Source organism: Crotalus tigris, unplaced genomic scaffold (genome assembly GCF_016545835.1).
Source record: "Crotalus tigris isolate CLP2741 ecotype Arizona unplaced genomic scaffold, ASM1654583v1 scf7180000018455.1436977, whole genome shotgun sequence".
NCBI classification, from domain to species: domain Eukaryota; kingdom Metazoa; phylum Chordata; class Lepidosauria; order Squamata; family Viperidae; genus Crotalus; species Crotalus tigris.
In genome coordinates this window covers 2,569-290,926 of record NW_024097011.1, presented here as the reverse complement: position 1 = coordinate 290,926, position 288,358 = coordinate 2,569, and the positions used below count along the sequence as shown (strand labels likewise).

At 36.7% G+C, this 288,358-nt stretch overlaps 3 protein-coding genes across 21 annotated transcripts in view; 1 reads left to right on the top strand and 2 right to left on the bottom strand.

The window, feature by feature from the left end:
* VCAN (versican) overlaps nucleotides 1–67,654 on the bottom strand; it is a 104,937-nt gene extending 37,283 nt beyond the window's left edge. Inside the window, exons 1-8 of one of the 7 annotated variants that reach the window (XM_039352617.1) lie at nucleotides 67,025–67,654; nucleotides 56,073–56,139; nucleotides 43,652–44,029; nucleotides 33,987–34,161; nucleotides 33,738–33,865; nucleotides 21,712–22,005; nucleotides 13,301–15,481; nucleotides 663–5,771 (exon numbers count right to left, since the gene is read on the bottom strand). In XM_039352617.1, the coding sequence (XP_039208551.1) occupies nucleotides 663–5,771; nucleotides 13,301–15,481; nucleotides 21,712–22,005; nucleotides 33,738–33,865; nucleotides 33,987–34,161; nucleotides 43,652–44,029; nucleotides 56,073–56,133 (8,326 nt within the window). In that variant the 5' untranslated portion in view covers nucleotides 56,134–56,139; nucleotides 67,025–67,654. The other 6 variants (XM_039352616.1, XM_039352618.1, XM_039352615.1 and 3 more) reach the window with 6 other exon arrangements.
* Nucleotides 67,655–110,392: 42,738 nt separating this feature from the next.
* Nucleotides 110,393–213,880, bottom strand: XRCC4 (X-ray repair cross complementing 4). 13 transcript variants are annotated; one of them, XM_039352603.1, is made up of 10 exons: nucleotides 213,591–213,746; nucleotides 204,940–205,193; nucleotides 200,346–200,497; nucleotides 198,954–199,144; nucleotides 171,944–172,110; nucleotides 170,189–170,341; nucleotides 166,019–166,122; nucleotides 144,252–144,396; nucleotides 137,006–137,066; nucleotides 110,393–114,024 (listed from the first exon to the last, which is right to left on the bottom strand). In XM_039352603.1, the coding sequence occupies exons 3-10, from the start codon at nucleotides 200,482–200,484 to the stop codon at nucleotides 113,947–113,949; spliced, it is 1,038 nt and encodes a 345-aa protein (XP_039208537.1). In that variant the 5' UTR covers nucleotides 200,485–200,497; nucleotides 204,940–205,193; nucleotides 213,591–213,746; the 3' UTR covers nucleotides 110,393–113,946. The 13 variants fall into 13 exon arrangements, 12 of the variants coding, with proteins under 12 accessions (XP_039208537.1, XP_039208535.1, XP_039208545.1 ...); XM_039352601.1 differs by lacking the exons at nucleotides 204,940–205,193; nucleotides 213,591–213,746 and adding an exon at nucleotides 213,753–213,880; XM_039352611.1 differs by lacking the exon at nucleotides 204,940–205,193 and having other exon boundaries at nucleotides 166,014–166,122.
* Nucleotides 213,852–227,676, top strand: TMEM167A (transmembrane protein 167A). Its single transcript, XM_039352614.1, has 4 exons — nucleotides 213,852–213,936; nucleotides 217,106–217,215; nucleotides 220,564–220,598; nucleotides 224,336–227,676. Exons 1-4 carry the CDS (start codon nucleotides 213,934–213,936, stop codon nucleotides 224,404–224,406), a joined length of 219 nt encoding a protein of 72 aa, XP_039208548.1. The 5' UTR covers nucleotides 213,852–213,933; the 3' UTR covers nucleotides 224,407–227,676.
* Nucleotides 227,677–288,358: the final 60,682 nt, after the last annotated feature.

The following is a 288,358-nucleotide window of genomic DNA, read 5'->3' as shown; positions in this document are numbered from 1 at the left end:
CTCTATATGAATACTTTATCCTTAATAATATTGATTTCACATGTGCAAACTCACTCTGAATCATACTGAATGTGGGCACAATGGAAAATAATAAAATTATTGAAAATTCCAGGGAAGGGAAAGCAGACAAGGGAGAACTGGTATTCACATCTGCTGTCCAGTATGAATAACTTTCATCTCAACATCTGGATACAAAAGTGAATTCCACTTTTTCCCACCAAAATGACTATTTCTCTTTCGTATTTAGCCACATATAGATTGCTGCATCTCTTAATATCACTACAATTCAGTGAATTTCAAAAATCTGCTAACATTATTGTATTAGTAATCATTTTTTCTATTCCAAAATATTGACAAATATTTCACATTTAAATCATGCAATATCTTTTTTTTTGTCTTCATGCAACCAGTTCTGCATTTTTCTGGGTATACATTTGAATGCACAAATGTACCAGGTGAACTAGACAACTAGTTCTAACTATCACAATAGACACTGCTGTCACCATTCCAATGATCATCCAGTTCATATACTACAGTTGTTCATATAATGTATGACGTACATTATCTTCACAGTTTATCTTCAGGCAAGCACTTTCTGATAAATGATAAAAATAAATAATTGTGGCAGAGGAAAGGATGCACTTAAACAGCTTCTCCCTTACCTGGGATCTGAATTGCTGAGCCTTCAACTGAACCTTCACCTGGACCAATCTGGAAATCTGATCCATTGGTAACATCCAGAAGTAAAAATGGTGGAGTTACATGTTCATTTGCATTTATATCCTCTGTATTTATTGTCGGTTTGTTATAAGCAGGATCTGAATATTCATTTACAATGTTAGAAGAAATAGTTGTTGATTCTGGTTGGGCTGTTTGAAGTTTCACAATTTTATCTACAGATGGTGGCGGTGAGATTGGCCAAACACTGGCTTCCCCATCAGGACCAAAAACTCCACCTGCTTTATTCTCATGTGGAATTGAAGAAGGTCTGCTATGTATCCATAACAAACTCCCATCAGCACTATTTCCATCTAATTGATTTAGCTCCTTTACTTTCTCAGGAGTTTCTTCTTCTAAAAGGTCTTCAGTGTCAGAATGAAAAAAGCTTGATGGTATCACTCCTTTTGAAAGATATTCTTCCAAAACAGTTGTTTCTTTTGTGGCATCTTTTGGCATTTCTTTTGTTTCCTGTAGATACCCACCAAATGTAGGTATACTTTCAAGGAATCTGTTCTCCAGTTCCACATTAGGAAATGCTGTATTATTGGACAAATCTTTCAGAGCAGGTTTGTAAGTTACAGCTGTGTCAGCACTAACTTCTCTAAATGTTTCTGGTGCTGGCAAACCATGTTTGTTAGAATCAGTTGATGAAGAATTTTGCATGATTTCTTCTGGATGTTCAGAAACATCACTGAGTAAATGCACAGTCACAGACAGTTTGGGTGTTTGCGTTGTGAGAAGCAAGTTCTTCATATCTGTTTCTACTGATTTTGTGAGTTCAGTTTTTATTCCTTCATATAGCTTGTAGCTTGTTTCTTCAGATCTGGTTACATTTTGTGAAACAAGCTGATTTGCAACAGTACTTTCTTCAGGCTGATGTGTTGTCAAAGTTTGTCCTGTTTTTAGAGGCATGTATGCTAGCGTTGAAGGAAGAACCACAGGTTCCTGTTTATCCATCTGTACTTGTCCTTCTCCTGACATTATTTCACTTTCATTAGCTACCACTTGATTGTCTGACAGTGTTGGGTGTTTAGATTTGGATTGTATCATTTTTTCAGATTCTGTATGTTCGGTTGCATATCCTAAGTCAGTGGTATTTTCTTTAGAACTAACTGGAGATGATATGGTAGAACTGACAAGAAGAGGTAATATTGGAAGCAGAATGGATATTTTAGGTGGGTCCTGAGAAATTGCAGTTTCTGTTGTGAAAAATGAAACATCTCCTGAACCCACCTCTGATGTTGGGGTATGATCAGATAATATAGGTTCGCTGTGTATGAATTTATTAACTACAGAAATTCCTTGGTTACCTGTAATTTTATCATCAATTAACATTTCAGGTGTTGTATTTTCAATTTTCATTGCTGATGTATAAATATTATACGTTGAGTGTCTTCCAGGCCTTTCGGTTGTATGATCTATAATGTCTTCAATATTTGCATTTGATTTCAAATCATCAACGTCAATAATTGTTGTTTCATCAGGTATTACTCCATGCCCTGTTCCAATAATATCAATGAAGCTAGAAATATCCTCAGAATAATTTCTTTTGAAACCAGCTACAGGGATTAAATCTTCATAGTCTTTTATGTTGTTTGTGGAACTCTCATATGAAAAGCTCTCTGAAATGTCACTATCAGATGTTGCTGTATTTTCAAGCTTCTCTGTGTGGGTGTGTGATCCTTTTTGGGATCCATCCATTGTAGCACTTGTGTTCTCAATCTCTGAATAATGAGGAGGATGAGTTAGAAGTGGTAGTTCCCAGTTTGGCAACTGAGTAAATGATTCAGATTTTTTCTCTATTACATCTTGCCACCCAGATCCTTCTCCAGAACCATCATGGTTTCCATCACTCAACACTTTGGGCAATGAAGAGGTTTCTGGTGTTTCTATTGTTCCAGTAGTAGGGGATTCGATAAGTAATTCTGAAGCAGGAGTTTTATTTTCATGCTTCACAAACATCCAGGCTTGCCCTTGAGAAGTTCCATCTGTTGCAGCTGGTACTTTTTCTTCTTCCTGGTAAGACTTTTCTTTATTCTGATCTTCAGAAATGAACCAATTTATGGTAGATGTCTCAGTATGTACATTAGATAACACTGGAAAGATTTCATCACTGGCTGAAGACAAATTGTCTTCTAGCATTGGTGGATATTTAAATTCATATTTGGAATCATCCGTGTGCCTCTCAAATTCTTCCTGTTTTTCCTCTGAAAAATGTTCTTCTGAACTTTTAGGATGAAGAGTGTCAAGTTTTAATGCATTAGAACTTTCTTTTAATGTAGCAGAATTCCCAGATGCAGTAGTATGAACCATAAAGAACTCATTTTCTGAGCCTTGTTTTGACAAAAATGGAACATTCACTTCTGTGGTTATTGGTCTATACATTGTAGATGGGGAGGAAAGCATGTGACTGTCTTTGGAAGGAGTAGTCTTTTCTTCCAACCATGCTTTCTCTGCATTTATTAATAAAGTGCTTGCAGTTTTATCATATGAAGGGGAATATTTCTGTAAAGATTCAGTAACAGAATTAATATCAAACTGTAGTTCTTTTGCATGTGGATTAAATGTAGAAGTACCAGAAATTTCTGGCTGTTGTGTTACTGAGTCTGTTTCTATAATTTTTCTTTTTTCTTCATAATACATTTCTGCCTCCAAATGGGGGGGTTTATCAGAAGCTTTTGTTTCCAATACATTTGGCATTTCCTGTTCCATTTTTGATTTATTAACAAACTCTCCTGTAGTACTTTGGTTCACTAATGTTACTATGGTGGTACTACTTATATTTAATGCTGTGACCAGTGGATGCTGAAGTATGCTATGTTCTTCACTTTCATTTATTTGATTTTTAGATCCTTGTACCAAAAATTCAGATGAAACTGGGTTTTTTGCAGAAGAGTATGTTATAGGGTCTAAGTCTCCAGAACCTGGTTCAATCAATGGTAATTTACTATTAATTTCTTTTTCTGTAAGAGTATAATTTTCCAGCATCATACTACTTGTGTCATTAATTGATTCCTCTCCAGAGCTTATATCCACAAGATCAATTTTTTGGGCAAAGGTAGTTGGAGAAATGTTTTTTCTATCTTCCAGCTGAAGAGATTCCATTCCTTCATTTACTATGAATTCAGAACTTCCTTTCTGCAGAGTTATATTATTTGCCACTACTATGGAATACTGTGCAGTACTGCTGGAATGTTTTACAGTCTTATCAGTTTCTCTTGATTCTGGTACTAACTTCATTTCTACACTGATGTCAGGAGAAATGTTTGTCATACTAGATGTTTCAAACAAATTTGTTTGCTCTTGTATTGCTATATTTGTTATCACTTCTTCACTTGTCTCCCCAACAAACTGGTCACTAAATGGCAATAGCACACCTGCTTCTGGTTTATCTGATGCTCTTTGGCTGTAAGTTTCATTTTTTGATTCTTGACTTTCTATTTTAGTGTCTGTAGCCTCCCCATAAAATTTAGTATCCAACACATCCATTGTGTGATTAGTATGAATTGCATGATTCAATGGTGGGTCACTTGAAGGCCTACCTATTTCTTTTCCTTTACTGCTTCCATATTCAGACCTCACTGAAGTCTGTGTAGTGGCTTGACTCATACTACCAATTCCTCCAAAACCTGCATTTACAAATTGGGAGTCAATACTTACCACTTGGCTGGTAGGACCCCCCAAAAGTATTTCTCTATTAGGTTTCCTCCAAAATTCTCCATCACCAGATTCTTCATTAATGGATGATCTATTTTCTGTAATTTCTTTGGTTCTGAGAGGAATGATTGTTTGGGTAAGAGCTATGGATCCTTCACTCATAACTCTGATGTTATCATTGAAATATTCATTGTTATTAAACAAATTTTCTGTGTTGACAGCAGTTGAATTCTCCATATTTAAAGACATAGAGTTTGTACTGTCTTCCTTATCCTCCTCCATATTAATTTGATTTTCAGTAGTGCTCAAAATTATTTCAGTAACAGAGTCAGTAGTAAAAGATTCTGCAACAGTATGTTCAGCAATAAACATGGTCTCTTTATTCAAAGAAGCAGGAGATTGTGAAGCAGAAGGCATAGGTTTAGGTGGTGTAATTTTTCCATCAATTGAGAAAATTTCCTCATTAGAATGTTTTTCTTGTTCTCCTGGTTTTGTTAATGCACTAGTTGATTTATAATCATCTTCCTGAACAGACCCTTCTGGCATATTCAATAAATTAGTACTGGAAGTTGTTGTCAATGAATTTATATAAGAATTAAGTATATTATGTCTAATTGTTGTATTATAATTTCCTTGCAGAACAGAAGTGTCATGTTGAGCTACTATGTCATCTCCTGTGTCTAAGGACACAGTGGTAGAATGAGGTAACCAACCTTGAGTAGAAGCTGTTACAATTAACTGTTCAGAGTCTTCATTTAGCTCTATGCTCATTGTGTGGGGAGAAGCAGAACTTATTGATTCAGGCTGGACAGTTAAATCTTCTAAGTGTTCTGCTTCAGACTGTATCAATTTCTCATTACTGTCTGATAAAGACTGGCCATGGAGATATATTATCTCATGAACTTTATGTGTAGTTTCTGAATCTCCACTAAAGACTTCTTCCATCACATCATATTCTGCTCTCATCTTTTGTGTAACAGCAGTATCTCCAGTTGATTCATTTGGCTGCATTGTGGCCGAGAACTCATTATCAGACACCATGTTAGTTTCATTGATATTTACATTTTTGGAATGTGCTAGAATTTGATCACTTCTTGCTTCTTCAGCTTTTATATCTTTAGGTGCAGTGGTCACTTGCTGCTTTCCATTAATAAACTGCAGTGGTGGAGAAGTTGTGATAGCAGTAGTATTCTCACAGTCAACTTCTTCACTATCATCTTCCTCCAGATGATATATTTCAGGATAGAAATGGTCAATAATTAGGATATCTTCAGAAACATCCTCAGGACTTGCTGTACAGGGTTCATCAGTGACTGATTCACCATCTAGTGGGGGTTCATCTAGTTCATGATGGATGTAGTAACCAAACATATCCAAAAGTCCAGGCAATGAATCTGTAAAACAAAGAACCTTTAATAATAATTTTAGCATTTCAAGTTGTCACAGGTAGTAATTAATATAATATATACAGGAATACTATAAAATACTATAAAAGGAAAAATGTATCAAATATCCCATGTTTATCCAATAAAATGTTCTTGCCATTAGGAAGGGTCCATTACTATCTCTTAAGTTTTCACAGACATTTCTGCTCTGAAAGACACACAATGCTATTGTATTCCTAATAATTGAACACCACACCACAATTATTTTAAATTTGGTTCTCTGTCAGTTATGCAGACCTGGTCTAAAGATTAATAGAGGGTAATAAAAACTTTTGTTTTAGACATATGTAGAAGATCAAAACATTTCAGTTGGTATCAAAGAGCTATCTACATCAAGCTGGCATTCATTTTTCTTAGTCTTTATAACACTGATATAGACAATTTGCACAAATAAACTTTTGTGGGATGACATTCCCTCTATTTCAGACAAACTTGCAACCATGTTTTCTTTTGTAATATTCAAACACTTCCTCTTCACAACTCCCTTATAAAGAAATGTTGATATAAACATTCATGATTATAGTATCACCCTGGGCACTTTTCACTCTGGAGCTTTCACATTAAAAAAACATAAATCTTTAGAATCCTAGTTTACATTACTACTGAATATCTGCTTCAGAATATACTAGGGATTCTCAAATTTTGAAATATTATGATCTCTAAATGGATAAATATACTATCTATGACCTTATTGATAAAAGATGGTTTCTTACAGTCCTGTTAATCAAAGAATTTTGTTGGTGAGGGAAGGGACAAAACCAGCAATGAGAGTTATATCCAATCACTGCATGTAGATAGAGTACAGTGTACCTTTCTTATTTTGACAGTGGCTATAAAATAAGGAAGTCAGGGTTCTAGTGAGCTCAGCATCTTTTATATGGCATTAAGTCTTGACCTAAAATGTTCAGCAGAATTTCCCAAATAGTATATTACAGCTGGTGAGTGAGATAAATATAAGGATGCATTAACCATGGAAGCAATAGTACTATATAACAACAATACTTTAAGGATCAGTGAACTTAGTAGCAAATCTGAATCTTTCCAAACATGTTTTACTAAAGTTTATGAAATCCTTTACATTCAGCAATTTTAGTAAAGGTTTTTAAATATTTCACCCCCTTACTGTAATTAATCATATATCAAAGACATTCATGGTTTAAGTAAAATGACAGTGTCAAATATCTAAGTATTTATTATGATCAGAAACACTAGTGGAAACAGTGTTCTTTCAGTCTAAAGTAAAGTATATTTACTTTAGATTGAAAGCAGAAGGCCATTTAAAATTCTCAGTGCTGGAAAAAAAAGGTTAATGTTGCTGGTCAGGTTAATAAAGAATCCTGAGCAGCTGCTTATCAGTTAAAGTTATAGAAAGAAATCAAAAACACATCCTTTCTTTAAAGAAGCTGATGTTAATGTATCACTGAAGTCAAGAATCTGGGAAATATTGGTGAAATTAAGTGTCTTTTTCTCAAAAGCTGCAAACCTGGGCCTAATTGTTGGAAAGTAATTCACTGAATTCAGTGGAACTTCCATATGAGAACAAATACATTGAATAAAGTGTTAGCTAATCTGGCAGTTTAAAATATTAAAATATTGATTGATATTACAATAATATAATAGTGGTCCAAGAGAATAGCACTGATGTGGATCAAAATAAAGAGTGTGTGAGAGTGTGTGCATGTTCTGAGGTGCTTCAGAGCATACTGTAGCTCACCTCTGTAATTCTTTAAACTATTAACTATCCACAGTTTAATATATTATATGATTACAAGTGTGTGAAGTTTGTGTCCAAACCTTGTAATATTTTAGGCAGAAATAGTAAAAATAATCACGACTTTGAAATCACAAGTTTTATCCTTTAGAAAAAATGAAAGTAGTTTTGGTCTTCTATATTTAACTTTAAGGGGTACACTATTTCAGTGACTGTGTATTGGTTTATGTAAGGAAGTTTTGAAAATTTTGATATGATGCAAAATTTAAAGTACAAAAACTAACCAGAATCCTAAATAATGGAAATATATTGCTTATTTCAAACTATTGGCACAGTCAATAACTTTAAAGAAAAACTAAGGTTGGAAATCATAATTCAGTAGCAAGTAAAATCATGTAATACATGCAATAGATAAATAATAAATATGCATATTGCTGTATTGCACATTTATGGATCTTATTTATTTCAGTTGAGTAAAAAATATTTATTTACTAAGCATTACCTGTTGCTTAGTCAGGCAAGCCAAAAAGTTATTGTTTCCGGTTAGGCTTAGATATTTGTCTCAATGTCATAAAGTTATTATCAAAGAAAAAAATGAGAAACTAATCTTTTCTGAAAGGGAATTTAAGAACATTACTATATTATAATGATTCTTATCCCAGAAATGTTGGGTGGCAACATTTCATGTAATAAGTCATTGTTGTAATTATCACCATATTTTATCAAAGCCAAAGTTTAAAATAGCTTATCAATGTTAAACATCACATTGTAAAATTGTAAAATTGACACTTCTAGATATTCTACTAAATTAAAAAGAAAAAAACCAAATACAGGGGTTGTGCCATATATAGTTCCTGTATTCATCTATGATTTTGATTGCTAACTGTAAAACCAAAGGTTTTGTAAGGTTAATTATTTAATAAATGACTCTAAATTTTAAAAATAGTTCATTAAAATATGTTTGAAAAGCATTGTTTAATATTATTTAAGTATTTTTACTGTATGAAACTATTTATACACAGAACATTTGCTCTGACTTTGGCTTAATGAGCAATGACCCATATCTGCACTGCCTCAGGATATTTCTTCAGAAATAATGATTAGCTTGCATTGTCTATGTCAGACTTCTTTTGGCTCACAAGGCAAAATGCTGCCATTCATTCCCATGACACAAGAGTTCAGATAGCAAAACTATGAACTCATCACAAAAGTATTCCAGGAATTGCTATTATTAAATGTTATCACTATGTATAATCATGTTCATATTTCTTGCACCTCCTTCACTTATAGATAATTTATTTTGATAGCGATGGAATATAGAGTTTCATCTATTCTTTGGTTTGGTAACATCTAGTATCAGGTAGTTTGACTTTGACTATTGCAGGGGTAGGCAACTTTGGCTCTTTTATGACTCGTGGACTTCAACTCCCAGAATTCCTGAGCCAGCCATGCTGAGGGGAAAAGGAGAGGTTTCCAAGATGAGCCATGCTGACTCAGGAATTCTGGCAGTTGAAGTCCACGAGTCAAAAAAGAGCCAAGGTTGCCTACCTCTGGACTATTGTGACCAAAATTTTACAATGTGCAAGAACAACAAAACATCTGTGTTTTAATAATGTCTGAAAGGATAAATGACTTGTTCCAATTACATTTTTTTCTAACTGGAAATTTTTATTAAGAGTTTCATCTACGTGAAAGGCATGATTTTAAAAGTTAATATGTGTTATGAACTATTTGGTTTTTTAAAAAAAATAGAAGTAATATACCACTAATTACATATTTATGTTTTTTGTAAGCTACTCATAATCATATAGGTGGTAGTATATAAAGTTGTAAAATAATAATAAGGAGTTATTGGTTTCATGATATCTTAAAAGCCATAAGTGAACTACTGGTATTTCTATGTAATAGCCATTGGGGGGGGGGGGCAACAGTAAAAAATGCAACACAAACACAAACACACACACAGAATAACATGTTACATAACAATGCAGTTTCGTAATTACTATTGGTAATGTGAAATATAAATAAAATCATTTCTAATATGCTTCTCATAAGCAACTTACAATAGTAGGCAATAGATTATTTAATCCACTATTTAACCTTAAAAACCTATTGCTTGCTGTTACATGAAAAATGGGAATAATAAATTCTCCAACAACAGACATATCTTTCAAACATTTCAAATAATCTCTCTCTTTTCTCTCTCTCACACACACATAATAACTATGTCAGATTCATATCATCACAATGTATCTGTTATTAAAATATTGACATCCGCTGCAAACTGTTATATTATGAAATAACATAACATATATTATATACTTTAATATCCAAGGCTTTACTGATAGGTAATGTCTGTCAAAAAAATGTCCCATTTTGGAATAGTATGTTGCTCTATGTCTGTTATAACCACTAGGAAAAAAAAATCTAATCAGATTTTTTAATATATTTTTTTCAATTTCCCAAATGCATTTCTAACATGTTCCAGCTTCTAACTAGAACTGGGTTACCCAAAATTAAAGCAAATATGTGGTCATTTTGACACCTTGACTAACATGTTAATATAATCTGACAAAAGACCATCACAAGCAAATTACCTTGTGACAAGTATATTATCTCTATGATCAGAAAAGCCTATGAAGGTTATTAAACAGACCTTTTAACACATAGAATTCAAAAATGATTTAAGTTATTCAGATGTTTTTGATTGGCACTATAATGTACTCTGTGTCTATATAATCTCTTTCTTTTCTCAAGAATTATAATAAACATTAACTTTTATTGTTTTAGAATTTTGTTCATGATACCTAACAGTATTTGAAAAGTGTTTTTCATTAAATATGAATGAACCAGAATACTCAATTTAATGTTAGATGAGATTCAATCTCTACAATAGTAATGAATTATCTAGGGATAATTCTCAAAGGTAAAGGAGGGCTCTTTCTTATTAAAAAGAATTAAGAGTATCTCTACTGACAAACTAATGAAATGTAGTTCTATATTTTTTAAGAACTGGATAATTCTGCATGTAGGATTCACTACTTTTGTCTCAGTGAATAACTAAACAATTAATACTCTGATAAGAGAAAAAGCTTTCCTTTATCAGAGTTTCTATAAAAAATTAAAGGCATTATCAGACTGATTTATAGGTTCTGTTAAATATATATAAATCAAGCCTTTCTATTACTTTTGTAAAGACTTTCAAATTAGCTATCTTCTATGTGCTTTCAGGAACAGTCCAGAACTATACTGTGGCATCTTTGGAACATCAACCACCACCACCACCAATCAATTTAGTCCCAATACTAATGACCTCCCAGTAATGCTTTTTTTTTTCTTCATCGGGCCTGGGAATGCTCTGGCAATAGGAAACTCATGTGTAAGATACTGATATATATTCTTTTGTGATCTTGCTTCATTGCTTTTAAATAGTTTTTGAAGAATGCTTTAATTGTTGGCATCTAGAGCAGGGGTGTCAAACTGCCAGCCCGTGGCAGGTTGCATCACACGGAAACCGCACCCACCCCAGCTCCGGCAATGCAAAAAATGTTGCGATGTCGTGACACGTCACGTGATGTGGCGAGTTTGACACCTATGGTCTAGAGTCACATTTGTAAGACAGCCATATAAATTTTATAATAAATAAATATATAAACAAACAAACAAATAAATAACTGCTGGGAATTTTGAACTTGCATAAATAATTTTCAAGCTTTCTAGCCACGTATTATTTTCTTTATATTAAAGGCTGAACCTTCATAAACAAGTTCTAGCACAGTTCCTCAAACAACTCTAATATATGATACCCAATAGGTTTAACAATAAGTCATGGATTCAAATGTACTACCTTAAAATATATATATGCCCCTAATCTTGCCACATTGCCCTCTCCTCAAGACTCTTTCTACTTAAGTTATCCTTGATTTAGAAAACTATTGTCCACAACTTCTAGCTTCTGAAGTCTTCAAGTGATATTTGAAAAACTTGTGGCTGGATTTTCAAAAACACAACAATGTGGAAATCTGTGACATACAACAGTAAGTTGTTCCCTACCTGGCACTTGAATCAAAGGGCTTAATTTATTCAAATCAACAAAATGCCCAGTTTTAACTCACAGTTTGACTGCAATAAAGGATGCTTACTCTGTTTGTTTTAAAGGATCTGGTTGTGATTAACATGCAAAAGGCAATTACTTTGTATCTACAATTTATATTACAACACATTAAGATAGCATTTCACATGTAGGCAATATCCAAAGAACAATAATACCAAAAAATAATAATAATAGGAATTTGCTTTCATAAAGTAGTCTATTTAAATAAGTTTAATTTCAGATTGTTTGAAAACATATATTTTTAAACAAAATTAGACACATCTGATGTAAAATCTGGTTATAACTTCTTTTTCAATCGTTTATGTAAAGATGCTGGCTTGTAAATTATTTCTAATACAACAGAAGTCATAGTCTCAGTACCTTCTGATTCAGTGACAGTCTCACTTTAATCCATAAACTCGTCATCTAATAAAATACTTCTTAAGTAGAAAATTTTCTGCGGGGGGGGGGTGTTTTCTCGTGCACACCCCAGACCTTCAATCATTAATCTGAATTGCTATTTCTTTTAAATCCAGTATTGTAAAGATACTATGTCATTTACCATCTTCCAGGATATTTTAAATTCCTAATGTAGTTTATAACTACTGAAAACAACAGTATCATGCTAACTAGTGTACAAACCATTATAATTATGGTATCTGCAAATTGGATACATTTTATATCATTGAGAAGAAATAAGACATTCTTTATTTAACAATGGAAAGGCACTTAGGGATTTCAGGGTCAAGAATCTAATCCAAACAGTTGAGACTTTCATATAAAAACTTTCATGTTGTACATCACCCAGAGTCACTTTCTTGTGAGATGAGCTGCTATGCAAACGTAATAAATAAATAAATAGCACTTAAAGTAATTCTTGGTTAAGCAATCTATTCATGCTCATTATGAAGAACAATAGACATAGGTAACAACAGATATTCTATTTATGGAATAATCAGAAGGAATATTCTCTGAAATTTACAAGGGTAATGTGCTGCTTGGGGGGAGAGGGTGAAAAGGGGATAATATAATTCTACAAAAGAATGCCATTAAGATTTTTTTTCTAGTAATAATATATTCACCTTTCAGAAGAAATCATCACATTAATTCAGAATCTGATGATATCTCTGTTCTGAATACCCAGATTAAAGCTGCACAAACAGTGCCTTCAGCTAAAACTGAATAAATAAAAGGTTTGATTATAACCTTACAATTTACATGATATTATTTACTTTCCCCAAATTGCATAATATATTTGGATGTAAACAAACAAAATGAGCGCATATTTTGTTTAGCTGATAGCACTGCAAATGCCATTGTTAATAGCTACATACTATGGAATGTTAACATATGGCAATGCTACACTCAATGCATGGTGTGGAAGCCATGAAAGTATAATGTCTTGTTCCACGGGTAATGAATGTCAATCAAATGATATGGTAATATTAAGCAGTAAGCTCAAATAATATTGTATCAATGTTTAACAATGGTAATAATTTCCATATGCACTTAACCAGCAACTATTACTAATATCCTATTACGAAGTATTTCAATATTCAGATATAAAAGATGCATACAATAATTGAGGACTAGTTTATACATATAATTTGTCATCTGTCTCTGAGTCAAATATCCATATTAGATTGACACCCATTCTCAGTATTAAAATCTTACCTGTATCATTTTGTGGAATAGCAACAAATACATCTATGTCAGACTGGTTTTCCAACCCTGTATCAATCTCTGAAGTAGCTGGGGGCTCTTCTTGAGACTCTAAAACCTCTGTGGGTGGTCCTGTGGGCTGGGAAACTGCAGTGATAGTTGATGAAGTAAAATATTCAGTATCTATTTCTGGCTCTACTGTTTTGCCTATAAAATCATCATCAGTAGTAGTTTTAATGGGAGAAATAGATTCATCAATTATCAGCACATCTTTACTTGTATCCTCATCAGGCTCCCTATCAATCAGAGGTGGCTGTGTTTTGATAATTAAAGGTTTGGATGCTGAAGTTGGTGGGATTTTATCTATTGCAGCAATACTGACAGTGGTGGCAATGCCAGTTACCACCATTGGTTTGCTTGTTGCACTAACTGAAAATGAAATGGGTTCCATTCCTATGTTCTCTTCTTTTGTTCCTGATCCTTCTGGGCTATGAGTTGAAGTATCTACTTCCCTCATATCAAACTTTTTAGTGACAGGAGCAGTTTCTTCTCTAGAGATGGGGACTACCAATTTGTCCAAGGAAGACCTATGTTCACTTTTGGTAGTGGGTTCTATGGGAGGAATACTTGTTGCTATCTGCTTGGGATCAATGATTCCAGGAGAAAATTCAGACCGTGTGATTGTTTTGTAATCTCTTATTTTTATACCAGGACTTATTTCTGTAGTGGTATAATTTATTTCATATGCAGATCCTTCAGCAGCTACGTCATGTTCAGGTAATGAATATAATTCTGGAACAACAGTGGGGGAAGCCGGGTCAGTGACCAATGTTTGCATAATTAGATCTCTGGTAACAGATTCCTGTTGAATCACTTGTATGACTTTTGTGAGTGCTGCATGAGTAGTAACTATACCTGAATCTTTAGAAATCTCATCTTCTTTGGTGTCTGGAATCAAAGAACTGCTATAGTCTTTCTCTGAAATTAAAACAGGAGTTGCAGTCTTTGTGGCATCTGTAAATATAAAAGGTTGATTTATTTCAATACCTTCTGTGACCATTGCTGGGTAATCTTCTCTTGAAGTATCTAAGTTTGGTTGCTGTTCAGTTGTATTCTCCTCATTAGTCCAAATATACTTTGCATCTGTTTCCGTTGTTTCTTGTTGCAAATCTGGTGTTGGTGTTTTTAGGTGATGACTTGACACTTCAGCTCCATAGCTGGTAAAGAACCCTTCTACTTCATTTACATCTGTGGCAACAGGCATGTGCCTTGTGGCAGACTCGGACCCAAACATGCTTCCTTCACGTTTTGATACTTCTGATCCTGAAAATATATCTGAAGCTGTGGGTATTGGAATAAATGTCACAGTATCTTTCATCTTCTCTGAAACTGCAGGTGCCACTGTGTGCTCTTCTTCCTTCTCTATCGAATCTGTTGAGTGTACCACTCTAATTCTGTCAGATGTTGTAACCACTGGTATTTCAAAGCCTGTTGAATAAGCTGGGGTAGATACTATTTTGCTTTCAAGCGAAGTTGCTACTGAATCTGGGGTATCTGTGGCATTCTCATCTAAGATAGCTGTAGAAGATACAGTTTTATCTAGCTTAGAAATGGTACTAGATGTTATTAGCTTCTGATCAGGCAAAACAACCTCTTTCTCTTCTACAGATTCATAAATACTAGTGAGCAATTCTTTTGGAATGACAACAGTTGTGAGTTTATTATCACTTTTTGCTTCCACTGGTATTTTGGTGGGTTGAGTACCAATATGTGTTTCTTCCTTTGTTTCTAAAGGTACACTCAAGTTATGCCTTGCTACAGCATCCACAGAAGTTCTTATTGGAGTTACTTCTATTTGTTCAACCGGACTTTCAGAACTTGCTTCATGGAGATCAGAAATATCTTGGGTAGGTATACTCTCCACTAAGTCACTTAATACAGTCTCTGATTGAGTCATTTTTGACAAATCAGAAATGTCTGTAACAGTATGAGGTAGAAGGGTAGATAAATTAATGATTTGAGGTGCCTTCTTTTCTTCTTTTACTTTAACCATTTCTGATGTGAGTGAAGATAAATAAGGTTGAAGTGTAGTTTTTGGAGGAATTACATTTAGTTCAGTTAATGATTTGGCAGATCCACTTTCCAAAGGAATATTCAGTTCAACAGTTGAAGAATCAGATACATTCTCTTTACCTAGCAAAACATAATAATAAACACATTAGAAATGTTTACACTACAGTTTTGTATTTTATCATTACAATAGCTTGAATCCAGAATGAATTTTAGAGATACTGAACACACATTCTTTATCTCAGCCCATGACCCTAAAACATTATTTGTTGAGCACGCTCTGAAGAGAGTAATTATAATTAAATGAATTAATTTATCACATGTAAATCAATACATCAATCTGTATCCTATTTAGTTTGACTTATGGAATAGGTTCTCTTAGGATCACAAAATAAGACTTAATAATACTTTGTATAATCATCATCATAAATTCTTGTGGAAATTCAATGAAGCAATTTTTTTCATACTGCAATAAATAGTATTTAAATAATTGATATTAAGATTATTTTTTTACTGGGGAAATATGGACCATCGGTTGCAGCAGAATTTATGAAACTTAAATTCAGTCATTTTCAGCCATGAAGCTCTTTGAGATGTTGATTTAGTCTATACAACTGTTCTGAGAACAAACTTAAATTCATAATCATTGTCCTTTATTCTTTGGATGCAAATATTATGCAAGACTGATAAAGTGGCTGCTCTTAAGTTCTCTGAACTGGTGATTATTGTTACTCATCTGAAGTCAGGAATTCTGCATTATTGAACAATTTGTGTTTTATACACAGAACACTGTTGCTTCTAGCTACCATATTAGGAACTTGGAGAATGGTTTAGAAGCTGGATGCTTTGCTGATTAAACAGTTCTGCTTCAAGGTTTTGGAAATTAATGTAATAAACCATTCTGCAATTGATAGAAGCAATCTACCCAAGTTTAGTATATGACAGTTCACTTTATTTCAAAGGAACAGTTCTCTTAACAGTATATTTCATTGACTTTGTAGAAGGTTCAGTTTTAGTACAAGAATAGGACCTTGTAACTAGCAGTAATTCTAATGAACAGTGCACCTTGCACTGTCCTAATGATTTACAGAATAATTTCATGCAACAGCTATAGAAAAACCATATAAATGGGAGTCCCCAACTTGTGGGCTGTGGCCCACTACTGGGCTGTGGCCTAATCACCACCGGGCCATGTGAGTGCCCTGGTTGGTGCGTGCGTGTCCATGCGCACACTACCCCACTCACATGAGCTTTGTGGTGGGCGCTTGCAGTTCCACTCACTCAAGCGTCACCATGAACGTTGCAGGCACTCACAGAGACATGTGCACATGTGCCTGCCCCTCCCACAAAATTATCCCCCCTTTCACTCCTCCTCCAGCTCTGGGCCGCCAACCCGAAAAAGTTGGGAAACTGATATAAACTATAGCGTGTTTTATATAGGCAGTGCCCTCAAACCCAAGGAAGAATTAGAAGCAAAGGTTGCAAAGAAATAGGGCCAAATAATTTTCTTCCCTAATTTGCAATTGTCTAAAGAAGGATCTTTACACAATTTAGCAGAGAAAAGACAACAGATATATGTTGTAATCCAAGTCCCACTCCTTTGTACGTGCATGACATATTAATGAAACTTGGATTGCAATACTGCATCCACCACCTTGTTTTTTTTTTAAACACCCTCCACATGGATGCCGCAGGCAATAAGAATATGTAAAATGGATAACGCCCTATTCCAATATTTCTCGATCTTGGTGGCTAGGGAATTCTGGGATTTAAAGCCCACACATATCTTAAAGTTGGTAAGGTTGAGAAACACTGCCCAATTCTGTCAATAGCTTCTGCTTTTTTATTTTTTCCTGTTAAATTTCTCAGTACAGTACACTTAATTTTCCACAGGGATTTCATATTTGGAGCTTGCCTTACTATTCTTGTATATACTTAATATTCATGAACAGGTTAACAAAATCCAGAATGTCACATTACATGTCCATTAGGAGAAAAACTTTATTCCAGTTTAGCCAGATGCTTGGGTGGATTTCAACTGATTTTTGCCAATTTGCAAAAATCAGGTTTATTTGACTATCATTGCCGAATGATCATTATGAGCATCATTCAGCCGAATTTTATTTGTAAGATTTTTTTTTAAAAGGATTTAAGTTAAAGCTGTTTCTTCTCAAAGAGACACTCAGTATAATTAAACTGCCTTTTGTCTAAAAAAAATGATTTTTACACCGCTTTTAACCAATTGCTGTTGTACAGATGTTTTGCATTACTGAATTCCTTAATTCATGTGTTCTGAGGGATATCTTTTTGTGTTTCTTCTGAGTCAATACATAAGACACTTGTTCCTAATAAAAAAATCCAGATTGTTTACAGCAAGAAATCAGATTATCTTACTAAACATTTGTTACATCAAAGACCGTCCTAATTTATGTACTTTTTTAACAACCTGAAAAAAGCTGTTTTGAGATTCTTTGGAACTGGAAAATGTGGTCCTGCATTTCCTTTAGGAACTTAATGTAGTACACAAAATGTGATATCCTCTCATTTTTCCCACAAAAACTTGGTAATGTGGAGAAAGGACAATTGGCCCAAAGCCACCCAGTAAGCTTCTATGGCTGAAGGTGGCCCTGAATTTGATTCCTGCTGATATAATCTGATATCCTAAACACTCAGTCACAAATGCTCCCTTTTGTATTATGTATTTTATGGAGATGGAGACCACAACTCTTGAATATTGCCTAAACTGATTTAAAAAAAAAAAAAACTTAGTCCAAAGAAAGCAAAATAAAGCATTGGCTTATTTCTAAACTTAACTTTAGGAGCATCCTTACAAAAAAAAAATGGATTGGTATAGTAAGTGCCGGAAAAAGTGTTCCCTTCTCCCCAAACTAAACTGGGATAAGTAGGAAAATTCCATGTGATATAAACAGAACAGGAATGTAGTAACCTTATCAGTTTGCCCTCTTATAAACATATTTTGGGACTAGACATGCCCATGATGGCAACCATTTTCTGTACCAGCCAGTTCTACACCAAAATAATTATTTTGTGGGAACATCCACAACATGTTCTTAAATTCTAAATGTGTTCCAGTCCCAAATGATTGCCTATTCTAATACCAATTAATCTGTTCTAACACATATGATTTTTTTCCAATTATCCTGTAAGGCATTGTGAAATTAACCTGAAACCTTTCTCATATGAAACATGTATTTTGCCATCAGATCATGGCTTTCCTTGAATATTCTGAGAAGCTAGAACTGTTTGTTATAATATGAAAAAGATTCAACTAATATGTGCCTATTGTATAGTCTGTTTAAAAAAGTTTTTGTTTTATTATGATTTTCCTCTAACCCAGACAGCAAAACCTAATAACTGATGATCAAGGGTTTTTTTTTAAGTAAATAATCCACATTTTAAAACTTTGTTTTAGTAGAGTTCAGTGAAAATTTGCAAACTCAATTAAAAGAGTATGGTTAATTTCACTGAATTATTCTTAAAAAAGAAAAAAATAATACCTTGCCCAAAAATAATGTGATATCTGAGGACAGCTCTGAAAATGAGTAGTACCTATATATTTCATTGTACCCTATACTATTCAGAAAGTCTTCCTCTGGGACAGTGCTGTTGGCTGGCCATAAAAAAACAAAAATTTCCTCTAAGCTTTAATAAACTAGTGAGTGGGATTTATGAACTGAGTCCAAAACCAAAGGTAAACATGAAACAAATTATTAGTATTTTAGAAACTATGTCAGTGGTTCTCAACCTTTTTTTCACCACAGACCCTCTATTAAGGACAATGGCCACAGACCCTCAATACTTAATTTAAGATTGAAATCATAAAACTTCAAGCCTTTGTGGACCACCTGTGACATCATGGTTCCCTAGGGATCAATGGACCACAGGTTGAGAACCACTGAACTATGTTATGTCAGTAAAAATAAATTCATTATTAAAATGATTACCATCGTTATTGTGGTTTCTGTTTTAAAAAGTGCTTGGGGCATTAAATAGCCAGAAAACCAAGTAATACCAACAGGTATATTTGGACTTAACTTGGCATAGTTAATTAATATTTAGTTTACTAAATATTAATTGAGTAATTTGGCCTGTCCCAGATTTGGGATATTCTTTTTGTCTATATGCTCTGTACCACCTAGTCTTGTGTAATTGGAACAGTATGCAAACATTATAAAATAAACTGCTTTCTATCAAAAATGTTAAAGCAGAATTAGGGCCCTGAAAATGAATCCAGAATCTTTACTGGGGAATGCCTGCAAGAACAACAAAGGAGACAAATGATACCACATATGATATGATATGATTATGTAAATTATGTAATTATGCAAATTTTGATTTGATGAAATTACATCATTTGCAAAATTATGACATAGGCAACATCATTGTTTCTATCGGGGAATAAATAAAAGCATAATCTAGGAAAAAAAATAGCTGTCTATGAAAAAATCATTAACCATGTGAACCCCAGCCATCAATCAGGGAGACCATCTCAATTTTAGGATCTTTTATATGTTCTGGAAAATTAATGATAATTATTTTTATTTTCCAAAGCTTTATTTTTCTATAAATAGAATTTATAGACTTCATAAAGTTTCCAGACTTAACAGAAAGGTTGATATTGTGTGTGTATATCTTTATTAAAAAGATGCCTTTCTGCTAAAGATTTGTTGTGTTGAGTCAGAGAGAGATCACCATCATCTAGATAATTTCTTAGAGGTCTAATTCATTTCTGTTGCATCAGCACTCTTCATCATTTCCTGACTTTGCTTATATGAGTCTGTTGATTCCTGGTATACTGAGCTAAAATTTGAGGTTTTTACATTATACTACATATGTAACTCAAGGATTGGTAAGTAAGAACTTCTATTTCAAGATAACTGGTAAAGGGGACCAGTAAAATGTTGATTTTTACTGCACAAACATGCATCCTACATACTCCAAGCATTGCTGCTAGCAAGCTTACTTAGCTACATTTTCCTGCCGCTGAATGTACATCTCCGATCTCACCCCCATCCCACAATTAACCATTTCTAAATTACTATAATTATAAAATGTGCTTTGTTTTGTATCCTAAATATATTCTTTACAACAGAGGAATCCAAATTTATTCTTTATAATAATGAGTTTCTTTTTTAAAATACTTGATGGGAACTAAGGTAACAGCAGCAGCAATCCAAGAAAAGCTCTCTTGACTCATTTTCAAAGTTCCACTTCCAAAGTAAAATACCATGCTGTCTTTGGACATTAGACCTTTGATCAAGTTGCTTCTTAACAATGTTTTATTCAGGTTCATACACTCAAAGTTCTGACCCCACACCTCAAAAAGTCAAAGGATAGAAGGGTTGAAGTCGAATCAAGAACACATTTATACTATTCATGTTTTAAAGAGATGAGACGTTGATGGTAGGTGGCATTCCTGATGGTTTTAGCTACTTGCCATATGGCAGATAAGAAAAGGAACAACAAAATAGGAAAACAAGACAGCAGATGAAAAGGTGGGTTTGTATTCAAAAATCACTATTAGTATGGCTAGGTCTATTTCTATGTGGACAAGAGAAAGTGATTAAGTTTGGATTGCAAAACTGAATTCTTTGATTAAGATTAAAATAGAATCTTGCTGATTAGGATGGAATGATGTGATTTTGTAATTTGACTATTGATAAGAGATGAGGTATGGGAAGAAGAGCTTTTTTAATTGAAGTACTAGGGAAGGTATTAAGTTAACTCAATTTTTTACACTTGTCTGGAGGGAGAAGGAGTTATATTTTATTTATCTTCTTTTCTCCGTTTCTTTTCACTTTTTTTACTTTTTATATCTTTGCATATTTCCTTGTATTAGTTTTTTTCAATTTTTGTATTTGTAAACTCTAATAAAATTATTGGGGGGGAAAGGAACAATTTGTATCTTTCTAAAACAAGCTCCCACTCATGGCCAAGTTCTGCTAAGCTTCAGTAAGAATTGTGTGGTTGAAATCCAACACATTTGGAGCACATTAGATTGGACAAGGTTACAAAGTCATTGGAAACAGTTAAGGTTTCCCTTGTATATGCAAAGAAACAAGGTTCAGCATAGCTACTATTCTGTAATCTAATCATAGAAAATTGTACTCAATTTGTGGGAAAATGATGTAAAAATTTTTCCTAGAAATCAGGGAAGTAGAGATGAGATTCCCCAAATATAGACAAAAAGTACATCAGTTCTTTTCATTAGCATGCAACAATTCACAAGCTACTTTTATTACAAGAAAGAAAACTCAGTAAATTAAAATAAATATGACAATTAAAATGTGTTGTAGAAATGCATTCTTAAAATAAATATCAAATATCCTTACGTTTAAAACAATATGCATCAAATTTGCTATCTGGGTAAGGAAAGCCAGTTTGATTCTCAAAGCGATATAGCGTTCGTACTCCAAGTAAACCTCCACCACATTGGATTCTTGCCACAGAAGCTGGATAGCGCACACTGCCATCTGCCAGCCAGCCATAATCACATTGGTCAAAACCATTTCTCCAGGCAGCATGTAGATCACCAGTTGAAGCAAGAACTGCCTCATGTTCCTCACACAGAGTTTGGGCTTCTTTGAAGGTTACCTTGTTAGGAGAAGTAACATGGAAGACATCACCTATAAAAATAAAAACAAATTAAGTTTTTCAAAGAGGAATGCATTTCACAAATGATTTAAATGGAAAACTTATTTTTAACATTATTGCTGTAATAAAATGAAGCTATTTTTATACTACTGCTGTGATTTGTCGGTTTTGATAAACTTTACCTTGAGGACAATGTGGCATAGTGGTATATAAACAGAAATCAAGTTTGAAGGAACAAATGTGGTGTTAGAATGAGCTTCTGATTTGCTTCTGTACATAACAATTCTTGTTGAAATTGCAGCATTATACAATGTAGATTTGGAAAGGGCTATTTAAGCCACTGGTTTAGGTCCAATGATTGCAGAAATCAATATGAAAACTTTCCTAACTGAGAAATTTTTAATTGATCCTTATGTCTGAAAAACCATTTCCTTTACTATTTATTTATATACAATATCTGTATGGCCGCTCATCTTTCACAGTTCTGGGCAACTCATAACAAAAATAAAACCAAGAAATAATAAAGCCATAAAACACAAAGAATCTAAAAGCCTCAGCCATCCTCCTTGGATGCCTCCAGAAAACCATACATCCTATCCCAGGATGAAGTTTCCATCTCACTGTCTCCCAGCACCTGGGAGGAAAACTAGCTGAAGGCTGAAAGAATGAGAGTCTGCCAGATTCTATGGGGAAGGGTGTTCCACAGGAACCTAGGTTCTTATGTTGTAATTGTACATAAAATATGTTGGGAGATGAAGCGAAAAAATGCTGTCCAGGGATAGGTCAGATATGAGACAGTACAGACTGTAACTGACTACTGGGCAGGGCAAGAGCTCAGAAGAGACCTCTAGTTTTTTGGATTGTAAAGGAGATGGGGCAGAATTGTACTTTCAGCTATGCAAGATTCTGCTGATGTAACTTTACAATTAAGTAGAATTAGCTTATTTGGCCATGTTTCTGTCTGGTCTAGTTGGTGAGGTTGACACTAGGTCCCACTAGATGTCAATATTGAAGGGAAGGAGCATGTCATTCTATATGACCTGGTGGGGTGGGCAGATATCCTTAGGGAGAAGTACTCCTGCAATAATCTTATGTCATACCATGTAGGGCTTTAAAGGTGATAACCAACACCTTAAAGTTCATCTGGAAAGAACTAGGAACCAGTGTTGGTTGCATAAAAAGCAGTGTAATGCGAACAAACACTTTGTGCGCTGCTGCATTTCTGAGTAGAAACTTCTGGGTGGTGTTCAAGAGCAGCCCCAAATAGAGCACATTATAATATAATGAAGAAGTAACCAAAGCATCAGTAAGCATGAGCAAGACTTTATCCACAGGATAAAAGGGCACAATTGCCCCATGGGATCTGGGGAAAGCCCCCTCTGGTCATGGCTGCCACCCTGCTCTTTGAGCAGGAGTTAAGAGTCCCAAGTTATGCACCCTGTCTGGGAAAATGGGACCACTGATGATCAAGGTTAACACGTTATGAGACCTGGGACAGGCACAAAAAACTAAAGCCACTCTATGTTGCTAGGGTGGAGTTGGAGCTGGTTCTTCCCCACCCAGACCCTCATAGTTTCCAGGCATTGGATCAGCAGCACCTCAACAAGTATCACTCATTCGCCTTTCCTATGGTCAAATCTCAGATACTATATGCTTCTTGGTTTAGCAGTCTTTCCCTTTTGCAAACCATATTCTAATTCAGGAGACAGCATAAATCAGCAAAGGCTGATTTATATGGTCATATCTTTGTCATATTTAAAGAACAGGAACAGGAACAATTCCTAATAGTTCAGGATTATTAGGGAATGAGTGTGCAAATTTAATGCTTAATAGAACCACATACAATTTCTTCTATATAAACTAATTTCTATCATTTCTTGCTACAGGGAAAAAAGAAAACAATCTAATTGAGATTAATATTGAGATAATAGCCTCACTTCTCAGCACTGAGGTATTCAGTCTTCCCTAAATGCATCATTTCAAGGGAGCACAATATTCCTCAGGGTCCTTGCAATTTACAGTTTCTTCTTCTGAAAATTCTATTCATCATGATGAGTATTTCCCAATAATTGGAGATGAGTAAATGACTGGAGATATCCACATCTTGTTAGAATGGCTGAATTCAGGGAGGGGGGGTCATTTCAAAAACCAGTATATAGATTAGAGTTTATGTACTGTGAAGACAGAGTGCTAGCTTTCCTGCCAGAATACCTGAGTATATACTCAACATCTCTGATAACAAAATACTATTTATGACTTAAATCACAGTAGCACTTTTCAATAAAACAATAAATATGCCATTAACTTCAACACTATATTTAGACTGCTATTCTGTCAAGTATTTTGTGCTCATAAATATTCTCCTGGGTATTCAATTTGACCCACTAGTTCTCTGTTTGTTTTATATTTAAAAAAATAAATAATGTGAAGCTAGCATTCTCCAAAGCAAAATGATCCTATCAAGCTTTCTATTTCCAGAAACGATAGTGATGAAACAGGCTTTCCAAAATTCTAAATACAACCTGATTCGGAAAAGTTGGGAATTTTTACTTCTATTCCATTTAATTCATCAAATTATAACAAATGTTAGCAAAATCAACAAAGACATTCAGCACTGTAATCTATAATGAGGTGGGGATTTATTTCCATTGCAGAAATGTAGACGCTGAATAATGTACTGTGTCTGCAAGAGCCAAGGAAAGTTTCCCAAACAAAACAGCTTAGATGTATTTTTCCCACATGTTCCAGGAAAACAGAGAGAAAATCCATCTGGCAAACTTGTGAATGACACAGCCACAAACATTAGAAGCAATGAGAAGTAGCTAGAAAAAAGGGAGTGGGATTTGAGAGTTAAGAGTGATCTCCAGTGTTTTGATAGCTGGGATCCATGCTGAGAGTAACTCAGCAAAATTTTCAAGGCAAACAACAGAGCCAGGAGCAAGATAGTTTAGCTTTCCCTAGCCTTGCAACAACAACTCTGACATAGAAACCAAGACACTCTTTGGAATATATACAGCAATGTGATTTCTATTGGCTTGGCTCCTAATCAAGGTTAATTGCCTGTTCCCTAAAGTCAAATCATTGTTAAGAATTTCAAAATTTTCTTGCTGTGCATATTTGGATTGTTCAACTTAAAAGACATCTGATTTTTTTTTTATCAGCAGCAGCTGCACCATCATCAAAACCATTGCCATTATTATTTCTTCTGTCCCCCCCCCAAAAAAAGGCAGAACACTGGCAAACAGTTTGCTTGAAGAACAAAAAAGCAAAAAACTCTGTTCCCTCTCATGTTAAAAAACCTGAACTCTAAATAGATGATTAATTATGCTTTCTGTGATATACAATTTAATTATTTTGTTATATGTAGAAAAAATGTTTATTTTATTAATAATAAAATGATTTGAAAATCTTTACTCAAACTAAACATAGTCCCAAAGGTGATATTAAAAATTAAACTATATAAATCATAACAAAAAATTAGCATAGTAAATGAAAAGAAGAGATTTAAAAACTAAATAACCTGTGACCTGTTGTGTCATCATTTCAATTATGCAATCATTTCATAGATATTTTTTACCTAAACAGATCAACAGAATGACCATAGGCAGGCAAAAAGCAATGAGAGTGGGAATGATTTTCAGCTTCTTGATGACATCCCCACTGATTGTTTGTGGGGAGCATTCAGGGAAAAAGTCAATGGGGAAGCCAGCAGGGAAGGTTGCAAGTTGCTTGAGTAGGATTTCCCTGAGTTCTTTTGTGCTTGCATTGCACCAGCCACTCATACACCTCCATGAACCCTCCCTGACCCATGCAACATCCTCACACCCCTTTCCCAATTTGCACTGCACCTTCAAGCACCTTCCATGACCACATGACTTGAGTACCCCTTCACACCCTTGTGCATCCTCCCTGATCCCCGCCATGCTTCTCATCCCATCAACCTTCACTGCACTTCTTGCACACCTCCTTATTCCCTTCTCCATCCCAGGAACAGCCACTTATCTGCCCACCGGCTTGGACTTAGAATTTCCTGCTGGTTTCCCCACTGACTTTGCTTGGGGGAAACCAGCAGGTAATGTCAGTGATCAGAACAGAGTTTAGATTTCCTGCTGGTTTCCCCATCAACATGCGGGAAGCTGCCAGGTAGCACTGGAAATTAAAATCAATTGACCACTGCAGTATAGCAGCAATGAAGTGGTTTCAACTTTTCCAAATTTCAATCAGAAAGGAGCAATAGGTCCTGGATTTGGGATGCATTCTGTAAGTTAGCCCATTTGAAGTACCTTTATTTAAAAACTGTTGCCCTATGATGTACTGTTTTGCATAACTGAATGTTACAAAAGACAAGATATTTTAAAAATATATAGATAATTTAAGATTACTCATGTTTTAAGCCATATCTAAAACTAAACAAGGAAAGAGACAATCTTTGAGAAAGCAATAGTATGAATAAAGTGCTCTGTCACATGTCCCTTCCATGATAACCTCTTTTCTGGGTGGGACAAATTATAAAAATTCAAAGAACACCTTAAGCTTATATGGGAGTAGGCAGAGTTTCAATAGCTATACTCTTATCTCAAACAACTTCATGTGCCTTTTGTCACAGTGAATGGACATGATTAAAATTGAACCACATGGAGGCATTAGTCAAAGGCATTCTGCTGCAGAGGCAGAGGCAGATCAGAAATATTTTACAACACTTCAAACTTACTAGTACCCAATGCTCCCCAATTTATTGGGATCTAAAGCAGAAAATCCCAATAGCAACTGTCTGCTCCAAGGAAAAACACAGTAGCTGAAATGTAGTAAGTGAAAATCTGCTGACATTTATAGAGCCTAAATTTGTTCCTGGGGCATTGATTTCACTTTACTCAATGGATATGAATTTTTTTTTCATTCCTGACTGATCATTTCTGCCAATATCAAGCATTCTACCTCATTTTAATACTCATGTAATCATCCTCAACATGAATATTGTTGTAATGTAATTAATTGCAATGTAACATTCGTTATCAATAGAGGGATTTCTTCAGTCTTTCTTGATAACTAGTGGTTTTGGTTATGGAGCAGTCTTATGGGTCACTTATGTTATATTTATATGTAGAAAGATGGCATTTACCCCTAATGTTTAGAAGAGTGTTTGATATAAATTTTTACAAAGGGAAAGGTAACAAGAATTTATTCAAAAATTACCAGAGGATTAGTTTCTTAGGTGTTAGCAGAATTCTGACTGAAACAGTATTGAAAGGTAAGGGGCATTGACTTACCTGAACGCCTTTTCTCAGCACGGAGATGGATAATCCACGCAGTGGGTTGAGACTGTATTCCTGGCCAATCAGATCAGTCAGCCAAAGTTGCCACGCCCCATCTTGGACCATGATCCTTTAGTCTTGACTCGAGCGCAGCCATTGACTGACAGTAAGACGTTTTGGCTCCACTAAATATACCCTATTATTCTAGTCTATAAGGGTGGGTGTGGATTATCCATCTCCGTGCTGAGAAAAGGCGTTCAGGTAAGTCAACGCCCCTTCTCCAGCACTGGAGATGGATAATCCACGCAGTGGGACATACCAAAGCCTATTGTCCCTTGGGTTGGGGAATAGACTGGTCCCGTGTGCAACTTTGGTCTAGCACCTGCTGGAGAACCCTCCTACCGAAGGAGGCCTCTGCAGAGGAGTACCTGTCGATTTTGTAATGACGAATGAATGGAGAGGGCGAGGCCCAAGTGGCTGCCCTGCATACCTCTTCAATAGAAGCCTGCATGGCCCATGCTGCTGAGGTGGCAGCACTCCTTGTGGAATGGGCTGTGATATGCTTGGGGACTTGCAAGGACTCCGCCTGGTATGCCCCCGTGATGCATGCCCTAATCCACCTACCGATGGTAGAGGACGAGACCTTCCGGCCCCTAGTAGCAGGGTGGAAGGATATGAAAAGCGCTTCCGAGCGTCGGAATTCCGCTGTGCGTGAAATGTAATGTCTTAGTGCCCTGCGTACGTCCAAGGTGTGCCATTGTTGTTCCAGGGGATGAGCTGGGTTTGGACAGAAGTCTGGTAGGACTATTTCCTGTGATCTGTGAAAAAGGGAGTTGACCTTTGGAATGAATGAAGGGTCTATTCTTAGGACTACCTTGTCCCTGTGAAAATGGCACAGGTCCTTCCTCATTGAGAGAGAAGCTAACTCGGATATCCGCCGAGCTGACGTGATGGCTACCAAGAATGCTACCTTATGGGTCAGATAGCGAATGTCACATGTTTTGAGTGGTTCGAAGGGCGCTCTGGTAAGAGCTTGTAGTACTCGTGGTAGTTCCCACGATGGATACCTGTGCACGGTTGGCGGTCTGATGTTTGCAGCCCCCTTGAGGAAGGATCGTATTAAGGGATGCTTGCCCAAGGATTCACCGGGGCTGGCAGAAAGTATAGTTGAGAGGGCGGCGATTTGCCTGCGCAGTGTGTTTGGCGAGAGGTCCCTCTCTAGGCCATCTAGTAAAAATTCTAGGATCTTGGGAATTGTGATCCCTTCGAGTAACAATTCCTGTTTAGAGCACCATGATTGGAAGCTTCTCCACGTGGCCTCGTAGATACGGTTCGTGGAGGGGCGCCTTGATGCCTGTATGACCCTAATTACACCCTGTGAGCAAGCCCCCTTGGCTAAAATTGACCGTTCAAGAGCCAGACGGCTAGTTGTAGCCATTGTGGCTCTGGGTGGGAGATCTCCCCCTGCTTGAGGGAGATCCTCTCCGGAGGAATCCGCCATGGATTCGTGCGGGAGAGACTCCTCAAGTCTGCGAACCAAGGTCTCCTTGGCCAATAAGGGGCCACAAGGATTACCTCGGCCCTTTCCCGCAGAATCTTGCGTACTACCGCCGGAAGGAGAGGTAAGGGTGGAAACGCGTACAGGAGCCCCCTTGGCCATGGGCTCCGTAACGCGTCCGTCTGCTCTGCTCCCTTGGATGGGAATCGGGAGAAGAAGCGAGTTAGGTGGGCATTGGAAGGAGAGGCAAAAAGGTCCACCTGGGGAAGCCCGAAGCGGTGACAGACCTCCCTGAAGATCCTCGGGTGTAGTTGCCACTCCGAGTGATCTATTGTTGATCTGCTCAACAGATCTGCTTGGATGTTTGCCTCCCCCGATATGTGGTCAGCCTTTATGGAGGCCAGATTTTGTTCCTCCCAGGCCCCCAGTAGGAGGGCCTCGGCCGAGAGCGAGCGAGAGTGTGTGCCCCCCTGACGGTTTATGTGGGCCTTGGCTGTCACGTTGTCCGTCAGGACCAGTACGTGCCTGCCTTTTATGCTGCTGTGAAAATGCCTTAACGCTAGGTGAATAGCCCGCAGCTCGAGCCAGTTTATGTTGTGTCGGAGATCCACCGCTGACCAGCGGCCCTGTGTCCACTTGGTCCCCAAGTGGCCTCCCCAGCCGAATAAGCTCGCATCTGTTGTGACTACTACTCTGTCTGGTTCCCTGAAGGGGGACCCCCTGAGGAGAGCTGGAGATAGCCACCACCTGAGGGAGTGTCGTACTCTCAGAGGTATGCCTACCCTCTTCCGGGATGCACTGATTTGTTGTCTCTGAAACGGGAGCATGAACCATTGCAGTTCTCTTGAGTGCAGCCTTGCCCAAGGAACTATTGCTATGGTCGATATCATCTTCCCTAGCAGCTGGGAGAGGCAGACCAGCGTCACTGACTGACCGCGGCTTACCTGTTTTACGGCTTTCTTTATGCTGCTGAGGCGTTCCTGTGATAGGTACACCTTGCATTCCTTTGTGTCTATGACCGCTCCCAGGTGGAGTATTCTCGTAGTTGGGGTTAGATGGCTCTTTGGAAAGTTCACCGAGAAGCCGTGGTCCTGCAGCATTTTTATCACTAACTTTAGGTCCGCCCGAGACTGCTGGGCGGACGATGACTGGATTAGAATATCGTCCAGGTAGCACTGGACTCTGACTGGTACGTTTCTTAGTTGTGCTGCCAGAACCGCCAGAATCTTGGTGAACACCCTGGGCGCTGATGACAGGCCGAATGGAAGTGCCCTGTATTGAAAATGGTGCCCCCTGTAGGCAAACCGTAGAAAGCGGCGGTGAGCCAGAGAGATAGGGATGTGCAAGTATGCCTCCGTGAGGTCGATCGATGCCAGAAAATCCCCTTTCCTTACGCTTCCAAGGATGGAGCGTAGTGTCTGCATTTTGAATTTGCGGTATTTTATGTAGAAATTTAGCCTTTTCAAATCCAAAACGGCTCTCCAACCCCCCGAGGGTTTTGGGACCACGAAGAGGATAGAATAAAACCCCTGGTCTCTCTGGTTCATAGGCACCGGCTCTACGGCCCGTATGTTTAGAAGGTGCTGAACGGCCTCGTTCATGAGCCTTCTCTTTGTTGGGTTTGTGGGACAGGGGCACGGGCGGAAGCGGTTCGGGGGCTTTGAGAGAAATTCTAGAGATAGACCATGACGTATGGTGTTCCTGACCCATACGTCCGTGGTGGTCTCTTCCCACTGGGGAGCAAACCCTGCTAGTCTGCCCCCTATGGGAAGGTCTGGGCGGGAGTCATCTGGTACGGCGGAAGGGGCGGTTGTTCCCCCGAAAGGGCCGTCTTCCCTGTGTTTGCCTATGTCTTGTGTTCTGTCTGTCCCCCTGTCTTTCCCTATCCTGTCTAGCTTGGAAGGGTTGGGAATTTTGAAAGTAGTTGACCCTGGCTTCCGTACGAAAGGATTGTTTCCAAGCCGGGTCTCTTGTCCTGCCTTTTAAGCATGTGTTTAAGGACCTTGCGCTTGTCCTTGTTCTCTGTCAGGTATGGCGTTAGTGCCTCACCAAACAGCTTTGCCCCTTGGTACGGAGCCGAAGCCAATTTCCACTTGGATTTGGTATCCGCCTGCCAGTTCTTTAGCCAGAGGATGCGCCTGCTCGTGTTGTTTGCCGCCATTGCCTTGGCTGAAAACTTGGTCGCTAAAAGTGTTGCGTCCGACGCATATTCCGTGGCCGCTACCATTTTGCTGAGTTCCTGATGAGTGCGTATATCTTCCATGGGAACCCGGCCCTGTAGCTCACGGAGCCAACAAAGTGTGGCTCTGGTGAAAAAGGACGCGGAGGTAGACGCCCTGGTAGCCCAAGCTATTGCCTGGTGCGTTCTCCTGTAGTTGGACTCACTCTTTCGGTCCTCGGCTTTAAGAGCCTCAGCAAAATCTCCTGATATGGCCGTGTCCGATATCAGGGGACCTATGGGTTCGTCCACCACCGGCACCTCCAATGTTCCCTCTAGCTCCCTTGCTACGTTAAATAGCTTCCTCTCCGCATTGCTAGGAAGCGGTAGGGAGGTTGGCGCTGCCCACTGTTTCCTTATTGTGTTTAGGAACATGGTCGGGCATGGTATGCGGTGTTGAGTGGTTACCTTTTCGGCGAACGTCGGCTCAGCCTCCGTGTCAACTGTGACAGGCTCCGCTGGTGTCCCATGCCCCAGATGGGCTGTGGCCTCAGCCTTGCGCAGAATAGTAACAAAAAGAGAAGGGTTAAACAGGCCGCTGAAGGACGGCCCTTGAGGTGAGGTGTCCTCCTCCTCCTCAGACATTTGAATCCCTTGTGACGTACCTGGCTGGTCCAGGTAAGCTTCCTCAGAGACCGACGAGTCTGAGACGGAGGAGAGGTCCTGATGGTCCTCCGTTTCCTCCCGATGCCTCGTTCTAAGTCCTAGAGACTTGGCTTTTGAAGTTTGAGCCCTGGCCTCAAATGCACGGTCCACTGCCTGTGCTATTAGGGTAGCTAGCAGATCCCCCGTCAATGCAGGAGGAGTGACCATTGCCTGCGACCCTGCAGGTGCTGTGGTTAGCATGGTCCTCGGGGTTTCCTGTAACCTCCGTGGGGAGGGGGATCGGGAGAGCGATGAGAATTCGCCTATCCCACCCTCTGTTTGGGACTGTGATGAGCTCCCTAATGACCAAATGGCCCGTGGGGATGAAGGGAGACCCAGCGGTAGATCAGGACCTATTCCCCCATTCTGCCTATTTTCAATTCTGGCCCTTTTCTGGGCTCTGTCGAACTCTTTTTCTAGGGCTTGGTGTCTTCTGATTGCCTGTTTGTCAGCCTTCTTTGATGACTTCCTTGCAGCCTTTCTAGGGGCTGCAGAGGATTCCGAATCCTCTGAAGCAGGTGCTCCAGAGGATGAAGGCGGGGCTCCAGTGGAGGGAATGATTGCTTCCTCCATTCTCCACTAACGCTGGGCCGCGATAGGGGGGACCCAGGTAGTAGGAGAGCTCCAACTTTGAGTAAGGACAGGCGCACTACTGGGGGCGTCTGGAACTCAGGAGCAGACTCTGCCAAATTGTCAGAGTTAGTCACTGTGCACGGATAAGAACAGGCACGCTAATGGGAATGCCTGGAACCCGGCTTGACTATGGTGGGTAAGGACAGGCACGCGACTGGGGATGCCTGGAACCCACCACTAAATCCAGAGGCGTACGGGCCACTAATGGGGGACCCGAAGTCTGGAAGGAGCCAAAGGCAACTAAACACAGTTAGTTATGAAAGGTTCTTATTTACTTTAGGTAGAAGACACCAAGTCCTGGAACCAGTAGCTATGTGTCTGATTTGAATGTCTCTGAATGAATAATAGATGCTTTAGTACCCCAGTACTGCTTGCCTATTAATTCACTCCAGCGGCTGAACCTAGCTTTCTTAAGGAACTTTAACTCCCCTGTTTGGACAAAAAATATGGCCGCCGCTGCCAGGAAACTACTGCGCATGTGTTAACAAGGCTGCCTATGCCACGTGCGGTTGTAACAAAGAGCTGCGCGTGCTTCCAGCTGTGCAGACAATGGCGCCTCGTTTAAAAAATCCTGAGCAGCCTGGAGTGAAAAGACTGCTCCTTCGCACGCCAGCTGTTTCCCTTAATCAATCTCCCTCCCAGCATGCGTCCCCTTTGTCCTCCGCTTCCCTCGCTAACTGCTTGCCTTTCTGTCTTTTTTTTTGTTGTTGTTTTAAACGCGAGGGGTTGCCCGAGCCTCCCCGTTTGTTTAAGGCGGCTGCCGGCTGCTGGAAGGTGGCTGGGGTTGGTTAGGGAGGGGAGTTAGGGATTTCCCCCTTTTAAGTGGGGGTGGTTTCCCCTGTAGGAATCTGACTTCCTGAGTTTTACAATTTAGCAAGGAAATTTTTGAGTGGTCAATTAAATTGAATTAAATTATCTCTAATTAACTTTTAAACTAAGCAATTTCAGCTACTAGAAAAAATCCCCCCTAATGGAAAGGAACTATACCTGCCCAGGAGCCAAAAGTTGTAGATGTCTCTGCATGGCCAGATCAGTCAAGACTAAAGGATCATGGTCCAAGACGGGGCGTGGCAACTTTGGCTGACTGATCTGATTGGCCAGGAATACAGTCTCAACCCACTGCGTGGATTATCCATCTCCAGTGCTGGAGAACCATTAATAATATCTGTATTATTATTATTGATGTTGTTGTTGTTGTTAATGCAACTTTGGGTCAGGCAGGAGGCACCCATCCACAGGCTAGGATTCCTGCCATGCAATTTCCAACATTGGTCACTTATCAATACAACTCACACTGTCTAGTAGGCTGAAATCCTTATTTAAGTATCCTTAAGGGGAAGCGTAGCCCCATTCAGCACAAGTTCCTAGTCTCAGGAATCATCAACAGACAATACTATCAAGGTTCACTTTCAATTTAATTGTCCTTTAATGTATTCAGACAGTAATTCAGCACTTCCACAACTTGTTAGCCACAATGCATAGTGCTAAAAAGAAAGAAGAAATAAATGTGTTGCTTACCATTTATGCTTCCAACGTAGCAGTAGACATCATAAGTTTCATTAGGAAGGCGATATCCATAGGATCTGACTCCTTCTTTTCCCATCATGTCCCCAAAGCAGCCAACTCTAGGTTGCCTAATAGGATATCTGCAGTACATTAAGTGAAATAAAGTAAAATAAATTAATGACAGAGAACATGTTATACTTGCTACCATAAATGTAACCAAGCTATTAGATACACCATCAAAAAGCCACTTGATCATCTCACCTAACAGTTTGATCAGACAACCAGCCAGCATCACATTGCTCAAATCCATCTTCATATGCAGCTTTCAGTTGTTCAGGATTTGCAATCGTAGCACCATTCTCCAAACAGGTGTCCTGAGCCTGTTTGAAATTCATAGTGTACCTACTGGAAGCCGCACGATAGTGAAACACAACACCTGCAAAAGATAATAAACTTATATCGCATCAACTTTTATTTAAAACTAAATTATCGTAGGCAGTGAGATCAGAAAGAACATTTAGAAAGGTTTTCAGATTGTATTCTATGCCCCTATTATCAGTACAAAGATTTTTTATAACTATCTTTTGCTCAGTTTGCAAATCTGCAAGCTACAGAAACCATCATTATTCATTTTTGTTTGCATCATACTTCTGTATTTTTCCAATAGCTTCTGGCCAATATGGAAATAAAACTGAAGACTTCATGCAAAATAAATTGTCAATTCTTTGCCTTCTATTCTATACTGCCAAGATAAAAAGACTTCTAAAGGAATATGAGAGTCAGATAGAATTATTACAGTTATATAAAAGTCTGACACCTATTTGGGTCCTTGTCTAAGGAACAAAGCAGTGAAGGGTAGAGCAAATATCTTCCAGACATATTTCTATTCTTCTGCCTAAAAAAAAAAATTGAAAAGGAACAAAACAGTGGCTAAATCGCTTATAGAGACTGTGGCTTTAATCAGAATTTTAAAATATGACCAAGTATCCCATTCTTTTCTTTTGCATTTTTCATCATTATTTTGTGTGTATCTTTAACACAGGAAGCATCAAGAGTTCTAAATTAATGGAAAGTTTAGCTCATGACATTTCACTGTAATGAAAGAGGATACTAAAAATGTTCACATAGGTATATAATTAATCTACATTGCTATTAGTCGGCTAAGATTTCTTAATAGAATTTGGAGAGAGTCTAGATTCTGCCATGTCCTTAATGTGAGAAAAATATAAATATATTAGAAATATATGTACTGCTGTGGAATTTCCCATATATTGTATCATGTAAACAGTTTTATTGTTTACTTTGCTGTTAGCACAATAACTCCTACACTTACAATGACAGAATGTTGCTATTTTGTACTGAAATAAGGTATGTATACCCGCAACTATGCCATAACTCTTTCAAGTGATTTCTTTGCAAGATACAAACTTTGTGTCACTAAAGTTTGAAGGTTTAAGACTCAGTGGGTCCCAGATTCACTCCACTACCTCCAGCAATAAAAGAGCTTGATCCATTCTCACCAAGCCTAGTGTCAGCTACTTGGACACAATAGACCATAACATTTCCTGTCTCAGTTAATGAACTGGAAAATAGTTTCAAATGGACTTTAGTCGTAAATAGATGAAGCTACTGATCTGCCCAGCATTTTTGTTAAAATGTAATAGCCTGATTTAGTTTCATGGCTTACTTCTTCTCACAAATTCACAGGTTGTTGCAATCTAATTTCAGAGATCTTCACAGCTATATGGACATATTAATTAGAACAATGTTTTTTTTTTCCCTTCCTCAACCATCACAACACAAGGTCATTTAAAGGACCTATCTTTTTAAAATCAAAAACAAAGTTTTGATTTTAATATGAAATATGAAAACATAGAATTAAATATAAAAAATGGGAACATGTTTTATATTTTGACAAATTATATCTTGATAAATCATAAAGACATTTATTTAAGTATAGATTTCACTCATTTAGAGATCTGGTGAGTTTACTTTTAAATAAATATTCAGCAACTTGATATTGTGATAACAGAAAGTGATAAAAAAAGGCTTAAAGTTTGATTAAAGCAACTGTTTTTATTCTGCTATCCAAGAATCCCTGGTGCCCATGAAGGTACTTCAAGTAAGTGCTGTCACTAAATTTTTTAAAAAAGTTGTTTGAAACCTTATGAGGCTACCAAAACTTACTTTTTTTAGTCTTCTTGCTCAAATTCTTAAAAGGCTTCAGAAAAAAATGTCTTCATATTTTTAGATTTTGCAGTGTTGCCAAATATTAAACTGCTACAGTCATCATTAATATAGTATTAAGATACAGGAATAGGCTGAATCACTTTTATATGTGATTAGCAAACTTTGAATTGCTATATTATCATTGCAAATTTTGAGGACTGCTACATTACCAGCATCTACTTATGAAGCAGTCCTCAAAATTTGCAATGATAATGTAGCAATTCAAAGTTTGCTAATCACAAATAAAAGTGATTCAGCCAATTCCTGTGTCTTAATACTACTAGATTTAGAACAGTCAAGTACATTAAACTTGTTTATATCAGAAGCATTGTAGGATAAATCCCATATGGATATATGGTAGGAAGAATTGTTGAAACATTTCCAGTAGCTAACTATTGTTTGCTATGGCCTAAAATTCCCTATTAACTCAGATTTAAAGACTTTATGATACCCACCACCATGGGACAAGTACATTTAACATAAATAAAAGAACATGTGTCTGTTTCCAGCTTTTGGAATTTCTGGACAAGCCATGCCAGCTTTCTCTTAGTTTCTCTTCATTATAAAAGAAAAAGATCTGGCAATCTTTTGATTGGTAAGACAAATTAGTACCTGAGTTTGGTTTTAATGGAGATGGTCTTTTTTAATTATGCATTTTTAGATTACAAACTTGTTACTCTTAGGATAACAGACATAATTTTCTGGTATGCAGTAATCAAATAATGTATTCCTCACTCAGCATAAACTCCCCTTCATCCTTTATTTTTTGCATTTTTTGATGAAAAAGTGCTGAAGTCATAAAATCTTAAAAATGAATTCAATGGAAATTTGACAATGGAATTCCAAACACTTTTAGGCAGTAGCTCTAAAAGGGGTGTTGCCTTACCTGAACGCCTTTTCTCAGTATGATGATGGAGAATCCACCAATGGGTTTTGCTTGTCTTCTGCCCGTATAGACTAAGTCAGCCAATTTTGCCACACCCTCTCCCTAGGACCATTCCCCCCTCAACTGAGGCACAGCTGTTGGCTATGATTCAAGTGTGTTGGCCCAATCCTTCCCCAGCACAGTACCTGACTGGCCCTAAGGGTGAGAGTGGATTCTCCATCGTGATGCTGACAAAAGGTGTTCAGGTAAGACAACACCCCTTCTCCAGCATGACGAGTGGAGAATCAACCAATGGGACATACCAAAGCCTCACTGTCCCCGTGGGTGAGAAGCTGTCTGGGCCTGTGTCCCACTCTGATACTACGCACTGGAGGACCCTCCTGCCAAATGAGGCCTCTGCCAATGCGAACCTATCTAACTTGTAGTGTCTTATAAAAGGGGAAGACAATGCCCACGTCGCCACCCTACATATTTCCTCAATCACTGCCTAAGTTGCCCACGCTGCTGATGTTGCAGCGCTGCGAGTGGAATGGGCAGTGATTTATTTAGGAACTGAGAGTGATTGCCTTTGGTATGCTTCTGCTATGCAATTCCTGATCCATCTGCCAATTGTGGACGCTGTGACCCTTCGATCCCTTGAGTGTGAATGGAAGGATACGAACAGGGCCCCAGATTTGCAGAAGGGTGCAGTTTGCTTTATGTATTGCCTTAAGGCCCTGAGAACGTCTAAGGTGTGCCATTTCATGGGAGGGCTGAGGGCAAAAATCTGGTAGCACCACCTCCTGTGTCCTGTGCAATAGGGAATTGATCTTGGGAATGAAGGAGGGGTCCAGGCATAGGACCACCCTATCTGTGTGGAAAATGCAGAGATCTTCCCTAACTGATAGAGCTGCCAACTCTGAAATGCGTCTAGCCGAGGTAACGGCCACCAGAAATGTGACCTTAAGTGTGAGGTACTGTAAGGTGCAGGTCCGGATAGGTTCGAATGGAGATGAGGGGATGGCCTGTAGGACCTTGGACAGATCCTAGGAGGGATATCTGTGGACCACAGGTGGTCTGTTGTTTGTTGCGCCCTTCATGAAGGATCGCACCACTGGATGTTTGGCCAGTGGTTCAGAGTTGCCATATGTGAGTATGGTGGACAGGGCAGCCATCTCTCTGAGAATTGTGTTGGGTGCTAAACCCCTCTTAAGTTCCTCCCACAGGTAGTCTAAGACCCTTGGAATAGCAATCTTAAAAGGGTCTAGATGCTGCCTTGTGTACCAGCTGCAGTAATTTCTCCATGTGGAGTCATAAATTCTGTTAATTGTGTTCGTGTTAATGACGTCTGGAGAATAAGCCTCCCCTTCTAGGAGGCTCTATTCAAGTGCCAAGCAGCTAGTTGGAGCCACTGTAGTTCTGGGTGTTGTAAAGCCCCCTGACTGAGGGAGATTCAGTCATGGGGAATCCTCCACAGAGTGGATATAGAAAAGACTGACGAGGTCGGCAAACAGCCCCCTAGGCCAATGTCCCCGAGTGCGTCCACTCTCTCCACCCCTGAATGAAGTGGGAGAAGAACCTCAGGAGCTGGACATTTTTGGGACTGGCGAATAGGTCCAGCACTGGATGCCAAACCTCTCTGATGCTTCCCTGAAGAGAGCCAGGTGCAGGCTCCACTCTGAGTGATCTACTGTTGCCCTGCTCAGGGAGTCCGCCTGCTGATTTGCTTCTCCTGATATGTGTTCGGCCCTGAGGGAGACTAGGTTGTTCTCGGCCCAACTTCCCAGCATTTGGGCCTCGGTCATGAGGGATCTGGATTGTGTGCCACCCTGTCGGTTGACATGGGCCTTTACCGCCACATTGTCCATGAGAACTAGGATGTGCTGATCTGCCACTGAGTTGCGGAAGTGGCGAAGGACCAGGTGTATGGCAGTTGGCAGAGTAGTTTGCAGCGGGTAATGATGAATCTGCCATGAATTCCGCTGCCACTTTGTCTTGATGTCGGTTCCACTGTCTGAGCCACAGTAATCTGCGTGCTGCGGTATTGGACGCTATTGCCCTGGCAGAGTAGTTTGCGCCGTGTAATGATGGGTTCTCTCCTCATCTGGGGAAATCCTGGCCTGGAGTTGGCGCAGCCAGAGCAATGAAGTCCTAGCAAAAACAGGAGTTAGAAATGGCTGCCTTGATTGCCCATGCTGAGGCCTGGTGTGTTCTGCGGAAGGTGAGTTCTGCCTTCCTGTCCTCTGCCACATCCCCGGATACCGTGGATGGTGAAAAAAGAGCTGCTAGAGGCTCATCTACTGCCTGGACTTCTATTACCTCTGATAAGGCCAGATCCATGTTGAACAGCTTCTTGTCTGTCCGCCTCCCCATTGAAGGGAAAGACCCCGCTGCCCCCAAATTATTCTGAATTGTATCAAAGAAGAGGGGGGGGCAAGGGATATATTGCTGTGTATAGGTGGGCTGCGAAAACACCCTGCTGTTTATGTCCTGACATGTTGAGGGTCCCTCCTGGGGGAGCCTTGGCCTCTTAACCTTTGCGGTGCTGCTGGCCTTGTGGAACAGAGATTTGAATAGAGTCAAGTTGAAGAGGCCTACGGATGGTGGAAGATCTGATATATCTATCATCATCCTCTAACAGCCCCTGATCCGTTTGCTCATAGTCTCCCGTGGGGGACTTCCTGCTTCCAGAGGAATGAGATGGAGAAATTGATCCCTGATATGCTGAGGCTTCCTCTTGGGGAAGGTAGGATTGACCTCTTGAAGCCACAGACCTGGCTCTGGACCTATGATGCCTTGTAGAGGCCATGGCCTGAGCGACAGCCTGAGATATCAGGGATTGTAAGTGTTCTTATGATGGGGCTTCCTGATTGTCTGAGGGGCGAAGCCCTGCTGTTGCTGAATGTGTGGCTCTCAGGTCCCTCGCTTAGGGGGGATCCCTCTGCCTGGTCTGCGCCTGAACTAGGTTGCAGCAGGCCAAATATTTCCTCCTCTGTGTAAGCAGGTAGGACTAGATCATCTCCTGCTATGTTTTGCCTCTTTTCGGCTCTAGAGAATAGTTTTTCCAGAGCCTGGTACCGGCGTTTGGCCTCCTTATCAGCTTCCTTGGAGGATCTTTTGCCAGATATTGCCTTGGCCCTGATCCTGCCTTCTGCTTCCTGGTTGGAGGATTTTGGCCTCTTACATCCCGGAGGACTAATGGAGGAGTCCTGTGCTGCCTGAGCAGCGTTGGTGTCTGCTATTGGCACAAGAGATATCTCAGCACTGAGACTGAGAGGATTCTCGTTGTTAGAGGCTTGGTAATGGGCCGGCCTAGGCCACAGAGCAATCTGGTAATGACTGGAAATAATCCCAGTGGCAATGCCAATTAATGGTACAGGCACCCGCTGTGCTCCCCTATTCCAGCCTCTGTTTTGTTGCTGGCAGCGGTGATATCACTTTTGAAGATACCTCCCGCACACACATGTTAGGCAGACAATTCAGAATGTCGTGGCTCTTTTTCTTCTCCTCCTCTTTCTCCTTTTTTTTTTTTTAAAATAAAAACCATGGTAGGTTGACTATGGGCAGGGCTATGACTGATTAGATAGTAGCGAGGAATGGCCTTAATCTGAAGAGGCGGCACTGTGGGTGAAGAGGGGTGACATGCGCTTCACTGCCTTCCCCCCCCACCATTCAAGTACTCCAGCTCTATTCTTTCCTGTTAACCTTGGGGAAAGAGGAAATTTAGGATTCCTCGCCTAGTGCTGGTTTGAGCCAGCAACGGCTTACCAGCGTCTCGCTTTGGGAGGTTTGAGCAGGAGCAGCTGAATGCTGAAGACTTGAGCGGTTTGAAAGGCACGGCTTGAAGGCACGGCTTGAAATGGCGGTCGCAAATTTGCTCTGTTAATTGCGGCCGCTCTGCCTCTACGGCTGGGGTGCTGAGCACTCGTATTAGGTGGTCCAGCTGTTGCCGTGGGCTGGGACTGTCTGCCTTCCGCTCAGGGATAAGATTCGTGCCCCCTGCTCCGGAGACCACGCGGAGCTAAAATGGCGACCAGCCTCTTTGTCTGCCCTCCGAAGATCAGCTGGGGCTTCGGGGAAGCCTCGCAGAGTCGCTCCGCTTGGCTGGAAGAATTGCGAGCAACTGCTGTTCATTTTACTTCCCCTGCCTTAGAAAGGGTAGAAATGGAAATTTTAAGAGTTTTAAATACGACCTGATCTTAGATCCAAGGTCTGTGTCCTGTCGGGTGAAAGACTAAGTCGAGACTGGGGGAATGGCCCCAGGGAGAGGGGCATGGCAAAATTGGCTGACTTAGTCTATACGGGCAGAAGACAAGCAAAACCCATTGGTGGATTCTCTACTCGTCATGCTGGAGAAGTTGGCAGATCTATAAAATCAAGCAATTCTAATCTCTAAATTCATACCATGAAAACATTTAAAGAACTTCCTTGTATTAATCCTTTCATAAGAGCTCCCTTCCCCAAAGTTCAAAGTCTCCACAAAAGTTGGCTTCACATAAAATGCAAATATATCAAAATGGCACCATGAGTGCAGTAATATAGCTTTTTCAGCAGCTGTATTCCATTATTGGCTCGTATTCATTTGATGTCTAAATGTCTTAGATCCTTTACACATCTTCCAAGCAGGATCTACAATATATACGCATCTTTAATTTATTAATGAAAAGATAAAAAGGAGCAAGAGATAGGTTGGGTGTTTCACAGAAGATAAAATGGAAATGCAAAGAAATTTATGTCCTTGGAAAGCAATAGAGATGCTCTGTTCATTGTACAAATATTCAAGGTGTGAATCTTTTGCATTTATAGAATAATGTGATTCCAAAAGAAACATGATATGAACGCAGAAAAATCTAAGATGGTTCAGAGTGCAAAGGAAGTTAAAGAGAGATAGAAAATGGAGACAGAAAAACATGGAATAATAAAAATAGATGATTATAACATGCAGGAAATGGTCAGTACAGAGAAGCATATCATGGAGATTCAAGTTTAGCAGACTTGGAATAAGAAGGAAAAAAGTAGTCTATTGAGAAAGGAAAGAGGAACTAAATATGGAAGACATAAAGAAAAAAAGAGATGATTAATTAGCAACAATATTTTGAATACAGATTTCATATCAAGTGTTTAGCACTATGCACCTCTAAATTTAAATTGTTCTCTCAGCATAAAAGTAAAGAAGCACACATTTCAAACTTTTAGAAATAGTTTAAAAATGTCACAGAATGTCTATGCACTAAATCACATTTTAAAAATTCCTTTGGGCTAATGATCCCTATTTTTAGCAGCATATAAAGAAAATAAAGAAACAAACTGCAACAAAGGACTTTTCCCAAATTGAAAAAATGGAAGATGTTCACTTTTTATCTTCTGTCTCCCTTTTCCAGTATCCATTTTCTCTTTTTGCTACTTAATCCTTCCCACGTGCTGCTAATTCAAATACAAGGAGCCAGATTTCCATGAAAACAGCCCATCTCCTTACATTTGTCAGGGAGACACAGAAAGGTTGATATATTGCTGACATTCTGACTTAATGAGGTTGTAAAAAAAGAAAAGAAAAGCTATACATAAAGATGTCACCTGCCACCCCCTGGCAGTCTAGACCTGCACCAATCTTTTGAAGTTGTCCTGAAAGTCTTGAGTTTCCAAAGGACAGTTATTTTAATGTTTGAAGGCCAGATTAACTGTTGCAACTCATGGGAGGGCATGGTTGATTTAACAAAAGCAACTGAACTTGACTTGGAAGCTGCTCTGTTAATTGGTGGTGATGGGAAAGAAACTAGGTTTGAGATTCAATGCATCTAAACAGGAAACATAATAAGGGACATACGTAATTTCAGAGAGGGAAAGCAGGATTTAGTGAATTCCTGTATTTCATTTCCCTAGTTTGGTAATATCTATGTGAAACTGCATTAATGTGTCTCAACTAGGAATACTGGTATTGCTGTAGAGATGCTACATTCAACACAATTATTAAAGAACTGCTTTCCACAAGTCCATCATCAACCTATAAATGTGAAAACTGAAGAAGCTTCTTGGATGAGAAGTGAAATGTCTTCAATGGGGAAAAAAAAGGAAGTGCAGATGCCTTTTGAAAAGCACCTTTGGGACAACAATAACTTGAATGACTAAGAAGCTCCATAGATACCAATAATTTCTGGTTTCTCCATGTGGTCCATACTTAGATTCAGAAACTGAATTATGCAAGCATGACTGACTGTAAAATCTGTTATACCTCGCAACCTGCTCAACTCTACCTGTCTGGTACGGCTATCCTATACTATATAGTAAACAAAAATGCTTCATAAGCAAGTATTCTTTGTCTAAGGAGATCTGCCAGGTTTTTTGAATTCAAAGGTGAAAAAAATTATCAAAGTGAATACAAAGAGATAGAAAATAAAAGCAAGGCTACAGAATCTGAAGAGGCTGTATTGTATATACAATCAGTTGGGGGTATTATAGTCATTCATAATCTAATTAGAAACTTCAGCTACATTCTCATTTGCTTGCCAGGCTACAAAAATATTTTGTGAAGCCTTCTTCAGTCTGTTACTTTCTACTTGCATTAGACTGCTTTACATCTTGCAGGATGTCAGGTTGGGAAAGGTTGAACTACTGACTATGCCAGTTGGACTTAATGGAAGTCCTCAAAGACAGCAGAGGGAAAGGTCTGATAAAGCATATTCTTAAAACCACGAGAAAGAAAAATGGCATAAAATATTGCTGCTAAATTACTATTTTTCTGTGGTGAATATTAAAATTTCAATTCATTTTTATTTAATAACTATAATTTAAATTTCACAAAGAAATGCAAGAGTATGGTAAATGGAATTCTCACCATCAACTGCCAGTGAAACAATGTCTTGGGTATCTTCAATTCCATACATTACATCACAGCGATAAATCCCAGCATCACTTGCACGTAACTTCACCATAGTTAATGATGCATCACCAATGTCTTCTGGATGGCTTGGAACTGACACTCTTCCCTTGTAGCCTTGTCCAATCTTGATATTCCCATTCTGGGCCACCAATACTGTAGTTTCTTTGAGATCTTTTCCACCTTTGTCCTGTTCAATCTTTGACCACTTAATCCGGAGAAACTCACTTATGTTGTGATAGCTTGGAGGCAAAGTCGGCAGAGTTGAAAAAAAGCATGGGAGGGTAGCTCTTCCAGAGAGTAAGCCTTTCACTGGTGGACTTTTCTCCACTTTAACTAAAAGAAAAAACAGTGTATAAGTGAGCTAGCGAAAGTTGATTGACATTCAATCCATAAAGCACAGATAGTAAGATTAGCCCTTCTCTTTGCAACTCAAAGCTTAAACAGCAGTGAAAGTGAGAAAGAAATTATAGACATGAAATACTGATTTTATCATTGTAAACTAAAAATCATAAATAAATGTAAGATTATGAAGGTTTCAGAAAAATACACATTTGATTCTAAGCACAGGTTCAAATCACATATCAAAACTTTTCTAGGATGGGATGAAGTCAACATTCAACAAAGAATATTCAAACTGATAATGGACTTCTGGAGATGGCAAACAGAATACATGCAGGTAGTCCTTGACTTGTGATTGTTTAACAATAGTTCAAAGTCAGGGTTCGAAAAAAGTGATTTACAACCTGTACTCACACCTACAATCTGTCATCACCTAATCACAGTTCAGGCAATTAGCATCTGGCTTGCATTTAGGACTGGTTGCAGATGCGTGCAATCACATGGTCATTATTTGCTATTCTCTTTTGCTGATTTCCAACTGGGAAAGTTAGATGTGCTTAACAGCAATCATAGTCATAAAATTGACTGTAACTTGACTTATGTCAGAAATTCTGGCGCGAGCTGTATTGAGGACTCCCTTGTACAACCTTACCATTTTTTCTTTAAAAATTGTACCATGAGAATGACCAACATTTATTTTAATATACAGACATTTAAAAAAGAAAAGATTACATGGCTAAAGATCTTCCCTTAAACTTTTTTCATAGCTATAGTAACTGCCACTCAAAACACATCCACTCTTTAGCAAGGGAAAAGATTTGTATTGGAATGCTGATAGAATGCTTGAACTAAAAATGGACAAGCTTATCCAAATGGTGTATCATGAAGAGAACTGCCCACATAGCTTTACTGTAAGCAATCATTGAAGTAGATCAGGATTGGGCAATCTCCAGGCTGTATTATTCCCCTTATCTACCCCTGCCAGGCATTTTGTTGTTGTTTCTGGGATTTTTGAAGATTCTAATGACAAAATGGTAGTTTCCAATTGTATAAATTTCTCCCCTATTTTAAAAATCAAGCAAGCTTTAAAATAACCTCTTACAAGTTTCATAGATCTGTTTTGAGTTTAACTTGCTGATTCCCTGACCCAAAGTTTAAGCCATGCTCTAGTGTCATCATCACATCACTGCAATGGCAAAGCAAGGCAGTTCCAAGTTCATTTTGCATGGTGAATCTAACCACATAAATTTTTAAGTTAAGAAAGGTATCATTATATTGACAATGGAAACTTCCAGTTTCTTTATATAGGGTGCTTCTATTCAAAAAATTTTTAAAAATGTATTAATTGGTGTTGATATTGCTGTTCCTTGGCCGCATTCATTTAAATAGATTAAATTACTCCAACACATAGTGGAAGAACATAATATATTTATATTATCTTCTGCTCAATCATATTTGATTCTCTTTAAGCCTCCTTAAGAAGGGCTAGTGCTAATGATATGCATAGAGATTCCACATGAGAAATAATCCCGTTCATGTTGCCAGCATGTTTCTAATGGAAGGTTTAGGTGCATGTTTGGAACTAATCTGTGCAGAACTCTTGTGTATACATTAATCATGGCAAGATCTAACTTTCCTTCCTGATTTCAACATAAGAGAAGATCATTGAAATTCAATGATCCCAATAAAAATTTATCATTTGGCTTTTTCTTCACTCTGAACAGCTGGCTTGGTAAAAATCCATTACATGCTTTGTGTCCTGCTGATATTGCATAAATCCAATATTAAATGTAAGACATGAAGGACATTTGCCAAAAGCAAGTGAAAAAAATTAGCCGGTAAGATCTATGGACCAAGAGTTGGTTTATGTTACAGCAAAATAAATGATGGAGTAATTCTATGCAAGAGTTAATGCATATTTACCATGTATCCTAAGAAAAAAGGAACATTTTCTTTCTTTTCAGAAAAATATTTCAGACAGCCAGTTGTTCCCTTTTAATTATTTCCTTTCCAACCTCAGGGCTTAACGTATCACTCAAATAAAATATTCCTCAGTAGTTGGAAGGAGGGAGGGGAAAAATAAGATCTATGGGTGGTTCCTATACGATTAAAGAACTTTTACCATCTTTTACATCTCTGCAGCTGCAAACACTTTACTGTAGACTGTTTCCATCCAATATTAGTATATGGCTAAAGTTAGCTCTGGCTACTGTTCATATAACCTGCTTGCTGTGCATATGGAACAGGAACTATATATTTGCTAGATCTACGAATCCTTAATCCCTCATGAATTTATTCAATGGTTTGATAGATTAATTGATTTAATTAATTAAGAGTAATTGAGAAGCACACATATCTATAAATAAATAATTCCTGACTACAGCATAAAAATGAACACTGCTTATTTGCAAACATTATTTTTATTTTTTTAAACTCTATATGCTTAGAATGCAGAATACATGAGAAAGATAACTTTTATTAGATTAATACATTAATTAATTAAAAGAATTGCAAAGTTATGCACATGGCATCCATTGTTGGAGGGTATCAAAAAAAGTCAAAATGATGGCTATGATCATGCAGTAATCAGTCATCGTTTTTACTTTTTTGACATCTTCTCCCCTTGTAGACATGCCGGATTATGCTGTCCCAAAATATTTGTTTAAGTTAGTGTTTCTCAACCTTGACAATTTTAAGGCATGTGGACAATGCTGGCTGTGGAATTCTGGGAGTTGAAGTCCACATGCCTTAAAATTGTCAAGGTTGAGAAACACTGGTTTAAGTGAAGGGTAACATATTGTCTTCTTCAAGAACAGGCAAAACATTGCAAACTGAGTCATATTTTACTACTGGCAACAGAATAGTAATCTGCACTGCATTTGAAGGTTGCAGGGTCATATATGAGTCACAACCTTTAATGATAATTGACATGATTAAACATAAAGTGACATAATATCATAATACAATTGCCTGTTACATAACATGGAGTTTTGTCCCTTCAATTCCTCTTAGCAACTGCCTCCTTCTGCCAGATATGATCTGCAAAAACATCACCATCACTCAGCAGCCAATGTTTTGTTGTTAGGGTTGTCCAGTTCTGTAGTTCAGATCTATTGCCCTTAATATGGCCAGCCTGTAGTGTTAGTAATAAGCACTTTTCTAACATTGTAAGATGTTGGTCTGAGAAAAATGGAAGACCATTTCTGTAGAGGATAGGCAGAATAAGGATGGATGGATGGATGAATGGATGGATGGAAGGAAGGAAGGAAGGAAGGAAGGAAGGAAGGAAGGAAGGAAGGAAGGAAGGAAGGAAATAAGCAGATTCTATTTCTTCCCAGCTTAAGTGACGTAAATACCCCTATGTCTGACCTGTTCTATTTAAAAATACTGTCACTAAATGTAACTCTATAGCTTCCCTTTGGAATGAAAAGCAACAATAGGAGCATAATGTACAAACTACATGATAAAAACATATGTGGGAATCCAGACAAGCTTCTCCTCATGATCACGGGCAAGTGATATCAGATTTTTAATTAAAGTCATTAATCTCAAAATGAATCTGTATTAACTGTAAATGATATCTCTCCAAATGAAAGTGTGTTGAGGCAGCAAGGCAACATCAGAATAGTCCCTTTTTACCCAGAAAATGGTTGTATATCCGCATCACACCAAAACACATGCCAAAGGAGATTCCCTGGCAGGTCCTGGAGGAGAAAAGAATAAGCCAAAGCTTGCAAAATTACATCATGGGGACTCTAGAACATATAAATTGTCCTCAGGTTATGACTACTGGAATTATGACCACTGGAACTGGAATTTCAGTCACTACATGATGGTGTTATTAAACAAGTCACCATCATATGACTGCAGCAAGTTGTATATTACCACAGTCTTAAAGAATCACATGGTTGTTAAGTGAATCATACAGTTTTTAAATGAATCCAATTGACTTAGTTTGTTGGGAACTAGCTGGGAAGGTCACAAATCACAATTATGTGATCGCAAGATGCTGCAACCATGTGAGCGGGTTGCCAAGTGCCGAAACTGTGATCACTTATTGTGGAGGATAATGCAGCAGTCAAAACTTTTGAGAATGGGTCAAAAGTCACTTTTTCTAAGACTGCTGTAAAATTGAACTGTCATTAAACAACTGGTTGTAAGTCAAGGACTACAAGAGTAGGAAATAAGAATATATGGAACACAGTTAATTGAACTGCTTCTGTTCAACAGGAGCTGCTGACAGGCTAAGTGAACTGCTTTCTGAAAGCCAGAAAGCTACTATTTCAGTTATTTGAAATGATGCTAAAATAATATCCAATCATGCTAAAATAATATCAATTCATGTTAAAATAATATCCAAGGCAACTGGAAATACTGATAACAATAGATCAGAAGATGAAGAAGTAAAATCACCCTGACTGGTCTGAAAGGTAACCTTGGAAAGCCAGACCACTGCAAAAAGCTCATTTAGCAGCAGGTCTGCAAGAAAATTACTTCATCGGAGTGTGAATTAATAATTGAGGCTACTGAAAATGACTGCATAAGAGACAAGAGTTAGGAGCCTCAGCAGATTTTCCCTTGGATTATAAAGAGCATTTTTATAATATGCAAGTTTACTTATACCACTGATATATAATCAATAGTTATGGGCTCTGACTTTTTAACTTACATGAAAATACCAAATGGGGAAAAAAACACAAGGGAGGAGGACAGCCCAACAATAATCGGTGATGATAATGAAGAAGAAATATTAATTGACTGTTGATCAATATGATTCAGAACTAAAGAACTATCTGTCATCAGCATAATTTGGGTTGCTTGATCTGATTAACATCAAGGCTAAAAAACCTTTCTTATTCAGCTACCCTGAGCCACTTGATCTGAATTTTAAATAATCTTGCATTTCTAGTTTCAAATAATCTATTTATGAGATTATGAAGATCTACATTTTGAGACTACTGATACTGAGGAAAGATGGTGTTTTTAAAAAAGGAAGCAGGGTTTTACAAAATAAGCAATGAAGGACCAAATTAAAAGAAAGGTTTTTCTCTGTACTAGTACTAGATACTAGGATCAACCGCAGATCGAAATTTTGTTCATATAAAAATAGCAACTTCTTCCCATGTAGATAAACTATAGAAACCATTGCCATGAAAAAAATAACAACCAGCTCAAATGGGCATTAATCAAGTTCATGCTTTCAGGCTATGGTAGCTATTAACTAATGTCAAGTCTAGAGCCAGTAATATTTGTAAACTACTAGTTATTGGGAATAAAAGGAGAAAAATGGTATGCTCTTACAACCTTTTATAAGCCAATATAGGAACAAGATGCTGAACCAAATAGATTGTTAATCTAATACAGCCCTGTCAGCAGCAAGAAAAAAAATAACATAAAAATGGGGACAAATCCCATAAATGGAACAATTACATAATGATGTCTAATGCTGCTATCTAAGTCACATAATCTGCATGCTAATATCATAATGCAGGGACACCATTTGCCTCGCTTGCCTTCTTATGGCTGACTTTTTGAACAGCATCCTATGTTTTAGTGCCCCATAGATTTTACATACATATAGACCAGGGGTTCTCAACCTTGGCAACTTTAAGACTTGTGGACTTCAATTCCCAGAATTCCTCAGCCACCTTATGGGAATCACTGTTGTAATTAATCTTTCATCTTGAACGATGGTCACTAAAAATTAGCTGCAAATAGTGTCTGACAGCTATCCACACAACTACTCCAATTTTAAAGATATCATTGTATCAGACTTATTTCCTGTATTATTCTTCCATTTATATCAGCGGTTCTCAACCTGTGGGTCGCGACCCCATTTCACGGGGGTCGCCAAACAACGCGATCCGCCATTTTTTTCCCTCAGCCAGCGCAGGGGGCGCCGCCCGCATGCGCACCGCGCAGGGTCGGCACCGCACATGCGTGCCACGCAGGGGCTGTGCATGGGGGCGCTGCCGCGCATGTGTGCTGCGCAGGGGCGGCGCATGGGGGCGCCGCCACGCATGCGCGCCACGCAGGGGCGGTGCCGCGCATGCGTGCCGCCACACATGCACGCCGCCTCCTTATGACCGGGGTATAAAAAGATTGAGAACCACTGATTTATATGTTGTGTGTCAGTGCTGCAGTACATGCTGATGGGATAAACTAAAGTGCCAAGCTCTTTCAACTATGAATTCCCTCTGATTATAGCATGGGACCTAGGATCCTGTTCTTTAGTTAGCATGCACAGATAGAATACACCTTAGAACAGGAGTGTCAAACTCGCAATGTGCCATCAATGGGGTAGGCGCAGTATTGTCATGACGCATCCGGCCCGCAGGCCAGCAGTTTGACACCCCTGCCTTAGAACAAGAGTTTCTTGAACATCTAGTCCAGGGGTATCAAATTTGCCACGTCAAGTGACATGTTGTGATGTATCGTGACTTTTTTCTCCTTGCTGGAGCTGGAGTGGGCACAGCTTCCGCGTGATGCATCCGGCCCATGGGCTGGCAATTTGACACCTCTGATCTAGTCCTTTTCCAAAAAGGCTATGTATTCACTTTCTAGGCAACTGAAACACCCGTGTAGTTTAACTTAAAGAAAAATAGTTCTATATCCAGGCAATCCAGAAAAAAAGCTCTACGTACTTTACATCCCATGTCCTAAAAATCAGGAACAGAATTTTTATCACCATATTCCTTCTGATGTTAATCCGAATTCCAGCTCCCCTTTATAGGAGGTCTCATATCTCTAGCCTTTATTATGCAAAACTAATACTTTTAAACATTGTATCCTTATTTCTAAAAATGTGATGTTTCCTTTTAAGGTATATACCAACACCCTTACTAAGGATTGAAAGGAAAAAAAGCTTTCTCCTAGAAAGTTTTATCTTGCACTAAGTCATGACCTTAGTGTAGAAACAACCTATTGAATTCAGATGGAACAGGTTTCAAGTATTACCAGCAGTGTGTTTATCATTACTTTGGCTACTCAGCCCACTATGCCAATGTCAGATCAAATTGTATTAATATAGCATGTGGAACATAAGTCTATCTGTACTCAAAATTCAAATGCTGTAACTCGAATTAGGCAACTATGGTCCCTTTATGACCAGCAGACTTCAACTCCCAGAATTCCTGAGCCAACCTGTCAATTCCCAGAAATTCTGGAAGTTGAAGTTCACAGGTATAAAGAGGCCATAATCACCCACCCCTGCTATAGCCAGACGTTTGGTTTTAAGGTAGATGTGATTCATTTGATTTTTGTTCCTCTGCGTCTTTCTAAAGTTTACTGACCACATTTTCCATGGTGATTATCAGCTGTAAAACCTTAAGGGCTATATCCTGTAATTGTCATATTTTTTCTCTCTATGTAAACTTATAGAGCACTAAACCATAAGAATTCAGAATCAGCCATAGGAAGGCAAGGGGAGCAATGGTGTCCCTGGCTTTGGAATTCCATCCCAAAAAGATTAGGTTCCATCTCTATTCCCCTTTAACCTGTAGGCAAAATTATTTTTTAGTCTAATCGTGATTAAAGCAAGCTTCAGCTGATTAAGCTAGGGACATATTGAGTGTTTTTGTTTTATGCTTGTGATTTTAACATGTTAGAAGCTTTTATTAATGTTTAAATTATATTATTGTGTAGACTTTGTGATCATCTTTAACATCAATATTTATTAGAAAAACTAAATACAGATAGTCCTCAATTTACAAGCTTTCGTTTAGCAACTGTTCAAGGTTACAAGAACATTGAAAAAATTAACTTATGACCTTTTTTTACAGTTATGATTATTACAGCATCCTTATGGTCATGTGATCAAAATTCATAACTCAAGGACTACCTGTATAAATCATAGAAAAGAATGAAATGATGACAATTGAGAGGCACTTTGTACTGTACTTCCTACAAGATAGGATAAGCACCCAGACCATCACCACCATTATATATTTTTGGGAAAGATATGCTGACACTAGTCATATGATTTACAATTACAAAATCTCAGCTTGAACATGTAATACTGTAATCCAACAGGTCCACTTCTAAGGAAAGATAGGTCTTTCCTTGAGCGTTTCTTTTCTCTTCTTAAAGTCAGTTTGCACATAAGTAAGAATCTTCTCTAACTAAAACAACTGCAATTCCCAAACCAGCAATGTATTAAATGTCTAGTAGATATGCATTAAAATAAAGGTCATTGGCCTTAAAACAAAACTGAATGTTACTAAGCAAAGTTAGTTACCTCAAATTATTAAGAATCTTAATTCTCTACCAGCCTCTCAAAGACAAAACAGGTTTTTCTCAAAGAGAGGCTTCATAATGGAAGGAATAATTTCCATGGAAGGATATTCTAACCAATCCATCAAAGTCTTACATATCCTGGTCAGGTAACTTCCAGGTGATTCTTATGTTAATATTGCTTGTTTAGTTTAAAACTATGTCATTAAAAAAAATCATCATAGAATGTGGATTCAGTCTGTCTATGTCTGGGCATGTCCCTTAAATAAAGGAATGATCTACCAAATGGAAGAGGAGACCAGATCTGTCATTGATTGTCCAAAATGTTTTAAAAGAAATCAGTCACCAGGTCTCGCACTGCCTCTTTGAAGTGCTGAATTGTTAGCAAAATTCTAAATTGTTCTGTAGCTAAATCTCAATCCAATCTCAAAAAATTTGCTATAAAAAACCAAAACTTAGACAAGTAGAAAAATATAAAAATCATAAGGCATAGATGAAGTCTCCTTCAAAATCAGCTGACCTTTTGGTGTCTACATAAATAGTTCTTTCTTGGCAAATACTGAAATGATATGACGACTTCTTCCAAGGTTTTTTTTTAAAAAAACTGATTTATTTTACCAACCTAGGCTGCAGCTCTGGAATTTCATTGTGGTCACCCATCTGAGTCTTCCTCTGCTTAATTTTTTGAGATCAGCAATGCTACCAGCTTAAGTCATATAAAAAAATATACAGCCTTTCAGCCCTTCTTATTTTGACATTCTGCCCAGTAAGCGATGGCAAATTATAATGAATAGCTTTTTTAAAAAAAAACTTGCATTTCGCCACTAAAAAGGGCTTGTTACATGAATCTGTGAGTTATTAATATCATTAATGCCAGCAATAATATCAATTGTAAATACATTGTTCAGAAAAGACAAAAGGTATTTATTCACTTCAGCCCATTTATTGTTTATGAAATGTCATTATTCTTAAAAGTATCTACATATATTATACTTCAATGGCCTGATAACACATATTCCTAAAATAGTTGAGTTTTTAAAATGTCATCTCATATATATTCAAGTCCCTTCAACTTTTTTTGAATCATATTCTACCATACACAGTTCTAAGAAATGCTCCCTACAAACCACCGACTAGCCACACCTCAAGTGGTACTATACTATCAAAAATAGCCTATATGGAACTCCCTTTATATTAAGATGTAAAAATATTCTATTTGAGATCAATCTGTTTCTGTACAAATTGATAAAGTAGATATTCCATGTACTTGCAAAAACTTGCTCAGAGCTTGTCAGAGAAGGCAATAAATTTAATCTTAACAAAATCTCTTTTGTTCTACAGATGGCTTACAGTCTGAGTTACTGTATAAGAAAGGGAGGGAGCATAAATCAGGCATAGCGATGGATGAGTTATTCTTTAAATTCTCACTGTAAATCATGGAAAGCTAGCCAAATGTACATTCCATCTGCAGCGATAGCATTTAGAATAGCATATATATCTAAATGTAGAGGCATGAAATTACCCTTGCACACATATGTATAACTTCGAAAGCATTTCATTGCATTCTTTGGTTATTCATTAAAACTCATCAATCTTCTACAAACACACTTCAAAGAGCAACACACTCTACAATTAAGACTTCTAGGATTCATCTAAAACTACTTTCCTTAAGCTCTGTACATGGATATGTACAGAAACGGAAAGCAAATTTCACCTGGTAGTTCTATCAACTTGTCAGTCAAACTAATTATGATGGAAAGTCCATATGCACATAGCTCTATTTACATAAAAGCTGATGTATGCAGATTGTAAACATGATTTTCATATTGTTGAATATCTCAATGTATAATTAGGAAACAATCAAACCCAATACTATCAAATTATTAGACTATATATAGACATTATTCACCAGAGCTTTGCTAATTCATAGGGTTGCTTAAATCATAGAAATGCTGTCATTTATTTATTTATGAGACTTATATACCGCTTTAAGTGCAAGCACTCTCTCAGTGGTGTACACCAGTAAGCAATGTATATATATATTTACATTGCCCCCAACAATCTGGGTCCTCATTTTACCTACCCCAGAAGGATGGAAGGCTGAGTCAACCTTGAGCCGGTGAGATTTGAACCGCTGACCTTCTGAACACAGTCAGCTAAAGTGGCCTGCAGTACTGCACTCTAACTGCTGCGCCACCTCGGCTCTTAATTTAAATGTCAAAGTGAGTATACCTCCCAAAAATTCATTTCAGCCAATCCAAGGGCCTCTTCAGGCTGCCTGTGTATGCATGCTCATTCATAGTAGATGCTTCTGCAGTGAGTTGCCACAGCACTTTAACAAGCAGCACTTATGGTATTGAAATAAAATGATGTGTATTATCGACACACTTCCCTTTGATTTATTGACTTACACAATAGTTCTTATCTTTCTATATTTAACAATGTTCAGTTCACATAAGGAGATTCATTCTGCTGATAAAACTTGAGAGTCAATTAAAAACTCATGAACCTTAACAGCAAAACTCAGATGCAATAAGGAATAAAAAAAAGTTTAGCAACAGCAAGGTTTTTAATCTCAGAGAAGTCTCCATCCATAGGGAAGCTCAAAAAGTCAAGATGGTGAGTATAATTGTTATGATTGAAGCACATTTGCACATACATTTATCTACTTTACATGGATATGCAAAAGAAAAGGGCTTTGATAACCAGGTTGTGATTATCATCATAACATCTTTGCTTCACCACATAGGTCCTGCTATCTATAGAATTTTTCAACTCTATCCTGGATGCAAGTTTCTTTAAGTTGATATTAAATCACAACAAATTGTTCTCTGTTGAGAACAATTGAGAATTGTTCAAACTGGCACTAATCACTGTTAACATTATGCTTTTATACAAAATTAGATTAAAACAAATTGCATGTTTTTCACCAATTTGGGCAAATGGGCACATTTAGAGTGGGTCACATACAACCAGTGTTTGTTGTGGTTTCAAAATACCTTTTCCCCTGGAGGCAAAAAAGCACTGGACTTTGAGGTCTATTTGAGGTGCTTTTGGAAATAAAAAGATTTTTTCCTTGAAGTTAGTGCCTTGATGCACATGAGGTTCCCAGTTATTTTCTACAAATTAAAAGAATCTTAAGAAAATTAGGGAAGGAAGCTGGGAGGTATCAACAAATAACTCCATTAGGCATATTATCACTCTGGGATACTTTGTGGTTTCACTTAACCATGGAAGAGACAAAGTATGCAAAGTATCTGGAATTTGAATTATAATTAGACCTCCTCACAAGTAAAATCATTACCATAAATTTTCTATCAAGCAACAGTGATAGCTCCATACTATAATACATCCAGTAGTCATACTAGTAATATAAAATGGTAATAATAGTCATAACAAGAATTGTAAAACAATCACACATTCACAATACTAAAGTTGTAACAACAGGCCTTCTACATGAAAAACATTTTGCAAAATAAGAATAAATTGTGGTTATAATTAAAAAAGAAAGTTTTATTTTTATTAAAGGATAAACCTTTAATTAAAGGATAAACCTTTAGTGGTCAAGGCACTAAAGTGCCAAGACACTTCCAATTTTACGCGGGAGAAAACCCGAACAACCAAAGACCTACATACAAACACCCGCGAAAACCTCAGAAAACATATATACATACATATATATACATACATACACACACACACACACACACACACACACACACACACACACACACACACACACATATATATATATATATATATATATATATATATATATATATATAACAAATATGTAACTTCTTACCTTTGCGGAGAGCACATGTTATGGATAAGGTCCAATACATCCACAAAAAATGTTTTAACATTTTGACCTAAAAATAGAACAGAAAAAATAATCGCAAGGTATATTTTCATAACCTTTGAAAGCAATCAAAGTAAGTATCTTAACAATGGTTAAAGCACCATCTATAAACTAGAAGAATGAGAGTTCTAATCATGCTTTAGGCATGAAAGCCAGCTAGGTGATTTTAGGTCAGTCATTTTCTGTCCTCCCAACACAATTCACAGATTTGTTAAAAAAACAAAAAAACAAATCTAAAAAAAATGTAAAGATTAAAATAGGACTATTGTTTTAGACCAACTATCACTGTCTAAAGGATAATAAAGTTTGACTTTTTTACAAAATGAATTTCTTGACTGTGTCCCTTAATTATGACCCATATTATTTAGTATCTCAACCTTTTAGAAGCTGGCAACATTTAAGGCCTGGATTGGTCTCTAGACAGGCATATGGAGGTCTGCATGACACCATCCATTAGAAGAGTTCAAGAGATGGGACTATCCTACCCAGTGCTTTTTTTTTTGTAAAAAAAAAAAAAAGGTGCCAAAACTCACACACATCATACAACCCGCCTTGCCTACCCTACAAGGTTCCATTCCAAAAAGATGCCGGAACTCCATTCTGGGCGTTCTAGGGAAAAAAAGCCCTGATCCTACCTCAGGAATATCTTTCTCTGCAATCCCTTTGTCTATCTCTCTTGTGCTCTGTGCTAAGAAAAGCAGATCCTTCTAAGGAAGAAGAAAGCAATGAGTATGAGTTGGAAAGAATTCGATAAACTAATTGCCAAGCATGTTATATTTCTTAGTCTTAAACATTGGATTTTCTCTGTGTGCAAAAAAAGATTGAGAAAGAAGAGTTGTTGAGGCCTAGGAAGAGGGAAAAAAGTTGACAGGCCAAAATGAAATCTGTGTCTCAACTGGTGAGCAGGAGATTCCTCAAAGTCGCTCAGTATAGCAGGGATTTTATTCACCAGATTATATGTATGCACTCACAGATGTGTGCGCGTACACAACATATATTAGACAACCCGAGGCATGTGTTTGTTTCAAAACCACGTTAACTTGCTTTTATTCATTATGACAGAAGTGTCGTAGAAGTTTGCTAGAAATGTTTTGAGCATAAAGGAACTACATATAAGCATGTCTCAAAATTTACTCTATAATAAACAATCTGGACTTCATTCCCCTCTGGGAAAATGATTCATGAAGAAACGTAACAACCCAAATTAGGCCTTTTTGAGGTGACTGGAACTTATATCTGTGCCACACAACCTCCATTTAAAGAAGCCAAAAAATCTATTCAAGTCAATGGGATTGTATAATTGACTTCAACACATGACATGGCAACCATATTTACTTTTTTCCATCATTTGTAAAAAAGAAAGAATAAATTATAGAAATACTGAACAAGCTGCCAAACCATATTTGGATAAAATTGTACTGACATATTTCTGAATTTATGAAGTGCTGTAACTTCTTGAAGATTAAGTTATTTCTGTATTATGTTCAAAATACAAAGCAAACTTCTCTTGATGATAGGACAATTTTTGCATGAATATCTACCATACCAAAATATTTCTGGATCTGAAATTTGTACCTAAAAGTAGGAAAGTAAATGGAATGGACCAGCCCTGGTTTGCCAATTTATAAGCATATAAAAACCTAACACATTCTTTAGGCAGAGATAAGATCAGCTATGAAAGCTAGAACTCTGCTCCAAGCTAATTTAGTCCAATTACTACATTCTTGCCAAAAACATGTCAGGTTTTCACCACTTCAGAATTGCCCAGTATTTTCTTATTCCACATCATTGCTCTTGGCAAGAACAGGAGAAGACACAGATAAAGATTTAAATGTTCATAACAGTATAGGGAAAAATAGCCCAAAACTGAAGTGTCTGTAATTAATTTCACATTAAGTATTCATCCTTAGAATTCTACTGCTTTAAAGTTAATATGAAAATCAATAGGGGAAATTATTATATATGCTATATTTTATGACGGAGTGATGTATTTACAGTTTAAATGGCACTGAATCAAACTAGATTTAAAGTGGCTTTCAATATACTGCAAATGCTAGAATAACCAATACTCCTTTTAATCCAAAATAGGAAAGTGCCTTCTAAGATCATTCTTATATTTACCTTGAAGCAATACATATTTTGCAAATCAGAAGGCCTCTACTTAGATACAGCCTTCTTCCTTTTCTCCATCATATTGTTTGCTGGATCCAAACACAAAGGCCACCTATCTCATTTCCTACAATATTCCTTATTTCAGGGAGCATTAAGGCAATATAATTGTACACTAATTTCAATATAGTTAAAAATAATTTTCACTCCCTGTAATAAGTATAAAACACAACCGATGTTTCCACACTTGCTTTAAGGTGTTTTGTTTCTTCTAGCTTAAACAATGAAATATGAAATCTGGATGCTAAGTGCCACAAAAGAACATATAGTATTCTAATTAACTAAATAGCAACACATTAAGTCTCTAAGGCTGTGTTTTCTGAGCAAGCTGTGACCAAATACTTTCCAGATGTATCATATTCTTTTATTACTAACAAGTCAACAAAATAAAATATGCACAAGAACATTAAAGAATCAACAGAACCTCAAAATTAGTAAGTGTAGAAATGAAAAAGGGGGAAATAAAAAAAGCCAGGAAATTATTTTATAAACAAAGAATAACCAAAATCTGCATTATTGTTTTTAAAAATTAAATGTTATCAAGAAGCACATATCAATGTTTAACTGATGCAAATCAAAAGTAGATTTCTACTTCCAGCATTACAGTATAATTCTTTTATCCAACCTTCTGCCTGAAGAATCCACGATTCTTCATAGCTGGATATATAAAAATACTGGTAATATACCCAACAAGAACAAACACATTTTCAACATACAATGGTTGAGACAGAATTGTTAACAACCTACTGACATCAGCCCCAAAAGCATTAATAGATCAAAACCAAATCAATAGTTAGTCCTTTAATTATATATCCAGCAGCATGAAGATTGCAAACTAACTAACCTTGCTAAAGTTCCCTGTGTAGCATTCAAATACAGAAAGCAACATTTTTGTTGCTTATTAAACTTATTTAATGTCACAATTTTATATTATTTACTGCAATCCTTTTGTTCACCAGGACAAGAAATTCACATTTCTACTTCCAAAGGTTATATAATCAATACCATTAGCTAACATCAGTTATATCTGGATGTGGCTTTAGCTGTATCTGCTTCAAGCTGGATTTCCAGATAAAGTTCTAGACTAAGGTTGCCTTTGCTCAGTCTCTTCAGTCTTTGTTCTCTCTAGATCTATTGTTCTTCAAACTGTTGAATTATAAATCCCAGGGCCTTCAGCTGTTGGTTGTATTAACTGAGAAGTAATCCAGTGCAGCTGGAAGACCTTAGGGTAATAAGAGTTTCTTAGATGATGACCGCCATTAGGCAAAAACATACTTTTTTTCCTTGGATTTTATGCTGCAATATATTTACTGTTCTTCTTACATGCATACATGAATGCAGCTGTTTCTGATTTACAACTTGGAGAAAACAGAATAAGGTTTGACAAAGCCACCAGTGCGTGAATGAGCAAGCACTCTCTATTGTAGTATACTGAGAATCAAACAGGTTCAAGAAAGCATACAAGCCTATGCTGTGAGTATCTCAGGAGAAAGTTTTCTCTGAGCCTTACTCCTCCCATTTTTTTCAAGGACTTCTTAAGAAACATACACTTAATGGCTGCTTGCTTCTTGAACAAGTTTATCAGTCAATAGCTGGCTGGCCTCCTTGTTTTTAACTATCATGGCTGTCAAAAGTACTAAAGGTCTCCTTTCAACTGGAAAAGCCTTGTTAGATACTTGCCATAATATTAAAAAAATGTATTTGTTAATGCCTAAATGGTGTTTTATCCAAATTGAAGAGAAAAAAACAAGAAATAGAAAAGGTAATTGGCAGTTGCTTTCATTACTGCTATCAAAAGAAAACAATCATATAGCTTACTGCATTAAGAAAAGGGGAAGATTGTAACATCCTTTGCCATCTTGGGCCCTCAGATATTTTGATTCCTTGTTCCATACATATTTAACACTGTCAGGATTGATTTTGCAATACTAATAGCTGTTGTTTCTTCTGGAGATTTAGCTCCCATAAATTTGGCATGGTGTTCCATTAAACTTGGTCCCAAGCAAATACATTTAAAACTGCAATCCAAGTTGCAGAAATTGTTTCTTTGGTTTCATACTTCCAGAGAAGTTGAAGAAAAAAAATTAGACCCTGTACCTCATGGGAACAGACTCAAGGGAAGTACTTCCCAACTGTATCAACTAATAAGCTCCTTGGAGTACTACACCATATAATATACTCATACACTCCATTATTCATCATCACTCATCATCTTCATTCCTTTTAGATTATTGATAGACTGTTAATTCCCTAACACTGATTAGGTTCATTATAAATTGCACTGCTTAAATATTCTGTCTTCCATTTAATTAACTTTGCCATTTTTACCATATTACTGCCAGTTGATTAATTGTTCTGCTGCTCAGTTGGTTAATTTGGGCTATATTCAATCAATCACTGTCTCTTGATTAACTCACTGTCACTTGTAGTGATCCAAGTACTACATGGCAGAGTGTCCAAATGATTATACTGACACTCCCCCCAAAGCAACATTTTGTGTCCCAGACACAAAAGCCTATGAGTTCTATATACATTCAGTTATAAAGCAGATTACATTTTTAACTCAATAAGTCAAATGCAGCCCACCGACCAGGTATTGCTGTCCATTACAATAGTTCTACTTATTTAGATCTGCAGAAATGAGGTGTGTTCTTAATAAGCTGCCATTAGTGGTCCATGGTAGATCATATATTGGCATAAGCAGGGCTCATACATTACACTAAAATCAAACCAAAGTATGATTCAAAGTATAAAATCACTCTTAGAATGCACTTTAGATATAATTATATCTAATTAATTAGATAATGTTTGTGGAAAAGAAACTTGGCTTAGAGTAAGAAAAAAATGTTAAAGTTTATATTTTCAGAATATAATACATTAGCGAAGAGAATTTAAGTGGGTCTCAATCTCAATAATTGCAATTTAGAAAGAATTGTTGTAATTTAAGTAGAAAAATGCCACATAGTTCATGATATTGGGAAAAACATTGATCACATGAACCCTGTGGTTGTTTTGACTGCTAGCTAAGAGATAACAGGTAATGCGTCATTTCAAGGTTTTAGTCTCTTGATGCTTGAGTTTTACAGAGGCTTGGACAGTATCATGAATATAAGACTTTTTGTAAAATAAGGCACCTATAAGACCTATTAAGAAGAAAGGTCTTTTCTTAACAGTAATGCCTATTAGTCCTGGGTATGAATCTCACTACATCTATGATCATTTTCTTGTTTTGTTTAACATTACTAAGTCCTGGATTATACTGGAACTATAGTATCATACTAAAGCCATAATAATGGTAGTACTTGACTTACAACAGTTTGTTTAGTGAACACTTGAAGTTACAACAGAACTGAAAAATGTGACTTACGACTGTTTTTCAAAGTTACGTCCATTGTAGCATCCCCATGATCACATTACCAAAATTCAGATACCTATAGCAATAGTCCAGACCCTAATTCTGTCCCCATATTCACTCAGGTAACAAATATTGTACCAATAAAGGAGAATATTTGTAGCTCAGGATTGAAATGAGGGGTCATTGGTGCTCTCTGGATTAAAATAAAGACTAAACTCAATTGGATCTCGTCTCTTACCTCTGGGCTCAGGCCTGACATCAACATTCATGAATAAGGTGTTCTTGAACTAAACATAAACAGTCTGGTTATATTTTTTTTTTCTGTATTTCAAATGGACTTCAGTCATGTAACTGTCTTATCTATTACATAACACCTTTTATAGATGTTACAAACAGTAACATGAAAGTTATACCACAGTGTACTAATCTTTAAGATTCTATAAAACTGTTTTGGCAATGAGCAAAGTGACATCTCTGTGTTTTTTGTTGGTCTCAGTTATGAAAGTGTATCAATGTTTATATTCTATGCTCTCATAGAGCAAAGAAATATTTTCTCTATAGGACAAGGACATGTGATCCAACAAATTACTTACTGTTATCACTTTTTTTTCTGCTACAGCAGCTTCTCTAATCTATTAGTATTGGTTGGTGATGAAGAAAATTCTAATTTAACCTACTTGAAAGGCCTGGGGTTGGAGAAATATAATGTTACAAGATATAATCAGGGTTATTAATTTGAATAACCTCTTTTAAAAGAGGGAACCTAGTTGGAACTGTCAGTCTCAGAGGCATATACTTTTGAAAGCCAGTGTTGAAAGCATACTTATGACCTCCCAGATCCAATCCCAACTTGATCCTGAGTTCAGTGAGTGACTTTGAGACAATCAATTTCTCAATCCACTTTAAATAACTTCATCGTGGGAAAGCTATCTTCCCGTTCCCCTCCCCCCCATCTCTGTAACTGGTTTGCCATGCCAGACAGATGCTTACTCTGTGCTGACTCAGCAGCATTTGGTTTGCCTTGGTATTCAGTTAATTATGAAAGTTGATGGTCTGAGGAGGTTGAGATCTTATGAAACCACTGATGTCCCATGGTTTCTTTGAGATAGGCCAGTTCATTCCTGAAAGCCCAGAATACACCTTTTCTTCTTAGAAACCTCTTGCCAGAGTTCCCCGCTAGTAGTCTTCATGTGGCATGATAGCAGTGTTCCAATATCTCAGGGGTTGCCATGAAGAAGAGAGAGTCAACCTATTCTCCAAAGCACCTTAAGGCAAGACAAGAAGCAATGGATGGAAACTAATCAAAGAGAGAAGCAACCTAGTACTAAGGAGAAATTTCCTGACAATTAGAATTAATCAGTGGAACAACTTGTTTCAAGAAGTTCTTGTGGGTGCTCCAACACTGGAAGTTTTTAAGAAGAGGCTGGAATGGTCTGAAATGGTATAGGTCTCCTGCTTAAGCACAGGTTTGGACTAGAAGACCTCCAAGATCCCTTCCAACTCTGTCATTCTGTTACTCATCCCTTTCCTTCTGCAGGGGTAGATTCCATCACAGCAGAGGACATGCCACTAGTTTTCCTAATTTTACTTAGCACTACTTTGGTTGTCAAGAGTTTGAACAATAAACTTACTTTCCTTTTATTTAAAAAGATACTGGCTAATAAAGCAGACACTAGAACAGCCCTCTCTATACCGTTCCACCGCCTTCCTTTCCCCATGGCTACTGCTAGCACCATCTTAATGTATTCCTTAGCTTGTAGGGATGCCAACCCCCTGAATCTCCCCCGCCCGCCCCCCTTTCAAATCTCTCTACCACCACCTCTTTCTCGTGCGCGCTCACACTTGGGTCTCCGTCAAACAAAAGGCGCCAGGCCAGTGGCTCAGGACTTCCCAACTCCACACACCAGGACGCGGAGGAAGGACAAAGGAGCCAGACTCCCTCCCAGATGAAATGATCCGTCCACGTGGCTGCCGGAGGACCAGACCTCCCAAGCTCCCTTTCTCAGCCCCGGGGATGCGCCTCTTGGGAGTGCCCTGCGCCCGGCTTTGCTGCGAGCGCCCTGGGCAGAGGGGTTTTCCGTAGGACTTAGCGCTGGCGGGGATATGAGTTCCGAAGTCGCCGCCGCCGCCCCCTTCTAAACTCGCACTGGGGAGACTTTTGGGCATCAACTTTGGCAAATTTATACTCTTGCTGCTGTCGCCGATCGCCGAGGGCGGGAACCTCATTTCACTAGCCAAACGGTATTTTCGCACAGAGCAAGACGTGGAGTGGGCACGTTCCTCCCTCCCATCTCCCCCACCCCCCCGCTTCCTCACCCCCTCCCCCAGATGGGCGAAAATGGGAACAGGCTTTTCTTTCTCCAGGAAAGAGGAAACGTGGCTCTTGGAACATAATCTTCCCCATCACTCACTGCAGAGGCAGCTGAAGGAGCCATTCAGCCTAACCCTTTATGTGAGGAGAGCCATGCCTTGGTGAGGTTCCCACTTCTTTTATGAAAAGATCGAGGAGTTCGTTGAGGACACAGGCCAGTAACGCGATAGGTCAGGGAACTTAAATTCCAGCAAGTTGATTATTTAAATGGCAAGAAAATCAGGGCAGATAAACGAGTCGGCGGGGGACGTTCTCCGTCTCCTTTAGATTATAATCACGGAGCTGCTACAGACCTGCTAGGTTTTCTGTGAGGATAGTGTGGACGGGCAAAGCGCCCAAAGTTTGCTAGAAAGAGAAGCCCGTCTTTAGGAATGGGTTGTTTCCGAAACTGACTAGAAGGGAAAGGAAGAAAAGGGCAAATTCCTATTCCCGTTTGCACAGAATCGTTTCCTACATGTATGTACTCTTTTCCCGCCAACACTGGCTCTCTAGCCCAGGGAGAGAACAGAGCACTTAAAAAAAAGTTTCGTCTCCTGTCGACCCAAGTAAATCCCAAATTGACAACAGATTAAACCAGAACTGAAACACATTTTCATGTTGCTTTCACATAATCAAGGTCTGAACTTAGTACATAAATCCTGGGAATCGAGGTTTGTTCTTTGCGTCAAAATATACCTGCTCATAAAGCAAACGAATGATGCTGATTTGTTGAATTAATCATAACTGGAGGTATAAGCATCGAGACAGGCTAAGGTTAAACTAACCAAGCGTAATCTGTTGTGCGAATGCAACTGCTAAATTATTAGTTTACTACTGCCTGGTTTATTCCGCAAAACTTTTAAAGTAAAAAAATAAAAGTAGCCGAGAAAAAGAAAGGAACAAACGTCTCGGAGGAAGAAGAAATATCTGCAGGGGGATCATTGGCCATTCGTTGCTAATAGCCTTTCATTCAGTAACCTAGAATAGCACTGACAAAAACTCTTTCTTGTGAGAAATTTCCCAAGACGCTACTGTGTCTGTGTGGCTGAATCTCCTTCACGCCTTCGACGTTCAGAGTTTCTCCAGCAGAGGGAGCAGCGGAACTGCGCGAAGACGCGCCATCCCTTAACTTGGGAGACTCTGGAGTTAAGACGCGCGAACGCCTCTCCTTCCCGGCTCCCCAAGTTAAAGCGCCGGCGACGTGAGCGCCAATGCTCCTTGACCGGGAAAGCTGCACGCGTTGCCGGCCTCCAAGCGCCAGTTCATTCATTGCTCAACAGAAAGAGGATCCGCGGCGAAGTCTTTCGCAGATCTCTTTCGGGGTGGCAGAATTGCTCCTGCCTGTTTTCAAGGAAAGAAGGTGTGTCGCGGCCGCTGGGCGGGGCAGGATAGCGGCTTATTCTCCAGCTTGCTTTAAAACAGGGAGGAAGCAAAAAAACAAAACCAGGGTTTCTCAGAGTTTGGGAAAGGGGGAGAGTCTGCCTAGAAGCAGCTGGGATGGAAGAAGACGATTAGTTGACGATGACATAGACTTTTCCTGTGAAAAACCCTGACACTCCCCCCTGCACCGCCCCCGTAGCATTTGGAGCCCGCCAAAGAGATCGAGCCAGAACCCCTTGGCTGCCGCCACGCACAGGAAGACTGAGATAAACGCTCCGAAAGAAAAGGCGAGAAGGGAGATTTTTCTTCACTTCCCGCCCCCCCCCCCCGACTCAGCAGCAACAAGCCGAGACAAAACTGCTTCATATCCCACCACATTTAGATTCACAAGAAACACAGTGCCCTTTCCCCCGTTCCCACCCCACCCGCCAACACCACACCCACCCCGATTTTTCCATGTTGCATTCATTGCTAGCTAGCCAAGTCTTACTCATTTTGGGATGAAGCGACTGCTCTCTCCCAGGATGTTGCCGTTTGCAATCTGGATCAGTAGGTCAGTTAAACAACACTAGCTTTTGATAGACCCTTCTCGGAACTTATTTCAAACTTTGCCTTGGAGCCTGAAATCACGTAAAATTGGCGAAGGGGGGTCAAATAGGTTACCCAAGCCTCGCAGAAAAGCCTTGCAGGGAACTCACCCTGGTGCTAAAGTTTGTCACAACAGGGGATTTACTTCCCCTCTTCATTTTCCTTACTGCTTGGGTAGTTTTCCCGGCATGTAAAAAAAAAAAAAAAAAAACACTCTTAAAACAAAAGCCCAAAAGTGGCCGATGGAAGCGCTCCCCGCAACACCAGCCAGGCTGCGCCGGGAGGCAACGAAAGCAAGGGAAGGATTGGGAAAATTAAGCATCCGCGACGCCTTTTCTTCTCTGACCTTTGTGATCTTGCCCATCATCTCCGGCCCCCTGGCCACTATGGTCAGAGGAGACCCGGCCCCCACTCTCCGCCCCAGATCTTTCTGCCAGGAAATCTCCGCGGCCAAGCCCGGAAAGGAGAAAAGTGTTGTCCAGGAATCACCCAAACCAACTCCAAAGCTTCCACCGCCCGGCTCAGCCCCCGCAGCCGAACCTGCTCGCCAAGTCCGTCGCTTCCCAGCACCTCCTTCAGAGCCGCTTTGTGTCTTCCAGACCCTAAAAGACGTTTCCTCCCAGCCATTAACCGTTTCCGAGCCGCCCAATTCCCCTACCTTGCCTCCCATTCAAGAACTCTTGTCTGGCCATACACACACACACACACACACACACACACACACACACACACACACACACACTCTTCCACCATTCTTTCCACTTTTCTTTGTTCTCTTCCCCCCCCCCCCCAATCAATATTGTGCATTACACTCTGCGCCTCCTCGAAAAGCTTTGGCCTTCCCCAAAGGTGAATGAAAGAAAGAATGAAAGAGCCGGAAGCTTTAAAATCAATATCAGTTTTTTTTCTTCTTCTTCTTTTCCCCAACCCTTAGCTTTTACCAACTCTTTTGTCTTTCAGGTAAACCCACCCCCTCCCCAACGGCAGGTTTAGGTGTTTCTTCTTGCCCCCCCCCCGACCACCAGAAAATGGAGCGGGGGGTGGTATAATTACCTTTCTGAGCAGTTTATTGCAGAAGCTGCCAAAAAGAAGAGGGGGAAAAGAGGAGAGGGGAGGGAGAGGGGAAAAAAAGAGAGCCCCAATCAGGGATGGCTGATAATCCAGAGGCTCCCTCGGGCGCGAAGTCCCCTGTCTAGTAGCCACTTGAGCAGCGGGTCCTTCTGGGTCTTCGCCCGGCGCCCCCTCTCCTCTCCTACGGCTGCGAGCACCTGATCTCACCAGGGCGCGAGAAGCGCTGCAGCTCCCGGCAGAACGAAGCACCCAGCGCGCTTTGCCTGCAAGTTCAAATGCGGACTTCACCACCCATCATGATTATATCGGGTCCCGTCAGCGTTTCGAGAGGAGGGGCCCTGCCTTGCCTCTCCGAGAGGAGGGCTCTTCTGGCTGCACACCCGCCGAGGTTCGCCAAGACCGATCCCAGAGCCAACGAGGGGCAGCCGCAGGAGAGCGGCGGCGGCTTCCTCCTCTCCCACCCCTCCTCGCTCTCCTTAGCCCCAAATCTCCCGAGAGGCTCTGCAGACCCCCGTCGCCGCCGCGGCACCACACGAGGTGGGGGGGGGAGAGAAAGGCGGCTATCCACGGTCCCTTCCCCTTCCCTCCCCAGGGACGGCAAGAGGCTTCAGATGGCGAAATTGGGACGGGAGGAAATCGGGGTAAAACGCAGTGGATGGTGGCTTCCTCTTTGTGACTGCCGGCAAAAAACATACACACACATACACACATACAAATGTGCGAGGTGAGAGGGACTGCGGGTGTGTCGACCATGCCCAGCTCCTATTTTAGCCGCGCCACCAACTCTCCGAGATGTTTGAAAGCCAACGCTCAGCTACAGCCGGGCTAATGGAGTCCGGCGGGCCGGTAGCCGCGGGTAAATGATGGTCGCCTACCCTTATTATTTTTGAAACAATAACAACAAAAAGAATGTGGTACCCGCAGGCAGGGTGAAAGTGGAAGCAGCCAAAACAAAAGAGCATTTTAGCCAAAGGCTTCCTCAAGTCATTGTTAGAAAATTTTGCCTCTCTTCCTCTCAGTATTGTAACTTGATTCCCAATATTTCTCTGTCCCGTGTTGGAGCCTGGTTGGTTACAAGGTTGGCTTTGCTTTCTCTGCAACGCTGTCCTTCCTTTCCTTTCGGTTGTATGTTCCCTGGGAGCAAGCCACATTGGCTCTATAGAGAAGAAGAAGGGAGGGCATGGCCCTGAGCATAACAGTTGAGGGTGGCTTTCTTTTGTTCCAAAACTGAGTTAAAAGCAGCCTTGGGGCCAGCAAAGGAGGTCTCCCTGTCTTGGGGATAGCTGCAAGACCATCCACATGGTTAGGCAGGGTGAGGCAGGAAGGATGCAAAGGAGTAAGGGACAGAAGTGAGGCATAGAAGACAAGAGCTAGACTGCTTCTCTGTGGTCTGGAAAAAGCTGCAACCTTTAATTGCCACCACAGATGAGTTGGAGTGCAAGCCAGGAAGGGGGACAAAATTGACTTCTGCATTAGAATAGGATACATCAGCACCACCCCGTGAGACAATACAATATCTTGAAAGTGACAACCTAAATTAGTTCTGTTGGAAAAGGGGATTTACAGACTAAAATACTTCCCTGTCTCTTCCCCTCTGCATATGTTTTATATTCTTTCTACTGAAGACCATATGATTCTCCTCTGACCCTTATTTCAACTTCGTTTAATCATTTGGAGACAATTAAATTTCATGGAGATTTGAATTCAAGACAGCTCTAGCCCCAGCTGACCTGTATAAAGTCAAACAAAGCACAATATTCAATTGTCCTGTTTAATTTTGACCCAGATTATAGTTCACTTACCATATATTTCAACTGTCTCCTTTTGAGCCTAAAAGTCCCACTTGAACATTTTTATATGAACACAGTGGTTCCCTACTGTCTACCTTGCAAGTAGATGGGATGGTTATTCCATTATCATCAAAATAGAGAATGATTGGCCCTCTAAAAGTGGCCATCATAGACTACCACAGATTAAAAGATATATATCATCTATTCATCATCTCTGTCTGCCTGCTTGCCTCACATAGTAATCCTGTTGACAGTTACACACAATTCCATTTTTTTCCTTTATCCATGCTGTACCAATTCTGCACAATTCTTTCATTAACTACATCACACAGATAATGATTTGAATTATGAGAATAAGGTTACAAATTTAGTTACCAGTCTGATGATTGAATTGACAAGGGCTCCAATTGTGGTAGAAGCTCATATTATATATACTGCTCAAAAAAATAAAGGGAACACATCCTATAGGATTTCTTATAGGATGTGTTCCCTTTATTTTTTGAGCAGTATGTGTATATATATATATATATATATATATATATATATATATATATATATATATATATATATATAGTCTTAGCTTATTCACTGTCCCATTTAGCAACCGTTCACAGTTATAGTAGTGATGAAAAAGTAACTTTGTTACCAAGCCTCACATTTGTGACTTTTGCAGATCTGTAAAGTAAAGGAAAGCCAAAGTAAGATTATAAGCACAGATGTGGTTTCACTTAGTAATTGCTTCCCTGATCATCCAAGATGTCAGTCTCAACTGTGGTCGCTAAACAAGGTTTACCCTACACATAATCAATACAACAATGCAATAAAAACAATCAGTATAACACAAAAAGCGAATATTCAATGAACAATATAAATAATTGCAAGTACAAATCATTATCCAAATAATAAAAATAAAAATTTCAAAGCCAAACCATGCATATTGTGAGAAAATGTGCAATTATTAATATGCTCAATCTAGTATTTATAGTGCTTCTAGGATTTATTTATCTATTTTGCCTACTGAATCTCAAGAAACAGTTAATAAGAAGAAAAATCCATTTTCTGGCATATATTGAATATATCTACTGCTCAGCCCAAGGTATTATCTAAGTTGAGTAGTTAGAAGCTCTATGTACTCTTTATTGGCCCAAGGATAGAAGCTATGTATAAAAATACTATATGAGTGATCTAGTGTTTTCATAGTAACCTAAAATCTATTACTATTACTATTACTACTACTACTACTACTACTACTGTTGTTTTTGTTGCTGATTTACTCTTCAATTTGATTCACAGTCTGGGACTGGTAAAAACTTAACAGTTCAAGTGCTAACCAAGGACCTAATAGTTGTTAATGAAATATCTGAATATATAGGCAGTTCTGATTATGGTAGTTTTTTTGAAAAGTCAGATTATTTTTATTATTGTTGTTATTATTTGCTTTCAAGTGAGAGCTGACTCCTGGCAACTGCTTGGACTAATCCCTGTAGTTTTCTTGGCAAGATTTTAAAAGTGGTTTGCCATTGCCTGTTTCCTAGGGCTGAATAAGAATGACTGACCCAAGGTCACCCAGCTGGCTTTGTGCCTAAGGCAGGACTAGAAATCACAGTCTCCCAGTTTATATCCTGATCCCTTAACCACTATACTAAACTGGCTCTTGTGGTAGGAATTCTAAAAGTGCCCATTTTACAAATTAAACATTTAGAAATTTTTCTAATATCATTCAGTAAATTTGTCCCTTCAAAGAAGAGATTTTTGAGGCTAAAATCTGAAGGCTACTTTTACAACCACAGGCTTGTTAGCGAAATTTAAAATGTCTTTCCTTGCACAATTTATATAAAGGGAAGGTGAACATTTTCCAGTCTATGAGCACTGTCTGGTAAATCCACCATTCTTGGCTGCAGTCTTCTGTTACAAGTCTACCACATATTGAAAGCGTATTCTTCCTAGTTGACGTCCACATATCTGGCAAAGCCAGTGCAATTACATCAAACACATGTTTGATGTATTTTTTGTGCTTTGCAATATTTTTTGTTTGTCCTTTTTCAGACTTTAATTGCCAAAATATACACTTGGTTTTTTGAAAGTACATTTTTTCTATTCTGCTTTAATAAAAGCTATATGTAATAGTACAGAAATACTTAATAAAGCTGTGTGTGAGAGTTCAACCATGCTAAGTTATTCATCTTTGTCATGTACATACCAGGCATCATAGCTGAAACTTTCCTATGAGCAATATTAAAAGTTTCTCTATGAGACTGGAAAAGAATTAAAATTTCAATATATTTGGCTTATTGTCACTTTTTTTTTACTGTGGGCACAACGGCACACATCAAAAATGAAATTTAGTTGCCCACTCTCAAAGTGAAACACATACATGACACACAACTAAACATACTATATACAAAATATGTATAACACACACCCATAATATAGAGAGTTGTAATGTAATACTTAATATACATGTAATGTAATGTCACAAAATCATTTAAAAGTAGTGATTTGTTATGCCAGCCGTTTTAAATTTGTGAGAATATTAAATATTCATTTACTTAAAGACAAATTCTAAAAATGCAACCAAGTAGATAAGTGTATAAAATTGTAAACTATTTAGGCTATTATTCACCTATTCTATCAAAATCAGTATCTCAAAATTCATCACATACCAATGGAGGATAATGGAAGAATGAGAATTATCAGAAATATTTTTTATTTATTGCTTCTCAAACCTGGTGACTTCCAGATGTGTAAGACTATTACCCAAATCAGCATGTGGATGATGGGGATTGTAATAAAAAATAAAGACAGTAACTTGGAAAGGTGCATATATATATGCATGTGCAATCTGTACCTCTAAATATAAAACTGCTTATTGAGGCCATAAATGAATGCCTATTCATTTATAATAATATGCTTGTATTATAAATATGAAGATGGAGTGTCCTAATCAGCTCCATTTCAATATGTACTGTCCATTTGCTCTCAGTAGTACAAAGTCAGCAGATCATCAGAATAAAAAGTCAATTTTCTGCTTCTTAGAAGTATTTATAAGAAAAGACTTACCGTAATACAAGCAGGTACTAAAAAGTGGACTTTAGCCCTTCCAAGGAATACATTTACATCTATATGTGCTATTGGTAGGCACAATAAAAATTTATGAAATAATACTAGCCATCACAAATCCTTGTAAGGTTTAGATTCTTTTTATAAAGTAACATTTACCAGTAATTGTTCTCAAATGGAATCTACTCTAATATTGTGCGCACAGATAGGCTTGAGAGCTAATCATTTTCTGAAATGTTCGTTTTAACCTGCTTAATGCACAAAACTTATGATTAACTGATGGGTGAATAAATGATCTCCTGAGTTTCCATAGAGTGCTTACCTGTTAGTAAACAGGATAAGGGACAGAAGTTAGGAAAGAAACCTCTCTAATCCTTCTGCTTACATAGGAGTCTACAAAAGAATACATTTGTAATTGTTAACTTCATTCCCTTCTCTGCCAGACTCATCTATAGCTTTTCTAGCCAGGGGTGTTATCTCCTGAGGTTTAGGAATTTTCAGCTCTTAAACAGTAAAATAGAGGAAGTGCGGTTATTAACTGAAATGCAAGCTTTCCCCAGCAAATTTCTGTCACCTTTATGAACTTCTTTGGAATCAGGTCATTGAACAGGGACTCAGCTCTCTCTCTCTCAAAATATCCTAATCTTATACCTTATACTCCCACAGTGGTGTTTATTATCAGAGCTGGCCATTGCCTTTCTTTGCCAATATACCACCCTACTCTTGTCTATCTCCAAGCACACCATGCTCTTTAATTTTTCCACTGATTCATTTGTCCTTGTGTTTGGATTAGATTTTGTTTGTTTTTGTTTAATTGTAGTTGGAAGGTTCCTCACTTGTTTCTTGGCTAGGGTGACTTTGTTTACAGCAAAGGTTGAAGACTTCTGCTTTAAATCATTCTACTCTGTCCTTTTAGCTTTTGAGATAAATTCTAATTCTTCTTGAAAAGAGAACAACCTTATGGGAATGTTGCCCTGTGCTTGCTATCTTTGTTACTCCAACAGAATTAGAATGGCAAATCTTTCAGGATGGGCTAATAAAGGGGAGATAGCTCATGGAAAGAATTCTGCTTTATGTGACTGAAGGGAGACTAATAAAGAATGACCATCCCCATAATCTCAATAGGTTAATATTAGAAGACATTATAGGAAGAGAATCATATTAATCTATGATGGTTGATCTGTATGGTGTGAATGACTAGATGTACTATACAGATTAGTATACATTGGGATTGCTCAAGATGGAATGTCATATTCTTCAAGGAAGTTAACAGACACTAAGCAGAAGAGATGGAATACAGTATATGTCTTTCCACTATCCTCTGGACATCTCTGCGGGTAGGCCAGTGAAAAATGACAAGCAATTGGTTGAAGTGGCTACAGTATGAAAATGATTAAGCTTCTTGAGGGCATCTGGCCAAAGATTGCCTCTTTTAAATATCTGAAGCAGTCTATACTATTCTTGAATTTTGGTATTCCAGGAAGAGTCCCAATAATAAAAAAAATATTTTGAAATTGAACCATCAAAGAAGTATGAACCAAAGGACACATTTACATGAAAACATCTTGAATAGAAAGTATTGTATCTACTTTCAGAAGCCATAGTTTTCAAGCCATAATGGCAAGTTTCTGTATAATGACCTAAGCCAAAATCAAACACTTTAACTTAGTATGTTGTGTGAACATGGAATCTACCCACTGTTTCTTTCACCTACAATACATCTCCCTTGGAAAGACAGCAGAAAAGCTATATGTATCATTTGGTACTATGTTGTGGTTGCCTAGATTTTTACAAATCCAGAAATAGCAATCTTACTCTATCTAGTATTTTATCTCAATTTGTCTAAATATTGTCATGATTTCAAAGACTGCTTCAGGTAACCCATACTTGTCATTTGGAGAATGACTTTGGAGTAACATTTAATAGTCACCAAGTGTAGGTGAACCAAATTCCTAGCTGTCATCACAGAAGTCTGTTTAAAGTTCCCACCTCTGACCTCAGGCAGATGAGATCCAGACCTTAGGAGTAAAACATTTTATCTACCCATCTCCTTAATTTAATTTAGATGGCTTCTAAACAATTTTTCTTCTTCTTTTGCACCTCATCAAAAATACCATGGTTTAGGCATTAAACCACAAAGTAGTTACTTAGGAAACCACATCAGCAATTACTCTAAGTTGTTAGAATATGTGGGTCATCAAGCCAACATCACAGAGACTCTCTTGCAAATTAAGCCTAAAACATTTTCCAGATGCTTATGATAATTGCAGAAGGAAAGATGTCCAACAATTGTCCTAGAACAAGTATCCTGTAGTTTCTTGTTTCAAGAATTAAGGTTAACATGGGAGGCAAAGAGTAATTAATTAGCTTCATTAATTCAAGGCTTGAAATGGCAAGCAGTATGGTAAGTCAAAGCTCTGTTTTCTCTCTTTTAGTATGAAATGGTGATGATCAGCAAAAGACAAAACCAGGCAGATTTACTATAGAAAATAGAAGTGGTTGCATGTAATCTTCTCTGAATTATTATTTACACTTCACTCAACTAAATTATGGATAGATTTAAGACACTGGATGGAAATTTCTCAGAGAATTAAGCCCCACAAAAGGAACATGATGCCATCCATCATCAGCAATAATCCTAAATTGTTGGAATATATGCACCATGATACCAACATCACAGAGATTATTGCAAATTAAACCTAAAGGATGTTCAAGGTTGCTTATAATTGCAGAATGAAAGATGAGTAATATATGTTATCTCTTCTTTCTCTAACTGTATCTCTGTACATGTGTATATGAGAGAGGAGGGAGGCAGGAAATGTAAGCTTGGTGTCATGTTCAGTACCGTGGCATTTAAATTTAATTTATTCAATTTGTAATCTAAATTAAACAAAGAATGTCTTTAATTTGAATTCTGAGGGAGGGAGGGAGGGAGGGAGGGAGGGAGGGAGGGAGGGAGGGAGGGAGGGAGATGGATGGATGGATGGATAGATGAATGGATGGATGGATGGAGAGAGGGATGGAGGGACAGACAGAAAGATGTAAAAACCTAGAAGATGATGATACTGCCTTCATTATCAAAATCTAAGTAATGGCTATATTTTCCTATTTAATTAAATATGCATATAGAGTCCCAAATGCGCATATAGATTCTATGACTATATATTTGTATACTGCATATAAAGAATAAGTTCAAATTTGTTGCTAAATTTTAGAGGCTGGTGGACAAATATGATTTTATAATCTGTCTCCATGCATTCAGTGAATGTTCAAGAATTAATAAATAACCATATATTTTGTTAGACTTATTTATGTAAATTATTGATATGCAAACTTTCCATAATAGATTATCTTCAGCTCTAGTATGAGATCTCACGAAGTATTTTTTTCTCAGTAATGTGACATTAGGACTCCTTACTCTGCCCTTGATCTTTTGACCGACAATTTACTACCTCTTCAGTATCTTGGCCTTCCTGTTCTCTTCCCAGGAAAAAAGATAGCTTCTCAATAGCTCCAAAGTTTCTCTCTCTCATCAAATCTTATCTTTTGCCTTTCTTCACATCAACTGCACTTGTGTGTCAGCATTGCATGACTGATCTTCTCTTTTAGCAATCGTATTGGTTATTACCATATCATGGTCTCATAGCAGCTCCACCATGGAGATGATTAATAGGAAGCTCCCCATTTCCTATAAATGACAGCTATCCCTCTATAGAAGAGGTTGCATAAAAAAGATTGGGACCCATAGAAATCTCTTATTTAAGGGATATTTGCCTCTTTATTACTAATATAATTGAAAACAGGATCTTAGTAAAAAAAACATACCTTACTCCAAAAAAAATCCTAATTTTACATAGATAGATAGATAACCTTTATTGTCATTTTTTTTACTGTGGGCACAATGGCACACATTAAAAATGAAATGTAGTTGCTTGCTCTTGAAGTGTACACATACATAACACACATTTAAACATACTATATACAACATATGTATAGACCTATACCCTTACATATAATTTTATCAAGACAGGTCAGTTTTGTTAAATGTAGTCTGAAATTATCACTATAAAAGTTAGCATCGTGCAGTAGGTGCTTGAATGGTATCTGATTAATGTAAAATTATTTCAGTTTAATTCCTTTCACAAGGTTGGATCGTCTCATACAATTAATGGAATTCCATAAATAGAAGGGATCCTCAACTTACAACCGGTAACTCAGTAACTGCTCTAAATTATGAAGACCACAAAAAACATACTTAAACTTGAATTGGATGTTCTGATGATCACCTTCCTGCCATAGTCATGTGATTATATTTTGGGAGCTTGGCATGTAGCCCGCATTTATGGCCATTTGCAGTGTCCCATGGTCACGTGACTGTGATTTATAATATTTTTGCTGTGTATTTCCTTCTAGTTTCCAGAAAAAAACAGCCATTGTGGATAATGGATTCATTTAATGACCATCTCCAAAACTGCTATTAAAATTGGGTCAATCATGTGATGACTTACTTAGCAAGTGGCATGACTTCTTTTTTAATATCGGTTTTAAGTCAAGTCAATCTCTATGAAAGAAAAACACTAGGTGGAACCTGCAAAATACCATGGGAGATAATAATGGAGGCTTGCAAAAATTGCCATTCTTGTCCCTTCTTTCACTTGGAGTGTCCCACTGAATGCCATTTCCTCTGCAGATGGAACAAGAGTATTTGAATCCAATTCCTTCTACGTAGGTATTGTAACCTGAGCATCAAGTAAGGAACCTATATTATTCTATAAATCTGAGTAAAACACTTATGGTATAAAACATTAACCTAGTGATTAGAATATATAAAAAAAAATGGAGAACAAGTGAAGAGAAAATATGAGTATTTTCTTTCAGTATGGGAGTTGCACTGGATCTGAAGTTCTCAGGATAGAAACGTCAATTATTTCAACAGCCAACTGCCACTTATCCCCAAGCCTGAGAAATGCAAGACAGGAGGCCTATTAAGGCATAGTGAAGGTGTCAAAAAGAGGAGCTGCATTTAAACATCAGTAGATATTTATTTATAGCACTTTATAGACTTCTCAAATTAATGAACTCTAAGCAGCACATAACTCCTGAAAACTGTAATTGAAATGAAAACTAAAAACATACAGTATAAACAATTAAAATGGGTGTGAAACTTACTAACATACTAAGAACCCAATTAAAATGGCTATTCATCTAGGTTTTAGATAGCATTTAGATAGCAATCCATGTTGACTGAGGTGATCAAATGCTTTAAATTGCTTCAATTTAGAGGATGCAGTAAAGATTCTTATCTAGCCATGCCATGTGAAGTATCTGGTAGCATCTGATGAGATCAAGCTAAGGAGCATGGTGTGGAGAGCTCCCTTTTGTCTCCAACAAGTTTTCAATAGCTTAATAAAACCATTCAGAGAAATCATCAGGAGATTTGTCAGTATGGTGATAATGCCAAAATCTTTTTCTCTGTGACATCTTCAAAAAAGTGATATGGTCTGCAGAATTCCTAACTACAGTCAGTAATGCTCTTGGTGAGACATATTAAATTAAAATTGATTCCAGACAAAGACTTGATAGAATTCAAAACAAACCTATATTACATCTTTGCTTAAAATACTGTACTCGCTGGTACAATTTCTGTACAAAATTCAAAGTTACATTTAAATCCTGCTCACCTAGATCTCTACTATTTGAGAAAACATATCTGTTTAAATATATCTCTATTGTTGCTGAGATCATCCAACGAAGCTTGCCTATATTTGTTGTGATTTCATTTGGTCGAGATTTGGATTTGAAACTTTTCTGTACCTGTTCCAGCTCTTCAGCATGAATTCTCTGCAAATTTGAAAGACACTCACTTAAAACACATCTTTTTAAACAGCTTTTAAAGTGTTGATAGAATTAATAAAACATTTTTAAAACATACCGTATATTAAAGACAAACTAGAGAATCAAATAAAATCAATAATTACAACTAGCAGTTAATGCTTAACAATTATAACAACTCTGACATGCACAAAACCTCTTTTTATCGTAATTACATATACACATCCACTGCAGATTATTTTATATAAGTGGCAAAAATAGATTGCCAGCATGTAGATTTATTATATATCTTGGTAGACTATTTACTAAATATAGGGAAATAGTTTTAAGACATACAAACACTGATAAAACTAGTGACATTATATGGCATGTTATGAAGAATGTCAAGTGGAAGCAAAAAGAGCTTTGCGTATGTGCCCATTCTATTATATGGAAATTAGAGTTTGGTATATCAGAAGAGACCTAAGAGTAAATTGGATGCCTAGGTTAACTGAAATACCCATGTAATTGAAACAATGCTTGAGATAGGGGGGTGTGTGTGTGTGAGAGAGAGAGAGACACAGAGATGATAGATACTTTAAGGATTATAATTTTTGCAATATTCATTTCTGTTTTGATTCATATAGTAGCAGCATATCTAGAGAAAGATAGGGTTAAGAATGAATAGGTGCTGAATGAATATGGCTAAATGCGAATGTGAAAAGAAAAAGAGTATGTTGAGTATGTTGGATTGGTCACATTGAGAGAAAGAATGGGAATCAAGGCATCATATTTGTAAAATAAACATAAAGGAAGAGTGAATGGACTCATAGAAATGTCTAGACTGAGAAAATCATGGCTGGATTGGGTTGATGAAATAAAGAAAGAAATAACATTCAAAGAACAAAAGGTAACGTATGAAGTTGTGTATTGGTAGTCCTCGACTTTCAACCACAATTGACCCTCAAATTTCTGTTGCTAAGTTAGAGATTTAAGTGATTTTTTACGACCTTTCTTGCCACAGTTGTTAAGTGAATCACTTCAATTGTTAAGTTAGTAACATGGATGTTAATTAATCTGGTTTCCTCATGGACTTTGCTTGTCAGAAGTTCGTAGAAGGTGATCACATGACTCCAGGACACTGCAACCATCATAAATATATGTCAGTTGCCAAGCATCTGAATTTTGATCACGTGACCATGGGGATGCCACAACAGTCGTAAGTGTGAAAAATTGTCACTTTTTTCAGTGCCACTGTAACTTTGAATGGTCACCAAATGAACTGTTGTAAGTTGAGGACTACCTGGATGGATATAGTGGAGACATATTGGTTTGTAATGTAGGATTGAAAACTAGGGAGAGGCTTAGTGAAAGATGTTGATGTAAATTAGTTTTAAATTTTTGCTTTTTAAAAAATTCTTATCTGATGTCTTTGATTTAAAATCTTTACAATATTGGTAATCTCAAAAAGAAGTAGCATGAAGTATATAGAGTGTAAAATTTCAGCTTTTAAAAATGGATTACTTTTCTGGATAAAATTGCTGCAAATGATTTATGTGTTCATTCATTGATATGAATATTACATCATTTCTAAATTAATCAATAATCAATTAACAATTGAAAGTCAATGTGCAACAAATTGTATGTTGGGGTTATTTCTCTCAGATGACCTGAAAATGTTTCCAGTAATAAGTCTCACTGTTTCACTGATTGTTTATAGTAGGTTAAAAGCAAGACAACCTATCTCAAAATAAATGGTTGACAGCTATCCCATCTGTAGAAATCGGAATAGTCAAGTATGTTAACATGTGCTTATTTACTTTATTTTCCTCCCAAACTTTTCCAGACATGAACCTTTTTGAAGGCCCTGTCAACTGCTGTGGCCAAGCACAGTGCAGCAATTAAAGGAGAAACTTTCAGCCTTCACTTTGAATTTCCTTGCAGATGTTGCCTTAAGCCAACCCTTTAACCTTTGTGCAACATAGTTTTTGTGTATGCATTTATGAAACTTCGCTCCCACTACCACTACTCTGCTCTTCCAGCTCCCCCACACTCTCCAATGTAGATCAAACAGTTCGTGACATATGGGTAAAATATTTGCCAGGACATGACTGCTTTCACCATGGGAAACTGCAGCTCAATTTCACCATCTACAGTTTTTTTCCCCTCTTCTTGTTTTTTTTTTTTCTCTTTTCATTACTGTAGTTTCCTACTGCCCCCAATAGTTTCCTATTGCCACCTCTTAGCATTTGTTTTTGCAGGGAGATAATTCTCAATTGCCTGCATAATAAGGCAGTCATCTTTAACCTTAGTTAAAGGGAAAAGAGGGGGAGACGTCATGAAAAGGATATCCATTATCTTTACAGCTTTGTTAATAGCTAGTCCCTAGGGCCAGCTCCAAATATCATTAACAATGAGCTCAACAAAGGTATAAATGTCACAAACTGACCTGTTCAGGCTGCTTTACTTTATAGACTTATGGCTTCCTTATCATTTTCATGTGTCTTTTAAATCTGTCCTTTCTACTTTTGCTTTTTAGGCATCAGCTTTGCCATTTGGCAATGTGAGCAGAGTGAAAAGAAAACATATTTATTTGTAGCAAATGGATAATGTAAATAAATCTGAGACAATAAAATTAACTATAACTATTTCCTTTGTGAAGTAAAAACAGACAAGTCACATTGTTATTATATTTATTAAACTATTCACAAATGCAAAGAAGTGTGTGCCATACTCTATCAATATTTTATGAATGGACACTATTACCCAAGTAATTGCAACTATCTTTCCCTCCTGCATTTCATTTTATAAAGATTTATTTTTCTCTACCAGTAAAATTTGAGTAAAATTCATAAACAATATAGGTTTACTAGTTAACATTTACACAAGCACACTGTTTTTGTGTTTTTTGGATGAAATATAATGCTTGAGTTATTGAGTTATTACTTATTATTCTATTTTTGTCAAATGTATATTACCCATCTTGCCAAGGCAACTACACGGCTTACAGATATTGAATAAAATACCATATAAAATATTAAAACAATAAACAAAGATATTAAATTTAAAAATTCAATTAAAACAAAATGAAGTGGATGGAAAGGGAGAGAGGAAATGGTAAACAGGGGGGAGGTCTTCTCTTCTCCGTTAGCCACCTGCAATATGCCACACCTCCTTTGGGGCCCCAGCCTAGTTGGCATTGCCATGTCTTCAAGGCCATTCAGAAGGCCAAAATGGTGGGAGTGGATCTGACTTCAGGAGGGCAAGATGTTCCAGAGGGCAGGAGCTATGGTAGAAAGGCTGATTTAATAACACCTATTAAAATAATAATTAATAAGTAATTATTATAATATTATCTTGTCTTACATAACCCAGTGCTTCAATCATATTCTGAATAGCACTGTCAATAATGAATAGCCCTGATAAATGTGAATTAGAATGCCTAAATTACAGTTAATAATACATTTTAATTGTTGAAGATATTTTAACCTTGGCATATTTCTTACCAGCTGATTTATATTCTATTGTTTTTATTTATTTCATCACCACAGATTTATAGCAGCTTTAAAAACAAATTCTTTTCTTTTATAGTTTTCCCAATATTTAAAAATGCAATGGAACCTTTGTTAATATGCAGGTACATTAAATCAAGTAATTAAAAAGCAGAGTAATCAGCAGATAACAATTCTTTTAATCAGCTAAAAGCATTCATTAGATCCATTCATTAAAGTTGTAGGAAAAAATAAGAATATTTGTTATAACAAATTGAGTTGACATAAACTTTATTGTTCAGAGTGGTGAATATATCTAGTGATTCTGGAGTTCATAGATACTAAGGATCTTCCAGCTCCTAAAACTCCCAATATTAACAAGTGTGGCATTGCAAAGCTACTGAAAGTGGGTTAGCATAACCTGACCTTATAAGTGCTGAAGCTGTCCTTCAATCAGCTGGACAGCAAGAGACCAATGGATTCCCTAGTAAACCCATTCATAGGAATGAAATCCAATGAAGCTATTGCTACAGAACAAGCATCAGAAATTTGTCTGTAATAAAAAAAACACTATGTGAATTGGCTGTCAGTGATGTTGAAAAAAATATCAGAATTGATAGGAATCTAAAAAAATAGAAAGAAAAATGTATCATTGGCCATAGAAGAAGTGATACCTTTCATTACCCTTTCACATTCATCTAAGTCGGGGTGTCAAACTCACAATATCACGTGACATGTTGCGATGTATCGTGACTTTTTTGCCATTGCTGGCAATGGGGTAGATGCGATTTTGCTATGATGCATCTGACCCGCTGGCTGGCAGTTTGACACCTCTGATCTAAGTAGTTCATTCTCCAGGTTACAGGATGCCAGTTTGTTCTTGATATAGCTTTGATTTACCAGAAAAATCAGATTCAATCCCCAGATGGTAGTGGCCCAATCGTTACAGCTGGGACTTTTTTTGTAGGCTAGAGATATATACTTGGATTTCTACTGGATCAGGATGAGTGTGACTATTGCTGATGTTTAGATGGCAAAATAGTAAGTCTTCTCAAGATTAGTCTGAAATTTGATGAAATGGGAGCTTGTATCTAAGAGGGTAAGTGAATATAGCTACTGTATAAATATAATGGCTTAATTGTCACATTACTTTCAAAATGAGACACTAAATCACCTAAAGAAAACTATCAATATTTCCAAAAAGATTTATCAGAGAAGTTTTTCAGAGATATCTAAGTTTTACAAGCACCATGATTAGTTTTCTAGAAACCTAGACTCCTTTCTTCATTTGCCAAAATTTACACTATTGAGTCATATGATATATTTAATGATATTGTGTACTGATTATCTTCATTCTTTAATTCAATTGAAAATCAAATTCCCACCCCATGGAAGAAAATCCTAGCTGGATTAAGCAACCATGCCCTAATTTATTGCAGTGTCAATAAATTTATTGCAGTGTCAAGCAGTTAGCTTTTTTTGCTCTTCTAGGATGTGGTCTATATATTTGAAGAATGGACAAATAGTAGCTTACAGTGGCAGCTGGTGGAGAAGGATTGAGAAGGGTCACAAGTTATTTGTCTCATTCTGCATGTTGATCTGAAGGGAACAAAGCACAATCCAATGAAGGCAGAGGAACTTATCACTTCCAAGGAGTTCCAATCACACTGAAATCCTGTGTTAATCCTTACTGTCTCAGACTTCCTCTGATAAATTTTACCCTTGGCTCATGTTATTTTCATTTTGATAATGCAGAGACTGAATTGCAAAGAACTGATGCAGAAGTAATACTGGAGATTCAATTGAGGGTTTGTTCTTTTTTCTTTTTACCTCACACCACCAGATGTTCGTAATTTATAAGATGATATTATCCCAACTGTGTAAAGACTTAGCCTGGTTCCACACAGATAGGGAAACTCTTGAAATCAAGGCAAAAAGAGAGATGCAGGCAGTAATCTTTGTCTTGTATTTTGTTCCCATTTCTGGTAAATGTTACATCAAATGGAAACTTGATCCATGTTCAAGCAGTTACTGTGAGACTCAAATGAGCTGGAGGATTTTCCTGAGCTAATCTCCCTGAAATAAATGGAAGTAGCATAGGTTAAATATACATACATATGTATATGTACATTTTGACTTTCTTGAATTTCAGTTTATTCAATGTTATTTAATCCATTACTAACCCTAATCAAATACCCAGAAGACAATTAAGGTTACAAAATTCGGTGGAAAGCAGAAATGAAACTGAATGTCATCTGTACTTCAGTTACAAATCAGTTTATTATGCATAAAAATATACTAATGTTGAAACCTGTTATTATAAATCAGGGAGCGGATAGTTTAAAACCTTTCTGGCACACCAATCCTTCCCAGGGTTCTTTGGTAAAAGGTCACTATGATAGGTTGCAATGTCATTTTCTATCCAGGATTTCTCTCTTCAGACCAGCTCCAGGAATAGGGAAAGGAAGGAGCTTTAGATCTTCCTACCCAAAGCCCAGAAATACAGAATGTTACAAATCTTAATGACTCCTGAAATCAGTGGTGGGATTCAGCCAGTTCAGCAGAACCGGTAGATAATTTTTTATTGCCCAGGTCCAGAATGGACTTCTGGAAGTGGCATTCACACAGAAAACCGGTTGTTCACATATTTGAATCCACCACTGCCTGAAATATTGAATTTCTGTACAAGCATGCTCTCTTGAATGATAGAGAGATTTTCACAAGAGGGTCCTTTTTGAATCTAAGGAAGCCAAATGGTTAAGGGTACAATCTAGAAACTGGCAGACCGAGAGTTTTAGTCCTGCCTTAGGCATGAAAACCAGCTGGGTGACCTTGAGCCAGTCAGTCTTTCTCAGCTCAACTCACCTCACAGCATGGTGATTGTGGGAAAAATAGGAGAAGAAAGGTGTGTAAAATATGTTTGCTGCCTTGATATATTCATAAAAATAATAAAGGTGGGATACAAATAAATAAAAATAAAAAGTTTATGGGAAAAAAAGAAATCTATGGAGAACAAGGAATGTCATGTGCACAAAATTCCAAGGGAAATCAATGTATCAGCCCATCTAATTAAGTTACTAATTGCTTCCTTAAATAAACCCCTGGCTTTATAGCATGTGACTACCAAGACAGATGGTTGGGGGCAGTTCATCTGGACTTATTATTGGATGTTCCTAAGCAAGTCCTCCTAGTTTCTTTTTCATTTTTCCCCTCTTCCTCTGTGAAGTCATCTTCTCCGTTTTGTCAAATGTGAAGGATCAGCGAGAGTCAGTTCCTTCTGGGAAATTAACCGCTGCTCTGCCAGCCACTAACAATACTCCAACTATGATTCCTGTTTCTATCATGATCTAGAAGTTAATACTGAAGACATTTTAAAAGCAGAGTCCAGCATGCTTTTAAAAAAATGGGATTATACTTCTTTAAAAAAAACCCAAAAGCTGACCAGTTGTTTAAACTTTTCAGTATCAGGTAAATCTATCAAGATAAAGATAGATAAAAGGTTCTTCACATTTTTAATAGAGTCATGCAATTCTTAACACATCATATCAATAATATCAAGATAATACATTTCATAATTAGTATTTATTGAATTTTTTTAAAAGCTTTAATCTTTTATGTTTTATTGCTTTTATTATAATTTCTTTATTTGTTCTGAGTGGAATAGTGAGAATCATTGAGAGTCAGATGGCATACAAGTTTAATAAATTATTATTGCTACTATGGTATCACAAAGACAGCCAAATGTTCAGATTGGAATTGGCATTTTTTCCTTTTATAAAGTCCTTCCCAAGGACCTGGGATAGGTAGATGTTGTTGTTGTTTGATCTATTGTTACAGATATTGGTGCAGAATGTAAACTGGTCCAAGTAAAGCTGCCTTTTGCAATTGACTGGTGATGATTTTGTCACTGCTGATAGTGTTTAAGTTGTGCTCTAGATCAGAGGTCCCCAACCTTTTAGGCATTAGGGACCGGTTCCATGGAGAAAGGTTTTTCCGTGGACTGGAGGGGGCATGGTTTTGTGTGTTGCCTACATCCCGCAGATGAGGCTTTGCTTGTTTGTGCAGTTGCTGGCATGACATGGCCCGGTACCGATCCACCAACTGGGGGTTGGGGACCTCCGCTCTAGATGCTTGGGAATTGCACCCAAGGCACCTATCTTTGCTTTTCTTTGCCACAGTCTTTTTTTTTAATTTTACTATTAATGCCCTATGAGGTAGGTTGGGCTGAGAGGAAGTGACTGTCCCAAAATGTCTATGACTAAAAGTACACTTGAACCTGGGTTTCCCTAAGCGTTAAACCAAAATCCTAACTATGATACCACACTATCTCTTCTAATACATGATCTGAAATATTGCTTCCCAGTGTTTTGTTAGGACAGTTTAAAAGAAGAATCCTATTCATATTTTGAAGGTTAGCTACTAGTAGTTGTCCAGTAGGTGCTAATATGGTAGCAATAAATTCAGTTCAAGCAAATGTAGATTTTGAGGAACAATGAGATTTTTAAATGAAGGGAGCAACAAGGACGAAAATTTTACCCACTAGGTGGTGCTTTATCTCTTGCTTTACCTACTGTAATTATAGTGTAATTATTTAATGTAGATAAGGATTATCAGTAAGTATTTTATGTGGGTAATAAAACAGCATTGTGTTTTTGTTAGGCCAATTTTGCGAAAGGCACAAAGGTCACAAGGTCTTACAGAAAACTGTGCTATTGCACAGAGAATCTTAGAATTGCTAGAAGGATGTTAACACTCATCACTTCAAATTCTACTTTGCACCAGTCCAAGCAAGAAACTAAAGCCCACATCAGCTAACCTGTAAACTAGATTATTTGCATTCTTCATAAGGGGATTTATTACTAAGACTGAATTTGAGTTGAAATTGTAGAAGTAATTTCTGAGTGGAAAAGGCACTTACAGAAATGTCACACAAACAGTATGTAGGGCATGTCTGCTATTACTAATTGGTACAGCAAAAAAAAAAAAGTGTTCCACTTTCACTTTTGAAGCATGGTGTCCATGCTTTAGAATTCTTGCTCAAGATATTGGTATTTCTCTAGCAATTTTCATCTCACTTTTATCTGCAAGTTATATTTACTCAGGGATGGGGAGGATTTTCTTCTGTAAAAGCTAATTATTTGATTATTGCTGATCTGGACCTATTTCATTTTATTGAAAACAGAGAAAAATAATCATATTTTGAAGAATGAATCAACCTACTAACTCATGATAAATAAACAACTATAAGAAAAATTCCTAGATAAATCCTTTAATCAGCCTTTTCAAATCTGTAATCTTCCTGGTCCTTACCTTCTATAATTTCCACCAGTATCATTACAGAGAATTGGTCCAAGAAGAGAACATGTTGGGGAAAGCTGCGTTAAACAATGGACAATTTTTTAAGACTGGAATAAGAAAAGAGACATTTCAACACTTCTGAAAGATGCTCAAGCTTTGGAGCATCTCCATAATTATAAACAATAGTAATGGACCACTGAAGTAATCACTGACCATAACAGTTCAGAAATGTTATTTAAAGTTATTCATCCCACATGATAAAATCACAAGTATAAAATATCTTCACAGTATTCTTAAAATGTAGCTGACTTCAACTTCCTTTTTTGTATCAGGAATGCTTGGAACTTATTGCTTTCTTTCTGAAAATCCATTTCTGATTCAATCACTTCCTCTTCATTACTGTTATCTCACATTCTTGGGGTTTTTCATCTTTGTTCTCTTCCAAATAATTCTTTAATTCAGCAACACCTTTCACTTGAAGCTCTTTCTCAAACATCAATTGCTTCTTTAATTGCTTAACTTCCTTCCTGATTTAATACAAAAAAGTCATGTTGTGATCTACACTAACTATAACATTTGAAATGCAGTATGAGAGTAATTACAGATACCTTAGAAATACCTATCAGAACAATTATTCTATTTATTTTAAATATGTGATTGAAGCATAAGTCTATTCAGACATACAGACTGAAAAGGAATAAATCAAAAATTATGACTGATGTAATTGTTTATGATAAAAGATTGAGGAAATTTGGGAGGAATAGAGGGGCGGTGTGGGATTTTGAATGTGGGACAGACTTTTTTTTGGCAATGTCTAGAATGGATCTTGGGGGAGGGAATGGACTTAGAAGAAAAGGAATGAAGTAAAACAAAAGAGAGTAAAAGTGGAACACCAATAGGTACAGAACATCTGGATCCTGTATGAAAAAGTATGAAAAGGTAGATTAATCATTGAACAGAAATTAAAGTAAATGTAACAAAAGAGGATTTTGCTTGGAACAAAATAGAAATAATGTCACCCAAGTATGAAAAAAGATGCATGGTGGAATGATGAAATGGAAGAGATGGTGGAAGGGAATGAATGAACGAACAAATGAACAAATGAATATAGAGAGAAAGAAAATGAAGTAGGTGAATCCAAGAAGGAGGATTTTAGAGATCTCTATGGAAATGATATGTGGCAGAGTGGAAATGAAATTAATGCTGAAAGGTTATTGTTGAATAAAAAATCTGATGAAAAGGAAATATAAATATTGAAAAATACCAAAGCTACAGGTATAAACAGTGTAATTGGAGAAATATTGCAATATAGATACAGTTTGCCTATACTTATAGAATTGCTGAATCACTTGTTTAAGTTGTGTGTTATGACTGATGACTGCAATAATGTTATTACTCTCTTAGAAAGAGGGAAAGTAGCAGGAGGGAATTAAAAAAAACACAGGAAATTCACTTGTTTAGTTTGCCTTGGGCAGATATTTGGTAGAATTTTGATCAAAATGGTATGAGAGGTAACAATGAGCCAAATTTGAAAAGTGTGGTGCTGTGTACCTTTCTATTGGGCAGAAGGTACAGCTCTTTGCTCTTCAGAGGTCTTCCAAAAATACATACATCTAAAACAGTTTATTTTTGCTTTGTTAATCAAAAGACTATATGATAAAGTGAATAAATTTGAATTATGAAAAGGGAATTTAAGGTTGGTTAAGGAATGTAGTAAGGGTAGTATATGATGGAAATAAAGCATGTGTGAAAATAAAAGTATTTCTAGCTAATGTTTAAAGATTGAGCATAAAATAAGACAAGTATGTTTCATGTCTTCTTGGACTGCTTAATATAAATAAATATATATTTGTGGCGATGGTAGAAAATTGGTTGGAGTTTATATGCAGTTGATGCTGTATCACTGACTGAAAATTCCATTTTTTTCATTATAAGATAGTATGATACAGGTATTTGTATCTGAAAATTAATGTATTAATTAATGACAGGAAAAAATGGAACAAGTGAATCCAAGATATAATAAAGTATAGTAATACAGTAGATAGTATGTGGCTTTTTCAAGGGAAAGACTGTTTGCCAACAAAATCAATCTAGCTATGTATAATAGCATGCTTCAGTTTGTTATATGGTAGTAAGAGCTGGTTCACAGGATAATATATAAATTAAATTGAATTCATTAGAAATGGGTTATTAATGTGTTACTTATCTGGAAGTTCAAAAAAAATGTAGGTCAAGAATAAATGGTTGTTGAAGGATGTAAACTGAATAAAAATTTTATGACTACTACGAAGGAAGCACATTGAGGAAGCTTGGTTATACAAATAAAACATCTGAGAATTGAATTACAAAACAAATACAGTGTATGGTCAAAGAGTGAATGGGTCAAGAGGGAAGGAATGACTCAGAAAGTCATAGCTGAATGGAAGTGATTTTTCAATAACAGTTAAAAAGTTCAATGAACAAGGCAAAGTATGAAGTGGTGATTAGTTTTCAAGGGTAGAAAGATATGGAGAGAATAATCTTGATGTACAATAATCTTAGTTATATTTTCATTAGTTTTTCTTATCCGCGCCTTTAAATTTTTGGCCTACTATTTCTTATTTCTTTTTTGTACTGTACATAATGTTGCTTATATTTCAAGGATATGGTCTGATGGGTATGTATTGACTTTGGATAAAAGCTGGGCTAGTCAAACCAAGAATGAAGGGTAAATTAAAGATAATCCTAGTTCAGGGAGTTAAATCCTAGTTCAGGGAGTTTATTAGTCATTGCCCATCATTGATAAGACACATTATATTTTTAGTTTTCTAATTGTTTAGTATATGACCCATTTATGTCCTTTTTCGTGATTTATTTTAAAGTTCTTTTCTAAAAATGAAACATTATAAAAAAATAAGTTTCAAAATTAAATTAGGGTCAGAACCAGAATTTTAGTCTTCCAAGCTTTTGGACTCATGCTGAATCCCATCTTCAGGGAATTTCTCTACTGGAATATGTGCTTTGGGCTGTTTTGTATTTATGTGGTGCCTTCTTATTGGTTTATTGATGAGTCGATGGCTGGTGATTGGTTATTGTTTCCTTGGGATGCCAAGCCCTTGGTTCCTAAGTATTTGACAGGCTGGTGGTAATTTAGCACTCCTGTTAACTGACAAGGGGCCTGTTTAAAATAGGTTACATTTTATTTTCTATATTTGTAAAGAATATCCTAAAGGACAGTCTGTGTCATTAAAGTAGATCTGTATGTCTTTTGGTAACTGAGATTTCTGATTCACAGCTCTCAATGGCTAGGGAAAGTATTAAACTACGAGTATGAGATTTTTGTTCCATTTTGACTACAGCCAATAGCACAGCATTTCAACTGGCACCTTAGAGCACTTCAATTACATTAAATGGGTGTGATTAAAGTTTGCCATTACTTATTCCCATCCAGCTAAACATGCTTAAATTCAAAATGACTCACACAATTAAGTTATAATACAACTGACTCCCAAGCCACTACCTACATTCTTGTGAATTTGAAAAGAAACAATCTATTTCTCAGTCCCCATAAAACTAAAATTCTCATTTATCCGTAGTTATCTCTGCAGTTGTTGAAGCCTATTAATGGGAACTGCTAGATTCTGGGGTGGGGTTTTTTGGAGGGGGGTTTACAAAAGTTTGTTCTTTGCTTTAGTACTTCTATGCTGCTCTTGCATTATTCTGATTATCTCTTTTTTAGTTTTCCCAAATCCACATTTTTTGTTGCTCTGAAAGAAAAGAAAATGCTTGAATGTGTGTTGGAGCTCACACAGTTTTGCTTTCAGTATCACACGGTCCTGCTGAATGAGAGAAGCTTATGCCATTTTAATATGTCCGTTCACCTCTCTTGATTCCCAGAAGCTCAAATATTATTAATAAAATGTTTGCCTTATTCATTAATTTTATTTATTTCATGATTACATTTAGAGGTTGCCTGACTCTGAACAGCATATACTTAAAATGATAGAAAAAAATGAAAAGAAAACAAAAAGATCATGTACATCTGGATAAACCTCACTCCACATATTATAAAACATAACAGACAGGTGCTACCATATCCCAAGCAATTCAATCAACACAACAAGGTAAAGAAAATGATGCAGCATCCATTGATGGTACTTTCTCTTAGGTGATCTAATGAGTTTTGGCTGAGAAATGTCATGAAGGGTGTAGGACTTGGACCCACAAAAATTCTTCTAGAGTCTTCTTATATTTAGCAACAAATACTTAAGGCTTTAATAATAATTTCAGTGCTGAAATATTTAATAGTATTTTAACATTTGTTAAATTATTTAATTTAATAAAATAAATAGTTGTTCTAAAAATAGAATTAATCCTTATTATTATGACCATGGGGCTTGGTTTACTCTTGTGTGTTTGCTGCTATAATATCTGAATAAGTAAGCTAGAATGTCCCAATTTGGCATTTAAAACAGCTTTTGATTTATCTTAGCAACATGGCGATAAATAATAATTACTACTCTTTCTACTATAAGATAAGAAGCATCCCTACTCCTCTCAGCCGAAATTTTGAAGTTTTGAGATTTTAATTTCTCAACTTCTCTGAAATGAAATGTATGAAAATAACTTCAACACGTGTACAAATAAAAGGATTTTCCCTTAATTAGGATCTCTTTGCCATATTACTTAAACTTCTGTGTATATATATATATTAGGGCCTTCTTATTTTATTATATGGGCCTTCTACATGTGGAACTGTATTCCCTTTAAAGGAAATCTGATTTATAAAAGACTTACCAGTTTCAGCATATGGATAATTAAAATGTAGATTGGGCTACCTACATATCAACTCAACATGTGGAAAAAGGCGACTGAAAGACCATAATCTGTTCTGTTCTCTGATGCACCGTGGATGCTGAGCCCTGTTTTTTCTAGATCTAGTAGTTCTAAGTATACATTTTATTCTTCACATCTTTAAAATTCAACCCTACAAATCTGCTTTTTTCCAAAGAGCTCAAAGCAAATGTCTTATGTTTCCAGGTCTCTCAGCTTTAGTACTAAAACATACTTCCTTTTTTTGCAATTTCACTATATGACCCCCACCCCTATTCACCATTGCACTTCTTTCACACTGGTTATTTACTCTTTATTTCAGTCCACACTCCTTCTGCAACTTTTCTCTTTCTGTTTTATCACACACAGTTCTTAACTATTTCTTTCCTACTGTATTCCACTTCCATTTAAATTTCTTCTAATCTACCCAGTTTTCAGTTCCATAACACAAAGTAGGCAGAAACATGCTTTTATATACAGCTATTTTGCTTAGGCCATGATACTTTTTAAAAAATCAGCAAACACAGATTGTCTTGGCAAAATTTTAGTGCAGTTGCACCCCTCTCCCATCCTGCCAAAATCTCATGTTCAATCAGTATAGACTGAAAATGGAAGTGATCAGATTCAGATTCAAGTTCTTTTAATTACCAGCAGACTATAGGTTTACAAAGTCATCCCAGCCAAAGCAATAGAACAGGATTTTGCCATCTTTTTTTATGATTTTGGTGTATGTTGAATCCTAATATGATTTTTTGAAAGACACATTCAGTTAATTCATTTCAGGGCATTGACTGAAGGAAATGTTTTGTTGTTGTCACACACTTTTGCGGACAGATAAGACCAAGGGTAGAAGACCATGGCTCCCTCTGCTGCTACAGACAAACCACATAAGAACTATTGATTCACTCTAATGATATTTTTTGGTTTCATAGAATAAACATTATTCCTAGTCAGCTTCCTTTAGAGATTCTGATGATGAAGGCGCATGAGATCTCTAAAAATTGGAATGATAATAGTATAATACTTTGATTTAGTTTATCAGGTTGAAAAAAATATTTCACTAAATATCAGCTTCAGCTATATGCCTTGGTTTAATATTGAGCAAATATGCAACCAAAATAAATAGAACTGGGTTATGTGACAGATGTCTTAGCCTGGAGCAAAGGATATGTATTCATACATTTGAATCTAATCCATAGGGCCTTAGGATATCTTCCTAATCAATTTTGCTACATCAATTAAGCCTAATAAAGAATGAAACAGCAATCAAAATTTTGGCCCCAAGATAAAGACATACATTTTTCCACCTAGGAAGCCATGGTTTCATGTTGGCTAGATTCCAAATAAAAAGATGTCAACACCACTACTGAAAGATACCATCCATAAATAAGAGTCTCTCATTAAGCATTTATTGCTGTGCTGTACGATATCACATTTTAATGCAGTCTATATTTCCTTAGACACATGAATTCTGACATTCTGATGGATATGTCTAACATATCCATCACCCTCATAGTGGAATGGTTAAATGGGCAGAAATGAAAAATATCCATGAAAACATTTGGACATCATTTCCCCCCCCCCCCCGTCAGATTTCAGAAATGGATCAATTCACATCTGTAGCATATCCATTCTGCCCTTCAAAAAAGCATCATCAAAAAGGAGATTCACCTTTTTTTTTCTACTCAGGATGCACATCCAGTGTTATGGACTGGATCTCTGCTTATTCTCACATAATTATTTACACTTCATGCACCATACTTGTCTTTCTCCCTTGTTTTTACCAACCATTAGATGAAGCAGCAGTTTCCCAGGAAGGAGGGAGCATACATCAAAGAGGGGAGCAAAGCAAGAGGCAACACAACTAGGAGACCAAAGAAGAGAGTTAGGATAGCCACTCCCTAGAATCCCCCAGGGTATATTCATTAGGGTGAGAGGAGTAAAGGGTTAGTCTGGCAAGAACTTTGGCTAGCTTGATCTATGTCATTCCTGGACTGAGCCTGACAGTAGATGTATCTGATGGCTTTTTGTGCATAGCAAGAGAAAAATGTAATGAGGAGAATGCTCATATGCTTTCCATGGAGATGTCAACTTTGAAAGCTTTATTCTCAAGTATTATAGCAAAGAAACAGGAGGCACAATACAATAAGTACTTGCCTCAAAGCCATATTACAACTTTATGGTAAAATAATATTCTACACAAATACATGCACACACGCACTCATTCCCATTCTCACTTTTTGGAAGATGTAAAACCTAGATTTTTTAAAAAAATAACTTCCTACTCTAGTGAATTAATTACCTCTTCTTTCCTTGTGCTCTTTATTCATGCCTGAGTTATCATGGCCCTCCTTTCACTTACTACCTGAGCATTTCTCTCTCTCTCTCTCTCTCTCTCTCTCTCTCTCTCTCCCTCCCTCCCTCCCTCCCTCTATCCATCCATCCATCCAACATCTACTTCTGTTCAAATGTGAGCTCCCAGCAAAGCTTTTCTGTGAGGCTTCGGTAACCTATCCTCCATCTCGCCAATTTTACGTGATTTCAGGCTCCAAGGCAAAAGTTTGAAATTAGTTATTTGAAATAAGTTCCGAGAAGGGAAAATTATTATCTATCTATTTGTGTCAGTCTGTCTGTCAGTCTGTCTGTCTGTCTGTCTGCCTGCCTGCCTGCCTGCCTGCCTGCCTGCCTGCCTGCCTGCCTGCCTGCCTATCTATCTATCTATCTATCTATCTATCTATCTATCTATCTATCTATCTATCTATCTATCTATCTCTATAAATCTCTCTATATATGTAGATCTCCAGTTATTCGGGTTTTCTCCTGCATCAAATTGGAAGTGTCTTGGCGACGTTTCGATGAAGTCCCATTCGTCATCTTCAGGCTGGTGTTTTTGGCTTCTTGCTTCTAGGAGCAATGTGTGATCGTAGTTGTTTCTTCCTTTTAACTGCTAGTGGGGGTATGAACTGATTGGATGGGAGCTTGGCTGTGTTCTGATTGGGTGGAGGTGTATTCTGATTGGTTAGGGGCTTGGCTGTGCTCTGATTGGATGGGGGGTTGGCTGTGCTTTGATTGGATGGGGGAGTGTTCTGTTTGGGTGGGGGCTTTGTTGTGCTCGGGTTAGTCTGAGTTGCAGGGGAATTTGAGATGGTGAGCTGCATTGCTGTTGTTTGGCTTTGCATTCGTAGTCGTGCCTCATCTTCATGGTGGGTGTCTGTTTGCTTCATGTATGGATTGGAGGGGTTTAAAGTGGCTAATGATGCAGCTGTGGTCTGGCTTCTGGTTTGTGGTTGTGCCTCATCATCATTGTGGGTTTGGGTTTGCTTTTTGTGTGGACATGTTGTGGTGACATCTTGTGTGGCTTTTGTGAGTGTGGGTCTGGTGTCATTCTTTGTGTTAGGGCCTCGTTTGTCAATAAGGGCGGGTTTCCAAATGGCTGGTAGGTGGGAGGTATCATCTCGTTTGTTCATGCTGTGTGGGCGTTTTTCTATCTCGATGGCTTCTCTGATTATTCTGTTATTAAAGTGTTCAGTTTTGGCCTTTTTGTCTTTTTAAAGTCAATTTCATGTCCTGTGGCTTTAAGATGTTGGACCAGGGAAGAAGTTGGTTCCTCTTTTTTGACTGAGTTCTTATGTTCTTCAATGCATGCACTTATTCTTCTGTTGGTTTGTCCGATGTATGTAGTGGGACAAGCGGTGCATGGGATTTCATATACTCCTTGATTTTCTAACTCAATTTTGCTTTGGGGTTTCTTAGGATGGTGGATATTTTTCTGTTTGTGAAGAATGCTGTCTTGATGTTGTATTTGTTGAGGATCTTGCTGATTCTGTCTGTGGTGCCTTTTATGTATGGGAGGAGGCCTTTGCTGTTTTCTTGTTTTCTGTCTTGGATTTTAGTGGGGGTTTCTTTTTGGATTAGTTCGGTAATCTTATTTCTTTGGAATCCGTTGGCTGTTAGTACATTAGTGAGAGTGTGTAGTTCGGTTTTTAGGTGTTGTTCATCAGCTAAGCGTTTTGTTCTGGAGATGAGTGTCTTAGCTACGGAGTTGATCTGTGCTGGGTGGTGGTGTGAGAGAGCATGCAGATAGCGGTTTGTGTGTGTTTTCTTCTGGTAGATGGTGTGTCCTAGGGAGCCATTGGATTTCTTGTATACTAAGACATCCAGGAAGGGAAGTTGGTTATTAGCTTCTGTTTCCATGGTGAACTGTATTTTGGGGTGTAGGCTGTTAAGGTGTGTGAAAAAGTTGTCCAGTTTTTCTTTCCCATGTGGACAGATTATGAACGTGTCGTCTATGTATCTGAGCCAGAGTTTGGGTTTGTGATCAGATTTTTCTAGAGCTTGGGTTTCAAAGTGTTCCATGTAGAGGTTTGCAATGACAGGTGAAAGGGGTGATGCCATGGGTATTCCTTCTATTTGTTTGCATTTTTGTCCATTATAGATGAAGTATGTGTTGGATAGGCAGTGGTTGGTCAGATCTAGGATGTGTTTGGGAGGGTTATATATATCTATATATCTCTAGCTATCATCTATCTATCTTTAATGTCTTTAGAATTAAGGATGAATCATTTCCTAAACCAACAATAAATGGATTAGGGAATAATTCAGCAGAAATTTTTCCAATATCATTATCATTCAGTGTTAGATATGGCAATGACAGTATGAAATTTTGAGTAAGCTAATACATGCTATATTCATTTGTTCACTCTTTAGACTTATAGGGCACAGTTTTTATATGAAAATGCTGGGAGACATTATCTGAATATATAATATGATGTGTCACTACTATTCAGATGATATCCAGATAAGAATTAGATTCACCAAATCAGCTAAGTGAAAATCTCTTTCAAAGGGAATTGCATTATTTCTTCATAATCAGAATTTTTAAAAGCCTGATCATATATAATAAATAATTGCCATGAAATAAAAAGATGTTGAGACTCTAGAACGAGTGAGAGACACCACAAAAATGATTAGGCAACAGAAGGCCATATGAAGAACAATTACAGGAACTGAGTATGTCTAGTCTAATGAAGAGAAGGACTAAGGATGAAATGATAGCAGTGTTCCAATATCTGAGGGGTTACCATAAAGAAGAGAGAGTCAAGCTATTCTCCAAAGCATCTGAAGGCAGGAAAAGAAGCAATGGACGGAAACTTATCAAGGAGAGAACCAACCAACTAAAGAGAAATTTCCTGACAAAACAATTAATCAGTGGAATAACTTGCCTACAGAAATTGCAGATCCTCCATCACTGGAGGTTTTTAAGAAGAGATTGAACAATCATTTATCTGAAATGGTATGGGATCTCCTGCTTGAACAGGGGCTTGGACTAGAAGGCCTCCAAGATCCCTTCCAACTCTCTTATTATTCTGTTTTTCTGATCATTGTATTTACTTAGCCAAGGAAAACATGAAAGATCTTTTGTTTTTGTTTTTTTCTTAAGACATTAGGCCTCAGTTGTATAATTGATTGCTTACAATTGCAAAAAATATAGAACAATCTGGAGTTTGTAGTTAAGGGGCTGCAATTTGTAATGACTAGAGAAGTGCTATTTCCCTTTAAAACTTGCCTGGCTGGAGGGATATGATTTTAAAAACAAAAGCATATCTTCCAACAAATATACAGAAGGATACAAGTATGTATTTTTATGAAGAGTTGAGAAAGACCCTGTCAGAAATACTGGAAAATGACTGCCAGCCAAGGAGTCATAATGGAATTAAGATAATTGATTTGTGGGAAATGAATAGGATAATTCTTTACAAAATAGCTTTCTTTGAGAAGACCATAGCCTAGATAGTTTAATTTATGATTGAGGAAAGCCAATGTGACTAAGAACTGATGTAGGGGGTCCTGGTGTGTCTGGAAATGATTGCAAAAAAACAAAAAAAAACCAAACCCAAATATATTATTTACATTGTAACTTAAATTTGGAAATTCTAGCCAGGAAAATACAATACAAAGTAGCTTTATTAAAACCTACAATGTTTCTTTTGAATGACTTAAGTGATTCTGCTTTATAGTCAGTGGGCATTCTCTTCAAATATTGCAGAGTTATAACCTTTAAGTGAAGATACTAAACCAGGATCTTTTATTAATTTGGACAGAAAAGGGCCTTGGACATCACTGTGGCTTCCTAAACAAGCAAATGCTACAGTTTACTTTAGTGACAGATCCAGATAAACAGAAGAAAACAGCTGCAAAAAAGAATTCCATTGAAAATGTGCAGTTTCCCACAAACCAAACAGCAAAGAAAGTACTGGATATTTAGAGGTGGTAACGAATCTTCTCAGAGTTGTGTGATTTTAAAAGGAAGAAGCTCAGAAAAATGCATGAAACCTCACATTTTGTCAACAGGCCTAATACAGTATGTGTGGTCTTTTTCAAATGCGGCAGAAATAGAAAAGATATTCGCTGACAGGTACAAGACAAGCATGGATATCAGGTTCTCTTCAGTCCGGTTCATTTCTAAATATTGTGAACTAAAGCTATTTTTTTTAACAATGTGTCCATAATAGGACTTGGCATGGAAATCCAAACATTGTCACTTTGGGTTAAGACATGTCCTTGTGACAGACGGGCTGAGACCTTATGGTCCCAGGGTGAAGCATCAGCCAAACTGATTCACTGAAGAGCATACTCTCCCAACTATTTCTGCTTCATACATGGCAGAATGAGGGTGCACAAGTGATGGACAAAACTAGGATCTTGGTTTTGTTTCTAGCTCTCATCACCTTCCACTTGTTTGTGTATTTTGAAGCAGGTATAACAATTGCTCTTGAGATTAGGAGGAAATAATTTTTATGTCAATTATTACAGATACAGCACCCTAATTATCATGAAATTCTGGCAAAAAGCAGATTGGATTGCTTAACAACTGTCATGTTCACTTAATGGCTGTGGCATTTGCTTAATAACCTCCATGTAAAAGGTTGTAAAATCAGATATGATCCTTGGTGACCCATTTAATGACTGCAATAATTTATGATGGTCATAAATTGAAGACTACCTGTTCAAATTCATTGAAGAAAAAGCAAAATAAAGTGACCATGCATGCATATATGTTTGGAGTTGCCCAAGAACAGCTTCCCAAACCTCTGATCAAGGCCTTCAAATAACATAGCTGCTTTAAAAGAAATATTTTATAAGTGAGCCATGCAAAACATTCTTTCAAGGGCTTTGCACAGGTTTATTTAGTATATCTCTGTCGACATTATAGGAGGGGAGCTGTGTCAGTCTATGATAACTACTGTAAAAACTATAGTCTAGTAGAGAAGAGTAACAAGATTAATACATTTTATTACAGGGCATAAGCTTTCATGAGAGGTGGCTTACTTCAGATGCATGGAGAGTCTTAACTGATACAGGTTTTAACTCTACTGGATGAGGCAATGGGCAAACAAGAGGGAGAGACAGAGCGGTTGTATAAATAAAGTTTCAATATGAATGGATTTTCAAAATGCCCTGAGGGAGTAGGACACAATCTAAGCACCAGGCTAATCCACTGTTTAACTTGGAATTTGTTTTATTTATATTACATTGCTATTGTTAAATATAGCAAGTCAATTTGCCATATCAAGAAACAATGGGAATGCTGCAACAAAATAGGCTAGAATAAGTTAAGATAAAATGAAGTAACATGAGATAAAATCGAGTGACATAAAATAATGGAAGATAGAATACCAAAGTATAAAATAAAATGTGTGCTAAAATAGAAAAGTTCATGTCTTTAAATGAATACATCACCTTTATATGCTACCCCAATGTTTCAATGAAACATGTTCTCAGTTGAACAGTTCCAACTATATAAACTAAGCAACTCTATTGACTATAGAACTACAGTGTCTGTGCCCTGAAGGAAATAATACATTGTTGTCCCAATGTATTCTGTTAATGCAGCAATGACTAATATTGAGTCCTTGTTAGGGCATACTGTTGGCAGTTAAGTAAGGCATGCACACAATCTTCTGTGTCTGATGCTGCACATACACATATTCTCCCAGAGCTGGGTGAAATCCAAGTACTCAGAACTTGCTCTGGTAAACCCTATTAAAACAATGGATTTACAACTTGAGCTATTCTCAGATCTGCAGGACAGGTAGCTGGGAGCTACACAGAGGTGGGAAATAAAAGTGAATCTAAAACAAGTCAGGATAAGCTTTGGAGAAACATTGGACAAACTGTCAGAACAGCTGACAACTGACAATTTGCTGATATCCAAAGTCTCAGTAAGTACTTAGGTTATTTAAAATTTACTATAGTTGAACAATAGATATAAGGACTTAGCTTTATTAGAAGAGTAAGCTGAATTTAGTTGCCAGGGAAGAAACAGAATCAGCAAGAACCTCAAAGCAGATAAATGAGTTTCAGAGAAACTATAAGTCAATATAAGCTAACAACTCACCAATGCTTTTTAATTGTGTAAACTGTGCTTCCTATTTTCAAACAACTACATAAGAATTACATGTATAACAAAATGAGGAGTTAAAACAATTTGTTATTGCTTTATTAATACAATACATATTATGATAGGAAAAACATAAAAGGCTAGAAATGTTAAATTAAATGAATTAATTCAGGAAAAAGGCCATACAGAAAGTGAAAGAGAGGAAAGACATAATAAAAGAATACAACAAAGTCAACTTCAAAGGAAAATGACAACTTTATCAATTCCAAAATGTAGTTCCTTCTTTAAGTGATAAGAAAACTCTGCTATCATATAGACTTTCAATTAAACAAAATGCTTCTACATATTAGAAGTATCAACATTAACAGAAAAGCAGACCTCACATAAAGCAGTTCTAAATTCCCTTAGACAGCTGATGCAATATCAAATTTACCTGATCATCTGGGATTATAGAATGGTTATTATATTATTATGAAGGGGACAGAACTATTACTGAGTTTGAGAAGAGAATTTTTCCCAGAGTGCTGTTTCTCATGAAAGCATTAATGAGACCATTTCAAATAACACAAATTAGAATCTTTGGAGATACTCACTATAACCTTACCACTCTTTTCACAAAAGGAAAAAACAGAAGCAATGGTTGGCTCATTGCAACAACTGTTAAATCAGAGGGAGAAACAGAAACCTGTTCAATGTCACGAGGTTCCTTTATCTCCCTCAAGGCCAAATTTAAGTGATTGCTCTCTGAGAAGGGAAGCAATATTAGAGTCTTGTCAAGGATGACAAGCTTATTAGCCCTTATGTTGTCCTCCTGCCAAATAAGCAAAAAAAAAAATACCATAACTGGAATTTTATATATATTAAAGACTTTCATTACTGACAGTTTCTTCTATCAGCAATGCTCTCATATCATTTATCTCACTGAGTTCAAGGCTGAAGACCCAGGTAGGCACATACAAGAGCCCTATCCTATGCTCTGTTGATGGGCAAAAAATTATCTATTGTCCCCAAACACGCTAGAAAATCTGATTTAGACTCACTAACTGTAACTGCTGAGCAAGCATTATAGGAATGGAGACACTCACCCACAACTTCCCCTTGCATCATTTCTCAGCAAATTGCTTAATATCACCAGATTCAACTTTGGAACTTCTGGGGAAGAATAACACATTCAAAGAGACACAGAATAACAGAGCTGGGAGGGACTTGGAGTTATTCTAGTCCAACCCCCTTCGCAAGCAGGAAACCATATACCATTTCAGACAAATGGTTGTCCAATCTCTTCTTAAAAACCTCCAGAGTTGGAACACTCACTGTTTCTGGAGGGAAGTCATTGCACTGATTAATTGTTCTGTCAGAAAATTTCTCCTTAGTTTGGTTCTCTCCTTGATTAGTTTCCATCCATTTCTTCTTGATCTGCCTTCAGGTGCTTTGGAGACTAGGTTGACCTCCTCTTTGTGACAGCCCCTTAGATATTGGAACATTGTTATCATGTCACCCATAATCCTTCTTTTCATTAAACTAGACATACCCAATTCCTGCAGCCATTATTTTGTATGTTTTAGCCTCCAGTCCCCTAATCATCTTTGTTGCTTTTGTCTGCACTCTTTCTAGAGTCTCAACATCTTTTTTATATTGTGGGGACCAAAACTGGATGAAATATTCCAAGTGTGGTCTTACCAAGACATTATAAAGTGGTATTAACATTTCACATGATTTTGATTCTATCCCTTTGTTAATGCAACCTAAGAGTATGTTGATTTTTTGGCAGCTGTACCACACTGCTGGCTCATATTAAATATGATGTAATTGTCCACTAGGACTCCAAGATCCCTCTCACAGTTACTACCACTAAACCAGGTATTATCTATTCTAAACCGATGCATTTGGTTTTCTTACCTAACAACATCCACTAGAAGCATGGACCACAAGCTATCAGAAACTTTGTAAAGACAGCAAGGTTGTGACTATAGCAGCAACATATGCTTGCAAATCATTGGCAGATCATGAGCACATATATGACTCCACAATTTACCTATATCTTCTTGGTTTCCCTAAAGAGTAGCCTGACAATGTCTTCGGGGCCTTAGGTTTTTCTGGGTAAATAGACCCACCATCTGAGCATGACTAAGCCAGTTTCACACTGGATAAACTCAAATGATGTTTGTGTCCACTTCACAATGTGTCCAGATTATAGTGAGCTATTGTGAGAGGCAAACAGAAAATTAGATACTACAGCTATATATCTTGTTAAATTGCTGTGGCTGATAGAAGAACAAGGACACAATTTTAACAAATTAAGGAATGGAGAAGTAAATAGAGAATCCTTAACAGTAACTATTTGTTTTTGTGACTATTTTTTATAATTTTAAGATAAAAAATTGGAATATATATCATTTATGGCAACTTTTAGACTAAACAATCTCAATGCATTTCTGCAAATAATATCAAGATACTTAGTATGCTTCTTCTGGAAGTGAAAGTAGCAGCTGCATATATTAATTCATAGTATTGAGAAATTACATCAATATACTTCAAAACAATGCTTTAAGAACAATAGGAAACTGGACAAAGATGAAGTTAAAATTGGCAAAATTGCCAGTATTTTAGCCATTGCATGATCATTTAGGAAACTAACTATCCATGACATGAGCAGAGTTGACCTCAACCTGAAGGATACTTTAACTACTTGTTCAATTATTAAAAAATAATATTGTCTTTTAAAAATCTTCTAAAGTCATGGCTGTTACATCTTAGAGCAGTGAATTCTATAAATTCATGTAGTGATAATCAACTAAGATTGATTATCTGATTATTTGTAGTCAGAATTTCTTAGGAATGATCTTTAGATTTTTTTAATAGTAATACTTTATTATATTATCCTGAAAATTACATAATACATTACAGTAGAAATGGTAATAATAAGTAATCAGCTTAAGACCAAAACCTTTATTATACAACAAATACTTTGATACAATCTGCAGCAGTTTTTTTTAAATGTTATGTTAAATTCTGAATGAATGACATTTTAAATCATAGCTAAAACTGATATCTTTCTTTCTTTTTTATATTTAATGGTCAGTTAATGAAGAATTAGAACATTAATCATCTTTAATCAATACTGTAAAAATACAACTGTATGAAAAAAATAAAAGAATTACTCTTAGATTTGCAAATATAATCTCTAGAAAAATATAGAGAATAAAATGTGTTTGCATATAAGAGGGGTGTATAAAATATTAAATAATTTCACTGTCATGGTTCTGAGAGACAGAGATGAATAAAGCAGAACTCCAAATAAAGCATAACTTTCCTTCTCATTCTAGGTTTCCATTCACTTTGAGAGCTTAATATCAGGGTTTCTGTAAATATTTAATTTAAATACACTAATAAATGATTTTGTTTTCTAATGTTATATAACAAGGAAAAAATCCACTGGATATCCAAAGCATACAATTTTATTCTGTCATATTCTGATGCAGTCAAACAAACAAATCTTTCTTTTATTTCAACCTCTCTATCTATGAAAAGTATTTGAACCTTTGCAAGGACCTACTGACTGCACCCCATAACTGAGAATGGCTAACAAGTAATCTGTAACTTGCTAGGCAAACTTAGTGAGATATGCAAACTAGGATTCTAGCTTGATTCATTGCTAAGAAGCTACAAAATGATAGAAATAACCAACAAAATAAAACATGGGTTTGTTTTCAGATTTCAGTTCAAGCTGATCACATGCCATAATAAGCTTCCATAATAAAGTTACAGCTGTGGATTAAGCTGGGATATGGATTTGTATGATGAGTGACCACAGTCTGATTCTTTACATTGTTTTTTTCCCCATTCCTAGTGAAAATAAATGGTCATCCTTTCACATGATACTTTTGTCTTGAGAATCTACTACATGTTACAGAAAGAAAGCTGAATTGATGCTAGTTGCATGTTTTAGCTGCTTTTCTTGAACACACAGAAAACTGCTCCAAAGTTACAAATGTCAGCAATATTTGTCTTATTTTTTCATATGACTTCTGCTTTCATTTCCCTGTATTAGGGATCCCAGCAACAAGCATTCACAAATAATGATTCATAATTCCACTTTCTCTGCAAGATCTTATCTTCAGAACTATTAAATGGTACCCTTTATAAATGTTTAAATATTTGGTTCTTTACAAGCCCTGTTAACTAAATAAGAACTGCATACTTGGATTCTTTTCCACCTTTTTAAAAAAGTGAGTTTCATGCAGATTAATTTCTCAATGGATTGTATTCCTTAGGAATAAGATATATGCCAGGATTCCAATCTGTTTGTAAATCAAGTCTTATTCATAATTCCAGAAGAATAACAATTGAGTTTGAAAAAAATAAGAACATATTATTATATACCACGCTGTTCCATTCTCTCCATTGTAAGCAAAATGATTCCAGGTAACATGAGACAAACATCTCAAGCTGAGAACTTTATGGTCTAAGAGACCAAGTCTAAATGGTCCCCAATTTTATTTCAGGGAAATACAAACAGTCAAGCACAAATAAATTAACTATTATTATTGTTATTTATTGTTTTATGCTTTTCATGTTCACTGGTTTTTAATGCTAGTAAGCCACCCAGGGTCACTTCTAGATGAGATGAGTGGCACACAAATCTAATAAATAAATAAAAAATAAATATACAGAAGCCTCCCAGAGACCTACGTATGACCCACTGACAATGCCAGCAACATTATCCACACACACAGATGGCTTCATTTTAGAAACATGTGACCAAACGAAGATATATTTGCATGTGGCTTTGGCAGAAGGATAGTCTTCAAATTGTTTATTAGAGATGTTCACTCTTTGATGATGATTCAAAAGAATTGTTTTTAATTTTACATTAGGACAGCACTTCTCTATTTTTCATTAAAGCATGACAACTTCTGTCAGGCTTCTGCATGAATCTCAAAAAAGTGTGCTGTTGATTTAATCACCTCATTATTTTTAACAAGTGGATTCTTTAAAGCTGAGGCATTGCCCAGCTCTACTACTTATTTCAATTCTTACATTTTGTTCAATAAGGGAAAGACTGCTAAAAAATTTAAAAATCTTATTCTTTTAACTGAGGCAATATCAGCCTAATACACTGAGCTAAATAATGCAGTTGGACACAAGAACAGCCTTTAGGAGCAATCCAAAAGTCCTGGAAGAATTTAGGAGTGTGATACTGAGGCTATTACTATACAAGAAGCTTCACATTCTAGTAACAATTGGGACATAATTCTGTGTGCTTCCTTCTTGCTTAAATGGTATTGTTAAGGAGATCTATCCAAAATCCAGTTGGAAAAATGAGACCCATAGCAGACTTTGGAAAAATGCAAAAATGAAATGTCTGAAGGGGTAGTTAGAAGGTTGAACTCAAGTTCTCACAACCATCAAGTTCAATAAATGATTTGGGGCCAGTTATCTCTCAGCAAGTAAACTTTACCAGGTTGTTGGAAGGAAAAAACAGGGACAAAAGAACAAAGCAGTGGCTAGAGAATGGTTAAAAGAGAAAGAAAAAAGAAATGACAAAGTGTCAATCAGATCATGATTAAAGCCCCAGTCCTTTTATATATCACACACATATATATAACAGAGGCAGGGCTTTAGTTGTTCTATGACTGCCATATTTTTTCTCCCAGATTATTGCTAGAAGCCCATAGCCTTGAGAATAGGTAGCATATACATTTATTAAATAAATTAAATAAACAAGTACATCTTAGTAAATCTTTTCCTGTTCTTTTTACAGTTATATTAATTACCACATCAATGAAGAAAAAGAAGTTGTCTTCCCATGGAAATGCAAAAATTATTATTCTAATGCAAAGAAGGGATAAACTTTTGTTTTAAAAAATGATTCATTAGTGATTATGAAACTATTTCCTTCTGATATACTCTTTCCACTATTTGGAAATGCATTTTAGAATGCAAAAATCTAACTGGAACATACTGCTGTGGTTCATCCCTATTTATATGTAAAGCAGTGTGTATGTATGTGAGGCTCAGTGCATTTGTGCATGTCATGCTGGGGATTACAATCAAGACAAAGGCAGCACAAAGGTTGGGTTTGATTTAATTTCATTTCAAGGTTAAATTAAATCAAATTAAGGCAATTAATATGATCACCTTACCTCCCATGTAGTTAATAATTTTCTCTTTCTAGTATATCCAAAATTACAGTTCAGCAACAACTTTTGGAGAAACTCTGAGAATCACACCCAAAGCTTTGGGGCAGAGGGCACTAGGTGATATGTGGTATTTATCCGAGCTTAGAAAGTGCTTATTCAACCTTTTTGCCTTATTTGATACATATCTCTATCATGAATTGCTGTCAGCTCCAATTAGCCAAGCTTCCTTGGCCTCATTATCCTTAGGACACATGGAAACAGATGGAAGAGTATATTTCCACTATCATACATTGTGATCTTTCTGATTGGTTGGTTTTTTATTCTTATTGAACCTTTCATCAACCTACCTTAATAGACATTGTGTTTATTTCAGGGAAAGAATAAGATTGTCTTGGCTACCAAAAAAAAAAAAAAGGTTAATTCAGCGGAAAGCACTGCATTGTGTTCTGCAATTCTCCAAGTGAACTATGTATCAAGATAAGTTCATATTTCACCTCACTGCTGAATAGTTGTCATAAATCAGAATGACTCACCTTGTTTAACAGCCTCCCAAAGTTAAATGTGAATAAGGAATACATTTAACCTGATTGGAAGACTGCCAATTTGCAACAGTTTTCTACTGCCCATCAAGGACAGTGAAAGAAGCAGCTATTGTATATTACCGTACAGTTATTTCCATTAAAAGCCACTAAACAATTTATCAAAAAGTTACTATGCTTCAACTATGCATTTCTGGACCTCATCATGTTATCTGAAGAGCAGCTATTTCCACATCATGCAATATAAAACTAAGGATTTATTTCTACTTCTTTTCTTTCTAATAAGTTTCTCATTACATGAGAAAAGGGCTATAAATAAAAACAAAAATTTGAAAAGCAATTTTGCTGTTCACGGTGAATGAAAATTCTGGCACTTTTTTTTGTCAGAACAGAAATAATACCCATTGTCCGCCACTGCATGGCTTTAACTGTATTTATTGAGACAAAAGATGAGGTATTAATAATGCTTTACATTTTATTATTATTTATGTCATAAAATGAGAATATAGTCATGCATACACACATACAAGGTATACCAAAAGTCAGACACTTTAGGCCAGGGGTAGGCAACCTTGGCTCTTTTATGACTCGTGGACTTCAACTCCCAGAATCCTGAGCCAGCCATTGAAGTCCACAAGTCATAAAAGAGCCAAGGTTGCCTACCCCTGCTTTAGGCCAATCACAGGTATTTATTAAGTTTATTAATATTTTTTCCAGAGAAAATGTTACTGTACTTAAGAATGTTCAGGGGTTAAAGGTAAATAAATGGCAGTCATTCCAACAGTGTAACTGATATAATAAATTGTCTTTGGAGCCTGACTTGATTCACTCCGCATACATATGTGTATGCATATGTCTAGTCGTATGTGTGTATATAGAGAGACAAATATGTATGGCCACAGCATAATGTTGTTAAGCCAATCTAGTTTGTTTATTTCATAGGACAACAAAGATTTTGCTTCCTGAATACTTTTGGGTGTATGGTATAGATTTTTTGCTGCTAATCATGAAAATAACCTGTTATTTAATCTATCACATACCATTTTATAGAAATCTGTTTTTGCAATTTCTTATACACATTTTAAATTAATTTTCACTTGCTTGCTTATAAGATGTGTTGTGTGTGTCTTAAGAGTGTAGCTCATGTATGTCCAGGTGTGCACTTAGCACATGTTGCATAATGGTAAGTTTGGGCAGTGGTGGGATTCAGCCAGTTTGCACCAGTTTGGCAGAACCGGTAGTTAATTTTTTGTTGCCCAGGCCCAGAATGGACTTCCAGAAGCGGCATCCACACAGAGAACTGGTTGTTCACATATTTGAATCCCACCATGCATTCTAGGCATGGTTAGGTTGGATGGATGCTATTTGGAAAGGCTATAAAAGCAGTTCGCCTACACAGATGCTGCTCAGTTTGTTGATATCAGTTTTCATGTATTTTGTTGTGATTGTTTCAAGACATAGCACTGTCTATGTACATGTAACAAGTAAGCCTGTTATAGACTTGCTATTGGACAATTAGTGGCAGCAGAAATGTCTCACCAATGTCAGAACATGATATGTTCTGCTGCATTTGTGGCAAATACACACTTAAGCCTCAAAGACATACCACAACTGGACTCATTAAGAAAGCATGCGAACTGTAACTTGGTTATATGATGGGTGATCAAGACAAGGTCAGGGCTCCTCACATGGGTTGTGCAAGAGGTGCTGTTGATCTTAGATCTTGACTCAGAGGAACTCAGAAGTCAATGCTGTTTGCTGTTCCAATGATTTGGCAAGAACAGAATAAGCATATGAGACAGACTGTTACTTCTGTCTGATTAATATCTCTAGTTCTCTGCTGTAAATAAGAAATCAGTTAAATACCCCAATCTGCCTTCAGCCATGAGACCAGTGTCACATAATGACAATCTGCCAATCTGCCGAAGCCACCAAAGAAACAGAACTTAGATGAAACAGACTAAAATGCTGCAGTGCACCAGCCAGGCATGGACAGTGACAATGATCTGGATTTTGAACTGTGTTTGTCTGATGAGCCTCATCTCATAGCACAGTCAGAATTAAACTACCTGGTCAGGGATTTAGGTTTGTTAAAATCAAATGCAGAACTACTGGGTTCAAGACTGCCAGGATGGCATTTGCTATCACCAGGTATAAAAATTTCAGTCTTTTGAAGTCATCATGATGATTTAATAAATCTCTTTGTAGAGGTAGACAACCTCATTTTCTGTACTGATATTGACCACTTGTTCATAGCTTTTGGTTGTCAGCATAACCTACTAGAATGGTGTGCCTTTATTGATTCATCAGTTTTAAGCCTCAAGGCTGTCTTGCTATGACAATGGTAGTGTTTGCCCTTAGTATCTGTTGGCTATGCTGCACACATGAAAGAAACATATGGAAACATATAACTTTGTTAAAACACATCGAGTATACCAAGTACAATTGTAATATCGGAGAAGAACTAAAAGTAATGACTCTTCTTTTTGGAATGTAGCTCAGATATACTAAGTACTGTTGTTACATATGCAAATGGGACCGCAGTGCAAGAGAGTCACATTACATTAAAAAGAAATGGCCACCCTGAAAGAATTTGGTTCCAGGGCAGAAAAAATGAAGAAATGGCAGTGGGGGTATAGCTATAGGGTTTGTCATATTCTTTCACTCTAAAAGTTACTAGTACAACATTGGCAGGTCATGGAGAAAATCTACATTAGGAGCTAATGCTTGAGAAAAACTGGAAGATCTAGGTAGCTTTCCCTAACCTGCTATCCTTCAGACCCCAAAGAGTACTTATGCTTATTTTCAACAGGAAAAAGATTAATGATCCCATGACATCTAAGAAAAATATTATTGCAAAGAATCTGATTTATTGTGGCAAATATATTTGAAGACAATAAACTATTTTCCTGCCATTTCTTCTTCTGTTACAAGAGCTGTCCCAATGTGGTACAAGCCAGATACATTGAACTATAATTCCACCGATGACTTTGCTGTCTGAAAATGATGGGAGCTGCAATCTCAAACAGCTGAAGATTAGAAAAAGGCTGATCTTCAACATTTATGATTCTTGCATACGCACTTGAATATGTCTAGACACACAACCTATGATTTCATAACTAGTAGCAGCCTCTCTTTGTCAATAGCTATACAGTAGTTAAGGAACTCCATGATGCATCATTTGGCACAGCAACTTTTCTTGCTGAAAGTATCCAGATTCTGGAATTTATCTTCTCTGCTGCTTCCCATGCAGTGTTCATTTTTCCACGATAGAGTGAAAGGGGAATCACTGCATTGCTAATGTTGCTAGGCAACTCCAGCAGTCATCATCAAACACCCAGTGCTTAATTACAGAAAGTTTAATGGCACCAGAACATAAAGTTTCTTGGAACCGTCTTTTTAATTCTAGAAATGAAACAACTACTTAAGGTCAAGAAAAACATTCTGACTTGTATCATTACAATGGGTTATTAGTTCACAGATTCAAGAGTTTTGTTCTAAATTTTAAATTTCTTTCACTCATTTTTAATGTTTTAACATCTGTGCCTGAGATTATTTAGAAAAATAATTTCCTTTCAATTTCCAGAAAAGCATTATGTATGGTAGTTGGTCAAATTCAGTGTTCAAAAACATATAGATCCAAGTTTCTTCCCAAGGGTGTATTCAAGATTGCAGAGAACATGTTTCTGCAATGCATTTTAAAATTTAAAGCTTGTGGTCCAATCATGCCTGGAAATTCTGAAATCAACTGCTAGTGTAATCTCTCTCAAGAACTATCCCCAAAATGTTTTGGAACAATTCCCAGAATTCCTAATCCTAGAACAGCTTGGTTGGAAAACTACAGTTCAAAGGCATCTGGAGGACAGTACACTGAGAGAGATTTATGTAGCGATTGTTTGTGGAATTTATTTATTCATTCAATTTCTATAGCTTCCTATCTCAAATTGACTCTGAGTGGCAAACAATGTCACAATAATTAAAAATATAAAAACACAAAAACAATTATAAATTGTACACATTGGCAACTGAAAATAATTTATTTATTCCATTTCTATAGAATAATGATTGAAACAGAACTCAATCCATATATGATGGAGGTATTTTAAGCAGGAAACCATGGGCAGTGGACAGTCTTAACTGTGGAGTGCTGTCACTATGAAAAAAACTTATAATCAGTTTGAAGTGCTCCCATTTTATCGCAGATAATTATGGCAATCTAAGATGACTTTATTACACAAATATGCCAGCAGTACCTCTCTGTGAAAAGATGAGAACATGCACTAAATTACACATACATAAATGACATTCAGAATTATTATGATAAGGTCCACATGTACTGCCCAAGTCAATTGCCCAAGCATTGGTGGAAGCAAGGCACTTAGATCAGATGATTAGTTTATATGAACCTAATTGCACTCATTAGTACTTGGTATAGTAACCCAATGCTAGGTTCATGGATTTATCAATGGTTGCAGTTTTATATTTGGTTTGGTTTGGTATGAGATTTCATTATTGATAGCCATCTTGGGAAAACTTCAGTATCTCAAAGTAGGAAAGCATTCTCTGCAAACCTTAACACAGCTACTAAAAAGATACTAAAAATGTGGCTTATAGCTTCTCTAGTTCCTCCTCTTTCTGAAACTGGGCAGCGCTTTAGAGTGCCCTGCTAGTTGGATCCAATTATCCTTGACCTGTAATCTACCAGATTAGAATTCTAGAAGTGGGGTAATTACCTCTTTACTACTAGTTATGTTTCATAATGAAACAGTAACATCTCTGATTAAATAATGCTTTTTTTCAGAGTGTTATGTTGTTAGAATATCACATCTGTATGCAATACAATAAAAAGTCCCATTTGTAGCTAAAATTCTTTAAATCGTAGCTAGTTTCTTGGAATCAAGTTAAAATCATGTGATCAAGCCAGTTCTCTTAAAAGAAAACTGGAGATCTGTTCCTTTTCTTTTTTCATATACACAGGATATTTTTTTTCCCATGCTCCAGATAGGCAATAATAATAGCCAAATAGCTGACCTTCCTTGCTACTTGTCTAAATTACTTTTTATTCCAAGAAACTTTTGAGGACAATTATAGGAAGCAGGGGTTATTTTCATACTGTCCTTTCCATAAAAAACAATGTTTTTGCAGACAATATTTTGTTCTCATGGATGGTTCTTTCAAAGCAATTGCTTTCTGCATTCCATTTTTAAAAACTAGCTTGCTCCATTAAGGGCTATCTCCAGGTTACCATTAAACCAAAGCTAATAGTTAGAACTGTATTTTAATTGTCTTGTTAAAAGAAAGAAAAGATCATATAAGCTTAGTTGGGGGGAGAGAAGAAAGGAAATTCAAGGCTTATAGGACAAAAAAAAGAACACCACAAAAGTTTAATTAGAAAATATTAAAATGATCTAAAATTACTTCTTATCGGAGTACTTCGCATAAATACTTAACACTAGAATAATTTCCACAGCAGAACACTTGAACTAAAACCCTGTGGTTGTGTTTATATGAGAGGTTAAGGCAATTTTTCAAAGGTCACATACATTGTAAAAGTAGTTGGAAAGCAAGCAGATAAATATCCTTCCAACTGATATTACAAATTAAATTTAAGCTCCCAGAATAAAACAGTCTCAATTCTGTGGCAATCTGGATTCTAATGGCTTCCCACATGCTTTTGATTTCTAATTTGGCATGTGTTCCTAGTGATTTCTGTAACTAAGTATGTTGACATCAAATGTTATGGGTGTGATGTCATCATTGCTCAATTGTCCCAATTACATACATGGGCTATGAGAACAGGTAGCTCTCAATTAGCTAGTCAGGATTGGAAGCTCTGTTGCTAAATAACATGGTAATAAAGTGTGATGTCACATGACTATACCATCTTAATTATGGCAGTTCAGCAATTTCGGTTGTTGTAGGATCCAATCTGGGTCAGTCACTGGGACCAGAGATTTAGTCTTCCGAGCTTTCGGACCCATGCCAGAGCCCATCCTCAGGGGATTCCTCTCTCACCAGAATGAAAGATCTTGGGACACATACATTTGCCTTCATTCCTAAATTTCAGTTGTGGCCTTTAGGCAAATCCCACATGGTCATTTGGTGTAGTATCATATGATTGCCCTGGGCAATCTCTTACCAGGTTTCCCATTGACTTCATTTGTCAGAAGCTGGCAGTGAAGGTTGCAAATGGACAGCACATGACATTGACAAGAGGCAACTTTCATAACTGTGAGCTAGTTACTGCTAAGTGCCTAAATCAAAACCATGCAATCACAGAGATGCTGCAATGCAACTTCAAGGACTAGCCATAAGTCTCCTCATTCAGTGTCATTGTCACTTTCAAAGGTTGATGAACAAATGCCATTAACCAAGATGTAAATTATATAATTTGCATGATGTCATTAAGCACATGTTGTCAAGTGCCTCCCAGGGTCCCAATTGCATACATATGTGCCCATTTTCTTATTCATTAGTTTATAATCCTACTTTTGCTCCAGATCAAGAAAATATACATAGCAGACTTTCATCAGTTCTTTTTTTAAATCCATAACAATCCTGTGAAATTAGTTTGGTGACAGATGGCAGCTGATCCAAAGTTATCCAATAGTGATATTTGATAGCTGAGAACAGAACGTGAATATTTTCAATCTTAATTTCCAATCTTAACAATTACTCTATTATCATAAGCTTTTTTCAAAGTTTTGTGCAGACTTTCCCCAATCTCCTAGATTTAAAATTGGGAGAATTCCCTCATTGGCTGAGAGTTCTGGGAGTTTTAATTCAATGCTCCCAGGTATAAAACCGGGGACAAAATGGCATATTATGGCAATTACTGAATTGTTCAATTATTTATCTATAAGAATTCTCCAATTCAAAATGTAAAACAATGTACAACAGATTGCTTTATCTCTAAAATGTCAGAGAAACCCTTGCTTCTGATATCCAAGAGTGCTGGTAGAAGTTGTGGGTCACTGCTTTTGTTCTCAAAACAAGGGTTGCTAGGGACCATTACTCAGAAGTAAATGGAGTAAAGGCCGAAAATAACTTTGCAGCAGAAGACTTCATTTTAGACATTTAAAAGCGATGATCAAACAGAAAGAAAACATTTGTCTGATGGATAAGTCACTGTATCTATTCTCAATTTGGGAAATATATTTTTGTTACTCATAAAGCCACTATAGAGATTTCAAGACACCTTTCTGCCATCTTTCTTCCCAGTTTTTATTGCTGCCATTTTGATGGTCTACTAATTGTCCTTCCTAATCCTGAGGATAGATTAACTTTTTTCATTCACATTAACTGGAGGCAGATAAACTTCTTGAAGTCTGTAACACCTTGAATGGAAAGTGTTGACTGTTAGTGATTCATGGGTACAACCTTTATTACAAATGAAAAAGCAGTAGTTGAATATTATTTTACAGTACAAATAACTCCCTCCACTGCTACATGTAAAATAGTTTCTTTGGAAGGGATAATTGATGGCATTTTTAGCAACTTGTAGTGAAATTGTAGCTTTCTTCCAGAAAAATCAGATATCATCAAACAGGTCTTCGGGGTCATCTGTGCTTTTCTTTTCCTCTGCCCTTTTCAAGGTCAGTTGCCTCTCTGTCGATTTTGATAGAGTGGGATGTAGTCTAAAGTTCAAGACATAGGAAATAAAGTTATGTTTGTCACATTATAAAATTAATTAAAATTATAAAATTACATGCAGGCACAATACTGCAAAACATTATCTTGTAATATTCTCTATGGAACCTTGATTCAGATTTGGGAGAGAAAGAATATTTTTCAAAGATGTTTGTGGCTTGTTCCTCTGTGTTATGGCAAAATCAACATTTAAATTATAGAACTGGATAGTGTCACGTTTGCGTTTATTAAATTGTCTTAATTCCAAATATATATATAATAACAATTCAAGCAATGAAGTAGATGGTAATATGGAGGGGTTTTAAACTTTCTCGTATGCAATTTATAATATTTTCAACTGTTTTGACAATACAGAATAAATCACATTTCAAGTTCCTGGGCTTTATATTCTGTATATCCAGTAAGTGGCTCTTTTCTTTTCTTTTTTTAAAAAAGGTACCCAGATGTTAAAAAATTTGTGTATCCCATCTTAGCAGAGGGTAGCACCTAGTCATTCTTAGCTGATTTTAAAATAGCTAAACAAGATCAGACCTGGATAGACAACCAGAAAAGTGCTGCAGGATAAACAGGAAAGTTCCAAAAATCTTACAAGATAGACATGGCAAAATAATTTCATGTTGCTGCTGAAGAAAGCTACATAGACATTTCCAGTAGTCAAACTCAACAGAAGAAGTCTTGGTCTTTGTAATTTAAGCATTATTTGGAATGTTTGGAAATTCCTCTATGTTCAACTGATTTATGTTCATCTTAATACATTAATGAAGGAGAATAGCAAGAGAAAAGCACTGAAATGTTCTGGGTCTACTTTCAACTTCTCTGAAAGTACACGAGTTTCTTGAAGAAATTCCTCCTGTTCTCTTACAATGTTTTTTCTGTTTAAAAAAGACAACTGAACTACATATGATGAAATAACATAGGAGAATAACTAGTGGCTTCCTACTTCTTTAATATAGTCCCCAATATTTTTAATTGATTATACTGATTGAAATTGCTGGGGTTGAAACTCAGCAAAATTAAAGAACGAGAGGTCACTACATCTGCATAACAAAATCCATTCCTATTACTGTGCAAAGATCACCACTCTCTTACAAATACAAGATAATCTATCCTCACCCTCATCTTTTTCAGTCACCCAATAATAATACTATATTTTATCTTTCTTTCCTTGGTTTTTCTTTTAACTACTTATGTGGTTGTTTATCATGTATTACATCAGGCACCAACATAATTTCTGAATTCAACCATATAATATACCTGAAAAGTTATCTCAGGCATTGTACAAAAAATATTTGAAATATTGCAAGATTTCAAAGAAGTTTATTTAGTTCAAGGCATACTAAAACATGATTTCCCAGATTAAAAGTAGGGGTCAAAAGTAGCCTAAGACATCCATTCCCACAAGGTAGCCTGTTCCATCTTCTGCCATATCTCTCTCAGTATATCACCACATTAATGCAGTTTTCCTCCTGTCGACACCATTCTCTTGTATTCCATTCATCATCACAGTGGATGGCGCCTGGTTCTAGTACCCCAATTCCTTACTAATCAGTCACATTACACTCATTCCCGTGGCTGCTCTGATGTCACTACACAGCCACCAGTCTAACTATCCATAAGCCAACTATCAAATTTAACTCCTCTGAAACTCCTCTCCATAATTCCCCCAACCTCCACTTCCACTCAAGTCAAGTAAGGAGAAGGCTTCCGTTGAAACTCCTACTCCTGCTAGGGAGAATATTCCCCTGCTTATCTCAAAAATGGCTGAAAACTGCAATATTTTTCTCAGTTCTCAACTTCACTTTCTCCTCATATTGGACTGATGTTAAATTTACCGCTGATTTAAAATTAATGGGGCCAAAATTAAACCATGCATAAATATATCTACCTTCCAATGTCAATATAATTCCAAATAAGGAAGCATGTATGACTATGAATTTACATCCAAAGTACAAAATTTAACTTTTTTTAACAGAAAGTAAGCTTTTTTAGGTATTAGGTTTTTTTAGCTGAAATGAGCTATATAAACTGAAAATGCAAATGTGAGTATCTCAATAGACAAATCACCGAACCCACTAACCACCTTATATGATATAGTGCCTATCCTAATACTGACAGGATGAAGCTATGTGTGACAGAACAAAGTTAAATACTGCAATTTTTTTAAAAAATTACAATGTTAAACCCAGGCTAAGAGATACAGGTAGTTTTCTAGTTTAAGAATGAGTTCCATTCCCAAGGTCTGCCCTTAAGTCAAGTTTATATGTAAGTATTATTTTATAATATTGTATAAGTAGCATTGTGTATTTAACTTGAATCATTGTGAATTTAATTCAAGTTCTACTACAATACTTCATTCTTAACTAAGAGACACCCTTAAACCAGGGCGTTCTTAAACTGGGAACTTCTCAGCCTGACTTCTCAGCCTGAAGACGTTATGTGCCAGTTTCAATTACAATAATAATTTTTGCCTTTATTAAGATTAATTTTAGCTAATGGGGTTAAATTTGCCAAGATTTTACATAAGATCTATGTTTGTGTACAATATTTGGTTTCCCCCCAACTTGATATATCCATCAATTACTGACACTTTTACTCGTCTTTTGTTCTTGAAATCCCACTGTGAGATTTGAAAGGATACATATTGTAGCATGGTTCAAGTGTAATGAAATGTTTCCCTAGAAATTCTAAGAATTTCTGGAAACTTTTTGGCATGGTTTTATTGATTTCTCAGTTTTAGTGCTTTATTAGTTAATGGTGCATTGCATAAAAATAATGGAAATTGACACATGTTCTACTAAGAAAAGCTCTATCTTATAAAATGACTATTTGTATTCTGTGTTGGGTTTTCAGATGCTATGGAGTTTTGCTTCCCATCACTATGCAAAGCAATAATCTATATGCTTATTCATGGAGTGCTAAATTTTTTTACCAACAGTCCCAGTGATTGAAGTATTCTCTAAATTCTTGGAATCTGATCATTATTTTCAGCCACCTGGAAATGTAGACACTATACTCACCAATACATAGACAGACAGACAGACAGACAGACAGACAGAAATAGATAGATAGATAGATAGATAGATAGATAGATAGATAGATAGATAGATAGATAGATAGATAACCTTTATTGTCATTTTATACTGTGGGCACATGGCACACATTAAAAATGAAATTTAGTTGATTGCTCTCAAAATTTACACATACATAACATACATTTAAATATACTATATACAACATATGTATAGGCCTATACCCTTACATATAAGTAACATATAAATATTAATCACTGTCCATCTTGAACACATAATGGAAGGAGGAAGCTTTAGAGTTCACAAGGTTAATCCTGTATGGAACAAAACTGTGACTGAATCTGGATGTTCTGCTTCAGATACCACGGAGCCTCCTCCCAGAAGGTAACAAGGAAAACAGGTCATGAAGAGGATGTGTAGTGTCCCAGACAATCTTACATCTGGAGGGCACTAAATTGGAGGGAGGGGGGGAGGAGTATGGACTAAAACATTATTTGCATATTTGGGTAGAACTCCGGAAATGAAAAAGCCAAGTCATTTTCACGCTATAACCTTCTCCAACTAAAAATTTCAATCATTTTCATTCAGTTATTATACCTATTTTCATATATACATATTCATACATCTGATAAAGGTAATTAGCATTACAGTTGACTGGAATTATTACATTTGGTCCTAAATTTGGCTGCTGTTTTGTAGAAAAACTCAGAGAGACAAATCTGGGATAAATTATCTCCACCTCACTCCATTCAAACTGGTCTCTGTGCTACTAGTGAGATATTGATGTTCACCCAATATGAACCTCTGGATAGTCCTCTATTACATTCTCAATTATGTTCTCTTCTAGTATTAGTCATTTCTGACAACCAATAAAAATAAAGAGACAGAAAATTATATAAGATAATTAATTCCTTCTTCTATCTTATTGCCATTTGCTCCCAATGTGGCTCTTGCAGAGGAAGTATTCCAAGCAGTATTTATATTCTTGCTACGTACTAATTCCAGAAAGTAAGGCAAACTAATGAAATCTCACACCATATAGTTTGACTGGGGGAAAATGGAAAGTTCAATATCAAATATTTCTAGGAGGGAACCATCCCTAGCCTTAGGAATAGCTCATATTTTTATGAGGGGATGGCAGTGGAGTAGGGAAAATCTATCAACGCTGTAAAGTACAATGCATTAATTGGAATATCACCCCCCCAAAAAACCAACCAACCAACCAACCAACCAAAACCTGAAGTTTGGCTCTACTTAAAAAGATCGATATGAGGCTTAGCTATCTGTCTATGGAGATTCTCAGTCATCCAGATCATAGTTATCCTAAGGATGCTTTTTCAAGAGGCAACTGAACTTCCTTGTTTTTCTTTGAAGATGTTTCGCTTCTCATCCAAGAAGCTTCTCCAGTGGAGCTGAAGAAGCTTCTTGGATGAGAAGCGAAACATCTTCAAAGAAAAACAAGAAGTCCAGTTGCCTCTTGGAAAAGCATCTGTCTGCTTCATGTGTCCAGGACATAATAGCAGGTTTTAAGAAAGATACCTGGTGATGCTGAAAACAAAGAGCCAGAGGAGAAGAGTTGCTCATTGATACTCTTTCTAAAGATTACGAGTAACTAAAGTATCCACATATGGCAGAAATGTTTGGTAAAACAACAAAAAAAGCATCTGCTTTACTCACAGCACCGTTATACAGAAGGTGTCTGGAATTTCTATATAAACACTTTTTCTAGGTGCCAGTTTAGCAAAGCATATGTGCAAGTTCCAGACTGAAATTTAATAGTTTTCTACAGTCTGTGATTAAAATAATATTGGGGTTAGATGTAGAAACCCTCACTCTTTTATGGTATGTTTATATATAACTATTTAATAAACTAAACACTATCCAAATCAAACTTTTACTAATATGGTATACTTTTTATGTTTGCTAAACATAGATGACTAACCACACAAGTATATTATTTTTAATTACTCAGTGCCAATTAATTGAGCATTTACTTTATATAGTAACTATTAATTTTCTTGGGGAAACCCCTGCTTCATTTTAATTATCTTTTTTTTTCTGTTGTTGCTTATCTATCAGCGCAACAGATATTATTGACAAATAGACTTTTCTTTCCCTCATGTGACTTACAATATGTATTGCAAAGCTCCTTTTGAGTGAAGAGGATTCTCTGGAGTAGGGCGAGTAAAGATACAGGAGAGAGAAAAGAGGAAGTTTAAACATGCAAGCAATTACACTAAATTAAATCCATTAATCCATTATTATTTATGGTTCATTGCACAGTCAGCCAGACATTCAGGCTAGATTTGGCATTTCTCTCCACCTAATGAGTATTCTCATTTATTATCATCAATCATCATTGTTAACTCCTGATGACCGCAGTTTTCTTGGCAAGATTTTTGGAAGTGATTTGCCAAAAGTGATGGCCTCCTTCCTAGGGCAAAACATGACTGGGTGAAGGTCACCCAAATGACTTTGTGTTTAAGGCAGGACTAGAACTCATGGTCACTCAGTTTCTAGTCTAGTGCCTTAACCATTACACCAAACTGGCTTTCTAAATTTAAACTATCATTTAAAATTACAGACAAAATTTACAAGGTCAGAATTAGAGACTTTAATGAAACTGGTTAGCTTTTGCACCTTTGCACAACAGAAAAAAAGTGTCATGTATCAATATATCATTCTAAATATAATAGAAAATGAGGTTATGAGTTGTATATTTCCATGTTAGTTTCTTAAGGTAATAATAATGAATTGAGAGTCAATTTGGTGTACTGGTTAAGACACCAGGCATTTTAAATGATAGTTTAAATTTAAATTTCAGCAACACTAAAACTATTGTTGCTCTATTTTCTCTCAGCTGAGACTGTTTATTCTGTTGGATCAGATGAAAAACTGACCCAAGAAAGGAATGCATGGTTGCCTGTTTCCTTCTGATCAGTTAAATGTATTTTGCAGGCTGCTGCTTGGTTTGGATGAAAGAATGAGTCTTGCTAAGAAATAAAAGGTTAGAATTAGATGATCATAACCTGAGATTTGGTTGGCAGGTTTTTTATGGTTTGATAAAATTGATGTGGATTTTAAAAATCATTATGTTTGTGACAATGGCATACTGAGAATACGAAAAAATACAAGCTCAGGTTGTTATTAACCTCAGCAAAGGGAGCATTTTAAAGAAGGGAAACATTAGTTAGAGATAAATAGTTAACATATTAAGACTTTATTAATACAGCAGGATGGAGAAATTAAGATGAAGTCAAGAAGTGACTACAGAAGGACATAGTTTTCAATGGTTTTCATATGAATAGCTAAAAGTAAGGTTTAATGTAGATAAAAAGACAACTGGAATTAAAAACACAAAACAGAATTTGAAACTGAATTATGTGCAAATGATGAACATGTAATAGGAAAATCATACATTGTTGTTAAAATTTGTAACAACAAGTGAAAGATTTTAGGTGAAAATGGGCTATTAATTTGGGGTATAATATAGAGATGGACACTTGAGAGAGAATGTGGATAACATATTAAATTTACACTGTGTCACAATTTAAGAGAAAACATTGTAAAATGATGTATTATTGGTACATGACACTGGAGAAATTATCAGTACAAGGTATTTCAAACCAGTGTTGGAAATGTGAAAAGCACAAAGGGACATTTTATCATGCATGATAGACTTGTAAGAGGGCTAAGAAATTTTGGGTATATATTCACACAATAATGCAAAGAATGCTAAAGATTAATATAAAAACAGAATTATTTTTATTAGGACTTATGAACAATGAATTAGGAAAGATGGTAAATTGATTTTGCACATGATAAAATGCAGCAAGACTATTGTATGCACAAAAACAAAAGAATAATGAAATTCCTGCAGTGGAGGAATAGATTTTGAAGAGTCTCATTTTCTTTCTTTTTCCCCCCTTTCAATTTATCTTTTACTCTATGAAAATATGCTAAATAAATAAATAAATAAATAAATAAATAAATAAATAAATAAAGAAAGAAAGAAAGAAAGAAAGAAAGTAAGTTTGCTCCCTCGGATCTGTTGAGGCTAATTCATAAAAATTGCACAAACTTGTACAACACTTCTCTATCAGTGTTTGAAAAAAATTCTTAGGCAAGAATACTAGATGGAGTCTTGATCTCATCATGCATAATTATATTTTATATCTAAAACCTCCCTCAGAGAGGCTCTGCTTAGCTTCATTGGAAAGCTAAGAGCGAGCGCCAGTTTTTACTCATTTAAGAATAAGTCATAACTTCATGAAATGCAAAAAGGCAGTGTTTATACACTTAGTCCTCAGTTGGTCATTTTCCTTTCCCCTGAAATATGAAAAGGAAAAACCTGCTCTGGTTGCCTTTCTCCCTTTCTAAAGTCTTCATCATTTTTCATTAGCTTCAGAAATAGTTGTTCAAGGTAAATGTTTAATGAGCATTAGACTAACATCTGCCAATAATTTATACACAAAGATTAACAAAGCTCCTTAAAATGTCAGGTGAGTTGTTTTTTCCCATCCGTGGGAAAGAGTAATTCACTTTGGAAAGAGTAGCTATCAAATTCTGTAGTGGGTTAGTCTTTCAGACAGGAATGCTACTATCAATTCTTAATAAACTTTCAGGGAATAAATTATTTAACTTGGGAGCTAATTTCCTGTCGGCAAACAGAGGCAGATCTCACAGAAGAATGCTTTGTGAAATGCAGGTAGACTAATAATTTTCCCTTGTTGTATTTTATCAACTTGAAATAACTCAATCATGTTCTTCTGTGACTTTCTCAAGACTTTCTTGGTATAGAATTACGTTTTGAAAAAATAATGATTTTCTGACCCTGGATTTGATGATTCTTGAATGTTTTATTGAAGTTCCTACAACTTAACACAACCCATGTGAACATAGTGCAACTACAGCCATACAGAAAACAGATAACACTACCAATGGAAGAGAATATGTGTAGCTGAGGGTTGAACTGTGGAATCCTTGGTGCTCTCTGAGCATTGTTGTTTTCTTGCACGTTTCATTACTAAATGAGGTAACATCATCATCATCATCTTTTGAAGAAAAAAAGCCCTACACACTGCAAATACAAACAATCAAACATGCTACAGGCATGAAAGGAAATCGCATACCACAACTTCTGCCTTAATTCTTCTATCCTGCTTCTGCATCAAATATCACAATGTGTTTTTATACTTTCAGTTTCTGCTATATATGGGCTGCCCTGACAACTGCACCCATCAATAAATGTATAGCTATTAGGTACTGTATATTAACAGTTTATTTCCTCTCTCACTCCAAAACGTATAAAGTGGTTTTGTTTGACCATTGTCATTGCAAGCTTGTCTAAATTCTGGATACTGTAAAATAGTGAAAAATGCTAAGATGAGGCGGGGAGGAGAAGTAGTTCTCAACCTACAACCAGATTTGGGAATTTCTGTTGCTAAGCAAGATGGTTAAGTGAGTCATGCTCAATTTTACAACCATTTTTTTTTGTCATGGTTATGTGAATCATTGCAGTTAAATTAAGTTGTTAAGCAAATCTTGCATCCCCCACTGATTTTGTTTGTTGTAAACTAGCTCAGAAGGTCAAGAATGGTGAACACATGACCCTGGGATGTTGCCATCATAAAAACATGTCAGTTGCCAAGTGCCCACATTTTGATCATAAGACTATGAGGATGTTGTGAGAATCATAAGTGTGAAACTGATTGTACATTACATTTTTCAGTGCCATTGTAACTTCAAACTGTCATTAAACAAATGAGTTTAAGTGGAGGACTATCTGCCACCAAATTTAAAGTTGATACAGTATGAATAAACTTGATCTAGAACTATGTTATGACTTCAGTATAGAGTATATTGATGAGGAAGGCTTCTATTTCCCTTTCTTTATTCAAACTTTAATTGATTCATTTAATTGTTTTATGAAAACTACTACTAGTTTTCATAAAACAATAATGGGTAGGTAAGGAAGAATGGGTAGGTAATATTTGCCAAGCTTTAACCTTTCACTTAAAGCTGAAGATATGTAGTTTTCTCTTCTGAAAAATAAATAACAATAATATGCTTATAACTTGCTAACACAAGGAAAGCTCTTGTCTGCAATCTTTCCTCAAGTAGAAGCACATTATTGTTTATGCTGTAAAACCTGATTTCATTATGCATGATAATCCCAGGGGCCAAAACAATCTTCATTTTATACTTTCGAGTAACCATTTATATGGGTCCAGGGAGGACTTAATTAATAAGAATTGCTGAAATAAACAGAACTTATTTGTTCAGTGTTTTAAAATAGCTGTACTATATTTTTGTGTTATGAAATCAATGGCAGTTGGATAAATTCTGGAGTCATTTTTATTTCTTTTACATAGAGATTCTTTTACTCGCAAGATTCTGTTAATGCAGTTTTAGAATAAAACAGAGTTAGCTAATTTGATGATGTCTCCTGTCTAGTTTATCTAGGAAGGCTGGTATCAGTCTTGCAAATCTGAAAGTTCAAATCTTCCATCATCTCCTAAACAGTGTGAGAAACTGGGGAAAGTCTCTTCTGAGTTGCTTTCTTCACCCATTATGCAGCTGTAGGCTACACCCTCTCTTACCTCATCATTCCTATTTCTTTGCACCAAGGACTTTCTCATATACCATTACATATACAGGTATTTCTTAATGACAATATTCTATAATAGATAGAGTGCTAGCTTTTCCAGATCATTATGGTCATATGAAAGGACTCTCACACAGTCTTTATAATCATGTCATTAAATCAACAGAAAGAAGGCATGTTTTAAGTAAAGAGGACTGAGTGGTATATAAGAACAATTCTGCAGATTTCAGTGCAGTTTATTTTATGTAACACATTAAAATATTAACACACAGCAGGCATCAATCTTAAAGACTGAATCCAGCTTTATCACCAGGAAGTGACATATTGATAAATTAATAATTATAAAGATTCTTTATAATTCTTTACAGATATATTTATTTATTTATATCCTGTCTTTATTATTTTTATGAATAACTCAAGGCAGCAAATATCCAACACAGCTTCCTCCTCCTCTTTTCCCAGAACAATAACATGTGAGGTAGGTTGGGCTGAGAATGATTGGCCTAAAGTCACTCAGCTGGCTTGCATGGCTAAGGCGAGACTAGGTAGGCAAACCCTTATATAGAAGATTTTTTGGCCACCTTGATTTGGCTGTAAGGCATCTATGAATATAGTTGAACCAAATTCCTGATTTGGGGATTGCTAAAGCTATAGGTAATCTGGAAGGTTAAAAATCATCCTGGAAAAGCTATTTCCATAGTATTTCTGAGAAAATAATGTCAGTGTGTTGACTTCTACTCTAATGGGACTTTACCACTGTAAGAATATGAAAGCTGGACAGATCTAGATTCATCACTCAAATTTCTTTTGTTGCTGCTATTTCCTAATAAAATGTTATTTTATTAAAATTGATATAGTATCTTTAATAGGTATGTTAATTTTAAGTGATCACAACTGTAGCTTTTATGAAGCTATTCATTTTTTACATTTTATTATTTGGAAAAGAAATTATTTGCAAGGCCATTATATAAAGTACTTTAATTTTATAGATATGCTTATATCTTACTATTCAATCAATCAATTTATCATATTAAAGATGGAGCAATAATAATCAGAGCAAAGGAGAGATGTGTACAAAATATAATGAGTTAGTCCATTATTTGAAGCACAGGCGAACTTTCATAAAACTCCTATCAATAGTATTGGCTGATGAAATCGGCCCTTCTCCTCTAAATAGCTAGTGGTAGCCAAAACAGTGACAAATAGAGTAATGTTTTGGGTAGACAAGTGAATTAATGAACTCAATTGAGAAGAGGTTGCCAGCAGACAGCAAAGGCTAAATGTAGTCTTCTCTAGATAGAGGGCTAGAGACAGCTGTATTGTTAAATCTTTAATGCCAACCTTATGTAGGATTTAGAGCTAGGCAAATCTTCTGACTGAAGGCTATGCATGCCTCACATTTACATTACTTTCATTCCATAGATATAAAAACAAGCATGTATGTATGTATTTATGTATGTGTGTATGTGTATATTTATTTATTTATTTATTATTGTATACTATGAACCTGTTCATATTTTGAGTAATTTATAATACTGCCATGCAACTTAGTAAGATCCAAAGAATAAACTGAAATATCATGAGAAGAAGAGCAATGCAATCAAAACTAATGTGAAAAAACAGATAAAAAAACAACAAAACGAATGAAAAAAAATTGTTCAGCAGCAATAATACAGCCCAACACCCAGTTTTACTAAAACAAACTCAATCAACAAAACTTTTTACCATAAATTGTAAAGTAATTAAATGACAAACATGAGTCCTTTCTGTTAATTTGATGCAAACTAAGCAAATGAATACAACAGTCAGTGGGAAACACTATTGAATTGTATATTTTCATATGATGTATTGCAACTTTTTTCCCATTGCCGGCAATGGGGTGGGTGCGGTTTTGATGTGATGCATCCGGCCTGCGGGCCGGCAGTTTGACATGCCTGACATATGTGATCCTCGAGAGACAGACAGACAGACAGACAGACAGACAGACAGCGCTACGCATTTAACTCCTGGAGTAGAAAGTTGAGAGGGCAGAGCAACAAGGCTATTATATTATCTTACTGGGGGGAGGGGAAGGGTACTGGGTTGAGCCTGTGATTAACTATATTCCATCAAGTTGCTTTTGACTGCTAGCATTCATAGAGATAAATTTTCTCTATGACAATCTGTTCTTAGCCTGGTCTTTCAGGTCTTCCAATAGGGACATGTATATTTGCCTTCATTCTTCCAATAGTGCATTCATTGCCACTCTGAGTCATCCAGTTGTTGGCCATCTTTTGATTTTGTTTTCCTTTTTTCTATCTTTCCCAATATTACAGCCTTTCCCAGAAAGCTGAGTCTTCGCATAATGTATCCGAAGTAGAAGTGTGAGTTCTTAGTATGAACTGAATATTTTGCAAACAGTTGACAAAATATCTTGATCTGAACTGGTTTGCCTTAAACTGGCTTAGGGTTGAATTGGTATCAGTGCAGCAGAGGATAGGGCACGATTTAAGGGTGCAGTGTAGATATTGTGCAGGCAAAAGAGTGTAAATCATCCTAAAAGACTGATTTTAGTTTGTTTTCAAAGAAATGGCACTTTCAAAGGAAGCACTAACATGGGAGAAATATTCTTACTATAATTGATTCCATTTTACTTCTCTTTAGCTTACATAAACACAAATAAAAAAATATGTGTTAAACTAAGTTGTCATACTTTTCATCTGAATTACCCAATTTCTCTCCAGTTTCCATTACCACCACAACTAGTACTACCAAGTTGTTCACGAAAGAATTGCTATGGTCTAAAATTGAAGACAAACATGCATCAAAGCGAATAAAAAACACATTAAGAGAGAGTTTCAATATGCCTTTGAACACAGAAGTGGCAGCAGGTGTCTCTAATAACATATGATGTAAAGATCAATTTGAATACCAAAGAATATATTGAAATACTTTCAAAATTGCTGCCATTTGGTTGATATAAGGGAACATAGCATAGAAATATAATGAGCCCCTATGACCTTGCTTTCTTTTCTTCTCTGCAAGTAAAAACACTCACAAATTATCTTAAATGAGCAGGCTACTATGAGGCAGGAGTGAAAAATGTCCCATTAATTGTTTTCAATGTGCAAAGAATGAAGTAAGTGTTCTATAAACACTTAGTTTATTCTTTGCGCATTGAAAACAATCTATTTAAAAATAACATCAGCACACTTTAGTAAATAACTGCACTTATAAACCTTTTTTAGTTTAGATATAAGGCAAGAAAGCACAAGGCAGGGACATCTGTAAACTTGCCAGCTGCTTAGAAGGAATATCTCTTGTGCCAATGGAGAAATCATTTTCTGTTCTAGCCTTAACAGAAATACAAAAGGAAATATCCAGAATGGCCATTTTTACAATGCCTGCAGAAAAAAGAGGAATATTTGCATAATTTTTTTATCCTGCATCATAATGACGATGGTAATGATATGATTACATTTAAATAGAAATGCAATACATCTCATGGGAGCATATGCTGAAACCCAATTAACTATGTGCTGGATTCCAACTAGGATTTTCTTCAAACACAAAACTGTCCTTTGTGAAATAAGACTTTTGATACCTGAGATAAACTCTGTGCCAATAGACTTATCTATCTTTGATATTTCTATACCACCACAGTTACTCATCAGTAGATGTCACAAATCAATAAAAATGATACAAACCATAACCATAATAGCAATAGCACTTAGATTTATATACCACTTCATAGTGCTTTACAGCCATCTCTAAGTGGTTTACAGAGCCAGCATTTTGCTCCAAGCAATCTGGGTCCTTACTTTACCAACCTCGGAAGGATGGAAGGCTGAGTCAACCTTGAGCCTGTGAGAATAGAACTGTCAAACTGCTGGCAGCCAGCACTCAGCAGAAGTAGCCTGCAGTTGTTGTTGTTGTTAGTTGCGAAGTCGTGTCCGACCTATCGCGACCCCAGGCCTTCCTCCAGGCCTTCCTGTCCTCTACCATCTTCTGGAGTCCATTTAAGCTCACGCCTACTGTTTCAGTGACTCCATCCAGCCATCTCATTCTCTGTCGTCCCATTCTTCTATTGCCCTCAATCTTTCCCAGCATCAGGCTCTTCTCCAGTGAGTCCTTCCTTCTCATTAGGTGGCCAAAGTTTTTGAGTTTCAACTCAGGATCTGGCCTTATAAAGAGCAGTTGGGATTGATCTCTTCTAGGACTGACTGGTTTGAATGCCTTGCAGTCCAAGGGACTCGCAGGAGTTTTCTCCAGCACCATAGTTCAAAGGCTTCAATTATTTGGCGTTCAGCCTTTCTTATGATCCAACTTTCACAGCCATACATTGCAGGAAAAACCATGGCCTCAACTATACACACTTTTGTTGGCAGGGTGATGTCTCTGCTTTTTAGTATGCTGTCCAGATTTGCCATAGCTTTCCTCCCCAGGTACTGCATTCTAATCACTGTGCCACCATGGCTCATAATGCTCATAAATTTTCTACAGAATTAAAAATAGCGCACTTGCCAATCAGATAATGACATGCCCTACAAGGTAGATCAGACCAAGAAAGAGACGCTGAGTTCCCTAAAATTACTTCTATTAAGATTGCCCATTGTTACTGAATCATGAATATTCTTCTCCTTTGATTTTTGTGTGAATTTGGGTTGTGTTTGTCTTAGATACTTTTGCAATGTTTATCTGTTCATTGCCTTGGTAACAGGTCTTTCTTCTCTCTGTCAAGTTCATCTTCTTTACTCTTTACAGATGGGAAATAAAGCCTATGTGTTAGTCACCAAATGCCTCTCAGAAAAGCCATTTCAACCATTTTGCAATATAGCCAGATCTGGGAGACAGCATAGTCCTAAGAGTGAGAGCAGCTTCTGGTCCTCACTTGCTTTACTTTCTTAGCTGAGGAAAATCAGAATATTCCTTTATAAGCCGAATGCAACATACAAATAAGTATTGTGAAAAAGACGCCCTTTAGGTCCATAAAAAGGGGTATCCTTGGAGACTACCAATCCAAGCTTTGACACATGGTTGCCATTACTGAGAGTGAATCTGATCCATAAATTCAACAGATGTCAATTGCACCTGTTCCTGGATTGGGAACCCCAAATCTTCTCTTGGCATTCAACATGCAGTCTATGCTCCCTATCCCTGCACTCTTCTGCTTTTCACTGTGGACAGCAAAGAGACTTCCACTTATTTCTGCCACTAGTCTTCTTTGCTGGAACAGGTCTCTGGAGGAAGCCAAAAGGCTGTTCATATAAATCATGCATGACAGGTTCTATAATATTCCACAAAAAATTGTAGAAAATTGCTTGCAGTCAAGGCAGCCACAGCAACAATGGTTCCCAAGTGACCACAGTAACAAGTCCAAACTCCCTTTTTTGTGATGATTGCATCAGCCTTCTTTCCTTTTATTCTTAGCCCATCCTCTATTTTCCCAATGATTACGATGATGCAAGAAGTTACTACTTCCCACTTTCCCCTTATCACATCATTTTTTAAAATAAATTTTATTGAATAAAAAAAAAGGAATTAAAAACATTGAACATGGTAAATCAACATTTGACAGATATCTCAGTCCATATTTACATTAATTACAATTAAATCTCTTTACAGTAACATCATTCTAATCTCAATCTTGGCTTTTCTCATTACAATGACCTCCATTTTTTTCTCACCATCTATAAAATTTATTCCATATTTGATAAAAATCTGATTCATCCTAATTTTTTAATCTTTTAGTTATCCTGTCTAATTCTGCGTAATACATGATTTTGTGAATTAATGTTTCCCCACTCGGTACATCCGTAGCTTTCCATTTTTGCGCAAATAATATCCTTGCCGCTGTAATCACGTGAATGAATAAATATGTGTCATCTTTACTTACATTTTTTTCAAGTATTCCTAACAGCAAAGTCTCAGGTTTGTACTGAATGTTTATCGCATCATATTTATACTTTATTCATCATATCCTTCAATCTTTCTTCCCATGCTTACAAAGACATGAGACAGCTCTAGAAATTAAATAAAAATAAAGGGCAAGTCTCTCTGCCTTAATGAGCAAAAGAATTAAAAACAGAACATAAGAAAAGGACAAGATCTTTTTATACTTACAAAATATGTTTTGTCAGCATGTACCAATTTCTTTCTCATTTGTTTCCTGTACTATTTTTATTGATTTTTTCCACCCCTTGCTGCTTTTTTAAGCAGATAAGCAAACAAGCATATATATTACCTTTCATATTCCAAGTTTAAAAGCTTTCAGCGCTAGGCCTGGAGAAAGGGTCTGCATGAGACTCTAGAGACCTGTTTGCAGTCAGGAGAAATAATTGTTCCAACTGACAGACTTCAGGCCTCACTGGCAATTCATGTCAGTGCACATTTTAAAACATGAAAAATAGGCTGAGGTTTACTTGCTAAGTACTTGGCTGCTATGCTACTTCTGAAAAAGGCAAAGAGATAAGGAAGAACCCCAGAGATCTCATGACTTTCAAAGAGGACTTTATAAAAGTTTGAGAACCAAATATTTATAAATGAGGTTGTCAACTCTCTCAAACTGCAGTCTAATATATTCAGCCATTACTAAAAGGATAATTCATTTCCCCGGTATAATAGTGACTAGCCAAGAAATGGCTCAACAATCAAACAGCAATCAAATAGTATAATTGCATCATACAGAAATACAGCAGATATTAAGGAGGACTGACTTGCAGATGGAAATAGATGAAGATTTAATTTTAGGCAATGCTTCCCTCCAAATATCTTACCTGTATGAATGTGGAATGAATGGCTTAGATTTTATTTTTGCACTCCAGTTAACTTTTTAAATTTTATATATAATTTTAAGGGATTCAAATTGTTTTAATATATTATTTGCATTTTAATTATCTGTAAATTACTTAGTATATGTAACAATAGGAAATAGTATACAGCTAAATGTCTATGGAGATTCTCAGTTATCCAGGTCATAGTTGTCCCAAAGATGGTTTTTCACAAGGCAACTGGACTTTCTTGGCTCATATGTGCAAGAAATCATAGTATTAATGCTTACATTATTTTATCCATTGTTTTTACCATTAACAGTGCTGTATTTACTAAAATATATATATTTTAGATCAGAGGCCCCCAATCTTTTGGGCACCAGGGACTGGTTCCATGGAGAGAGGTCTTTCTGTGCACCGGAGGTTTTGTGAGCTGCCTGCATCCTGTGGATGCAGACCGGTTGCTGGCATGCTGCGGCCGGTACCTGTCCACAGACCGGGGTTGGGGACCCCTGTTCTAGATGTTTAAATTTAAATTTATTAAATTTATTATCCTTCTCATTTTTCCTATTACCTTCTCCTATTGGTATCTTGTGATTATATCACATTTTTGTTTGTATGTACACTGATAGCTTATGCACCAGAGACAAATTCCTTGTGTGTCCAATCATACTTGGCCAGTGAAGAATAATAAATAAATTAAAATAATACAGAAATAAAGAAATAATTATAATTCTGCAAAGTTATATATTCTTATCTGAATAGGACCATGCAAAGCATGTTTCTTCCCAGAGATGTTAAGTATTTGAGCATGTGCAGCATCTGGAAGTCTGCAAGTCTTATCAACAACTAGAAACAGCTGCTTTGACAGCATGAAAAGAAGTGCTTTGCATGTGCTCCCACATGTTCTGAAGCACCTTTCAATGCTTCATATATCATTAAGTAATTTTAATAAGTCAAAATACTGTGTTTACCTGAAAGATAAGGTTTTCTCCAAATAATTTACTTTTTAAAATAAGAGGTCCTCTGAAATTTACTGAAAATAAAAAATAATCAGAGCAAATGAGTTTCTTTTAATTTCTGAGGAAATGAGTTGTCTTAATTCCACTTTCAAGATCTATTGAATTTAACAGAACTAAAAATATTAGTTTCATGTTGAAATCTGAATATAGTTTGACAATCCACTTATGAGATTTTAGTAATATATTTTAAATCCAAATGCATCCATGAGCATACATCATCAGTACCCTATTTTTTCCACTGTTTATTCAGTTTAATTGACAATCAACACCACAGTAATGTGTTATAAACAGGCTACAAGTATTTAGGCCACAAAATATTTTCGGGGGGAATACTATAAAATCCTTTCTCAGCTGTGCCACTCACTAATGGATGCCAGACCAACATATAAGTGCAAGCCAAGTTTCAATATCTTTATTTAGAAACAACTCAAAACTTAATCTCTAGGCCTTATGCAATGCCAGCATATGAAAATGTAAATAAGATACAATCTAGAATATATAAATTCTAGATAGCTAAAAAAAGGTCTCAAGAGTAACCTTGTGCAATATTTTATACATAAAAATTCTGAGTTTGGAATGCTTTCAGTTTAATTTTCATGTGACCCAGTTTATTGCAGAAAAAATATTATTTTGATATAAGAATTAGAACACAGTTGATGTCATAAATACTATTGTATTTTGCCAGTTTAAATCTGCATTTTGCCTTATATGCTAAAATATTAGGTATGCAATATATCTTGGAAATAAGCAGAGCATCCATGATTTGAGTCAGCTAGTTAAGCTAAATACAGTAGTTGATTCACTAAGACTGAAGCTGATTGAATAAAAACTGTGGATGCAAAACATCCATTAAAATTACTGAATTTCTTTGTTTCAATTTCTTTGTTTGAATTTTCTCCTGATTCAGTGCATCGGCTGGATGTTAACTACTGCAGCATTCTCAAGACGGCATAGAATAAAGTATATCCTGAGCAATATATTGATCAGAGATGGAGTTGCTGGCTTCCTGAATGACAAGTATCTGATTTAGCTATGCTCATCTTTTAGCATCATTTTAATTATCTAATGAAACAGAAGAAATGAAGTAGCTATCTAATTTTGTCCTCACAGTTAACTCAATTAGAAATGTAGTTTTGGATAGGATTTTAAAAAATGAAAATGGTAAATTAAGCAAATGAATAACTTCTTTCAATACAGACAAGGCATTGTTCTTCAGACAGCTGAATAAAGGAAGACGATCATGACTTGGAAACAATCAATAGTTCTTTGTTAACAAATTACTTTTTAAAATTTAATATTATCCCATTGGTAATTCATACACTTAAAGTGAAAGTCAAACAAGGGTTTTATCTGGAGGAGATCTTGCTTTTCCAGGTGAATAGTTTTTTACACATGAGGCAAAAGAATATTTATTTCTTCTGTGGCTCAGTAAACTGTGGAGTCACTTCTGGCCTGGACAGATCACTCATAATTTCAGGTTGTTGTTTTTTAAGTTGTAGCTAAACTTGTGGTCCAGCATTTTGAATTACTATATTCTCCAACATTTTTAGAATTGTCAAAACTAACATATTATTTTTATTCTTTTTGCACATTTTGAACACAATGAAAAAAAGCAATCTGCTGCAAAATGAACTCATTGTTGATTAGTAACATGTATTAATATTTAAAAGAAAACAGATAATCCTTTGATTCAGTGAATATTATATTCTGCTATTCAATCATGAAATTGAAATTATTGGGATTTTTTCAGCCCATTCAAGATTTTCCATTTCAAACTCTTACTTTATTTTGCAGACGTTAAAATAGAAGAATAATATGGCAGTTTCCTCCCATGCCACAAATTAAATTGCCCTCAGGTTTTTGTTTTAGTTTTAGATACTGTTTGTTAAATGATGGAAAAAAAAGTAGTTTTGTCAGAATAATTTTATCCCAGCTTCAGCTAATCACTAACAATTAGTTAAGCAACACAAACCCTAACTGTAATAATATTACTTATGTCCTACTTTGATAGTCTGCCCTGCTTGCCAAAATGTCAAGTAGGAAATTTAAAAGCAAAATACTAAATAATTTATGAATATTTGGCAATTCCTTGGAGTTTTGTCTCTTGAATTCTAGTATTGGGTGGAGGTGCGTTAACATTCTTTCAGTCTTGTTTCCAACCATCCCGGAACACTGAAATTGATTCTCCACATTTATAAACTTATCTTACCATCAAAGCAATTTTGTTGTCAAAATTAATAGTAGCCGAACTGAATGTACAGTAACTTATTACGAACAACTGGCATAGAGAGGTAGAATTAGATCCAACTCTTTAATTCCTAGTTAAGGATTGCATTTTATGAAATGAGTTCTATGAAGCTGATATTGAGACATTCCAGTTCTCAGATCTAAGAGAAGAATAAATTCAGCTTTCAGCTTTAAAGACTGTAGATAGCTTGAATGAATGTGTTTCCTGATATAGCTATCAGTCAGCTGTAATCCCAGTGTGCAGGCTAAGACTAAGTTTCTACTGCAGCTGCCATTTCTCTCTCTATAATTTCTCTTCTTACAAACATTGAATGAGAGAGGAAGACATATAAGGAAAATGGACAAGTATGAAAATTTTACTCAGTTGTTCTCACTACATGTAAGTTCACAAGGGAGGAAGCTGAGGAAGTTTGCATTTGTCCATTGCTTTGTCACAAATCTTATAACATGTATATCTACTACAGATATTTGTTGATTTATATTGTTTTCATTGAGCCCTCACGGTTGACTTTAGTCAGATATGATATCATTACAATTTTTTTCAGATTTGAAAGGAAACTTCACTATAAATCCAGAAGAAATTGATCAATGTTTTTCAAATTTATTGTAAGGGCAAATTCTAAATTCATGTTTATGTCTTCCTGTTTTTATACAGTGATTATAACCTAAATCTATAATTTATATAACAAATTAGAATAATAAATAGAGAGCCAGTATGGTTTAGTGGTTAAGGCACCATATTAAAAACTAGGAGACGGTGAGTTTTAGTCCTACCTTAAGAAAAGGAAAAAGTCCTGTACTTCTTCTCCTTGCACTTTTCCAAACTTTTGCGGTAATTCTATGTATAAGTGCTATTGAGGAAGATCTATGACAATTTGTCATGGCCAACTCACCATAGCCCACTCGCCACAAGATAATTTGCTGTGGGACAAGAGTTACACTAATATTAAAGAAATGGTGGAATAATTAAAGAAAGGATTTAAAAGGAGAGACAGAATGAAATGTGAATGTCAAAAATTAAAATATTTTTATTTATTTTGAATAATTAAACTGAATTGTTAAATTGCCCTATGGCAAGTTGGCCTGCGGAGAATTGGCCGTGTCAAATTGTTCCATAGCAAGTTGGCTATGGCAAGCTGGCTGCAAGCGAGTTGGCCATGGCAAGTTGTCCCATTCCTTATTGGAGATGCTATACCATGCTAATTTCCTCACCTCAGATATAGCAGTTTCTTCTTCCATTTCCCCAGAATTTTACCACTAGTCTTTTTTTCTTTTAAGTGAAGCTTTTTTCTATTCAGGAAACGAAGCAGTTAAGGCATGGCCAAATCTATGTGCCAAAGACATCTCATTCCTATATGACAAAGGACAGCTTCCCCTTTTATAAGTTGACTGACAGTCAGATGCTATCACACTGTCAGTAAATGTGGGGTGGGATTTGCAGACTGCACATTCATGACAAACACTCTATGTATACTATTCGATAAAGACTTACAAATAGGTAACCACTTGACAAAACTGTAATTTAAAAACTGTCAAGATAGGGAAGGCTTGAGAGGAGCAGGGCCAGGTGAGACATGCCTGTGCAATCAAAAGATAAATTCTTCATGCTTACTAGGAAGTTGCAAATTACAATCTGAAAAAGTACAGAATCCATTGTATATCTGTACCATGACTACAATGAAGAAACTAATGCTCTGTTGAGAACAATTTTTGATTGATCAAATATTTTTAGAACTGCTCTTCAAATTGCTTCAGAGGTGGAACAGACACTTCAAAGTAGTTTTCATATATGTATTACTAAGATGAGATTTCTGAAAATATCCCAAATAATGAAAATTTACTCTATGAAAGCATATAGTAACACTAGCTTCTAAAATATTTCAGCATGTGGTAGCATTTCCTTATTTCCCATATGCTCAATGTAATATAAAACATAATTTTACAAAATCTTTCAAGTATTTGGCTAAGAGATTATGTTACTCTATAAAACATACGCACACAACTAAAATACCATCTATATAGACTCATGTTATAGTATGTCCGCACTAATCTTCCTCAGACAAGTTATTTAGAAGCTTAGTTTAAATAAATTGTAAACCACCAAGCATTTATTTGTGAAAATGGTTCATAAAACTCCTTGTTTAAATACTATGGGCATGTCAAGAGTCATAATTAGAATATTATCACTGAAATCAAGTGAGGCTTATATTAATCATGGACCTTCACCCTAATAAAACTCTCTTGGTTAATACCATGCTAACAATGAGTTCAATAATAAGAGGACATGTAGAAAATAGATTGTTGGAACCATAATCAACATTTCTCTAATACAAACTGAGTCTGGAATTTTTATGAATATTGTATAAGAAACGTTCCTGTGATAGATCACACCATTTGTCTATCTTCCCATATTTAATTTGATCTGCAGTCTTGTGAATCTTTTCTATAACTACTAATCCTGGATTTTACCACTGAGCTATGTTTTCACCTCAAAATACTATAGAAAGGCAAAAAACAAAATTCTAATTCAGGATGTGAAAAGGATATAAGAATGACATCATAGCATAAAAGAACTACACTTTTGGAGATCAAATGTCAGGCCTTTGAGGTAATTCAAACAAGAAGCAGAAACCATGAGTACTAAAATGATTTTTATTGTAAGATTAGGGTAACAGAATCTTGCAAATCTGAAAGTACTTATTTCCTCCTTTACCTTTACTATCCAAAAAACTAGGGAGCATCCTTTCTGAAACACATCCCACTTCCCATCTGTTGTTATGGACTGACATACTTTTTGCATGATGCTAGGCTAGTCTATGGCTCTTCCTCATGCCTCCCAAGGTCATTCTCACATACTGTTAAAATAATATAGTTCACACAAAATCAGCCCAATTCATTTAAAAGTAATCACAGTTAAGGATGAAGCCTTATAAGGAGACACATTGTAATACTGTAGCTCTTATTTCATAGATTTTTTTTCAGTAATAATTATTATTTAGTCATTATTAAGTGACTTCACTGATTCAATAATACTTGATCACAGCTGACTTCAGCCAGATATTATATCATTACAATTTTGTTCAGATTTGAAAGGAAACCTCACTATAAATCCAGAAGAAATTGATCAATGTTTTTCAAATTTATTGTAAGGGCAAATTCTAAATTCATATTTATGGCTTCCTGTTTTTATACAGTGATTATAAATGTAAATCTATAACTTATATAACAAATTAGAGTAATAATTAGAGAGCCAGTTTGGTTTAGTGGTTAAGGCACCGTATTAAAAACCAGGAGGCTGTGAGTTTTAGTCCTACCTTAAACATGAAAGCCAGCTGGGTGACTCTGGGACAATTACTTTCTCTCAGCTCAACCCACCTTCACAAGGTCGTTTTTGTGGGGAAAATAGGAGGAAAAAAGAGTATTAAGTATGTTTGCCACCTTAAATTATTTATAAAAATATAGACAGGAAACAGACAAACAAACAAATAAGGATAGATCTTATGCAAACATTTTTAAGAGGGCTTGAACTTGTCGAGTTGTCCAATCTTTGAAACTTTGACTTTGAATTACAAGAAGTTTGGAAAAAAACAGATAACACCAAAAATTTACTTTTTTATAGAGTGTAGATTCATAGAATTAGTCACAGTTGTCAAAAGAACTGATAAAAAACAATTCAACCAAGAACCGGGGTGGCGCAGCAGTTAGAGTGCAGTACTGCAGGCCACTTTAGCTGACTGTGTTCAGCAGGTCAGTGGTTCAAATCTCACCGGCTCAAGGTTGACTCAGCCTTCCATCCTTCCGAGGTAGGTAAAATGAGGACCCAGATTGTTGGGGGCAACGTAAATGTATATATATATTGCTTACTGGTGTATACCGCTTAGAGAGTGCTTGCACTTAAAGCGGTATATAAGTCTCATAAATAAATAAATAAACCAAGTTCCAATATATTTTAAAAATGTAGATCTTTTTAAATTAACTTACATTACAACAGAGCATAGTATATTGTTATTACTAATCATTTTCAAGTTTTAGAACTTTGAATTATTATAGAGAAGACACATGCAGTGCTTGTTATTATTCACCTTCAATACTCAATACATTGGCTGAAGAACATATTTTGTTCTGTAGATATTGTGGGGCTATCTGATTAAGGCTGCAAATATCCAGATGACTGCTAGACAGCAGCAAACACATTCTTCTATATCTTCTTGTTACCACTTAGTGGCTGTCAAGATTTTTTTTGCAACCCAGATCTGTTAAACATAAGAAAGCAGCAATACAATTGCTATGCAAACAAATTACAGAAAATGTTCAGTATCAATGCACTTCTACTTTACATACATGTATAAAGAGTTATGTTTCCTTTATTTAAATTATATGCTGCCTATGTCATTATCTAAAGTAATTCAGATTAAAGGGATTTGTTTCTAAAATACTATCAAATTTCATGTAATCTATATACAAATCTGTTTATGGACACGACTGAAAATGATTGGGACTTTAAAGGTATCAATGGGACCAAAACAACTAGACAAATCACTTAATTTCACGTCAATTCCACTCCACAAGGCAGGAGTTCTTCAATTCTGCAAAAGCAAGAGCCCTTAAAATGGTAAATTAATTTATATAACTCCACTTCTTGATGAATAAAAACCTAATAATTTTATTATGGATAGGGTTGGAATCTAATAAAGCCAATTAGCCATGACTAGATTGTTCCAGTGATGGAGCAAAAGTGAACATATCTTCATTTAGACCTAAACCAATATTTAAAATGAAGAGCTTTCTTTAATACAAATTATTTTATTAGATATTCTTATTTAGCAATTTAAATTATTTCCCAAATTGTAATTCTGCTTATATAATTGAAAATATGTAGCCTGTAGCAATGCAATTTATAAGGAAAAAAATTACCATCTATTGCAGTTTCAGCTTCCAAAGTCCGATCAAAAGCTTATCCTATGAAAATTATTTAATTCTATTGACATAAAACATAATGAACATCAAAGAAAAACATCACATCATTTTTAATAAATATGATATGAAAGCTTTAACTACAACTCAAGTCTTCTAGCTGGCTACTATAATTGGAATTATGCTATGTTTCATGTCAGATGGAGACCTCCCATTTTTATGGTCACATGAGAAAAAAATGGCTCATTAGCTTTGGGCAAACAGAAACAATAGTGTAGGTCAGGGGTAGGCAACCTCGCTCTTTTATGATTCATGGACTTCAATTCCCAGAATTCCTGAGTCAGCTATGCTGGTATAGGTCTAATGTTTTGGCTCATATTAAAGAGAGCATGATCTATCTACCATATCTCCTCCTCCATTTCCTCAAATTACAAATGATTTGCAAATAAAATTAGCATAAATTTGACAATGTATTGTATTGCATTAATATCCAATCTCCATGCCACTTCTGTCCTCTTCTTCAATGAAGGCAAACACTCTACTATTTTACAGCAGTTAGTATGATTAAATAATACCCCACAGACATCTTTCATTTCATTTGGGTTAGGGATGTATGTTATTAAGCAAAGATTTTAGTAATTCAATCTCTCCTTCCAGTTTGGATAAAGGTACTTTGATATCTAAAACAAAGAACAAACTAGTGATTCCTGCCGCAAAGTTCTACCTTTGGCATGAAAACTGACTAATGACTTTGAGCTGGTCACTCTTAGCCCAACTCACCTCACAAATGTATTGTTGTGGGGAAAATAGGAGGAGGAAGGAGTATTACATTTGTTCATCACCTTATTTACTTATAAAATAATGCAGACAGGATAAAATGTTTAAGGATTTCAAAATTGGTTTCAGTTTTTTTAAAATGCATAGATAAAATAACATGTTATTTTATAATTAAATAACTTTCTAGGATTAAGAGGTAAAGGATGAAGAAGAGAGTTTCTAACGTTATATAAATGTTTGAATTGTTTTAATTATTTAATTTTCCATTGCTAAAGATTTTGTATGAAACAGACTTAAAACAAAAACTGGAAGACAAAGAGTTTACAGTACTATTCTTCCCCAAAACAATTTATCTGTATGAAACTCTTGCAAAAGAACATTATAAAAGCACTAAACACCCAGTAAATTAAAATAAGTAAAGGTTTCTAAAATGCAGTGTTAGCATGTACTGTATGCTTGAAAGAAAATAATAATGTTTTTTTAAATAAAAGGACTGCAGTATAAACTTCATACTCTCAGTGGGCTGTGAAAAAGGTTGATGCCTTTTTATATGGGTATCCAATTTCAAACCTTTTCAGTAAAATATTTCTTATATGAGACAACAATACCAACATCTGCAGGGTCCTCCAAGAAAGCTGAAATTCAAGATAAGCCAAGGGTTTTGCAGTTAGAATCACTGGTAGTAGCAAACCACATTTTAAACAAAGTTTGAATTCAGGGTTTAAGCAGGCAAGCAACAAGCAATAAATTAGGCAAAAGAAGAGATATAATCCTTCAGGAATTCATCATGTCCCCCGACTTGCTATGCTTTTAAGAAGGCAGAGGGTTATTGAAAGAAAGGCTGTTTATGTCCTCTACAATATTTTGAAGAAAATTCTACACAACTTTAGTAAGACATTTCCCAACTAAACGAGGTTGTATAAGCAGCCATGCACTTAAAATTCCCATTAGAGTGTCCTTGCACAGGTCAGTCTCACACCCACCAGAAGGAAAAGCCATAATGTTAGTCTTTAGCTTTCTTTGATCTCTGTTTGCAATCTACTCTAATTCAAAGTATAATTGACAGAGTTCTCAGCATCAAATGCAAAGCCGTGGCTTTCAGATCCACCTGACAAAAATGTAGTAGTTGCAAGAGAATTCAGCTAGCATTATTCAGCAAAGACCGTTTTTATGTTAGGGCTTTAACACAACTAGGACATGAATTGGTTTTTAAAAAGGAGCAAACCTTAGTTAAATATCAAGTATCCCAGTTCAGTTATCTTGTATCATAACTTATGATAAGACTTTCATAATAAATTTACCCATCCTCAAAAGTGTTAGTTTTTAACACTCTCATTTACAGATGGAGGAATCAGCCCAGAGAGCATCTTGCCCAGGGCCACCCAGTAAGACCAGGACTGAGCTGGGATATGAAATGAGAGTTCTAAGATCCAAGCCTAATAAACTATTCACTGGACCACACTGGTTTCGGATCCAGATGCAAGATGAGTCATGACCCAGAAAATAAGCTGAAGATCTTTGTAATAGCTAGAATAAATGAACCATTCATATTTCCTGCAAATAATAAAACAGGCTTCACTTTTTTACTCAGCATGCCAAGTTCAATCCTTCCCCATTTCAAGGCTCCTGTTTTTTAAGGAAAAGGGCACACAGTAAGAAGCACCAATGTTACTGCTTCCAAACCAATTTCTAGAACGTGTGTTTTCCTACATCCTTCTGAGTAGATATAAACATTCAGTAATACTTTTATGCAAAACATACAGGCAGCTAAAGAAAATGTTCCCATCGTATTGTTATTGTTACAGAGCCTCTCTCAGGGAGATGGGCAGTTAAGAAGTGTGAAAATTAAACAAACAAACATTTTATGATTGTGACTAAGAATCATCACTGCCCTTTGTAAGAGATAGGACCATTATTTAAGAGTTATCCCAGCCTTGTGCCCATTAAAATATAAAGCAGACATTTCCTTAGAAGTTTACTGCTGTAACCTCTATATATTGTTATTTGCAAAATGGAAAAATACATTGATCATAATTTAGCAGGTTTGTTTTGAAGTTTATGTCAGTTGCCTTCTAAAATCCTGATGTACAGAGTGATTTTGTTCCCTGAGATTTCTTGGAAACTTTTTTGCAAAAAAGCAAAAGAACTCTATTCCAACCAGAATCCCATGATGGTAATCTTAATGTTCCACTAACTGCAAAAAGTTCAGTCAAAATTTCAACCCAAGGACTTACTTTACTATGTACTTTACTGGTATAATGAAATCTTTTTACATAGAGCACCTTATTGCATTTGAACTACAAAGAAGCCTTTCTTCTGATATAATGGCAGTTATTGCTATTTTGTATTTTTTGTTTGCTTGTTTCATGAAAGGGATAATAAAAGCCAAAACATATAGTGATGCTTCATCTAAGAGAATAATTTGGTAAATAAAAATGTAACATCAATCACTTTAGATATACATTGGAAGAAAACAGCATGAAGATTCTGCCCTCCAACAGATTATTGCAAAAATATCTGAATATAATTTATTTGTAAATACCCATGTTAATTATTAATCCAGCAACGAATCTATAGCATTACTTTTTGTCTTAATTGTAAAGAGCTATGTTAAATAGCATTTATTTAAGCAAATAGCTCTTGGAAGCTTAAAATAGCTTAAATGGCTGCTTACATTTATAATATTTATAAATGGAACATTAAAAATGCAACATGTATATAACAAGACTAAAAAAGTAATATTAACATTTGATCCACTTTGCTGAAAAAAAGTGTTTTGTCTTTAGCTAAATGTAGTTATATTTGTGATATTCTAGATGATTTTAAAAAAGAGCCAATTTGGTGTAATGGTGAAGGTGCTGGCCTAGAACCCAGGAGACTGTGGAAACTAGCTGGATGACTTTGGGTCAGTTATTCTGTCAGTCCAACCCACCTCACAGGGTTATTTTGGTGGAAAATATAGGAGGAGGAAGAGATATCAGGCACGTCTATTACCTTGAGTTATTTATAAAAATAATAAAGGCAGGATAAAAAAATCTAAAACAAGAAATGTGAATGGAAATTACCTAAAAGACATTAATTCCATATGTTGAATCCGCCAATATGCCAGTTTATTAAAGATATAGATTAGTGTCTTGAAAAGAACTACATCACAGAAAAAACAAAAGTATATTTATCCTTTCCTCTCTTGGAGTAAATAGTGATATTTAGTTAAATTTCAAAAGAAGAGGGAAAACAATTAGTTGTGAACAGTGGTGGGATTCAAATGTGTGAACAACTGGTTCTCTGTGCCCCTTCCAGAAGTCCATTCTGGGCCTGGGTAACAAAAAATTAGCTACCAGTTCTGCCGAAGTGATGCGAACCGGCTGAATCCCACCACTGGTTCTGAGGTTTCAGAGTAAAATCACACAGTAGAAAATAATAGTACAATTTCACATAATAATCTAAGTTGCAATTGAAATATTAATATTAAATTAGCCACAATTAAATATGTGTAGTATTAACAAGAAGTCTGGATTATATAGATTATTTTAGGACAGAAAGACGAATGATTAGAAAATTTTGATTTATTTTTTAATTACTCCAAGGGACCAACAACAAAGTTAAAATAACATTACCAATTCTATTAACCTACTAAAAATTCTTAAGAGTTGCCAAAATATTAAGGACAGTTAGAAATCATTATATATCTAATATATTAATGCATAAAGATCAAGGAAAGCTCAAACAGATCTGGTTTCTTTTAGATTTTAAGACACCTAACAAACCTCTAGAATTTATCACATGCAATATTTTCAGTTATTCTGACACCAGGAAGACCATGTGACCAATTTTGTCCTGTTGGGATTCATCAGAAATGAGTGGCCAGATGTTATTTTATGGGGTTCAAATTCTTTATGAGGAACTGAACTCATGAACCTTCAAACTTTAAATGATTATATACAGTACATTAAATTTAGAAGCTTCCAGGTCCTAGTGCTAAATAGTTACAGAACCAGTATAATGTTACTTTTTATATAATAATGTTACTTTTTTAGTCTTGTATATGTAGTAGCTTCCCTTAATCTCTCAGAGCAAAGATATTGATGTTACATTATGTCATATTCCCATTTTAGTATTTTATATGACTTTCACTCTCCATCAGATATGAATAAGCTAGAATCCCATGCATGGGGACATGACATAATGTAACATCTTTATTAAATGAGCATGGTGGCTCATGTGGTTAGGAGGCTAAGTTGGAGGTTAGGAAGCCCACATTCGAGACCCGAGTGCTGCTGTGTGGTGGAGTGAGCTCCCATCAATTGCTCCAGGTCCTTGACAGGGACACAAAAGGAGCCCCCACGGACATCCCTCAGGCAATGGAGATGTCACTGACTAATCCTTTCAACCCAGAAGCGCCTTAAACTATTTAAGCATTCTCTCTTGGAATGCTTATGAGATGGTAGACATTATATAGAATTCTTGTAGCTCATGTGGGATTTTTTATAGGAATAATCAGCAGGACAATTATAAGTAAAATCATTTAGACTAATTTATGTAACCAAACATTAGAGATAAAAAGACTATCACAAAATTATTCAAAGAAGCACACTTTAGTAAGTACTGCTTCGGTAGATGCAATGTCTGAAACAGTAAAAGTCATTTTAAAAATTAACCTTTCTGTGTAATTTAAGGATTTACAAATGACCACACAATTTTATTTTTTCTATAGCCAAAAGGCATAAGATAACTGAGTTTAGGCAGAATATAATTTTTTATCTGGAAAAGTTGATATATGTTCATTATTTTTATAATGAAATATTTATGTACATACCGAGATTTTTGCATTATAAATTTATCCCTTGTATATGTTTTTAAAAAGCTTACTTTTCTTCTGAAGTAGTTTGGGTATCTTGTAATGCCATCTTTGGTTTAGTATTTCCAATTTTTGAAGCCCGTTGTCTTCTTTTTCTACTTGGAACTGTATCAGTAATATCTGGACTACCAAGTAACGTATCTCTTCTGGGTTTGACTGTCAGAACAGAAAAGATAACTTAATAAGTCATGGGATTAAATTATCAATTCTGGGAACATTATGAGAAGATATATGAATAGCAAATGTTACAATTATTGATGCCTTGATAAATGCACATTTATTTCTCTGGACAAAATTTAGGTCATACTATATTCCTCTGCTCCTCCTAACATTTGCTTCTTCTCAGCATGTTAGGCTTGCTCTTTCTCCACTTTATACTAAATCTGGTCTAAACATCTAGCTGACTATGCAGCCAACCATCCATCCATCCATCCATCCATCCATCCATCCATCCATCCATCAATAAATAAAATGTAATCCAATTCCTAAAACTCTGGGCAACTCACAATAACCAAACAAAGGAAATTACAGTAAAATCAGTAAAAGGTAAAAGATGGCAAGTGCAACAGTGCAGATGGAATGGAATAAGGGGTCCCACTTTTTGTTGTCAAACAACAGCAGAACGAGGATCATCCAGATTCAGGAGGAAATTTATTCCAGAGGGCAGCTATTTCTACAGAGAAGGTGTACATCCAGAATCCCGATAAATAACATTGTTTAATCCAAGAATCCCAAGATCTGCTGACCCTGCAAAACTGAAGTGATTTGGGAGATATTATATAAAATAGGCAGTCCCTCAAGTAATCAGGTCCTATGCCACAAAGGACTTTATAGGTAACCACCATCCTCTTGAATTAGATTCAAAAGCAAGTTGGCAATTGGTGTGCCTTGCAAAGCCGAGATATTACATGGGCATACTGAAGCACCCACATCACTGCTCATAATGCTGCATTCTGGACCAGTTGAAACTTCTGTATAGTCTTCTAGGGCAACCCTGTGTGAGTGTGTTGCAGTAGGATGTGAAATGAACATTAATCTAGTTACATACTACTTCCAAGAATAAACTTTCATTTCATTAGCTTAGAGTTCTAAACTTTAAAAAATGCTTACATTATCTCTACAGGTAGCTCTACCATTTTTTTTAACATCTTCAAACCATTTTTTCTTAAAAATATTTCCAAATATCCAAGTGAAGAGATCAAAGTTTGCAAAAGAAAAAGATAGGAAATTCATTTTCCAGATTTCCTTTTTCTGATTTGCAAGGAACCAGCTTGATGGCATACGATCTCATTTTTATGTTTCCCAAGATGCAAATGTTAGAGGAAATAAACTTTTTTCTCCATTTATGAATTGATCCACAGGATTTAGGTTAATAGACAGAACACACATTACTTCAAGCTTTTAAACAGAGGATAATTCCATTACTAGAATAAGTATATTGGTTTCACTATGTCTCATTCCTAAACAAATAAAATATATTGGCGATAATAGTTTCACTTATTAAATTTAAGTTCTCACAGATGCTGTTTGATTTTTCTCCATCATATAAAGAAATGTTTTTTTAGTCATCTCAAGACTTAAAAACTTCAATTCACATGTAATATAAGTACTATAAATTATATACAGAAATTGTATCCTTACACATTTAAAAACAAGATACTTTACATGATATAGCCTAATTATCCCCAAAGGATAATAAAGAATAATCAATATGTGCTTCTGCTCAGAACATTACGAATATTCAATTGATTGTATAGAAAATGTAAATATTATATTTCTTTCAGTTTGGTGTAGTGATTAAGACATCGGGATAGAATCCGGAGACAGTCTGACCTTAGGCAAAGAGCCAACTGCCTTTAATCCAATCACTCTTCCGAAAATTGCAGGGACTTATCCAGGCAGTCATTAGGAATCAAAACAGACTTGAAGCCCCCTCCCCCATACACACACTTATTTCAAGCACAGCAATGACCCAAAGAGTCTATTTTCTTTTATATTAAAGATGAGATTCCATAACTTTTATCAAACTCTTCTTTTCCATTTCATGGACAAGCAGGGAGGGCATGTAATGACTATATAGAAAGAGAAGCAACAATTAATGTTCTATCATGGTGCAGAATACTGCCTGAAATTGTTTGGATCAGAGTCTACTATTTCTTTAAAAAAGAAAAGCCTAAAAAGCCTTTTTTTTTTTGCTTACATAATGTTCATAGAACTATAAAGTTCCATATAATTTGTCAGAGCCAAACTATATCTGTCTAATTGTACTTGTACTCCTTAAGGTCTTCAGGAATAAGTATTAATTTGCCACTTGAAAAATACATTACTTGTTATGTAGTATCTCTTGAAAAGAACAACACAACTTCAAGCGTCTAATTGAAATTAAGCTTACTGGTTTTGGTTAAAACTAGCACAAATATTTAAGGTACTAAATACAACCCTTTCAAAGTAAAAGTATATTTTCTCTAAATATTTCTCTTTTGATAATTGCCATTACAAGCCAAAAATATTTTAAATTATATACAAATTGTTCTATCTTTGGGGAAGAATAAGGAAAACAGATAAAATACTACATTTATTTGCATTATACCCAAATTGAAAAAAAGATAAAATAAATAAATTATAACAACACATCCTAGCCTTGTGCAATAGCAATAGCATTTACACTTATATACCACTTCATAGTGTTTTACAGCCCTCTCTAAGTAGTTTTCCCCCAACAATCTGGCTCCTCATTTTACCGACCTCAGAAGGATGGAAGGCTCAGTCAACCTTGAACCGTGAGAATTGAACTGCTGGCAGTTGGCAGAATTAGCCTGCAATACTATCCCCACCTTTAGGAGATATATCAATCAAACAGGGTTTAAGTAAAACAGGGTTTAAGTAAAATGAATCTTTAGCTCAAAATAAGAAATTATTTTTTTTACTGTACAGTAAACTGTTTCCTGTGAAATGTTGAGTGGTGGAAAAGTAAAAAAAAAATAGAGCTTTTAATGTAACAGGCAGCATCTTAAGAAAATTCCCCCCTCCCCCTTGTATGGTTGTGTGTGTGTGTGTGTGTGTGTGTGTGTGTGTGTATGTTATGTATGTCTGGGTGCAAAGCAAAGCTATCTTCATCACCCCTTTCTGTATAATTAGGCAAAGCTAATGCTCACAAAATTTCTTTTCAAAGCCATCATCACATTTCCCTACAAACTGGATTATTGATTGAATTCTGGGCACAATTTAAGGTGCTGGTTGTCTCCTTTAAAGCCTTGCATGACTTAGGATCGTAACATCTTCAAGATTCCTGTACCCTCTATTATCTGCCTACTCAATTAAATCTAGGAGGAGTGTGCTGTCCAGCTCATTCACACACACATGTAACTGACATCTGGAGAGATATCTGGGGAAGCGTCTGGGGGAGTCATCACAAGGAGTCTCTCTGGACTCCTATGCTAAAAGTCTGTCTGAGACCAGAGGTTGGAGGGGAAGATTTTCTCCATTGTGGCTTCTCTTCTTTAGAACCATATATTGTTGAGATTAAACTTGAATCAATTTTATTAGGATTAAGAAAAACTGTTAGGGCCTAACTATCCAAGAGGCCTTGATGGAATGATGTGACTTGAGCCCTTCTTGGAGTTGATTAGAATCTCTGTTTGTTGAAACTCATTTGAGATAGCAGAATTATTACTTTGAATTTGTTTTAAGTTTTTACTGTACTTAAAAATTTAAACCTATTAATCAGTTCATGATTGAAGCACCTTATAAAGACTGACTAAATAAATAAACAACACCCTTTCTCCTAAAAACTCCTATTTAATCAGAGCTTGGAGGGGAATCTTAGTTTTCTCTTTCTCTTCCATCCTACATCATATACATTCTTGTTTGTTTTACCTTCAAAGTTCTGACAATAATTTCCAAAAGAACAAAAGCTATGGAAAGGGAAGGAAAAAGGACAATGTATTTTTATTATATTCTAAAAGTGCCTCTCTTGAAACCATGTTGATTTATAGGGCTGAACTGGCAGTTTGCCATCTGGCACGAGGACTGACAGACAGGATAGAACAGTGGGGGTTTATTACCTACTTATACACTACAACAAGTCATTATTATTACTATTCCCATTCCACAAATAAGGAACATGGGAGGGGCATGTCTAAGAGGAAAAGGTTACCAAAGACCAGTTCACAAGCTTAAAAGCAGATGAGATAAATATAATAAAGCATCCTGAAGTAAAACTCTGGTTTGGATTTATTCCTAAGTCCAGTTCTGCGCATATAATATAAAGCACAAGTATCATTTTTCTTGCACATATTATTTTGCCTATCTGCACACTTAAGACAGGCTTTATTTAATGGTATCTGGGAATGACATTGTGAGATAGAAGGAAGAGTCACAGATTAGACAATGGTCAGACCAGGAGCAGATGAGACTACAGAAGAACTGGGGGTATGGCAAAAATCTCAGAAGGGACTGACTGTCTAATTTGTTGGTCTATAAAGGGGTGGGGGTGGGGAGATGCACTTTCAGTTTTGCAGAATTCTGTTAATGTAAATTTATAATTATTTTTGGGTAAACATCTTGTCTGGACTAACTTGTAAGGCTGACACTTCATCACTAGAAATTTATATATAAAGATGCACTAAAATTCACATTGAACTGGGCAGTAGCACAGAGCTACATCCCATATTTTGCAACATAGAGCAAAGGGTCTTTCATTTGATTTCTGTCTAGCCCTCTGCATCCTTCTTTGATGTAATCAATAAAGTTAAAGACTTATCATGAAGTGAATCGCTTTAAAAGAACTACTGTATAGAGAAATCAGGAGTTGGAGAAGGGAAAACACCAATCTCTTTTTTTTAAAAAAAAAAACAAATTTTATTGTTTTTTTAATTTCTTAAAACAAAGTATTCAGGACATATCGTATCTATCTATCTATCTATCTATCTATCTATCTATCTATCTATCTATCTATCTATCTATCTATCTATCTACCTATCTATCTATCAATTCTATACATGTCTAATCCATTAGTTAATCAATCTCTTTAAGCTGACAGAATAGTATCAGACCTTAAATCATTTCAATCCATTGAGCAGGATTCAAATTTCATCCAGTTAGTTGTCATAGCTAAACATCCATGTTATACAACAAACAAGTCATCTTATTTAATTAACATTCAATTAATTATTAATTTAATCCAAATCTAAAACATCTCTTTACTTCAAACTCATAATCTTAATCCTTATATCAGTCCATAGTTCTAGGTTGCCTTTAATCCAATATATGAAATTTTAAATTTCATTTTTCAATCTTATTCTAGGTTTCCTCTTATGCCAGGCAGGTTTCCATAGCAAAGCTTCCCTTCCAGGTGATGAATCTCTTTTTGTTGCTTGTAGTGTCATTTAATTCGAGAGAAACCATCTTGGTCTCTGCGTTGGCCCTCTGTTTCTCTTGTCCATAAAGCCTCATTGCTTGAGAAGTTCAAAACTCAGTCTTTGCTTTTCCTGATCTTGCTTGTAAGGCAAAATAAGATTCTCCTTATCCTCAGTTAAAACCTCTTCTTGTATAATCTGTTTTGTAGAGTAGTCAAGTGTAATCTGAGAGTCAGTTTTAAGGTTTAAAGTAGGAGTTCTGGCTCTTAATTCTGTAATAAACTCTTTTATTGTAGTACATATTTTTTCTTTAGCCTCATAGATCTTTTCCAGTATAAGTCTACAGTTTAAATGTGATTGAGGCTTCTCCATTTTAGCAATAGTTGAAGAAAAATCCTTTTTTCTTTTTCTTTTTTTTCTTTTTTAGTGAAGGCTACAATTGAACATTATCCACCCCCACAGATCACACAGCTGGCTCAAATTATCTTTTCTCTTGATAAATACTTTGAAGGCCAAAACCAACTCATCTCCAAATAGTCAACAATTCCAATATTAACTTTTGACCAGTAGATATCCTCAGTAAGCTGAAAAGACTTCTTCAAACGCCATTTTTCCTTTTTTTCTATTTTTTAAAGGAAGAATGGAAAAAGAAATACTCTACCAATAAAATACCGCTCCCAAAAAAACCCCATTTTTTTCTGTACCTCAACGTGAATAGAGATATATAATCTTTAAAAAAGTTTCAATCTGTCCTTTTATAAAACGCCTTTGTTCCCACACATACAGAAGCCGCTTTTTTCAGATGGGGAAGTAATTCCAACGAAGCTTTTACAGGCAAAAACAACATAGGGTAAAGAGAGGAACAAAAGGGGTCTCACCCGGATCATCCGCGGTGGGTCTGTTATGCTTAGATGTCGGTGTGACTTTCGGCTGGTGCAGCAGGGTAGTCGGCCATCTTGCAGGCTGATCTTTACTCCGTCGGCCCTGAGGAGATAGCTGGAGACACGGGGGAAGGTGCCACCATCCCCTATCTACCAGCAAGCCTCCTCCTCGGTGGTCGCCCCTCCAGGGTGACTTTCGGCCCCCTAGGGGGTCTACAGGCGAAGGAAATTCCGGACGGCGCAGAGATGAGTCTCTAGGTACAACCGGTGTCGCCGCGTTCCAGAACCGGAAGTCAACACCAATCTCTTTTGAGTAAACCACAACAATATATATAAACTCAATGCCAATTGAGCATAAGAGCTGTTCTGATGAATGTGCAGTAAACAGTTTTGGAAAAGAAGGTTTTGGAAAAGAAGATTGAGAGAGATGGCAGATGTTAGAAAACAACAAATAGAAACCTGAAGAGAAAAGACCTGCTGGATTCCCTTTATCAGGCCCATATAAACAAACACCCCCAACTCTTTATGCTGCCTGGCCGATGGAACTAGGCATAAAAGAGAGCTGGTTTCTCCAGCTGGAAAGTCCTAAAAGAGATTTGAGTAAAGAGATCCTTGTATGCCCACAGGTAGAGCTGGAAGGTTTGCTGAGATTGCTGGAGTGAAAGCAGGAGAATAAGCCTCAAATTACTGCTACCAGAGCAGTTTAATTCTGTTAGACATTTTATTTTTAATGTTACCTTGAATTCTTGGTGTGGACTGCTGCAAATCCAAAAGGTCATTTTCGTTTTCAACCCTTGCCCCTGAATGTATTGGAGGGAATAAATTTCAACAGGTTCTCTACATCTTTGAAGAATCCAGAATCTGCTTTCCATAACTCACTAGTCAGGTCCCCCACTGTCTGTCTAGAAGGATCTTTGCCACAAGGACATCCTGTCAGAAGGCAGCATCTTTGGTTTCAACCTTTCCCCCCCAGAACTAAAACACACAATGTGAAATACTTTTAAACCTGGAGCATATACAGTAATTAGTGCCAAATTCTTTATATTTACACGTTAAAAATTCATTTCATGCACTTTAACCATAATATTAATAGCAGTGACATAAACTGTCAGCTTGTTAAAATGAAGCATTTAAGATATAAAATGAACCTCCACCCCCAATTATAGGTTCACCAAGAGGAAAAAAAAATGTAATGAGGAGAGTTTATAAAAATGTTTTGACTATGAAAGGAATTAAGGTTTCTTTCAAAGCATAACAATGAAAGCTCTATACTATGCTTTGAAATGTAGGGACATGGATCATAGGTAAAAGCTCCATAACTAAACTGGTGAAAACTGAGGAATTATAATTTTGTTATCTGAAACTTGTACTCTTTATTTTTTTTCTGCCCAAAATGATTTACTTTTAAATGCTTAGCAGGAACCAACTATATCAACAGGATAAATATTTTTTAACTTTGTGTACTTGCAAATGGGAAAGCATCGACAAACCAAACTTGTTGAAAGATAACATATTCATTACATAACACTTATTTTTGCAATACTTTCCTGGAACTTTGGATTTATTATTCAGAGTTTAATTTATCCTACATTATCTCTGCTTACTTCATTTAGATTTCAAATAAAGATTAATTTCTTCTTCTTTTTTGCAATTTTAATTTGCAGACTTGCTTAGACTGAAACATGTTTGGCATTTTGCTAATAGTTTGTAATAGCCAGAGTACATTATTTGATTTTTGGCTCCTCTAAGGTGATAATTAGAAATTTGAAAATATTTTCTCATATTAAAAAGAAAGTGGCTAGTGAACAGTAACATTGTTTTAAACAATTTGGGGAATAAATGCAATACATTTTATTTATTTACACTATTTGAATATTACCTTAAAACAGAAGTTTTCTTACATATTCTAGACCAGTGGTTCTCAACCTGTGGGTCGGGACCCCATTTGGGGTCGAACGACCATTTCACGGGTGTCGCCAAACAAGGCTGTCCACCATTTCCCCCCCCTTTTCTTTGGAAACGGCCCTGGTAACCGGTGATGTATAAGTGGTTGGGGGTCACCACAACATGGGGAACTGTATTATGGAGTTGCGGCATTAGAAAGGTTGAGAACCACTGTTCTAGACTATTCTTAAAGTTATTTATCTTGACTTTTACTGGCCCAAACTGCAGTGAACAAAGTTGGGTAACACTAGAATAACAAAAAAAAATAAAAATAAAAAATAAAAAATACATTATTTTAGATCTATATTATTCGTTCTGCTGCCCCTTGTTTTATTTAATAAATTTATACCCCACTTTTCCTCTAAAACAGTGGTTCTCAAATATTTTGGCCTTTGACCCCTTTTCATTCTTAAAAATTATTGAGGACCATAAAAAACTTCGCTGTTTTGTTTTATCTATAAATGTGTACTGCATTAGAAATTAAAACTAAAAAAATGTTAAAATATTTATTTATTTGAACTTGCAGACTCCCTGGAAATGTCTTGGGTCCCCAGACTACATTAAGAAACACTGCTTTAAAATATTATTAAAATGAATATATATATGTAACTAAAACCCTTAAATAACATTAACAAATACATCTGTAAGAAATAACAAAACCCAAAACCTACATCAAAAGCAAATCAATTTAGCTAAGACTGTGGCATGTAACGATATATGATACTCTTGCCATTAAGAATCTAAAACCACTTAAATAATATCTAGTATGAATTATCAACAAAGAATTGCACTAAATAGCATTCAATTATCTCTCAATCTACAGTAGCTGCAAATTTGAATGTTTAGGATTCAATTTTACCTATTCTATATGGGTCAAAGATCATATTCCATTAAATAGCTCTATCTCGCTATATTTGTTTCAGGCAACACATTACCTGCATTACATTTGGGCAACTGAGATAAGCTACACAGAGAGGACTACCTTTGGAAAGCACATCAGCAAGCAATCCTGCAAAATATTATGCAGTCAAAATCCATTGAAATCTATGATCTATTATTTGGGTAATTCAAATCTGCACTAAGTTTTTTTTTTTCACACCCACTTCAAAATGTTTGCTTTCAAAGGTCTAATTTCTTAGGACTTGGCTATTAGGGTGACTATCATTTACATTCAGGAGAAGCTGTTTCGAAGGTATTTTAACTCATAAGACACTTGCCTGTTTATTACACAGATTAATTTTTGTCTTTATAGTTTTCTTCTATACAGATTTCTTTTGTATTTACTCAGTTTTTTATGTTTTAAGTATTATAGTTCATCAGTAATGGTAAGACGTATACAATATAATGTTAATAAATAATGTGCTAGCTACTTGAAAGGATATCTTTGATAGGAAGATCCAGTAAATTTTTAAATAAATTAACATGATATATCTATTTTCCAGTAATCTTATTTCTAAGTCAATGTATACCTACTTCTGAAGTTTATTTTATTAGCATTATATATCGAGATTATATAAAATTATTTCATTTAGGGCTTGAATATGTTGTAATTTAAAGTTTTCTGAAGCCAATTATAAATACAATTATAATATGATTTACAGCCTCAAGGGAATTTGAGGAAATATAAAGAAAATAAAGAAACATAATCATCTGAGAAAAAGAACATACTTTTAAACATGAATCAGTCGATCTACAGCAATTTTCCCTCCTGATTTTATGCTTGAGGCATTTATTCACTTATCGTTTATTCCTGAAATTATTGACTAAATATGGAGAACCACAGCAAAATGTTCAGTAGTCCAGGGATGTTTCCAGATACAGCTACATTTCACAGTTAATTAACCAAATTATTTTCCCTCTAAAGATCAGATTACTTGGATATACAGGCAGAGAGGAATCTATGACAAGTGTAAAACAATGATAGAATGATATGAAGAAAGAAGAGAGTATCTTCTAAATATGGAGCTACATTTCTTCCTCTTTGACAAAAAGAATAAATAATACTTATTTTAAATAAAAGTAGGAGAAATTAGACCAATTTGCCTAATTACAGAAAATGAAAAAGCATTAGGAACTATACATCTCTGTATTGTTTCCAATAAAATAACTGAGTGTATATATATATATATATATATATATATATATATATATATATATATATATATATATTTGTTTTCTGATGTTTTCGCGGGTATTTGTATGTAGGTCTTTGGTTGTTCGGGTTTTCTCCCACGTAAAATTGGAAGTGTCTTGGCGACGTTTCGACGAAGTCCCATTCGTCATCTTCAGGCTGGTGCTTTCAGCTTCGTGCCTCGAGCAGCAATGTGTGGTCTTAGCTGTTTCTTCCTTTTAACTGCCAGTGGGGGTATGAACTGATTGGGTGGGAGCTTGGCTGTGTTCTGATTGGGTGGAGGTGTGTTCTGAAGGGGCGTGGCTGTGCTCTGAGGATTGGCTGGGGGGTTGGCTGTGCTCTGATTGGCTGGGGGAGTGTTCTGTTTGGTTGTGCTCAGGTTAGTCTGAGTTGCAGAGGGATTCAAGATTTTGGGCTGCCCTGCCATTCCTTGGCTTCGCGTTCGTGGTCGTGCTTCCTCTTCATGGAGGGTGTCAGTTTGCTTCATGTATGGATTGGGGGGGTTTAAAGTGGCTAATGATGCAGCTGTGGTCTGGCTTCTGGTTTGTGGTCGTGCCTCATAGTCAGTGTGGCTTTGGGTTTGTTTTTTGCGTGGATGTTTGGTGGTGACATCCTGTGTGGTTTTTGTGAGTGTGGGTCTGGTATCATTTTTTGTGTTAGGGAGTCGTTTGTCAATGAGGGCGGGTTTCCAAATGGCTGGTAGGCGGGAGGTATCATCTCGCTTGTTCATGCTGTGTGGGCGTTTTTCTATCTCGATGGCTTCTCTGATTATTCTGTTATTAAAATGTTCACTTTTGGCAATGGTTCTGGTATTTTTAAAGTCAATTTCATGTCCTGTGGCTTTAAGGTGTTGGACCAGGGAAGATGTTGGTTCCTCTTTTTTGACTGAGTTCTTATGTTCTTCAATGCGTGCACTTATTCTTCTGTTGGTTTGTCCGATGTATGTGGTGGGACAAGTGGTGCATGGGATTTCGTATACTCCTTGATTTTCTAATTCAATTTTATCTTTGGGGTTTCTAAGGATGGTGGATATTTTTCTGTTTGTGCAGAATGCTGTTTTGATGTTGTGTTTATGGAGGATCTTACTGATTCTGTCTGTGGTGCCTTTTATGTATGGGAGGAGGGCTTTGCCGTTTTCTTGTTCTTTGTCTTGGATTTTAGTGGGGGTTTCTTTTTGGATTAGGTTTGTAATCTTATTTCTATGGAATCCATTGGATGTTAGTACATTGGTGAGAGTGTGTAGTTCGGGTTTTAGGTGTTGTTCGTCAGCTAAGCGTTTTGTTCTGGAGATGAGTGTCTTGGCTACAGAGTTGATCTGTGCTGGGTGGTGGTGTGAGAGAGCGTGCAGATAGCGGTTTGTGTGTGTTTTCTTCTGGTAGATGGTGTGTCCTAGGGAGCCATTGGATTTCTTGTAGACTAAGACATCCAGGAAGGGAAGTTGGTTGTTAGCTTCTGTTTCCATGGTGAACTGTATTTTGGGGTGTAGGCTGTTGAGGTGTGTGAGGAAGTTGTCCAGTTTTTCTTTCCCATGTGGCCAGATTATGAAGGTGTCGTCTATGTATCTGAGCCAGAGTTTGGGTTTGTGATCCGATTTTTCTAGAGCTTGGGTTTCAAAGTGTTCCATGTAGAGGTTGGCAATGACAGGTGAGAGGGGTGATCCCATGGGTGCTCCTTCTGTTTGTTTGTATTTTTGTCCATTATAGATGAAGTATGTGTTGGATAGGCAGTGGTTGGTCAGATCTAAGATGTGTTTGGGGGGGTTATATTTGTTTTGAATAGCTGTCAAGGCTTCTTTGATAGGCACTTGGGTGAAGAGGGATATGACATCGAAGCTCACTAGTAGGTCGCTGGGCTGTAAGTTTTGTTTCTTTATGATCTCTATAAACTGGAATGAGTTTTTTACGTGTGAGGTAATGGATTCTGCATAGGGCTGTAGTTGTTTGGCGAGAAATTTGGCTAGGTTTTGTAGAGGTGAGCCTATGGAGCTGACTATAGGTCTGAGTGGGGTTCCTTCTTTGTGTATCTTGGGGAGACCATAGAGTTTGGGGCATCTGGATGATTTCTCTCTGGGAATGATTCTTTGCTGGATCTCTTCGCTAATGGGGGAGGCTTTTATTTTGGATCTGGTGGTTTTTTCCAGGTAGGTGGTGGGATCTGTATTTAGGGGTTTGTATGTGGAGTCTTGGAGTAGGTTGGTTAATTTGGTTTGGTAGTCAGATGTGTTCATAACCACCGTGGCGTTGCCCTTGTCTGCTGGTAGGATTATTATGCTGGTGTCTTCTTTTAGGATACGTAGTGCTGTCTGTTCCTCTTTGGGTAAGTTGCTTTTGGGTGGCTTGCTGGTGCAGAGGATGTTGGTGACCTATAGTCAGCTTCATGGAGGGTGTCAGTTTGCTTCATGTATGGATTAGAGGGGTTTAAATTGGCTAATGATGCAGCTGTGGTCTGGCTTCTGGTTTGTAGTCGTGCCTCGTCATCGGTGTGGCTTTGTTTTTTGCGTGGATGTGTGATGGTGACCTCCTGTGTGGTTTTTGTGAGTGTGGGTCTGGTATCATTTTTTGTGTTAGGGAGTCGTTTGTCAATAAGGGCGGGTTTCCAAATGGCTGGTAGGCGGGAGGTATCATCTCGCTTGTTCATGCTGTGTGGGCGTTTTTCTATCTCGATGGCTTCTCTGATTATTCTGTTATTAAAATGTTCACTTTTGGCAATGGTTCTGGTATTTTTAAAGTCAATTTCATGTCCTGTGGCTTTAAGGTGTTGGACCAGGGAAGATGTTGGTTCCTCTTTTTTGACTGAGTTCTTATGTTCTTCAATGCGTGCATTCAATAAAAGCCTCCCCCATTAGCGAAGAGATCCAGCAAAGAATCATTCCAGAGAGAAATCATCCAGATGCCCCAAACTCTATGGTCTCCCCAAGATACACAAAGAAGGAACCCCACTCAGACCTATAGTCAGCTCCATAGGCTCACCTCTACAAAACCTAGCCAAATTTCTCGCCAAACAACTACAGCCCTATGCAGAATCCATCACCTCACACGTAAAAAACTCATTCCAGTTTATAGAGATCATAAAGAAACAAAACTTACAGCCCAGCGACCTACTAGTGAGCTTCGATGTCATATCCCTCTTCACCCAAGTGCCTATCAAAGAAGCCTTGACAGCTATTCAAAACAAATATAACCCCCCCAAACACATCTTAGATCTGACCAACCACTGCCTATCCAACACATACTTCATCTATAATGGACAAAAATACAAACAAACAGAAGGAGCACCCATGGGATCACCCCTCTCACCTGTCATTGCCAACCTCTACATGGAACACTTTGAAACCCAAGCTCTAGAAAAATCGGATCACAAACCCAAACTCTGGCTCAGATACGTAGACGACACCTTCATAATCTGGCCACATGGGAAAGAAAAACTGGACAACTTCCTCACACACCTCAACAGCCTACACCCCAAAATACAGTTCACCATGGAAACAGAAGCTAACAACCAACTTCCCTTCCTGGATGTCTTAGTCTACAAGAAATCCAATGGTTCCCTAGGACACACCATCTACCAGAAGAAAACACACACAAACCGCTATCTGCACGCTCTCTCACACCACCACCCAGCACAGATCAATTCTGTAGCCAAGACACTCATCTCCAGAACAAAACGCTTAGCTGACGAACAACACCTAAAACCCGAACTACACACTCTCACCAATGTACTAACATCCAATGGATTCCATAGAAATAAGATTACAAACCTAATCCAAAAAGAAACCCCCACTAAAATCCAAGACAAAGAACAAGAAAACGGCAAAGCCCTCCTCCCATACATAAAAGGCACCACAGACAGAATCAGTAAGATCCTCCATAAACACAACATCAAAACAGCATTCTGCACAAACAGAAAAATATCCACCATCCTTAGAAACCCCAAAGATAAAATTGAATTAGAAAATCAAGGAGTATACGAAATCCCATGCACCACTTGTCCCACCACATATATCGGACAAACCAACAGAAGAATAAGTGCACGCATTGAAGAACATAAGAACTCAGTCAAAAAAGAGGAACCAACATCTTCCCTGGTCCAACACCTTAAAGCCACAGGACATGAAATTGACTTTAAAAATACCAGAACCATTGCCAAAAGTGAACATTTTAATAACAGAATAATCAGAGAAGCCATCGAGATAGAAAAACACCCACACAGCATGAACAAGCGAGATGATACCTCCCGCCTACCAGCCATTTGGAAACCCGCCCTTATTGACAAACGACTCCCTAACACAAAAAATGATACCAGACCCACACTCACAAAAACCACACAGGATGTCACCACCACACATCCACGCAAAAAGCAAACCCAAAGCCACACCGATGATGAGGCACGACCACAAACCAGAAGCCAGACCACAGCTGCATCATTAGCCACTTTAAACCCCTCCAATCCATACATGAAGCAAACTGACACCCTCCATGAAGAGGAGACACGACCACGAACGCGAAGCCAAAAAATAGCAAGGCAGCCCAAAATCTTAAACCCCTCTGCAACTCAGACTAACCTGAGCACAACCAAACAGAACACTCCCCCAGCCAATCAGAGCACAGCCAACCCCCCAGCCAATCAGAGCACAGCCAACCCCCCAGCCAATCAGAGCACAGCCACGCCCCTAACCAATCAGAACACACCTCCACCCAATCAGAACACAGCCAAGCTCCCACCCAATCAGTTCATACCCCCACTGGCAGTTAAAAGGAAGAAACAGCTAAGACCACACATTGCTGCTCGAAGCACGAAGCTGAAAACACCAGCCTGAAGATGACGAATGGGACTTCGTCGAAACGTCGCTAAGACACTTCCAATTTTACGCGGGAGAAAACCCGAACAACCAAAGACCTACATATATATATATATATATATATATATATATATATATATATATATATATATATTTCCTTAATGGTTATAAAAATACGAATCCCGGGCATATTTGTTCAATGATGCAATCTTCGATCTCCGGGAAGAATATACTCCAGTTATTTATTGTTAAAACAACTTTTAAAACAATAAAAACAGTTATATACATGATTAAAACAACTTAGCTTTCGCTGGTCCTCTGCCAGCGTCCTCAGAATGGGGCTTAGGGGGTGGAAAGTTCTTTTTATCACCTTGCTGATCCAATTGCCTACTCATTGCCCTCGTGACTCATTGCCCTCCGCTGCTCTACCTGCTGTTCCTGTTCCTGACAGGAATGGACAACAAAGGGTGTATGAATCGGCAGGCTAGGAGAGGAGGGGAGTTGGAGGAGGGAGATGAGATAGGAACTGGCAATGGAATGCAAAAACGGCAGGCAGACCAGCAGCCCAACAGGACTCGTGTAGTGCCGAATCGGAGGAGGCATCTTGCATTGGGTAGAGAGGAGGGATTGAGGAGTGTGTTAATGATAACAGCGCAGGGAGAGGGAGACAGCACAAGGATGACAGAGCAGAAAAATACAATGTTAGAATGCAAAAAAGAGAGGGCGGAACAGTTAAGGCAGTCACAGGCAATCAGGAAGAGTGGCCCTATCACGAGAGCAATGAGTAGGCAATTGGATCAGCAAGGGGATAAAAAGAACTTCCCACCCCCTAAGCCCCACTCTGAGGACGCTGGCAGAGGACCAGCGAAAGCTAAGTTGTTTTAATCTTGTATATAACTGTTTTTATTGTTTTAAATGTTGTTTTAACAATAAATAACTGGAGTATACTCTTCCCGGAGATCGAAGATTGCATCATTGAACACACACACACACACACACACACACAAACACATATATACACACACACACATACACTCAAGTTTTGAAATAAGAGACATTTTACCACTGCAACAATTTGCTGTTCTGAGTTTTGTTACAAAAAGGGTATCTGATTTTCTTTGTAGTCATAAATATCTCATTCATAGTCCCAAATACTGTTGCCCCAAATTCTATTGTGTTTACAGAGCAATTTCAGATCAGTTTTTCTATTTTTCTATTTGCACAAATTCAACTGAAAGAATGTTTTGAACAGCCTCCCCCTCAGCCAAATGAGAAATTTTCTTTCTATGCACAGTCATACTAAATTTGTTCACCCAGTAGTTTCCATGCACTCTTTCATCTTTTGCCCATGTTCTCCAAGGAAAGTAAGTTGTTTACATAATACAGGTAATTCTATGCTTTTTGCCAGGCATCTTATGTTAAATGATCAATCTTTTTCAGGCCTGAGGGAAACTCAACAGAAGAGATTGAGTTGACAAGTCAAAGGTCAATCTTTAGGGGCCCATTTTCTGATTCAACTATGGATTCTCATTTAAGAAGGCTGTTAACCTTCATAGTTGCTTATTTAGTCTCAGATTAAATTTTTTAATCCACCTCTGCTGATAAATAAAATGTAAGAGTACCAATTATTAACTATCCCACTGTTTCCTTACTACCAAAGAATATCTATTATTTTCTCGAACATGATTTTATTCAAAACAGAAGTATATTGATTTCGTTAGTCAAGGATTCTAAAAGACAGTTAAAAAGCACCATACTAATAGAAAGATGTTTCTGTTCTTATAAGCCAATTTGACATAAAAACATTCCATTTATTGCTTCAGTCTGAGTTGATTTTGAAAAAATGTTTCAAGTTCATGTGAAAGCTAAAAAAGGAAGAATAGCAAATCCAACAGAATCAAGTTCTTTATCCAGCATATGCTACATATATGTATACAAAACAGCCTTTTTTGCAGTAATTCAGAATAAACGCAACAGGGACAATATGACAATATAAAGTACGATAGTACTAAAAAGTATAGGAGTGTCTGGAATGTTTTCCAGACTGAAAAACATGGACTACCATTGAAAAGACTAGACTTTTGATGGAATAATTAAATGAACTATTAGTATGGCTTCAAGTTTACTTCCAAAACCTGAATTGGAATATGCAGCCACATGACTCTTTAGAGTGTTTTTTTCCTGGGATGGCATGGCAGCAGTAAAAGACAGCCACACAATCCAAAGAAAAGACATGGCTCCTTTTAAAAATTTGCAGATGCTTTAAAGTGTGCTTCATTCACACTTCCACATATTCAAATAACTTTTCCAAATTAATTCTGAGGCCCTGTGTAGCTCCAATGATTATTATTTTTTTTAGTTTAGTTTAGCTCTTGCTGATCTGCTTTCCTTCAAGATATTTTGGAACTGCAGTCTATTTACTGTATTGCTGTTGATGGTCATGCCAGCTAGAAACTATCATTCCCAAAGACCTCAAGGGATCTAGATCGACCAAATCTGTGTAGTAATATTACAACCCTTTTCTATGTGCTTGATTGATATCTCTATCTGTTGTATAACAATAAAACAAATAAAATTTACTTTTATGAAGAATGGAAGTCAATGAATACTTAGTTTAATATTCAGATGAGATCTTAGTAGTTAATCTTTAGAACTTTCTAAGCTATCCTGTTGTATTAAGCACTATACAGCCATCCAGGAAATTATCTATCTGATAATTTTCTGCTAATACTTTAACTGGGCAAAATGATACACCAAAGAGCAAAACGTTTTGAAGCAGTTTATGACATAATTCAAAATGTCATAAAGCATTTCCTGTGCTGATGTTGGACTCTGCTATACAGTTCAATATGGGTTATTTTCAAGTCAGATACCTCTTTGGATGTATTCCAGCTTTTCAAGTGCATTAGAAGCTCCACCACTGTTAAAAGCATTGAGGAATCTACTAAGGAAATATTTCTAAAACGATAACCCAAAGTGTCATTTGTCTAATATTAGAATAAATTTGCTGTCACATTGATGAACCCTGCGTGTCCCTTTTGCATTTATTTTGAATTGCTGCAGGATGGGACTGCCTGACTATGCATGTCCAGTATATGTTACATAGAAATCCTGATCCTTCTGGATTTGCTGCATCCTCTCTTTAGCATATTCCCATCCAATATGAAATACTGCAGTGCATCAGGAATGGGATGGTCTAACTTCAGGCTCCATCATATTTACTCTCCTTTTTAGAACCCTTCTATATCACATTCAGCCTGCCAAAACCTGAACTTGCCATTAAAAAATCCCTAAACTAAAGACTGGAACTGATAAAAAACAGCATTTTTATTTAGGATTTCACTTGTTTCATTTCTTTTCTTTTCTTTATGGACATAACATATACCAATTTCAAGATGTAGAAGTAGAGTGGATGGTCCCATCATTCAATTGTTTAAACAATCTAGTACTAGTATGAGATTATCATTTATATTAATGGCTGCTGATTGTTTCCACCATTCCATAAGGGTTTTTTAATTGCTAAATTGTTCTCTATGAGTAAACAAGGGTTAAAACATTTGAATGCAACCACAACAGGGTTGCTAAGGACAGAAAGGGAATCCTTGCACTGAAAAATAAAGCTCTATTGCCCTTACACAAATTTGAAGTACTACTGCAACAGCACTGCTGTGTCAACTCTGGCACAGCACAAACCATCAGCAATGGGACATGCTCATACCAGACTGAAATACTCAATTAGCATCTCTCTGATCCTATCCAGTATTGATGTAATGAATGATGAAGTGTCATGGATTTTATGAACCTTGAAATTGTCACTGATTTAAGGAGGAAGAGACTATTTTAATACTGGGCTAGTCAATGATGGCTTAGTCTGACTCATGAACTCTGAAGGTAATGTCATGGAAAATAGCAGAAAAATATTTGCATTTTGAAGACATTTTGTGCTATATTAGGTACAAGTGGAACATGATCTTGCATTCTGAAATAAAGGAAAACATTTTTTGAGATAAGATAATCAGTTTCAATTACAATATCTACATAATTTACATTGCCATAATACTTTTATTTTCTGACTATCAAATAATAGATAGATGAAATTAACCAACAAATAATACAGTATTTCATTGGCGTGAGAGACTTTGTTAAGAACTACTTCTGTATAGCAAATTTAGATTGCAAACTGAAGAAAGAAACAAACCAAGTCTTTTAATTGCTGAAAATACAACCAAATCAATCTGCGAATAAGTACCAGACATGAGTTAAAATAATGAATAGAGTGCTTTTATTACTAATGTACTGTATACCAAACAGAAAGACTTAAATGTTATGTGAAAGAATGACAAAAAAGTAGGATAAAGTACTCTTTGCAATTCAAAGATCTGAGGATAATTTTGCCAAAGACATCTGTAACAGCCCAGTCTGAGCAACAATATATGTAAACAAAATAAACCAGCTTCCCAGAGGTACAATGCTTTGCCAAAGAAAGCAGAGTCAGGTAAAAGTTATAAACAGCTAAGAGACCTATAAACATTACACTTTAATTTGTTTTGAACACATGAGAGAGCACAATGATTTACAAAGAGTCTTCCAATTTAAGTTACCCACACATTGAGGGTCTGTTTCAAATCTACTTAGGACCAAATGTCAGAGCTCTGACACTGCTTCAACATTATTTATAGGCTGAAGAATTAATGTGAGAGCAATTTCCCTTGCAAGCTGCTAAGGAGGCATCATTTATTTTTTTTTAAAAATAACTATGTTCTTGATAATTTCATTCACTAAAAGTCTTTGGTTGATATGAGAGACCTTGGGTATCAACTCATGATGCAAAAAGGTAGTCCTTGACTTATGACCATTTGTTCAGTGACTGTTCAAAGTTACAATGTACTGAATGAAGAGACTTACAACTCATGTAGGAAACTATGGCTGTTGCTGTAAACAAAACTCAGCACTTGATTGCCTGCCTACATTAATAACTGGGGGGGGGGAGATTGCTGCAACTCTTTCCACCTGCTAATTTCTCCATCATCTATGACCTTTTGGCCTTCTGTGCTCCACCATCCCAGCTAATCTCTACTTTCTTCTTGCTTCCGCTACTGAAGTGTGCCTGACCTGACTATTGGCCAGGACTGGAATTGGCTTTGCGCTGCAGATACGGGAAAAAAGCAGCCTTTTTTTCTCTTTGTGGAAAATGAAGTCAACCTCAGCTCTGCCTAGTAGCTCTTTCCAAAGGGATGTTTTGGCACAATATGGCCCAGGGAGTGATTTTGCCTCCCCCTCCCCACTTCACCATTTTGCAATTCAAAGCCAGCACCATTTTGCAATTCAAAGCCAGCAGTCCTATGGCCAGGACAGGCAAGAAGATTGCAAAAGTGAGCTGGGATGGCAGAGTGCAATTGCAGCAGGGATCTTGGAGCGCAGGGCGGCAAGGGCAATTGGACTGGGCTGGGGTGGCTGTGGCTTCCCCAGGTTGTGGCAAGCAGCCCCAGAGCCTTGCAGAGTAAACAAAAGGGCAAAGATGAGGGAAGGGGTGAGAGAGGTATGTGGGAGAAGTTGGAGGCAGTCCCTTATCTTACTGAGGCTCAGGGCTGGAAGGGACTGAGTGAGACCTTTACCTTAAGTAAAATTATCTTAATGATGGCAACAAGAATTACCAGGATTGCAATCACTAAGTGATGCAGTCTGTGTTATCTTGCTTTACAATTACATTGCTTAGCAACTAAAATTCCAGTCCCAACTGTGGTTGTAAGTCGAGGAGTACTTCTATTATTTGTATAAAAATATATTTGTATAAAAATAAAGTCAGGTATTTTCTTTTTTCAAAACTTGCTGATTTTTGTTCACTTTATCAAAAACATACAGCACTAGAAAAGGGAACAAATGGCCAGTTGAAATTTTTCATCAAATTTCTGAGCAGAAAAATGAGTGGATGATGTCCAAATTCCTCTGGAAGAAGAGAAATTCTCCAACAATTTCCAGTAGCCTACTACAACGTAGTGTGACAAAAATCCTGTTACTGGAAAAGCCAAACGGAAGTTCTCTGGAGATTAAACTAAAAGCTAGAAGTTAGGGAGAGAGGATTTCACAATAAAAATGTCCTTTGGCCATCTGTCTCAAAATCAATGAAAAAACGATTCCTCCTGATAATAATAATAAAAAATTAAGCAAATTGTTTCACCAAATTAAATATAAAGCTAAAAGGAAAATATTAGTTCTCTACCTGTCAAGAATGCTTTTTTTTTAAGTTCAGTTCTTTTTCACCACATGTCTGAGTTAGACTCAGTAACTGAGTTCCCATTAATAATTATCAATTCAAGGGTGCAATTAGTCAGTCTTTAATTAAGTCCAGGACTGACTGAATGGTTTTTCTTTTAGTCTACTATACTTTTTGTAACCATTTCCAATTTTATAAAGACATTTATCTTTTCAGTGCTCTATCTCAATGCACAGCTTTCACTCCTGTAGCTTATTGTTAGAAAAATCTGTATCTTAATATTTTGATTTTAAAGCATCAAAATGGACTTATTGTACATGATTCTCTCCAAGATTAAAGATTTTTTAAAAGTGTATGCTTTCATATTAATTTACAATAAGGAACCAGACAGTTTGGATCAATTAAAATGGATGGTTGTAATGACATCAATATAAGCAACTTGGTCTACCTTACTTGACTCTGATGTTGTCAGTTGTATCAAATTTTCACTTTCTTCATCAGTGCTTCCTTCATAATTTTCTTTTTCAACTGTACTTTTTGAAGCAATTACTGGGTCCCTATAAGAATACAAAGCTTTATCAAAATACACCAGTATTATAGAACATATAGAGCTCATAAACAGGCAAGAAAAGGATAAAATGCCTTAATAGAAAAAAGGAATGGTTTTAATTAAACTTACTTTACAATGTTGGGTAACATTTGTAATAGAAAATTATTTTTCAAAAACACATTCCTTGTTGTAATGATGGGGATTTAAAATAGACAAAAAAGATTTGTGTCGTTCCCACCATTCTGACATCCAAGAAATTATTGAAGGTTGTTCTCTCAGGTTTGGGGACAATGTGATTGTAGAAACCCCCTTTTGTCTGTTTTCCTTTGTTTTGATTCATTTTGGTCTTCTTTTTCAATATTGGTTCTTCAGATCAGTTATATCATCTTCCTTCCTTCCTTCCATCCATCCACCTACCTTCCCATCTTTCTTCCTACTTACCAATCTACCTACCCACCTATTTTAGTTGGAAATCACAGAGTTGTTTGTAAGTAAGGGTAGGGGAAGAGCCTATAAATTAAATAAATAAGTGAAACAAATAGAGAACACACATTTTATTATATATTTTATTTCTTACTCTTGAACTTTTCACTCTTTTTCCTTTCAAATTCTTTATATTTCCCATCCCATTTTCTTTTCCTAATCTCTAGCTTCATTTTTACAAAAATGCTTTAATACTGTTTCCCATTGCCAATGTGAGACAGTCAATGTTACTCCCATTTGTCTAAATGTTACCACTAATGTTGACAGATACTGGTTCTCATTAAACTTTTAATATCTTATCTGTGACACTGTTGTATGTTTTCTTCCCAATTTACAGTACAGCAAAACTCCATATATAACATTTCTATAATATTAAATCAAACTTTGCAGTCATTCAGTGCCTTAGGGAAAAAATAAGTACAGACTAAGCTTTTGGTGCATGCCAAATCTATTCTAACATGGAAGATTAGCCAGTGAGATAAAGTATTTTCCAATAACTAAAGTCTATAGAGATGATGCTGGGGTATGTTATCAGGAATCCTATTATATAAATTCTCACATTGTATATTTAAATAGAAATAAAAAACAAAGCAAAATAGCTATGTTAATCATAAAAATGACATAATAGAAAATACCCAACGTCACAAACATATGCAGGTTCTACAGACCAAATAAGTTGGCCTATAAGCATGTATTGTAAATATTATCTCCAGAAATGTTTTCAATTATGTACTGTATCTTATATTAAAATCATTGTATGTTTATGTCAAAGTAATATTAAAAACAAAAATAAATATAAGAAATGAAAGATGACCTAGAGGCAAACAAAATCACCACTAAAAGCCAACATGTGTTTGTCAAAAACAGATCATGCCAGACAAACCTTATTGCATTCTTTGACCAAGTGACAAAATTAGTGGATCAGAGGAATGCTGTGGATATAATTTACTTGGACTTCAGTAAGGCATTTGATAAAGTAGATCACAACCTACTACTTGATAAGATAGAAAAATGCGGGTTAGACAGCATCACCACCAGATGGATTCGTAGCTGGCTGACCGGCCATACTCAGCATGTGGTCCTCAATGGAACTGCATCTACATGGAGGGAAGTGTGTAGTGAGGTGCCCCAGTGCTCTGTTCTAGGCCTAGTGCTCTTCAACATTTTCATCAACAATTTGGATGAGGGGATAGATGGGGAACTCATCAAATTTGCGGATGACACCAAGCTGGCAGGAATAGCCAACACTCCAGAAGACAGGCTTAAGATATAGGAGGACCTGGACAGACTTGAACACTAGGCGCTATCCAACAAAATGAAATTCAATGGTGAAAAAAGTAAGGTTCTACATTTAGGCAAGAAAAAACAAATGTTCAAGTATAGTATGGGGGTACCTTGCTCAATAGTAGTAACTGTGAAAGGGATCTCGGAGTCCTAGTGGACAATCATTTAAATATGAGCCAGCAGTGTGCTGCAGCTGCCAAAAAAGCCAACACAGTGCTGGGCTGCATTAACAGAAGGATAGAATCAAGATCACATGAAGTATTAATACCACTTTACAATGCTTTGGTAAGGCCATACTTGGAATACTGCATCCAGTTTTGGTCACCACGATGTAAAAAAGATGTTGAGACTCTAGAAAGAGTACAGAGAAGAGCAACAAAGATGATTAGGAGATTGGAGGCTAAAACATATAAGGAACGGTTGCTGGAATTGGGTATGTCTAGTTTAACGAAGAGAAGGACGAGGGGGGACATGATAGCAGTGTTCCAATATCTCAAGACCTGCCACAAAGAAGAGGGAGTCAAGCTATTCTCCAAAGCACCTGAAGGCAGGACAAGAAGCAATGGATGGAAACTAATCAAGGAGAGAAGCAATCTAGAACTAAGAAGAAACTTCCTGACAGTTAGAACAATTAACCAATGGAACAACCTGCCTCCAGAAGTAGTGAATGCTCCAACACTGGAAGTTTTTAAAAAGAGACTGGACAGCCATTTGTCCGAAATGGTGTAGGGTTCCTGCCTGAATAGGGGGTTGGATTCGATGACCTCCAAGGTCCCTTCCAACTTTTTTATTATTATTATTATTATTATTATTATTATTATTATTAGTAGTAGTAGTAGTAGTAGTAGTAGTAGTATTGGTAGTAGTAGTATTAGTAGTAGTAGTAGTAGTAGTATTAACATTTATTTAAATCCCATTTATATATTTAAATTCAAAAAATTCATCCCAAGGCAAGACTTAATGAAAGTTGGTCCATGGACATATTTTTTTTTAAGCAAAGACATTCTTATGTAGTGGAGTTTAGGGTGATCATGGGAATATTTTATTGGCAGCAACATGGATTTATTTGGCCATTGTTTTTTTCTAGTTTTTTAAAAAAGTCAATTATTATATATTGTACACATCTATGTGAAATCACAGCTGCCTTTTTTAATTTTAATTTTTCCTTTTTCTCTTTACAAACAACAAAATACAAAGTAATTTTTTTCTTTTTTCTTAGTAGTACTATGTCCTGTTCTTGGTGTTGGCCTTCATATATATCAAATTCTTCCTGAGAATCTAAGATGCCATAATATGCTGGCAAAGTATTTGTGTGGGTCTAAGTAGCATGGCCTTTTGTAACTGACAGAAATTCTGGCAATGTGCAGTTTATCTAAGTACCTCCAAGGTTTTTGGTATAATGCCCAGTGCCATTTTTACAATTATTAATTAACATATTTTCAAACAATCAGTCCTGTTCACTTTCTTTCAGCATTTTCCTTTCTAGAATTCAGGAAGGGAGAAAACTTCATATTGAAACACAAAATAAAAAAAGGCCCTAGCTGTACTGGTGCAAAAGAAGGTTCCTTCTAGCCAGGTCTTTCTTTCATATCAGAACTGCTGGGGCCATCTATCACATGCCTGCCTTCCGAAACTTCATGAGAAAGCCATACACAATTTAGACAAGGCCATCTGTACTTTGGCCAAGAGGCAGCTGCGGCCTTGAGAAGAAGATATGCCTCATGAGCAGTGACAGGAGGAAGACAGCAAAAGTCAGTTGGAGGCAGCAAGGCCAGCAGGGGCAGCTGGTCCAGTGAGGCCAGCAGGGGCAGTAGATCCAGAGTGACTATCCCTGCAGGGTTAGTGAGAGCAGGGCTACCAAAAGGGCAAAGATGGAGGGGGGGTAGAGAGATAGATAGATGGAGGATTTTGCAGTCATAAGTGCAGGCCAGCTGCCATGCGCCCAAAATTTTAATCACATGACTGCAAGGGTGCTGCATTGGGTGAAACTTCAGGGACCAAGCATATTTATCACTTGTTCAGCACTGCCATAACTTCAAAAGGCCACTGAATGGTTTAAACTCAAGAACTACCTGTATTTATTCCATTTAGGTGTGTATTTAGAATGCTTCAAATAAATACTATAATTAATGTATTATTGCCAAAATGCTGAATTGCTAAAGTTCTTCTATAGAACTTCATTTCTATATTACTTCATTTCAAGACACACAGTCTTTGAACTTCGAAGCCTGCATAAGATAGAGAACAGAGCTACTCCTATTTCATGCATGATGTTTACTTAGTAGAAGGAAAGTAATAAATTATACCCTGTTTGTGCAGTTTCCGGTATTGTTTCTTCGACTTCTTTTAAATGTTTCTGTAAGCTTCTTATCTTTGCTTTCTTTTCATTGAGGACCAAGACAAATCGCTTATAAAGGTCAGCCTCCAGTTCTTCTTTAGCTTCAACACATTTTTGTAATCTTAAAAATAAATGCCTCTGTTAATTGCATAATAAAGAATAAGAGAGGTTTTTTTTAAAAAAATACAGTACTGACTTTTCTGAGAAGCTTAAATCAAAGTCATCGAGTATAGCAGAAATGATGACAGTGAATAGAAGTACAACTATACCAGGACAATTATTTGATTATGACTTCATTATAGATATAAATATTATACATATTTATCAATTTTACATTTGGGGGAGATAATTATTTTAATAGAATATCAAAGATATATGCTGAATTTTAAAAAACCTATATAATGGCTTATGAAAAAATCTGAAAATATTCAGGCTCATATCAAATGCTGTCAGTTTACTTGTACAGTAGATATTGTTAGTATGCATACTGTTAGCATCCTGAAAAGTAAAGCATCATCTTGTAGCATCTTATTTGTTGCAACAATACCTTTCAATCCCTCAGTGTCTTGGTGGATTAATAGAAAGCACTCTGAGAGCTAGTTTGCCTGCCAGTAAATGAATTTGGGATTAAATCCGCCAATGATAGCAGCCATTTTATAAACAGGTCATTTTGTAAGTACTGCCACATGTGTATCAGGACCATATGGAGTCCTGTTCTTCTGTACAGTCTCATTAACTAGAAAACCAAAGTATTGCCAAACTTTCCAGAAGTCCAATCATTTGTCATGCTACTAAACAAGCACCAAAACCTTGTAACTTCATATAGTAATTGCAAATTGTTGCTGCTGTTGGAGATTTAGCCATCAAAACATCCATTCACAATAGGAACGAAATATATCTGATATAATACATACACGTGTGTGTTTGTATTGCAATTCTACATGCATCATCCTATAAGTAAATGCAAAATTCAACGTGGAATTAGAATACTATATTAGGATTTGGTACTTCTGTCTTTCAATTTAAAAGCACATTTCTTCTTGTACATTAAATGATTAAATCCATGTAATACTTTTATTTATATCAAATATATTTGAATCCTCACACGCTAATCCATGTCAAAATGCTGGAAAATATAGTTTTTACAGCTTATCTACTAAATAACTTCATAAATGACAAATAATCCTATCTACTAAATAACTTCATAAATGACAAATAATCCTATGAATTTAAGCTACCCTGCTATGTGATGTGGATATTCAATAGCTAATAAATAATTCAACTAATTTAAATGCAAATCACTGGGTATCATTACTGTGGAGATCAATTTGGTAAATCTTGCTAGAAACATTAGAGGTACTAATCAACTACCTGAAGAACTCCTGTATATAAATCAAGTTTTAATTAGTTAGGGGAGAGGTAAGAAAGAACAACCTAGAAATGATAAAAATGCAAGTATCAATATATAAATAAATACTGACACAATACATTCTAGGAAGATTCAAAGTTTTCAGCAGTATTTAAACAGTGGAAAAATATAGTTCTGTGTTTTCACTGGTAGATGTAATCCAATAAAGGTCATATCTAACTGATTTAAATTAACTTTAAATCAGCTTCATTAATCCCTGGTTAGTAAATTAGCATTGCATTCACATAATAAAAAGTCTGAGGGAATCAAAAGAAAGTAAAAAAAAAAACCTGTGAATGTTATTTTTCAACTTACTGCTCTTGCATATCATCCAGATCACTCAGAAGCCTTTCATTCTCTTTTTGTAGGTGATCATTTTTGGCATGTAGTTCTTTTACACATTCTAGGCAATAGGTAATCAGCTCTCTAATGACTTCAGATGAGTTTGTAACTCTTTGTAATATCAATGATCCAAGTCTAAACTAGGACAAAAGAAAGTAAACATTATTTGAATAGAAAAGATCATGAAATTCATCTGTACATCCATCTTACAAGACGAAAGGGGGGGGGAAGCATTGAATGTTTATCTGATTATTTCTCCTAACTACTTCATGTGTCAATACTGATTTTTCAACTTAGGAGAGGGAAAACACAGTTGTTTTAAAAATATCTATAACTGACATTAAAAATTGAAAGCTTTGTTGATTGTCAGATGGAAAAGATGGGTTCTTAGAATACAAGAAAATATATTAAGATTTATTTTCAATGGAAGATTAACTATACAAGTAATCGGTCAGTCAAGAAAATACTAATTTCAATCTTTCTGCATGTTGTATTTTTGTGCTTCATTGCTAATAACATCAATGTGTTTTATACACAATGTTTAAATTTCATTTATTTCATTCTAATCGTCAAAATTTCCTCTCAACTTTCCATGGTTCCATGATTTAGGCATAATATTATTAAAACTAATTAGAAGCACATAAAAATACTTTAACAAAAAAGTATAATCCAATAAAGAAAACTATGATATGTCATTGTAACAATAAGCAGTTACAATTTATATATATTTCACTAATGCAAATATTATTTAAATACTTAAGTATTTCTAATGTATTTACACAACTATCTTGTTTTAACTTACTGTACTCTGTATGAATAAGTCCTATATTTCATTATATGTGTCTATACAAAGTCTATATTTACGGGCAATCTGCTTATAAATGGCATGTGCAATAAGGTCTTCATTGATGATGGATGCACCATGGAGAAACTTAAAAAAACAGGTTAGAAATAGATTCTCATGAATAAAATCTACATAGCTGCTAAGAGTAAAAGAATGATGTAATCAATCAATCAATCAATCAATCAATCACTAACCTAGCAAGATACAATGAATATGATGGAAACTGCTGCATACCCATCCCCCACAGTCTCCAAATAAATATTTGAGGACAGCATCAACCATGCTTAGATTTTGACTTATTAACATAATACATATTTCATCTATAAAGTTCATTGTCATCATATGAAACAGCCACCAAATTAGAGGGTATTAAAGAGGATTGAACAAGTTCATGGAGGATTGAGCTGTCAGTGATTAAAGGCTTAATGGATATTTACTATTTCTGGCTTTGAATAATAGCTAATAACCATTATTAATAAGAGAGGAACGATATTTGTTTGCATGAATGAGCCTACCGAATGCATCTAACTGGCCAAAGTGTGGCACAATCCAGATTCACCTTGATTCAGCAGATTTCTTCCTGTACTGTATAGTATATTATGGCTATAGTTAGTCTTTTTAGTGACTGCCTAATTTAGCAACCAGTTGTAGTTACAACAGTGATGAAAAAGTAACTTTATGATCAATCCTCACATTTATGATTTTTCACAAGTAGGTAAAGGAAAGCTTAAGTAAGATCATAAGCAGAGCTGCAGTTTCACCTAGCAATAGCTTGGCTTTAATGACTAAGTTGCAGGTTCCAACTGTGATTGCTACATAAAAACCACCAGTATCTTATAAGATGGCCCACTCTGGAACCAGGTTGTAAGTATCCCCAGGGATGTCCATCATAACTTTGAACAGTCACTAGGCAACCAGTTGTAAGTCAAGTACTATCTGTAATGTTTCAAGGAGAAATGCTTCACTCATGTTAATATGTTTTGTGAAGAGCCTCTTTAAATGCTTTCTGAGGCCCTATCAAATAAGTCTTCATTTGAAAGATGGAAAACAAAAGAGCTTGACTCTATGCAGACTCTATTCACATGTTACAGTATGTGTTACATAAACAGGGCAAGCTGATCAGTTACTTCTCTTTTTCCTATATTACCTCATGTAACAATTACCAAATAATAAGCAATTGGTTACAAATATCAGACTATAGATAGTTTGGGTAATCATTTTAACTTATACTGCTACAATTTAATTGCACAATTGCTAAATATAAATTTAGACTTGCTACCATGCTTTTAAAATAAGGACAAAGCATAGCGAAGTTGGCAGAACAACATGATAAATAGTTTTAACATTTTAAAAAGCAGAGTATCATGGCATAACACAATATGCACAGTGCATATAAATTGAGGTATGTTAATGCTTCCATTCAGTAACTCAATATTCATTAGATTGACATTTAAGAAAATTTATGAAACACATGTGAAGTGTGTAGACTGTTACATTTTCAGACACCATGTTTTGAGAACTACTTCCTCCTTCAGTTGTTGCCCTTTTACTTTCAAAAATCATGGAAATTATGTGTCTGTCAAATCTACACTTGAAATTGATGTAATAATATAATACAGTGAATTTATTTATTTTATTAAAATATGATTGATATAGAGTAGGGTTTTTTAAATGACAGTAATTGAAATCATATTGTTCTAGAACTTTTCAGAATGTTAGAAGTCTCGGCTATTGAAGGCAAGGAGCTTTTCTATTCTGTTATTTGACTCCAAGGTTGGAAATTCATAAGAATAAGCATGAGATAATGCCTAGACTAAGGCAAAGTATGCAAGTTCCTAAACAGAGCACTAAAAATATTTTGCCATCATGTGCAATAGCACTATTCTCATTCTCAAATAATTATAGCTGGTTTTCTTAATACAGTTTCATTTTTGGAAACTCTTACTGAAGTCCAAATCATCCCTAACTAAATGTAACTAACATATCACTTTTTTAGTCACATATAATAAAAATGTATTGATCTATTCAGGAATTTTACAATATGGCAAAGCTTAAGTTGGATTGCACTTTGTGTATTTAACAGCTATGACACTGGCAACATCCTCTCATACATCAATTTACTGGGCTCCAGCCTCATTTGACTGCAATGCCTATGAGTTATTCTTCTACTTTAAAAAAATATTTTTCAGAATACTTTTACCCTTAAATACAATTATTGGCAGAAAATCTTTTTTATTGTGTATCTGTTTTGTCATCTGTTTGGGTTTTAACTAGCATATTTGTAACTAACCAGGAATGACATTAACCACAATCTATCAGCTTAGCCAGAATAACAAAGTGAAGTTAAACAACAGTAGAAGGAAAAGTTTCCCTCCTTCCTGTGATAAGAAAGAAATTGTGAGTTATAAGAATACAGGCAGAGTTCACTTCTGAGATTCCAAAATTTAATCATATTTTTCCTCAATATGGATCAGCAACATCTTGCAAAAAGAAAAATAGGTGATACTGAGAATACTTCCACCAAAACAGATATAGCCATAAAAATCATACACTCCAAATTTACCATCCAGACTCTTTTCTTTTTCCTAAGTAGTTTTAGTTGGCAAAGTACATTAGCTTTGGCTTCCAAGTGCTCCATCTGTATCCTTTCCCCTGCCAAAAAAATTCTTAATCCTGATAAAATTATTTATTTTATGTCATTAGACTTGAAGACCACAGCCATTTCCTGTTTTACTCACTTGGTGTCTGTCAGTTACCCTTCTCAACCTGAGCTTCCATTTTGACTGTCATGGCTTTAACTATAATAGACACATTTTATATATAAAAAACTTGCTGTTGCTTTTAAAATCCTCTGAACCAGCAATGGCCACAACACCTTGCATCATAGAATTCTACAAATTATATTATTTATATTAGCAGGCCGGACTTCCCCCACCCCCAATTCCTCCAGATATGAGAAAGCTGAAAGTGGCAGTCCCAGCAAAACCAAAGGGTGTCCAGTAGGGAAGAAAAGATTAAATTAAGCACTATCAATAAATCAAAGAAAGGCACTGATTTTTCACTCAGGCTTAAAGGCAAAAGAAGCATGGGATACTTGAATCATTTAATTCAAAGGCAAAGTTTTCATCCAATTGGGACTAAGTACATTCTCCAATATTCATGCTTTTGTTGAGTTTCCCAGTTCTAATCAGAGGTTGCTTCCCTTCTTTTCCTTCATCACAGGATATATGAGAAATGCTGACAAAGCTTAGGTGAATCCAAAGTCTAATATTGCAATGGTGAAAAATACCATATATTTTAATGCCATTCTTAATATTACTTTTATCATGCTATTTTCCCATCTTTTATATCCATCATGCTATTTACTTTTGATAAGCAATATTTATTCAAAGCGCAGAAAAAGAGAAAGTAGTAGTAAGCCAAAGAAAATAGTGGTAAGAAGGTAAACAAGGTAAGAAAAGATTTATAATTAAAATTAATTTGCAATAAAAACATTTGTATACCTCTCCACACTTTTTACTTGCAAACCGTGCTTTCTTCTGTCATGTTTATACATCACTTCATGCATTGCCTTTTGAGCTTTATATTTTTCACATTCTTTTTTAGGAGTTCATTTAACATACAACTTCTTTGATCTTGCTTTATCTCTTCCTTCATTTATTTCTTTTGCAATTCAAATTTCATTCTCTTCAGATGATCAAATAACCCCAACCCTGTTTCTTTTGTGTTGGTTACTCATGTAAGTAAAAAATATCAAAAGATATATAACCCAAAGAATAATAATATTCTCTGATGGTATTAGCTTTATCCTCTAAATCAGGGATCTTCAAACTTGGCCCTTTTATGACTTGTGGACTTCAACTCCCAGAATTCCTGAGCCAAATTTAAAGACCCCTGCTCCAAATGCTTTTGAAAATTTACCTATTTCTGGAAGGTTATCAGAATTGGTGCTAACCTGGACTCTAGGAGAAGGCTATTCTGGAAATGAAGGATGGAAATTCCTCTTACAACATTCAAAATTTGGCATTTATTCTAGACTAATGATCATTCATCTTGTTCAACTATTTGGATCTTGATAACAGCAATGCATTTCCTTTTATTTTTAAACTACCAGTCTGATTAAATGTTCTAGAGAACTTGAAAGCTTGCAGACGCTTTTAAAATATGCAGATTCTTGCTAAATTAAATTTTAATCCTTTTTGCGTCATTTATTTACTGTTAACACGTTGGCCTTTAAATGACTTAGATGACCACTATCAGATGCCAAGAGAATTTTTAAAAAATTAAAATGGACCCAGATAAATAAGAGGACTTTTCCACAGAACTATAGTTTTTCATAACTATAGATATCTGTAACACTCTCCTAAATGTTATTTCTGAAAATGAAGAGCTTCTTTGGAATGGTGTTTTATGTAGCATTGGGGGAGCTGCATTGAACTCTTTCTGTTCACACAGTTTTCTGGAACCAAATAAATACATAATGAAAAACACAATATTAAATATTTAGGTTTATGAAAGTTTATATTCAAATGTTATATAATGTTAAATTTTATATAACTTGTAATTATATATTTATTAATATAATAAAATAATTATATTAATAATAAATGTTAAAAACATACTAAAATTTTATTCAGTAAAATTTTCTTCTGATAGGTAAAGTTTAAATTTATAAGTAATAAAAATATTTTTAGAGTTGGAAATAATTAAAAGTAGGTATTTTAGAACTTTGTTTGTTTGATTTACATACCTACTTATCTTATACTCCATAACTCTGGATGGCTGATAAACACCCCCCAAATCTCTCAGCATTCCCCAAAAGAACACTCCTCATGCATCGGGCATTTTACTGGGCTCTAGCCTTACTCTGTTCTGATGCTGATGGAAAAAGCCAGCTCTTCTTTCTGGAAGGTGAGGCGGTTAGGGGCCTATCTCATTTTAAGGGAAAGAGTGTTCCACTTGCCAGTATGATTAATTAGAATATTTAGATTCAGTGGAATTTGCATGTTAATGCACATGTATTCAAAATTTATGATACTGAAATTCCATAAAATAATAAATGAATTGATATGATTTCTCCATGGATAAAAGTAAATGATAAATAAATAATACAATATTTAAATAACTAAAGAAAACTACTGCAATTTATACGTAGTTTTTCACTTATGGCTAGACCCACAGGTCTCCAAATTCTCTTGGGATCTCAGCAGCAGATTTGCACAGGCAAAGAAGTGAATTTAGACAGCACTCCCACTTTTCCCACATAGAAAGATGTTTTAAAAATATCTCAAGTCTCCATCCTAAATTACTTCTTAGTTTGACCTCCCGAATACTAGTTGCTCACCTTAAATTAGCAGATTAAGACTATATTATGTCTCATACTAGAATATATTCATGTGATTTAATGCCTCAATACCCTGATTTCTCCCTATCTTTTAGTATTTTGTGGTTAAATTCTATGTGAAAACTCCCTCAAAGTGGGAATCTGTGTGAATATATTGTCCAACCTGGATGAAAGATTAGGGAAAATGAAGGAGATAGTAACCTTGTTTACTAAATTAATAATTCAAGCATTGTCATGGTGTTGTTAATACAAAACATTTTCTTCTACTCTGCAAGTAAAAATTTACTCAGTAAAGAATAGAAATGCTGTTGGTAAAACTTTCCAGAGGAAAAGAAAAAATATTTCACATTGAAAAGGGAGGAAATCCTGGCAATTACAAAAATATTTATCTTAAAAACAATTGGATTGTGTCAGCTGAGCAAAGAGTCAGAAATGGATTTTGTTATTGAAACAATTTTAGCTAAAGAAAATTTGGTTGTAGTTATAGACAGTTACAGGGCTTGTTCCCCATTTCTATTCTTTATTCTGATGATGAAAACAACAGACCTGAAGACAATAGCTTCACATTACTTTTAAATACAAAAGCCACTTTTCCAAATATTTTTCTAAACTACCAGATGTATAAACTTCTCAAAGCCTTCCTTAGCTTCCCCCCTACCCACATCATAAGCATCTTTACTGGAAGCCAAGAGCTGATTCATACATGCAAGTACACATACTCAATTTCTCACAGCCCCCTCAGAAAAATGCCATGCTTGAAATGAACCAGTATAAAAGTTCCTTATAACTTTTGTTCAATTTGTAGTTTTCTAAACAGATGTTACTGAAGTAATTTTTGGAAATATAAAATCCACAAGACTATTTAACATCACTCAATAGTAATACTGTGAAAATCCATGTCTTCCCCACAAGGACGTTGTACAGTATCTAGAACCTTGTCATTTTATATTACTATTGTGAACAGCAAAAAAAAAATGCACTCTATTATAATTCGTTCCTCAGGCTAAACATGTCAGGAAAATAAGAAAAAAAATATGCATTATACTGTTTGTGGACAAAAGCATGATCTCGTACGTCTAACTTTTCCTTAAGTTCTGGAAATGCTAGACAGAAAAACTAACAGCATTCAATGTAGTAAATACATTTCCTTGAATAAAAAATTCTGATCCTATTTAGTATTAAAAATCAGAACATGATGTCACTGTCTGGCAGGATACATTCCTGTAAGCCAGCATTATCACTATTTCCATAAATGCCACTTTTCAATTTAAATGAAATACAGTGATATTTAGTAGTGAATAATATAAATAACAACCCTCCTGTCCAATATCTAGCTCTTAACAGTCACTGAAAACAAAAGACCAATTCAAGCATGGAATGGTATCACTCACCACTCAGACTATGAACATGGACTTCAGCTATAAAAGACTTGAAAGCATTTTGAACTGGTAACATTTCAGAGAATGGATATGTTTATAATGCCTAACCATTAGGCAGCAACCACCAAAAAACTCTAATGTCAAGGACCCCTTAAATTTGTGTGTGTGCAAGTTGAATTACAACATCTGTGCCAAGATTAACAAATGTGTTCCTCAAGGGGCCATTATTTCATTGATTTGCTTACTGGGGGCTTAACCTAAAATGTCTTTTGTATATATTTGAGACAAATTGTTTCCAAACTCTGCTAGGTCTTTCAGGAAATGCACTTTTTTTCTTTCACATGCATCCAGCAACAATTTTTAAAAAGAACAGTTTTAAATTAGTTTGCACAGTATTTTAGACTATGCAATATTTTATTAGACTGATTGTATAGACAGCACAAATATACACAATATCAGTGTTCATTTCTTCAACTGCAAGTTTGAGTACAAAACAGCTTAAGAAACCATGCAATCAAATTGCTTCTTACACTGCATGAGCTTCAAATTTCCTTCATTGTAATAAAGCTATTTATTAAATGTGGTACTTGCCCAAGACTACATGTTTTTTTGTTTTACAGCTGTAGGCTGAGATATGCAGGAATCAGTCCTATTTAGCTTAATTTCTGAATAAACATGGAATTTATATATTTACTCATTAGATGTATATTCTGTCTTTCTTGTATGAGCTCAGGACAATGTAGGTAGTTCTCCCTTCTCCAGTTTTTCTCCAGTTTTGCAAGTGAGATAGATGCACTGATAGCAACTTATCCAACATCATCTAGAGCAGTGATGGCGAACCTATGACACGCGTGTCAGTGCTGACACGCGTAGCCATTTGGGGTGACACGCGCAGGATTTCATGCGATTTTATGCAATTCATCCACGGCTCCTGCACGCCGAGGATGAAAGAAATTTTTTTTTTGTTTTCGCCACGGAAGAGAAATCCCCACGGATACCTGGCGGGCCACCAGGTTATGTGGGACTCGAACCCACTAAAACTCTCCTATTATGACTACCGCCCCCCTAGAGCAACCGTACCACTACGGCCTTGGATCCAGGAAGGATGAAATACGCTCTGTGCTGGAGGAACGGGGGGCGGGACATGTGATCTCCCCCACCCACACTCACTCATTCACTGTGTCCCCGCCGCAAACTTCAGCCTGCGCCGCCGCCGACTGACAGGCAAGCACAGGCCCTTTATCAACGCAGGGGCTGCTGGTAAGGCGTGCGTGCCGTGCGCACACACTTCATCAGCACGGCTGAGAGTACGTTAGGGAGGATCCCCAGGAGAGGAGCGCAGGAACAGTGCGCGCCTTTCTCCAGTCAGGCCGCAATTAGTGAGTGCCACACAGTAAGGGGGATCTGTGAGCGCCATTAGCAGCAACTATTGGAGTGCCATGGACTTGTAATTGCCCACAATAACTGAGATAAGTGAGGGGGAGGCTGTGTTAGGCTAGTTAACCCCTAATTGGCTAACAAACTATCTATAATTCTATCTGCTGTCACTGGCCCACTGATGGAGCACCCAAAAAATAAAAAAACAAAGGTTAAGTAAAGGGAGTGGTAGTAGCAGTGGCCGACCCTTTCAAGAGACATGGAGCGAGATGTATGGTATTATAGAAAAAAATGGCAGATCATTTTGCGTTCTATGTACTGAAACGGTAGTAAGCAGAACGTGGAATATAAATAGACATTTTGAAACTAATCATTCCCAGCTCTTGGAAAAAAGTGAGGATGAAAGGAAGGAATACATTTCCAGGAAGCTACACCTTTATAAGAGCCAATCTAACTCCATCCTTAAATTTATAAAAGGCTGTACAAATTTAACATCTGCAAGTTTGAGCATTGCTCACTCCATAGCTCAGCATGCAAAAGCACTTAATGAGGGAGAATTTATTAAAGAAACTCTCCTAAGATGTGCGCCACTTCTATTTCACGATATGCAGAATAAAGATGCAATTATTAAGAGAATATCTGAGTTACCACTCAGTAGAAATATCATAAAAGACCGAATAATGAGACTGAACACAAACGTACAACATCAATTAAAGAGAGACATAAGGAATTGTAAATATTTTTCCATCTGTCTTGATGAAACTACTGATGTCATGTCACATGCTCAGTTGGCCATTATTGGTCGATATTCTGATAGTCACACAATGAGAGAAGAGTTGATAAAGTTAGTATCAGTTCCAACAAGTACATCAGGAAGCGAAATATGTAAGGTTGTTATGCAAACATTCTGCGACCTAAGCATTGATATCTCTAAAGTTGTGTCAGTGACGACAGATGGTGCCCCAAACACGGTGGGGAAAAAAGTTGGATTTGTGAAATTGTTTACAGAAGCTATTGGACATCCGATTGTGCCTTTTCATTGTATTATCCATCAGGAGGCTTTATGTGCCAAGGCAGGATTCACTGACTTAAATGACTTAATGTCAGTTGTTACAAAAATAGTTAATTTAATAGCTGCTCGCCCCCTTCCCAAGCGAGAATTTTCAGCACTTTTACAGTGGACTGCTGATGTACAATAATGTAAGATGGCTGAGCCGAGGCAAGGTTCTTAAGCGCTTTGTGGAGTGCTTTGAAGAAATTAAGGTATTTCTTGAAGATAAGGATCTGGGAAACTTTCCTCAGCTCAATGATGATAAGTGGGTCAACACCCTGATGTTTTTTACAGATCTCTCTGTTCATGTTAATGAACTGAACTTAAAGTTACAAGGTTTTGGCAAAAGTATTGATGTTATGTTTGGATACATAAAAGCTTTTGAAAGTAAAGTAAAAATTTTCAAGCGAGATGTAGAAACTAAAACGTATAAGTATTTTCCTCGAGTACAAAAGCATTTTGAGAAGGCCAGTGCAGCTGTACGAAATGAAGTGGAACTCTTGCATATGAAGTGCCAGCATGTTTTAGACTCATTACTTGACCAGTTTACTGATAGATTTAGTCAATTTAGAAGCCTAGAACAGACCATGAGAATAATTAAGTATCCTGATGTAGTAGTCTACAATAGTTTGGAATTAAATGGTTTCCAATGGACGCAAATAGATGATTTGGAGATGCAGCTTGCAGAATTTCAAGACAGCATCTGGGCTCAGGTGTTTGTCGACTTGAGGTCAAAGCTTGAGAATCTGGAAAGGGGCCGCTTGGAGAATCAAGATGAGTGCCACTACGAACAGGAAATTTGGAGTGCCTGGAACAGACTACCAGACACTTTTAGCACCCTGAAAAATATAGCAACAGCTTTACTCACAATTTTTCCTTCTACGTACTTTTGTGAGATCTTATTCTCAGCATTAAATAATATCAAAACCAACAAAAGAAACAGATTGACAGATGAGGTTAGTAGCGCTTGCTTGGGCCTGAAGTGTACAAAGTACCAACCTTCAATTGAAGATTTAGCCAATGAAATTCAGCAGCAAAAAAGTCACTAATATGCAGGTTAGTTAAATAATTCGCCCTCCCCCTCACTTATCTCAGTTCACGGCACCCCAAACAAGTTCAATAATATCAAGGGCAACATACGAAATCGACAGATTGATGAACAAAGAAGTTACTAAGCAGGTATGTTAAATAATTTGTTTTTGGTTTATTAAATACAATTATATATTGCAATTATACATTTTTGTAGTTTAAACTATAAATTGCGCAAAATTGTGTTTTTTTGTCGAAGTGACACACCACGCGAGTTATGCTCGATTTTTTGCCGAATTTTGACACACCACGCCGAAAAGGTTGCCCATCACTGATCTAGAGAGTTTCCACAACTGTGGATGAACCTGAATCTGGATCTCCATTTTAAATACTATATGGGTTCTGTATTGCTTGTGTTTATGGCTATTCTGGGAGCTATTTTGATATAATAGCCACAAAAATCCTGATTAGAAGACCTCATTATGTAAGTAAACTGGAAAGTGAAAAATCTCTTCAATATGAACTTTCATATTCACTGAACTTACATTTTCTATTACAGCAGGAGCTAGAAGTGTTGATGTGATTAGTGATCTACAATCAAAGCACAAGGATAGTACAACCATATATACAAATTAATTACCTTAAACAAATTATCTTTATTGCATCCTCTGGGGGAAAAAACTGTTTGAAATTAAAGATGCAAATGTTTAACTAAAGATTGGGCCTATCAGGTAAAAGAGTACACATACTATACTGTTTTAATCAACCTTTAATGTTAACACTGTACACTGAGTTCAGAAACATAGATAAAGATATATATCTAAAGTCAGTCAATAGGTATACTTAGCTAATTATATCTTTAAACAAATATTTTCACTGAAGATTACCAAATTAATGTAAAATACAAATTTATAGGTATAAATTTTGTCTATAAATAATAAAATGTAGAACATTAAACACAAAACACAAGTTGTATTTTTTTTTCTTAAATATAGTAACTGTTCTGGGAGTTCAGTAGAATTTTGCCTTTTCTGTAACAGCCCCTACTCTTTGGAATACCAAATCCCGGGATCCAGCAGATCCCCTCCATTCTTTAGTCTTCTAGAAGCCATAAGGACTGACTTTTCCCCCACCTACTGGACTAGGGAGGATTGGAAATGATAGGGGATTATATAGATTGATGGATTAGAATGAACAGAATTATGAATCCAATCCATAAATGATGGGATAGGACCTGGTTTTCTTAATTTTCTTGATATTGGTTTTATTATTGTAGTGAGCTTCCAGAGCTGTGTGAGTGGCCATGTAAACCTTGTAAATAAATAAATTAGGAAGCATCTTCACACATTTGCTTTCTGATGGATGGGTTCCTGTGACTTCTTATATAATCTCATGGAAATAATTTTCCGAGAATGTTACTTTCTCCAAATTCCAATGGTCCAAAATTCTGCGAGTTGTGCTTGGACTAATAATAAACAGCACAAAAAGAAAACATTAGAAAAAGAAAGTAGGCATGCATCACAATCCTTTATGTATCTATAGGTAGTCCTCAACCTAGGACTATTTGTTATCAGGCCAGCACCCCAAGATTTTGTGATTGCAATCTGGGTACTTGAAAACTAGTTCAGATTTATAACTAGTTGCAGCACATTATAATTGTCATTTTCAACCTTCACTGACCGCTTCCCCATAAAATCAATGGGGAAGCCAGCAGCAAAGGTTGCAAGTCACTGAGATAAGTCTTCCCCCCAACACACACTTCTCCAGTCCCTCTGTACTCACATTGTGTCAGCTTTTTGCAACTTCTGTGCACAACTTCGCACCTTCCCTGATCTTTCCCTGCAACTCACTTGTCAACAGCCACTTTCCTACCTTGCAATTTCCTGCCAGCTTCTCCACTGACTTTGGTTGTAAGAAGCCAGCAAGAAATTGCCTTGCCTAATGACCATGAGGTAATGACAGCAACTAAGACTGCAGAGATTGGCATAATTAAGTGATGCAACTGAACTTTATGACCACATTGCTTAGTGATGGAACTTCCAGTCCCAATTACCATTGTAAATTGAGGACAACTTTCACAATTTCTACATGGAGCTTATTCCCAAAGTAGGATGTATAGTACTGCAAACTTAACCTGCAATACAAAGGATTAAAACAAGTCACCTCCACATTTTAAATTCCAACAAAACCGTATGAAGGCATCATTCTCAGATTCAAGAAGAAATAAGACTTTTCAAAAGTCCAGACAATCCACTGAAAAATAGTTCCATATTCATCTTTTTCCCAATAAAAAACTCTTCTGAAATCACAGGATACATTTCTAGTAAAAAATGAACAGAGGATCTTTTAAAAATATTAATGTGATAAATTGCTACATACTAGTCGAAGGAAAGTACCCAATATTGTGTTTCCTGGGATACTACTTTGCAATATTATTATCAAGAATACTCAAGAGATTTAGCCTACAAATTAAGTATTCTGTCAACATATTCTATCACTTCCACAATAAAAGCTGGGATAAATCTCATACTTGTCATCACATAAAGATACATTTCTGAATAGAATCTTAAGAGCTTGTTCTACATGATCATGTGATTAAACTTGATGGCCCTGGAAGCACTAAAATCTTTGTAGGTAGGGAAACACTAGGTAGGGAAAGTATCAAATGTTCTACTTGATGTCATACTGACAGTGATAAAACAGAACCAGATTGGGATTTCCTGTTAATTTAATTTTCAGTTCTGCAAGGTACAGAAGCCTTGAAAATTCAGCAATATTCTTTGGAATTTGAGTAGGAAAGTAGACTCAACAGGTTTACTGAATTCAGCTCCAACTTGATCCAGTGGCCTAGGTTGGGGTTTAACTAATGCTGTTTCTCATGTGCCAAGTATTTCCCAACTGATATTAGCAATAGAAGCCTTCAGACAGTGATTCAATGATACAGTAAGTTATTGCATAACTCTTTGAAAAAAGGGGTTACAAAAGAAATCCAATAATAGCCAAATATTACCTGGAAACTCCACTGATAGTAAGTTCTGATTTTGTCCATTTCTCTTAATTATAGGAAGCTGACAGCAATTTGATTTTACAGAACAGTTGATACCTGTGCAATGTAATTCTAACCCAGGGGTGTCAAACATGATCGCATCACCTGAGATGTATCAAGATGTGTGTTGCCTGTGGGCGTGGCCTGTGTGCGACGCATCTGGCCCACAGGCCGCCAGTTTGACATTCCTGTTTTAACCCAACAATTCAGACTGTTTGCTTTTAACTTTGCCATAATTAAACATCAAACTGTATTCTGAATCTTAGAGAAATTTTGTGTGGTAAACTGTTTTCCCAAATAGGAATAGTTGTGCATGGGTGAATTTGTTCAGTCAAAGCCTCTTAACACAACCCTTCATTATAATATATGGCCTTCTAGATTTCACTCAGGGAGTACCTTTCCTGAAGATGGAAATGGAGTATGCATCTGGTTGGCTCAGAAAACAGTTGCCTGGTGTAATCCCCGTTTTGAATGCCTGTATGAGCATACTGTACTGATTAAAGCAGAATAATTTAACCCTTTATTAAATTATCTACTCTCAATGTTCAACAAACCACTCTCACTTTCATTTTGTGACCATGCCAGAAGCTAAATTAATTTTTAATTTGAATTGATTCCTAATGTTTAAAAAAGTCCATTTGGACATGTGCACTATTTCTCCATGTGTTATAAAGGTTTAGTATCAGGGAAATTAAAGGGTAGTATTATAATATCACTTTTCATTTTTATTACTAATACAGTCTGATAATGATATTGGAAATAGGTAATGAAATAGAAACAAATACTTTGAGACACATACAGACAAACCTGCGTAAAAGCTATTCTCTGATATGCGCAACTTTCATATTTATAGAGTTTACAAATCTAATACGTCGGTTCTGTCAGTTTCCACAGCAATACCCAGTCTGTTTACTAAACATTAAAATCTAAGAACACTTAGCCATTTTTTTTTCCTTCAGAGAGAAGCCAAAAATTAACACAAAGGGCTAAGTGCATGAAGAATTAGTGAGTTCCAAAATGAACTTCAGCCAATCCCACAGATTTTTAGGCTGAACTACAGCTGTTTTAACTTAATGTAGGTTATTTCTCAGCATACACCCATTACTATTTTCCTACTTTAAAAAATGGAAGAAACATTCATATGAATTTTCCTCAATGGAGAGAAAGTCAATTTAAATATATAAAAATATATATCATTCAGTAGATTTTTAAAATTCTGCTGCTCAGTTGAAAAATGTTGGTTCGGGAAGAGCAACAGAAGCAGTTGTTCAATCAATTTGGAGGAGGAAATAAAAACAAAGATTTTTATGGGGCTCAGCCTGTTTGACAAATATGTCATACATTTCAGCTGAAAGAACTGTCTTGGGGTTTGGCCTTGATTCTACTCTAACAGAAGCACAATGTTGTACTAACAGGGCAAAATAAGGGCCTGTACCTATGTTATAATAAGGCACATGGTTCCTTCTGTTTGTGTTTAAAACTGTCACAATCCTTTACTGTCTTTACCAATTATAGCAATTCAGTGGTCACGCTCTTTTTTCTTCTGGTCTTCTGTTTCCCACCATTGATGAGGTGCACCTGGCTTGGATCTATGCAACACAGTTGATGGCCACAAGTCTTTTCCTCAAGGAATTCTCCAAATCATGCACAACCTTTTGTGATGCTTTGGACAGCATCGTGAAAAGGGCATACATGATCTGGAAAACAGTACATGTGATTTGGAGAAAGGCAGGTATGGCTTTCTAGTGAGATTTCAGAAGACCTCAGAAAACTCCAAAAGCATTGTGAAAAGAGTGTGCATAGGGAAGAAGGCCTGGTGTAGCCAGCAACTGCCTCACATAAGACCAAGCTGAGCATGCCTTGTCAGCAATGGGAGGAAGAAGACAATGAAGGTCATCTGGGCCCTGTAGAACACAGGGTGATATGCACAATACAAATTATTTATTTATTATTAAATTTATTGGCTACACATTTTACCATAGGTAACTCTGGATGACTTATAAAATTAAAAAAATAAAACTATACAAATAAATTGCTACAAAAATACAATACAGAACCCTAGACAAAAGATGAGGAGGGCAGGAGTAGAATGAGTGGGCTGGAGGAGGGATCTGTTATTAATCAATCAACCCCGCCCCCTTTGGATCCCCAAGCCAACTGCAGAGCTAGAACTTTAAGGTCTTCTGGGCAGCAACAGCATCACTTGGGTCACCAGGAGTGGAAATATAGAGTTGAGTATCATCCACGTACTGTAGATACCTCAACCCAGGGTGATTGATGAGCTCACCCAGCAGCTTCAAATAAATGTTAAAAAGGAGTGAAGAGAGTATGAGCCCTGTGGCATACCACAAAATAACTGTGGGCTGGATCTTTCCCTATTAACATCAATTGGGACCGGCCTTGGACAATATTGTATAATTCTGCATACAGCATATATAATTAATAACTGTTACATAATATAAGGAATCAATTATATTGAATGAAATAATATGAATCTGAAATCTACCCAAACTTTAATTCTCCAATTTTCACACATACAAAAATGAAATTGAAACCTTATTCTATTGAGTTTTTCATTGCCATACTTAACAAAATGTTGTATCCTGCAGAGAATTTGCTTTCTCAGACTACCGGTATGAGTCTTGCATTATCATGGGAAAACCAAGAACCAAATACCTCATTTTCTAGACAAAAATGTGAAATCCAACAAACTTTTTCATGATAAGTGTAATCTCAACTGTTCTTCTGCACTTAGTAAGTACATTTAAACCCTTTCACTAAATTAAATGAATTAGATATGAAGTACAACTTTAGACCATGTTATTTGTTTATGTCTTCTATTTTTGCCATATCATCCTGAAAATTATCTACTAGAAGAGAATAGTATTGTGCGATATTATTAGGGAGTTTTTTTTAAAAAAAAAATAAAGACCAGGGCAAATTAATAATGAAAAATAATCCCAAATGAAATGCAAAGGCAAAAATATTGACATAATTTGAATTCAGAATTACATCCAGCTCATATGCAGCTGCAACAGAGAAAGCCCCATCTTACTTCTCCACAAATTGTTTGTTGTTACTGCTTTTAAATCTATAGTTTATTCAGGAACAGCATGTCAGAGCTGTAAATATCTTTTGTACTGAAGTGTTCCTGGTTCAGGAAGGTCAAACATAGTTCAAAAGGTTTCTACTCTTATTAATAGTAAATATAAAAAAGTGCTATAATTAAAATGTTTGCCATAGGAAGCTATTGTGCATAGCTGTACAAGTATTAATGAAAGTTGCATATTATATATGCACATATTATATTTTATACTATCAGATAAAAATCTAAATTTTATGGGAGTATATGAAATACTGCAACCATGTATTATTTTCGTTAGCAATAAAATGATTGGCCAAAGACTTTTGTCAGTTAAGATTTTTTTTTTCACACACACATACCCATCAATAATTGATTTAAAAAACCTTTATTTTAAAAATCATTTTCAACTTGGCAAGTATCCTTTGCGCGGTAGGGGAGATTTTAGCTAGGTAGTTTTCTGTTCTCACTTGCACAGGAAAAGCATTAATATAAGTTTATACCAGAAGGTTGTGAGAAATGCAGAGGCGAACAAGGACCAACATTAAATCTATATAGACACTCACGGAAAAATATTGCTTTTTTAAAAATGTCCCTCAAGTGTTTGAATGCTATGACTATTTTCCAAGGTATAAAAAAACGATACAAGTGAAATCCTTTTTGCTTTAAATGTATTTAGCAGACTCACATTGTCCTCTATGAAGTGATTAAGTGAAGTCTGAACAAGCATATATTTTATTTTCATTTTGGTACTATACTTATTACATACTTCTTCTCTTCACAATCCTAGGAGGTGGCCTTGATGAAAGTGTATTGTTCCTAAAATTAAACACATGTGTTTCCAGATAGCATAAATAGGCTGCAATTTGATGAACATATGCAGCATTGGAACAATGCCAAACACAAACCTTTGTGCTTAAAATGTTATAGAAATACTGTCTGGCACGTCTGATTTTAATTACATGGCAATTAAAATCCACAAGCTTTCAATATCCCCATCATGGTTATCATCACTATTCTAAAAGTAGCACTATTCCTAAAGGTCAAAGTGCAAACTGTAGTACAAAAAAAATATGATTCATGTAAAGCTGGGAAAAATACAGATCTTCCTCTGGTCATAGATGACTATGAATTTCTTCTGCCTGTTTATGAACAGACATTTTAAAATGATTACTTAACAAGGAAAACAATGCCTTCATATTTTCTTTTTGTTTAGATTTTGGCTCTTTAATTCTACAGTAAAAGTAAATGCCTCAGCAGTCATAATATTAAACCAAGGCTATGACTTCACTATGCTAGTGCTGTGTCATGAAAGTCTTAGCAAGAGTCAAATATGGGTGAAGTGGAGGGGGTGTATGAGTGAATGGAAGGCTCAGATGTAGCAATGCAACAATAAAATCAGAGAACCTGAATAGTAAATGACAACATATTAACACCAGAGTTCATAAAAAAGTTAATAATCTACATCAATTGTATATGGGAGACCCACAGATAATACTATGTCATGCATGAACCATGAACAACTGCCATGTGGTGCATCAAACATGAAACAAGGCTACACACACTACTTTTACCTCACTGATGCCTCTATATACATCAGAGGTAGGGAACTATGGCCTCTTTATGAGCATCTTGGCTCAGGAATTTATGAACTCTGGTGTTGAAGTCCATAAGTCATAAAAGGGCCATAGTTCCCACACCTGATGTACATGAACAGAAGACTTTTCCGACATCTTCTGCTTCTCATAAGAAGCCAGTTCAGGAAGGAGACAAGCAGGCCCTACAGATTAGAGCTCTCAGTTTCTTCATAAGGCTCTACCGTCAGGCTTTCTCAGTAAACCATTTAAAAGCTTACATTTAAATCTAAACAACATTTATCTCATTTTCCCGTTAGCTACTATGAAACTAGTAAAATAATATTAATCCTTTCCATATTATCTTATATATCTTTATGAAGAACAAAAATCAGGTTTTCTAGTTTATATTCCATGTATCCAGAGTGACAAATATTTAGTAAATGATTTGGCTGGAAATATTTTTTCTGTGCTAGGTAAACCAGAATGTTAGAATCATTTTTAAATATAAATTTAACACAGCAGCTTTTATCAAAAGGCTCATCCAATGCTAAAAAGGAGGCTAGGTTTCACAATTAGGAGTCACTGACGGAAAATAGCTTTTTAAATAATTTAAATAAATACATAAATCTTGTTCTTTCGCAGGAAATGATATTGAGTGGGGAAAAATTGTCCCAACTACAGATGTTTTTTGATGTTCTAGAGCAGGGGTTCCCAACCAGAGGCATATTCATGATATTTCAGAGGGTACTAAAACTTGGGTTTAGAAGGGAAGTCATCAAAACAATTAAAAAACAAAAATTAGAATATTTCAGACATGTGAGGCGACACCCAGAAAAATATGGCATACTCCATTTAATCCTCCAGGGAAAGATTGAAGGCAAACGAGGTCCTGTCAGAAGAAGAACATCATGGCTTCAAAATCTAAGGGACTGGTTTGGACAAAACTCAGCAGCACTTTTTTGTGCGGCTGCTGATAGAAACAGGATCGCCAACATGATCGCCAACGTCCGATAATGGATATGGCACAAGAAGAAGATGCATAATCAGGTATTATTTTTGTAAGGGATGCGAGAATATATCAGAAGCATTCTAGGGTTGCGGGGTATAGAAAAGGTTGGGAACCCCTGTTCTAGAGAAAAGCCACAGGACTTTAAATGGTATATGCTCCTTTCATTTGAGACATCTTCTGGTTTCAAATAGGCTTTTCAACCATGATTTATTTATTAGATCTAATAAACTTACAATTTACTGTTAAGAATACTTTTCTTGTAATATGTATTATGATAATAAGTATATTTTCTGTTCTGTATGCAATGAAATCTGGAATTAAGTTAGGGCCATGTAAAATATCATTTACTGTGAAAAATGCATTAGTTTACTTCCTGCCTCATAACAGACATGAATCACAGCATTCTTTTTTAAAATAATTGTGCAAATGACTTTTCCACAGCAGAAGCAACATAGATACCAGCATATACAAAGTAGGCTGAAAATGCTGGAACATGCATGTGCATTTCAGTAATGCTATCATTTTTCTGTTCAATTGTGTCCGATTCTCAGAGATTGCCTGCACATCCAAGAAAATGCATGACCTTTCAAATTTCTTGGCAAGATGTTTCAGTAAAAACCTTTCTCTCCTTTCTAAGGGTGAGAGAAAGTGAATAGAACAAGGTTACCCTGCTGGTTTTGTGCCTAAGGCAGGATTAAAACCCACAGTCTTCCAGTTTTCAGCCTGATGCCTTAACTATGACAGTAAACTGGCTCCCACACTGTGTCATCATATGTGTGCTTTTTATATCCCTTAAGCAATTGGAAGGATGAGATAACTGTATATTAATAGGCTTTAATAAGTTATACAGTAGGTCAAGATTTGCAAAAATAATCTATAAACCTGTAAGACAATTTGATTTATCTTAAGCATATTTGTGATGCGTCTTAACATTATTTCTTCATTTTAAGCATCAGTTTATGTATAATGTTGTGAATAAACAGATGGAGTTAAAAAGGTAATATTTCTCAGTATCTAATTATTTGATAACTACCAGTATCTTAAACCCTATTTCTGTTACTTTAATCAGATTGCAAAGAAGTATGGTTTCATTTCTGATGCTGAAAAGATTTTGAAGAAATTGCTTTAACCTTAAGAAAATAAATAATATAATTAACACAACAAAATTACAAACACAAAGAAAGAGATAACAAAATCCAAACGGAGTAAGAACACTTTCAAACCCATTTTCTTGTCACTAATTGTATTGCTCAGTACCATGGTTTATACTAACTGCTGAAAAAGAGACGATGGCTATGAAATCACACAATCATCCTTCCATAATACTAACTATAATATATACATTTCAGATGGAGGGTAGTCTATTTAACAAAAATGAGCACCAATGTTTCAAAAGAAATAGAAAATGGAAATTTTTGGCTTTAGAGATCAGTCAGTCATAACTTTTAAATACAATTTAAAAATTAGTTGTGGTTGTTCTTTTTGCACATCATGGCAAAATTATCCTTAAAATACAAATTAATTGAACTAGTTCAGCTCCTAATTACTTCAAAACAGAAGTGTGCAGTATTCATATCTTAAATAATTATTTATATTATGATATGTACCATACAATCTAAAAATCTGTATCTGCTAATAACTTTTCAATGAGAAATTATTACAGAATCTAAGTAGTGAAAAATCATGTTGAAAATGACTAAATTAAGCCTTCTTGAATAATGAATCAAAGTAAATCAAATATATTTTGCAGTAATCAAAATGTTCTTCCCATAATATACAACTAACTAATATAAATCTAACAAAATATTTTTACAACTAGACAGCAGTACAAAGTCAGAGATTCAAAGACAGCAGCAATCAGAGATTCAAAGTAATTTGACTAATTTCATGGTTTCAGAACTCAATCTTTGAGACAGATAAAGGGAAAACAACAACAAAGAGACTGACAGATACTGTACATTTTAAAAAGTATTTCCCTGATTGCATCAAAATCCTGAAATGAGATTTTAAGATTGTACTTTGTACTTACATCTTCCAATTTCTGAAATTCTTATGTGTTGCAAAAAAGTAAATGTAAAGATTAGATACATGCAAGGCTAACAGTATCTGAACAAGAATTGGGATTAATTCAAGGAATTACATTGGAAAAAGATTTAAGCTCGCTATGCTCCAGCTTCAAATCAATTGTTGATCTTTATTTATGATGTTCTACAATCATTTTATAATCAATAAAGACTCCATAATTACTCTTTCACCAGCCTGCTTAAGGCCAAAAGGTAGGCAAGGTGTTTACATACCCGAGATTTAAATTTAATTTGACTTAAATTCTGTTAATATTAAAAATAAAATAAAACAAAATCCGAGTCCACCAGATAATGTTGCCAGTCTAGACAATAATTTAGGGTTTAAAGATTTTCCTCACAAAAAATTATTTCTATTCAACTGAACAAGCCAAAAACTGTAGCATAGAGCATATATTCCAAAGCATGAAAATGATATTCAGAGTTTAAGCCCTTGAGAAATCATTTTGGAAACAAATAAGCAAGCTTATTTTCTTGCAGACGTTTCATTACCCAAACTAGGTAACATCATCAGTGCTAGGTAACATTTAGAGGTATATTTTAAAAAATACAAAATGTATATTGAATCGATAAATCTTTCATGCTTTAATCATTTTGAAAAATAAAATGCTAGGGTAGAAAATATGGAACAAATTACTCAGATTTCTTTTTGAGCCATAATTTTGCATATGCCAGAAATTTCTTTGGCTAAAACTTTACTAATGTTCACAAGAAACTACAATATCTGCCACCTTATACCGAAAAGTTTGCTAGTTCCCAAATATTGTTTATCAAGAGCTCTTTAATCAATTTAATTGCCACCTCCAATGAGAAAGTCTCACAGTCCCATTATTTGCGATGTGCAGAGAGCTCCTAGGTGAGGTACTCAGAAAGATTTACTTCCAAGTGGTCACCTACTTAGATCAAACAGTAAATTTCTGACTCTTGTTATGGTGTTTGTTTAGGTGGCAGCAGTTTAGCTGGCCAAGCCTGAATGGCCCCTTACTGAGCTCTCAGTGTGTGTGGCCCATATTGCCTCTACAGCTGCTTGACACACAAGCCCTACAGCATACCAGGCCTATTGTTATTTTAAAATAATTCTCAGTCATTTAGTTTGCCCTTATCAGTCTAAAAACTATATAGAAAATGTTAAATGTTAAAAACTCTTGGAAAAAAAGCAACTTGTTTTTTAAACAATCTGCTAATGATTAAATCCATTCATCCTTATTATTTTTCATCTACAGATACCCCATGTTCTTTTATTTGCAAGTTTAACAAGATCCAAGCAAACATATTAATAAATGTGATATTATATATCAGTTCAGTTCCCTCGTTATATAGATTCAAACCCAAGTAATGTGAGCAGAAAATTAATTTAGTATGGAATTATTGTATAGATATACTGCAGCATTTTATTGTTATAAACTCAATAACAGTATAACAGAGTTGGAAAGGACCTTGGAAATTTTCTAGTCCAATACCCCTGCTTAGGCAGGAGATCCTATACCTAATTTGGGTACTGAAACATCTGCAAGAAAACAACTAAACTCAGATAACACCAAGGACACCTCATTTCCTGGCAAACCTAGGTTCCTGGCAAACCTAGCAGACAACTTTGTCTCCCAAAAAGTAAAGAAGGGAACTAGGGGATTAGCCATTTTGGATCTAATTCTCACTAACAGAGATGAAATGATAGACGGTGTTGAAGCCATAGGAACCCTGGGAGGAAGTGATCATGCAATATTAGAATTCAACATTATAGAAGCACAACCAATAGAACACAGTCAAACTAGAGTCTTGGACTTCAAGAGAGCTAATTTCAATAAACTTAGAGAGGGCTTGGGAAGGATTCCATGGATGAGAATCCTCAAGGGGAAAACAACTCAAGAAGCTTGGGAAATTTTGAAAAATGAGATAATAAAAGCACAGTCTAGCACAATACCAACAAAGAGGAAAAATAACAGCTCTCAAAAGAAACCAGCATGGCTGCATAAAGAACTCTCTGACAAATTGAAAGATAAAAAGGACAAGTACAGAAAGTGGAAAGAGGGGAACATAACTAAGTCAGAATATCAGCAAATAGCCCGAGCCTGCAAAGATGAAGTGAAGAAAGCCAAGGCTCAAAATGAACTAAGGCTTGCGACCAAAGTCAAAAATAACAAAAAAAGCTTCTTTCAACATGTAAAAAACAAGAAAAAAGTGAAGGAAATGATTGGTCCATTAGTGGGTGGAAGTGGCAAGAAGGTGACAAGCAACAGGGAGAAAGCAGAACTATTTAACTCATTTTTTGCATCTGTCTTTACACAAAGGGAAAAAACAGACCAACCTATCAAAAATAGTGCCATAAAAAACAAAACAGAAACACAAGTTAAGATAGGCAAGAAAATGGTTAGGGAGCACCTGTCCAGCCTAGATGAGTTCAAATCGCCAGGACCAGATGGATTACACCCCAGAGTTCTCAAGGAACTGGCAGATGTGATATCGGAGCCACTGAACTATATTTTTCAAAGATCCTGGAACACAGGGGAACTACCAGAGGACTGGAAAAGAGCTGATGTAGTTCCCATCCTCAAAAAAGGAAAAAAAATGGATCCAGGAAATTACAGACCTATCAGCCTGACCTCAATACCTGGGAAGATCCTGGAAAAGATAATCAAACAACGAATCAACGAACACCTAGAGGCAAACAAAGTCATTACTAAAAGCCAACATGGGTTTGTCAAAAATAGATCATGCCAGACAAATCTTATTGCATTCTTTGACCAAGTGACAAAATTAGTGGATCAGAGGAATGCTGTGGACATAATTTACTTGGACTTCAGTAAGGCATTTGATAAAGTAGATCACAACCTACTACTTGACAAGATAGAAAAATGTGGGGTAGACAGAACCACCACCAGATGGATCCGTAGCTGGCTGACCGGCCGTACTCAGCGAGTGGTCCTCAATGGAACTGCATCTATATGGAGGGAAGTGTGTAGTGGGGTGCCCCAGGGCTCTGTTCTGGGCCCAGTACTCTTCAACATCTTCATCAACGATTTGGATGAAGGGATAGATGGGGAACTCATCAAATTTGCAGATGACACCAAGCTGGCAGGAATAGCCAACACTCCAGAAGACAGGCTTCAGATACAGAAGGATCTGGACAGACTTGAACACTGGGCACTAACTAACAAAATGAAATTCAATGGTGAAAAAAGCAAGGTTCTACATTTAGGCAAGAAAAACCAAATGCACAAGTACAGCATAGGTGGCACCATGCTCAATAGTAGTAACTGTGAGAGGGACCTCGGAGTCCTAGTAGACAATCACCTAAATATGAGCCAGCAGTGTGCTGCAGCTGCCAAAAAGGCCAACACAGTGCTAGGCTGCATTAACAGAGGGATAGAATCAAGATCACGTGAAGTATTAATACCACTCTTCAATGCCTTGGTAAGGCCACACTTGGAATACTGCATCCAGTTTTGGTCACCACGATGTAAAAAAGATGTTGAGACTCTAGAAAGAGTACAGAGAAGAGCAACAAAGATGATTAGGGGACTGGAGGCTAAAACATATAAGGAACGGTTGCTAGAATTGGGTATGTCTAGTTTAACGAAGAGAAGGACAAGGGGGGACATGATAGCAGTATTCCAATATCTCCGGGGCTGCCATAAAGAAGAGGGAATTAAGCTATTTTCCAAAGCACCTGAAGGCAGGACAAGAAGCAACGGGTGGAAACTAATCAAGGAGAGAAGCAACCTAGAACTAAGGAGAAACTTCCTGACAGTGAGAACAATTAATCAGTGGAACAGCTTGCCTCCAGAAGCAGTAAATGCTCCAACACTGGAAGTTTTTAAGAAGAGACTGGACAGCCATTTGTCCGAAATGGTGTAGGGTTTCCTGCCCGAGCAGGGGGTTGGACTAGATGACCTCCAAGGTCCCTTCCAACTTTACTATTATTATTATTATTATTATTATTTCAACTCTGTGCTACAAATATTTTCCTTTATTGAGAACCTATACCATTACAGAAAAATTGCTGTCCAATCTCTTCTTAAAAACTTCCAGTGATAGAGCACTCACAACTTCTGGAGATATCTGTTCCACTGATTAATTGTTCTCACTGTCAGAAAATTTCTGCTTAGTTCTAGATTGGAGTTCTCTTTGATACGTTTCCAACCATTATTTCTTGTCCGGCCCTTTGGAGAATAGATCGACCCACTTCTCTCCTGTGGCAGCCCGTCAAATATTCCATTGTCTTCAATGAAAGTATAATTATGTACAGCAATTTCAATTTTCTTTCAGTAGATCTTTGAATTTACATTTATTTTCTGATTGCACTATCAAATACATTTTCATGGCATCTCATATAGTAACTTAAAAATATCAGCAGAAAGATAACAAGAGAAACAGACTAGAATGGTTGCAGGAACACAACTGGAGTCATGCAGTATCTAAATCTAGCTCACGGTGATTCTATTACTGCCCATGAATTGGTAACATTCATTTTTTAATATAATTGTAAGTATTCAAAGCTAGATTTGTACAGCCATATCTATCATATACAACAATATACCGTATGCACCATTTTCCTGGCCTAAATTCCTTTATTTTATTTGTTTGTGCTATTTAGAGGCTGCTCAATTCCATAAGACTCTGTGCAGCTTGCATTGTTAAAAACAATTAAAAAAATAAAGAGCATGTGAGTCAGGAAGAAAATATAATCAAGTATATATCCTATAAGGGCTTAGCACACCCTTAACCCAACCCCAAAACCCCAACAGCCAGGTTTTCTCTGACTTTTTGAAAATGACCAATATAAGAATTTTACAGATGCCTGGACTAATTCTGTTCCAAAGAACAGGCTCAAAAGGCAGGCTTCCTAGGTCCCCAAAATTGCATTGTTTAGTTAAAAGAAACTAGAGCACACCATTTAATTTGTTAAATTCTGCTGGTTAGTCTGAGATCAACTTAATGTTTATTCTGACTGTAGAATTTTTAAAAAGATCTCATAAGCACAATATTTCTTACTGATTTTTAAAAACAGAATATTATGCTAATAATTAAGTAGTATACCAGAATTTATAATTGCTGAAGTTTAAGCCAAAGGTCTAAGTATCCACTGTTCCTGAAGATTTATGGCATCAAATGATGATTTTATGACATAAAAATGGAAAAATAAAACTAACAAAGCAATACTTACAGTAACATCTTTCAAATTCTTTTCATATGAAAAATGAATTGATTCTCCATTTATTTCTTTTTTGGAAATATCAAAACGGTATGAATCTGAGTACTCTTGGTCAAACAACAGTACTTTTTTAAGTTCTTCTACATACTTTTCTTGTTTCATTTCCATGTCAGCAGCCTCTCTAGAAATCTCTTCTTCAGACACTAAAAGATAGTAATTCAAAGAATTAAAGTAAATTTGAAAAAAAGGCAATTATAGCTATTGAGATATAAAGAGATAGGTTTCAAACATGTTTCAATTTATTTGAAATCACAATTTATTTTCTAAAAGTATAACCAAAATATTACATGTTTTAGATTTTCTTTAAAATACTGAAAATGCAAGAGGCCTTCCTAACAAAGAACCTCTTATACCATATTTTTAAAATTGAGCAAACATTTCACAGAACGCAACATTGTGGTTCTATTTAAAAAGACATTTAAAAATCAAGACAATTGAAGTAGCCTGTGCCATAATACATAATTATATGTAGAAATGATTACCAAATTCAAAATATCATTATTGAGGAAACACTACCATAGTTACCAGTAATGAAGGGAATAAAGCATCTCCAATCACAAAATAACATAAAGAGAAGGCTATCAAAGTACTTAAGTTGTGTTTGGAATTGCTATCATTACCTTGAAAGAGATGGTAGGTACAAAATATTGGTCTGGATCAGTGCTTTTTTTCTAAAAAAAAAAAAAAAAGGTGCTGGAACTCACACACGTCATACAACCCGCCTTGCCTACCCTACAAGGTTCCATCCAAAAAAGGTGCCGGAACTCCGTTCTGGGCGTTCTATGAGAAAAAAAACCCTGCTCTGGATCAATCTTTGATTGGTTCAAAGATGGTTCAACTAGACACCCACTGAAGTTTTATAATATATATTGTAATATTTATAATTTAATATGAAATTATAGATTTATACAACTCAACAGAAGAATATAATTTGAAGGTTAAATTAGTAATCTACAATCTATAGATTTTAGAATACACTTTAATCTTTACTGATTTCATACAGCCTTCAGAGCCCAATAAAGGAATTGGCTATGATTGTCAGATTTCATTCTTCCCAACCGGGGGGGGGAGGGGCAAGGATAAGTATCTGCAATGAGGCAGAAAAGGGAAAATTTGCTTCCATTATTTCTGCATATTCAGAATCAGCTCTAGAGTCTCTTCAAGGAACAAAAGACAGTTTTCCCAATTAAAAAATAATTGTGAGGACAGGGAAAACTTCAACTTATTTTAGGTAAATAGAACATAAGTAGAAAAGATGGAGCGGGGAACCCATTAATAAATCAATGGTAATAAGTCATACAGTAATTTATCATACTATTATACTTTATTGTAAATTTATTATACCTCTTCCATTCCAAGATGATTGGCCGTCACTAAGTATAAGATCAAAACCCATACCCAGATCTTTGCACCAGGTTATTTGCAGAAAGTATGTTGTGTCTGGATCAGAAATAGGACATAGCTGTCTCACTTTCTTCTCCATATTTTTCTAGCCACTGTTTTTAATAAAACAGAAGTTAAAAGTTACAAGGATAGCAGCACACATATTTCTATTTCAGTGAACATAAGCAAATTTCAAAATACAAAATTCACAAGCACTGCTGACCATATCTCTACACATCAATGCAAATATTTAGATGAAGTAATTTCATTTTCCTATAAACAGTAAAATTTATTTTTTTAAAGTTATTATGAAGACATACTTAAGCTTTGGGTGCTTAAATAATGTTTTTATATGCAAAATCTGAATAAGTAACAATTCAGTATTGTGGAGACCTCAGTATTATTAAGCATAAAATAGACAACTTTAGTATATAATTTAATCTATCTTAAAGGTGCTTATGAATGCCATATTCAGTTTTTAGATGTTAAAATCTATATTAACTTATCCTTATTAACCTTAATAGGGGATGGGGGTGGGTGGCACAGTTCTGCACTGGTTCAGTTCTTTTCTCTGTGGCAGGTCCCAATCGATGTTGATAAGGAGTGAGAAGTCCAGCTCTCAGCCGCTATTCTGTGGTGTACCACAGGGTCGGTACTTTCTCCACTCCTTTTCAACATCTATACCAGGGGTAGGCAACCTTGGCTCTTTTATGTCTCGTGGACTTCAACTCCTAGAATTCCTGAGCCAGCATGGCTGGTTCAGGAATTCTAGGAGTTGAAGTCCACGAGACATAAAAGAGCCAAGGTTGCCTACCCCGATCTATACGAAACCACTGGATGAAATTACCTGTCACCACAGGTTGAGACGTATACTGTATGCTGATGACACCCAACTCTATATTTCTACTCTTGGTGACCCAAGTGATGCTGTGGCTGCCCTTGCACAGTGCCCGGAGGCTATGGGGGTCTGAATGGGGAACAACAAGCTTTGACTGAATCCTGATAAGACCAAATGGCTTTGGGTACATGGGGGGACTTTGTCATCTTTGACTCTGTATAGGTTGGCACGGCCCAGACTCAGACCGCATCCTGGGGGTTCTCATGGACTCACAACTCTTGTTTGAGGAACAGTGGCAGTCACAGCTAGGAGAGCCTTTGCATAATTTCATGTTATGCACCAGTTGCGGCCTTTCCTGGACCAGAATTCCCTGCACTCAGTCATTCAGTTCCTGGTCAGTTCATTACTGGACTACTGTAATGGGCTCTACATGGGGCTACCCTTAAAGAGTATTCGGAAGCTACAGCTGGTATAGAATGTGGTAGCGCAGGTAGTTTTGGGGACCCGAAGAATGGTCCCTGTAATACCACTGCTCCATGAGCTGCACTAGTTACCAGTCTGTTTCCAGGTGCAATTCAAGGTGTTGATGATCATCTTTAAAGCCGTTTATGGCATGGGGCCAGGTTACTTGAGGGACTGTCTCACCTCACTGGGATTGGCCAGTACCACTTGTGCTGGCAGAGGAGGCATGCTGCAGGTCCCATCAACCCGAGTATTCCAGCTGGCGGGGTCTAGGAGGAGGGCCTTTTCTGCTGTTGCACCTGCCTTCTGGAACATCTTTTCCGCCTGATGTGACGTTGGCCCCAACCCTATCTTTTCATAAGGGCCTAAAGACATGGCTGTGCCAGTTGGCTTGGGGCCCCAATGGGGATCAGCGCAATGGAGGTGGTTGATTGAGGAATAACAGATCCTACCTCTCCCCCACTCCGTCCCCACCCTCCCCATGTGTCTCTGGTTGTAAGGTTTGATTTAACATTTTATGTTTTAACTAAGATTAATTGTAAGCTGACCCATTACCCTATGGTAAGATGGGTGGTCATAAATTTTATTTTTTTAAAATTAGAAAATCGCAGTTAATATTGATATAAACCCTTTTTCGTTAGTTTTAATGGTTTAAAATCATCAGTGTTAATAATACCCAAGCAACATTTTAAAACACACTATGGCCAAATAATAAAATGTGTTTGTGTTTTAAAACAATACTACTTGTGTTTTGTTAACATATAATATTTAAAACAAAATGAATAAAAATTAGTGGGGTAACTGTTTAGCTCTGCTGTAAGAAGCAACAAAGACACATGTTAGTGTAATTGTACTACTGTTTTTTTTATATCGCAGAAGCTCACTCTAAGAAGCTATAGTAAGCCAAGAGCAGTCAATTTTTTGAGTCTGCATTTATTACCATTTGTAGGTCTAAGATAACCAGTACATTAGGGAAACAATGCAGTTGATAGGCCCAGATTTTTCTACTATTTTTCATCATACAGTTTTATTTGAACTTTTTACTGATACTGTAGTTTTGGATTTAGTCTATTATTTATATATATATATTGTGCCTTAAGAAAGTAGGAAATCAATATGGGATGATTTGATACCAGAGGTTATAGTTGTTCTAGCACTGGAGGCTTTTAAGAGATTGGACAATCATTTGTCTAAAATGGTATAGGGCAGGGGTAGGCAACCTTGGCTCTTTTATGACTTGTGGACTTCAACTCCCAGAATTCCTGAGCCAGAATGGCTCAGCTTGGAAATTCTCCCTTTCCCCTCAGCATGGCTAGCTCAGGAATTCTGGGAGTTAAAGTCCATGAATCATAAAAGAGCCAAGGTTTTCTACCCCTGGTATAGGGTTTCCTGCTTGAGTAGAGGGTTGGACTAGAAGACAGCCAAGGTCTGTTCCAAACTCTGTTATGCCACTAAAATTTGGCATAGCAATTGCAGGGAAATCTATGGAACATCAACAAAAAAAGAGTTTCATTCCATGCAGTCTGGGGGTCACAGTTTGTGTCTAGCCACAAATTTTTATGTGTTTTATTGAACAAGCCACAGTGCTGAGATTCACGCATTACATGAATAAATATGAGAAGGTTCAGCTTAACGTTTTACTTATAAATTAGGACTGTATTAAATCAATATAAAAAGTACAAAGGCACAGCAAATTTATTTATTTATATCCTATCTTTATTATTTTTACAAATAACTCAAGGAGGTGAACATACCCAACACAGCTTCCTCCTCCTATTTTCCCCACAACAATTCTGTGAGATGAGTTGGACTGAGAGAATGACTGGCCCAATGTCACCCAGCTGCCTTTCACGGCTAAGGCTGTATTAGAACTCATGGTCTCCTATTTTGTAGCCTGGTGCTTCAGCCATTGGACCAAACTAGTTCTACATAATAATAATAATAATAATAATAATAATAATAATAATAATAATAATAATAAGAATAAGAAGAAGAAGAAGAAGAAGAAGAAGAAGAAGAAGAAGAAGAAGAAGAAGAAGAAGTAGTTATGAAATACTGAAATAATTGAAATAAAATAGCAAAGCCTCAAAATATCTGTAAAAAACAAAGAATAAACAAAAGCAAAAGAAGTTAAAACCATAAAATAATACATTCTGTTATAATTAATCTCTCCAGTTCATTTAGGATGTTAGCTATTTGCCTCAGCCTCAAGCACATAACAAACTTTTTATCAATGTGGTAAGAGTATTTAAAGATCAGATCTTCCCATAAATTTATAGATGATGTATGGCCGAAAAAAATGAGTTCACTCTGGAAAATGAAGCTCACACAAAGATTTTAAATGGCACACATGCTTTCATTAACTTCTGTCAATGTTTTTTCTCCAAGCTCCTGCTGTTGCCCCTAGCCTAATAAGGTCACAAGGATAGTCTTATCCATGTATGTAAGTAGCCTAATGACACAATACATTCTATGTAACTGAAGACATATCAGAAACACTAGCACTGATAAAATAAAAAGCACAAGTGATCCAACAAAGATCTATGAATATCTTCTATCTACCTAGGATCACAAACATGCCATTAATTCATGGATTTGCAGAATTTCCTAGAAATACAAGTATATGTGTTCCTGAGAAGCACCAATTCCTTCAGAGCTATATCTCTCTTTTAAATTATTCTTTAAAAAATACAGAAAAAGTACACTATGTGCATTTTTTTTTTAAAAAAGGCCATTATTCATAAAATAGTCTATAGTTTATTCAAATGCATGATTGTGATTTTTTTCCCCAGAAAGTGTTTAAATAAAAATTACATTCAGTTTGCTTATTTTTGACACTGAAAAAAGACATTTAGAATTCCTCACAGGCTTTAAAAGAGTGTTTTAAGAATATACGACATGGTGGCAATTGAATTATTGGTAGGGTTTTCATTTTATAGTGCTATTACTGTTTATTTAAGATAACACTTACAAAACCAAGCATTTATCAACGTTTTGAAGATAATAAGAATGAATGTTTACCCTGCATTCTAGTATCCCACAAAATAATAGTCAAATGGATTGAAACCACTTTCAAGGAGTAAATAATGACACTTCGATAATGTTATTTGCAATCTCTATAAAATTAAAACATTTGGTGCCAATGTCCTTTATTAATTAGAGGCATTTTTAAAAAGCAGAATGATTATGGTAATAGAAAGGCTAGTGATTTCTCCTAGTTGCACAAAAGAATCATATTTCATATCAATATCTCACCATAAGACAAGTAAGAAACAAAGATTGACTTTCAGGTGGAAATAGCAGAGTTCTACCCAAATTTGTCCATCACTAGCTTTATTGAGAAAAACCAGACAGTTGGCAATTGAGCTGCTCATCTTTAGTACTTTGTGTATTTAGCGGTTGGCATCTATGATCTTTATTAGGCAATGCTTCCTTCTGAGGGAGAATCAGCTGTTGGCTGGCATGTAATTAGTTTGAGTCTGCTCCACAAACAATGATTGTCCACAGTTCTGATGAATAAACAAGACAGTTTTTTTTAATTAGCTGACAAATCATTTCATATACTGCTTTGGGTAACTCTCAAGCACAATACAGAAGCCAACTCTTGACTTCCTTCACTACACTACAAAGTGTCATTGATATTTCAACTTCAGCTTTTCATTTCTGACTTGCAAAACTGTCTTTTGACTAAGGAAAAGGTTTAGCAGCAGGTGCCTCAAACCTCAGCCATTCTGCTTTGGGAACATGCAGATCTAAAAGAAAAATATATTTCAACTTTAGCATTTACATTCATAGTCCAATCCTGTCCAGGTGCTAACATGTGTAGTAGGCCATGAAGAAAGTGGTGAGTTCTATAAGAATAACCTGAATAATTAGTCATGCAGCATCAATTCTATTTCTTGGGGAATACAATACAGAAAGTATAGTGTAATAAACTTATCTGTCTTATCCTCTAGTTTCTTGGTACCTCAGAACATGATAAAAAGCATTATCTATGAGTGAGACATGATAAGCATCTATTTAATCAGTTTAAAAGGTTACTTATACAGAAGGATTATTACATCTTCTCCATCTGCATGTATGTTAAAACAGTTATTCCATGACTTGTTTTACAGTAATATTTTAGAACCTCTTTAGATTAAAAAATAAATAAAATTTTACATATCCTTTCATTTAGAACTTAAAAACCTTGAAAACAATAATAGCCTAAAAAGACTGGGCTTACACAAACTTTGTTAATTGTTAATCCTCAAAATCTGTATGTTAAATTTAGAGCATAGATTTAATATTTTTGTTTTGTTATTATTATAGGTTTTATTAATTTTTAAAAATTACAATCTTTAGAGCTTAGTAAACAACATGTTTTCTGGGTTCGCATATTTAACATTAACTTCTTCAATGTAAATCTATTCAATACTGCACAATCCAGTATTTTTTCTTGATCTTCCTTTCTTCCCCATATTTTTTCCCTTTTCCCCTCATTAAACAATTACAATTTTTAGTACTATTGATGTATACAAAATTAGATATAGAGATCTTCATCATATTTTACTATTATAGAAATAGCAAAATATCAATTCCTAAGTCAATATCCTGTTTTTCGTGCTTATTAAAATTTGATTTCCCATCAATATTTGAAGTATCTTTATCAGTTACGATTTTTTCAATATTAATTACATTTATGTAGTTAAAAAAATTATTCATACCAATCCTCCTCTTATTTTCAAATTTCCCGTATCAAAAGAAGAAAAAAATGCTATTTTAATTCTAAATCATATCTTCCATTATAAAAATCTAGTTATATCTAAGGGTCATCTGTTCTTTTAATCATATTCAAACAGGTATATTAAACAGATAGTGCCCCCTCTGATAAATCAAATCCTCTGTTTTTTTAAGTCTAACTCTTTCTCTTTCTTTCTTTCTTTCTTTCTTTCTTTTTTTCTTTCTTTCTTTCTTTCCCAATCAACTTTCCAGGCCAAGGCGATTAAATCGCCCGAGAATTTTCTTTCTATTTTTGTGAAAGTTGCTTAGCATGATAAAGGCAATTTAGGTAGAGTATTTCTGGGGAGCAACTCCACCCATCCATATTATCTAGACATTTCCCCTGCCCGCTCTATGTTCCATTTTCTAGAATCTTTGTCCTTGTCATCAGGTGTATTTTGGAGAAAGGAGTAAAGGGTCTTTTATATTTTCATTGTTATATATATTGTCTTGCGGATTTAATATTTTATATGTGCTAGAACAGCAGTTCTCAACCTGTGGGTCGCGACCCCATTTGGGGTTGAACGGCCATTTCACGGGGGTCGCCAAACAACGCAGTCTGCCATTTTTTTCCCCTTTTCCTTAGCTGTGCTACTCCCTTTTATTTTATTGGCTTTTGAAAGCCAATAGAATAGACTCTCTTGAATAGAGTCTAATTCTATTGGTTTTCAAAAGCCAATAGGAATTGTCCAGGCTGTCTCTGCCCTGCTGAGCCCGCCAAAAACCCCATTCTGCAAACGGTGCTGCAAGTTGTCTGCAGCGAAGGCGAGCTGTCTGGAAGCTTCCACCCCTCCCTACTGAGCAACTACTAAAAATGTAAGTAAAAGAGGGCCAGGGGTGGGAGGCCGACGGGTGCAGGGAGGGTTGCTGGCGTGCGTGGGGCCCAGCCGGTGGTCGCCCTGCGCTGTCGCTGCCCCTTGCCTGCTACGCCTCAGCCAGTGCAGGGGGCAGCACCACGCATGCGTGGCGCTCCGGGCAGGGAAAGTCCTCGACTTACAACCGGTTGGGTAGTCCTCAACTTACAACCGGTTGGGTAGTCCTCAACTTACGACTGGTTGGGTAGTCCTCGACTTACGACCAGTTGGGGTTGCGGCATTAAAAAGGTTGAGAACCACTGTGCTAGAATATTCCCAACCTCTGCAATACATTTTCCATATCATGCTTCTTTAGCACCTCTGAGAGTTCTATTAGTAGATAATATCAAAGTGAAAAAAAAATGGATGGAAGTTTTGATGAAAAGGGAAAGAACACATCTCCACACACACAAGGTTACTTTTTTAGACTTCTGATTTAAAAGAAAAAGGATTGCAGTAGAGATGTTATTTTCCAATTAAATTAACTCTTCTCCCATTTTATACAATTCCTATATTTTGTTCAAATCAGCCTTGACCCTATTGGCTTGCAAATGGGTTTCACTGAAACTGCAGTAACATAAATAAGGATAAAGAAATTTCTTTAGTTTTTGCTGATCCCTATCTCTTAACTAATATTTCAGACTATAATAATAATTTGCTTAAGCCTGATTATTATAATTTTGATTATTATAATCACCATCACAATTTCATTTGGAAAAACATAATTCGCTTGTTGGGGATTTTGCAGGGTGGAATGGGGTGGGAAATATTGGACATGAATAAGAACAAATGAAAAGTGATAATTATTTTGCTCAGTGTAAAAAGGCTCTTTTTGAGATATCAAAAGGCTTCTTTTTAATGAACTATAGTATTAAAAAAAGTCTAAAGCACTTATTGGAATTCTTTTCTTGCCTATTATAATGGACGCAGACTGAAAAAAGGAAATGCACTTTTACTCTAATTTATTATACAGTAAATCATATTGAATAAACAGCTGCTATCATTTTTTAAAAAAATGGGATCAGAGACAGAAATTAAAACCCTCATAAATATTACAGTCTGGACCAGGAAGTTGCTGATGGACACTTCCCACATTTAATACAGTGGAAGTTAAACTTCTCAACAAAACAGGGAGTGATGGAATCCTACACATCAGTTAATCAGACACACAGTAGTAATCAAGAGAATCAGTTTGGTATAATAGCATAGAAATCAGGTACCTGTGAATTCTAAGCTTGACTTAAGCATGAAAAAGCAGCTGGATAACTTTGGGACAGTCACTTTCTCTCAGCCCAATTCATCTCACAAGATGGAAAATGGGAGACAGAAGTATTATTCATTGCCTTGAGTTCACACATACTCCCACACAAATGGCAGAATAGAAATCTGATCATCATCATCTCCCTTCTCTCATGCAGCATGTTCCTGGCTGTTGATCCAGGCTTTGATCTTAACTTAATGCCCTTCAGCCTGAATGAATACTGTAAGAGAACAGTATTAGCTGCTGATTACTCCTCCACTGCCTTCTTTAGTATTTTTTTATTCATTTCTTCCAGGCTTTTGAAACTCAAATCAGCAATAATAATCTTAGAATCTCTCACAAAATGATGCCAGAATTTCCTACATACAGCTCAAAGTCTTCCAATTTATTTCGAATCATCCTGTAAGTTTTTATTCCATAATTAAAGGGAGAAGAATCACAGATGGAATCCATTAGATTCCCTCAGGAACATAAAAAGTCTTCCCAAATACTGAGTGTTGGCAACATACAAGCTTCAAAATGAAACTGAGTATACAAAATGTAACTTTCCCAGCAATTGCTGCATAGGTTTTAATGTGAGAGGAAAATCTTAATAAGTCTGAATCATTGCTCAGAACTTCACGAAAGCAATGATTACCTTCCTTTATAAGGATAAATAACTACGATCAGTAATTTCCATCAGAATTTGACAGAAATATATGATTGTCCAAAATATGAAATAAAATGGTAAATATGCTTGTCCAAAACATGGAATAAAAACAGTAAATGTGTTTATTTTTCTATGTCTGTCATATTAAAAGCAATTTTAATTACATAAATTTTAAATTCAGTCCAACTGCAGACTTCATCAAGTAGACCATAAATACTAAATTCCAATTTATTAACTACACACAATGTTTTATATACATCAGAATTGAAGTTTAAAAGGATGGAACTCCTAAAAAATAGCCCAAGAAATCCTTCAAAATGATATTTTTGCTACCTTTTATATTTAAGGAGCTGCTGAATTCCGTCCCTTCTTCAGAAAGACCTTTAATACTATATACATTCCTGAATTATATTGTATTTCTCTCCCATTTTACATTAATTTATCATCAATTCAACATCAGCATAGCACTTATTAAAATGTATTTTTAAAAACCGATTTTTATAATGAGAATGTACAGTGTGCATTAAATGAAAACTGTAAAGGAACAAAGAGACATGTGGATATGATTTTTTTTATAATCTGTTTGTCAAAACTTCTGAGCAGTCTAAATTTCAGGTTTTCTTTTTTCTTCAATAGAAAATCACATTTACTTTTAAAGTAGATGACAGACTCAAAATAATAAAAATAAATTATATTAATATATTAATACAAACCTCAGTTCCTGGTAAATTATGTTGTGAAAAAAATGGATCTATTGAAGACAGCCAAAGCCAATACTTATCAAAGCTTAAACTCAGCTATGATCCATTTCCTGCCACCTGTATTCCACTGTGTAATGAATGAATTTAATTTGCTCTTTCTCCTCATGATCACATGAGATTGCTGGACCATTTTAAATGACTTTCTGTTAAACAGAATGTACCAATCCAATTTACTGTTTTTTTCATAAAAGAAAGCCTAATTAATATTAAAAATAACAATTATTGGGTGTGGTCTAAATGTTAAATCAACATAAAAATAGATTTTTTTCATTTGAATAGGAAAGAAATAATAAGACAGAGAATGCTGTTTGCTAGACTAAAAGAGAGAGATTTTTTTCAAATGTAGAATAAGACCCAATATTTTTTTCTTTTTCTTTTTTCTTACTATTCCAAAATAGCCAATAGGGAACATAGACACTAGGACACTATTGGTATATTATATAGATATTCCTGGAGATAATATACCTTTTTATAACATGATTAAAATTATCTGGATCAAAAATGATATAAAAAAGGAATCAGCACTTTAGAGTGATAACACCTTCCTTTCTTCCTCCCTTTTTTCTTTTCCCTTCCCTTCTTTTCCTTCCAGGATTAATGTAAGTATTTTAGGTTAAGAAAAGAAATTGCTGAGGTAGATTATTATTGGCTTCTTGGTTTATTTAGAATTGTTGTAAGTTCTTGGAAACTGATATGCTGAAGAAGAGGAACTTTGGTTGCAGAAAAAAATGACTGAAAGATGAAGAAAAGAAGAAACAGAAGAAAAGAATGTGAATCTGGCAAGAGTTATGCCATGTTGTGCTGGACAAGATTGGAAAAAGGCAGGCACAGTCTGCAGAATGATGTTGAACCAGTGTATGCAGTAAGGGATTAAGCCAACCAGTGGCTGTAATGGCTGTAACAGGATGTACTCGTCTGTGGATACCATCATTTGGAATCTGGTCAAAGAGCAGTACAGTATGACTCAAGTATAAATCATTGCACAGAGACATAACAGTGATATTCAATTAGAAGGCAATAATTGAAGAAAAAAAGCATTACAGGAGCTGAAATAGACTAATAAACATAACAAGACAAAAAGATCAGATATTCTGTGCCCTGGAACAGACTGCATTTGTACTGGTGTAGCTGGAACATGAGAAAGATTGCTGGAAAGAGTTCTACAGCTTAACAAACAATGTATTTGTGTCAGTTCATATCTACATAAACAGAACTAATTTTATAACAAATGAATATTTGGAGAACTTCCACAGGAAAGTCAACAGCATCAAAAGAGAGGATGCGACTGGGCAATCAATGCCCTGCCCTTTTCTGTATGGATACAATGTGCATGAACCCATATTAAAAAGAAGTCGGACTTCAATCTTCCATTTATGTTCACCACTTTATTGCCACTGATCTCTCATGTAGATATGGTGCTGGTTCTGCTGGTGGCCTTTGCAGAAATGGAAAAGATCAGTTGAGCAGAGATCCAGAAAGGGTATTTTTTCTCTCTAATGTATTACCTTATCTTATTTCACATAAAAAAAGATTATTAAGAACAAAATGTTTGTTGAGGCAGAATCATCAGTCTTTACAGATATAAGTTCTATCTCATATACTGTTTTAACTTATTTGAAAGTGTTCAAAAATATCTAGATGGGGACAATATGGGGGATCTTATCTACTTGAAATTTTTAAAAATATTTTGGCAAAATCTTTCATCAAGGGCTTTTGAATAAATTAGTAACTATAAGATAATAGAAAATAAATATATGGTTTTTAAATGGGAAACAGTATGACTAAATGACCAGTTTTTAATAATCATTTATCAAAAGCAAGTGGAGGGCATCCTCCAAAGTACCTTTTTAGCCTGTACTTCAGATTATAAATTACCTGAAGTTAAGGCTAACAAATTGTATGGCCAAGTTTGCAGTTATCATCACATTTACACAAGATTAAAAAAGCTCCAACTATGAACATCAGGCAATAAAATGGAAAATCTGATTCAATAAAAGTAACTTTATAATGATGCATAGGAACGAAATTTCTAACTCTGCATATACACTTATAATGACTAACCAGGAAAAAAATTCTAGGGCTAGGCCAAGGCAGATAGCCTAAAGGAAGTAGTATAAAAGCTTTAAAAAGGGATTAAAAGATGCATATTAATACCAGATTTGGTCATCATATCCATATTTATGATTTATTTCACTAATGTTTATTTCTGGGTAGTTTGATTTTGAAATACCGGAAAGGAAAAAAAATCAACTTTCACTGCTATGACCAATGGAGCAAAAATTCAATTGAATGGCAAAGGAAGCTATATGGAAGTAGTCATTAACTTGAAAGTCTAACAATAAAAGTAATTTGACAATTGGTAAGTGGTTGATTGATAAGCTGTTTGACCATATAGGCCCGTGGTGGCGAACCTATGGCATGTGTGCCACAGAGCCTTCTCTGTGGGCACGCGCACCATCGCCCCAGTCCTGGGCCTTCAGCTGGTTTTTATAAAACCTTTTCGCTTTAGGCCTCCGCCACCATGTGCAAAAAAAAAAAAAGGTTCAATCAATCAATTTCAACTTCTCACAGGGAAAAAAAAGATCTCTTGCAAAGTTGGAATTGATTGATTGAACCTTTTAGTCCCACCCAGTCTGCCATTACCACCGCAGCCACATCCACCCAATGGGCCATGCCCACCCAATTGGCCACACCTACCCAATGGGCCATGCCCACCCGGCACCCGACGACAGATACATAAGTGGGTTTTGGGTTGCAGTTTGGACACTCAGTCTCTAAAAGGTTCGCCATCACTGATATAGGCCAAATCAAGTATCAATAAAGTATCTTCAAAAGGTATCAACATACCAAACTACAGAGCAGAATACATTCAGAAAAAGTTATCACCTTTGCATCAATCTGTTCTAAAACAAGCTCTGACTAGAGTTACTAGCTCACCTATCAGAACTTTATAGAAAGCACAAGAGTTCCTGTGACATAGAAAATGTATTTCTGCCAACCAGCTCACGAATACCAATGTGTCACTTAGGAGTTTTCACTTTCCTTTTTCCAATTTGCAAGGTTAGGAAGAGAAAATGTTAGGTACTGGAAAAAATAAAAATACTATACTATTCATCAGCCCATGCATGAAACCTCAAACGTCCTTGAGTTACCAACCCAACTTTTGTGCAACGATTTTTCTTACCCTATGCTAACTCACAATCACATGCGAAGAAGACACAAGAAGTAACATTGGCCTGGGGAAGCAGAAATGGGAACCTAATGAACTAATAGTTAAAAAAATATCAAGAAACGGTTAATGAAGCTCTGACCCAGGCAATAAAAAAAAAAAGACGAGCCAGGAGAGAGCACCACTGGCATCTTGGTATACGCACACCTTTTATACCAAATGCCATAAGCCTGGCCACGGGGGTCCCTATGTGTCTGTGTACTTACAACTGTGCCGGTTCCTCCCTGCAAGAAACATCTGAGAGGAAGAATGAATCGGAAAAGTATGTTTTCCGCCTTGAGTTATATATAAAGGGGGGGGGGGAATAAATATAACCAGTGTTAACAATAAGAGCGCTGTAACAAATGCGATCACGCTGCCCTTTCTCTGCTCCCACCCTCCCTTTTCCTACCTTGAACAGCATTGAAAATTTCACTTCCGTTTTTTGTGTGTAAACTCCGCCTGTGTGTGGTGTGTGTAAATGCCAACACGGAAGCACACAAACTCACGCGAACACATAAACGGCCTTGATTTTTCTTACTTTTTTTTTTTTAATCTACTATCGAGAACCTACCGCCGTCATTCCCATCCCAGGCTGAGTGACTCTCACTTTCCCTTCTTCCAATCACAACACCGACACTTTCTCGTCGGCGTCTCTCCTCCGTCCAATCAGCAGGCGCCTTAGGCTCATCTTTCTTTCAGATCCCGCCCCCTGGTTACCGGAAGTGTGATGTGGCTCGTGTCGGCGCGTAACTATGGTAAGAGCGGCGTTCGGGGAAGAGGCCTGTCTCGTTTGGAAAGCAGGTTTTCTGGTTCCTTTGGCGGAGCGCGTGGGGCAGCGCGGCCGCCCCCAGGAATGTCCCGATAACGCGCGTGGAAGGTCGCTTGGCCCCTTTCCCTGTGTAGCTTCGTCGCCTTTGGCGTTGCGAGAGAGGCCTAGCTGACGGTGTCGTGCAAGGTGGTGTCTCAAAAAAGAGCATCACTTTTTACTCCTCCCCGCCGCCTTTGTGTAAACTACGGGTGGCGAAATCTTGGTTCGCCAAATAGCCGGGATAGTTTGCGGCTCAGAGTTTTGTGCGAATCTTACTTTTGCAATTCAGTGTGCAGTACCCTGCGGTTTAGTTAAAAGTGAATAAATGGGTTGTGTGGACACACCCCCTGTGTATATAGTAAAGCCTTTGTTTACTGCCTATCTTACTTCTGTGCCTGCTGCTTTTATATTATTCAAAGAGGTGTAATATCTTTGTTTTATTTTTCTTTTAAAAATTGCATTTGTAATCAGTATTAAAAGCACTTGGGGTCAATTGCACAGTTGTTGCAGTTAAATCAAAATTTCACATTTTGATTTTATTATCTCTGGTGACCTAACAAATATTTACTACATAGAATATGTAGAATAGAACAGAGCTGGAAGGGATCTTGGAGGTCTTCTAGTCCATCTCCCCCCGCCCACTCCCCAAGCAGCAGAACCTATACCATCTCAGATGAGTGACTGTCCCGTCTCTTCTTAAATACCTTCAGTGATGGAGCACCCAAGATTTCTGAAGGCAAGCTGTTCCACTAGTTCCAAAGGTATTGATTAGAATATATACACTTATACACCAGTTCTATAGATTCAAGACAAAATATTTAGGTACCTTGTTTGCAGATCGTTCTCTCTAAAACAGGTCTCCAACCTTTTGGGCACCAGGGACCAGTTCCACGGAGAAAGGTTTTTCTGTGGACCGGAGAGTGTGTGCTGCAATCTGATGATTTTCAGCACTTTGTAGAATGTGCAATATGACAACAGTTAAAACATGGCTAATGTGAATTTTAAAAAATGACATAATCCCAACACAGAACAACAGTGAGCAAAAACAAGAAGAAAATGTGGTGCAGTACTTGTTAAGAAGCCCTCCAAAATAGTACATAAACTGTTAGAATCAATAACTTAGTAATACATGTAAAACATATTTACATGGGGATAATTCTATTGCATAAGTTGGGTGTCTTTCCATTTCTATTTAAAACAGCTTGTATTATATATTTTATGATGCCTCCTTTTATTACACTTGGGGCAAAAAAAATAGGGGGCAGAAAGTGAAAGAATGGTGACAGGACAGTTGTGTCAGTTATATTTAATTACAAATTTAATTGCAGTATACTAGGCAGAAACTTCATGGGAAATAATAGATACTGCGTACAAAGGTCCCTAAAAGAAGAAAAAATACATGCAATCCTAAGCATATCAGGTAGCAAGAAAAATTGTCTTTGGAAGGATTGAGAATGGTTTAGCAGCATAGATTATAAGAACTACTTATTTTAATCTGATCTAGAAAAATTGCCTTTTTCATTTTTACACAAAGGCTATTTTATACATCATGGTAAATGAAGTGTTTCGTTTAAATGAAGATGTATTGAAGCTGCCAGAAAATCTGGTTCTTCACCCAGGCCTTTGGTGAGGATGACGGAAGCTTTGTTTGTTATTCTGCCATCTCTACTTCTTTTGATTTTATTCTCTTGTTTTTTTCTTTTAAATAATTTTGTATGACATTCAATTATCTCTGTATTGTTTCCCAGTTCAGATTTGTTGGGAGTCAGTCAGCATATACATTTAATCAGTGCTTTTTTTTTGTTAAAAAAAAAAAAAGTGCCGGAACTCACACACGTCATACAACCCGCCTTGCCTATCCTACAAGGTTCCATCCAAAAAAGGTGCTAGAACTCTGTTCTGGGCGTTCTATGACAAAAAAAACCCCTGCATTTAATAAGTAATAATAAATCCAAGTTTTCAAGTGAGGACTGCTCAGTTATCCCCACTTCATTTCTGCCAAATGAGAGTAGCTAAAGAAACCTGGAAAGTTCCTCACTTAGTTTAATCATACAGTGTGAATTAAGAATTCTAACTTCCCTACTTCAAACTAGTGTCTGAAGTCACATATTCAAATCCCTGCCTTTTGTGGGCATAAGATAGAAATCCCAATTTCCACATTGCATATTCACTATCCGAAATGGTATAGGGTCTCCTGCTTGAGCAGGGGGTTGGATTAGAAGACTTCCAAGATCCCTTCCAGTTCTATTCTGATTGGTTGGTTGATTGATTGAAAAAAATAGAATCCATTAATGAGAGCAGAAGAAGCTGCTACACCAAATGAGACCACCAAGTATCAGTGTTATTAATTGGCATCAATTCCACAAGGTTTAAGGCAGATACCAACCTGGCCTTTCTGAACCCAAACTAGATGTCAAGGATTACAGCTGGGCCTTTCTGCACATAAAACATATCCTGAACTCTCCAGGTTTACATCTAAATTATATATAGCTTAATTCACTCTGTACTGCACTTTGAGATACTATTTTGGTGAAAGCAAAATCTGCCCTTTTCTTTATGCAGTCATCTCTTATTGAGAGGACATACTAGAATATTTGTATCCTGGCTTTATTATTTTTACAAATAACTCAAGGACGTGAACATATCCAATACAGTACAACTTCTTTCTCCTATTTTCCCCACAACAACATCCTGTGAAACGGATTCGGTTAGGAGAGTGTGACTAACCCCAGCTAGATTCATGCCTATGGTGGAAATCAGTGTTCCCTGATTTTTAGCATGGTATATTCCAAGTTTTGCTTAAAAGCCAAAGTTTGTAATATCAGAACATGATACCCGACAAACATTTTGACTATTGAAATAGAATACAAACTAAGCTGAAGACTTTAATTTGCAAAGTAATTTATGAATGATCTGAAATTCTCAATAATTGCTTTGAAAAAGAAATTATCTAGTATTTCATTGTTTCTTGATAGAATGGATATATTAGAATTATAATACAAATAATAATAGGCTGTTAAATTTGTTATTTTTGTAATTATGGGAAGAAGTAAATGTATATAATAAAGAGAAATTTTAAAAACTGATGGTGATTAATATATCACATTTTCTTTCAGTCTGCAATCTTCAATTTTCAGAGTCTTCTGACAGTAATCTTACTGCTTATATGTACATGTGCATACCTAAGATCTTTGGCTCCCAGATTACTGGATAACAATAAAACAGGGTATGTGCATTTCTAGAAATTTGGGGAAAGGATATGCATGTAAGCTTCTTTTTAATTTTACTATATTGATTTTGTTTTGAAATGGATTCATTAATACAAATAATTGTTAATCCTAAAGTGCTTAATTACAGTAGAAGTCATAATCACGAAACATTTTCGTTTTCTTAAAATGGAGCCTGCCTTTCTAAGAAGTATGAGATTTCACTATTTAGAGCATTAGAGAAAAGAATTTTAAAGTTAATTTCATTCCCCCAGTGTTTTATATTGGTTTTTTATTATTATTTTATGGAGATTTTACAATTTTGTGGTTTTATTTGGCATTTTTATGACTGTAAATAGCTGAAACCTAGTTTGAAGCTAACAATGTACAAATCACATAATAAATATATAAAATAACTTACAGTTTAATATTCAGTAAAACACTAATTAAGCTAAAATGCCCAATCTAAAAACACTTTCTAAATAAAACTTTCTTACATATCATTTTAAAATAGACAATAAAAGTAGTACATCCTTCCCAGGGTTCATTCTATATTTTTGACACCATGCCTTTTCTTTGAAACTGAAAGACTTTAAGAACGATTACAGAAGCTAAATTGAATTTCCAAGCAACCTGATATGAAGCAAAACAAATTCTTTTATCCCAGGCCATTAGGCTTTAAAAGCCAAATAAAAAATTAGCCAAAATGTAATTTGATGTCTTTTTTTTACAATCTAAATATATTTTAGTATACTGCAACTGTTAAATAATTTTCTCTAAAACATTAAAAAATAAAAATTTGGCTACAACTTTTGTAAACCTCTGGAATAAACACCTAATGGTTTCATGCAATAATAAATTCTTCAGTGCATGAGGGTACATTCCTGGATCTTTTAAGGAGGCCCTGGTTTTCCTTGCAAAGCAATCACTTGATCCCACCTGCCTGGGAAACTTTCATCCAGTCTCCCATCTTCCCTTTTGGGGGAAGGTTGTGGAAAAGGTGGTTGCTCAACACCTACAGGGGATCCTGGATGAAACAGATTTACTGAACCCCTTTCAGTCATGATTCAGGCCTAGCTATGGGACAAAGACAGTTTTGATTGCATTCAGGGACAATCTCTGGTGGGAGCAGGATGAGGTAGTGCAACCATTCTCGCTCTTCTTGACTTCTCAGTGGCCTTTGATACCATTGACCATGGTATCCTTTTGAGACATCTACATGAATTGGGGCTGGGTGGCACAGTTTTACACTGGTTCAGTTTCTTCCTCCAAAGTCAATCCCAATTGGTGTTGATAGAGATCCAACCCTTGACCATTTCCTTGCAGTATCCCACAGGGCTCATTACTCTCTCTTGTTTAACATCTACATGAAGCCATTGGGTGAGATCATCTGTCATCATGGGTTGAGATATCATCAATATGCTGATGATATTCAGCTCTACATCTCTATACATGCGACCTGAGTGATCCTCGGAGGTTGTAGGGATCTGGATGAGGGACCACAGACTTAGCAAGACTGAGTGGCTTTGGGGGCATGGATCTTCAGGATCTGAGTGTTTGTCTTCCTTAGTTCTGGACAGGGTCGCACTATGCCATTCAGACCCAGTTTGCAACCTAGGTGTTCTCCTGGACTTACATCTCCTGCTCACAGAGCTGATGGCTGATGAGACCGGAAGAGTTTTGGCACACTCTGATTTGTGCATTGGTTGCAACTTTTCCTGGATCATTACTCCCTGTGCTCAGTTACTCAAGCCCTGATCATCTCTCTTCTGGACTATTACAATGCAGTATACATGAGACTACCCTTGAAGCCCATTTGGAAGCCTCAGCTAGTACAAAGGGCAGCAGCGAGAGCAGTCTTTGGGGCCCCTATAATGGCCGATAGGACACCTCTGCTCTGAGAACTTCATTGGTTACCAGTCTGCTTCTAAGTGCAGTTCAGGGCGTTAATTATGACCTTTAAAGCCCTTAATGGCATAGGTCAAGGCTACCTGATGAACCTCCTCATTCCACGAGGACAAGCCCTTCTCATGGCAGCAGAGGGAGCCTACTTTGGATCCGGTTGGTCAAACAACTCTTGACTATCAAGATCCAGAATAAGAACCTTCTCTGCTGCACCACCTGTCCTTTGGAACATCTTACCCTCTAAGATAAGATCTGCCCCTATCCTTCTATCTTTCCACATGAGCCTGAAGACCTGGCTCTAACAGTTGGCCTGGAGACCAACTGGAGATAGTTGTTGGATTGATGGCAGATTTCACCTCACCCTTGCTCTCTGCTCCCCACTCATCCATCTTCTTGGTAATTTTATTGATGTATTCTGGTTGTGTTCCTTTTTCATTGTTTATTTCATGATTCTATTATTTTACTTCTGTTCTATTTACATTCCTTTCATTTTATTTTTATTATTGTAAGCCACCTAGAGTAACCCCATGAAAATAGGTGACAAATAAATTTAATAAATAATAAAATAAATAATGCTTTAATGAGCTATTCTCCTCTGTGGTATCATATGATTTGGTGTTATAACGAGAGCCATGGTGGCATAGTGGTTATAATTGAGTACTGCATGCTACTTCTGCTGACTGCCGGCTGCCAGCAGTTCTACAGTTCGAGTCTCACCTGCTCAAGGTTGACTCAGTCTTCCATCCTTTCAAGGTTGGTTGTTATGGCATATGTAGCACACTCACTATATACTGACATTTCAGTGTTTTCTATGATTTGTAAAGAAACATTTTCTTTACGTATTAATTTTATTTTCTAGTTGTGGAATTATGGCTGTTGGCCCCAAACAGTTTAATTTCTCTCTGTTTAGATACGATTTCTTTTACTGATACTCTCTCAGTTCAAAGTTAAAGTATCATTTCATCCCATTGTTTATTCTTGCATTTAATGAAGGCAGTTTAGCTGTGGAAAATCTTTTATTATAACTTTCTGTGTCTTATATAACTTGCAGAATTCTGTACTGTTGCTGAATATTTCTAGTGAAGGCTATATCAAAAGCCATATTATTTGCAGATTAATACTATGATTTGATTGATAAAAGTCCATATCGATTTATTTTTATACCAATTTTTGTTTATAGATTGCGAAAACAATCTTTCCCATCTGTAAAATGTTTAAAAATGAATCTGAATTTTTAAAAGTGCAACCATTTCTAGTATACTCAGGACTTCAAAACTACATGCTTGATTATGTTTGTAATTGAGAAAAATTCAAAAGCATTTTATGAGCATGAAAAATATCAGGAGATTTACAATTCCTTAAAAATAAGTATTGGGATATTAGTCATTACTATTGTATCTCTGTAATTTGCATCTAATCACAGTGAAAATATAAAATTGTTCTTACAATTAATATGTTTTCAGATTATTGGGAATATTCTGGAAGTGTGCCAGGATTGGTAAGTAGTTCCTAGTTTCTAGTTATTCATACATATACATGCATACACACGCTGTTGTTGAACAATACAATTTAGTATAACATTTAAGCATGTGTAAATTTGTTGAAAAAATGCAAATTGCTGGTAGTATTAATTCCCACTATTTAATTATTTATTTATCAAATTTCTACAGCTACCAAGCTCATAAGAAATTATTCTAGCCAGCATACAGCAAAAAAGTATAAAACAATAAACATATCAAACAGGCATATTTTAAAAAACTCTCTCTCTCTCTCTCTCTCCGTCTCTCTCTCTCTCTCTCTCTCTCTCTCTTCTCTCTCTCTCTCTCTCTCACACACACACACACACACTCATACACGATTCAATCAGCAACTGAGCCACCTAATGATCTCAATGGTCCCCTGAGACCCCCAGGCCTGATGACAAATCCAGGTCTTGAGGGACTACCAGAAAAAAAGGAGCAGTGGAGCTAATCTCACTTTTGGCGTGTGTGTGTGAGGGTATCAAGCCCTACGGGGCTTGCCATCTGGTGGTGGGAGCTCCGCCAGCCAGCTGAGCAGCGCGGATCAGCTGGCGGCCGCCCAAAGCAAGCTCCGACGACCTACCTTCCAGCCAGCCAACAGTGCAGCCGCGGAAGCCGGTGCCAGGCGCCTCGCCAGCCAGCTGAGCTGTGGAAGGCTGGCGGCTGCCCGAAACAAGCCCCCACCTCCTGCCTCCCAGCCGGCCACCGTAGAGAGTGCGGAAGCCGGTACTGGGCGCCTCGCCAACCAGCTGAGCTGTGGAAGGCTGATGGCCGCCTGAAACAAGCCTCGACCTCCTACCTCCCAGCCGGCCACCATAGAGACTGCGGAGGCTGGTGCCGGGCGCCTCACCAGCCAGCTGAGCAGCGGAAGGCTGGCGGCTGCCCGAAGCAAGCCCCAACGTCCTGCCCTCTTGCTGACTGCCATAGAGGCTGGGGCCAGAAGGGCCACCATCCAGCTGAACATTGAACACCAGCAGCCCGACCATGAGACCACCTACACCCCTCCCGACACTCTCCAGGCCAGCAGAGGGAGTGGCTTACAACAAAGAGTGCTCTCTATAGAGAGCTGAAAGGCACTTACTAGAGTCAAAGGAGCCGAAACGCGAGGCAGAAGTAGACAACCATGCATTGGCCGAACAGACAGAGAAACAAGGGGGCGGAGTTTTCTGGAAGGAGGGTCTGGGTCAAACATGTAATTTTATACAAGCAGCTGGGCAGGTGGTGGTTTCTGGTTGGAGGGTGTGGTTTTGGGCGTGGTATCATTATAAGAAGCACTGGGAGCAATCTACTCCCAGTGCTGACTTTGTTAGGCATTAATAAACCTAACTTGTACTACGTTCCTGCGTTCCTGGTTTCTTCAGTCGGGACGACAACGGACCTAGATTGACGGGGGGGGGAATATTTCATAAACAGATGCCACAGCAGAGAATGCTTGCCCACCTAGTGTAGTTCCCTGAGAGATTGGACACACAGCATCCCTCTCTTGCTAGATCTGATGGCATAAGCAGAGGTAATTATGGGGAGAGAGTTCCTCAGATAACCTGGCCCTATAGCATGGAAGGCTTTAAAGATCAAAAACCACATCTTAAATTGGATTTAGGCATGACATATGCTAGTCTAGAAGCAGACATAACTGCCCATGCAAGTTATGGGCTACATTTTGCATTAGCTGAAGTTTATTGATATTCCTCAAGGGCAGCCCCATATAGAGCACATTACAGTAATCCAATGGGGGGGGGAGGTGACTAGGGTGTGAGTAATTGTGAACAGAGCCTCCCCCCTCTCCCCTCCTGCTTCGGAAACAGGTATAACCGATGAACTACACAAAACTGTGCAAAAGCCCTCTTAGCCATGACTACCACCTGTTCTCCAAGCAGGAGCCTGACACTGGGATAATACATCTATTTTTTTTCCTTCCATTTAATTCTGTCCAGTTCTCAGAGACTTCCTGGACAAGTCTCTGTAGTTTTCTCAGCAAGGTTTTTCAAAAGTAGTTTGCTATTGCCTCCTTTCTAAGGCTGATAGGAAGTGACTAGCCCAATCACCCAGCTGGCTTTGTGCCTAAGGCAGGACTAGAGTTCATACTCTCCCAGTTTCTAGCCTGATGCCTTAACCACTGCACCAAATATATTGATGATACTTCATGATAAATGATCTTACCATATATCATAGCATATAGGGGCCAGAGATGGAATCTCCCCTCCCCATTAACCATCATCTGGAACCAAACTTGGAGAAACAGGGTGAACCAGCACAACTAGTGCTGCCAACCACCAATTCCTTGAGCTAATCAAGAAGGATAAAATGGTTGATGATATTGAAAGCTACAGAAAGGTCAAATGCAGCAAGGATACATGTTGCTTGGTTTGCCAAGATATTGTATGCCAAGATAACATCATCTGTATATTTTCAAAATTTTTACTTTGACCCACTGACATTGTCTGATTTTCTTGATTTAGAGAATAACCATACATGATCTTGAATTTCTGTATTAACAAGACAGTTTTCTATTCTATTTTAAAAACATCAAATATCAAACAATGCAAAGCATAGTTGAATCTTGGACTAATTTCTACAGAATGCTTGATGATGATTTTGCCTTAAAATCATAGTTAATCATAGTTATATAAATGAAAGTTTCAGTACTACAATCTTTTGTACATCAGTAATCTTTAGGCATGGGTGCACGCACAGACACACATATTTCTATTCCTTGGAAGAGGGAAAAGATTATTTCTTTCTACCTTTGCCCTTACCCAGAGATGGGGAAGATCAGATTATAGGAAAAGTGTCCTAAAACAACAGTATCCCAGTGTACAAAGTAGCCTAGAGGACTTGCTGTTTTGCAAAACAAGTACTTGTTACTTATCAACAAACCATATATTACCGAGGAGGGCCTCTAGAAGTAATTGGTAGTGTATGACCCTGTAAGTTACACATAAGTGTCTGTTTTAGAAATCCAGATGACTTAAGTATTTTGACTGGATTTTTTTCCTTTTGATTATTTTAACACTTTATATAAATTTTCATTAATGCAAAATGCAACTCTGCTACTTTTATTTAAGTAGTTTTTTTTAAAATGTTCACACCTTTCAGACAAGCTGTTCCCTATTTGTAAAGTATTGTTAACAGACATGCAATCCTAATGGATGATGGATGCTTCCTTCAAGAAATTAAGAACAGAAAATTCAACACATAAATATTGTGAGATGGACTAGCTCAGTATTAATTCTAAACAGAAATTGCATATGTTAATTCATATAGCTATTTGCAGTTTAATTACATATCTATCAAATAATGATGCCTCATAATGTTAATTTTGATAATCTTGCTTTAAAGGAAGAAATGGTGAATTGTTTCTGCTGAGGAAAAAATACCTGTTGAAAAGAATAAAATTATATTGCTAAATATTTGAAAAGCTTAACCCATTTTATTAGGCATTTAGATCTTTCTTTAATAAAGAAAAATACTTTAATTATTATCAGTGTGCTACTTAAATTTATCAAAAGAACCTTGGAATTCTTTTTTTTGTGTGTGTGTATGTGTGTGTGGAAAATTTGGATTTCAGGCAATTTTTTGATTAACTGTTAAAATATTTTCACCTGAATATGCCACCAGCCATTATTTTATTGTATTCACTTGTATTCACCTAGTAGTATTTTATTTCATTCAAATTAAAAAAAAAATAGTAATTCAGTACTGTTTCTTCTTTCAGGTGAACGGAAGAGCCCTTACGTAGCAGTATGCTGTATTGCAATGGCCTTCAGTATTCTGTTTGTACAATAAAAATGGGAAAATGTTAAGAACATACTGCTGTCAATTTGCAATCAAATAAAAGACTTGAAGAAATAGAAGACAAAAATAACATTTTACACCTCAATTTCTTTGTTTGGACAAGAAAAGCTTTTATGTTTCAGTATTTTTGGTTAAAGAGCAGTGATGTTGAAAGAAATACAGCTATTAATCCTTTTGATTAGACAACCTTTATTTATGTTAATTATTCTATATTTCAGTAAAGACTTTTAAGACTACAACAGTGAGTTATGTCTGCCAATGTTGATTTGATGCTAAACCCTTTTAAATGCTTTTTATGTAAAAGTCTTTACTTTTAGTTTTTTCATGTTGCTATAGGAAAAAAATCTTAAATTATAGACAAAAAGAAAGTAAAATTGTATCATAATAGAAAATAGATGCTGATAGTTCTTGCTTACAACTATTGATTTAGTGAGTGTTTGAAGTTATGACATGAGAAAAAGTGATGACCAGTCCTCACACTTTCAACTATTGCAGCATCCCAGCATCATGTGATCAGAATTTGGGCATTTGGCCACTGGCATGCATTTACGACAGTTTCAGAGTTGTAGGGTCACAGCGTTGTGATTGCCGTTTGTGACCTTCCCAGATGGTCTCTGACAAGCAGTCAGTGGGGAAGTCGGATTACTTAATGATCATATGATTCACTTACCAACTGCTGTGATTCGCTTAACAGCCATGGCAAAACAAGTTGTAAAATTAGGCACAATTCACTTAACAACCGCTTTGCTTAGCAATGGAAATTCTGGTCCCAAGTCAAGAACTATCTGTATATTAAACTGTAAGGGAGAGTTAAACTTAAGCAGACTATTTGGGACAGAAGATTTCAAATCCATTTCATTAGAGCTTTTCTAATTGTTATGTTTATAGATTTTACACGTTATAAAGTACCTGCAATAGAAAATAATTTTAAAAAGACTGAATTCTGTTCTATTATGACTTTATAAAACAAATGCTTCTATATAATACAATCAGCTGTTAATATTTATGGTTCACCTTGAATCTGCTTTTTAGTAAACCATTATATACACTTACTTATGGTTGCAAACTATTAAATTTCGGAACTTAAATTTCATACATGTATTTCTGTCACCTATTGGGAAATTAAATACAATCTGGATTTTTTTTTCAAAAACTGCCAAATAGTATCTTTTAATTATTTCACCAGTATTAGCATTTTATTATAGTGCTTCAAAAACTGAAAGAGCAATTAATATTAGCTTAGTGTTAGCTGAAATCAATTATCTAATTTGATCTCTATTTGCCTATTACCTACTTAATGTATCAGTATAAATTGTACAACTAAATACTCCTTTGACTTTTAACTTAGTTCACAAATCATGAGAAATATTTTATTATCCTTAAATATAAATTTATACAAATTGTGTTCAAACAGCTCTATCGTGAGAATTGTATTCTGAACTATTGATTTTTCAAATTATTACTCTACAGATGATCCTCATTTAATAATCACTTATTTACAACTATTCTAACTTGTGATGTTGCTGAGTGGTACTTATGATTTGTCCTTGAAGTTGTCACCATTGCAGCACTCCCAGGTTACATGATCACCTTTCCCAGCAGGAAGTCAGAAATTGCAATTACATGAGGTCCTCGCTTAATGATCTGCTCAGACCTCAGTCCTGATAACTGGGACTGCTAGAACTGTTGCCACTAACTAGCAAAGTCATGTGATGTCATCCTTTATGTCCATATCAATTAGCAACAGAAATTCCAGTGCCAGTTACTGTTTTTAAGCGAGGATTACTTGTAGATTAATTTGAAGGAGCATGAGAAGAATAAAGCAATATTAAGTAGATATTGTTAAACATTGAAAATAATAATAGCATGGGATTAATTTGGAAAAGATGTGTGGAGTTATTTAGCGTTTAGTAATTTTTACACTATAGGTAATCTTCAGTTAACAGCTAATAGTTTAGTAACCATTTGCAATTATAGTAAAAAAGTAACTTTGCAACCAATCCTATCACTTATGGCTTTTGCAAGTCTATGAAGCAAGGGAAAGCTGAAGATCATAAGTATAGTTAGGGTTTTACTTAGTGGCTCCTTCATGTAAATATCAAGTTGTTGGTCCCAATTGTGGTCACTAAACAAGGATTACCAATATTAAGGTGTAAATTTAATTGTGAAATTTAAAATGTTTGGGAGGGGAATCTGCAGGCATTGTAAAATAATCATGCATACAATATTTTCAAAGTAAAATATGAGGAGTGATGTATTGTGCAGCATGCGGTTATAATAATACTAAGAAATATTGTACTACATGATGTTCCTCAGAAGCTTACCAATTTGGAGGAATGATAAATTCTGTTTTCATTTAAAGTCTGGCAAAGAAGATAGAGATACCAAAAACTACTTTCTTAAGCTATGCCTAAATAGGATGTTCCATTCCAGATATTTATAAGGATTTTAAAATATTTTTCTGAAAAGAAGAAACAATTTTCTTGCATAATTAAGTTTGAAATTAGAAGAATATCTTATATTCTTTGAACAGAAACTCACCGAGAGTGAGGACTCTAGAAAAATATGGGAAGTTCGTACTGATTGCTTTTTTCCCCTTCTTGTATCTATATTTTTACATCTTAACACTTAGATAACTGTTTTATTTTTAGTTGTAAATTACCACAGTAGTCTATTTTCACTAAATAATGCTTTAAAAAGTTCTTTTAAAAACAACATATTTTCAAATGAATTGGCATCTTAAGGAATATATCAGAAGGTTCGAAGCTAAATGGTGTGGGGAGGAGGAAACTTTCAGAACCTTCATAACTTGTTTTCTTATTTTCAGATAACATGGTCTTCTACAGCTCATGCCATCAGTTTTTGGGATTATAATCCAAACCAACACACCTGGAAGATTGATGGTTTGGATCTTAAAACATGTTAATGTAAAAACTATATTATGTACTAAATCTGTTTGAAGGAGATACATTTATGTAATTCCTTTACAACTTGAATAATTAGGATAAGAAGTCAGTGTGGATAAATTGTTTGCATACTAATCTGCATAGCATAATCATAAAGAGTTACAAAAGTAACTTTTAAGAATTGACAAAACTTCCTATTGAGTATATAGCAATTATTATTATAAAGGATGGTAGTAGTCAAAGAAATACCCTATTTTGCAAAAGACTAAAAATGATTAAGTTATGATAATTTTTTTATCTTTGTTTGATAGACCTGCTGTATTGTAATTAAAGTGAATATTCTTATTTTCTTAAATATTTGTCTATTATTTAGTTTCACATGTGGCAAATAATTATTTTGCAATTTTCACCTATATTTAAAAACTTCATATGACATTAATCATATATGTAAAGGTAGAATGGAGGTTTAGATTTATCAAGTCTGCAATACTATCTTAATGTTTCAATGAATAAATGTTGATAAAATGCTCAGTAAAAGATCATTTTTCAAACTTTCCTATAAATGGGTTTTATATTTGCAAGGGAGAACAGAAGGTTCTAACTTATTCTAGTGTAGTAATATGAATAATTCTTCCTTTTCACAGCTTCCATCATTTTTTTCCACTTTTTTTTTAAAGTACCCATTTTACAGGGGAAACGCCTCTAAAATAATGTTATATTGAAATGTAATGGTTAAGAAAGCAGCACAAATTAATAGTTATGTGACTTAGTGAAAATGTAACAAGATGGACAATGTATCTTGCTTAAGCTGCACATTTATGCCTTTCTAATGTATAAAAACTAGATAACTATCAGCTCTTCTTTTAGTATTAAAAGGGAGAAAATGTTCATTTTGTTAACAAGCCACCTGGTCTGAAATGTAATCTTTGGATATCACAAGTTTGGCAAAATATACTCTTTCCTATAGCCAAGTTTATGAAAAAATATGACCATATGGGAGTAACAAAATTTGAAAAAGTTAACATGTTTGGTTCCATTATAATGATAGTTTGGAGAGGGGAAAGAAAATCAATTTTATGTGAACGAGAAATTAACGTTTGATTTCACTCTTCTGTCTGACCCCATATTCTCTTCCACATTTATTTGGACCTGAATCTACCACACTTGAACACCTGTTTCCTGTAACAACCCTTATGGGCTATTGAAATGTACTTTTTATACATTTTCTGTTACTGGTTTTCCTCTCAGATGGGAAAGAAAACTTTAAAAAAAAACACCCTCAAACTTGAAAAGCTTCAATATCTGTTCGTAGTATCTTAACTGAAGTCAAGAAGCTATTTCCTAATCTCACATATTTTGGAAAATATATTTTTGAAAGAAAGCACATTGCTGTATTCAAAACTAGACTGCATGATCTCTCTGTCTCGTTTAGTATATTTCTTAAGGTTCTGCTCTAGATTAGTTTTGGGTCTGCTTGAAATATTGCAGTAGTACTTCTTTACTCACAAATTTGCATGCTAGGAACAGCAATGTGCTAAATGTTGTTAGGATATTTAACGTGAGAATAGTTAACAAAATTGATGTAATAATGGACCTGAAATGGATCTGATTATGCTATGGGGTAAATAAGTTTTGGATTTCTCTCCTTTTCTATGCTTCAAACATAAAAAGACACAATTTGCCTCCAATGCATATTATACTTTCTCTCTTTTCAGGCTGCATCCTCTCTATTAGTGACAGTTTAAATGTGTTTATATATTTAAAGGATAGCTTGTATAATGTATATATTTGAATATATTACAGAGATGAATATACTACCAGTAGCGTAGTTCCTTTGTGATTATTTCAAACTGGATGGCAACTGATTTCAATTAACTTTGGAATAACAGCTTCAGTCAAGTTCATAGATGAGAATTAGGCAGCATATAAATTAATAAATTATTATGGTAGTCCTGCAGTTGCTGGCATTTGATTACTTAGCCAACAACCTTGAGTCCTGTAGCCCACCAGATGTCCAGAAATTCCAACACCTAGCATGGTCCTTGTTGACTCAAATAACGACCATGACCAGTGTCTCTCCCATAAACAACCACTTTGTTTATGGGAGAGATACTCTTCATCTGGTTTCTCTGACGAGACCTGTCCAGTATGGTTCAACCTCTGGCATTGCTCTCATCTTCCTTAGAACCCCTAAACCCCACAACCACATCAAGGTTTATTCAAATACATGTAGGTGTACCACCAGCTCTTCACATTTTAAATGGAGAAGTAGATGTGTTTTGTTAGGTAGTCCAGGATGGCTGCTTGATTGTTCCAGTGTATGCAAACTTTGGCTTAAGTATGGCTTAACAAGTGTTTTGTTGGGCTTGAACCATATGAGATTAGGTAGGTACTATCATGTTTTATCAATAATATTTAGGATATATTATATTGTGATGTGCTTTTAATGAGTGAAAAAACAAAAAAAGGTATGTGTGTATGTGTTTTAATGTGATTTGCGGTAAAAACCAGCACATTTTTAATGGGTTATTCTGGATAGTAATATTTTGCACAAAACAGAACTGTACAAAATGGGTGCTCCAAGAGTTAGAACTGAGTGATGTTCTCTGGTTTCTCTTCCTGTAAGGCTGCCTCAAAACTCTCTTCTGGGGGAGTGATACTAAAATTGCAGATGGGATGAAGAGTTGCCAAAAATCACTTCCTTCCAAACTATTTGCTGGAGCATCCACTTGAAAGAACTGGAGCCTCCACTAAATTTCACTTTTCTGCTCATGGAACAGCAGCTTGATCCAATCCACTATATTTGGACTTATTCTAAATATTATCTTACACACATGACACAAATTTGAACATGATTATCTACTCACTGAAGCTGTAACAATTATGAGAGATCTAGTATGAATACATAGTTCAGTGGTCTTAGTATACTTACTACTGTTGTAAAATGAGATCTGTGATAGTTCTTTCTGTTGTTTACTTTCTCCCAGAACAACAAAAGTTATTTTGAAAATACCTCCCACCAGGTCCCCTTGAGGGGGCAATGTTTATTACAGCAGTTTTGAAGAGTTGCTTTCTGTTGTAAAAATTATGTCTAGAAATTGCTGTTCACAAAAATGGCACAGATGAGAACATACTCATGGAAATGCAGTAAAAAAAGTATATAAACTGCTTTCCCTTCCCACATGATTTGGACAGTGAGATATGCCTACTCCTATGATTTATAGCACTTTTAATCTAGGTTTACAGCAACACATTACTCTAGGTTCCTCTGCATCTGAATGTTACATGTTATTCTGAGATGAAAGAGATAGATCCTAATTTTACAAAGTAGAGCTTTTCAAGTATTGATGAGATCAAACATTTGTAGAATCTGTGGGAGGAGGCAGACATTCTTTTTTCCAGGCATAATGGAGTCTAACTAGGATAGATTTGAAAAATGATGCACCTCCAAAGCACTGTCTCTTTCCCTTTATGTTTCTGAGAAGAAATAAAATTTATGTAGAGATCTTCCATTTCTTCTGCAGACTGATTTCATTTGCTGGCAACAACAGCCATTTTTAAAACAATGGCATGTTTATCAATCTCAGGATAGGAATAATAGTAGTTTTGCTTATTATTTCTTTTATTTATTTTCCATTTTATTTTTTTAACAAAAAATTCAAGGTAGCAAAGATCTAATACTCTTTCTTCCTTCTACTTTCCCCAAAGAAACAGCTCTGTAAGGTAAGTTGGGCTGAGAGAAAGAATGCCTGGCCCAAGGTACCCAGCTGGCTTTCATGGTTAAGGTGGGACTAAAACTCACAGTGTCCCAGTTTCTAACCTACTGTCTTAACCACTAGACCAATCTGGCTTATATACCTAATAACAGTACAGGAATATAATAAAGCAACAATTTGTAATCACAATATAACATGATACTAAATAAAGACTCTAACCTAGAAGTTCTTGACCTTTTTGTGATTCCTTTGGAAGTCTGGTGAAACCAACAAATCCCAAACATATTTCAATGCATGAAATAAAATACATACATACAAATTACAAAAGAAACCAATTCTGCTGAAATGCAGTTTATCATTTTTTTAAAAAAAAAAAGTATAATACACTAATATATATATACTTTAGTAATTCACTAAATAATGACTATCCATTTTAGCGAATATTAATTTTAGAATGTGAGATTTATGGAAATTAATAAACATTTTTTAGAGTCCGGAGGCCCTAAATTAATTTACCTACATATATCCATGAATGAAAAGCTGGACTTTACTAAGAGAGGAGTATAAATAAAGTTGTGAATTTTTCCCATCCCAGTTCACGGACTCCCTGAAATCGCTTCAAGAGATTCCTGAAGCCCATGTTGAGAACACCTTGTACTACACTAAAAGGTCCACAATTTAAAATAACATTAACCACCACCCAGGCATAAACAACATATGGCCCACCAAATAACCTTGTGCAGCCCCTCAGCATTTTTAAAAAACTCAAATTCACTACTGCCATACATTGCTGTTGTCCCACAAGATAATGCTATCCAGTGCCTCCAACACCTGGAGGCCACCAGCTCCATTGCTTTTGCCATTCCACTAGGCATGAGACTATTGGTGTGCCAGGTGTTACTTTTCAGCCTGCAATTATTTTTAATATATCAGTGTGGCCCTTTCCCTCTACAAGTTGAGCTGGCCTGCTCTAGGCATTCAAAACAATATTTATTTATTTAAAAGCAACTTCATAGGGGTCTGCAAAAAAAAAACCAAAACATTTTAATATATTTTTAACTTTTGTGATCTTGTTCCAAGCATAATTCTCATTGGAGTCTGTTCCAAAGAACCAGAGCCAGGTTGGATACATCAACATAAAATATTAATTTTTGATGGTATGAAAATAATAAAAAAACATTTGGCATTATGAAAATAATGAAAAAGGAACAATAATTTATTAAAACTCATTTTTCCCAAGCATTGGTTACTGCATCTATGTGGTTTTCTTGGTACATTATGGGATTTTTCCAGGATTTTTTTCTTTTTTTTTTTCTCTAGTCTAGCCAAAGTCCTAAGATTGCCAGATAGTATTCATTTGATACTAAACCCAGCTGAAATAGATTAATTTCTGAGAGAAGAGACTCAGCAAAGGGCTCCCAGGCAGATTAAAGAAGGTGAAAATGATTTTGGGATATGAAATAGAACTGTATCTTTTGAAGAATAGCTATTCTACCTTTGCTTATTTCATAAGCCTGCAAAGAACAAAAGTTGTGTTTCACTTTAATCTCTGTTGAATGCATTTTTAATCTCGTCTTTATTTAAACATGACATTATGATTTCTTTCACATATTTTCTTTTGGTCTTGAATTTACATGAAGTAATATGTCTTCATTGGCTACCAATGTATTTTTCTAACTCTAGATATTTGGATACTTTTATGAAGCATCAACTTCAGAAAAGTTCTGAAGTTCTACCATGTCATTGTGTGTATGTTTGTGTGTGTGTGTTTATGCCTTCAAGTCATTGTTGATTTCTAGTGACTGTCTGAATTAGTCCCTACAGTTTTTTGGCAAGATTTCAGAAGCAGTTTGCCATTGTTTGCTTCCTAGGGCTGAGAGGGCATGACTGGCCCAAGACCAGCTGGGTTTGCATCTAATGAATTCATGATCTCCCAGTTTCTAGTCTGGTGCCTTAATCACCACACTACCCCAAACTGACTCTTCATAAATTTTTAGGACATTTGAAAGTATGTAAAATAATGAATTTATTCCAAGTAGAATACTTGTCTGCTAGAAGTAGTGCTTTTTTTGTAAAAAAAAAAAAAAAAGTGCCGGAACTCACACATGTCATACAACCCGCCTTGCCTACATTACAAGGTTCCATCCAAAAAAGATGCCAGAACTCCATTCTGGGCGTTCTATGATAAAAAAAAGCCCTGGTTATCAGTAGAAACATCCCTTCTTTCTCAACTTTTCTGATGGCTTAAAATGCTCAGCAGTAGAACTTGGAGACATGAGGTCTGCAAAAGAAAGGGGAAATCATCTACTACATATTTTTCTCTCTGCAGAAAACAAATATTGGATTAATGTCTACATTTTGAAACATTTTTACACTCATGCATTTCAAAAATCCTCTTGCTTTTAGAGTTCTTTTTAAAAACATGTCATTCTTTAAAATAATGATTTGGAAATGCTGAAAGAACTTATTTGTCATCATAAGCTTTCAAAACCAGGGGATTAACTAGAAGATACAAAAGGTTCTTGTTTAACTTTGTTGAGCTATCACATGGGACATTTCAGATAAAACAGACCTCCAGGTGATTTTAGATGGAATTTTGTTGTTTTTTTTTAAAAAAAACATTCTATAAAGAATATGTACATTGCCATGCCAAAACTAACTTTTTACTTCAAAAGAAAAAAAAAGAATTTGTAAAATTCAAATTTGATAAACTTTAATATTGCTCTTTTTTCTTCCTATCACAAGCACTATCATAGGACTAATGCATGATTTGTGGCTCTTGAGAGTTTCAGTATAGAACTGTAGCATGGGCATCCACACACAGTTGCAAGGAGGACAAATGGCAAGTATATGTGATGATTTAATACATATTCTCATTAGACCAGGGGTAGGCAACTTTGAGGGGAAAGGGAGAGTTTTCAAGCTGAGCCATGCTGGCTCAGGAATTCTGGGAGTTGAAATCCACGAGTCATAAAAGAGCCAAGGTTGCCTACCCCTACATTAGACACTCTGACACAATTATGTAACTGTAATATCTGCATAAATGCATCATGAACTACTTGTTATCATTTTGGCGTCATCATAATTTGACAAAACTCTGGAAAGGCTGAGTGTCTGGTTTATTCCACAAGGAAAGGTCAACTAGTTCTGTATTCAAGATCATGACCTTACTATTATTTTCTCATTCAGGGGGGATGAATTTCCAATAAAGCTCCCATTCTCCTATATTTTTACAACTTTCTCCTTTTTATCTGATAACATCCGCCTAGACTTTGCCTTCTTTCCCTGATTGTTTAGCTGAACTTATCTTCAATATATTAAAGCAAGGGTGTCAAACTCAATTTCATTGAGGGCCGCATCAGCATTGCGGTTGCCCCTGGGGGGGCAAGGGGTGTGGCCAGGGTGGGTGTAGCCTACTGGGTAAGTGTGGATGGAGTGGGTGTGGCCTATTGGGTGGGCATGGCCAGCTCTACATTATTTGTGTCAAGGGTGCCTGTGGGGCCTGGGCAAGAGTAGGACAGATCTGAGGGTCTCTGGCAAAAGGGGGTGGGACCAGGGCAAGTGCCAAGGCATGGTCCACTGGAGGAGCCTCACTGTTCCTCTCAGGCCATGCAGGGGGGAGCAGATGTGGTGCGGGCTGTCCGGAGCCCTGGGCAGCAGAGGTCAGCCTGGCCCTTGAGCACCCACAGCACCAAGCTCAACCCCACTTCCCCAAGGTGGCGCCCAGCTGCACTTACCTCCTCCTCAAGGCTGCTGCTATTGCGCTTGCTCTCCTTAGCCAGGTTGCTCATGATGGGTACAAGGGCAAAGTCAGAGGGAGGCCCATTCCCTCTCCATGGGAGGACACCCAGCTTTGTATCCAAAGCTTCCTTAACAATAGGATGGGAGACCCCCAGGAGAGGTCAGGAGGAGGGGGCAAGGGGATGGTGAAAGGGCAACAGGGCAGGACTAAAGCAGGACTTCCCTCAGACCCCCCCTCTCCTTCTTTCCTTTTTTCCTTCCTTCCTTCCTAAGTACAGAGTGGTGGAAAAATATTTGAGATGAGGGAGGGAGAAAAACAGGCAAGAAACACAGCTGGTGAGGTGTCACCCTTCATGAGGAATGAAGAAATGCACCATCACCTGGAAGTGGCCAGCACATGGCCCTCACCTACTTCATATATCTGGCTTGGTGGGCTCTGGGGGAGGGGATGCCATGAGCAGCATGAGAGTCAATGTTACCTGCGCAATGCCGCCCAGCCCCCAACCTGCAGGGGCTGGTTCCTCGCTGTTTCCAGACAGCCTTGTGGAGCTAAGACTGAATCCATTTCAGCATAGATGGCCACCACAAAATTGTACATTAGCTCCCGGCCAGCCTGGGCCAGGGCCAAAACAGAGGGAGGCACTGTTCACTGTTTCCAGGATGGCTTCGCGGGCCACATGAACCCATGGCCCACATCTGGCCAGCGGGCCTTATGTTTGACATGTCTGATCTAAAGGGTCTGACTTTTCCTGAGAGCCTCAGATAATTACAGAATGGAACAAATAAGCTTCAATCCATGTTTTTTGTGAACAAAACAAACTCCTAAGAGTTGGCAGCTTTGTAATATTACCACCCATTTCTTGAATCTCAGAATGTGGATGTTGCTGTTGGTTTGGATTTGAACTAAAGGTGAGAAGAAAATATATCCCTGGTATAGATGAACCAGCCACAAGTATATTCTAGCTTTAGTTTTGAGCTGATTTTAGGCTATATTTTGAGCCTTTTAGAATATTCATCTAATTGCTGCGATTTATCAAATTCATAAAGCAAGAGACTCAGATTGAAAATGATCAAGAAACATTTAATTAGAGATTTTAATGAAAAATGTCTATTCACCACACTGGCAAAAAAGCTTTGTAAAGCAGAAGCCTAATTTCCTTTTAACTTACATCTCCAAATGGAAGGAACATATACAGTTATGGAAAAGACGATCCAAGCAGAGTCTGGAATGTATGTGTGCGTGTGTGTATGCATGTGTGTATGTGCATGTGTGTGCGTGCATGCGTGCACTATTGAAGGAAAGATTAATTTGTATATTATAGCTCACAAAGCTAGAGTTTTGCAAGTCTTTTGTTCAAATCCAACTGATTAGGATAAAGTAGTCATATAGATAGGAAGTTGAAGCCTTGAAATATCAAAAGACAAGAAAGAAAATGTTATTACTATTTGAAATGAAATAATGAACCATTCAAATGTCAGGAAACAAGGACTTCCTTTCACTTTTCTCAGGCACCTAAGACAAAGCAGTCCTATTAATGCTGCCATCTCTGCTCCTTTGCGTATTATCCTTTGATCAACATTTCTGCTTTATTTCTTCATGACAGCATCTGAGATAAAGTATGCCACATCTGTTCCAGCAGCCAATGCATAAAGTATTAAATTTATTTTAAAAATATGATTCTAAGGTAATAGAATTCTAGTAGGACTAAAATTTCTCACTACTTACTATATTTTGAAGAAGCTACAATATTTTCATCTGTTGCAAAATAAAACCTATTTCATATTATATTTATACATATACACATATACATACACTTCCAATTTTACGCGGGAGAAAACCCGAATAACAAAAGACCTACATACAAACACCCACGAAAACCTCACAAAACAAATATACATATATACATATGTGTATGTGTGTATGTATGTATGTATGTATGTATGTATGTATGTATTGTTTGCCAACAATAAGGCTTCCCTGAATATATACAATTCAAGGTATATGCAAGCAAAAATCCATTCCCTTCCCTGCTGCCTTTTTGATGTATATTATCAGAAAAATATATTCTTGGTACTATTTCCTGTGTTCATTACATGGAGACTTCCAATGATTTCATACTTGTCTAGGAAAATGAATATGAATGAAATCTTTCTTTCTGTATATTTGTTTACTAATGCAATTAATTACTGCAGAAAGCTGAAGAATGATATCATCAACATTTTCAGATAATCATGTCTGCTTCTTCAAATATTTGCTGAGCCTTTCAAACACTTTCTAGTCAAATTCCTGGAATGAAATTTGAACACTAAACCTTATTGCTAGGAGACAATAGCTTGCCTCCCAGCTAGGCTATGGCATTTCTTTCCAGGACTCTAATTTATGTGACAGATTCAAATGTGCTGCCATTTAAAAGCCTGAAATGGAATATAAAGTTCTTTTCCTTATCATCTGCCATTCTTACCAATTTAATTCTCTATGGCATCTGCTAGTTTTCAGCAATCCTCATTTTTTTTCCTGATCTAGGGACATTTGACAGCTGACAGAGGAAGGAGCAGTGATCCAGGTATCAGAAAAAAGTGCAGCATCTGGACTAATAACAGAATAAAAAATAAAATGTGTGATAAAATACGATTAGGTCAAGTCTTTCTTTCCTTCTTAAAGTGTCTGTCAATTTGGCACAGCTTTGAAATACTTTGTCTTATGTATAGTATTTTAAAAAATCTGCTTTATTAACAAATAATCTATGCCTCATCAGAAAAAATAGAAATCAAAACAACCTCATTACATAAATTTCCAGAGATATAATAAAATTAGAAGAAGAAAAAGAGAGAGTAATCTGGATGTAGTGGGTAGCAGGACTGTTTTCTCTAGTTAGTGTATAAGAAGAGGCATCCCATAATTTTAAATGCTATATTAGGTCCAAGGTAAACTAGGCAGTCTGAATTAATAAAAAAGGAAATGAGGAAGTTTTGTTGTTGTTAAATCCTCCATGGTCAAGAGAAAAAGGCTGCTTGGTGTTATTCATCATCCATCCTTTCACCTACCTACCTTATCTACCTTTCATTCATGTATAAGTCATATTATAACATGGCTAACTCATAATATGAACATCTAGAACAGTGTTTCTCACCCTCAGCAATTTTCAGAGATCTGAATTTCAACTCTCAGAGTGGCGTTGATGTCAACACATCTTAAAGATGCTGAGGTTGAGAAACTCCGATCTAGAAATATGGATAGTGATCAAACAAAAATTTGCAACCTTCTAGAACAAGAAAACTGACCAAGCATATATCTTTGGCCAATGTATTTCATAAAGATAAGCCAAGATCACTGCTGAATTTCAGTGATGCAATGGACAAAAAGTGTTTTCTCTGATTATATGAGTGATGAAATTGCCAATCAAAATATAGCAACACAGGAACCCTCTCCCAGGTTATATTTAAGCAAAGTGAGAAAACAAGGAGAGCAGGATTGTGTAAGTAACCAAGCTTGAGATTAGCTCCCTATCATAGAGACAAGTTCATGAATAATTTTAGGGCAGGTATAGGTTACTATTAACAGGGTGTAGATAATTTGTAGGAGAAATGTAAATATATTTTGAAGCCTTTTAAATTTAATAGCAGACAATTTGTTTAGTAGTTTTTTGTTAACCAAATGCTATGCTATTCCTTCCCACATTCCACACATGTATATACTTTGTGAGGTGGTTAAGGCATCAGGCTACAAACTGCAAGACTGTGAGCAATAGTCCTGCCTTGGGCATAAAACCAGCTGGTGACCTTGGGCCAATTGCTTTTTCTCAGCCCTAGGAAGGAGACAGAAGCAAACCACTTCTGAAAAACCCTGCCAAGAGAACTGCAGGGATTTGTCCAGCCAGTCTCTGAGAATCAGACGTGATTGAAGAGAAGAGGAAAAAGAGAGAGACTTCAAAAATATCTAAACCTTCAATAGGATTTAGTGGTAGTAGCAGAACAAAGGATTATAAAGGAACAAAAGAGATATGTGACAGCTCCCTAACTTGTATAGTTGGAAAACAGAATGAAATGATAGTATACACTTAGCACATTAAAATATTGTATTTCTCCCAAATAGTAGAAAATGGAAAATTCCTCATATGCACCACATCCTTCTTCAGAATACATCATTGCTTTGTTCTCTGCAGCTGTCAGCCGGTGCCCTTCTTCTCTCCCACCCCCAGCCCCAAATTAAATGCAGCCTCTAGTCATCAAAATTGCTGTAGGCCATTCACTGTAATTAATGGTGTGGCTCAGTAGAACAATGCCATGTTTTATAAGGTAATCCTTGAAACACTTCTCTGAAATGTTCTAAACATTTCTTAAGGGGAAAAAAAAGCCTCTAAGCTTTTCCATAATTATCAGAAATGATAACAGTGTCATAAAAACCTACTTCTCAAAATGGATGAGTGACAGATCATGTGCAGCATCATTAGATGGGAAGCTGCTAGAAACAGCAGGACAAAAAGATAATGCTCAGGATTGTTAGCAAAATATTTTTAACATAATTGTTATAAATTATTAGTTGGAAAAATTGCCACAATTTTCTTCAAGCCTAATTTGGTAGGTTGCAGATTTTCTTATTTTTGGATATATTTTACACAAAAGTAGCAATATTATATTGCATCTGTCTTATACAAATATTCAAGAGGTATAATATATACTTCCTTTTCATGTCACATAAAACTGTCAGTCGGGAAACAGATGTAAATTGCTAAGATACTATTTGAAAATACCTGTATTCATTGTTAGATGAACAAACATATGTTTGACATATTAATCTTAAAAGAAATGTAAAGACTTTCACTTTAAAATATGCAAAACATAAAACAAAAACATAGCTTCATTTGCTCCTGAGCAAATTAAGACACCAGACATAGAACTATATATCAGCAAAGAAGAACATGTTAAGTCTCTTGAAAGCATGTATGCCAATGTGAAGAGAAATGTTTTGTTTTCTAAAATTTCTCGTAATCAAGAAAAAAATTGGGAGGGAGGAAGGAAGGAAAACAGTGAGGAAGGAAAGAGAGAACAAAGGAAGGAGGGAGGAAGGCAGGACAAGGGAGGAAGGCAGGACGAGGGAGGGAGGGAGGGAAGGAAGGAAGGAAGGAAGGAAGGAAGGAAGGAAGGAAGGAAGGAAGGAAGGAAAGAAGGAAGGAAGGAAGGAAGGAAGGAAGGAAGGAAGGAAGGAAGGAAGGAAGGAAGGAAGAAAACGAGTTCTGAGTTCTTTCCTTCCTTCCCTCCCTCCCTGACTTCATGCCTTATTAAGGTGCCTTATTAAAAATTATATATAAAATATACTGAAGGCCTATATATTTAAAAATTATGATTTTTGTTTTGTAATGTCTTACTTTCTTTTGGCCTCTGAAGTAAGCACAGTGTTTTACTTTCAGGGAGGGCTTACTTTTTGCCGGTATTGGCACTAGTAGGCCGTGAGCATGTGGGGGTGGGGCGGGGCCTGTCCAGACACCTGCCAAAGCTGCACAGGGTAAGATTGCCACGCCCACCCCTGCCCAGATGCCCTCACATTTTTTTACTAACCTGCCTTTCAGCTGCATTCCATTTCTCCATTCGCTTCTCAGCCTTTGCCACATGTTTGTGGGACTACCAGTAAAAAAAAAAAAAAAGTTCAATCAGACTTTCTAACTTCTCGGGAGGGTTTCTTTCCTTACCTGCCCCCACTTGTTCTGAGACCACTTTCTGCTGAGCTGCATTACTCTTGACAATGGCCCAACTGCCCACTTCAGCACCCTCCCTCCCTGAGCCTCCGGCGCTCACCTGCCGCTTTGGTGGCTCTGTAGGCAGAGCTGCAAACTTCTCTTCTCTGAATGGGCAGGTGAGAAGGGAACCTGCCCCACTTATTCTGCAGCCGTGTTGTTCTCGCCAATGGCACGGCCATGAGACCTGGTGGATTCACCCCATCTGACCCACGCGAGGCCATAGCCAGGCCTACCATACATTAACTCTAACCCCCATTACACCCCAACCCTAACGGGAGATGTGAAGCCCTGGGGGGGGGGACGGAAAAACTTGGGTGGGAAAAAAAAGGTTTTTCCCATTTGTTTCCAAAGCAGTTTGGAAACAAGCAGGAAAAAGCCCTGTCTTTTCACAAGTTTCCTGGGTTTTTCCAGGCCTTCTCATCTCTAACCCACAATGCCTAACCCCAACTCTAACCCACACTCCACTCAGGGCACCCACAATGCACCCACACTCCACCCAGGACAACCACAATGCAGCCACACTCCACTCAAGTTTTTCCATTTTTTTCCCCAGGGCTTCCCATCTCCTGTTAGGGTTGGGGAGCAGTGGAGGTTATGATAGAGTTAGCAGTATCTTTTAGCGGTTGTTGCACCAAACAAGATGATGAACTAGATGACTTTCTATCTCTATCATTCCATGATTTGTAATCAGAAAGCATATAAAGAACATGATTAGGCAGAGGTTCAGGCTAGGATATTTTAAAAAAATCTCTGTGTAAGTGACTAAAGGAGCAGAGTTCAGAAAGGATTTCTGTTAAGAAATATTATTAGAAGAAATACAAGAATGAGGAGCAGTAATCCATATCATGCCATTGCGCTTAGGCAGAGCTCAATATCAGAAGGTTTCAATAAGTCTGACCAGATGAAGCTTCTGTAAGAATCTAATACTAAAGGTCAGGAGCATTGAACAATATGGTTATATGGTACTTATTTCAGATTGTGCCAGATGGAGTAGAACTGAGTTTAGGGTTGTCAATCATAGAAGTTTATTAGCTATTGAACATTCCCTAAGTATTAGACATAGTAATTAATATATCTTATTTACATTTAAGTTATTATCTTTATGTTAATACATTACCCTTTATAAATAATTTTCTTAACAATATTTATCCATCTTAATAGATTTCTATTGCCAATATCAATACCATAATAATACCATAGAACCCAGAATAAAATTCTAAAAGATCGAAAGGGTTCTTTTTGGTATCAGTAGAGAAGCATTTCCTCTATCAGCTTCATCTATTTAGGGACATAATTAAAACTGCGGCAGGGAGTTCTGTAGATCCATGTTTCGTAAGTGGCATAGCCAAATGGGTCTACCCTCCCTTTGTTTTAAATTCAAATAGCAGAGAACTGATTTATAGTCTTGCATAATTACTTCCATTGGAACTATATGCATATATACAATTACAGATACTCAGATCGCTTTGGTTGATCTCCTTGGATGTGTATGATGTTTGCCCAGGACAATTGCAACTGCTCCTTGTACTTGAACACAGACCTATCTGATTGGGAAACATGTGCATTAAATATTTGGGCAAATTCTTATGAACAAGTATCTACATTTAACTTTTTTTACCAAAACTGGGACCACATTTGAAATGGAGACATCTGGTCAATTTTCAGTTCTGAGAGTACAAAGGTGTAATTAGCACACAACACACTGGACTTCAAAGATGTAAGAAATAATATAATTGAATGTTGATGAAAACAATCAACTCTTAAAATAACATCTGGGCTCCAGGTTTCAGATATGCTTTCTTCTCTAATTAAAAAAAGTATTGGAACTCCACCCTGTTCAAAATAAAAATGGCAACCAACTAAAGCTGTTTCAGAAGGAGACTATAAACTCCTTCATTAATACAGCAAGGATTAAAAAGAAAAAAACATTTATAATAGAATAGAATAGATATTAGAACAGAACAGAACAGAGCTGGAAGGGACCTTGGAGGTCTTCTAGTCCAGCCCCCTGCTCAAACAGGAGAGCCTATACCATTTCAGACAAGTGACTGTCTAGCCTCTTCTTAAAAATCTCCATTTAATTTTTAAAAACTTGCTACAGTAATTAATCAAAACATTTTAACACATCTAAAATATTTTTTATAAAGAAACATTACGTTGTTAGCGAGGTTTGTGTTTTTAAAAAATACAAAAGGGACTTACATCCTGGTTTTGAAGTTCCAATATCCCCCTCCTCCGTCACATGGACACATTTTTGGCACTTGCAACAAGCTTGCATTTATGGCCATTTGTAGCATCCTGAGGTCACATTACCACAAGTTCATTTTTTTTTACTTCTGGCTTCTGCAAAAACTGTCCCCCAATGGGTTTGCTTAATGACTGTGGTATTCATTTTATGACCACCACATTTGCTTAACAACCATTGCAAAAAGATCATAAAACAGGTCTGGTCACATGCCTGTAAACCATCATGACTGTAAACCATCATCATAATTGGCAGTGTTATAAATTGAGGACAACCTATAGTCCAGCCTTTGCCACCTGAAACCCTGAGGATATGTTGAATTATACTTCCTGTCACCTTTCTTTCTTCATTCGTGTCAGAAGCACCTTCAAATTATAGACATATAACATTCAGCACTGAGCAAGTAAAATAGGTATAAAATAAGTCATAGAAATAGAGTGTGTATTAAAAGTATGTAAAATAAATAGCATTAAAACCAGTGGTGGGATTCAAATATGAAAACAACCGTTTCTCTGTGTGGATGCCACTTCCGGTAGTCCATTCTGGGCCTGGGCAACAAAAAATTAGCTACCAGTTCTGCCAAAGTGGTGCGAACTGGCTGAATCCTACCACTGATTAAAACTACATGATATCTACTCACTATTGGACCATATCAACAGCATATCCTTTCACCAGCATGAGATCTTCCTCTGTATATGTTGAAGGACATTGTATTCACCATAGCATATGTGAGATGCATTGTTCTTCTCCGCATTCACACAGAGTATCTTCTATAGGGAAGCCTCATTTTCTTAGATTGTCCTTTGATCTTCCTACTCCAGTGCACAGTGCGATTTCCAGACAGGCCAAGTTATTCTTGACTAGGTGGGAGACAGTCATGTGGTTGTGCTCATTTGCTTGGTAGCTCCTTATTTGCCTTCCATGGTTCCAGGGTGTCTGTAGTGCCTGACTGTTAGGAGGGCAGAAATTTTGAGAAAGCTGTTCCTTGATCTCAGTTTTGACCTTGGAAGTTGATAGCTGTATGGTCATATGTTTCTATAGATATTGCTTTAACCACTTTTTCTTTACAGCACTTTCCCAGCAAAATTTTGGAGGGAGGGATACCAATTAGATAATGCACCTTTTGTATTGAACACCTCCTGACCAGGGCCTTAGGGCCAGGTCTACCTATTGTGCATCTTTTAATCTATACCAAACAGAGCTGGCATATTCTCCAACAAAATAACATAGGGCTAATGTGTGCAGTCGGATGCCCATCTTGTCACCTAATCTGATATATCAACTTGCTGAATTATCTAGACTGTTTGCAGATTCTTTACTCAACCTTTTAAAAAATGAGCAATCCATAAACTCTCTCTCTCTCTCTCTCTCTCTCTCTCTCTCTCTCTCTCTCTCTCTCTCTCTCTCTCTCTCTGTGTGTGTGTGTGTGTGTGTGTATGTACATGCTAAGTGTTACCAGCAGCATGATCTTTTAGAAAGGTTTTCAATTACCTGTCCACTATTGCGTGTATCTTATGTAAATATATTTTCTAAGCTGAGATGGGTATCTCAAAATACTTAGAGAGATCTCCAAATATCATGACCCAACTTCTCACCAGTTAACTCCTATCAGTCAACCAGGTAGGGTTACTGGTATAACAACAACAAGTAACAATAATTAAATAAAGGTAATCCAGAAGCCAAAATGCCATAAAATAAAATAATTACGTGATGAATTTTTTTCCATTCTTTATAATGCCAAGATTTCCATTAGACTTGTTAGGAATTAGCAAGAGTTAATCCAAAATGTCTGTGGTGATACCATATAATGCAGTTTGAGTGGTTAAGTATAATCATACACAACAATGTCTAGATTACCATACTTCCAGAGAGAGAGAGAACTCTGTTAATTAATTGCATCAAAAACAAGAAAGTCTATTTGCATCTTAAAGATTCATAACTTATTATGACAAAAGCTTTCATGGACCAAAACACACTACATTTTAATCATGGAAATTTTAATATAACAAATATATTTGGGTCTTTGTGGTGGCAGTCTTTCTGCTTTAACGGGAATTTAAGATGATAGATTTTCATCAGTACTATTCAATCACACAGTTTATGTTTATTTCTTTACACACTATATGGCATGTAATGAGAAACAATGAAGACTAAATTGAACAAGTGGCACAAAGCCACTTCTGGCACAAAGCTATTTGACATCTGATTTGAGAAGATTGAGAAGATTAAACAATTCACTATCTCCTTCTTTCTCATCCATGCCCAAAATATTTGCCATGGGATCTCATGGACTGTCCAATCTTCCTAAGTCTTTTTTTTTTTTTTTTTTTGCAGATGGTCCCTGAAGCTCTCTTTTCATCTGCTATGTTTTTTTTCTTTCTTTTGAAAATTCCCTATTCTCTATATGAAATTGTTTCTATGAATAATAGAATAACAGAATTGGAAGGGACCTTGTAGTTCATCTCGTCCAGTGGTTCTTAACCTGGGCGATATTGCCCCCCAGGGGGCGATTTCATTTTTCAAGGGGGCGATGGAACAAAAAGGGGCAACGTGGGGGCGAAGGAATGAAAAGGGGGCGATATGGGGGTGATGGAGCGAGAAGTTTTGGGGACACCTTTGAGATTTTTTCGTACAGTGAATCGCTTTATATCTGTCATACCAAAACATCAGATGATCGCTATTAATGGATTGAATTGTGTTTTCAAATGTTCCTCCAGCTAGCTTCAGTACAGAACGCTGTACATATGTGAATACGCATTGCTTATCTTCATGCGCATTGCGCAGCAGCCTCTACCCATACAGTGGCACGCCATTGGCCAGAATATTGGAGATATGGGGAAAAGACTGGAAATAAATTATTTGCATCGATATATCTTGATGACAATTTTAAAGAAAACAAAAAAAGTGTTTGCATAAATTGAAGAATTATTTCCTATGTTGTGATTGAGAAGTTATGTTAGGGGAGGGGAGCGATGACAACTTCCTCATTGGCTCAAGGGGGCAATTCGTTCAAAAAGGTTAAGAACCACTGATCTAGTCCAACTCTCTGCTCAAGCAGAAGACCCTATATCATTTTCCTCCAGTCTTTTCTTGAAAGCACCCACAACTTCTGAAAGCAGGCTGTTCCACTGGTTGATTGTTCTCACAGCCAGAAAAAATTATTCTTATTTCTAGGTTGAATCTCTTGATCAGTTTCCATCCATTGTTCCTTATCTGGCCTTTGGGTGCTTTGAAAAATATATTGCCCCTTCCTCTCTGTGAGAGTTCTTTAAATATTGGAACACTACTATCGTGTCACCTCTGGTCCTTCTCTTCACTAGACTAGCCATGCCCAGTTCTTGCAACTGTTCTTCATATGTTTTAGCCTCCAAGCCCCTAATCATCTCTGTACTCTTTCTAGAGTCTCAACATCTTTTTTTATAGTGATGGTGACCAAAACTGGATGCAGTATTCTATGTGTGGCCTTACTAAGGCTTTAAAGAGTGGTATTGGTAGCTCGTGTGATCTTGATTCAATCCCTCTGTTAATGCAATTTAGGATTGCATTGGCTTTTCTGGCTGTTGCTGCACACTGCTGGCTCATATTTAATTGATTGTCCACTAGGACTCCAAAATCCCTCTCACAGTTATTGTTATTAAGCCAGGTTTCACCTAATCTGTACATGTACTTTTGGTTTTTCTTGCCTAAGTGTAAGACTTTACTTTTCTCTACATTGAAAAGTAGAGCCGAGGTGGCACAGCAGTTAGAGGGCAGTACTGCAGGCCACTTTAGCTGACTGTGTCCAGCAGGTCAGTGGTTCAAATCTCACCGGCTCAAGGTTGACTCAGCCTTCCATCCTTCCGGGGTAGGTAAAATGAGGACCCAGATTGTTGGGGGCAATGTAAATATATATATATACATTGCTTACTGGTTTACACCGCTTAGAGAGTGTTTGCACTTAAAGCGGTATATAAGTCTCATAAATAAATAAATAAATAAATAAATAAATTTTGTTAGATAGGGCCCATTCTTCAAGTCTGTCAAGATCTTTCTGAATTTTGCCCTATCATCTAGGGCAGTGATGGTGAACCTTTTAGAGACCGTGCCCAAAAAAATCCCCCGCTCCTGCCCCACCCCAGCTCCACCCCACCCCACACCCCACTCCTCCTCCACCCTGCCACCAGTTCCCACCCTGCTCTACCTGCCAGCAGGGCAACCCACTACTTCCACAGCCCGCTTCAGATCGCCCAGGTGGCCCTGCAGTGCCATGGTGGCCACACCATCCGCCCGTGCCCCACAGCATAATCTGCGCATGATTGGGCATGAGAGCAGAGTCTTGTCCCTGCTGCCTCCCTGCCATGTCCTCGGCTGAGCTGTTCTGCTTGGGCCGTGAACGGGGGCAACTCACCTTAAGGGGGGCGGCTGGTGAGGGGGGCCACAGGGGTAGGTGGAACTGGGGCGATGGTGCACATGCCCACAGAGAGGACTCTGAGTGCCGGCTCTGGCACGCATGCCATAGGTTTGTCACCACTATTCTAGGAGACTCTGAAAGGAAAGAGAACATAACAGCTTATTGTTCAGACTCTTCTGTGGGTGGAAGTGAAGTACAAAGAAAAATCCCATTGACAATGAAAATGAAACTAGGGTTAGAGTTATTGCTAGGGTTAGGGTTAGGGCTAGATCATTTTGGAGTCAGGACAGAAAAAGGGTGCTATGGGAAGATTATGCGAGGTTCTCAAAGAAAAGAGAACACAACAGTTTTTTGTTCTGAGTCCTTTTTGGGCCACAGTGAAATACATGGGAAAATCCCACTGACAATGAAAATGAAACCACAGTTAGGGCTAGGGTAAGAGTTAGATCACTTTGAAGTCATAGATGAAAAATGTTGTAAGGGATAGATTCTAGGAGCTTCTTAAAGGAAAGGGAACATAAAAGCTTTTTGTTCGGACTCTTCTGTGATGGCAGTGAAGTATATGGGAAAATCTAATTGACAATGAAAATGAAACTAGGGTTAGGGTGCTCGCAAGGGATAGGGTTGGATTTAGATCACTTTGGAGTCAGGACAGAAAACGGGTGTTATGAATAGATTATAGGAAAGAAAAGAAAAGAAAAGAAAAAAGCTTTTCGTTTGAACTTTTTGGTGATCTACAGTGAAATACAAGGGAAAATCCCATTGACAATGAAAATGAAACTTGGGTTAGGGTTAGTACTAGGGTTAAGGTTAGATCACTTTGGAGACAGGGCATAAAAAGGGTGTTATGGGTAGATTATAGGAGGTTATCAAAGGAAAGACAACACAACAGCTTTTTGTTCTGAGTCCTTTTTGGGTCACATTAAATACATGGGAAAATCTCATGGACAATGAAAATGAAACTATGGTTAGGGTTAGTGCTAGGGTTAGGGTTAGATCACCTTGGAATCATGGATGAAAAATGGTGTGAGGGCAAGATTCTAAAGGGTTCTCAAAGGAAAGAAAACATAACAGCTATTCATTTGGACTCTTTTGTCGACTGCAGTGAAATACATGGGAAAATCCCATTGACAATGAAAATAAACTAGAGTTAGGATTATTGCTAGGATTAGGGTTAGGGTTAGATTACTTTGGAGTCAGGGCAGAAAAAGGGTGTTATGGATAGATTATAGGAGGATCTCAAAGAAAAGAGAACATAACAGCTTTTCGTTTGGACACCTTTGTGGTCCACAGTGAAATACATGGGAAAATCCAATTGACAAAGAAAATGAAACTAGGGTTTGGGCTAGGGATAGAGTTAGGGTTAAGGTTAGATTACTTTAGAGTCAGGCCTGAAAAGTGTTGTGAGGGCTAGATTAGAGGAAGTTCTTAAAGGAAAGAGAACATAACAGCTGTTCATTTGGACACTTTTGTGGTCCACAGTGAAATATACGGGAATATCCAGTGGTGGGATTCAGCTGGTTTGCACCACTTTGGCAGAACCGGTACCTAATTTTTTGTTGTCCAGTCCAGAATGGACTTCTGGAAACGGCATCCACACAGAGAAGTGGTTGTTCACATATTTGAATCCCACCACTTGGAATATCCCACTGACAATGAAAATGAAACTATGGTTAGGGCTAGGGTTACGGTTAGGGTTAGATCACTTTTGAGTCAGGGACAAAAATGGATGTTAGTGGTAGATTATAGAAGATTCTCAATGGAATGAGAAAATAACAGCTTTTTGTTTGAACTCTTTTGTGGACCGCAGTGAAATACATGGGGAAATCCTATTGACGATGAAAATTAAACTAGGGTTAGAGCTAGGGCTATAATTAGGGTTATGGTTCGATAACTTTGGAATCAGGGCTGAAAATGGATGTTAGAGTAGATTATAGGAGGTTCTCAAAAGAAAGAACATAACAGCTTTTTGTTTGGATTCTTCTGTGGTCAGCAGTGAAGTACGTGAGACAACCCAATTGACAATGAAAATGAACCTAGGGCTAGGGTTATTGCTAGGGTTAGGGTTGAGGATAGATCACTTTGGAGTCAGGGCAAAAAAAGGCATTATGGGTAGATTATAGGAGGTTCTCAAAGGAAAGAGAATATAACAGCTTTTCGTTCTGAGTCCTTTCTTTTGCCACAGTAAAATACATAGGAAAATGGCATGGACAATGAAAATGAAACTATAGTTAGGGTTGGGCTGGGGTTGGGGTTAGGGTTAGATCACTTTGGATTTATGAATGAAAAATGTTGTGGGGGCAAGATTCTAGGACTGTGATGGCAAACCTTTTAGAGACTGAGTGCACAATAACTGTGCCGCCGCTCCCCTGCCCTGCCCCCCCCACCCCAATGATATTAATGAAAAGAGAATTGGATTATTTACTATCAATCAACAGTCATGAACAAGTGGCCTGATGGTGCAATTTGAAATTCATTTCAATGGATAGCTTTAGATATAATAACAAAGAATGAGACAAGCAAAAACCAATGCTAATAAAATATATTAAGCATTTCATCCTTACTTTCCAGAACAGTAAAGACATAGACAGCTTAATTAAATCATTTTACATTCATATTATAAAGACATTTACCTGGAGATTATTTGAAAACTCTTAAGCATACTAAGCTCTTAAAAATCATGAATTCTAGATCCTTACAGATGCTATATTTTGTATTACTTTTATATAATCAGGGGAAAAAGAGATCAATTAATAGCAATAGCATTTAGACTTATATACCTCTTCATAGTGCTTTACATCACTCTATAACAGAGTCAGCATATTGCCCCCAGCAATCTGGGTTCTCATTTCACCAGCCTCAGAAGGATGGAAGGCTGAGTCAATCTTGAGCTGGTCAGGATCAAATTAATTTTATTAATATGGTAATATCTTGGTAAAATATTTACTAAAGTTGAGGAAATGGTCAGAGGAATGTTAAGATATGCTAATGCTGATAGGAAAATAATCAGTACTATGTGATCTGTTGTCAGGAATGAATGCCAAAAGAAATAAAAATGGCTGTGTATTGAGCATAGTTTGTAAGGACAAATATAATGAATGAATGCAATGGAAATAGGGTACAAATGTGTCTAGTAAAAGAATCATGGAATTAGTAATAGATAAGTCCTAAATGAATGCAGATTGAGTACAAAAGTAAGAGAGCACAAAAGAACGTTGGGTAGTTTCATCATGTAAAGAGAATGAATGAAGATAAAATTGCAAAATAAATATTCAAAGGTAGAATGAATGGCTAAAAGGGGGGGGGGGAAGACTGAGAATATTGTAATTGTATGGAGTTGAGAGTTTCACAATTACTATTATTGAGTGACGTGACATCTACACCAAACTCAAGTCTCTCAAGATCCTTCTACGTATATCTTAAGCCTATCTTTTGGATTGTTGGCTATTCCTGCCAGCTTGGTGTTATCTGCACTATTCCCCAAGGCACATGAATACAATTGTCATCTAGACCTAGTATTCCACAGGATCTGCCAGTACCACTTACCTTGCAGTGGTGTTTGTTTTCTGTTCACAGGAACCTGTGATCTCCCTGAGGCTGCTCTGAGTCACATGAGGCCTTCATTTTTGAAGAGGCTTTGGAAAATTCTCTACTGTAATCTTTGCAGCTTCTGAAAACCATACAAAAGCATGTTTCATTCTTGTGCAACTTCCATAGAATCCAAAGGTCGTACAAGAGCACATCCAATTCCCTTGTGGCCTCTGCAACCTCTGAAAATCACACTGAACAGGGCATGCTTTTGAAAATAGTAGTTGCCAGGGGATTGGTGAACACTAACATGTTACCAAAAACATTGTGACATTTCACCTTTGACATACATGTCATAGATCATCAGTGCTTAGGAATGTAAGTGGACTCCCAATGCAAACTAAATTCAGAACAAACTCTAGAGAGATCCCTCCACAACAAGTATAGAATTGTGGCCTCTTGTTGCAAATGTCTATTTTTCTTCACTGCTCTTTGAATCAACTAGAGGACATCAAAGTATGTAATGTAATCCATTTAATCTTCCACAAACTTTTTACTGATGATAACAAGAGTTTTGATATTTACCAAAAATCATCTTAAGCCCCAAAAGCATTTTGCTTAATCAAAATTCACCAAGTTTCAAGAAAGCAATTTGTGAATTTTCTTCTCTTCCTCTCATTTGTTATATGTATTTATTACCATAACATAGTTTCCTATATAACATCTGTAAAAGCTTTGCTGGGAACAAGACAACTCAACATGTAGTTTTCTTGCTCCATCAATTATACTAAGCTTCATAAGAAAGGATCTGGAGTTGCCCTTCGCTCCATTCATTGAAGCTAATTAGACTGGAATGAAAGGCTTGTTTTTAATTTGTTATGTCCTATCAATATTCTGTCTTCTGCATATTGTTGATGAATGGGCTTTACAAACCTGATATTATATCCATTAGTTTTGTGGGATTGCTAACATAAAAGCCCATTCACATTTGTTCCTATAGTCTCTAGGTAAAAGAAAATATTGTTCATAATATACCACCAAGCTAAAATACCTGGGGGTTATTTTATCTGTTTCTAATGCAAAATTGTATAAAAATAATTATGAAAGATTGTGGGTCAATATACAAAGAGATTTGAAAAATTGGGAGAAGTTGCAATTATCTCTTTTGGGAAGAATTGTGGCGATTAAAATGAATGTTTTGCCAAAGTTTCTTTTTTTATTTCAAATGATACCTATTTTAAAGAATGAGGTTAATTTAGATGAATGGCAGAAAGGTATTAATAAATTTATCTGGGCAGGGAAAAAAACAAGAGTAAAACTTAAAATTATACAAGATATTCGCGAGAGAGGTGGACTCAAGGTACCGAATTTGAAATTGTATTATGAGGCTGTGGTTTTAACGAGAATTTTTACAAAATGTTTTATAGATGGCACCTTGATCACAAAAAATGTCTCGCATGTATCCTGACTTACAGCCTAAATGTTGGAGATGCGGATGTTTGGATGCTACTTACTATCATATCTGGTGGTCGTGTGAAAATATAAAAGCTTTTTGGATTAAGATATGGTGGAATATTCAAAGAATTTTTAGAAGGAGGGTAAAATTTACCCCACAATTGTTTTTGTTAGGTATTGTTACTGATTGTGATACTAAAGAGACCATATTGATGTTAAATTTAATTACAGCCGCAAGGTTGTTAGTAGGGCAATGTTGGAAGAAGGAATCTTTGCCTACTTTGCAAAAGTGGTTTTTTAAAGTTTCTTATTTGGCGGAAATGGCAAAGATTTCGGCTTTTTTGAAGGATCAATCGCAAGAGAAGTATTTTGTGGTATGGAAAAAATGGATAGATTTTATACAATATAAGTTGGATATAAAAATATTATTTAGTTTTTCAATAACTTATATTTAAAATTTAAAATATTTTATAGACTTTATTCTTTTTTATTTTTATTTTTTATTATACTTTCTTTTATCTTTTTCTTTTTTTTCTTTATTCTTTTTTCTTTTAAACATTTTTCTTTTGGTATTTATGTTTTTCTATATATATATTATTGTTAATTATTTTATAATTTGTTCAATTAATGTATTTAGATTTATTCATGGTTTATATCTTTTTAAAGATTTTTTGAAGAAATTTCAATTAAGCCTGTATTCAGCTCTGGGAAGGTCGGGGGAGGGAACGGGAGGGTTGGGGAGGTTTGGGGAAGGGTTGTTTTGTTTTTGTAGAATTTTAAAAAATTTTCAATAAAAAATAAAATAAAAAAATATATATATACCACCAAGCTGCTCTCCTTTGAACCAGCCTGCCCAAGCAGGGTTGTAAGGACAGCTCTATAGCCTCCAAGGCAAACCTTTCAGACAAGTCTCCCATCCCAACATTAAAACTAGTGGCTATATTTAAATTTGGAGAGAGGAGTTGCTCGGACATCACCCCTGAATTGTATCTGAAGAGGGATGAAGAAAGGAGAGGAGAGAGAAAAGAGTAAAGGAGGGGAGAAGGAAGTAGGAAGGTTGGAGGAAGAGGAAAGGGGAGGAGAGTGGTGAAGGAGAGGAGAGGAAGAAGAGGGAAGTAGGGAAGAGAAGAAAGGGAGAAAGAAGGTAAAGAAGAAGGAGTGTGGATACGGTGAAAGGGGAAATGGGCGAGCAACACCAAAGTTATGTGTATGTATTTATTTCATTTTGTTAAAAGTATCTGTATGTGAGTGTGGAGGGAATGTATGTTAATATCTGATAAGTATTACGGTATATGTATGGGGAGAATTTGGAAAAATAAAAAATTATTAAAAAAAAAACTAGTGGCTATATTTGAGGGAACAGAGCTGGCTCAACTGTACTAGGAATATTAGATCTGGAATACAACATCTGATGGCAGCAAAAATAAAAAAAGACAAGAAGAGAAAGAAAAAGAAATCTTATGCATATATTTGATTTTATCTAGTGGTCACTCTACTTAAGTTGCACTGGGTCTGTCCTTATGCACTATTTATTTAGCATATGCCATACAATGTCAGGGAAGTCTACACATGCTGATACACAATGCAGTCCTGACAGTCTAGAATGCTAGTTCATTCTGTTCAGCGCTTACACGTTTATCCTTGGTGCACCACAGGGGATGATTTATACCAGTTAACTAGCAGCACTCAGACTGCTGGCTCTTCTGGTTTCCTCTGCCAGTCTCACCTCTTCTCACCTCATGTTGTGATGCCTTGCATCTGACCAAGTCCAGCATGGATTTCCATTCTCCACACACATGAATGCAGCTAGGTTTTTTCCACTAAAGTGGTACCCATTTATCTACTCACAATATTGCTTTTAAACTGCTGGGAGGGCAGGAGTTAGGGATGAAATTATGGGAGGTCACTCCCAGGTTTGAACTGCCAGAGTGCAGACCATTTCTGGCTGGCAGTTCCAGCATCATGCACTAATCCAGTGTTTTGCAACCTTAGCAACTTCAAGTTTAGTAGACAACTCCCAGAATTCCCTAGCTAGCATGCTGGAAGTTGGAGGTGGGAGTTGGAATCAAAACCAAAGTCTAACCATCATAAAATCATCAAGTTTGAGAAACACTGAATTAACCCACATACCACTTTCATCTGCTACTCAGTCCCTACCTATCATGCCAGCCTATATAAATGCATGTAGCAGATCTATAGCACATCATGACCAGTTTGAAATTTTAAATATTGAACACCTGGCTAGTGACAAAAAAGTGGGTCATTTTTTAAAAAAAAAAACATTTTCCATTCTTTCTGGAGTAAAATCAAGATTCATTTGCCAGGGTCTGACTGCCATGAAATAATTTTGTATGTGTATGTCAGCTCTAGTTATCATTTTATTATACAATCTACTTTAATTTCTCATCATCCTAAATCAATCATACTGAATGATAGCCAAATATTAAACAAAATAAATATGATCTAGTAATCCCCTTATGAATGATATTTAGACTTGCCCATAGCATCATTTGCTAGTTTTAATACTTCCCATTGCACTCCATAATGAAGACCACCATCCCAACCAAATGACCACTGAGCAGAAAGTTCTCTGCATGCAAAGTGGGGGTGGGGATGGGGGAGACAAGAAAAGCAACAAATTCGATTCCGGGAGATTCTATTTGTCTGAATGGCAACCCCACCTCCAGCACAGAATAGGGACAAAGTATGAAACAAGGCAATGGAAAAAAATGTCCAAAATTTATGGGCTAAACAGTGATTTGAAGCCCTGTAGGGACATCATGACTCAAAGCATTGCCTGTGCATCATGATTCACCACTTTATTTTGGAGCAAGAAAGAAATGAGATGTTTCCTTTTCTGTCTTACTTGTTCATAGGGAGTACCCCAACACTCCACCTATTTCTCATTTCCCTTTATTCTTCCCAGTAACATATTCCAAAAATACTTGTGAGTTTCCAATTCAGGTCATGACTCATAGACTATACATGGGTTAATTCTTTCTGATTTTTTACTTTGTGTTTTACTTCCTAAGGTATAAAATGAGAGGTATTTCCACAACCAAAATGTGCACCTATCTCCCAGCGCCACCAATTTTTTAGTGCAACCTATAAAAACATTAATTTTTATCCTAAGCCCAACTACTCTCAAGTGTGGCCCATAGCAAGCAAGTGAAATACCACTTCCTTCAGATACTAATGTACACTTCTGCTTCAAAACCACCATAACCTATCTTTCTTCTTCCAAGAAACCCTAATAAGGCTATAGAGAGGCATTCAGATAATGAGACCAAGTTATTTCCTAATAAATTGGAATTTTAATTATTGTACCCTAATTCTGTATTTATGTTAATATAGAAACTTTAAATAGAAATTCAACACATAAAAGGCAATTTCACTATTTTTAAAAAAGCATGACAGATTCTTTTGCAGAGCAGAGAGGGGAAAAAGGAAGCCCCCCCCCCCGACAAAGCACAATGGTTTTTAATCGCATTTCTATGGGGTCCTTCCACTTCTAAAAGCCCACCCAAGAGGAAGAATTCACTCTCTGGAGTGTCTCATCAGCCTTTTCCCCCTTTACTGGAATGAACAGGTAGCTGACTTTTTTTTAACTCTTATCGTGTCAGAACCTCCTGAAATGGAATTTCCCCCTACAGCAGTGCTTCCCAAACTTGACAATTTTAAGGCATGTGGACTTCAACTCCCAGAATTCCACAGCCAGCATTGCTGGCTGTGGAATTCTGGGAGTTGAAGTCCTCAAGCCTTAAAATTGTCAAATTTGGGAAACACTGCCCTACAGCCATGCAACAAATTCTCATAAGCTGTACTTAACTAGTTCTTTCCCTTGAACACCCCCCTCCCCCTCCCCCTCCCCCTCGTCACTCATCTTTTATAATGCCTTGCTCTTCTAGGGTTTTTTTTTTTTTTTGGCCTTCTTTTGCTTTCTTCTCAATAATTTTGGGAACAATATCCCCTTCATTTAAGTATTGCTTATCAATTAATGTCTGCCATAACAACCAATATTTTTCACCTTTAAGTATGGAGTCTTTGAAACAGACTTGTGTTTTTGAAATTTTCAGCTGGGATATAAAAAAGGTAAAACTGTTTCCTTACTGTTTAAAATGTCTGGATTTAAGGAACAAATGGATGGAGGGTGTTCAAAAAGCTTAAACTTGCTGTTCAGGGTTGGAAACAGAATGAGCAGCTGAATTTGCTTATCCCAGCTGCTGTTCCAAGGGCCATTTCTATGGTCTTCCCCATGACTCAGTTAAAGGGTTCCTATCTGTGAGCCAGCAGAACACTATGTGTCAGTATTTATCCAGCTGGTATTAGAACTAGAAGTCTTTCAGGCAATGATTCAAGGACAACTTGTTGATAAGTTCTGCTTATTGCAATGATATAGGCAAGCTGTTTTAAAAGAAATCTAGTCACTACCAAGAGTAAAAGACAAGTTATAGTTAAAGTAGAAGCATGGTCCAGTTTTTGCAGCTCCTTTAACAGAATAACAGAATCACAGAGTTAGAAGGGACTTTAGAAATCTTCTAATCCAGTAGTTCTCAACCTGTGGGTTGGGACCCCATTTGGGGTCAAACGACCATTTCACGGGGGTCGCCAAACCATGCTGTCCACCATTTTTTCCCTTTTCCCTAGCTGTCCTACTCTCTCTTATTGGTGGCCACACCCACTTGGGGGTCACCACAACATGGGGAACTGTATTATGGGGTCACAGCATTAAAAAGGTTGAGAACCACTGTTCTAATCCAACCCTCTGATCAAGCAGGAAACCCTATACCATTTGAGACAAATGGTCATCCAGTCTTTTCTTAAAAGCCTCCAGTGATGGAGCACCTATAACTTCTGAAGGCAAACCATTCCACTGGTTTATTTTCTCACTGTCAGGAAATTTCTCCTTAGTTCTAGGTTGCGTCTCTCCTTGATTAGTTTCCATCCATTGCTCCTTGTCCTGCCTTCTGGTGCTTTGGAAAATAGGTTGACCTCCCTCTTCTTTGTGGCAGTTTCTCAAGTATTGGAACACTGCTATCATGTCACCTTTAGTCCTTTTTTTCATTAAACTAGACATACTCAATTCCTGCAACTGTTCTTCATATGTTTTAGCCTCCAGCCTCCTAATCACTTTTGTTATTCTTCTCTGTACTCTTTAGAGACCAGTGCTATTAATAGGCTGAGAGTTTCCTACACCAGTTGATATCTGCCCATTGTTGTTATGCCAGACCTAGCACAGAACACTGGAATAGATTTTACTACCTCAATTCTAATCCTTATTGTCTTTGTTCTCAGCTTGTTCTATGCAAGGAAGATTGCTGGCCCATCATGTCAATATCATCAGCAGGATGGAAAAAATAAACCCTAATATCCCAAAATTTAGCCAAAATTCTGTATGTCTATCAGGATTTGCCATAGTTGAAACTTATCCTCCTTTCACCTGCTATGTTTCTCATAGATACATAGATATCCCAAAATTTAGCCAAAATTCTGTATGTCTATCAGGATTTGCCATAGTTGAAACTTATCCTCCTTTCACCTGCTATGTTTCCCATAGATAACTCGCTCAGACAAGTGGCTGGCAAAAAATGAGTGAAAACTCTTTTCCCACTACAGCACTAAGTGAGAAATCAGCCCAAATATCACCCAAACAAATTCCCCTTCTATCCCCCCATCTAAATCATTTATGAAGAAGTTGAAGAGTACTGCACTTCAGGCAGAACCTTGGGGTACCCCACTGCAAGCCTCCCACCATGTCTTGTTGACGGCTTAAGATTGAAAAAAGGACTTTAACAAAATAGTAAAGAGGACTTTAAGCTGCATGATTGAGATGATGATTTAGTGTGGATAATGGAAAAAAGAAAAGGTGGGTTGCTAGAGACCATCTGTACCATGGTTTGGTCCTGATGAAGGAGGGCCCCTAAGTTTTCAAATGTCTTTATTGTCATATTTCTTTAAATAACTCTACCTCTGTCATTGTTTCCAAGCAAACTTTGAAAATTCAGGTAGTATTGAAAATTTTGGAACTGATGGTAGAAAAATGCTTTGAGGTGGAAAGGTGAATTCTTTATGTTTACTATAGTTTATGCCTTTATATTATTTCCTTTTATGTTTTTTTAATGATTTTAATTTGCCAGTTATTGTAGCAATCTTCAGTCTTTTTCAGGCTGTAAAGCCCGTTCAAAAAAGAAATTTGCTGAAACCTTTGTTCAAGAGGAAAAACACCAGTGATAGAAATATGGCAAAAAAAAAATGAAAATTAAAATGTTTATTATAAATGTAAAATTAATCTTTGAAGAAGATGGACAGTCTAGAAACATGAAATATAAATAAACAAATATTTCCAATATACAAAAAATAAGTCTTGAATTTCACAGTTATTTCAGAAATTGTTTTAAGTGAGGAAATCAGTGAGTTTGGAAATTTACTTCTCATTACACAGAATTGTATTCAGTGCCCCTTTTTCTTACAGAGTTTTCCATGTTTCCCTTTGAAATACTCAGGACTTTTATCTTTCAAATTTAAATGTTTAGTTTCCAATTGTCTTCATAATTTTGCAAGATCCAATCTATTGTTTGCCACTATTTGCTCATATTTAATACATGGTCTGTTTGGTTTGTCTTTTCTTTCTTTTTTTCTTTTTGCAAGGCCCTGCAAAACCATAGCTAAAGCTCTAATTCTATTTTTGTTTCTTATTTGTGATTTAGATTAATTTCTCAAAACTTGTGCTCCAGGAAACAGTAGGAATATAAACAGTAGGAATATAAAGTGAAATTAGTTTCACTTTTTCTGATTTCATTTTTTTCTACACCATCTGTAATTCTATAAGTTGCCATCAAGAACCTATAGTTGGAAAAAATCTTTATTAGCCCCTACCCAAATAAATAAAGAAAAGAAAAATGATATGTATATGTAGGCTATGTACCTCTAAGTGTTGGTGCCATGGATTTTCCTTCCTTCCTTCCTTCCTTCCTTCCTTCCTTCCTTCCTTCCTTCCTTCCTTCCTTCCTTCCTTCCTTCCTTCCTTCCTTCCTTCCTTCCTTTGCAAATCTGGTTCTTACATATTTTATTCTGAAGGAAGTCCCACTACAGATAGATTTGAGGCACACATGCACTGTAGCTAAGCTGTGCAATCTTAGCTTTTTAAAAAATCAATTCCCATACAGTTTAATAGTCCTTATTCTTATATTGCTGTGCTCAAGATACCACCTGGATCAAGCAGACCTCTCAGGGACATGCACATGCATACACACAAATGTGTGGTCAGTGGAGTGGAAGATGGAAACTGTTGAGTCCGTGGCGGGAAAACAGACACGAGAAGCAGCTGGAGTTCTCAGTTTCATTTATTCAGCGTTCAGCTTACAGGAAGATGGCTTCAGCCTCGCCCAAACGCCTCGCAGCCTCTTATATAGGCAACTCCCGGGTAAATGGGTTACTTTTCCCGCGCCAGCACCCGCGCATGCGCACGGCGCTGGCGACAGCCTGTCTGGTCCCGGGCAGCTTTGCACCTGCCCGGGACTGCCTGCAAACGCCCGAGCCGTTTGCAAGGCTCGGGACATAACACCCCTTTCCCCCGGGCTAAAACTACTACCAACATACAACATTTATTTTATATGACATTTTGCTCCCCAGTGCTCCCACTGATTACTGGCTTTTGCCTTGCCAGCAATGTTATGTAATCTTCTAGATACTTAGGAGATTTCTTTGCTCTCTGTGACCTTCTTAGCTCTGGGTTACTGGCATAAGTCCCCTGACTGGAGGGAGGCGTGAGCCTGTTCTCTCTATTGTGCCCTGGTGTCTTCCAAGGACTGTGCCCCGATGCCTGGCCTGCTTGCTTGCCCACCGGGCTCGTCAGGCCAGGGCTTCTGTTACTTTGTGACCTGGTTGACCTACCTAGCTGTAGACCCTCAGGCCCCTTGAAGTGATAGCCGCTGCTGGGCGTCTCTGTAGAACCTCCTAGGTCAGTCCAAGACCTGTCAGGAGGCTGTCCATTCCCTGAACCCCATTCTGTGTTCGGGCTCGTGTGGGTTTCTGTACTTTCCCAAAACTCAGGTGTTCCCTGATTTGTGCTAGGGTTGTTGTAGTCGGGACTTGGTTCCTCGACTAGCTCTGTGTATGTTTGACCCCCTGTAGGATTTGGGGTAAGGTCAGGCCAACCTTGGGAATTGTGTGCCAGCTCTCTTGCGGGGAATGATTTGTTGGGATGCCCCCGGGTATCCTCCGTTGCTGGAGTGCTGTGTGATGTGTGTGGAAAGTGAGTATGCCCCCGGGGTGACTCCCTGGCTGGAGTAGGCGTGAGTGCCTGTTGTGTGGGTAAGCTCCATGACTTTCTTTTCGGAGCAATTGCAGAACCTTGGGACGAGCCGTTTGTGGCTCCCTCAGTGGAGATGGGCAGTAGCTCTTGCCCTTCCCTTTGCTCCAAAGGGTCCCCCTCCCCCCCTGGAAAAGACCCAGGCGTCTCAGCAGAAAAGTCTCGCCTAGAGCGAAGTTGGTCGATGTGCCGACGCAGGACACGACCGTTGTCCAGGGCAACCTCGTAGGAGAGAGGACCTGTGATCCTGGACACAGAAGCGGGGACCCATGTATGACCAGGCCCGTAATTGCGAGCCCAAACCGGGGCACCCACAAGTAGTTGTCTAGGTGCCCTAGGATGTGAGGTAGATGAAGGCAGTCTGTCCGGATGCAACCGGTCAAGTCTAGTAGTAAGTTGGCGCCCCCAACGAAGTTCAGCTGGACTTCTCCCTGTAGAAGTGGACGGTGTGGTGCGATAAGAAAGGAGAAAGTCAGCCAACCTGTGATGCCAGTCCCCGTAGGTGAGTCTCTTCAAGGCGTCCTTTGCGATGCGCACCATGCGTTCAGCCATACCGTTGGTGGACGGGTGAAAAGGCGCAGACGTGGCATGACGAATCAGGTTTGCCTGTAAGAAAGCTTGGAATTCGGAGGAGGTGAATTGAGGGCCGTTGTCGGACACAATGACATCTGGCAGCCCGTGTGCAGCAAAAATCCCCCTCAGTACCTGAATAGTCTTTGCAGTGGTGGTGGATGAGACAGGCACAACCTCAAGCCATTTTGAATGGCTGTCAACAAGGACCAAGAAGAACTGGCCCTGAAAGGGCCCAGCGTAGTCAATGTGCACCCTAGACCATGGGGACTGTGTTTCCTCCCATCTATGCACAGGAGCTTGGGGCATCTCTGGGCGAGATCGTTGGCACAGGTGGCATGCGTGTACCTTAGCCTCAATATCTTTATCTAAAGCAGGCCACCACAAGTGGCTGCGTGCAAGAGCCTTCATACGAACAATGCCAGGATGACCCTCGTGGAGGGATTCTAAGACCCTAGTCCTCATTGAGGTGGGAATGACAACTCTGTTTCCCCAAAGCAGACAACCCTGAGAAAGGGACAGTTCATTTCTTTTGGACCAGAAACTCTGAAACTCAGGACTAGGGCAGTGCTCAGGCCACCCGGACAGGACCCAGGAGCGGACACGTGAAAGTGTGTGATCTGTACCTGTTTCAGCGGTAACATCCCTGGCACTAAGAGGGAGCTCGGGCAAGGCTTGGATTGATAGAATGTTGACAGCTGGCGCGGGGTCAGCTTCTACTACTGGCAGAGGCAATCTACTGAGGCCATCAGCATGGCCCATTTCTTTCCCAGGCTTGTGGAGTAATGAAAAATCATATGCAGACAAGAAAATAGACCACCTAAGCATTCTAGGGGAAATGATGTGGGGAGTCTGCTTACGTGTGGTAAACAGTCCCAGCAGAGGCTTATGGTCAGTGAAGACCGTGAAATGCCTGCCATATAGAAAATCGTGGAATTTTTTAATTCCAGCAACAACAGCCAGAGCCTCCCTGTCTATCTGAGCGTAGTTGCGCTCGGCAGAAGACAGTGTTCTGGAGTAGTATGCAATAGGAACCTGAGTTCCATCAGACCTGAGGTGACTCAGGACAGCTCCAACCCCAGCTCCAACCCCGTAGGGGGACGCATCACAAGCGATGCACACAGGGAGAGACTCGTTGAAATGTGCAAGAACACTGTTAGAAGTGAGCAAGGCCTTGACTTCTTTAAAGCAAGCCTCATGCGCTTGTGACCACAGCCACACAGCCTGTTTGTCTAGTAGCCTGTGAAGAGGCTCAGCTACACTAGCTTTATGTGGAAGAAAAGAATTGTAGAAATTCAGGAGGCCTAGAAGGCCTGAAGTTCGGCCTTAGACTTTGGCCTGGGTGCATCTAAAATAGCAGTTAGTTTGGATTCAGCAGGATGAATCCCAGCAGCATCAATTTTGAATCCCAGAAATTCAGTAGAAGGCACCCCAATCTGGCATTTGTCTTTTCTGAGCTTGAGGCCTGATTTCCTGAATCTTAACAGGACAGCCCTAATACATCTGCAAATTCTGTGCAGACTTCCTGTAGGTCGAGTGTTTGTAAGCTATTGAGTCCTGTGACGTGTATCCCCAGGGCCTCAAAACCAATCGAGTCCTATGAGACTCGTTCGTTCACCCCCTACTACTAATAAGTCTAGTGGACCTTCAAAACTCTTGTATTGCACGTTAAGGGTGGCCTCCCCCTTAACACACACTCTTGAGTTCTGAAAATCTGTTAATACAATATCAGAAGGCCTTAACTTGGCCTTAGACCCACTTCTGGAACAAATCTTCCTAAATGTATGCAATGAAATGATGGACAGGGCAGACCCTGTGTCTAGTTCCATAGATAATGGAACCCCTTGTAGCTTCACGTTGAGTGACAGCTTTTTCTTCATGGGCTTGTGTGTGCCTGTTCTACAGATGCTTCTTCGCGAAGCGCAAAAACCTACCCTATTCTGGCTGGGGAATCTGGTACCCTTCAGGCGTTCTTCTTGGGGTTGTGCCTTTCGTCGGCCCAGGCACACAGCTGCAATGTGCCCTTGTTTACCGCATGCCCGGCAGGTAGCGGAGCGGAACTTGCAGTCGGTTCTCCTGTGGCGACCTCCACAGCCGATGCACTTGAGCGGAGCCGAAGAGCTTCCCTTCTGGTTCTCTTCCTTCGTGGGGTGTAGACGGTCGACTTCCTCGTCCGGATCCTCCTCGGAGTTTCGTCGGACGTCTTCCTGGTGCACGGACGCACCCTCTGCACTGTTTCTGATCGGCCGCATGTTTTTGACGGCGCCGCCTGCTGCTTCTTCTGCGGTGACTTCCCTTAAGGCGTCTTGGAAGGATAATTCTTCCTTTGCGAAAAGTCTCTGTTGTAGCTCGCGATGCCTTAACCCGCACACGAATCGGTCCCTCAGTCGTTCCTCGAGGTCCTTGAACTCGCAGGGCTTGGCGGCCTTCCGTAACGCGGCGATGTATTCCTTGGCTGACTCACCGGACCGTTGATCCCTTTGTTCGAAGGTGTGGCGCCATGAGATAATGGACACCTTGGGGTGGAAGTGCTCCTTCAGCAGCTTCTTCAGGTCTGCGTAGCTTACAGACTCTACTGGGACAGGTGCTGCAAGGTTTTCTGCGATTTCGAAGGCGTCTTGGCCGCAAACGCAAAGCAGGGTGGCCGCCTTCAAGCTATCTTCCCTCACTTGGTTTGCCTTGAAGTAGTTCTCCATTCTGGATACGTAGGACTCCCACCGCTCTGGATGTGAGACGTCGAATTCCGAAAGCCTTCCGATTTTCGCCATCTTCGGATCTTCAGGAGACGGGTCTATCAGCCAGCCTACCCCCGAATGCGCACCGGATTGGCGGGCAGCTGCCGAGTCGACGCCGTTCCTCTTTTGCCGCTCAGGACTCCTTGGGTAAGCTTACACTTCTTCCTTTCCAGGTAGTGCAAGGCATCCCACCTTCGTCGCCAGTGTTGAGTCCGTGGCGGGAAAACAGACACGAGAAGCAGCTGGAGTTCTCAGTTTCATTTATTCAGCGTTCAGCTTACAGGAAGATGGCTTCAGCCTCGCCCAAACGCCTCGCAGCCTCTTATATAGGCAACTCCCGGGTAAATGGGTTACTTTTCCCGCGCCAGCACCCGCGCATGCGCATGGCGCTGGCGACAGCCTGTCTGGTCCCGGCAGCTTTGCACCTGCCCGGGACTGCCTGCAAACGCCCGAGCCGTTTGCAAGGCTCGGGACATAACAGAAACTATGTTTGTCAGAATTGGGAGACGAGATTTGTACATGTACAGTGATAAGGAAAAAGCAGCCCTCATGGAATCCAGTTTGAAAAAGGCCAAGTTATTGCATAATACTTGGCCATCACATTGCTATCTTTTACTGCAATCATTTCAGCTGTTAAGTATGGAAACACTGAGGAAACTGATATCTATAAGAATGAAAAACGAACACCTATATCTTGTGAATGATAAACAAGCACTTTTAACTGCATTATATATGGAATAAAATGGGTAGTAACAGATTTAAAAGTGCTATTTCTGTTTAAAATCTATGCAAATGTTTCTGTGAAAACCTTTCTCAAAGACATGTAGAAAGCTCAGATAACTGTTGCTGAAGCTTTGTAATTGGATAAGAAGCAATATTGTTTTGAAAAGAGAACTTCTATTTTTAACTCCAGAAAGTTTACTTCAGATGTCAATAAAGAAAAGTGTGCCTTTCTTGCTTTGAAGCTACAGTCGCCTTCTCTGACACATATTCATTATACTTTTCACTGATGTTGATTCTTAGCTACAGGGGCAATGCCTAAATGGACCTTTTCCCTCAAATAAAAACATGCTGAATTCAAAACTTTGGAACTGCAGTCCTCACAAGAATGTCCCTCCAAATATGAGTTGAGAAGGTCCTATTGGTTAATGAAGCTGGAATCAGACAGCATTGTGATTTGTAATTTTGTGTTCCAATTTCTTATGTAAAATTTTTGACTTATTATGTATTTAGCATATGGCATTTGTACATTGAGAACCAGGGAGTCTACAATGTTATTATAGAGTAGTTTAGCTGCTTAAGTTTGCTAGTTCATTTAGTTCATGTTCACACGTTATCCAGGTGCACCACAAGGGATGAACTAGCTCCACGCATGAGTGGTTAACAACGTTCTGCAGAAGTGTCAGCATTGTCTATGATTTTTCTCCATTGAATTCACCTCACATTCAGGCAAGTATGGCACCAGATGGTTTGTTGATACTGCCATTAGCATCCCACTAGAGTGGTACCTATTTACTTATTTGCGTTTTTGCAGGCTTTTGAACTGCTAGGTTGGCAGAAGCTGAGCTGAGTGATGGGAGCTCACCCAGTGCTAGGGTTTGAACTGCTGAAGTACAGGAAGCTGACCTTTTCCTGCTGGCAAATCCAGTGTCTTTAAGCCACTGAGCCACCACATCTCCAAAATCTTTTGTCTTAAGCACCCATCAAATTTATTACTTTCCTATTTTGCCTATTTGAATCAATCAAATATATTCTAAATCTACAGCACCCAAAGTCTAATGAAAATATTAATCAATTAACCCAAAGCATTAAAAATATTATCTTCTATAGTGTCAGTGCAATCAGGCACAAGTATATCAGGAAGTAAATCCCATTCAGAGAGTTTAGCCTCAATTACAAATACAGTTTAAGACTGAATTGACCAGTTTTCATGTATGTGTGTGTGTTTTTTCTTGCTTTAATAATATTTTGTTTAAAACTAGACAGGTTTATTTTGGAAAGAAATTAGTATGACTTAAAGCTACACCAAACAAAACTTAGAACAATGTACAAAATGTTCCAAAAGTCGTGAGTTTCCAGAATGGCATGAGAATATTGGGAAAATTTCAGTTACATAAGCAAGGCTTTCTGAAACTTTTGCATTTGATGTGTATGGACATTGGCATAATTCAATATTTCTTGAATAATTTTCTGTGGGTTTACAGATGTAATCCTTACACATTTATGATACAAATCCATTCTTCTGCCTGCCATAATTCCTATTCAAATTCTAAACTGGTGTTTTAATCCACCATGATAAGAATGTTATCTTTGCTGGTAATTTTTGTCTCGTTAAAAATCTTCATGCTTTTGGAAATGGACCTAGAGATGGAAGAGATGAAAGAAGGGAAATATAAACTACCATACACAGATAAAATACTGCAAGACTTACCATAACAATGAAAATGCAAAAGACCCTTGCATTTTGCAAGATGCACCTGATGACAAGGAAGAAAATTTTGGGAAATGGAACATAGAGCTGTCAGGGGAAATGTTACAATTTGGGAGACAAAAGATGAAGGGAGAAATTGAGGGAGAAGGAAGGTGGGAGTTGCTTAAGGAACATAAATGGGCAGAATCCCCCCCCCCTAAAATACTCTATCTAAATTGTCTTCCTTATGCCAAGCAACTTTCATAAAAATAGAAAGAAAATTCCTGGGTGATTTAATTGCCTTGGTTTGGAAAGTTATTTGGCAAAGAAAGCGAGAATTAGACTTAAAAAATAGAAGATTTGACCTACTAGATGGGACATCATATGTTTAAATACTTGTTTGAATATGATTAAAAGAATGGATAACCCTTAGATATAATTAAACTTTTATAATGAAATATGTGATTTAGAATTAAAATAGCATTGTTTTTCTTCTTTTGATATGGGAAATATGAAAATAAGAGGAGCATCAGTATGAATAAAAATTTTAGCTATATAAATGTAATTAATATTTAGAAAATTATAACTGATAAAGATACTTTAAATATTGATGAGAAATCAAACTTTAACAAGAGCACGAAAAACAGGATATTGATTTATGAATTAATATTATTGTTATTTGTATAATATTAATAAAATATAATGAAGATGTTTATATATAACTTTGTATACATCAATAGTACCAAGAATTGTAATTGTGTAATGAGGGAAAAATATGGGGAAGAAAGGAGGATCGGGGAAAATACCTGATTGTGCAGCACTGAATAGATTTATATTGAAGAAGTTAATGTTAAATATGTGAATCCAGACATGTTGTTTACTAAGCTCTAAAGATTGTAATTCTTAAAAATAAAACTTTAAAAAAAAATCTTCATACTTTTATCTCTTCAGTGTTAACAATCACATTCAATTATAATTCAAATAAGACTGCAAGAAACATCAGCTTACAATTTGTCAGTCTTACAAAGTTCATCTGATAGTAGTTTAAAATAGCCTGGGACCAGAAAGACACAGCTATGAAAGGCCATCCATACTTTTCTTTTTTCTGTCCCCAATATTACATTAGAACTTAATTTATGTTTTTAAGCATTTTTTCTTAACAAAGTCCATCCTGGGTATTTTTATTTTATTCTCTTTTTTTAGTTGTACCACAGTAGGACTTGATAAAAAGGGCATACTTGCCTACCTGATGCTTAATTTATTTGATCTTCCCTGTCCAGAGGTGCAGTGTAGAGAAATAAATTCAGAAAGAATTATTGTTTAGAAATTAATTAGCTGAGGATAATCAGTGCAAATGGACAAGTTGAGGGCTTTTGCCCTTGAGTTTCAGAAGTTTGTCAGGTGGCTGCTACAAAGTTAATGCAATCTTAGAAGGCATCAGTAGAAGCAACAATATCTAGGCTACAGGAAGTAATAGTCCTGCTTTGTTTCATGTTATGTTATGTTACATTCAGAAAATTCTATCTGGTAGATAGAAACTTTCATATATCTAGCATTTTAAAGTGCTAGTATATATTCAAAAAGTAGCAACCAGAATGATAAGAGAGATAAAAGCCAGGTCATATTAAGAATAAGAATGAGCAGAACAGAATAAAAATAACAATAACCTAGTTGGAAGGGACTTCGGAATTCTTCTAGTCCAACCCCCTGCTCAAACAGGAAACCCTATACCATTTCAGATGAATGGTTGTCCAATCTCTTCTTTAAAACTTCCAGTGTTCGAGCATTCACAGCTTCTGGAGGCAGGTTGTTCCACTGATTAATTGTTCTAACTGTCAGGAAATTTCTCTTAGTTTTAGGTTGATTACCTCCTTGATTAGTTTCCATCCATTGTTTCTTGTCCTGCCTTCAGGTGCTTTGGAGAATAGCTTGACTTTGTGGCAGCCCCTCAGATATTGGATCACTGTTATCAGTCTTAGTTTAGTCCTTCTTTTCATTATACTAGATATATCCAATTCTTGCAACCATTCTTCCTATGTTTTAGCCTCCAGTCCCTTAATCATATTTGTTGCTCTTCTCTGCTAGGTCCATTTCATTCATCAGCCTCTTTAAGGAAAAATTTGCAGTCTGATAAATTTTTCTAAAGATTTTTCTATTTAAAAAAATCATCACTCTGTTTAAAGGCAGGGTAGTAGGATATCTTTGTAAGCCTATAAGGTGACTGAGGGCTTTTCCTGTTCTGTTTTTACATCTTATAAATACACTTCAAATGAACTGAGGATGGGGCTTTTGGCAGAGAAGTTTCTTTTTCCAGGCTATCATTTTTACCATTTAAGAGCAGGAGATGATACACTGGTGGCCACTTCATATATCTGAAAGTAAATCCTAATTCCTCTTATCCCTCTCTTGTCTCTGTTAGTCCTTCACTGGGCATCACACCTCTGTACTTTTTCCTTGCACACAGCTGACTTCTAACACAATCCTGCATCTCTGTAATTTACCACACTTCATCCTTTGAAGTCCCAGACTCAATCTTGGAACTTGCACTTATGGCAAAGCTGGCCAAAAATATTCTTAGCTTCTGGCCTACATAATATATTTGATTTTTGTCTAGGTTTTTCTTTTGATGGTTTGTAATTATCAAAATGGCCTCTGCAAGGTTTGGGAATCATCAAGTAAGTTTTCAAAACATTGTATAACAGACTTAACCCTGATGTATATATCTGGTGTAAAGTTCTGAGTCTGGCAATGAAGATGGTAGATAGTTTATACTTTGTAGGATCCTCTATTAACCATAAAGGAAACAGCACTCAAGAAATAAATTGCAGACTAGCACTGGTATAATAGCCATGAAGGCCTTGGAAAAGATATTCAGATAGTATGATAGCAGCTATTCCTATAGCAATCAGAATTCTGCAGATACAGTTTCCCTTATGACTCTCATGGAAGCAAAAGCTGGAGGCAGGACAAAAGAAGCAGGATAGAAAGAATATTCATGCTTTTGACTGTTGGAGTTGGAGAAGATTCCTGACAATATCATGAAAACAATTGGATCATTGAAGAAATCAACATAGAGTTCTCAAGGCACAAATGACAAGGCTTAAATTATCATATATTAGATACATTATGCAAAACATAGCTCTCTTGAGATGTCTGTAATGCTGAGAAAATGTAAAGAAAGAGAAGACAATGATCAGCAACAAGGTGAGTCAATTATACCATTGGGAGACCTAAAGGATCAGACTGAGGACAGATTGTCCTGGAGAAAATTTGTTTTCTCATCAAAAGTCAACAATAACTTGATGGCACATAATCAGTCAAAGAACAGAGTACTATCCATGCAACGTACAAGATCTGGAACATTTTATTTTTCAGTTAAATATGCTCAGATTTCTATATAAATAGAGAACTTTGATTTATTGTGGGAAGGGAAGAGAAGAGCTAATATTTCTGCAAGTGACATTAAATAATAATTTAAAAAGCAATAAAATTAGCATGAATCAAATCTAATACATTTTAACAACAAAGAATTGATAAAATCTTGACATATTAAGATTTTCTAGGAAAAAAAAATAGAGTGATGTTAGATGTAGCTTAACTCTTTTTAATAGTCATGCTGGTAATATTTACAGATTTTGGTTTGTAACACTTGAAAATCTTAATAGAGTAATCTTCCTTTTTCAATATTGTAATAAATCAACTATCTTAATTAAACATGCAGATTATAAATAGATTTCAATTAGATAAAGCCTAATCAGCTAAGTTTTACTAAAACTAGTATAACTGAATCTCTAAATACAAATACAAGCATGGAAGTATTTTTAAAGTAATTGTATAAGGAAGGAGCTACTTATGGCAATACTTTTCTCAGCATTAAGCTTTAACTCCCCTTATCTTCTCTTTCTGCATGCACGCTAGAGAAGTGAAAAAGGATTAGACTCTATTTATATCCTAAGGAGCAAGAGACTCTGCTAATGGCAGAGATGCTATCAGGTGTCCTTTATATATTTCTGCCAGAACAGTTCTCTTGGCTAGTTCAGCCTATAATGGCTACTTGCTCTAAAAGTACCCACAGAATTAAAAAGGTCTCTGCTGGCTCATATCTTTACAATGATAATTGTAAGTAATGAATTCGTCACTGATACCTTTGTTACATAAAGTATTTCCACGATACCCTTTGAAACTTTGCTGAGTTCAGTTGTTTAAGCATGCAGCTATTTATTTCATTGAAATAAATCAGATCACTTGAATAACATGTATACTTCAATATTTCTTACAGTCATTTTCAACAAACTTATGAGGTTTAAATTTATGAAATTGCCATAGCATAAGATTTGGGAGATCTCATCTCAGAGCTTTCATGCAACCTCACACAATAGCTACGTTTCATGAGAGGCAGCATTCCTGATGATTTGGGGGGAGTCTCATAAGATTTGGGTCATTTTTAATTTATGATTGTCATTGTAATGCAACAAAATTTTATAGAATGATTTTCTCCTATGTTTCCTTATGATGAACTTTTCCTCCATCCCCAAAGCCCAATCCATGTTTTACTTTTTTATTTTATGTTCATGTGCTTGAGTAGAAATAACATGCTTGTTACCATCTCTGTTAATACAGTTATTATGGATTTTCTGCATATTTTTGCATCACACATTTCCCTAGGGGCTATATTGGAAGGAAGCAATGGCTTGCTTGAAATTTGCAACATAACTCCCTCTGATAATGACCAACATAACCAAGTTGGGAGTTTTGTGGCAAAGGCTACAAGGATGTGGGAAGTTGTTGACAGCAAGAAAAAGGTTTCAAGTCTACATCACAGGATGAGATTTAAGGATACGATTGGCTGAGCACTCATAATCATAAAATTTGACATAGATTTTGCTGGATTTCAGGCAAGTGGAGGAATGCAATCTTGGGTAGTCAGTCTGAGGCCTAGGGAAATATTTTTAATGTTAGCTGTAAGTGATTGCTCAAGTAGGATATCCTTCTTCCCTTTTATGGAGTGATACTTTTCTCTAGTGAAGCTAGTATGCTTTTTATTTTTGTTTGTGTTGATTTCTTCTCAGAAGGTGATTGGGCCTGATTAAATGAGGAAAATGATTGGGAATTAAATGTACACTCCTAAGGCTGGAGTCATTTAACCATGACAGTGGTGTGTAGAGTTCTGGAAAAAGTGGTATAATCAACTATATTTTTAATGGTGAGTTACTCCTCCTTCCAAGCAAATAACAGACTAAATGGATAATTCAATACCAACCTTTATATATCTAGGGAATCGTTGCACCGAGATATCTAAATCAACTTCTTTGAACAATAACAGCATGATCCAATCTGGGTCCGTCATCAGGACCAGAGGTTTAGTTTTTCGAGATAACAGTATGTTATTTCAAAGTATTTCAAATTTCTAAGCCCAGGAATAGATATCTTACTTTTCCATTGCTACTTCTCTCAAAGTTTTATCTGGCAAACAGAAAAAGGGTACTTTTTAATCTTTTCAAAAACTTGGTCCTTATGCCCAACATTTTTTTTAACAAACGTTCTCATTCTGTTACTTCTCATGGGAAATGTTGAAAGCCTCTACAGTTTCCTCTGCTTTTTCCATGTTTCCATGTACCAATCTGGTACATCCAGATTGTTCTTCTTATTCTAATGCAAACTTTAGCAAATACCATATTTTCATATGGATAGACATGAACTTGTTGGGATTTTCCATACTTTGGCATTTTCCTTTTTTAGGAAAGCATTTGGTCATCCACTTAGATGTTATATTATATATTAATTTGCAATTCTATGGGAAATTTGAAGACATCTTAAAAGTAATTTTGCTGAAAATTAACACAAATCCTTCCAATGAGGCCTGGTGCTAGGTCTTTGTGCCCCCTGCTGACCAGACAAAATACTGCTTGCCTCTTTGAGTGTTCCTTTCTTGAACATTACAGTGTGGAATCTAAGTCTAGATTACATAGCATTCTATTGTGTTTCTAATTAATTGTCGGAATTTCTATAAAGAAATCTGATGCAGTATCAGCATCTATTGGCAACATTATGTAGGAGTGTTGAAAAAAAACTCCTTCATTTTGCCCACTTAGATGTTTTGTTCTTTGAGCCTCTCACTCTGGTAGGCCATGCTCTTTGATAAGAGCATGCACCATCGTGAATCAGGACTGCAGTGGAAACAAGATTGACCCCTCTTTCTGTTGTAAATAGATTTGTTAGAATATGCTAACTTCCCTTTTCTTGTTGTGGACAAATTAACTACAAAGTTTTGCATACTTAATTACCAGCCTTATTGGTTGGACACAGAAGAGTGAGAATAACAACAACAACAACAACAACAACAATAATCCCATGTTTTGGGGGTGCCATCATCTATCAGGGGTGTGAGCACCTTATTGCTTGTTACCTACTGCTTCCTAATGGCTATGTGCCTTTTTTAAAAAGTGTATAAAAGTTTTGCTAACCTGTGTATTGGGGGCTGTCCATTTGTGATTTAGTCCCAAAAGCACACATCTTTCTGTTGTGCAGAAAAACAGGGTTACAATTTGCCACCTTGTGTGATAATTGGCTACTCACACCAGGGTGTGAGTAGCCAATCCAATCCAGCTTTTGGTTCGGCCAATCAATGATTTGGCCAACAAGTATTATAGATATCCTTAACCCAATTTGAAGATCATCTCTAAAAGAATATACAATACTTTAAAAGATACTATTTTTTACTTAAGCAGAACAAAAAGTGAGGACAGCAATTAGATTTGAGTTTTCGATTTATCAACATGGTTAAGATGTATCTGGCACATTTTCAAAACATTGAAGCTAAGTTTAAAGGATAAGTATCATCTAGCAGCCTCAGCATATAAAATTATCCCTATATGATCACATAAGCTGAGTCTTCATATAATGGCACTAGTGTTCCTTTCTCTAGTTTAACTGCTGAAGAAGAGGAGAGCAAAAACTAGTAAGAATCTAGACAGGGATATGAATGATAATAAACTCAGCCCCTAATTTAACACAGGTCCCTCTTCACCATGTGCACATAATTTCTTATTTTGGAGACCTCCAAAAATGTGAAAATTATTTCAATAAAGTTAATAAAATAAAATAAAATAAAATTGAATATTTTGCTAGTGATCTTCTTAAACTTTCAGAAATCCATCATTCCATTAAAGCTGCTATTTAAACCTCCACAGCAATAATGCCACAAATCAATTATGTGATACTTTTATAGTGTTTGCAATTCCCAGATTTTAAATTTACTTCCTGCTTTCTCTGATGGATTAATTTATACCTGTTGAGAAAAAGAACAGATGCATCCAGAAACAATCTCTTTCCAAATAAAACGACCCTTTCTTAAACTGTAATTTTCTGATCTCAACTACACAGTGTTTATTTGAAAGCTATATACACAGGGGTTTACAAGCATATGGTGCACTGAGGATTCTAAAACCTGGTGCATTGTAGACATGAGTTGAATTAAGAAATCTACTAAATTAACAGAAGGTCCTAGTTCCTTGACAGAAGCCTCTCAGAAGTCAATAAGAGTTTTCACTTATTCTGCATTCAGTCATAACACCAGAATTCATAATGGAAAGACAATCTATTCATATACTATTTTGGCTTGTTTTGTTAGTTGCGAAGTCGTGTCTGACCTATTGCAACCCCATGGACAACATTCCTCCAGGTCTTCCTGTCCTCTACTATCTTCTGGAGTCCATTTAAGCTCACGCCTATTGCTTCAGTAACTCCATTTAGCCACCTCATTCTCTGTCGTCCCCTTCTTCTATTGCCCTCAATCTTTCCCAGCATCAGGCTCTTCTCCAATGAGTCCTTCTTTCTCATTAGGTGGCCAAAGTATTTGAGTTTCAACTTCAGGATCTGGTCTTCTAAAGAGCAGTCAGGGTTGATCTCTTCTAGGATTGACCGGTTTGAACGCCTTGCAGTCCAAGGGACTCGCAGGAGTCTTCTCCAGCACCATAGTTCAAAGGCCTCAATTTTTTGTCGCTCAGCCTTTCTTATGGTCCAACTTTCACAGCCATACATTGCAACTGGGAAAATGGCCTTGACTATATGCACTTTTGTTGGCAGGGTAATGTCTCTGCTTTTTAGTATGCTGTCTAGATTTGCCATAGCTTTCCTCCCCAGGAGCAAGTGTCTTTTAATTTCTTGGCTGCAGTCCCCATCTGTGATGATCTTGGAGACCAGGAAAATAAAATCTGTTACTACCTCCATTTCTTCCCCATCTATTTGCCAGGAATTGAGAGGGCCAAATGTCATGATCTTGGTTTTCTTAATGTTGAGTTTCAAGCCAACTTTTGCACTCTCCTTCTTCACCCGTATTAAGAGGTTCTTTAGTTCCTCTTCACTTTCTGCCATTAGAGTGGTATCATCTGCATATCTTAGGTTGTTGATATTTCTCCCAGCAATCTTAATTCCAACTTTTGATTCATCTAGCCCTGCCTTTCTCATGATGTGCTCTGGATATAAGTTAAATAGGCAGGGTGACAGTATATAGCCTTGCTGGACTCCTTTCCCAATTTTGAACCAATCAACATGTGGTTCTGTGTTGCTTCTTGACCCGCATATAGGTTTCTCAAGAGACAAATAAGATGGTCTGGTATTCCAGCTTGCCTTGATTCATGGATCTTACATTCCAGGTCCCTATGGAGAAAAGATCTTTACAGCATCGGACTTTCCTTTCACTACCAGATGCATCCACAGCTGAGCGTCCTTTCGGCTTTTGCCCAGTGGCTTCACTCTTTCTGGCACTACTAGTACTAGCCCTCTGCTCTTCCCCAGTAGCATACTGGACACCTTCTGACCTGAGGGGCTCATCTTCCAGCGTCATATCTTTTTGCCTTTTGGTACCATCCATGGGGTTTTCATGGCAAAGATACTGGAGTGGGTTGCCATTTCCTTCTCCAGTGGATCACATTTTGTCAGAACTCTCTGCTATGACCTGTCCGTCTTGGGTGGCCCTGCACAGCATAGCTCATAGCTTCATTGAATTATGCAAATCCCTTCACCACGACAAGGCAGTAATCCATGAAGGCGACTATTTTGGCTATATTTATGTAATTAATTTATTAATCATATTTATAGATTGCCTATAAGGATTACAGTGATTAAAATATTTCATGTGCTCCACAATGAACCCTAGGTTCTAGAGTTACTGAGTAAAGTGAACTAGTTAAATAAATTTAAAATTGTACTAGAGAATCCCCTTTTAGAGGATTTTTAGAGAAACCGAGAATAGCACTAAAATCAGTTTCTCATACAAGGTAACTGTTTTTTTTTTTTTTTTTTTTAAAAAAACAATGTTTCGAGTGCTTTGAGAGTTACTATGGGTCCAGAATGAATATCATTTGTCCCTTATTTGAATATTGCCTCAGAAGCAAAACAACAATTTAGCTGATGAGTCTATATACATATATAGTGCATTCATAATTACCATTTTGGTTCTACATATATTATTCAAATGTGCTAATTTGATGCATATATATGTAGAAGGAAGCAATTATATAACCTACATCAAAAATAACAATGAACATTTTTTTCCATTCATCTACCTTTTTTGTACTGGAACTATTTTATTCTTCTGTTTTCAAACCCAATTAGATACTGATTATGCTTTTGACATCCTAAATACAATGCATATTTTAAAGAATATTAACATTAAATAGCAGCATACATTTCAAGGCATAGGAAAACGCCAATCTATTAATGATTATATCTCCTAGGTCTGTGCTGATCTTCTAATGCAGAGGTTCTCAACCTTGGCAACTTTATGACTCGTGGACTTCAACTCCCAGAATTCCTCAGCCAGCTTTGTTGGTTGAGGAATTCTGGGAGTTGAAGTCCACAAGTCTTAAAGTTGCCAAGGTTGAGAACCCCTGTTCTAATGGATATTTTACTGCCCAGCAAGATTCAAATGATACAAAACAAAACTGTGAAGTGGCATCAATTTCTAAACAGTGAAATGGAGTAGCCTTTAGTTAACTGGATAACACATCCCTTGCTAAAGTAGATCTGACTTTCCTGTCCCTAATTCTAGTATTTCATCAAGGACAATCCTTCTAGGTCCAAGGGATTAAAAATTGGGGTTGACATGGTTCCGGTGGATCTGCGGGCGCGATGGCGGCTACTTTGTAGCCGTCCTCCTGGGTAAGTGTTTGAATCGCTATGAACAGTGGCCATCAGCTGTTCAGCGGTTCAAAATCCCCCTCCTAGGCAAAGGGGGGGGAAGAGGGTTGTCTGAATAGTGGTAGAGCCACTCTCATGCACCCCCAAGGCTTTTTTGGGGTGGGTGAGAGGAGTGCTCCCACGGAGTTCAGACTGTCTCCGCTTCCCAGCTGCTTTTGTCCCTAGGGACAAAACAAGCCGCTGCAACCACCTCCGTGATTAAAGTGATCTGGTGAGTTTCTTTTTTAGAGGCGGACAGAGCTGAGTAGAGGATTTAGCTTTTGCTTTCTTTGATTTTATTTGGATTTTAAGTTTAAAGATTTACTTTTACTTTTATATTCCCTCTTTTTATTTTTTTCCTTTTGATGAAAGGGAAAGTAAAATGGTGATCGGCAAGCCTTTCGGGTTTTTTTTTTTTTTCCTTTGGGAAGGCAGAATGGCGATCGGCAGGCTTTTTGGTGTTTTTTTTTATCCTTTTCCCTTTTTTTTAATGATTGGAACGGAATGTGAATTTGATTTTGATGTTGGGTTTGGATTTTAGAAGCATTATTATTTTTGTTTAACTTCTTTGTTTTGCTTTTTGTACTTTTAAAAAAATGGAATGGATTTTTTCTATTTAATTATTTTTTTCTTCTTCCCTTTTCTTTTTTTAACTCCTTTCTTTTTATTATAATGATCTCCTTTTGAAGGATTTTTTGATTTTTTGGAGTTAATCTCTCTTTTTCTTTTGTTTAATTTTTGTAACTTTTAAGAAGGAGTAAAGATTTTTCTAAGATGGCTCCAAAGCGTTCAGTATTTTTTTGTTATAATGATCTCCTTTTGAAGGATTTTTTGAATTTTTTTGGACTTAATCTCTCTTTTTCTTTTGCTTAATTTTTGTAATTTTTAAGAAGGAGTAAAGATTTTTTTTAAGATGGCTCCAAAGCGTCCAGTAATTCCTACAGCTCCTAAGGTGGTTTCTTCTTCGGTGTTATCATCAGTGCAACAACCTAAATCAATACCTTCACCCTCTTCCTTGGTACAGCCAATAATTGTGAAGGATTTGCAAGATATGATGGGAAATGTTATATCTCAAATTAGGGCAGAAATGAAAGAGATTTTAGAGAAAAATAATAAGATTTTGAGGCAAGAGATGGTTTTCGCTCTAAAAGGAGTTGCCTCTGTTCTTGAAAAGCTGAACTCTCGTGTAGAAGAGGTAGAAGAAAAAGTGGAAATGATGGAGGGAAAATTTGAAAGCATGGAAAAAGAAATGGAAAATGAGATTCTTATGCTTCAATATAGACAAATGGAATATGCCTTAAGAATCAGAGGTTTGGGAGAGTCTGTGCAAGGAGATCTGAGAGAGATGGTTGCAAAGGACTTTGCTGTGATTTTGAATAAAGAAAAAGAGGAAATACTTAGTGAAATTGAAAAATTATTTAGAGTTAACTCTGTGGTGGCAGTGCAAAAGAATTTGCCAAGAGATGTGGTAATTTACTTTGGGAAAAGATCCCTGCGCAACGAAATTATACAAGCTTTCTATAAGAAGAGATTTCAAATTGCTTCACAAGATGTTATAATTCTAAAGGAGATTCCATCTAAAATTTTAAGAAGAAGAAAGGAGTTTGCTTTTTTAGCAGATGAACTTAAAAAGAGACGAATCTTGTTCAGATGGGATGTTCCGATCGGAATGGTGGTGAATTACCTGGGGATATGTTATAGACTTAATACTGTTTCTCAAGCAAAAGACTTTTATACTTCGGTCCTGGGGGTATGTTCATTGCCATCTATTAAGTTTAAAGCTTTGGAAGAAAAATTGGGGTTGACATAACATATTGTTGTTTAAATCCATCTATTTCTTTCTTACTAAACAAGATATGCTTAAAAATTGTGCCTTACTGTATGATGTGATCTAAGCTATTATGGTTAGAAACTTTAGTTTATGGCTAGTGTTGGAAGAATAAAAAATAAAGAATAATAAGCCCCTGTGACACATATTCCTTAGTGAGGACACATATCAACATCATCCACCTCTGATATACTAGTAACAAAGTAATAAACAAAGCTTAAGCTTTTGGGGCATGCATTGGGCATGCAGGCTGCAATTAAGTGTGCCTTTCCAGTAGGTCAGTCAACACCACCAAACAAATATAAAACAGAATCCCCTCAAAATAAGGGAAATCTTTTATCACAATACTGCACTGCATCCCTGATGCCAGATCCCTCATAAAATTCTACATCAAGGAAGAGATTTATGTGTCTAAGATCACATACCCCACAGGACAAGGAATGGACCTTCCTCTCCTAGGGACTTCACATATACCTAAGGCAGAAACACCCCAATTTACACATCTAACATACTTCACATCAAAGTTTATTGATACTATAAGTACCATTATTCTCAATGTTCTAAATTTGAAGTCAGCTGGATTGTGCATTCATGTTTTTGCTGTTGAAATAAATCCTACTTCCAAGCAGGTATCCTGAGCTTATTTACTTGGCTGTGGAACAGACCAGAATTTTCTTCTAACATTGACATAATGTGTGAAATCAGCCACTTTGGTATTAAAAATTGTGGTTTAATGCCATATGTGAACCCAACATTTAACAGATTTCTCTATCCACCTTCCCATCTGTGACAGCTGCTGCCAAAAGCTTGACACTGACCTGACTTGAAGTGCCCTCATTCATTTTCACACAACTGTTTCTACTCCAATTACAAATAGTTCTCAAGTTAAGGCCACAATTGAGACCATAATTTCCGTTGCTAAGCAAGGTGGTTGTTGAGTGAATCATATGTAAGGTGACCAACTTTTTTACAACAAAAAGGAGGACACAAATAAATTGAAGAAAAAAATATCGTAAATAAAAGAAACATTGTATTTATTGCAACAATAATACAGAATACACTATAATATGATAAATGCATAATAAAAACATTTGTAACAATAACATTTTATATTGTAATTATGCTTACATGCCTATTAATTATTTAAATGAGTACTTTTCCATTGAATGAATATTTTTTGTCAATGTATCATCTTCTAACAATATATTGGAAATATCTGAACAAGAAATATCCTTCATATTGAATTTTACGGCAAGTGCTGCAGCTAGAGTGTCAACATTCAATCTCGATTTCTCACTTGTCCCAAAATCTACACGGCTGGACTGCGCAGGGGCGGGCGGTGGAGGCAGGTGTTGTGAGCCAGGCACTCCAGGACGGCCACGTAGGTGCTCAGGTGAGGTGGTGGCAGCGCAGGTCAGCACTGTGTAGACCACCAGCTGGCGCAGCCCATGGAAGGCCAAATGAATGGAGAGCCGGCCCCGCAGCTCGCAAAGCACCAGCTGAGCTGGTCCGGCCCTGCAGCCACCCCCCAGTCATCCCCCAACACCACCACCCACCCTGCGCATCCCCGTACAGCCGGCCCCACGGCTCGCAAAGCATCAGCCATGCCAGCTCCGGCCCTGCAGCCACCCCCCCAGCCGCCCCCCAGCACCACCGCCTACCCTGTGCATCCCCATGTAGAACCGAACAGGGAAGATCAAGAGAAACTTATCGCTCCAGTCTCCTCCAGCTATCTTCGGAACTAAGTAGGAGATGGTGTAGTTGGGTAGCAGTGAGGGGTGCAAAGTTCCTGCAACTTGCACGTGCAAAGTTTGCCACCCAGGTGTTTTGGTGCGCTCAGCAGCAATTCCTATTGGCTTTTGATAGCCAATAGCGGGAGTAGCACAGCTCAGGCAAAAGTTGAAAAAAATCATCAAAAAAGGTCCCAGAATGCCTTCTGAGCATTCTATGAGGAAACAAAATCCCTGCAGATTAGTCTTCAAATATAGAAAAAGAGGACATTTAGAAGGACACTTTTTGAGGGAGGTACAGAACTCACAAAAGGAGGACGGTATATGGAAAAGGAGGACATTTAGGAGGACACTTTTCAAGGGAGGACAGGACTCACAAAAGGAGGACTGTCCTCCCAAAAGGAGGACGGTTGGTCACCTTAATCTTATGATCATTAAGCAAATCTGTTTTCTCCCGTTGACTTTGCTTGTTGAAAGCAGACTGGGAAGGTCACAAATGGCACTCACATGACCCCGGGACTCTGCAATCATTATAAGTACATATTGGTTGCTTAGTGCCAGAATTTTGATCATGTGACCATGGGGAAGCTGCAACAATTGCAAGAATTGGCCATTTGCTCCAGTTGCTAAATGAATGGTTGTAAGTCGAGGACTGCCTGTATGCCACGACTGCATAAACTAAGAATAATAATAAGAGAGGTTTTATTTTAAAATTCATATTAGAATGTAACATTTAATGCTGGCACTGTCATCTGGAATTTTTTATACTGGTTACAAGTACAACCTAAATTATCCTTAAAAAGTACTAACTGCTGTGATTAATACTTCAACATCAGAGTTATCATTTCAGTATAAATTTTCAGTAAAAACTTCACAACTTCACGAAGACTGAAGGTAAAGTAACCAAAAGAAATGTGTCAGTTTGAAAGGGAAATACTAATTGTCCAGTTGTTGTGAATTTGCACAAAAATACAAACACTCTTGAATCATCTTGGCATGGAAACAGAAGATAATAAAAACAAGGAAAATCCAATTCAACATATTTTTTTCCTCTCTTTGCTAAATACTTTTTGAACATTTAAAGGTCCTTTTGTAGGGTAATTCTCATTTCGAACAATAATTAGTGATAGTTTGTAAATATACACTCTATTTGTAAATATACACCCTATTCATTACAAGCTGAAGTCATAGAAGCATTCTATGACTTCTGTGACTTCAGCTTGTAATGAATAGAGTGTATATTTACAATGCAATTTGTCTTATTCCATAGCAATAATTCAGCTGCCAAATAAAAGATTGCCTCTGTGATTTCATCTGACTTTTTTCTTATAAGAGGAAAAAGTCAGATGAAATCATGGAGAGACCCAATCATGACAAAAGGGTAATGAAGAGATGCTGATGGAGATGACAAGAGGAGAGGCAACTTTTTTGGCCTGGGGATATATTCCAATCTCCTTTCCTGAGAGATGGTGGATGTGGTGGTGGTGTCATCAAAGTAGGTGGGCTGGTTTTTTTTTTTTTTTTTCCCCTTGGAGTTTGGGAATTTAAGAGATGAGGTTGGTAATTTAAGCTGTGCAGACCTGCATGGCATTTTGCTTTTGCCCTTCAAGCTCCCTCCAAATGAAAAAAAAAAAAAAAAACCAAACCTGCCAAGGTTTTAATATTTTGGGGATGGTGGTGATCTGATTATTATCTGTTATAATGGATGACTTAAGCAACTGAAAGCGAAAGGACCACACAAAGCATGTTTCAACCTCCATTGGGGGAGGCACATTCTGGGATTGTAAATGGGATGCAGGGGACCACCCACAAATATCCAAACCCTACTTTAATTGGTTCTCTGGCTAATTTAAATGTTGTCCAGTATGTTCTACTATAGAATTTATGTATAACTATTGGATGCATTCACCCAGCATTTTAATCCACTCTATGTCTTTGTGATTCCTTCACTAGGATTGGCAGTTTCTCACTATTATGAAGTGATGGTATATTCATGCTGTGTGATGTATGTGCCCAATATCTTTTGTGTTCAATTAAGGAAGATGTCAAATAGTTCAGTAACAGCAGCTTAAAGACTGGACTTCTATCAAAAGAGCACAGCATAGAACTGTGAAGGACCAAAATGGGACAAAATACACAAATCTAATCAAGTAGCTAAATTGTACTCTAAACAGTAATAATGATAAAATAAATTCTTCTTCTTTCATGATTTCTAAAGGTTCTTGCTACATAGAAAACTAGTAGAAGAAAGTTGCATTGTAGCCCATTTCATTAATGTTACATTATAGATGTTAGATTTTGAATCCAGTATTCTGCCTAAGTCATTACAGCTTTACTGTGGTTTTCACTCAATGGAGTTTCATGATAAAGCTTGTACAGCAAGTCAAGATACACTGCATTAAATATAGCTGTAACAATAATACTTTTTAAAATAGATGCAGTCCCATTATTTCTGTGCCAGCCAGAGCAATGTCTATTACAGCTCACGGGACTGACACAAGAGCAGGAAATGTGATGTTCAGTCGCAACCGCACAAGGCAAAGTGCCAGCTGACAGTCTGGTTTCTCTTTCTCTCAAGTTTCATCTACTGAAAGGTGGGCCTTCTTATCTTACAACTGGCCCAAGAAACTGCAGTGCTCTGTGAAAGTTTGAGATTGGGCTGTATTCCAAATAACCAGATGAAGACTGAGTTTCTGGAAGAGGCTTGATTCATTTTTAAGGCTAGTTTTTAAAATGTTGCATCACTCTGAAGAAACCTTGCAGCAGAACTGAAGTTTAAATGCTGTTTGTCTGCCAAAATGAAAGAAATACGCAGATGTGTAGCCAAAAAAAAAAAAAAAAAAAAAGCCTGAACCAATAGAAGGAAGGAAGAAAAGCTGTCAGTGTATTAGAGCCAGATGTGTTCTTTCTCCATTTCTTTTTCCATTTTAGTTTTCAACTCTTCCACCTGACAGATATCCTACACTTTATATGTTATTTATATGTGTTGTTATCCTATATGGATTGAGGCATCTCATTCTTTTTCAATAAATATATATTAAAATATATCATTACAGAATACAATGCATGGTTGTTAGATATAACACCTCCTTCTCCATGTATAAGCAGTTTCCATTTATCTTCCTTTTCTTAGGACATTTTCAGGGACCAGTTAAATTCCAACTGGAAGTATCATTAAAATGAAGCCACAATCTTTTTGATGAGGCAATTGTTTGTTTTGACCACAGTGGTGGTCCCCTTTTCTAAAAAACAGACTCAGGCCAAACTCAGACAGATGTAAAATACTGTACTTAAGGCAAATTTGGAAAACAGGAAACTGGTTTATATTACTGGATCTATGAACCTGTTTCAAGTGCGGAGTTAGATAATGAGGCTTGGTTCCCATATAATTGTTTTCATTTATCTTTAAGGAAGAAGTTTTTATGGGCCTCTGGCTTGCTTCCTTGAGGCTTCACAAAGGATCTTTCAAGCAGATCTTTTTACTTTTCATGCATTCTCTTTCTGTCATGGGGCCAACCTTCTTGCTAGTTCTGGAATCAGTCCAATTCTGGAAATCAGCTCATGTCCAAGAACCCACTATTCTTCCATAATGTTTTTAACATTTTAGTTTTTTTTTTTAAAAAAAAATACAATTTACATCATACTTCAAGGCTGCTCTTGCATATTTTCACCAAGTTTATATCATTCAAAACATTTAACATTTTCATATATTCAAGCTAAATTTACAAAAAGCATAATATGAAGTGTCAGAATTGGAAACCCTGGTTAGCTTAAAATAACATAAATAGCATCTAGCAGACAAATCGATCTAATTTCCTTGAAGCTAAACACCATTTGGGCAGATACAGATGAGAAATGTCAGAGGCATGGACTGGCCAGGTTAGCTGGGAGGAGTTTCATCCTGTAACTCTGAGAAAGTAGATAGGATCCTTGGGATTGTTACCCCTTTTTATTAGACCCTTCTTTCTCTTGGCTTGGGAAGCCCACTCGGGACATGATATGTGGCAACGTCCAAGGATAGTATCAGCCTTTTTCATAGAAGACATAACTATTAGAGACAAATACAGTTTGTATCTATACACATGTTGAAATAATGTATCAAAGGGCTGTTTACCAACATATTTGGGGTTATCTGCACTTGCCTGGTTGCCCCATCAACCAGGACTGTTAGCAAACATTTCTAGAAGGCAGAAATGAATGAAGTCACAAAGTTTGTAACTTAAGATTTTTATGTGTTCCTCTTTAGAAAAAGGAGGGGATGAGGTCAACTCCATAGCCTATGTCAGGGCTCAATAACTTTCTTTCAGTTGCTTCAGAATTTGATGACAAAACTGTTCACCCGTGCCATTTATGAAGAGAGTTTGATCCTTTATTACAACAATTTTTCTGGATGTCAGATTAATTCAGCTATGACAGCCCAAATGCATGAAACTAATGTTGTGAAATTGTCCCTGAAGAAAAAGGGGATACCCATTCTCATTAGGAGGGGGAGGAGAGAAAACCGAAGGTGAATGAAATGGGAGATCATCTTAATTTTCAGAAGATATTTCTTACAAGTAACTTCTAGAAAAAGAGCTTTGTCAGCAAAATGTGAAAGGCTTTATTATTATTTTAATTCAGTAAAAAGACAGACAGCTCTTGGCCATGTCCTTAGAGATAAAGCTAACATTTTTTCTCTATCTCTCCCCACACAAACACTAGTTTAAGAGAAAATATTTTATTCTCAGTGAAAGACATGGGAAAAAAACACCATATATGTGTGTTGCAGAAAATGAAGGAATTTCTGCATGCTGAAGCAAGAACTGGTCCAGTGAAGGATGGAATCAAGTTGCTACCTTTTTTATTAAACATGTCAGTGTTGGACTGTTGCTTGGGATATGGGCAAATTTATTCTCTGAAATCAGATTACATTCCCTGACATTTTTAACAAAGCAATTATTTGAAAATAGGAAATTAAACAAATTCAGGGACCTAATTTATTTTCCATAAACTGGACAAAGATATCTTTAAAATGGAATAAAGGGTTAAATGAATATTTAGCCTTCTATCCTGATCCTAGTCCAACATGTGTTTTATTATACCAAATTGGTTGTTTGTCTGTAACTTTTTAAAAATATTTCTCTAGAGCATGTTGTATTGCTAATGCATAATAAACAAACAAACAAATATAAGCTAATTTTATATATAGGTTCTTTCTTTTTTTACTATAGCACTAAAGAAGGATATATCTAAAATTATTTTTAAGAGTAATGATTTAAAAACAAAGTACTTTATAAATAAATATTTCACAGAAAACTGATACGATTACATATTTTGTATTTATGTACTTCAGTAACTCCCAAAAATATGTACATGTAGATTTTATTTATTTTTTCATTTTTTTCTTAATTCTATTGTTCACATCCATTAATATTCAGATTTATATATATATTATATATTCTGTATATACCAGAATGCATTTAGCATATAACTTATTTTGAGAGGAAATAAAATGAATGGTACATTTTGGAATGAAAATAAATAACTATTAAGTGGAGTAGCAAGCTTGTTCAAAGAAATTTGTATTTGCCAGGTCTGGAATAACATCTGTCAGATCCCCCACCTTGGCTTGTCTTCAAACAAAAGGCTTTCCTGTGTATAAGAAATTGGGCATTTCAAGATTAAAAAGCTTAACTGATGCCTCCAGCACAAGTATGTGGTATTAGAAAACCGTGGGGCGAATGTCTGAATCACAGTATCAAACCAATGTTTGAATTACAGCAGTTTCTTCCTATATCAGAAAGTGTGTAAGAAGATGCAATGAAAACATGAAATGGCAGAGCCAAAATTGTAATGAATTTAAGCACAAAGCATCTTCAAAATCTTCAGTTCAAGAAAAGCTTCCTTTAAAAGACTTCATAGCAAAATAGAAATAGCAAAAAAGACTTTCTCATCCCATTATTTGGGTGAATCTTTCATTATTTTTATCAATTTGTCCAGTTTTTAGTTTAAAATTACCATTGTTCCTATTTATTGATTGAATTGCCATTCTTTCTTAACCAAATCACACATAGTAAGAGCTGCTTAGGATCAATTTTCTAAACTTGCCAAAAGCATAAAGATTAAATATTCCAAAGGAACTAAATTTCAGTTCAAAATAACAATAATACAGTATATATGGAAGTAACAGATCAGAGTTTAGTCACTTCCATCCTGAAATAAGATATTGCATAAATATCAGTGCAGTGTTCAGCAACAATCAATAAAATATAATGCGTCCTTCATTATCTACTTTTAGAAGTTATGGTCATGACTAGACTTTAGCTGCTATCACAAGGTCAGTTTTAATTCCTTTGGCATCCTGTAGAATAAAGAAGGATTTATTGTGGGTTCAGACAGACTTCCTATAAAAATATTAACTTAAGACAGGCATGCTTAAAATGAAAAGACAAATATGATTTTCAAAAGTCCAAAATGTTCAATGTTTATTTCTGATATAAGGGAAAGGGTTTAATGTTTATAACCTAAATAACTCTATTCTTTTTAAGTATTTTGATCTCATGTAGAGATTTCTGGGAAATTAAACAGTCTTTCTCAATTTGAGTCCCTTGGCTTAAATACCAGGTTTTTAGAAGAAATACCACAATATTTCATAGTTTCTTCAATATAGTTTTCCTTAATTGTGAAAATTGAATCATTAAAAATGGAGGACAGAGTTCAAACAAATAGCAGTTATGTTCATAATGTGCTTCTGTGGGCAAAATGCATTGTTTATTGTACCACTAAGGAATGTCTATGTGGTTAAGTAATATTCTATTTTCTTTGCAGTGTTTTATGATTTTATGTCATAATGCTCTGTTTTTTTGAGTTGTACGTTAAATGTAGCTAAGTGTTAATGTCTGGTACTTTATCAGTCTTCAGTAGATGTTTCTGTAATTTATTTCTCACGTGTTCTATAGTTTTCCCCCTCAAAATAGTATTTAAGCTTTTTTTTTTTTAAATCAGCAGATTACATGAATATAATCTTGCTCTTTTTCATCTCTTAGGAATAGATTTTGATTTTATTGTTCTGGACGAATGGAATATTCTTGTTCATATTCAGCAAATTCTCAAAAAATCACAAGCACCTCTGCGATAATAAGCCATTAAAAATTAACTTAGAACAGAGTTTATGAACTTCTTTGCTGGATCAGTATATGTTACCTAGCAATAGAAGAGACCTTGAACAATACAGATGATTTATAGATGTAAAAGTGCAATTCATAATTTTCCAGCATTTTTCTTGTGGCTCCCAAATCTACATTGGTGGGAGTAAAATGACTAACCTGGTAGGGAGATAAGAGACAAAATGAAGTAAAATTGACAAGAATCCTACAAAGCTTGCAGATTGAAAAAGCTATTATCTATAGATTTTATAGATCTGCATTCTATAGTATAGAATGTCAAAACTGCTCTATTCCAAGTACCCTCCTATCTGGTCTCTTGATCCAAAGCAATAAGCATATAGTCTGCCTCCTGTTTCCCATTACAGACTTAAATACAGACACCTTAAATGTACCGCACACCTATAATATTATCTAGTTATTTATCTAATTTATATAGCTGCCCATCTCACAAAGTGACTCTGGGTAGTATACAATAAAATAAATTAACTGACATTAAGCTAAGAGCAAAAATCATTCTGATTCAAGAATAAATCTGTTGATCATTGAAGTGTCTACTATTGCAAATATTTTTAAAATCAACCTCAAAAGTATCTTTTTTTTTCTCTGTGCAACATTTCACAAGGGAAATTATTTGAAAAAGCTGTAGGATATGTGTGAACTAGATTTTATTTACATTTGCATTACATATATTGATGTTTCGTCCCTCCCAAAATTGAATTTATTATGTGGAATTTACTATTGCTACAACTCTCCATTTTTGGGGAGAGGTATATAGAATTGCTCAAGAATTGCTCAACTCTTTGTCAGACAAGTAACAGTGGATAAAAAAAAAAAGTTTTCAACTTTACTTAGTTCTTGTCTTAACAGTAGTAATTGTATTATTTTCCATTTATGTTTTTAAATTTTAAATTTTGGGGGGTAAATCCTTTCTTTTTATGGGAAAAGTGGTTATAAAACAAATGACTAAATACATATTGGAATCATAAACTGTCTGTATTGCTCTGATTATTATGTGATTTTTTTCCCTTTCAGACTCTTCTCTTCATCCTGCTTACACAGAAGAAATTAACCCTGCAATGGATTCTTCTTGAGAGAAAATATCACAGAGCTATCTGATTCCTCAACTTTAAATCTTGCTGGTTTAACTGTGCCAACACATTTCTGCTGTAGAAGAGCAGAACCTAGGGCAATAATTCATAGTTCAAAATGTCATTTGTTCTTCTCTACCTGAACAATAGTATACAATTCCAGAGAAACACTTTTCCATAAATATCTGCAAGTATGACCTGCATTAGTTTTTTTTTTTCTGTCTTCTTTGC

Coding starts and splice junctions, on each gene's coding strand:
- XRCC4 (XM_039352601.1), bottom strand. CDS start 200,484: ATGGAGAAGAAAGTGAGACAGCTATGTCCTATTTCTGATCCAGACACA. Junction 170,342..171,943: donor CTGGATGATATGCAAGAGCA/GTAAGTTGAAAA, acceptor TTTATTTTTAAG/ATTACAAAAATGTGTTGAAG. Junction 166,123..170,188: donor CCGGAAACTGCACAAACAGG/GTATAATTTATT, acceptor GTATTCTTATAG/GGACCCAGTAATTGCTTCAA.
- TMEM167A (XM_039352614.1), top strand. Junction 217,216..220,563: donor CTGGATAACAATAAAACAGG/GTATGTGCATTT, acceptor ATATGTTTTCAG/ATTATTGGGAATATTCTGGA. Junction 220,599..224,335: donor CTGGAAGTGTGCCAGGATTG/GTAAGTAGTTCC, acceptor TTCTTCTTTCAG/GTGAACGGAAGAGCCCTTAC.